This window comes from Myxocyprinus asiaticus, chromosome 9 (assembly GCF_019703515.2).
Source record: "Myxocyprinus asiaticus isolate MX2 ecotype Aquarium Trade chromosome 9, UBuf_Myxa_2, whole genome shotgun sequence".
NCBI lineage: Eukaryota > Metazoa > Chordata > Actinopteri > Cypriniformes > Catostomidae > Myxocyprinus > Myxocyprinus asiaticus.
Genome location: NC_059352.1, coordinates 17,673,558 through 17,961,915, shown reverse-complemented (window position 1 = coordinate 17,961,915; position 288,358 = coordinate 17,673,558). Strand labels below are relative to the sequence as shown.

General features: G+C 39.6%; 3 protein-coding genes across 6 annotated transcripts in view; 1 reads left to right on the top strand and 2 right to left on the bottom strand.

The window, feature by feature from the left end:
- LOC127446576 (gamma-aminobutyric acid receptor subunit gamma-3-like) overlaps window positions 1-98,910 on the bottom strand; it is a 235,553-nt gene extending 136,643 nt beyond the window's left edge. Inside the window, exons 1-3 of the mRNA XM_051707600.1 lie at window positions 98,752-98,910; window positions 97,897-98,045; window positions 45,036-45,103 (exon numbers count right to left, since the gene is read on the bottom strand). Of these exons, the coding sequence (XP_051563560.1) occupies window positions 45,036-45,103; window positions 97,897-98,045; window positions 98,752-98,804 (270 nt within the window). The 5' untranslated portion in view covers window positions 98,805-98,910. The remainder of the gene's footprint in view (window positions 1-45,035; window positions 45,104-97,896; window positions 98,046-98,751) is intronic.
- A 3,052-nt stretch (window positions 98,911-101,962) lies between these two features.
- LOC127446507 (gamma-aminobutyric acid receptor subunit alpha-5-like) lies at window positions 101,963-146,140 on the bottom strand. 2 transcript variants are annotated; one of them, XM_051707478.1, is made up of 11 exons: window positions 145,985-146,140; window positions 145,568-145,876; window positions 144,775-144,859; window positions 144,402-144,526; window positions 143,270-143,337; window positions 142,753-142,973; window positions 135,636-135,718; window positions 122,184-122,327; window positions 118,217-118,369; window positions 108,890-109,101; window positions 101,963-106,692 (listed from the first exon to the last, which is right to left on the bottom strand). In XM_051707478.1, exons 3-11 carry the CDS (start codon window positions 144,855-144,857, stop codon window positions 106,390-106,392), a joined length of 1,392 nt encoding a protein of 463 aa, XP_051563438.1. In that variant the 5' UTR covers window positions 144,858-144,859; window positions 145,568-145,876; window positions 145,985-146,140; the 3' UTR covers window positions 101,963-106,389. The 2 variants fall into 2 exon arrangements, with proteins under 2 accessions (XP_051563438.1, XP_051563439.1); XM_051707479.1 differs by having other exon boundaries at window positions 145,568-145,823.
- On the top strand, window positions 119,774-241,507 carry LOC127446506 (gamma-aminobutyric acid receptor subunit beta-3-like). 3 transcript variants are annotated; one of them, XM_051707476.1, is made up of 11 exons: window positions 119,774-120,181; window positions 147,640-147,687; window positions 151,567-151,658; window positions 151,800-151,867; window positions 180,358-180,578; window positions 199,428-199,510; window positions 201,250-201,387; window positions 204,733-204,885; window positions 236,966-237,210; window positions 238,880-238,933; window positions 239,367-241,507. In XM_051707476.1, the coding sequence occupies exons 1-11, from the start codon at window positions 120,087-120,089 to the stop codon at window positions 239,715-239,717; spliced, it is 1,548 nt and encodes a 515-aa protein (XP_051563436.1). In that variant the 5' UTR covers window positions 119,774-120,086; the 3' UTR covers window positions 239,718-241,507. The 3 variants fall into 3 exon arrangements, with proteins under 3 accessions (XP_051563436.1, XP_051563435.1, XP_051563437.1); XM_051707475.1 differs by having other exon boundaries at window positions 238,880-238,960; XM_051707477.1 differs by lacking the exons at window positions 119,774-120,181; window positions 147,640-147,687 and adding an exon at window positions 150,825-151,477 and having other exon boundaries at window positions 238,880-238,960.
- Window positions 241,508-288,358: the final 46,851 nt, after the last annotated feature.

Sequence of the window (288,358 nt, the reverse complement as noted above, 5' to 3'; positions counted from 1 at the left end):
CCTACTTTCTTGGTGATATTTCCTGACACATCTATGTGAACTTCTGCAGTTAATCCAGGATGGACTTCAAAGACATTAGTCATTAATCTTACAGTTCCTTCAAAATCTTTGTTTAAACAACCCTTAACACTTACTTAGTTTAATAATTTTAAACCATGACTTGCACTACACATAAGTAATATTGACATTATATTCATGATGTTAGCCAGAGGGGAACTGGCCCCCACAGTGAGCCTGGTTTCTCCCAAGGTTATTTTTCTCCATTAACCAACATCTTATGGAGTTTTGTGTTCCTTGCCACAGTCGCCTTCGGCTTGCTCACTGGTGTTATAAATACAATTATTATTAAATTACTTATTTTTAAACACAATTCACAATCATATTTTATCAAACTACACAATGATGACTAAGAAATTATAGATATTACAATTTAATTTTCTGTTAATGCATGATCTTCTGTAAAGCTGCTTTGAAACGATGTGTGTTGTGAAAGGCGCTATACAAATAAAAATGACTTGACCTGCATGTTTTTTGCACTTTTGGGGGAAACCTGAGTACCTGGAGAAAACCCACGCAAACATGGGAAGAACTGTGAGGCGACAGTGCTGTGAGGCGACAGTGCTTACCACTGAGCCACCGTGCCACCCATATATAAATATATGCAGCGGAGTTACACCCAATAACTTGACCAAGTTAAGTTAGTGTTATAGGTACCAAGAAAGTTCTTTCTTGTAGTTAAATTGTACTCAAATTAATTGTTTTTGTGATTGTTGTTAGTACATCATAGTTAGTACATCATAGGTCAAAAAACATATGTACCTAAAGAACATACTTCATCAACAGTTGAGATGTACATTAAGTTCGAGATGAAAGTTTGGAAATTCAGATGCGACTTTGCTGCCAAACTTGGAGGAGAAATATTTCTGGGACAATCTTGCTGAATCAGCCAGCTCTACCTTATCCTTCTGAGAGGACCACTTGACAGAAACACTTCTTGTGAAATGAAATGCATTAAACACCAGAAATGCACTAAAATAGCCAGATGTGAATTGTTAATGTATTCATCCTTTACTGTATTATAAAATGGTGTATATATAAATCCCTTCCCTGAGACAAAGTGAGCTATGCTGTCCTGAGAGAGAGGCTGCTAATTCACATCCTTTGTGTTTTGTGTATACAGTTCTGGCTTTATGACCTACTTTCTCAGGCATACTTGAATAATTTTCGGCCCATGCTCCACCTTGTTTGTTTTGGCACTTTCAGATCACAAGTTAAAAAGCAGTTTTTGTGATTTAGTAAGCATAACAGTCTAGATACATGTGTGTGCAGGGTTGAGCTGTAACAGAATACATTGCATCATGATGATGCTGCAGATGGCAGCCTCGGTGTGGAGCGCTCCTATTCTTTTGTTGTTTTTGTTTGTTTGTCCTGTGTTTAGTAATCTTTTTCCAATCAGTTTTACCAGGGACAAATTGCTGAACATTCAATGCAATCTTTTCCCGGTTTTTGAATATTCGGACACTTTGCTGGACATTTTAGTTGGAGGCGCATCTTTGCTGTTCAAGAGACGCAGGTGAGGGAGATGAGCAGCCGCAATGGTCAAGCTCCATCGGCGCGGCTTTCGAGCAGCGCTGCCGAGCATTCATCTAGCGAATCTCCGCTCTCTCCCTAACAAAACGGATGAACTACATCTCCTCACCCATACAAACAAGGACTTTTCAACCTCTGCTGCCTTGTGCTTCACAGAAACCTGGCTGAGTGAAGCCATTCTGGACAGCGCGTTACATCTGCTGGGCTTTCAGCTGTTCAGATCGCATCACGGATTTAACAGGGAAAACGAGAGGCAATGGAACATGCTTTAACATCAATGAAAGTTGATGTATAGATGTAACAACGTTAAAGAAGAAGTGCTGTCCTAAATTGGAAGCACTCTTTATTAACTGTAAGCCTTTCTACTCGCTGCAGGAGTTTTCTTCGTTTATTCTGCTGAGTGTTTATATCGCACCAAACGTGTGTGTGAGCGCAGCGCTGCAACAGCTGGCTGATCACAGACACGGAACAACAATACCCAGACTCAGTTATTATTATTACTGGGGATTTTACCAAAGCAAACCTCACACGTGAACTGCCCAAATACAAACAGCACATTACATGCCCCACCAAAGTCAGAAATATACTGGACCATTGCTACACAATAATAAAGGATGCATATCGCTCAGTCCCTAGAGCACCTCCTGCACAACCCCCCCCCCCCCCATCTGTTGTTTTCGTCCCATGTCTTCCGAAAAAAACAGATAAGGAAAGCACAGGGCCCAGATGGCGTTTCACCCACGTGTCTTAGATCCTGTGCTAACCAGCTGGCCCCCATCTTCACACTGATTTTCAATAGATCACTGGAGCAGTGTGAAGTCCCATGCTGCTTCAAACGCTCAATCATCATTCCTGTCCCAAAGAAACCAAAAATCACAGGACTTAATGACTACAAACCTGTCGCCCTGACGTCTGTGGTCATGAAATCATTTGAGAGACTGATGTTGGCCCACCTGAAGGACATCACTGTACCCTTTCTAGATCCCCTTCAATTTGCTTATCGAGCAAACATGTCTGTGGAGGATGCAGTCAACATGGGATTGCATCATATCCTGCAACATCTGGACAGACCAGGGACATATGCAAGGATTTTTTTTGTGAAATTCAGTTCGGCTTTCAACACCATCATCCCATCTATACTCCAGACTAAACTACACCAGCTCTCTGTTCCCACATTGTCATGTGTATTTTGTTTTCCATTATGTCTTTGTCAAGTATTGAATGTGAGTGTAGATGTTTATGTCAGGCCACGTTTATGTCAAGCCATGTTTTTGTCAAGTCAAGTTTTTAGCCACAGTCAAGTTCATGTTTATGTTTTATGTTTCACATTTGTAGTTAGGGTTATTGGTTATCACGTTTGTAAATAAACTGCACTTAGGTTCTTCATCTTCACGTCATCGTCATTGCCAGCAGCCAGCATTGTTACAGAATACTTGACCGAACTATGAACCCAGCAGTTCGACTTATATGGCTACATCAGGGGAATCGTCCCCTGGAGGAGTACGTAGAGGACTTTTGCGCTCTGGCCAGCCAGGTGGATTTTAATGTGGTCGCCCTCAAGGAAATTTTTAGGGTGGGGTTAAGTGAGCCAATCTCTCCTTGATGCCTGGTGGTCGCAGTTCCCTCAGCCTGGCTCAATATATCGACCTCGCCCTACAGATCATTGGTTCTACGTTTACTGGGGGGAGGCGGATGCCGAGCCAGATTTCCACGATATGGCCGCCGCTGAGCCAGAGTTCCATGACATGGCCGCCGCCGAGCCAGAGTTCCACATCATGGCCGCCAAGCCAGAGTTTCACTTCATGGCCGCTAAACCAGAGTTTCACATCATGGCCGCCAAACCAGAGTTCCTAGTCATGGTCGCTGAGCTAGCGCCATCTTTTGCCCCGAATCATCAGCCTGCTCCATGCCACGTCACAGCAACGCCTCAGCCTGCTCCATGCCACGTCACAGCAATGCCTCAGCCTGCTCCATGCCACATCACAGCAACTCCTCAGCCTGCTCCATGCCATGTCCACAGCCACACCTGAGCAGTTGGACCTGGAGATGGTTCCCACCCTTATACCCACCCTTAGTTCTCCTGAGCAGGCAAGGGGAACTTTCGGCCCTCCGACCCCGCCTGGACCCTCTGGGCCCTGGACTTCGCCTTGGCCTGTCGGTCCCTCGACATTGCCTCAGCTCGGCGTTCCCTCAGCTCCACTGCGGTCCTTCAGCCTGTCGGCTTTGCCGGGGTCCCTTGTCCCTCTGGCTCCTCCTTGGTCTGTCGGTCACCTGGCTCAGCCTTGGCTCTCCGATCCTCTGGCTGCGCCTCATCCCTCTGATCTGTCAGGTCCATCGGGGACCTCCTTCCCTACGGCTCCACCTTGGTCCTCAGTCCCACCGGCTCCACCTCAGTTTTCCAATCCCCCAGCTCCGCCTTGCTCCTCCAAGCCTCCAGCACCGCTTTGGTCCTCCCTGCCATCAGCTCCACCCTGGCCCTTCGAGTCTTCGGCTACTCTCCGGGCACCAAGTTCCATGGCTCCGCCCCTCGAGCCTCTCACGGCTCCACCTTACATGGCTCCGCCCCTCGAGCCTCTCATGGCCCCACCCTCCACAGACTCTGCCCTGGTCCCATGCCCCTCGCCCTTTCTCGCCACGCCCCACGCCTCAAGACACCCCCCCAGCTCCCTACAGAACTTTGAATTTATGTCATGTTTTACGTGTTTTGTTTATGTGTTGGGGCGTCGGGAGCCACCCCTTAGTGGGGGGGATATGTCATGTGTATTTTGTTGATTCATGTCTTTTATTTTGAAATGTTTAGTTCCTGTTTCCCTTGTCATGTGATTTTATGTTTTCCCTCCATGTTCATGTGTCATGTTTTCATTGGTTTATTGTTTAATTATCTTGTTAGAGTTCTGTTTGTTCATTGGTTTATGTTCCCCCATGTACATGTATTTAAGCCTCATATTTTCCATTGTGTCTTTGTCAAGGACTGAATGTGAGTGTAGATGTTTATGTCAGGCCACGTTTATGTCAAGCCATGTTTTTGTCAAGTCAAGTTTTTAGCCATAGTCAAGTTCAAGTTTATGTTTTATGTTTCACGTTTGTAGTTAGGGTTATTGGTTATCATGTTTGTAAATAAACTGCAGTTGGGTTCTTCATCTTCATGTCATCGTCATTGCCAGCAGCCAGCATTGTTACACACATTTATCTGTCAGTGGATTACGAGCTTTCTCATGGACAGGCAGCAGCTTGAGAGACAGGGGAAATTCACTTCCAGCACCTGTACAATCAGCAGTGGTGCCACCCAGGGATGTGTGCTCTCCTCACTACTCTTCTCCCTCTACACCAGTAACTGTCTGGTTTGGTTCAGCTACGAAATCAAATATCAGAAGACTACAAAGGACAGTTTGGACTGCTGAGAGGATTATTGGTTGCCCCCTGCCCTCCCTTCAAGAACTATACACTTCCAGAGTGAGGAAAAAGGCTGGAAAAATCACTCTGGACCCCACTCACCCTGCCCACTACCTTTTTGAACTGTTGCCTTCTGGCCGACGCTTCAGAGCTCTGAGCACCAGAACCGTCAGGCACAGGAACAGTTTTTTCCTCAGGCTATCCATCTCATGAACAGTTAAAACTGCCCCATTGAGCAATAATTATGTGCAATTCATAGTCTAGTCTTTTTATATTTATCCAACACATCCAACCTCTTCTGCAATTACATTCCCTTGCACTGTATATAACAGATTTGTATTTAGATTTGCACTATGTATGTGTATGTGTGCGTGTGTGTGTGTGTGTGTGTGTGTGTATATATATATATATATATATATATATATATATATATATATATATATATATATATATATACACACACACACAAATATATATTTGTCTTATTGTGTATTCTATATATACTTTATTTTATATTCAATTTTAATTTTTTATTCAATTTTTTTTTATTTTTTTATTATTATCTATGTCTTGTTGCTGTTTTGTATTGTTGTGCACTGGAAGCTCCTGTCACCAAGACAAATTCCTTGTATGTGTAAGCATACTTGGCAATAAAGCTCATTCAGATTCTGATGTAAAGTGTTAGCCCTATATATTCAGAATACACAAATGTAGTAACTGTATTCAGACCTCGTTACATTTTGTTAGAATACTTCTCTCAAAATGACAACAAAATAAGGCAGATGTGAAAGAAAAAAAAAGTCTCATCAATTTAGTTTTTTTTCTGAACACCGCACATGTGCCAATGCACACTTGTCCTGTTGCCCTCTTGCTTTCTCTTCCCAAGATCAGCTGCAGCGCTTGTGCAGTGTTGCCAGGGTCACACTTTCACAAGAAATTTGACTACTTTGAAAACACAATCACAGGTTTAAATTATAGAATCGGGGGTTGCGGTTTTTGGAATACTTAAAAAATGGACAGTAAACACTTGATTATGAAAATACAACGTCTTATTCATAAATAATGATTCCGGTATTCAATATCTGGCAACTGCACCAGCACATCATTGTCTTAACAATCAGCACGCTGTCAGCTGTGCACCAATATCAATACTGCCAGAAAAGTTTTTTCACATATATAACATTTGAGCGCATGATACATAGAGAGCATCCTGACTGGCTGCATCACTGCCTGGTATGGCAACAGCACCGCCCTCAACCCCAAAGCCCAGCAAAGGGTGGTGTGAACAGCCAGACACATCATCAGAGGTGAGCTTCCCTCCCTCCAGGACATCTATACCAGGCGGTGTGTGAAAAAAGCTCAGAGGATCATCAGAGAGCCACCCGAGCCATGGGCTGCTCTCACTGCTACCATCAGGCAGGCGGTATCACAGCATCAGGACCCACACCAGCCGACTCCATGACAGCTTCTTCCCCCAAGTAGTTAGACTTTTGAACTCTTGATCTCTCACGATCAACATATATCAGCACTGCACTTTATTAATCTCACACTGGACTGTCATAAATTATATTTCACTTAACAACACACTGGCAACTAACTTTCAACCGACAACCTGAATGTCAATACAACCACTATACAACCTTATTGCACACTGACATTTATATATATTATTTTTATTGTATACTGTATATTCTATATTGTGTGTATTGTATACTGTACATTGTATATTATTTTCATAAATTGTGTTGTGTAAATCTGATTTTTATTTCAAAGTTGTGGCAAAATGGCTTAAGGACAACAAAGTCAAGATACTGGAGTGGCCATCACAAAGCCCTGACCTCAATCCGATAGAAAATTTGTGGGCAAAACTGAAAAAGCGTGTGCAAGCAAGGAGGCCTACAAACCTGACTCAGTTACACTAGTTCTGTCTGGAGGAATGGGCCAAAATTCCAGCAACTTATTGTGAGAAGCTTGTGGAAGGCTACCCAAAATGTTTGACCCAAGTTAAACAATTTAAAGGCAATGATACCAAATACTAACAAAGTGTATGTACATTTCTGACCCACTGGGAATGTGATGAAAGAAATACAAGCTGAAATAAATCATTTTCTCTACTATTATTCTGACATTTCACATTCTTAAAACAAAATAGTGATCCTAACTGATCTAAGACAGGGAATGTTTTCTACCATTAAATGTCAGGAATTGTGAAAAACTGAGTTTAAATGTATTTGGCTAAGGTGTATGTAAACTTCTGACTTCAACTATATATATATATATATATATATATATATATACTGTAAAACATAAACAAAACAGAAACAAATGAAGAGTAAAATAATTAAATGCAGTGTCAGTAATAAAATATACTGAAAATAAAAAGAATACATTGGCCAAAATATGGAAATATGCAAGCAAGCCTAGTTAAAATCATTCATATATTGTCACATGACCTCACTATTTTGTTTAATTTCTGGATGCGACATCCAGTCTTAAAAATAAATATGGTTAATTGTGCCTTGCATTATTAAAGTATTCGTTACTTTTTATGTGATGTATTGGAATATGTTACTGCATGGAATTGCAAAAATAAACATTGTTTTCAAACAGTTTTCCAAATACTCTCCCTGTTTACTGTTGATCAAACAGAAAGATAGCCCCACCCCCAACTCACACAATTGGTTGAGTGAATGTTGTTGTGTCAAACACAATTCACATATTTTCTTGTAAGCTGCTTTCATTGGAATGCATCCACCCAGAGCATTGTTAGAACGGATTGTGTAGGGCAGTGTCATTATCAATGTCATTTGCATAACTAGTGGTGCCTCTGCATTAGTGTGCGCGTGGGAGATGTCGGGGGCTGGTGATAGATAATGGATGATTTGATTCGTAAGGGAAAATGTCTTGTGTGATGACCAGGCCAATTTGTCACATGAAGAAGCTGAAGAGAGTGATGAAACGCTCCCCTAGTGATCAATACACTTTTAAGACAGGGAATTTTATATAGAGACCAGTGTCACCTCTCTTATCCTTATATCTTATATATATATATGTAGACACTCGCTTTGCTGTGTCAACCAGTGAAGCAGAGCCAACCAATGGATGCGTAGGTGGGATAAAATTGTCTGCTAGGCTAAAACAAAAACAAAACAAAAAAAAAAACCACTGTGGCGCAGCTAATTAATAAAAGTAATTATATACTGACCTTGGATTGAAATAATCATTGGATGGTTTACGGTGTAATGAAGTGAACTGAATTATGATGAGTTTTGAAGGCTTGTTTAGTTCTACTAGGTGCGTTCATATGCTCTTAGAATGATAATGGTGTTTTGTTAAGCACTCTTCATGTTAAGAGTCATCACACACCTGCAATTTTCAACCCACATTTGCATTAAAGTTGAGAAAAACAATTATTCAGTAAATATTCAGTGTGTTCCCAAAGATGACCCATAAGGCTGATTAACTATTTGGTAATTTCACAAACGTTCTATTTTCGATAGACAAATAGCCTAACTACATTACTTTAAGCTGAAGTGTGTAATGTCTGCACCACTAGCGTCAAAAAACAGAACTGCAAAAATAATTATTGTTTTCAAATAAGTTTCCCCAAACACCCTACACTCATAAAATACCAACATTCAGTGAACTTAATAAAATTAAGGAAAACTTCCACACAATTAAATTATTATTATTATTATTATTATTATTATTATATTTATTTTTATTTTTTCATCAAAAACTAATTTATTTTAATGAAATTGATCAAGTATTGTTATACAAATTTCATTTTGTCACATCTACTAGACAGAAATTGGCCCAACTTTTTTTTTTTTCTTTCTTTCTTTTATTTTTACATTTGTTGTTATAGGTTTAACAAGCTGTGAGCTTGTAGTCTCAGCAATAGAGTATGGCATCTTGCCAATGAGTTTCAAATCAAGTTTTCCAACCAGGCATGTGGGGGATCCTTGACACTCAACAATCATATTTTTGAGAATAGATGCACTCGCATGACACAAAACCCAAAGGGACAACAAACACAACACCACCACCAGTGCAAATGCTGCAATAATAATAATAATAATAATAAAAGAATTAAGACATAATTCACAGAACCTGACATCACATGCACATCTGGTTATGGCCAATTAAAAAATTGTAAGTGCAAACAGATTATCTGAACTTCCATTTTACAAATTTAAATTGATTGCACACAATGAAATTTTGACAATCAATTCAAGAATTTTGTGCATAAGCTCATTTTAAGTAACTAAATTCAACAAAGATCAAACATAAATTTTTTATTCACATTAAGTTGAAAAGGGAAAAATTATTTTAAAATAAAAAAAGAGAAAATACACACTCAAGCATTAATTAAGTTCTGTATTTCTTGGAATATTTTGTGTGTTTCCACCGATGACCAATTAAACTGACTCTTTTTGGTAACTGTTGGCCACATAATAAACTTGTCTATTTTTTTTTAAATATGTCATCATCCAGAACTTAGAATGTTTATGCTCTAAGCACCCAAGTTTTCTGTCATAATACTAACAAAATGTAACTTTGGCCCACTATTTATATTTTTCAATTACATAACTGAAGAATACTGAATACTTGTCAATACTTTTAAATTCAAAAGTGATTGAAAAATACGTTATCTTAAAAAACATTATGTCTAGTGGGCCACTTAACTCATAAATCAAAATTTAATCAAGCAACATTTGTATATTTGCTATAAGTATTCATAAGAAAACATGCCTTGTATGCATTAAAAGCTATCGTGAAAAGCTATTTTCCCTTACTACATCCTTCACAGTTTTAACAATGAATGCTTTTTTAATTATTATTAATAAAAAGTGTTCTTATGTGCTGAGAACATTGTGAAAATAACTATAATTATTTTTATTTCTTCGATTATTTATCTTATTTATATAATCTGTGTTGGTTTACATGTATTTTTTATTTTTATTTTTATTTTTATTATTTACTTTATTTTAATTATTTATTTTTTACTTCACCTGTACTTCTTGTCTTTATGACTCAGTGATTGTATTCATACATTGTTGGATCTGTATAATTTTGTACATCTTATTGAACATTTATATGGAAAAAATCCACAGTTTAGCACAAAGTGTGGGCTTTTCAAACGGCCCCTTACCACACCCTCTACAGTATTAGCATGTTTCAGCACAGTGTATGGACTTTCCGATGACCCCTTACCCACGTATGAAAAATTGTCAACTTATATCAATGTTAAATTAACGATCTGGAACAATTTTGCCATGACACCATCTGACCAGCCTACAGGACAAATCGCGTCCTGTATTGATTCGGTACAGGACGCATCATTTCATATAATTTAAATACGGGACAGTCCCGTATTTTACGGGACGGGTGGCAACCCTGCCTGGAGGTCTAATACATTCTCATGAGCAAAGTGTGGATACGGAAAATCATGAGTTTATCGGGAGAAATTGTAAATCAGTAGTACAGCGGGAGGAGGGGTGGAAAAAAGGGAGAAACCTGATAAAATCGGGAGTGTTGACAGGTATGAGATAGATAGATGATAAATAGATAGATATTTTTTGTGTACTTGCTCCAGTTCCAGCAGCTTGAGGCAGCCTTCCCCAACACATCACAAAACTATTACTATTCAATCAGCTATGCCTAATTCTGAAGCTAAAATAAATTCTATGGTTGATGCAATAAGATTCTACCTTCCCTGTAAGCTAACATGAAGTAGCTCTACCCCTCCCACCAATGCGTAGGTGTTGCTTTTGTGGAGCAAATGCATGTAATCCGAACCCCCTGGTTAGCTAATGTCAGGATATATTAACATCGCTGCTGGTTAACTCATTCAGAACGATGTGTTCTACTTTCTTCATCCTGTAGTAGCCCTGTCTCATCTTCCTCTCCTCCTCCTCCTACTCTAGGCTAAGAAAGGGAAAGGAGTTTGCGAGCAGAGTACCTCCCTCATACTGGCTTCTCAGGGGAACGCTGTGTGTTCTGTAGGTGTGGGAGGTTCAGGGAGAAACTTTTTCAGCATTAATGAGTTAAATATCACAGTTAATAATGGGAGAGGGGATTCATTTTGGACAAGCTCTGCATATATCTTCTGCGCTTTTCAATGCGTCTTTTATTCGCTTAGAATGACTGAGTTTACCTCTGCTTTGTGTTGTTTTGTTACAACGTAATTCGGACAGACGTTTGTGAATAAATATTTTTCCTCTGAGTTTCTGATGCCTTTTTTTATTGTTTGGAAAATTTTATGGAAGGTTTTTTGCTAAAAGTATTTCATTATCCATATCGAAAGATTTAATGAGTTATTATGCTGATACTTTATATCAGAGGTTAAAAGTAGGTTGCATATGAATACAGTATGTTTTAAATTCTAAAGCTATGGTCAATTAGCTATTAATACATGCATAATGAAGAGCTTGCTATTGGCAATTCATTCCTGATAAGCGCTTCATTTGGCAAAATCATTACTACGAGGAAGGGAAAAAACTATGACTCCTATTTGCCCTCCAAGACCTGTTGAATGATCTCTTTTTCTGTTTGCGCGAAAGTAGCCTAAATACGTATTTACAGTGGTCCCAAAAAGTATTTGCACACTTAAAAATGTATGGATTTCATTGCATTATATAACAAAATATAAAACCAAGTGGCATTTTCAAACAAATGATGAAAACTTTGCTAAGAACTAAAGCCTTTTTTACAGTTAGTTAGTTTTAACCATCTGGGCACTTATTCGCAAAAAATTAATGCCCAGATGGTCACTCCAAATTTTAGGACAAAATTTTAATCTAAGAGTAATTCATGAAGCATAGTTGAAGTCAGAAGTTTACATACACCTTAGCCAAATACATTTAAACTCAGTTTTTCACAATTCCTGACATTTAATCATAGAAAACATTCCCTGTCAGTTAGGATCACTACTTTATTTTAAGAATGTGAAATGTCAGAATAATAGTAGAGAGAATGATTTATTTAAGCTTGTATTACTTTCATCACATTCCCAGTGGGTCAGAAGTTTACATACACTTGGTTAGTATTTGGTATCATTGCCTTTATATTGTTTAACTTAGGTCAAATGTTTTGGGTAGTCTTCCACAAGCATCTCACAATAAGTTGCTGGAATTTTGGCCCATTCCTCCAGACAGAACTGGTGTTACTGAGTCAGGTTTGTAGGCCTCCTTGCTCGCACACACTTGTTCAGTTCTGCCCACAAATTTTCTATTGGATTAAGGTCAGGGCATTGTGATACCCACTCCAATACCTTGACTTTGTTGTCCTTAAGCCATTTTGCCACAACTTTGGAGATATGCTTGGGGTCATTATCCATTTGGAAGACCCATTTGCAACCGAGTTTTAACTTCTTGGCTGTTGTCTTGAGATTTTGCTTCAATATACCCACATAATTTTCCTTCCTCATGATGCCATCTGTTTTGTGAAGTGCACCAGTTCCTCCTGCAGCAAAGCACCCCCACTACATGATGCTGCCACCCCCGTGTTTCACAGTTGGGATAGTAGTCTTTGGCTTGCAAGCCTCACCCTTTTTCCTCCAAACATAATGATGGTCATTATGGCCAAACAGTTCAATTTTGTTTCATCAGACCAGAGGACATTTCTCCAAAAAGTAAGATCTTTGTCCCCATGTGCATTTGCAAACTGCAGTCTGGCTTTTTATGGCGGTTTTGGAGCAGTGGCTTCTTCCTTGCTGAGCAGCCTTTCATGTTATGTCGATATAGGACATTTTTTACTGTGGATATAGAGACTTGTCTACCTGCTTCCTCCAGCATCTTCACAAGGTCCTTTGCTTTTGTTCTGGGATTGATTTGCACTTTTCGCACCAATCTACGTTCATCTCTAGGAGACAGAATGCGCCTTCTTCCTGAGTGGTATGATGGTGGCGTGGTCCCATTGTGTTTATACTTGCATACTATTGTTTGTACAGATGAACGTGGTACCTTCAGGCATTTGGAAATTGCTCCCAAGGATGAACCAGACTTGTGGAGGTCCACAGTGTTTTTTTGTTTTTGTTTTTGTTTTTCTGAGGTCTTGGCTGATTTCCCCATGATGTCAAGCAAAGAGGCACTGAGATTGAAGGTAGGCCTTAAAATACATCCACAGGTACACCTCCAATTGACTCCAATTAGCCTATTAGAAGCTAATTGGCTAATTGCCTAAAGGTTTGACATAATTTTCTGGAATTTTCCAAGCTGCTTAAAGGCATAGTTAACTTAATGTATGTAAAGGTCTGACCCACTGGAATTGTGATATGGTCAATTAAAAGTGAAACAATCTGTCTGTAAACAATTGTTGCAAAAATTACTTGTGTCATGCACAAAGTAGATGTCCTAAATGACTTGACAAAACTATAGTTTGCTATTATGAAATCTGTGGAGTGGTTTAAAAAAGTAGTTTTATTGACTTCAACCTAAGTGTATGTAAACTTCTGACTTCAACTTGGAGCTCCTAAACTCACGACAGCTTAGAAGTCCTCCTGAGGACTTCTAACTCCCTAAGAGTGACTCACAAATGATCCAAAGCACAGCTGCTGTCGTCAATCCACATTAAAAACAATATGTTAGAATATTATTATGAAATTAACCATTTAAAATGGTATAGCCTGAATCACAATTGAGTCGATGTATTTTAGTAATATAATATTATAAATATTATAATGTTGGCATTGACCTTTAAAAAAGGTATCGCCTGAATCGTGAGGGTGCTTTCATTATTGCAAACTTAGTTAGAGATACAGTTACCTCTCCCAAAAGCTGAAACAACTCAATTACACTGGAGATAAAGGTTTTAAAACTCTTTCGCTCCCTGGCCACAGGCAAAATGAAACCGTGTAGTGTGGATAAATTGGGAATTTCTGTCATTCATCAGCAGAATCATTTATCAAACTGCATATGTCCTCTCCACACCACACATCATCTGACACATCTATCTATCTATCTATCTATCTACTGCATGTATGTAAATATTGTTGTCTGTCTTAGCAGACAAATAGCAGTTCCCTGTCTGCCAATCACAGTGGGTGATTTAAAAGAGCACATTAATAAAACGTGACGTCATCCATAGCAACGAGGTCAACACTGCCTTACTCTTATCTTAAGATGTCCTTAGTAAAAGTTGGTCTTAGCAGCTTTTTGAATAGGTTTTAAGCAAAAACTCCTAGCTAGGAACTGTTTGGAGAACTCAATGTGGTAAGATAAAAATCTTTGTGAATATGGGCCCTGGAGAGTTGCCCTCAAGTTTACACAAGTGCCCTAGTAAGCACAGGTGTAGTTCATCATATTAACTATGGACATCTTCCAACAAGTTTGACAACTAGAAAGTGTGAGAAAGTATTTTTGTCTTAATTTAATACAATATACAGTGGCAAGAAGAAGTATGTGAACCTTTTGGAATTACCTGCATTTATGTATAAATTTGTCTTAAAATCTGGTTTGATCTTCATCTAAGTTACAATAATGAACAAACACAATCTGTTTTAACTAATAAAACACAAATTATTGTATTGTTTTTGTACATATTGAATACATAATAAAAAAGTTCACAGTGTAGGGTGGAAAAATTATGTAAACCCCTAGGCTAATGATGTAAGCAAAAGCTCAAATGTCAGGAGTTGGCAAACCTGGCATCCAATTAATGAAACAATATTGGAGGTGTGGGTTAGAGCTACTTTGACCTATAAAAAGCACTCAAACATTTTGAGTTTGCTATTCACAAGAAGCACCTGCTTACATGGACCATGCCTTGCAAAAAAGAGATCTCAGAAGACCTACGGTCAAGAATTGTTGTTTTGCATAAAGCTGGAAAGGGTTACAAAGTTGTCTCGAAGAGCTTAGATATTCATCAGTCCACAGTTAGATGAACTCTCTATAAATGGAGACAATTTAGTACTGTGGCTACTCTCACTAGATGTGGCCATCCAGCCAAGATGACTCAAAGGGCACACTGCAGAATGCTCAGTGAGATAAAAAAAAAATAACCCTAGAATGACAGCTAAAGACTTGAAGGAATTATTGGAACTGGTTAACATCTCTGTTCATGAGTCTACTACACCGAAAACATTAAACAGGCATCACAAAGGAAGCCGCTGCTTTCCAACAAAAACCTGAAGATTGCCAAAGACCACCTTGACACTCCAAAACACTACTGGGAAAATATTTTATGGACTGATGAAACAAATGCTGAATTGTTTGGGAAGAACATGCAGCACTGCATATGGCATAAAAAGGGCACCACATATCAACATGGAAACATCATCCCAACAGGGAAGTACGGTGGAGGGAGCATCATGATTTGGGGCTGCTTTGCTGCTTCGGGTCCTGGACAGCTTGCCATCATCGAGGGAAATAAGAATTCCCAAGTTTATCAAGATCTAACTTTTTTACCATTGTTTACCGACCGGGGTCTAAAAACGTCAAGCCTGGTCAATGGTCAAATCAAGTGGGTCAACCAAAGTCTAGAGGGGATGCTCTGTTGTGTGGCTGCCCAGAATTCTTCATCCTTGAGCGAGCAGCTCATGTGGGTCGAGTACGCCTTCACCTTGCTACTGGCCTTGTCTACGGGATTAAAGCCCTTCCAATGTAGTGCAGGATACCAGCCTCCACTTTTTCCAGAATGTGAAACCGATGTTACAGTGCCCTCTGTCAATGCTTTCCTCCAATGTCGCCACAGGTGGAGACTGGCTAGACGGGCACTCCACAGAGTTAGGAGCCGAGTCAAAGCTAGGGTGGATAGACACCGGACGGCACCCCCTAATTATACTGTAGGTCAGAAAGTTTGGCTTTCTACAAAAGATATCCCTCTCAAAGTCTCTTTGTGCAAACTTCCACCCAGATTCATTGGCCCTTTCCCAATTTCCAAGGTGCTCAGTCCAGTGTCTGTCCATCTCAAGCTGCCCCACTCCCTTAGACGCATACATCCTGTTTTTCATGTATCTAAGGTCAAGCCTATCTTCCGGTCTCCTCTTTCCACCACCACAGTCCCCAAACCTCCGTGGTTTATGGATGATGGCCCCGCCTACACGGTTCGGAGGCTGTTGGATGTGAGGCGACGGGATCGTGGATCATTCCCTTATTGACGAATTTCACCATTGTCTTAGGTCAGTCCACCCTTTGCTCTGCTCTCCACATGGTTTTGTTTGTCCTCTCTGACCACTCGGATGTGGCGGACTGAGGGTGATTTCCTCTATGAGATATTTACTCGCACCATCTCATTATCATTCGCACATGTTGCTTATTCTTCCCCTCTATTTAACACCCTCTCTAGTTCAGTTTGTCACCAGATTGTTCGTGAGTACTTCTCATCAGTCTAGCCTTAGTTTAGCTCTGCTAAGCATTTATAATTCACCCAGTGCGTACATCTACTCTGTTCCTTCAGACCATGGGACATTGGTGGCGAGCTCCTTGTGATCAACTGCTCTCATCCTGATTCGATTGGACACCTGATTCCTTGCGGTTCCAAGTGGGCGGTCCTACTTCTCCGGTGATCAACAGGTAGTGCCGCATTTCTTCACCCCCTGTGTGAATATCAAACGCTACATAACCAAATCGAACTTTGTTGTGTTAATAAAGTCCAGTGCATTGCATCTCACTTTTGGGTCCTCCCTTCATTGCGCATAACAAAGGATCAAATCTATCTTCATTGTAACCTAATATAGTTTTATAAAGGCTGACCTTTGGTTTTATCTTTGACATTTAACTCATTCTCTGTCCTTAAAGTCTGTATATAATTTATGTTCTGTCAAGATTAAATCAGTGGGATGGCAAAACAGATTTTAAAGCTTGTTTGCAGAACATCTCACTGAGCAATAAAAGGTACATAAGTATGCTTTTTTTCAAGCTTAAAATATACTGACCCTGTGACATTCAGCTGGATTCTCATGAGGAAATCCAATTTTCTAGAGATAATGATTATGACAGTGTAAGCAAATGGCAGCTGGTGTATTTATATGCAATCATCTATGTTTTGGGGGCAAATGAAATTAAGATCCTTTTCTTTGTGTGACAATGAGTAGGTGGTTGGTCTAATCTTTATATATTTGTATTTTTTTACCAAAATCTTTGTTGAATATTAAATCATTGTTACATAATTATTATAACATTGAACGGTAGGACAAGATATATATATATATATATATATAAAAAAAAAAAAATATATATATATATATATGCAAAATACAAGAAATTCGTGATTAAGTGATTCGTTTCTATACTGACATCACGTGACACTGACAAAAAAAGCAATTTTGTTAATAGGAGTTTCCATGCAGGCATTCCATTTAACCAGAAAATGAGTCACAGATGGAGATAATTTTCTCCTTTTTCTCCAACAATTCTCTACACAACAGCTCATAAGTTTTTTTTAAATGGGCCTGAAAATGTTTCAGAATGAAATACTGAAATTTTTAAAAAAACAGGTTTTGTGAGTAATACATTTCAAATTTCCTACACACATTCAGAGTTGCTTGAAGGTTCTTTAATGAAAAAAAAAAAAAACAAGTATTTCTTTTAGAGAGACATTTAATTTTTTCAACACAGGACAAATAACCCTTTATCTGTAGATGCATTCTATACAGTATCTACCTGACAGGACAATTTAAATATCATGTTCCCTATCTGTCACTCACTCGACGTTGTGTCGATGTAGTGACACTAGGGGTCACTCTTGGGAGCCCGAGACACCTCTGGTCTTTGATAAAAGGCCAATGAAAATTGGCGAGTGGTATTTGCATGCCACTCCCCTGGACATACGGGTATAAAAGGAGCTGGTATGCAACCACTCATTCAGATTTTCTCTTCGGAGCCGAACGGTCATGCGCATTGAGCTGAATTCCCACGACTGTTCATTCACATCTGCTGGATCTGACGGCGCATTTCTGCGGCTTCTCCCCCCTCTGCACTGGTGCACTGCAGAGAATGCCCCTAGGCGCTTCGGCAGAAATAAAAGAGTATATTTCTCTAAAAAGAGTATATTTCTCTAAAAGAGCGGCACACACGGAACGTCTTTTTAAAGATGCCTTTCCGATTGTGTGTTATTCCTGGTTGCGCTCGTTATCTCTCGCCTTCTGACGGTCATGATCACTATCTTTCATGTCTGGGCACTGCTCACGCGGAGACAGCGTTCGTGGATGGTCATGTACTCATTGCAAGGACATGTCCATGGCAACGATGCAGTCGTGGCTCGCCTTCGTAAGAAAGCATGCCACCCCAGAGGCTCCCCGCCTCGGTCCTTTTTCCCACGGGTATAAGGCCAGCACGGCTAGCACTGGGGGGGATTTGGGGACCCCAATGGGACCGCCTCCGCCGGGTATCCCCCCTCGGACCTCCTATTCCCCAGCACACTCGTCAACCCCGATCAGGCTTCCGGATAAGTCCGCCAGCTCGTCTCACGGCGAGTTCGACTTCTTATTTGGAGCCCGCAAAAGTGATGAGCTCTTGAGCGCAGCATCGAAGAGTGGGCTCGTCCAGTCGGACGCGGAAGCCTCAGCTGGGCTCCTCCTTTCGGGGACGATTGCCCAGTCACAGGCTGATGCGGAGATGACAACGTGCTTTCCTGGACAGCCGCGAGCATCGGCTAGAGTGGAACCCTCTGCTCTTACCTGAACCCTCGCGGCTCGATGATTGGTTCCTGGGCTCGTGGCGCCGCTCAAAGCCACACCCCGCCCCTGTTCCTTTCTTCCCGGAAGTGCATTAAGAGCTGACACGGTCATGGGAGGCACTTTTTTACTGCCCGGTCCCGATCTTTCAGCTTCCCCGCCCTCACTACCCTCGATGGTGGGGCGGCCAAGGGCTATTCGGCAATCCCCCTGTGGATAAAGGTGCTCGTGGTACACCTATGCCCACAGAGCGCCGCCACCTGGCACGGGTGCCCAAAGCCCCCGTCCAAGACCTGTAGGTTTACGTCATCTCTGATGGCCAAGGCCTACGGTGCCGCTGGACAAGCCGCCTCAGCCCTGCATGCCATGGCTCTCCTGCAAGTCTGCCAAGGCACTAAAGGAACTGCACGAGGGTAGTTCCGCCCCGGGATTGATGCAGGAGCTGCGCTCAGTGACCGACCTCACTCTCCGAGCGATGAAGGTCATGGCGTGGTCTCTCGGGCGGACGATGTACACATTAGTGGTCCAGGAGCACCACATTTGGCTCAACCTGGTCGAGATGGGTGAGGCCGACAGGACACGATTCCTTGCTGCCCCCATCTCCCAGACTGGCCTATTCAGCGACACTGTCAAGGACTTTGCCTAGCAGTTCTCAACGGTGGAACAGTAGACAGAGGCCACCACCCATCTCGCGGCCGCCCAGAACCCGTGAAAGGCTTCAAAGCACCCTTGAGACAGGCGACCCAGGGACGAAGAAACCTGCTGCTCTGGAGCTGGTAAGCAGACCTCATCATCTTTTTGTTACCTTTGCACTTAATTGCGCTGCATGCCCAAGTGGCTGCAGTAATCAAGAGTTCAGCAAGAGCGATTTCCTTGTTCCCTGGGTCACGTATCCGGTGTGCACGGCCGTCATCACGACCACCGTCCACCGCTCTATTTGGTTTCCCTCTATTTTGTCCCATTGGTCCCCCTTGCACGGAACTTGGACGCGTGGCTTGCGCTTTCCAATCCGTCGCGATGGATGGTCCGGACCGTCCGACTCAGCTACGCAATTCAGTTCGCCAGGCATCCGCCCAGGTTCAACGGTGTCTACTTCACCTTGGTGAAGGACGAAAACGCTGCTACCTTGCGCGGAGATCAAACCTGTCCCTCCGGCCGAGATGAAGAAGGGGTTTTACAGCCGCTACTTCATCATACCGAAAAAGGCGGTGGGTTGCAGCCAATCTTAGACCTGCGAGTACTGAACCGGGCTTTACACAGACTCCCGTTCAAAATGCGGATGCAAAAACACATTCTGGCGAGCGTCTGGCATCATGATTGGTTCGTGGCGGTAGACCTGAAGTATGCGTACTTCCACGTCTTGATCCTTCCTCGACACAGACCCTTCCTGCGGTTTGCATTCGAGGGTCAGGCATATCAGTACAAGGTCCTCCCTTTCGGCCTGTCCCTGTCTCCTTGCATCTTCACGAAGGTCGCAGAGGCAGCCCTTGCCCCGCTAAGGGAGGTGGGCAATCACATTCTCAACTATCTCGACGACTGGCTAATCTTAGCTCACTCTCGGGACATGTTGTGCGCACACAGGGACTTGGTGCTCTCACACCTCAGCAGACTAGGGCTTTGGGTCAACTGGGAAAAGAGCAAGCTCCTCCGGTTCAGAGCATCTCTTTTCTCGGTTTGGAGTTAGACTCAGTCTCTTTGACAGCGCGCCTCACGAACGAGCGTGCCCAGTCAGTGTTGGTCTGTTTGAAGGCATTCAAACAGAAAACAGCAGTTCCACCGAAACATTTTCAGAGGCTCCTGGGGCATATGGCATCCTCAGTGGTGGCCACCCCGCTCGGGTTGATGCACATGATACCGCTTCAGCACTGGCTTCAGACTCGAGTCCCAAGATGGGCATGGCACCGCGGGGCACATCACGTGGTCATCACGCCGGTCTGTCACCATTTTTTCAGCCCATGGACCAACCTCTCGTTTCTACGGGCAGGTGTTCCCCTAGAACTGGTCTCCAGGCGCGTCGTGGTCATGACGGACGCCTCTAAAACGGGCTGGGGTGCTGTTTGCAACAGGCACACAGCTGCCGTCTTGTGGATGGGCCCGTGACTGCATTGGCACATCAACTGCCTCGAGTTGTTGGCAATTCTGCTTGCCCTGCGTAGGTTTCAGCCATTGATCCAGGGCAAGCACGTGTAAGTTCAGACAGACAACACGGCAACGGTAGCATATGTCAACCGCCAAGGAGGTCTGCACTCTCGTTGTATGTCACAACTCGCCCGCCGTCTCCTCCTCTGGGGTCAGCAGCACTTCAAGTCACTGTGAGCCACTCACATCCCGGGCAACTTCAGCACTACAGCAGACATGCTGTCATGACAGGTTACCCTCAGGGGAGAGTGGAGACTCCACCCTCAGGTGGTCCAGCTGATTTGGAGTCAATTTGGACAGGCACATGTGCACCTGTTTGCCTCCCAAGAATCCTCCCCACTGCCCGCTCTGGTACGCCCTGACCGAGGCCCCCCTCGGCATAAATGTGCTGGCACACAGCTGGCCCCCTGGCATGCACAAATATGTGTTTCCCACAGTGAGCCTACTTGCACAGACCCTGTACAAGGTCAGGAAGGACGAGGAGCATGTCGTCCTGGTAGCACCCTACTGGCCCACCCAGACGTGGTTCTCAGACCTCACGCTCCTCGCGACAGCCCCCCGGCGAATTCCCCTGAGGAAGGACCTTCTTTCTCAGGGATGGGGCACCATCTGGCACCCGCGACCAGACCTCTGGAATCTCCATGTCTGGCCCCTGGATGGGACACGGAAGACCTAAGCGGTCTACCACCTGTGGTGGTAGACACAATCACTCAGGCTAGGGCCCCCTCTACGAGGCGCCTGTATGCCTTTAAGTGGTATCTGTTCGCTAAGTGGTGTTCTTCCCAACAGGAAGACCCCCAGAGATGCTCAGTCGGATCAGTGCTTCCTTCCTGCAGGAGAGGTTGGAAGGGAGGCTGTCCCCTTCCACCTTGAAGGTGTATGTTGCCGCCATAGCAGCACATCAGGACGCAGGTGACGGTAAGTCCTTAGGGAAGTATGACCTGATCATCAGGTTCCTAAGAGGCACCAGCAGGCTGAATCCCCCAGACCGCGCCTCGTTCCCTCATCGGACCTCTCTAGTTCTTCAGAGTCTACAGAGAGCCCCCTTTGAGCCTTTGCAGTCAGCCGAGCTTAAGGCACTCTCCTTGAAGACTGCCCTCCTGACTGCACTCACTTCCATCAAGAGGGTAGGAGACCTGCAAGCATTCTCTGTCATCGAAACGTGCCTGGAGTTCGGTCCGGGCTACTCTCACGTGAGCCTGAGACCCTGACCGGGCTATGTGCCCAAGGTTCCCACAACCCCTTTTAGTGACCAGGTGGTGAACCTGCAAGCGCTGCTCCAGGAGGAGGCAGACCCATCCCTGTCGTTGCTGTGTCCGGTGAGCGCTTTATGCATCTATTTGTATCGCATGCAGAGCTTTAGGATCTCGGAGCAGCTCTTTGTCTGCTATGGTGCACAGCAGAAAGGAAGCGCTGTCTCCAAGCAGAGGATCGCCCACTGGCTCACTGACACCATAACTATGGCATATCACACCCAGGACATGCCGCCCCCGGTAGGGCTACGAGCCCTGTCTACCAGGGGTGTAGCGGCCTCCTGGGCCCTGGCCAGGGGTGCCTCTCTAACAGACATTTGCAGAGCAGCAGGCTGGGCAACACCCAACACCCTTGCAAGGTTCTACAACCTCCAGGTGGAACCGGTTTCATCCCAGGTAGTGCCATGCAATACAAGCGGACAAGCTCGGGATAGCCGGCCGGGTGTATCGCTTGCACATAGCGCCTTCCAACTCCTTTTGAGCTGAAGACGTGCATCATTAATTCCCAGTAGTGTTCACAAGTTTTATTCCCTGGTTGACTTTCTCCGAGCCCTGTGGCAGTCGAGTTTTCACAGAGACTCGCTGCCAGCCCAGTACACGTGCTAACTAAGAGCCCTGTTCTGGGGTAGGTGCTCCACATGTGGCGGTTCCCTGTAAGGCTAACCCCATGCGATATATATCTTCCACTAATTTGTTTCCCTGTTGGCAAACTGCGTCTTCCTTGGGCAGAGCACCTCTGCCCCAGTCTCCATGTTTGTAGTAACTCCTCCTCCGTTGGGTAGGATCTACCTTGAAGACTCTCCACATGGTCGGAAAGACCATGTGACGTATTCTTCCACTCAAATATCCCCCCCCTCTTTGGGCGAGGTGTGGTCTCCGCGGTGTCCTCCCCTTGGGAGGGACACCCCCGACTAGACCTGGCAGCCCAGTCGGATAATCCCCCTTCTTTTTTAGGGAGTGAAAAAGAGAAGGGGAAAAGAGGCCACGACTGGGTTAAGCCTGTCTCTATCTCTTAAGTAGTCGACTTGTCCCCAAAGGGCCGATCGACACTCATAGTTATGTTGGGGGAGGATACGTGTTGACCTGGTGTGCTGGCTATGAGACACACAGTAGTCTGCCCACCACACACCACCAGTTCACGTAACACAGTTCAGCCAATTGTGGCATTTCGTATACCCCTAGTGTCACTACATCGACACAACATCGAGTGAGTGACAGATAGGGAACGTCATGGTTACTTGTGTAACCTCCATTCCCTGATGGAGGGAACGAGACGTTGTGTCCCTCCTGCCACAACGCTGAACTTCCCGCTGAAATGGCCGGACCTTATATCGGCTCCTCAGCATAAAACCTGAATGAGTGGTTGCATACCAGCTCCTTTTATACCCGTATGTCTGGGGGAGTGGCATGTAAATACCACTCGCCAATTTTCATTGGCCTTTTATCAAAGACCAGAGATGTCTCGGGCTCCCAAGAGTGACCCCTAGTGTCACTACATCGACACAAGGTCTCGTTCCCTCCATCAGGGAACGGAGGTTACACAAGTAACCATGATGACTTTGAAGGGATTTTTTTTTTCTGGTTCCTCAAACTCTTTGTTCTTTTGACCACCTTTTGCATTATAAATGTTTTAGTAATTTACAATTGCAATTGAGTATTTAATGGACAACTTTTTTCCTTCAAAATTTTAAGATCCAAATAATTCACCTAATTAAAAAGCAGAAGGCATATAGGAATAGGCCTAATCATTTTCTTAATGGGCTCCCATATGATGGATATCAGTGTAAACCAAAAAAACTGTTGAGAAGAGTCGATAGCAGTTTTTCAGCTATCAGGCCATTGCGAGCAAGGGCTATCAACTGCCCTGCCAGAGGCCAATAAGCCTCGGATTTCGAGCCGCAAGACCAACATTGATCTGCATTCCCACGTTGGGCCAATAGCCCTGCAGCGTTGCCCTAAATCCCACCCTTAACATGCCACCCTGGTGCCAACATCACACACCCCGCCCATTTCATAAGCAAGCTCAAGCTGAGGAATCATGTTATATAGAATATCGTTTGTAAAATTTAGCTAGCTAGCAAAATAGGTTAGCTTTGACAACTCACTGACTGTAACTGCCATGGTGTGTAATTGCCAGTAGTCTCTCTACTAACAGCAGGACGATGTCCCAGCACGCCATCCATTATCTCGAACCAATGGACACTTGTCCATTGTGCGTTTTAGCAAATTTGTACTGTACTTGCAATTTCTACATTTTTCCCAAACCTGTACCATTATGCGCTTGATACACAACCTGGCAAGTTCTCTACCTTTGACGTTGACCCCGCTTCACTGCCCAGTTGGCCTTGCTTGGCCCAAGGGTAATTGGCTTCATCGTGCCTCTCCACAGCTAAAAGCAAAACCCTCCTTACCACAGCACATGCTCGAAAACACAGCATATCACCCAGACACAGACAAAGTCTGTCAGTTTCAGCCTCCTTTAGCCTTTCAAGAAGCAGTATAAGAAAGAGACAAGTTAAGTGGTTTGTTGTCTACTCTGCTTGTCTTCTTTCCACTAATCTACGTGACGCAGTGCAATCCTGATGGCAAACGACCCTTCGACTTCAAGGTGACATTCTGTGGCAGAACTGCCTCCACAGCTTCTGTTCCAAATCTCTGTCAGTGATGTCCACTTCAATCTGCTCTGGCTCAGTCTGAAGTAGTGAGTAAACCCCTACTCCATTAACTCAGTGAAGTGCTTCAGTCTTAGTCCCTAGTTCTACTCCATCTTTTCCTCATACACAGAATCTAGTGTTTATCACAGCACGACTGGAACAGTGTGGTGACAGTTTGGGGGTGACTCACTCTAAAAGCACAACAATTATAGAAAAAATAGCATATAAAAAGAAAGGACAAAATCTTGAGAGTAGGATGAGAAAACAAGAATCACTCAACTGCTCCTGTGCTACAATATGACGTCCATGTTACACAAGGGAAATAATTAACGGTGAAATGTGTCATTTCTGAACTGAAATTTTCTTAACAGCCCCATCCCAAACTCAAGCCCAATGGATTCAGCCATTGTTGCTGTGTTGAGCTGAATGCGATGCTCAAACAAAGCAATGTTTTGATGGTGCCACAGAGTAACAGTGTTCACTCAGTTTGGAAGTTTGAAAGATGATGTATAAAAAAACAAACCTGCAACCCTCCTGTTAGATTATCAGGTATTCAATTGTTACCGGAGACATGTCCTATTAACCCAATTGTGGAGCATAAACGATGCTATGCAATGCTAGCATTTGTTCTACAAGTGTACATTTATCTAAAGATAGTATAATTTACGGTGTTTTACACACCTGTCTATGCAAACATTGGCTAAACAAGTTTTATTATCATAGAATGTAGGAATTTGGACTCGTTGATATTTTTATTTGCTTAAAAGTTAACGTATAACGTTATACACACTGAGGATTTTCTAGGAACTTCAAGTGGCATTCCAATGAACTTTTCCAAGAAGGAAGTTGGAAATAAAATGCTGCATTAGTGTGCTTAAAGTGATATAACCAAGAAGGATATATTCCTGGTGGAACAACATCCTAACCCTGGTCCTGGAACAACTTTTCTAACAACCAATCAGATTTGAGGGTTAGGTAGCTAAGGGTAGGGTTAGAGATGGGTTTAGGACAGTTACATTTGCCAGTATCATTGTTTCAGGACCAAATAAATCATGTTGCCTGTGATAGTGTCAAACGAATAGTAAATATGAAATGCCATCATTTACTCACCCTCATGTTGATCCAAACCAATATGACTTCTCTCCTCTCTCTTCTGAGGTATTTTGCCTCTATTTTTATATCTTATATTTATATCTATTTTTATCTATTTTTTCTACACAATGAAAGTGAATGGTGACTGAGGCTGTCATTCTACTTAATGTTCTGCCAAACATCTTTTGTGCTCCAAAGAAGAAAGAAAATCATATGTGTCATAATAACTGCATGTGGGTGACTTCACTAAAGAGATCCAACTTTACTGCAGAGTTTGTGTGGGTGAGACTGGCTTGCCAGCATTTTACTATTGATTGGTACCACAGTGAAGGATTTCCTTGGCTATGCATGGTTGCCTAGGACACAGACTGACCTGAACGTTTAAAAATAGCCACCCTCAGCACCGACACATTGAAGCAGGCCTTTTCAAGCCTTGCCTTGTTAATGAGGTGAAACTCATTGTCTCTGTGACTGGCTCAGTCTGACCACCTTCTCATACTCACTGTGTTTACCAGTAACTGAAGAGATGCCAGAGAGAAGTCAATGTAAATTGGTCAATCTAAGAAAAAGAGAGTGAAAAAGAGAACTCCCATTCATGCCTTTTAAAGTACAATCTGCTCAAACTATCTTAGGCATATCACCACTTAAACTTCTTTTTTTTTCAAAACAAATACACTGCAAAATTGTAAAAACAAATTTGAGGCACCATTTGGGGTTCCTTAGATGTAACACTGCAGAAAAACTCTTAAGACTGGAAATAATTCCTCTAAATATCCCCATCATAAGTGATGTTGTGAAGTGGTTTTGAGGCACTTGAAATACATTGAAATTCCTTAAGTACATAACTTGGATATGTGAGACTCCTTTAATTTATATTTTAATTATTAATCTGCAGGTGATAACAAACAATGTGCACAGCACAATTAATTCAAGGTAAAAGCAATTTTTCCCATTTAAGGAAGAGGTTCAGCAGAAAACAGGTCTCCATCTCTGTCTTCATCTCGTCTCTTAAAGAGGTGTTGTGTTATAATGATATTCACAAGAGACTTATTTTGTGACATTAAATGCATTTTAGTGGAGAGAGAACAGCTATTTTTGTTTGCCTGAACCTGGGATCAAGAGAATTCTGAATCCAGACAATGTTGTATGCAAGGCCCTTGTGATTTCCTAACACGCATTACTGGCAATTTTCTTCAGATGTAGCAGTGACAGATTTCAGCCTCTTATCTAATGTCAAGGAGAAAGCTTGTGGCTGAGCTCGTACAGCTGGAGATGTGTATGTAGATAGGTTGAGTTTGTTCCATTAAAACAATTCCCTGCCTATTTTAACTAGAGATCATTCAAGAACTTTTGAAGGTATTGAACCGCATGAGATGGCCATGGAAAATGATTATTTATGGAGTGTGAAAAAAAAAAATGTCCTACAACAACAAAGACTGAGACTTCACATTGAAAAGTAATTCTTTAAAATCTTGTTCTAAGCTTAGATTAAGCAGCCAAGTGCCAATTTAATAGTGATATTCAAGGATAAATGATAAAAAAAAAAAGATAGTTCTCTAATCATTTACTCACCGTTATGCCATCTTAAACTCATATAACTTTCAGATCAAAGATATTTACAAGGATATATGATGTGTTTATAGCCTCATTTCCACATACAGTCCTGTTATTTTCCCCTTAGGAACTTTCTAGATGAGAACTCTAAAGAGAAACTGCACACCCAAGCAAACTTTTCCCTCGTGCATGCACACACGCACACACACACACACACACACACACACACACACACACACACACACACACACACACACACACACACACACACACACAAACACACACAAAAGCCCCAATAGTGACGTCATAGTGGAATGATTTGGTTTCCTTATTCACAGTGCTTCATTTGAGTGGATGGTTGCTCCTGGGCTTGTTTTGTGGGCTATGTTGTCCGCAGTTCTCTGATTGGTGAAGCCTTCTCTGCTGGACCAGAGGTAATGTAGTTGTTTATCAGGAATTCCACTATTAAACATGATGTTTAAACGATGAATTTGAAATAATGCAGACTGATAGCTTCAACAGAAGCACATACCATCTATGAACAACTTAGCTCATGGTAGGTCTGTCTTTAAAGGTTTATAAGTTATTGTTGAAAATCAAATCGTCTATGGAAAAAAAATTATGGGATTTTTACTTCTTGAACCACACTGTTGCGATCTATTGCTTTGTGCATCATACATCTTAGACCATTCACACAATCAAAAAAAAATAGCTCTTAGGCTGAACTTGATTAAATCATGGACAGTAGTTTTAGGTGTTTGAAATTTGTTTTCTTAACTTAAAATTACTATGTAATCTCAACATAAACACTTTGTGTAGAAGTTGAATAGTTGGATAGATGAATAGTTGAATTATGTAAACCCATCAAAATTAGACGCATCAATGTAACTCAAATAAATCTCTTTTTTTCTTTATGCACTAAACAGGGAAAGTGAATGTTAGCTTTCTAGAATGATGATGGAAGCACTACAGAATGTACTTTAGTAAAAATGCTATGGATAGCACAGCAATTGTTTAATGAAGCGAGCAATCAGTTTCATGTGCGACATCTACCTACACTCATAGTTAGCTCAACTCCACTCTTCAATATAATAGTAACCCCCAAAACTCCAACAAACCAGTGTGCTCAATCTTCTAAATCTCAACATTACAAAACATTAAACACTAACAAGTATCCACCTTTATATTCATCTTCCATAATAACACTTAATTTTAACATTTACTCTCTCTATCAAGTCCCATGCAAAGCATGCTAAGAAATGGAAATTCCCTGCCCAGTTTCATCAATGCTACATTAACACCGCAAAAAGTATTCATGTAGTCCCAACTCAAATTGATTAAGTAAACTTACATTTGACAAATTTAAATGGATATAACGCATTAAAATCAAGTTGTTACAAAATATTCTAGAATAGTGTTGCTTGATTTCATCAAGTAAACTGAATAAGCAACAACAAAAAAAACAAAACTTTTTTTAAGTGCAGGTTGCAGCACCTCCCACAGTCCCTTTTCTCCAAAAAACTACCTATCCCGGAGCAGGAGCTAAAAAGTCCCTCAAAACAGCTAAGATCCTCATGTGCGAAAATGACAAAAAGTAGTGGTTCAGAGTAAAAGTACCTAAACCAGGCTTTAGTTCCTACAATTGAAAAGGGCCTTATATCCATACAATGCATGTCAGTGGGGTCCAGAACATCAGAACTCCAAAAAGGACATAAAGGCAGCATAAAGGTAATCCATACGAATCAAGTGGTTTAATACATGTCTTCTGAAGTGATACAACCAGTTTTGGGTGAGAAACAGACCAAGTTTCATTTTTAGGGGAACTAAAAATGAATAATTTTAGGGAAACTAATCCTTTAAATAATTATCTTAATTGTTGTAAAGAAATTAGAATATTTACTCATTCATTTATCTTTTCAAAATGCAGTAAAGAAGTGTGACATTTCTGTGCCTCTAGTGGCAGTAGGAGGAATTTCAAAATGTATGATTGTTTTTAAACAGGTTTCCCAAACAATCCCTCATTTATCACAGATCTCCAAACAGATAGCCCCGCCACAAACCGATGCCATTAGCTGAGCCAATGTGGCTATGTTGGGATGGTTTATTTTCTTTTGGGGAGTCAGTCTATCAATAGATTACAAATAGCTGTGCATAAAGTTCTGCATATTAAGCTGCAATAGGAGTAAGTATTTTAACACTGAAAAAATTACACCCTTCAAATTTAATCAAACTGCCAATAATATAATGAACACCTTTTCACCATTTGGTCAATCATATTGAAAGACATCTATTGTGTTATAGGAGAAATATGTCTCCCCTTCAGAGAATACAATGACAGCTGTCATTTGTCTGAGAAAGCATCCACCTGCCTTACTCTGTAAACTGTAGACCACCAACAGGGGAGACTGACGGATGGTGCTCTGTTTGATGCTATCAATCATATTTCTGCTTTCACACAGGATCATTGATTTTTATGCAGGGCTTGACAGTAGCTCAAAACATCAGCCTAAGCCAGAGGATATCATTTCTTTTAGCTTTGCAGTAGTAGTCTCAGCCTCAGATGGCACTTCCCACAGTCCGTTCACTGACAGTCTGCTGCACGTCACACAAAAATGTCCAGCTCCAGTCTGATTGCCTGGCATTATACACATTTCAGGAGTCAGGGCATACAGATCTTTGTAATAAGTTTGACTGTAAAGAAAGTCATGTTTACATGGTACTGAGTAAAAGGTGCAGTTTTGAGGAAGAAAAAATGATGGATTTGCCCAAATTTGCAAATTTGCATCAAATCTTTGGACAGAATAAGCTATAATAAGTTCCAGACTTTATGCCGTAAGCAAGTCACAACATGATCACACAGGAAGTCGACATGTTGCTACTGAATGTTGAAGTATCTAGAAATTGCCCCCATTCTGCCAAGATACTGACAAGTGCTTTCTCCCATTAGACATTTTGCATCAGTTCAAATGTTTTCCTGTGGCACATTGTGTCAGCTGCCTCAGAGACATGGGTTCTGGTCTCTTGTGGAAACCAGGAAGTAATCGCCTTCACATAATCAATAATGTGTGCTATTAGGAGGTTGTATTTTCCCTCTAAGATTACATTTGTACTCCACTGATGATTAGGTTTAGGGTTGGGGCTTGGGGGTACAGTTATTCTTCACTGTACAACAACTTGCTTTACAAATTGCTTTTGGCACCCTTCTGTGGACATTATACTCGGGAACTGGAGCTCACACATGCCAATACATTCAAAAGCACTTCCTGCTTTGGCCACTGGGGAAAGTGGTTCGAATTTCGGAAAGCACAGATTTTAGCTGAAGAACTTTTGACCTACTGTCGCAGAATTTACAGTGAGATCAGTCTGCAAGTCAAAAGTCTGGCTTCAGATCCATATGACAAGTGGAATGATCTCACATATTTTAATGTGGATCTTAAAGCTTCATTAATTACAATTACATTATCAAGTGAGGATTAGGGGGAAGAGGGACAGGAGGACCAGGAATGTAAATGATTAATGTTAATTCATCACCCCTATTCAGAGGCTGGGCTGCTAGATGACTCATGTTTTATAGAGCCATTAAAATCAAATTATATGGAGCTTGAGACCCATTTCTGCAGTGAATACTATGAAGTTGGCAATTTCAGCTTCACACAATTGGATTGATGAGCAAAAGGTGATTTCTCATGAGGACAACAATCAAGCAGCACTCACTGTTGCTTTGATAATCACGGTCAGCTATTAGGAGCATTTATATTTTTAAAGCTCTATTATGGCATCATATTATACCGTAAGCTAGTACAAATCTATTCAAACAAATCTCTTAACTCATAAAGCCCTCCTGCGCTACCATCAGTAAATCACACATTTCCTCTCAACAGTAGCCCTCTGTATAATTTGATCATCTCAAATTGACCATTTCTTAGCCTTCCAATAACACTATACTCCCTTGGGCGGGCATGGCTTGAATTGTTCAGTGAATGGAGTGTTCAGTCTTCAGTCTGACAGGCAGCTGTTGGATAGCTGTTGCTTTGCTTATATGATACCTTTTCAGTAGTCTTGCAGTCTAGCCTGAGGGAGGAACATTTTACCATTCAAAGTGCACTTGCCTCTTTGTTTTTAAATGTGTATATGTTGTATGGATTGTGTTTTGAGAACTGTTTGGCTTGGTTGGTCATGAGGGACTTGTGTATACCCCCTGCTAGATTTCCCTTTAATTTGTTCCCCTTTTCATAGATGCAGTTTGTCCCAGATTGTTGTACTGTTGTTTACACCAAACTAGGGCTAATCAATACACTTGAACCCAGCTAAAATATACATAGGGGTTCAAAAGTTTGAGACCACAAGTGAAAATGATTCTGTTTTAAATATTATATATATATATATATATATATATACACAGTATATATATATTTTTTTTTTTTTTTTTTTTTTTACGGTAATTAAAACATGCACTCAAGCTGGCATGGACTCCAAATTGTTTTGCAAATCCATGATCCATGTTATCCCAGCATGGTTTGAAAATGTTCCAAAGTGCATTCTTTGTGCTTCAATGTAAGCAAAGAAAATCTGACATTTCCTACAAATGTGTCCTATGTCACACATTTGCTTATTTGATTAGTGACCAAGAAATAGTTTTTTGAATCTTAAATAGTTCTTATGTGTTTTCTGTCATAATGTTTCTTCTTTTTTGACATTGAACAACATTTCAAAATATGGCATTCACTCCACAATCCCAGGAGTGAATATCAAGTTTCAGCCAAGTTTCATCATGAAATACTCTTTTCAAAGTATTATCAGATTTATATGATTTATACTGGATGTAAATGATAAACTGCAACATGGTGTGTGTGTGTGTGTGTGTGTGATCAAAATCTCTGTAAGGATACTATGTTGACACCACTGACTGATACAGTACATATGGATTTTACAGGTCTTCATAATTTTTAATTCAGAAGACAGATTCCCAGCCAGTTCTGTCAATGGACTTGTTAAGTGCAGAGACCACTAGGATTTCAATATCTCTCTCACAGAGAGACATACATAACGATGGTCATTATGGCCAAACAGTTCAATTTGTGTTTCATCAGACCAGAGGACATTTCTCCAAAAAGATCTTTGTCCCCATGTGCACTTGCAAACTGTATTCTGGCTTTTTAATGGTGCTTTTGGAGCAGTGGCTTCTTTCTTGCTGAGCAGCCTTTCAGGTTATGTCGATATAGGACTTGTTTTACTGTGGACATAGATACTTGTCTACCTGTTTCCTCCAGCATCTTCACAAGGTCCTTTGCTGTTGTTCTAGGATTGATTTGCACTTTTTTCACCAAACTACATTCATCTCTAGGAGACAGAATGCGTCTCCTTCCTGAGCGGTATGATGGCTGCATGGTTTATACTTGCATACTATCATTTGTACAGATGAACGTGGTACCTTCAGGCATTTGGAAATTGCTCCCAAGGATGAACCAGACTTGTGGAGGTCCACAGAGTTTTTTTGTTTGTTTTTTTTTTTTTTTTTTTTTTTTGAGGTCTTGGCTGATTTCTTTTGATTTTCCCATGATGTCAAGCAAAGAGGCACTGAGACTGAAGGTAGGCCTTAAAATACATCCACAGGTACACCTCCAATTGACTCCAATTAGCCTGTCAGAAGCTAATTGGCTAATTGCCTAAAGGCTTGACATAATTTTCTGGAATTTTCCAAGCTGCTTAAAGGCACAGTTAATCAGTGTATGTAAATTTCTAACCCACTGGAATTGTGATATAGTCAATTAAAAGTGAAACAATCTGTCTGTAAACAATTGTTGGAAAAATTACTTGTGTCATGCACAAAGTAGATGTCCTAAATGATTTGCCAAAACTATAGTTTGCTAATATTAAATCTGTGGAGTGGTTAAAAAAATTAGTTTTAATTACTTCAACCTAAGTGTATGCAAACTTCTGACTTCAACTGTAATTGTAATTTGTTGGCACTACTTTGAATTTAATTACTGATGAAGAAAATCAAGATAAACTCTGAAAACTCATAGAACAGAGTAGAAATTAGTGAAATTATTGTACCATTAAGTTAGTTAAAGGTAGACAAAGTTAAAGGTATAGTTCAACTTAAAATTAGAATTTTGTAATCAATTACTCAACCTCACGTGGTTGCCAAATCTTTAAGACTCTTAAAGGAATAGTTTACCCAAAAATGAAAATTCTCTCATGATTTACTTACCTTTAAGCCATTCCATATGTGTATGTCTTTCCTTCTTCAGCAGAACCGAAGTGAAGATTTTTATAAGCATATTTCAGCGCTGTTTGTCTATACAATGCAATTATCGATATATTTTTACACAAATCCATCGATTTGCTTCTGAAGACATTAATTTATCAACTGAAGTCGTGTGGATTACTTTTATGCTGCCTAAATATGCCTTTTGGACCATCAAACAGCCAGCAGCCTGATGGCACCCATTTCCTTGCATTGTATGGATAAACAGAGCTGAAATGTGCTTATAAAAATCTTCACTTCGGTTCTTCTGAAGAAGGAAAGTCATACACATCTGGGGTGGCTTTAAGATAAGTAAATCATGAGAGAATTTTCATTTTTGGGTGAACTAACCCTTTAAAACGATATATATATATATATATATATATATATATATATATATATATATATATATATATATACACACACACACACACACACACACAAAATTAGATGTAAGACAGAATGACTGCCTCAGTCAGCCCCCCCAGTCGAAATTTTGTATTCGACTGAAAAAAAGAAAATAAAAAAGTAAGTAAAATGGGTTTGGAACAACATGAGGGTGAGTAGATGATGACAGAATTTTCATTTTTGGGTGAACTATCCCTTTACATTGATGAAAAGATTTTGTTATAAAAGCACTTATTTATTATTATTATTATTTTTTTTTCACAGTATACCATCATGTTAGATATCCAACAGGTGGGCATACAAATCTGAGGCTACAATAATCTATAAAAATCAACATAATGTGGCAAAAAACAATTGCAGTGAGTCATTGTTCCTCCCTGGCAGATGATTCCAATCCTAAACATGCTGGCAGGGATGGTATAAATTGAGAATGTGATTGTTTCGCAGTTGACAGAGCCAAGGTATGGCTGTAATGGAGTGTTGCCAGACTCACAGTCTGCCGGATAAGGAGGAAACCTGGGAGATCTTGCTTATTCTTTTTCACCTTTTCTGTAGGGAGCTGTGACCTGGCCAAGGATGCGAAGCAAAGAGAGACAGATCTTAACCCAGCCTTTGTCTGTCTCTGCAAGGTACTAACCGCAGCCGTCTGCCAAGAAGGGGAGGAGCAGTTCCTTCCGCCAGGGGCCAGAGGACTCGCTGCCATCCGCCGGGGGAGGTGCGAGCTGACATCTACTAGAGGGCGGAGGAGCGGTTGAGGACCGGGCGACAGCGCATCCAGGAGCCGGCAAGCAAGTTTTTCTCTCTCTCTCCTCTCTCTCTCTCTCTCTCTCTCGTCTCTCATAGGGCTCCAAAAGGCAGGGAAGACCTACTGGCAGGTATGACCAGAAGGGCAACGCCCCACCCCTCCAGGAAGGGAGGGGAGTGCGTTATGCTGGGGGTTTCCCCGTCCTGAGACGGGCGAAGGAGGAGGGCGGGGCCGGCCCGTGAGGACACACGGCTGGCCCTGAATAGGGCTAATCAGCCAGGAGGGGGATAAAGACTAGCCGGAGGCACCAGTTCCAGAGAGAAAGATGCACGTGGCTGTGCTGCATGTGTGTTCATGTTTATTTTATGTTTTTTTTTTTGTTGAGTTTTTATTAAATTTCATGTTTACTGTTCAGCCGGTTCCCGCCTCCTCCTTTCCCATCCTTGAACTGTTACAGTGGGTTATAAGAAAAACCTAGATTCAGTATTGAGAGGACCAGGCCTGCACCTGTGCAAGTTCTTTACACAGACACCTGTGCTTTGGTTTTCCTCTATTAAAGGTATATTCAGTTTATACTGCCACCATCATAATCAGTTTTAAGCATGATCACAAACTAAGATCTCTTTAAAGACAACAATCAATGCCATTTTAAATTTGTTAGCTACTGTAATTATGAAGCTGTCCAGTAGGAATTCTGGTGCCTCAAACAAAAAGAGATAACGAGAGTTTGTCCCTGTTCGACAATGGTTTGAAACATCCTGTGCATACCAATTATTGAGGTCTATTTGATAATATACCATGGCAATATGATGGCCTGATTTAATTGCATTTAAATTACACACAGCATTTTCTTGTCCATTACAACTGAAGGCAGTTTGGTAGTCATCTGATAATTGTCTAGTATTTATTCATGAACAGAAATGGCATATGCCATTAAATATAATTATGGGGGAAAGTAATGCAGTGTACACCAAATATTTACAACATTTACAAGTTAATGAAGAAAGTTTGTTAAGATCCACATCAATACTGTACTCTATTTGTTCTAGAAGTTTTTTTTTTTTTTTTTTTTTTTTTTTTGGTCAAACATTTTCAATAATGATTTGATAGTGGTAGGTGACACAATTTCATTTGAAATGCACATATAATTATAATTTCTATCTGTAATGCTTTTTCATTTAATACACACCAACATAAGATCTAGCTGTCAAACATTAGTCTGTTCTGTTCTAAAGAACGTAAGAATGATCTGAAAAATGGTTAATTAGGGGACACAACATTCGCCAAGTAGTCCAAACTGATTTACTGAAGGGCAGGTAAGTGCCGCTAGCCATAGTAGGATAACAGCTAGTTTGCTCAGTCCACTACCAATACAAACAGTTGGCAGAGGCTCCTACCTGGTCTTTAAGCTAGTTGTTTTATTCTGTCAGCTACAATCTTTTTTTTTTTTTTTTTTTTTTTTAAGCTCTTAAATATGATTACTATTTCAAAAAAGGTTAGGGGGCGAACGTAGTAATTTGTGTGCATAGATTAGGCCGTTGCTGTTGTACCGCTACAAGGCTGCATGTTATACAGTTCTATAAACAACAGGTAACTTACACTTTAGACATAAAACAGCCAGTTATTTTTTCTATAAATGGTCCACCAAAGAAAATAGTTCCAAGACAAAATGCACAGACCGAATGCAACTAACTGTTGTATATACAGTATAGTTTTATAACAGTTATTCATATGGGGGTTCCCTCTGCACTTTATTAAATAAAGTGATGTATCCTTGACTGCACCCTAAACATACATATTCTATAATGGTAGAAAAAGACCTGACCTGCATGTGTGATCTATGCAAATCCTAGCAAAATGATGCTCTATAACAGCACTAGTCAACTTGCGGCCCGCTTTATAATTTGTAGGGATGTGCCCGAAGCCGAATTCCTTATTCAGAAAGGCACGAATAATGATTTCAAAATGAATAACAAATTAATCTGAATAATATAAAAAATATTCAGAAGACTGATCGTCCAACGAGCACAGGCATAAAGTGATATTTTGAATAAACATATAGAAAATTACAAAACAATGACGAGTCAGTGAAGCCAATATTACTACATTGTAAACCTTATGAATGAAAATGCGCATGATGATTTTAAGTTCAGATCAGATGGTCGCATTCTTGACTCCATTTGCAGTCTCTGTTAACTGTGCGCATCTTAGAAATCTAAGCTTGTAAAGAGTATTAACTGTATCATACACATTTTCCACTTCTTGAAATGTCTGTTTGAAATGTCTGATCACATTAACAACAAATGTTTCACACGATTCACACGTAAGGATTTATAAACCAACCTGAGCACGATGTTTAATTGCTGATTTTATAGTGGAGCTCGACTGTAAGTTGACCCACATTTATATTCACATTAAGGTGATTATCTGGTTAATCCTTTATTCCAAAAATGTTTAAATGCTGCATAGAGTGTAAATCTATTCAGAATATTCCTAGAAATATAGGCTCAATCTTGCAATTTATTCCAATGCATTTCACTAATTCTGCACATATAATTTGACTAATTAATTATGTCCTCCACAAAAATATGTGAACACAATATAAGCCTAGAGTGTATCATAAATCTTTCTGATAGAGATTTATGGTGCTTTCAGTTTGTAGGCTATATTAATTTATTATTATATTAATTATTTCTTTTAATATTCATATTTGTATTTAAGATTCACTGCAAAATGTGTGCTTGACATTTTACAATTGCTTGACACCTCATGCCTCCAGAATAACATTTTTACTTGCACACTGGACAGACATAAATGAAAATGTTTCAGCAGATATTAATGTCCGAAATACCAGGAGAAACCACAGTTAACAACATATTCCTGTCACAGTCTGTCTCCCTCATTTTCTTCAAGGAATCTTATTTTGAAGTTTTCCCCCAGACATCATTTCCCATAGTGCACTGCCCTCATCTCTTCCATCTGTTTCTTATTATCCTCACCTGTATTCCATTCCCTCATTAGTTCCTTTTGTATAAATATCCTCTAGTTTTGCCCACTCCTTTGTCAGTCCTTGAAGTGATACATTGAGTTAGTGAAGTGTTATGTTAAGATTTATTGTTAATTCCACTCCAGCGTTTGTTCCACTCCAGCGATTGTAATTAAAGGATTTAAAGATTCTACTCCTGTGTCTTCCTCTTCCACTCCAGGCACCAACATTACAGAAGGACTGACAAACAAAGAATACGGATATACTTACCTGCTCCTCCAAACGTCATGCTCTACTCCAGCGATCCCTCTAATCATCCTCTTCCACTAGTTCAGACCCACATGAGCATGGAGCCAACAAGGTTATTCATGGAGCTTTTCAGGCAAGATCTTCCCCTTCTGGATTATTCTACTAAATTCTACCAACTCGCTGCTACAACCTCCATATCAGATTTATACCTCAAGTCCATTTATGATATGGGTTTAAATTTTCACCGACCTATAGCGCTTCTGGAGGTGGAGAATCTTTCCCTAGCAGATTATATCATAGCTACACTGAACATCCATTATCCCTCGCTATATTCCATTACCACGGTTACTCCTCTCCCAGCTTTCTCTACGCCTTCCACAGCTCCTTGCTCTATGCCTTCCACAACTCCTCCTTCCACAGCCCCTGTCTCCGTGCCTTCCATGCCTCCTATCTCCAAGATAACTCCTCTCCATTCAATTCCCCTAAATAATTTTTGGGGGGGGACTCATCCTCTCCAGGTTCTGATTGTTGATTCCCTGCCTCAGTCAGTGGTAGCGACCACGGAAGTTATATTTCCCCTTTATGCTGTAACTTATGGCGGGAACCCCGGGCCACAACCTGTGCCCATGCCTGCCACGGTTAACGAGCCAGTGCCCATGCCTGCCACGGTTAATGAGCCAGTGCCCATGCCTGCCACGGTTAACGAGCCAGAGCCAATTCCTGTAGCCTCAACTGTCCAAGAGCCAGTGCCTGTAGCCTCGACCGTCCCCATATCTACGTTCACTGCTGGCCGGAAGGAAAAGGACTCCTCCTCCCCAGTCTCTGCCCATGCTCGTGACCACGGAGGTCGTTCCCCCAGTCTCTGCCCATGCTTACGACCATGGAGGTCGATCTCCAGTTTCTGCCTGTACTCCCTTCCACGGCTCTCAGCCCCGAGCCTTTCACGGACTCTTCCCTTGAGCCTCCCATGGCTCTGCCTTCCATGGCTCTGTCCCTCGAGCCGTTCACGGCTCCGCCTTCCCTGGGTCAATCTCCCACGACTCCACCATCCTCGACTTTGCCCCTCGAGCCTCTCACAGCCTCACCTTCCATGGCTTTGCCCCTCGAGCCTCTCACGGCTCCGCCTTCCATGGCTCCGCCCCCCACGGCTCGGCCCTCAGAGTCATTTGTGGCTCCGCATGCTTCCCCAGAGTCTCCTCCAGCTGTTCCGCCTCCTGACCCAGTCCCTACCCTGTTGCCACCTCCCAGGCCTCCTGACCCAGTCCCTGCCCTGTGGCAGCCTCCCAGGCTTCCTGATCCATTCCCAGCCCTGAAGCCGCCCCCCAGGCCCCCGGATCCATTCCCAGACCTGAAGCTGCCCCCTAGGCCTCCTGATCATCCTTCTTGGATCATTCATCTTCTGTGTCATCATACCCTCCTCATCCATTGTTGGGCGCCAAGAGTCTCCCTTTAATGGGGGGGGGTGTATGTCACAGTCTGTCTACCTCATTTTCTTCAAGGACTCTTATTTTGAAGTTTTCCCCGGACTTCATTTCCCATAGTGCACTGCCCTCATCACTTCCATCTGTTTCTTATACTCACCTGTATTCCATTCCCTCATTAGTTCCTTTGTATAAATATCCTCTAGTTTTGCCCACTCCTTTGTCAGTCCTTGAAGTGTTACATTGAGTTAGTGAAGCGTTATGATAAGATTTATTGTTAGTTCCACTCCAGCGATTGTAATTAAAGGATTTAAAGATTCTACTCCTGTGTCTCCTCTCTTCCACTCCAGACACCAACGTTACAATTCCACAGTTTATGTAGCCTACATATTCAGCTTCATCTGCTGAGGAAAAAATAAAGAATACATCAATAGTATAATTAAATTATAATAAAAATATAATTACAATAATAATTATTATATTAATCATAAATAAATATTTAAATAGGCCTATCAGAGGCATACTTTATACACAGAAGCTATAGCCTAAATGTAAGGGAGTTACATTTTAAAATGAGTTTTGATGCTTACTCAGACCATACATTTTTGTTGAGTGAAATTAACATCTCAACGTGGCACAAGAAGTGCCCGGAGTAGACAGGTGAGGCGATTAATCCCTGAACTTGAAAAAGTCAGTTCGGATGGAACAATAAAGCCTTTGTTCACATCGCAACTGAATGTGGCCCAAATCACATTTTTTCACTCACATGGAACACAAAAAAGTTGGACTAAAGTGTAAAAAAACTAAAAGCAACTTGCGTTTCGCAACTCCACATCCCGCAGCAAGACCAGTGATCCCCACTGATACTTTGCTTCTCTTGTGAGAGGAAATTTTTCTGCGTGTGCCGAGAGCAGGCTGGAAGCAGCACGTCTTCTCACTCGTGAGTTGTGCATGTGCCGAAAAATGCAACATTTAAAGCACTACAGCAACATTTGCTTCATGCATTACACTTGAATGACACTTGTTTGGGTGAAGATTTTCAAGAATGCACTATTTATATTAACACCCGATGAGATATTAACCGCTCTTGTGTGTGTGTGTATATATAAATATATATATATATATATACACACACACACACACACACACACTCTCTCTGAGCAATTCACAAGGAACACTATTGTCCTAATAAGTGCGCGACATGGTCTTCTGCTGTTGTAGCCCATCCGCCTCAAGGTTCGACGTGTTTTGCATTCTAAGATGCTATTCTGCTCACTACCATTGTACAGAATCATTGTCTGAGTTACTGTAGCCTTTCTGTTAGCTCAAACTAGTCTGGAATGAGAGGTCATTCTCCGTTGACCTCTCTCATCAACAAGGCGTTTCCGTCCACAGAACTGCTGCTCACTGGAAGTTGTGAGTGAAAATCCCAGGAGATCAGCAGTTACAGAAATACTCAAACAAGCCCATCTGGCACCAACATTCACGCTACGGTCGAAATCACTGAGATCACATTTTTCCCCATTCTGATGGTTGATGTGAACATAAACGGAAGCTCCTGACCTGTATCTGCACGATTTAGTGCATTGCACATCTGCCACGTGATTGGCTGATTAGATAATTGCATGAATAAGTAGGTGTACATTTGTTCCTAATAAAGTGATCAGTGAGTGTATATATATATATACACACACACACACACACACAGTACTGTGCAAAAGTTTTAGGCACTGGTGAAAAATGTTGCATAGTAAGGATGTCTTCAAAAATAATGCAATAAATAGTTTTCATTTATCAATTAACGTCCAGTAAACATAAAAAAAGCTAAATCAATATTTGATGTGACCACCTTTGCCTTCAAAACAGCACCAACTCTCCTAGGTACTCCTGGACACAATTTTTCTTGGTTGTTGGCAGATAGGATGTTCCAAGCTTCTTGGAGAATTTGCCACAGTTCTTCTATCTGTTTTGGCTGTCTCAGTTGCTTCTGTCTCTTCATTTAATCCCAGACTGACTCAGTGTGGTGGCCATTCCATCTGTTGTAGGGCTCCCTGTTCTTATATTCTAATCTATTCTATTTACAAAATTAATGTTTGGGAGTCTAAAATTTATATTTCCTATTGACACACTAAAGCTGAAGATATACATAACTACCTTAAGATAAATGTTTTTGTGAAACATCTTAAATGCCTAAGACCTTTGCACAGTAATGTGTACACACATTATATATATATATATATATATATATATATATATATATATATATATAAAGAGAGAGAAAGAGAGAAGAATTACTATAAAAATTAAGAGTGTGGGCCTCGATGCTAAAGGGATCCAGCCTTGTGGCCCCTGAGCTTTCCAAGGTTGAGTAGCACTGCTCTATAAACTGCATTTACTGTATCATTTCAGTTCAGCAGCACAAGCAAAACCCTCAGGCTGCGGCACTCACAACACACTAGAATCACTGCTGTGACTTCTGCGTAGGTGTTTATTCATGTTCTAGAGTTTCCACACAATGTAATACAGCAGTGGCCCAAATACAAACAGCACAAAGAAATAGAGCATGAGGAGAGCACGAATGCCACGGAGATGATATTAAGTCCTGAACTTTATAAGATTTCATTAAGATCTACTATGACTACAATATGAAAAACAGACAAGCTGATATTTGCTGCTTTTAGTATGTGCTTTGACAATATATTAGTTTGTCTGTTTTTTTAATTTTATTTTTTTAATTTTTTTTTTTTATGTAAAGCAGCTAAGGCTATTTGTTGTGTACAACATTTTTATTTACAAAGATGGATAGTGTAAGGAAATTCTATCTGCTTTTTCTATGTGCAAATAGCCTGCCTGACAGAGTTATTATGTGTATGGCATTTTCAAGACATTTTCATGGACCATAAATGAGTTATTGGAAGATGGATAGACATGTCAGAGAGCATGAGACAAAACATAAAAGTAAGAATTAGAGTCCGACCGATATGGGATTTTTGAGACCGATACCAATACTGATTTTAGAGGGGGAAAATTCATCGATTACCGATATGGTGGCTGATATAGATAATTTTTGAGCTGGAATGAAAACAGACCATTTCTATGTGGATTGTGCACCGATTTTGCACCGATATGACTATGCAAAGGTACTCAGAAGGCTGCTTTCTTAAACAAATATTTTTTATCAAAGAATATTTGACATTATTATTATACATTGTAAACAAATTCTATAAATGAACACTGAGAAAATAAAGAATAATAAAAATACAATAAATAGCGTAAAAAACATCAGTACTGTTTGTTCAGTATCAGTCAGTTGCTGACCATTAAAATAAAGAATAAATTCAAATAAAATAAATAGCTAAATAAACATCAGTACTGTATAGTATGTCAAATGCTGACCATTAAAATAAAGAATAAATAAAAATAAAATAAAAAAAACATCAGTACTGTTTAGTATCAGTAAAATGCTGACCATTAAAATAAATAATACAAATAAAATAAATAGCTAAATAAACATCAGTACTGTATGTTTAGTATCAGTCAAATGCTGACTATAATACTGCCAGTCAATTATTGGCAGGTTGTAAAACAAAAGGCATTTTACACCTGCCGAGACAAGAGAAAAACAGCGGCAGCGGTGTTACACCATATTCTGCTATACATGTTCAGGGGAAACTTTCAACGGTGGAAACCAGACTTTTAAATATTAAATTTTGTAAATGCAACAACTAGAATTGTTCAGCTAAAGGGGTACCAAACTGTGAATCCTGAACAAAACAATTTGGTGAATACATGTTTACACTTTAACTTCCACTCAGCTGACAAGCAATGAAAGTAGCTACATGGTTAGCTAGTTAGCTATAAGCTTGTTGTCACAGAGAGTAAAAGATGGACCAGCATTGCGTCTCACCAACTAGGTAACAGCTTAACGTGAAATCAACACTCAACAGACACAATCCACCACCGCACCGTTGTCTGCTGAGCTGCAAAAAGATGCTCTGATGTTTACCTTTCAATCTGCTACATTACTTACTGCACTGACAAACTATAGCTGGCTAACTGCAAACAGACATGAGTGACATGGTTGTCTGGGAAAGGGTTAACATTATATTAGTTATATTGAAAAGGGAAAATGATGGGGTCATTTTTTATAAACTTTCCAGTATGTATTTCACAAACTAGTTAGCAACTTACCACGAAGACACCGCTCAACTCCGCACAGCTTGACTCCACCCTGTCTGCAGAGCCACCGTCAGCTCAGAGTCAGCTCTGTAAACAACGGAGTCGGAGCGCGCTCTGCTGGACAAACTACGTAATGACACCAATTATAAAGCATTGTTTTCTGCATTATATGTTCTGAAAAAAAGTTTTCATACCCGCGCATATCGGTAAACATATACGGTGATACCGATATATCGGTAATAGGCTAATATCGGCCGATAATATCGCCCGACCGATATATCGGTCTGGCACTAGTCAGAATATTTAAATGTTTCCGTACTCCCTTTTCATGCTGACAACTCATAAAATCCATGCAATAAACTGAAATTAAAAAGATTAGAAGACTGCAATCAGTTGAGTTTTATAAAATGCTAAGTATCTCTAATATTTCATGTTTGTTAGGTGACTTCCATTCATGCCATTGTTAATACATAATTCCTCAGAGAAATGTACTGTTTTTGCTGTGTCTTCTGGCTTAATATGCAAATATAGCATGTGAATATGCATGACTGGATTCTGTGAGGAGGTCATGACCTCTGTTCCATTCAGATGATAGTCTGAAGATGTCACTTCTAACAGCGAATCTCAACTTGGTGTAAAGTGCAGAGGAAGACCTTGAAAACTTTTAACACTCTTGAATGTTATTGTCTCTTGTGAGTTCTAAGCCCACTATTCTGAGAAACGCCTCTCTTAAGGCTTTAAAACTACTCTAACGCTCAACCATCGTTATGTGACATATCGATCGATAGCCGCTGTTTCATCAGGTGTTTGCTTGGATTCTACTCATTATCCAACCATTCTCTCTATCTCTGAGCCCTAGACCATAATAATTGGAAGTGAATACACACTTAGATTTTCAAGGATGAATCTTATGCATTGGTAGCCAAAGACAGAATTGAGCTTAAGAGGAATTTTACATCCTTAGCTGATGTGAGCTGCCCTTTTAAAGAGATCTATCACTGTTGCCCACTATCACATGTGATATCTATTAAAGCGCACAGAAATATGGAAGAAGTGGCTGCTTAATTTTTTGCAAGAGTAGATTCAGTCAATTAATTTTTATGATTAACTATTACATCCAGTTTAAACTGCTGTGCGCGTTTTATCTGCCTCTATGTCTCAGTTTCATTCTATTTTTTCTACGTCTCTCTCTTTTTCTCTCTTCCTCTCTGTTTCCCCTAAAGCTTTTCTGTGTCTATGGTGAGACTATGCTTTTTCAGTGGACTCACATCTCAGAGGGACAGCTATAGGCCCTGCTTTCAACTCATACCTACAGTTGTGTCACCTACGGGACTGAACTGTAAGTGCTGAGAGAGTGTGTGTGCATGTGAAAGAGAGAAAGTGAGAGCCAGTGTGAGACTGAGAGAAATGTTGATATGGAAAGTGGGGCGTTAAACTCATCAGAAAGACATCCATCATAGTGATAAAATAGGTTGTTTATGCACCTTTCTTGATGTTCACTCACCATATTTATTGATGACACAGGTCCAATGCTATTTACGAAGATATCAACATCAATGACTGTCGGTTTAACTGCAGAGAGAAAAAGAGAGATGACATTAGGCTCATTACCATAAAACATTAAAAAATGTAAAGCTGCAGGGGGCCTGGTTAGCTCAGCAAGTAAAGATGCTGACTACCACCCCTGGAGTCGTGAGTTTGAATCCAGGGCGTGCTGAGTGACTCCAGCCAGGTCTCCTAAGCAACCAAATTGGCCCGGTTGCTAGGGAGGGTAGAGTCACATGGGGTAACCTCCTCGTGGTCACTATAATGTGTGGTTCTCGCTCTCGGTGGGGCACTTGGTGAGTTGTGTGTGGATGCTATTATGAGTTCAATTGAAGACACTTATTTTTATATCTACAGCCTCAGTGGACAATGCAAGTTAACCGTAATACTGCAAAAGTAGGTCTATGCACTGCAAACAATAAGACTGTAATATAAAACCACAAAATGAAGATTCAATAATGATCGGGATGAAATATATTTGATTAAACATGAAAATAAATGAAGAAATATGCAATATAACAATTACAATATTAAACAGTTTCTTTAATAATTTCTTTAGAAGTTATAGCATAATAGAGAGACGGTTACATACTAAACAAATTAGTATGTACACTCACCAAGCACTTTATTAGGTCCACCTGTACACCTACTTATTCAAACGATTATCTGATCAGCCAATCATGTGGCAGCAGTGCAATGCATAAAATCATGCAGATACAGGTCAGGAGCTTCAGTTAATGTTAACATCAACCATCAGAATAGGGAAAAAATTTGATCTCTGTGAATTTGACTGTGGCATGATTGTTGGTGCCAGAATTGTAGTGCAGCTTTAAAGGATTAGTTCACCCAAAAATGAAAATTCAGCCGTTGTTTACTCACCTATGTGTTGTTATAACCCTATATGACTTATTTTGAGAAATTGTGAGAAAAGTTTGTGCTCAATGATGTTGTACAATGGCAGTTTATGGTGACTACCTCTTCAAACTTCAAAAGAACGCAAAAGTATAATTCAGAAGTCTAAGAAATTATTCCATGAGACTCATGATTGTTTTGAAAGCATAGGATAAGGTTTGGAGAGAAACAAACCAAAATCTAATGTATTATTTCGTGAAACTGTTGACCGACTGTTGATTTCCAGTGCGTGTTCATGATAGGACACGAGAGCAACTGTTCACGCAGCCACCTCGCAGCATGGGGCGTTTAAGCTTAAACTCATTTTATCTAAAAACAGGTCCGTGACAGAAATAGTGACAAATGAACACAACACAGCTGCACAAAAAACAGAGAACAGAACTTACTAAACATGTCTGAAGAGTTTGTAGTCGAAGAATTGATGCATTTCTATGCCCAGCCTTATTTTTTGAAACTGAGAAAAAAAGAAAGCCATATAGGGTTATAACAACTCAGGGGTGAGTAATCAGTGACTGAATTTTCATTTTTGGGTGAACTATCCCTTTAAATGAAGGAAGATGTACTTTAGTCTTGTGGAAAGTGTTACACAATGTAGCCATTGCAGACCGACAATACCTATAATTTCCAAGTTTGTTTCACTCTCTTCTAAATAAATTTAATTTTATTGGCAAGTTGTAGAGGTCATACTTATATATTTTCATGTTTTTGATCTACAACATAAATCTCACATAGTCATACCTCAAACATGGATTTTAAAGCTGCTCTGCTTTTTTCACTTTAAATGATATGTTGCTAACAAGTTGCTAAATAAGGACAAAGACGATTGTCCGTTAAGTCAACATGATCACACTTGAAGTTGGCATACCGAAAGATCCAGTACCCTAGGATCGGCCACATTACGCCAACTCACTGACAAGAAATAATTTTAAATAATGCGACAGAGTAAAAGTGTTTCGATATCATATCATAGCAGTGTGTGTGTAATAGAGCAAAACACATGTCTGTATAAAGCCATAGTAAGCCGCTGTACTCGTTATTTGTTGTAGCGCCTCTAGTGTTAATTTCACAAGGAAACTGCGGCGAAGTGTAGAATGCAGCATGTAAACTCAGTTTGCAAAAATGCAGGGGGTGGTTGGTTTGGGGGTGCAGTTTATAAAATATGCATTCTTCTTTACTGTATAACATCCTGTAAAGCCCCTCCGTGAGCATTTCGCCTGGAAAATGGCGCTCACATGTGCCCATACGCCCAATTATACTTATGGCTGTGGCCACTGGGAGGCAATGTTTAGAATTTCAGAAAGCACAGACCAATTTTAGCTAAAGAAAATTCAAACTACTGTTTCTGATTTCATTGTGAGATCAGTCTGCTTAAGTCAGGCAGTACACTAACATACTTGTGGTAGTTGTAATACTTATTTACCAACATGTTAGCAACATAGGGGGCTCAATTTTCGCTACGACCATGTGTAATGTCTTATCCAATTTTCATGAGAACGCTAATTCTAACTGCAATTTTCGTGCCAGCGCAATGCGCTACTGGGTGTGGATGGGAGTTTTTACGTTACTGTGGGTGTAGGCGCGCAAACTGTGGGTGTATCGTATGTAAATGAAGTGGCGCAGTTTGCTGTTTTCCTAAGAATTTGGTCTAAGTTGTGCTAAGACATTTCAATACCACTTTTTAACTCAGTGCAAAGTCCAAATTCAGTTCCTGCATTTGCAGTTTGGAGATTTCACCAGCAGGTGGTAATAAAGATCATGTCCAAATTCTGAAAGTACAGAACATCAAATAATGTCCCTGACAATTGCTGTTGAACCCTTTTGTTGAAACAAAAAATTATGAGATTTGTGTTAAACTTTCTAGAGGTAATGGTTTATTGTTTCATTTATAATAATTTTTTATTGTTATGTTTATATGTATTATTATAATGGTATATTTACAATTGTATTTATAATTTAATTTGTAGTCTACTAGTAATTTTCCACCAGTTGTCGTAGAGTGATTTTTAAGTCACTGCAAAAGGGGCCGGTGGAACAAGCTGGAGAAGGTAAAATGTTTGGATTTAAATGGATTTTTTTTTTTACCATTTCGCTAGTTTATTATATTTTCATTTCATTTGAAGTGTAATTTGAATTTAGAAATATTTTTGGTTAAATTTTTCATGTTTCAATTAATGAATTTCATTTTTCAAAATCGAAATCGACCGGTAGAAGTGAAGTGCATGCCAATACAATCACTGTTTATACTAGCCATGATTTGTGTGACAATAGATGAAAATGATTAATAATAATTAATTTAACGGAGCAAACATCCAAATTCTGACAAGAATCACATTTTCCATGCGTATAAAAGGAGTGTGTTGCTGTCATAGACATTCATCAAGGATGCAGTTAATGCACAGAAGAACGTAATTTTCAATTCTTCTAATGAATTGCATACAGTCCATTTACACTACCAACTTCTTATTAATGTGCTGTTTTTGTTTAAATCGTTGGTGCTTGTGGGAATGGACTATATACAGTAATAGGACGCAGACGTTGAATAACCGGAGAAGAATCTCAGAATTAAATGGCACTTAGTCACGCACTTGCACCTAGACTTAGCGCATGCTTGTATGAAAATACCAAAACTTCATGGCCATGCCCACTGACTTTGCGCTTAAGATTTAAGGCATTGCCTTGCTCATAATGCTTGTGCTCTTAAAATAGGAGGATTTTAAAAAATCATCAAAATATGAGTGTGTAATTTATGTTCTAGAACAAAACATGTAAGTCTGTTAAAGGAATAGTTCACCAAACATTTTTTATAATGTACTCAATCTCATGTTCCAGACTCTTTTTCTTATGCAGAACACAAAACGAGATGTTTTAATGTTTTAATATATATCTCAGCCTGTCTTCTCAATGCAATGGCACTGGAGAGTGCCTCACATTTACTGCATCATATTCCAAGTCTTCTGAGGTCATATGTTAGGTTTTGGTGAGAAACAACCCAAAATTGAAGTCATTTTTAATGGAAAACCTTGGTGTCTATTGTACAGTCATGAGCGCTATATGAGAGTAGCTTTTTCACAGTGGCACGTGTATTCACATTGAACTTGTTTTTAGCGCTAGCATGCAAACCACTGTGAACCACTTAAAGTAAGGTGCCTCCACTATAGCGAAAAGACAGAGGGCTATCTTCATTTTAAAAAAATATTATTATTATTTTTTTGTTTTTGTTTTTGTTTTGTTTTTTGTTCTGCATAACAGAAAAAGTCATACATGTTTGGAATGACATAAAGGTGAGTAAATTCTGACACAGTTTTCATTTTTGTGTGAACTATTCCTTTAAAGGATATATTTACTGTGTTTGTATATGAGGACCTCTCACAATTTTGCTCATCAAATTCATGTTTCACAAAGTTTAATGTGTTTATATAATAAACTGTCTATGCACCAAAAGATCAAAATGTCATCTTCTGTTTGTGAGGCCATTAAATTAAGTTACACTCTGTCCCTTAATTGAAACATGTGAAACTTCTTCTAAAGGATTTAATCTAAGCAGCTGATCACAATAATCTACATTTTTAAACACTAGTTTGATTGGCATTGCGCGTGACTGAAAAGCCCTCGTCAGTTTTGAGAGATGAAGTGGAAAGTTGGAGGGGAAAATGGCAAAAGAAACTGTGAGAATTTCAATAAGAGTGAAAGCCTTGTCTGACAACCCTCTATTAGAAAAGCATTTTCTGTAGACGAAGACCGAGGAGATGGAGGAGGGGTTCATTCTTCACTAAACCCAGCAAAATGACAAAAAAGCAGACAGTCAAGTGTTGATGCATTTAAATCATTCTGATTGCCGCATCCAGCCACGGTAATGTTTATAGCCCTGATTTTTTTATTTATTTTTTATAATCTGCACTACACTAAAAGGAATATATTTTAATGATCATAGAACTCTCTTACTGAGAGCAACCATATTCTTTAAAGCTGAAATGTGTAATTTTTTTAAAATGTAAAAATACATTTTCCTACTCCAGCTTAATATGCAGAGACAACTATAAGCAAACCACTCGTCCAAAAACTGTGAACACTGTGGTGCTATCGAACATGGCTCTGTTTGTTTTAGCATCCCAACCAGCCCGATGGAGCAACATTAGAATCAGAATCAGCTTTATTGCCAAGTATACTTACACATACAAGGGATTTGTCTTGGTGACAGGAGCTTCCAGTGTACAACAATACAAAAACAATACAAAAACAGACACAGATAATAATAAAAAATAAAAAATGAAACTAATTATACGTACAGACACACACATACAGGTGCATCTCAATAAATTAGAATGTCGTGGAAAAATTCATTTATTTCAGTAATTCAACTCAAATTGTGAAACTCGTGTATTAAATAAATTCAATGCACACAGACTGAAGTAGTTTAAGTCTTTGGTTCTTTTAATTGTGATGATTTTGGCTCACATTTAACAAAAACCCACCAATTCACTATCTCAAAAAATTAGAATACATCATAAGACCAATAAAAAAACATTTTTAGTGAATTGTTGGAAAGTATGTTCATTTACTGTATATGTACTCAATACTTGGTAGGGGCTCCTTTTGCTTTAATTACTGCCTCAATTCGGTGTGGCATGGAGGTGATCAGTTTGTGGCACTGCTGAGGTGGTATGGAAGCCCAGGTTTCTTTGACAGTGGCCTTCAGCTCATCTGCATTTTTTGGTCTCTTGTTTCTCATTTTCCTCTTGACAATACCCCATAGATTCTCTATGGGGTTCAGGTCTGGTGAGTTTGCTGGCCAGTCAAGCACACCAACACCATGGTCATTTAACCAACTTTTGGTGCTTTTGGCAGTGTGGGCAGGTGCCAAATCCTGATGGAAAATGAAATCAGCATCTTTAAAAAACTGGTCAGCAGAAGGAAGCATGAAGTGCTCCAAAATTTCTTGGTAAACGTGTGCAGTGACTTTGGTTTTCAAAAAACACAATGGACCAACACCAGCAGATGACATTGCACCCCAAATCATCACAGACTGTGGAAACTTAACACTGGACTTCAAGCAACTTGGGCTATGAGCTTCTCTACCCTTCCTCCAGACTCTAGGACCTTGGTTTCCAAATGAAATACAAAACTTGCTCTCATCTGAAAAGAGGACTTTGGACCACTGGGCAACAGTCCAGTTCTTCTTCTCCTTAGCCCAGGTAAGACGCCTCTGACGTTGTCTGTGGTTCAGGAGTGGCTTAACAAGAGGAATACGACAACTGTAGCCAAATTCCTTGACATGTCTGTGTGTGGTGGCTCTTGATGCCTTGACCCCAGCCTCAGTCCATTCCTTGTGAAGTTCACCCAAATTCTTGAATCGATTTTGCTTGACAATCCTCATAAGGCTGCGGTTCTCTCGGTTGGTTGTGCATCTTTTTCTTCCACACTTTTTCCTTCCACTCAACTTTCTGTTAACATGCTTGGATACAGCACTCTGTGAACAGCCAGCTTCTTTGGCAATGAATGTTTGTGGCTTACCCTCCTTGTGAAGGGTGTCAATGATTGTCTTCTGGACAACTGTCAGATCAGCAGTCTTCCCCATGATTGTGTAGCCTAGTGAACCAAACTGAGAGACCATTTTGAAGGCTCAGGAAACCTTTGCAGGTGTTTTGAGTTGATTAGCTGATTGGCATGTCACCGTATTCTAATTTTTTGAGATGGTGAATTGGTGGGTTTTTGATAAATGTGAGCCAAAATCATCACAATTAAAAGAACCAAAGACTTAAACTACTTCAGTCTGTGTGCACTGAATTTATTTAATACACGAGTTTCACAATTTGAGTTGAATTACTGAAATAAATGAACTTTTCCACGACATTCTAATTTATTGAGATGCACCTGTACATACATACATACACACATACACATGGGTAGTGCAAATCTAATACAATCTGTTATGTACAGTGCAAATACAAATCTGTTATGTACAGTGCAAATGTTTTTTGTTTTTTTTCCCAGAGGAATGAAATGGCAGAAGAGGATGGATGTGTTGGATAAATATAAAAAAGTGTAAACTGTGTATTGCACATAGTTATTGTTCAATGGGGCAATTTAACTGTTCATGAGATGGATAGCCTGAGGGAAAAAACTGTTCCTGTGACTGACAGTTCTGGTGCTCAGAGCTCTGAAGCGTCGGCCAGAAGGCAACAGTTCAAAAAGGTAGTGGGCAGGGTGAGTGGGGTCCAGAGTGATTTTTCCAGCCTTTTTCCTCACTCTGGAAGTGTATAGTTCTTGAATGGGGTGGGGGGGCAGGGGGCAACCAATAATCCTCTCAGCAGTACGAACTGTCCTTTGTAGTCTTCTGATGTCTGATTTCGTAGCTGAACCAAACCAGACAGTTATTGAAGTTCAGAGGACAGACTCAATGACTGCTGAGTAAAACTGTATCAGCAGCGCCTGTGGCAGGTTGAATTTCCTCAGCTGGTGAAGGAAGTACAACCTCTGCTGGGCCTTTTTCACAATAGAGTCAATGTGTATCTCCTATTTTAGGTCCTGTGAGATGGTAGTGCCCAGGAACCTGAATGACTCCACTGCTGCCACAGTGCTGTTTAGAATAGTGAGGGGGGTCAGTGTTGGGGTGTTTCTCCTAAAGTCCACAATTATCTCCACCGTTTTGAGCGTGCTCAGCTCAAGGTTGTTTTGACTGCACCAGACAGCCAGTTGTTCAACCTCCCTTCTGTATGCAGACTCATCGTCATCTCGGATGAGGCCGATGACAGTGGTGTCATCTGCAAACTTCAGGAGCTTGACAGAGGGGTCCTTGGTGATGCAGTCATTGGTGTAGAGGGAGAAGAGTAGTGGGGAGAGCCCACATCCCTGGGGGGCACCAGTGCTGATTTTACAGGTGCTAGAAGTGAATTTCCCCTGTCTCACAAGCTGTTGCCTGTCCGTCAGAAAGCTGGTAATCCACTGACAGATAGACATGGGAACAGAGAGTTGGTGTCATTTATTCTGGAGTATAGCTGGGATGATGGTGTTGAAAGCTGAACTGAAGTCCATAAAAAGGATCCTTACATATGTCCCTGATCTGTCCAGATGTTGCAGGATATGATGCAATCCTATGTTGACTGCATCATCCACAGACCTGTTTGCTCGATAAAAAAAATTGAAGGGGATCTAGAAAGGGTCCAGTGATGTTCTTCAGGTGGGCCAACACCAGTCTCTCAAATGATTTCATGACCACAGACATCAGGGCGACAGGTCTGTAGTCATTAAGTCCTGTGATTTTTGGTTTCTTTGGGACAGGAATAATGATTGAGCATTTGAAGCAGCATGGGACTTCACACTGCTCCAGTGATCTATTGAAGATCTGTGTGAAGATGGGGGCCAGCTGGTTAGCACAGCATCGAAGACACGCTGGTGAGACGCCATCTGGGCCTGAAGCCTTCCTCATCTTTTGTTTCCAAAAGACGCGGCTCACATCATCTTCACAGATCTTAAGTGCAGGTTGAGTAGCAGGAGGGGGGAGGAGGGGGGTTGCAGGAGGTGTTGGTGTTTGTGTGAAGTGAAGGTCAGAGTGGGTATGGGGTGTGAGATTGGGCCTTTCAAATCTGCAGTAAAACACATTCAGGTCGTCAGCCAGTTGTTGGTTCCCTAAAGGTTTGGCGGTAGGAGTTCTGTAATTTGTGAGTTATTTCATGCCACTCCACACTGATGCAGGGTCATTAGCTGAAAACTTGTTTTTCAGCTTTTCAGAGTATCTCCTTTTAGCCACTCTGATTTCCCTGTTCAGTGTGTTCCTGGCCTGATTGTACAAGACTTTATCAAAATCAAATCAAATCAAATCACTTTTATTATCACACAGCCATATACACAAGTGCAATGGTGTGTGAAATTCTTGGGTGCAGTTCCGATCTACATAGCAGTCGTGACAGTGATGAGACATATACCAATTTACAATAACATCAAATTAACACAACACAATTTAAAGTCTAATATACACATAATTACACACAACACAATATACAAATAATAACATACACTGTACAGTATACAATATACACAATATAGATACACATTATTCAATAAAAAAAAGTATATATAGTATATATAGAATGTACAGTAGGTTGTATTGTACTGTATTGACATTCAGGCTGTCAGCTGATAGTAAGTTGTTAAGAGAGAATATAATATAATAATAATATAATTTATGACAGTCCGGTGTGAGATATAAGAGTAAGAGTAATAAAGTGCAGTTCATCCCCACGCCTGTAAGCATCCTCTTTGGCCTGACGAAGGTGCCTGAGCTCTACTGTAAACCACGGTTTGTCGTTGTTGAACTTTAAATAAATCCTAGTAGGAATGCACATATCCTCACAGAAACTGATATATGATGTAACGGTATCTGTGAGCTCGTCCAGGTCTGTGGCTGCAGCCTCAAAAACACTCCAATCCGTGCAATTGAAGCAGGCTTGTAGTTCCCGCTCTGCTTCATTGGTCCATCTCTTTACAGTCCTTACTACTGGCTTGGTTGATTTTCATTTCTGCCTGTAGGTTGGAAGAAGATGAACCAGACAGTGATCAGAGAGTCCCAAAGCTGCTCTAGGGACAGAGCGATATGCATCCTTTATTGTTGTGTAACAATGATCCAGTATGATCCTGTCTCTGGTGGGGCATGTGATGTGCTGTTTGTATTTGGGCAGTTCACGTGTGAGATTTGCTTTGTTAAAATCCCCAAGAATAATAATAATTGAGTCCGGGTATTGTTGTTCCATGTCTGTGATCTGATCAGCCAGCTGTTGCAGCGCTGTGTTCAAACACGCGTTTGGCGCGATATACACACTCACCAGAATAAACGAGGAAAACTCCCGCGGTGAGTAGAAAGGCTTACAGTTAATAAAGAGCGCTTCCAAATTAGGACAGCACATCCTCTTTAATGTTGTTACATCTGTACACCAACTTTCATTGATATAAAAGCATGTTCCACTACCTCTCGTTTTCCCCGTTAACTCCGCGATGTGATCCGCTCTGAACAGCTGAAAGCCCGGCAGATGTAATGCGCTGTCCGGAATGGCTTCACTCAGCCAGGTTTCTGTGAAGCACAAGGCAGCAGAGGCTGAAAAGTCCTTGTTTGTGTGGGTGAGGAGATGTAGTTCGTCCATTTTGTTAGGAAGAGACTTTTTTTTGTTTGACCAGTTTGACCAGCGCACCGGCTCGTCTCCCTCGCCTGCGTCTCTTGAACAGCAGAGCTTCGCCTCCAACTAAAATGTCTAGCAAAATGTCTGAATATTCAAAACCGGGAAAAGATTGTCTTTTACATGCTGTCGAATGTTCAGCAGTTCGTCTCTGTTAAAACTGACTGGAAAAAGATTACTAAACACAGGACAAACAAATAAAAACAACAAAAGAACTGAGGAGCTCCACACCGAGGCAGCCATCCGCAGCAGCCATCCGCGGCGCTATCATGATGATCAAACCTTAGCTTAGTATATATACTAAATATGAGATTTTCACGGTACGATAACCGTCTCAGAAAATTTCACGGTATCATAGTATACGGTATTACACAATTATTATTGTGGAGTGGTGGTGGCATAGTGGACTAAAGCACTGAACTGATAAGCAAAAGGTTGTTGGTTCAATCCCCACAGCCACCACCATTGTGTCCTTGAGCAAGGCGCTTAACTCCAGGTTGCTCCAGGGGATTTGTCCCTGTAATAAGTGCACTGTAAGTTGCTTTGGATAAAAGCGTCTGCCAAATGCATAAATGTAATTATTATCAGTTACAATGACCCTTTTTTTTTTTTTTTTTGGGTTGAACAAACGCTTTATTATAATTTAAACTTGAAACCATTTTTTTTAATTGAAGTATGTGTAAAAAAAAAAAGCTGAAACACATCTTGAAACTTTAACTACAACCGCCACTGTTGATATAAAATTAGGTCTAATAGATTCTACCTTCAGATTATTTCATATGAAACTATAACATTTTGTCAAAATATACATATACCAGTTATTTTACTCATGTAAAATCATGAAACAATTTTGTAAAGGTGATGATGTATAATGAAACAAAAAGTTAGTGCATAGCACGTGTTGCTCTTTTCCTCCTCAGTGCTGTTTGGCATGTCAGGGCTGCCTACTGTTTGAGAGGTTCGACTTCCTCCATAACGCTTTAAACTAGAAAAGTCTCACTAGAACTGAAATTGTCACATCAGTTTTGAGGTCTGCGCTCCGCAGTATCGAGGGAAGCCCGGTTGTTGCACGTGCGCGTCAGAGAGCAGATCATGATCACGAGCTGGTTCCGTTACACTCATGCGAAAGTGCAGATGAGAAGCTTTTAGCTGATTGCAAGATTATCATTAAATCTGCCTCGGCAGTCCTAAATAGGTTATCACTTGGGTGGCCGCCAAAATATCTTCAATGGGAGAACCATGGCATTGTTCTTTCCCTGCTGTCCACAACCCAGTCCGAATAGACCTGCGACCCACCAGTTGAGAAACACTGCTTTAACTCACACACACACACACACACACACACACTCACTTATGTCAGACCCCTTCGGAATTAACAAAATTGCAGTTACCTTCATTTCTTGCATGTTTTGTAAGGTCTCCTATATATAATACTACACTGGGAGTTCACGTGCATTCAAAATGATTACGTTGACATACAGAACATTGTGAACATGTTCAGGTGGCTATATTTTGATTGCTGTAAATTACTAACAAAAGGGTATAGAAACTTTGGCAGAACATCTACTTTAGAAGAACTTATTTTTTAGAAAACTATATTAAAGTATTGATTTTCTAACTTTTTTCTAAATGGACTTCAACCAAGATCATGTTCTTAGCTAAGTATAAGCATTCCTACAAACATTAAGCATTTATTAGGCACTCAGTCAGAAGCAATAAATGGTACCTGTTTTAAACATTTATTGGGTATGAATTATAAACAACTATTACACATTGCTGTCAACTTTGAACGTGATATGGGAAATAACAGCTAAGTACCATGAATATTTAATTACTCATATACTTCACAGTTCATCATCCAATGTCCTATTTCACAGCTGGAAAATTACATTTACAGTTCCTAATCGTTTTTCAATTTACAGCAATGACACATCCCTGCTTTTTCTATCTCACACCTTTTTTTTTTTTGCAAAGTCAGGGAAGAAGTATGGTTAATTGTTTTCATTGTTTACTTACCCTCAAGTTGTTACGATCCCATATGAGTTTCTTTCTTCTGTGGAATACAAAAGAAGAAATGTTGAACAATGTACTGGTTGCACTTTACGTACAATTATATTGAAAGAGGACTGGAGCTTCCAAGGTTCAAAAAGATGCAAAAGCAACATAAAAGTATAATATAAATTTTCTATACAACTTGTGCTTTATATTCCAAGTCTAATGAAGTCATAGAATAGCTTTGTTTAAACAGACCAAAATCTAAGTCGTTATTCACTGATAATCTTTCCCTCCAGTGAGTCATATGGACCACGTTTTATACTTGTATGGTTCTTTGGCATGATTTTTGAAGCTTGAAATGTTCAGTCCCCATTTATTCTAATTAATTGGAAAGAGTGACCAATACATTCATAAAATGTCTCCTTTTGTATTCCACAGAAGAATGAAAGTCATGGAATGACTTTCAGGGTGATTAAACAATGGCAGATTTTTCATTTTTGGGTGAACTAGTCCTCTAATGTACATCCATGAAAACTCCTGTTTGGTAATAGTTGTCTGGTGTCCACTTGTAGCTGCCGGGTGAGAGGAGTCTGCAGCCTGTCTCCTACAGAGGATGTCTGCTCAACAGAGTTAGGACTAGGAATGTGCACGAGTAATCGAGTACTCGTTCTGTACCAGATACTCAAATATTAATATCACTACTTGAATATCGCAAATTAATTTTCCTTTCCGGATTTGCCTGCCATAAGCAGTGTGGAATTACACTGTATTTTCCCTCGGAATCCCTCACCAATCTTGCAATTACAACCGAGTCCACTAAGGGGCGCTATGTATGTATATCATCTATGTGTTGGATAAGAGAAGATATCATGATGTCTGTGCTTCTAAAGCAAAGCCAAGTTATATTACAAGGCAATATAACATTTTTATTCTTGTTGAATTCTACTTGTATTCGGTCTATTATGGAGTCATGCAAAACAATGGAAAAGAATCTGCATTTATTGGGGAAAGATACAAGAAACTTGAAAGCTTATCGGACCAGTATGTGTGTATGTGTGTTAGGGATGTCCCGGTACCGATACTGGTATCGGAATTGGGTCAGATACCGTGCTCATGTACTCCTACTCATTCTCGTAAAAATGCTCCGATACCAAAAATCGCAACCATCTGACGTACGAATTTCCTTACGTAAACATTCAGCACACAAACTAAAATCATGTGATGTCCTAGTGAGATTATTTAACAATTTAATGAGATAAATATATAGTTTGCATGTGCGGCGCGTTTCATGAGCACATGTTAATGTGTGGAGACAGTGTTGTGCTGAACGTACCTTTTAAAGCTCCTCCTTTGCTAATAGAGTGAAAGCACCATCATGAGCATTACACGCTCTGTTTGTAACAGATGACAGTGAACAGAGTGCAAATTCACATTGTAGAGCGAGGCACATACAGAGTACATACTTATTGAATTAAATAGCAGCCTTTTGTAGTTTAATAGTCATGTAGCAACCGAGTATTCCTGAATGAAAAGCTACCATCATCATACAGAAACACTTCAAAATAAAAATTGAAGTTATATAATATTCACTGTATTACTACTACTACTACAACCCCAGTTCCGAAAAAGTTGGGACAGTATGAAAAGTGCTAATAAAAACAAAAAGGAGTGATTTATTTATTTTATGTACAGTAATTTCAAATCAGATGATTGCAACACACTCCAAAAAAAGCTGGGACAGTCGAGTGTTTACCACTGTGAAACATCACCATTTCTTCTAATAAAACTTAAGCATTTAGGTACTTTTGAAGTTTAAAAAGTGGAATTTTCCCCCATTCATCCATTATGTAGGTCTTCAGCTGCACAATTGTATGGGGTCCTCATTGCCATTTTGTGCACTTCATAATGCACCACACATTCTCAATTGGAGATGGTCAGGACTGCAGGCAGGCCAATCTAGCACCCACACTCTCTTCTTATTCGGCCAGTATTTGGTTTGAAGTTGTCCTGCTGAAAATGCCAGAACGTCCCTGGAAAAGAGGGTGCTTGATGGCAGTATATGCTGCTCCAAAATGTTTACATATCTGTCTGCATTAATGGTGCCCTCACAGATGTGTGAGTTACCCATGCCATGAGCACTGACACACCCCTGGCCCATACAGACACTGGCTTTTGGACCTGACGATCATAACAGCTTGGATGGTCCTTTTCTTCTTTGGCACGGAGAACACAACGGCTGTGTTTTTCAAAAACTATTTGAAATGTGGACTCATCGGACCAAAAAACATGGTTCCACTGTTCTACTTTCCATCTAAGAAGAGAACAAGCCTAGAGAATTTGACAGCGCTTCTGGACAGTGTTGATGTAGGGCTTCTGCTTTGCATAGTAAAGTCATAATTTGCATCTGTGGATGCAGTGGCGAATGGTGTTGACTAACAAAGGTTTACTAAAGTAATCCCAAGCCCATGTTCATGATATCCCATTACAGATGAATTATGTTTTTTAAGACAGTGATGTCTGAGGGATCAGAGATCATGTGCATTCAGAAGTGGTTTTTGTCTTGCCCTTTATGCTCGGAAATTTGACCAGATTCCTTGAATCTTTTAACTATATTCTGCACTGTAGAGGGAGAAATGCCCAAAATCCTTCCAGATTGTCTTTGAGGAACATTGTTCTCAAAGTGCTGGATTATTTGCTGAAGCATGTGTTGGCAAATTGACAAGTCTCGAATGATCCTTGTTCTTGAAGGACTAGGCTGTTTTTGGAGGCTCCTTGTAAACTATAAAACAATTGCCTTACCTGTTTAACATCCCCTGTTTCACATTGCCTTTTTATTTTAATTAGTCAAATTGTTATTAGTCTTAAATTGCCCATCTCAGCTTTTTTGGAGTGTTTCAATCATCTGATTTGAAATTTCTGTACATAAAAAAAATAAAAAAAAAATAAAAAATGAAATTCACAAGGTGAAACATATAATGTGTAGTTGTAGTATTTTCAAAATGGCAAATGGTGAATATAATTTATAAATCACTCCTTTTTGTTATAATTAGCATTTTGCATTCTGTTTTCATTTTTTTTTTTTTTTTTTTGGATTTGTACTTATTATTATTATTATTATTATTATTATTATAATACAATAGTAATTGTATTAAATTTAAGCAATATCTTAAATTTGTGATGCTCTGTTATGCAGAAATTTAGTTGACAAAAATAACTCCAGTGTTGTATTTTGGATTGTGATGTGAGGTTCTGTATACAAGCATTTCATTTGATAAAAAATAATATTATATTATATTGGAAATTAATTGGTATATTTTATTTAATTTAAGTTAATGAATTCGTTTATTTTAACACCATTTTGATGATAAAAATAAAACAAAAAAACAGGTTTAGGGATAGGGTTAGGTTTTTCTGAACAATAACATGTAAAATTATAAAAATGTGATAGATAAGAAAAGAAAAGAGAAGAGAGAGAAGAGAGAGAAGAGAAGAGAAGAGAGAGAAGAGAAAAGGGGTGAACAAAGTAAAAATAAATGGTATAAGTGAGTGTAAAGTTTGAGAGAGGTACATAACACTTACAGAACAGATAGTCTTTGTTTGGAGGAAATAAGAATAGAGGGCCTGTGACCTGTTTACGTATGTTTTATGAAAAACCTATACATATGTTATATGAAAACCCAAGTATAATTACAGTGTTTGCAAGGCAGCACAGGCAGCACAGTATTGAAAATCCCTACCCCTTAGTATTAAACTATTTATTCAGCTTTAACCACTTAACATACAGACTCTATTCAAACCTTGTTTTAAGATAATTTCAGTCTTAGGTTTTATATTATCTATTTTTGATTTCTATAAACAGTATACTATTAAGTAAATTGAAGGTGAAATGTTTAACATTTCCCATTGACTTAAATTGATGGAATGTCCAGCATTTTAAATGTAAGCAACACCAATGATATCACTGCAATATTTGTACAGTGCAAACTGAATTATGATTGATTGGTTTTGCCTCCTTTCCATTGAATGTATTTAAGCATTTATGGCTGCCTTCTGTAAAGAATATGTGCTTCACGTGCATGACCACCAGAAAACAACACACACGCTAAGTGTCATGACAACATCAAATAGGCTTAGATGTAGCATTTCATTTACACAGAACTACTGTAAAGTCTAAAACTTGAGCTTACCAAATACTTAAACAATATTCTTTTGTTGCCTTGCATGCACTGGAATTTATTTTTGGAAATGCAAATCTAGTTTACAAATTAAGCTTTAATGACAAGGGAATCTTGGAGACTTCAAATGGAGATAAAAAAAAAAAAAAAAAAAAAGTAGGATAGAGTGGCATAACAAGGCTTAGCAAGGAAAGGAGAAAAGGAAAATAGAAAAAAAGGAGACAGTGGCAGAGTAGAATATGGGACATCATATGGAGCTCAAGCCTGCTCTGAAACCTAAACTGTGACACACACTCTCTCTTTCTCTCTGCACTCAGTCATCTGTATTCCTGCAGGAGCGCTTTGGGGCTCCCTGCATCCTTCTCTGTGTCTCCACGTTATCAAACCACGTCATGAACAATTCATAGGTGGATTTCATGCTCAGCTTCCACCTATAATTCAAATAGCAATCTTTTAAATTTATCAGCTTTCCTTCTGTGCATGCCCATGCTACAATCAGCCATTCATGCTTGCATGATAAAGTATACAAACATCATTATGCAATCCCGGTTATTACAGGCCTTATGTCTCAGCCATTTAAATCAAGGTTGAAAGTTTTGTAGTCTAACAGCTTTAACATTAGGATCATGTCACATGTAGGCAAGTTTAGAGGGTGTATTAGGATATGAAAGGAATTTATCATGCATTTATATTATGGATTAGAAAACAACAATCTCTTTGTCCCTTCTCTAGGGTCTGTGTAACATGAACATTAAGAAGCACAGTCATTGTACTAAGGTGCATTTGTTAAGAAATGTGATTTGACAAATAGCCTTTTGAGACACTAATGGCTTGAGTCCTATTGTTAGCAAGCAAACATGTATTGATGGTGACATATAGCAGAATGTGTTCTCTTACAATTTTACAACCTTTAGAGGCTGGCTCTAAGATGGGTGGTTGCTTGCTAAGAAGAGGATGTAAATTGCACTGGGCATGTTGATAGGTTAGGTGAGACTGAACTCGAAATAGCTCGAAAAGTCGTGATGACTTCTAAACCCAGTGAATTGCCTCACTGCCTATTGCCTGTATAGGCAGCGGCCCTCTGTGGCAGCATCCTAATTATAACAGAAATTCAGAGTTGACTCATTTGGAAAGCTCTACATAGTAGGGCTGGGCGATAGGACGATGTAATCGGATATCGACGATGTCTTACAAAGATCCCGATGACGATTAATTATCGGCAATATCGGGAAATGGTAAAACCATGAATTCTGGGCAAATATATTAAACAGTGGCCAGGGTGTGAAACTAGCACCTGCCACCCTCCAAATGCGACGAGGTTGAATCCAGTTCGTGAGTTCCTCGTCCAAATGTATTTCATGCGTGGGTAATTTTGCTCATCTACCCACAACAGATGGGTGACCTGTCTCGGTGTGACACATGACAAGAACTGCTGTTAGTCACAAAGACATGCACTTGAAAAAACACACTTTATTATATTTTAAAGAACAGACAAAAGAAATGCCGTCAATGCTTGTGTCTGATTCGCTGTTTGTTCAGAGGCATGCAACACAAGCCTGTCTCATGGAACAAGCGCATGTAAAGAGTTTTCATTCGTCTGAAAACTGTTAGCACGATAATGTCGTCTGTGAGGATGCTGAAAATTATCTCTGATAATCTCGGGAGGTGCTGTGAGTTTAATTATCTTTATTTCCTCGTGGCTGGCATGCATTGTGGATTCCGTGATGCAAATGGAGCCGTTGGAGACGGTAAATGTTTGAGTTTGGGGAGGTGGTTAAATAAGATTTTTTGATTACTTTGTTGTTTTATTGCTTTTTTAGTTTAGTTTAAAGTGCAATCTGAATATAGAAATGTCTTTTGTTTATGTTTTTTGTGTTTCAATAAATGAATACAATTTTTAAGCAAAATCAATAAAGCAAAAAAATTCACCGACCCTCGGCAGGGGGGTTGACAATGTAATCAGATATTGCAATATTTTATAAGGCAATTATCGCAAAAAAATTTTTTACATATCGCCCAGCACTACTACATAGGCAGCAGCTTCACTGTGTGTCATTCAAATAGCGCTTTTTAATTATTTAAAGCTATTTTTAACAATCTTCGTCGGCATTAAATTAAGGCATTAAATGAATAGCGATAAATGCTATTTACACTAAATGCAAATAACGATAGATGATATTTACACTAAATGCAAATAGTGATAGATGCTATTTACACTAAGTGTATATATAGCAACAAAAAGCATCTAGCGTAGGATGCTATTTGCACCCCTAATTAAATACTAACATACAGTATAGGGGCATCACTGCAGCGTGTTTACTGTGTTTATTAAAAGTCCCACAGACACCCTTCAACAACCCCTACCCCTAAACCTAACCTTCCCTTACAAAAATTAACCTTGCTTTTACTACAGTAACCATGGTATTTTGTCGTTAAAATCATAGTAACCACAAAATTAAACATGGTTACTATATTAACACCATATTACTGAAGTAACACCATGGTTAATTGCATTGAAACTATGGTTTCCACCAAAAACATGTTTACAACAATAATACTATAGTAAAACCATGGTTAATTTTACCTGGATCAAACCAAATCATAGGGGGAAATCAACCATCATATTCATTTTTATTAATTATTATAAGTAGCATTAAAGGAAATATTAAGAGTGGAAACAGGATGCAAAAAAGTGGACAAATTGGGTTGTCCACACGAAAAGAAGCTCATCCGCACTGTTGTCATCTGCTAAACCAGTGGTTCTAAATTTTTTTGGTTATCTCAGCTTTTCTGTCAGCAGAGTTATCATCATAGAGAAGAATCAAATTAGCCACAATCAACCCTGCATGGCCACATTTAGCCCCCTGCACCACTGGGTTACCTCCCTGCTCTATGAGAATATTAATATGCAAACTCTCTGCCCAGAACCACCATAGACACACTAATTAAATAACCTGCAACAGACCGAGCACAGAACATTAAACATGACATCCACCACCCCATAAACAGCCATTAAGACTCTCTAAACATATAACTCTGACCCTGTTAATCATATGTATCATATTTATTAGCTTTAAGGTCATCTATGTGCTAGTCCCCTTCTAAACGTTGACTAAATTATTTTTCAGAAGATATAATCATTTCAAATGTACAGTCTATTTCTTCCGGCTAAATAGACCCAGCCAAAAGCAAGACGTCAAAACGAGGCTCAGAAACATTGGCTGCATCTGAATCCAAAAGTAGCTTCCTTGTTGCCTGCTGACCTATCAGCCAATGACTAAACAGACAGCATTTGCGTACAAAGGTACCTCTGGAAACTGGTTTCAGACAGCCTTCCTAGACAGCGCTACGTCACATCGTTGTTAGGATACCAGCATTCAATCAGTCCAACCAAACCACAAAGATCTAATAATCTAGAACAAAATCAAGGGAGTTTTGGTGATATCCAAGTGTATATTTAATAACTACAATACTACTTTCTCTCTAGAAATGAAATCAAACTATGGGAAAAAACTTACATTTATACACAAACTGGCTATCAACTGCCTCTTCGGTCGGCATTTAGCACCTTTCTTCAGCTCAACCACTGTGGATCCATACGCACAGGATTGTGGGTTTTGATAGGCAGCAAAGGATACATCTATGCTGCCTACAAAAATCGATCAGATGAAGGTATTTCAGTATACAGGATGTGACGAGAACACTGGATACGGACATGCCTTGGTCCCTTCTTACCTCCATATACAGCCTCTGGAGCCAGCATTTTCCTAGTTTTGGACGCAGCCTTTGTCTTATCAAATGCTTTCTAGAACGAAAACGCACCCTCTCCCAACATCTGCTCTGTGTTCTAACTGATTCAGATGATGTCTTCACAGGGCACTTTGAAGGGAGCACAATCCATGCTGTAAGGTCGTTCCAAACATAATTTCCAATAAAAATCACTTACAAAGTTAGATCTGAATCACCTTTCAGCTCTCCGAAGCTCTAAAGTGGAGTGCAATTGTGTTTGAAGGTAATAGGGCATAGGGATGATCACTTCTGAATGTGTCGCTGGAGTTTATTCAAATTTTTAATGCAGGCATTTTTTGGAGGTTTCTTGGGATGTACCTGGAACCAGTGTTATTAGCTTGGCACATGTTAGTTTGACAGAGAGCAACGATAAGGAGTGATTACAGAGGCATGACGGGAGCTGATTTCACTACTACAAGGGGCTAATGCTGGTGCGGTTTCTTCATGTCAAGACTTTTATCAAAGTCACACTAAGTGAGATCTAATAAAAGAAATAGTCAGCCTTTTCAATTCATTTTGCACATTAAATTTTAATAGATTTTCCCCTGAATACTCATTTTAAAATGCTGCTGTGTTGTGCAGTGCTTTGGGTGAATATGAATGGCTTATTGTAAACTTCCAAATTTCATAAGCAGTCAAAATGAAATGTGGACAAGAGGGGTTCTGTGAGGCTAACATTTATTGTCACTTTGCGCCCAAATCCTAATGAAAATTTGCTCAGACAAATCGAGAGACTACCATCAGGCTCCAAAACTCAGACGCCATCTGAGACATACGTCTCAAATTCCATCCCAATCAGCTGCTTGCAAATGTCCACCGCCTGCTGGAGCATAAATTAAGACCACGAAGCTCTGGGAGGCTGGTCGTATTAGAAAGTGATACATGATTTATGCTGTTCAAAGTGCTCTATGTGAGTGGAGCTGAGGGAGGGCAAGACCTTCAATAGCAATGGGGAGTAGGAGACACTGCTTGTAATTTACACTGCTGTGAGGTCTGGAACTTCTGGTGTGGGAAGTTCTATTAGAGAATTGTGTGCATGCCTTCAGGAATATGTCCATGGTCTTATTCATTAACCTCAACCAACCTGTGTAAGTTAACTACCTGCAGGGGAAGGTAGAGCACACACCAATCAGCACTGCGCTTGGGTCAAGATGAATGTCCCTCTTGAAACACTGGCTGGAAAACATGCCCAGTCTTTTTATGAGTCTTCGAAATAGTTGATTTTGGAGCATTTATTCTGCTATTGCTGTCTTGCTGAATGCAGCAGAGATTACTTCAGTGACAAATATTGCTGGACAAGATTTAAGAGAACAACACTATTTTGTCTGCATTTGTGCTGCATATTGGATTTCCTGGATGACAAGGATCAAAGTACTTTTAGAAAGAAGGCATTAGAACCTGCTTTCCAAAACTATACCTCTCTCTAGCACATTTCTACATTACTTTTAAGACTATTTAAACACTTCTGGGTTCATTGTGGACTTACTTTCAATTGAAATGGCTGTCAAAACTGCAATATCCTTGCACACTAAATTGCAAAGCTGAAATAAAAGTACTGCTTGTTCTACTCACTTTGGGATTCACAAAATGCTGTAAGATCTGTCATAGCATAGTTGTACTTATTCAAAGGTTTTGTGATTCAACAAAAATGCATCATTGTCAGACATCTTTCATCTTCCCCCGTTTAGCATAGGTGTATTCATAATGCACCTTTAGGCTTTTAATGGCGGGGGGAGGGGGGTTGTAAGTATCACTACACAGAACTGTAAAAGTAATTACTGCAAAAATAATTGAAATGTTCGCTCCCACAATGGGTTTCTCTTTCAGGTGAACTACTGTAATGACAGAGCAACAGTTTGAAGAAAATATTGCTAAACAAGTTAAAGTTAATGTTTATAGCCGCTTAAATGAATAAAAACATCCGGTTTTATGCAGTGCTTGAAGTGGAAGAAAAAAGTACTTTCCTTGTTAGTATTAAACTTTATTATTTGGGGGTAAATAAATTATACTCTGAGACTGTTTTTCTTCGCGACATATGTTTATTTAAAAATATGTAAATAAACTTGGGATTTTATACTACACAGCAGGGCTTTTTAACTACTTTCTTGCAGGGGCCATATTATTCAGATTAAAACTCTACGAAAACTTTTTTCCATATTTATCTTACTTAACACTTTCATTGTAACTAACTTGTAACAAAACACTTTTAATAATATGTGTTTATTTACATTAAATTAATATTTATTTACATTAGAAGAGGTATTTAATTAACTTTTTCAAGGTCTGGCCATAAATTCCTTCTTAAGATCTGGCTGAAGAACAAACTGTCACGGTCCTGTCACCTTGTCAGGATGGGTTTCTCTCTGATGGGACCATGGCATTATCGTCCTGTCTCGTGTTTTGTGTACCTTCTTTGTGTGAGCGCACGGGTCCGGTTGTTAGTGACTGCCGTGCGCGAGTTACCGCCATCCGCCCTCCGGTGATGTCACGGTCCTGTCACCTTGACAGGTTGACTTTTGTCTGAAGAGGACCGTGGCATGTTTACGTTTTGCCCTCATGTTCAGGTGCCGCTGGCATGCGGAATCAGCATTTCCATGGGAAACCTGATTGTTTCCATGGGAACGCTGATCATGCCAACTTTCAGCTGCGAGCGGCACCTGCCCCTTGTTTGTTTCCTGCTTATTTAAATCCCCTCGTGTGTCATGTCCAAGGCTGGATCGTTCAGTGTGGTTTAATGTTAATGTTGTTTAATGTTGAATGTAGTCTAGCTAATGCTGAATGTGTGCTGTCAAGCAACTAACCTTGCTCTCTTTGTCTAGTTAATGCTGTCTCGTGTATTTGTTGGTTGCCTGTCTCTGCCCGCATGTCAGGAGTGCGGTTACCTTCCAGTTTGCTGTACATTTGTTCTCTGCGCTTACAAAGCTTCGACGGAGGATTCCTCATAGCTGCAGCTGGTGCTGGGGTCGCCAGTCTTCACCAGCACAGTTTAAGTTGGCATTTATTGTTGTAAATAAATCCTTTGAACTGTTCCTCTGCTATTGGGTTTCTGACACAAACATTACTTCACACCCTCAACTAACAAATTCACTTTACTTTGAGAATAAAAACATACATGTAGAGTTATTGTTCATGAAAACTGAGGAAGAACATTTAGATCTGCTAAAGTTTGTATCAATCAGTCAGTCTGTCAATATCAACCCACATAAGAGAACAATGGCAATCTAATGTAGAACTGTCTTTTTACACATAATAAATGTAAACTAAAACAGAAAAAAAGCATTATGTATTTTATTTATTATTATTATCCTCCCATTCAATGAGGGGATAATTAGCCTTTCCTTGTCCTGCACATATGATGCATTAGCACACAGGAGCCAGATACTTGTGCAGATAATCATTAGTAAACAGAGAACAAATAGATTTGATGATGCTCAGGATTGTGAATGCTGACACACATCTATATGTAGAACTAAACACTGTCAGGATATATACATAGGCAGGTTCATTGACACTTCACATAATCATTTTATGAGCTCTACAGAAAAGAATAGAGAATAAAAAGCCAATTTTACTGTGCATTTTCTTTGAAGGTTCAGTTTTCATCATTGATTTACCTTTTGTGAAAAATGGTTGTGCATATAAGCTGGCATCACTTATGTAACAGCTTTGACATTTTTTTTTTTTTAACTCTGTTGTTTTGACTGCACCCAGCAGTTAAACAATTTGCATAAATACTTTTGATTGAATAAGACGCGATAAAATGCACCCACCTAAAATTTGCTAGTCCAGGTTTTGGAGAAGAGTGTAACTGAACTATGCCCAGACAAGCTTAAACACGTGCTTCGGTCCGGAACTGGACCACGGATTGCTTGAAGACCACCAGTGATGTTGCACGTGTTGAGTGTTGTTAAACTCACTGCTGAGTTTTGCACAGAGAGCACATGGATGTTTACCACAATTTTATCGAAATAATTTGGAAGGTCATATAAAAGTGATTGGCGGGCCTCATCAAATCACTGAATTACATTAAATAAAGACATTACATCATACTGGGAGACTCTGAGAAGTGGTGGTATGCAAGAAAATCTGCCGGTATTCTGTAGACAAAATTTAAGAAGTGCAGGTACTGCATACCGGTGAGTACCTGCCCACTTCAAACAATGGTTTTATGGTACAAATGTTTTATGGCACAAAGTTTTATGCCACAAAGGGAACTCTAACACCTCCTTGATTCCTGAGGTTAATTTTCATCAGAATAACGCAAGAACGCACTTAAAGTATGTTTAACCAGACCACGCATTGGCAAGGCTTTGGCCAAGCATTCGCAGCTGCATACACATAGTATGTTTCTGGCCAAACACTTTCCTTGTCTACCTCTTGACTACCCTACCAGACAGTCATACATTAACCTATGCAATTGGTTGGGCCAATGTTGCAATGTCAGGCTGGTCAGGATGCTCAAAAAATAGAGCAATGGCTATATTCGGAATGGAATACTAGCTTACCACTCACTGAATATTGCACAGCATATACACATGTTGCCTAATAATAGTAATTAAAAGAGCAGGCACTGATTCACAATAATAATAATAATAATAATAATAATAATAATAATAATAATAATAAACAGTAGTATGATTAAAAAACCATGGAGATTATTTTGTATTTTTATTTCAATTTTAGTGTTAAATTGTCTTGACTTTTGGCATTTACAGTATCAAATAATGAGTCAAAAGAGAGATGTTAAAAATCAAAGTGTACAGCAGGGGCATGGGTAGCTCAGCGAGTATTGATGCTGACTACCACCCCTGGAGTCACGAGTTCGAATCAAGGGTGTGCTGAGTGACTCCAGCCAGGTCTCCTAAGCAACCAAACTGGCCCGTTTGCTAGGGAGGGTACAGTCACATGGGGTAACCTCCTCGTGGTCGCAATTAGTGGTTCTCGCTCTCAGTGGGGCGCGTGGAAAATTGTGCATGGAACGAGGAAATCACCCTACAAATGGCTTACTTATTTTTAGTTGTCCCTGCATACTGGGTTAAGAGAACATAAAAAAAATGTACACACATCACCTTTAAGTCATTTAATACAAATTGTCATAAACTTCTTTATGTCCTTCCACTAAATTAAGAGATGACTGTAGCAGCCCAAACACGGGCGCATCTTTTTAAAGAGAGAAATGTGAAGCTTCAAAGGGCAGTTTTTTAAATAAAACATCTCAACAGCAAGCATATTGCCCACCATCTGTCCACCAATGCTGCTGCCATGGAGAGAATGATGGGTGGAAGAGTAAAAATTGCAGGGAAGGAGGATCAACAGATCTTAATCGGCTGATGTGCTCATCGGCAAACCCACAGTAAGCGAGACTCCTCCGAAAAGGCTAGGCGAGCGGGGGCGTGTAAACATCCCTGTGGGAGTGAGTGCAGCTGATCTGTTGCGAGGTAATGACCAGTCAGAGGAGGAGTTTATGTCACAATAGATTTGAACCATATCAATGTCAAACACTCAGGAGACATCAGGGAAGGTTGGGAGGGCATGATAAACAAGGATGATATGACCAGCGGGCAACTGATCTCTCCATCACCTCTTTCCTGCCTCTTTCTCCCTCTCTCTTGCATTTCTCATCCTCTCTTTCCCTTCACATATCTGTCTTCAACTTTCATAATGTGCCTCATTTATGAAAATTTCTCACATGTGTAAATTGGCCCAGATTAAATGGCATTAATTAAATGCTTCTTTCACATTTACAGACACTGTGCAGCTTTTCATCTCGTCTCTGGCAGACAGAAACCTATTACTTCTGGCCTGTCAACTTCAGTTTGTAATCCTCAACACATAATTCCATCTTTTTTTTCTCTAATCCAGCTATCCTCAATCGAAAAAGGGCAGTCATTTATCATCATTTGCCAACAAACCTGTGCAATTTCCCCAAAAAAAACAAACAAACATGTCATTAAAGTAATTATCTGATACTAATAAATGCACAGTATCGTAGTAAAATGATTATGAATTTTATAAATTAATATGATTACTTGTCTGCACTGATTGACAGGTGTAATCTTCTTAAGTGCTGACATTAAAAATGTTAATTTGCATTGTGAATCTATGTTGTGACTATTCCTGAATATGATTTCAACAAACAAGATTAGGCCAGCATTTGCTGCCTTTCTGACTTTGCAGAAAAATGTGCAATGTCAAACTTTAAAACCATGTCAACATTAATTAAGCCCCCATACATATCAGTTATGCATAAATATGTTACTCTCATCTTTCAACTATGTTTGGTTATCTCATATCCTCCCCAGTAATTCTACATGTACGATGGATGGGACTTTTAGTGTTATGTGTATACATGTGTATACATGTGTTTGTGTGTGTAAAGAAAGAAGAGAGAGAAATAGAGAATGTGACAGGGGACAGACACAGAGAGAGGGAGAGAGAGAGAGAGAGAGAGAGAGAGAGAGCAGTGGCGGCTCGTCAAAGGAGGAAAGGGAGGCTGAGTCTCCTCAAAAATGTATTCAGGATTAACATAACAACAAAGTGATCAAATTATCAGTTGTTTTAATCAATTTACCTTTGAAATTTCAATACTGATTCACATATTTTCCTCCTTGGAAAATTCCCTCACCGTCCTCCACTGAGAGAGAGGAGTCAAGATTTACACCCCAGTCAATTAGTGTGACATAAGCTGACAGAGACGGCAAAGCAAAACAAAGCTTGTGGCCACAGGCAGAGTTTTGCCTTACTTGTGCAGATCAAATTAATAGTGTCCTTGTCAAGGCAAGTTATAGCATCACCCATGTAGAGAAATTAAGAGGCTTGCAGCGATCCTGTTTGATTGCTGGCATTAAGGATACAGCAGTACTGATACTGTATTCGACATCACAGAAAGGTGCATTTGCATAACTACAGCAACTTTTTTCACCAATAAAAATCATTTACAGAAATTCCAAAAATAATTCTCAAAAGATCAAGAATCTGGATATATGCAAAGTTATAACACTCTTCTCCATCATTTAATCATTATTTGATTAATTACTAGAGGATATGATCAGTTGAAAATGTTCACAGACATCTCTTTTAAATAAAATTAATTTTACCGCCTTCTCTCATTTGGTGGTAATAGTGCAATATAAATTGAAGCAGGCAACAAGCCCAATTTACATAGAAAAGGGGCATCACGGTGCAAATTATTGGGGGGGGAGGGGGCTAGGGGATCTGTAAGAAGTTCATTATTTTCTCTCTGTTAGCGATTCATCAGGATTACCATAAATACTCATTTAAATGGGCACATACAAGGATTAGCATACATCTGTAATATAGTCACATTTCTAATGATATAATATAGTAGCAGTTAAGAGTGGTCAGACTGTTAAATCCAGATTCCAAGCTTTTAAATTACACCTATTTTTTATATGTGTAGCTTTTAATAAATCAGCTAGCAGTTTCTGGTTAAAGATTAAAAAATAAAAATTCTAAATTAAAATCTTATTAAATTCTAAACAATATCGGTTATTGGTATCAGCCTCAATGAGCAGTGAATTATCGGTATCGCACAGAAATTCCATATCAGTGCATCCCTAATAAAAACATGCATTCTTTTCACAGTCACTTATCCTCCCATCACTTTGTGTCTGAATCCACGCTAACTTACGATAAGTATTTATGAACGTATTTCATCAGGAAGTGTATAGATGATGTAGTGCCAACCAAAACAATATGGATCTACCCCAACCAGAAACCGTGGGTTAATAACAATGTTCGTGTGGCACTTAACGCACGGACCTCCGCTTTTAATTCCTGGAACATGGAGGAGCATAAACAAACCAGTTATGCCCTCCGCAAAACTATCAGAGCAGCCAAACACCAGTACAGGGACAAGATTGAAGGACAGTTCAACACCAACGACTTTAGAAGCATGTGGCAGGGAATGAATATCATCACGGACTGTAAAGGGAATAAAAACTCTGCTGTGAACACCACTGCCTCTCCCCCGGATGAGCTTAATACTTTTTATGCTTGTTTCGAGGGAAATAACACTGCCCTCACGGAGAGAGCTCTCATGGCCGAAGCTACAGAGGTTAGTTCACTCTTCGTCTCTGTAGCAGATGTAACCCGATCCTTCCGACGGGTGAATATCCGTAAAGCTGCTGGTCCAGATGGCATTCTGGGCCAAGTCATCAGAGCGTGTGCGAACCAACTGGCTGGTGTTTTTACGGACATTTACAACCTTTCCCTCTCCTTGTCTGTGGTCCCCACATACTTTAAAAAGTCCACCATTGTGCCTGTACCAAAGCAATCCAAAACCACTTGCTTAAATGACTGGTATCCTGTTGCTCTGACCCCCATCATCAGCAAATGCTTTGAGCGACTAATCAGAGATTACATCTGCTCTGTTCTGCCTGCCTCACTGGACTCACTGCAGTTTGCATACCGCAACAACTGCTCCACTGATGATGTCATTGCATCTACATTACACACTGCTCTCTCCCACCTGGAAAAAAGAAACACATATGTAAGAATGTTGTTTGTAGACTACAGCTCAGCATTCAACACCATAGTGCCCTGCAAGCTTGATGTGAAACTCCGGGCTTAAACTCTGGGCTTAAACAGCTCGCTATGCAGCTGGATCCTGGACTTCCTGCCAGGTAGACGCCAGGTGGTTAGAATGGGCAGCAACATCTCCTCATCACTGACCCTCAGCACTGGAGCCCCGCAGGGCTGTGTTCTCAGCCCACTCCTGTATTCCCTGTACACACATGACTGTGTGGCAACACACAGCTCCAATGCCATCATTAAGTTTGCACACGCTGGTGTCAGGAGCACAACCTCTCCCTCAATGTCAGTAAGACCAAGGAGCTTGTGGTGGACTTCAGGAGAAAAGACAGAGAACACAGCCCCATCACCATCAATGGAGCACCAGTGGAGAGAGTCAGCAGCTTCAAGTTCCTCGATGTCCACATCACTGAGGAACTCACATGGTCCCTCCACACTGAGGCTTTTGTGCAGAAGGCTCACCAGTGCCTCTTCTTCCTGAGACGGCTGAGGAAGTTTGGAATGAACCACCACATCCTCACACGGTTCTACACCAGCACTGTAGAGAGCATCCTGACTTGCTGCATCACTGCCTGTTACGGCAACAGCACCGCCCTCAACCGCAAAGCCCTGCAAAGGGTGGTGCAAACTGCCAGGCACATCATTGGAGGTAAGCTTCCCTCCCTCAAGGACATCTATACCAGGTGGTGTGTGAAAAAAGCTTGGAGGATCATCAGAGACTCCAGCCACCCGAGCCATGGGCTGCTCTCACTGCTACCATCAGGCAGGCGGTATCGCAGCATCATGACCCGCACCAGCCGACTCCATGACAGCTTCTTCCCCCAAGCAATCAGATTTTTGAACTCTTGCACTGCACTTTATTAATCTCACACTGGACTGTCATAAATTATATTCTCTCTTAACAACACACTGGCAACTGACTATCAGCCGACAGCCTGAATGTCAATACAGCACAATACAACCTACTGTATATTTTATATATACTATTCTTTTATTGTATACTGTGTATTCTGTGTTGTATGTGTATTCTATATTGTGTGTATTGTATACTGTACATTGTATATTATTATATGTATATTGTGTTGTGTGTAATTATGTGTATATATGATATGTAAACCGTGTTGTGTAAATCTGATGTTTATTGTAAATTTGTATATACGTCTCATCACTGTCATGACTGCTATGTTACCCGGAACTGCACCCAAGACTTTCACCCACTGTTGCACTTGTGTATATGGTTGAGTGACAATAAAGTGATTTGATTGAAGTACTCATGATCCTGTGGAGGAGGATAGAAGAATGTTCTTTAAGGCTTATATCTTGCCAGAAAGGTGTTAAACATTCCTTTATGGTCACCTTTTTACCTAATCAGGTCAGTCAGACTTCTTGCACATTCGTGGATTAAGAGGGATTTCGACATCGCTATAATGACTGAGGTGGTGGGGCACGTTTGCTTCGGTCCGAACTCAAGTGTGATGTTCCCGGTGCCCACCGCAGCATTGGTCTAGTTTTAGACTCACTTATGATTCTGTCGAACCCTGGTGCTCTTCCGTCATAAATTTGCGCATTCAACGTGCACATGATAGAGAACACCACATGGGTTGCTATATTTGTGTGTTTTTTAATTAATTTGGTGTCATTATGCGCACCAGAGTGAACTACACTTGCGCCTCTGTGCGTTGCATGCCGTCATTTAGCAGATGTGCATGTCCAGGAGGAGGTGACTATCTGCTGCTCACAAACATTCTTTTTTGTGGAGACAGCTGATTGTGAGCAGTGTATTTGCAGTCCTGCTTACATTGCACACTCACTCATGCATGTATCTACCTCCTCTGATTCCCACAACATTCCCCTGCCATTCGTGGTGCACGTGTGTGTGTGTTTTTTTTATTTTTTTTTTATTTTATTTTTATTTTTTTTGCGCTAGTTATTCTATTTTCTGATTAAAAAAGTGTATGTAAATAAACTTGTTTTCATGAAAACATGCTGATGCAGCACGTCTTGTGTTTTTTCTAGTGCTGTCAATCGATAATGTTTTTTAATCATAATTAATTGCATATTTTTTGTAGTTAATCATGATTAATCGCAGATTTTAAAAGTGCTGAAATTTGACACTATATATACTTATTTTCTTGATAAAATTCATTTATTTCCATCTTAGGAAAAAAATAAAAATAAAAATGTGTAGCAACATAATGCTTTATTAACATTTTCCAAAAAAGACACTAAAAATGCACTAAAATATCACCAATTCAAGTCACATTAAACGTTTCCCAAAGTCTAAGTGGGAGTTGGAAAAATATAGTCTCCACATAGGTTGTATTTTCATTGCAATGGGCATTAAATCCCTTAAACTTTCATCCTCCACAATATTAATTTGCCGGTAGACTGCGGCTATCCACTTTGTTACAGCAATTGTGAAGCTGGGTTCATGATTCGCATCAGGGCGTCAATGCCAGCATCATAATTAATTGCATGTGTTAACGCATTAATTCTGATAGCTCTGTTTTTTTCTAATTGTGCAGCAGCATGTTGTATGTTCTAGCAGTAGCAAGTACTTGCTCTGCAGCAGCAGCAGCAGCGTAGCAGATCTAGTCTGCGAAGACCAATATCCTATCATACCCACATTAACATGCTAAATCTCTCAGAGAGTTGTCATGACTGAACTAAATAAATGGGGTCTGGTTCAGGTAAATGAGCAGGAACGTGTCTGGGTGACGGCTTTCTCGCTTCAAGCCAAAAGCTTTGGATTAATGAAGTCTAGATTCTCCTAAGCAGCTTCCCTCCTTCCGTGGCCACGTATAGGCTCATTACAGGATGAAATGTCAAGGTGTTTTGAAATATTCAATGAGCTGTGGCAGATATCCAAGTCAAGACCTGGAGGATGTCACTGGCACTGAGAAAGAAACAGACATATGAGCCACGTGGCATGACAAGGTGGTAACAGGCCTTTGGAAAAAGGCAGGTATCAGACTGTCAGTCTGCTGAGGGGCTGGAGAAGACATAAGACCACTCTGACAGCTGGCTTGATGACCTTCATTAATAGGGATTAATAAATACTAGCAACTAATTCCAGTACAATCACAACTGGTTAGGCTTTAACCTGGAAGATCTTATAAAGAATTAGTGTTAATGAGGAGAATTTGATGGTTGACAAGTGAGGAGTCTTCTCTGGACATAAACCTTTGAAATAATGTGGAATCTTGGCTACTCAGTTAATTTGGCAAGATTGTCTTATATGATCTATAATATGGAGTAACCTATATGACTGTGAATGAAATCCTTCCTTACTCCTTCCGAATCGCAAAAGATTGCTAATCAGCTATTTGAATTCCATCAGCTTTGTTCATTTCATGGAGTAAGCAAATCAGACCATGATGATGAGAAGTTTAATTATTGAAAGGTTGTTCCGTGTGCGTCCTTGCCTACAGCTACACATTAAACTATGGATATTGTTCAGAAATGTCCTAAAAGAAGCTCTGTTTCAACTCTTAAGGACTAAAATGCCCTCAATTGAGATGGAAAATGTCAACATAATTTCCTTGCTTCTCCTCCATTTTTGAAAGTTACGGTTGCCTGTGACATCAATAATTTTTCTTCTTTCAAAATGTGCAGTTTCATACACAGTGGTCTCGTGTGTCAGTAGGAACATTTCCTGGTATACAAAATTTCCTGCACAATAATAAACAACTCTTTTGATAATTCCTATTCATTAGGAATGCACCAATGCATATCGGTTATAGCATATATAGTGCCGATATATAACACCAATTTGAAAAACCAATGCGTTATTTATAATTAATTAGTAACTTACTTTGTAAAAACTCTGTGAATTCAAATGCACAATCCAGAAATAATAATAGCCACACTATGAAGAAGGGTTGACACTTCTAAAAACATGTAATATTTCATTTTTATTCTGTCTCATTCACAGTTAATGTGGAAAAAATGGCATTAATGGACGTAGCAGTTGTTAAAGCAGCATTTACCTTTAGGCTGCACGATGAGAGAAACCATCCAAAACGCTTTGAAACCAGCATACTTTGACTTCTGAGATACTGGTTTGATATCCATTAATGCTGCATGATGGATTGAATTAAGATTGAAGCTGCAATATGTATTTCTTCTGTATTTCTACATGTTTTCATACCAAGCATCATGTTATCATATTTTGTCACACATTTTGTCACAAAATTTTTTCATTTTATTTCTTAATCACAAAAGGAGATTTTTTTAAAAGACTTTTTATGCAGCTCTTTTCTATACAGAAACAGTTTATTAGTGGCCATGGCTTTAAAGCTTCAAAAAGGAGAAAAAAGCATCATAAAATTGCCATATGGTTGTTCATATGACTGATGGGCTAAAGGTACAGTATATTCCAAGTCATACAATAGCTTTGTGTGAGAAATAGACTGAAATTTAAATGCGGAGTGTAGACATGTCATGCTAGGTTTGATGTCATTGATGTCAAAACAACTTTGGTTCTTGCATGTTGTGACCGAATATGATATGTCTGGTCAATTACGTGGGATGGAGAATGACATCCGAGAGTGCAAAAGTAATATGGACTTCGGTACTTTAGTGGTGTTTATGGTCCTTTTGGGGGCTTTAAAATAGTGGTCACTGTGAACTGTCATTGTATACAGGCAAATATACAGGCATATGGGTTTTGAATGACATGAGGGCAAGTTAATAATGACAGAATAAAAAAATTTGGGTGAATATTTTAAGCCATATAACATGACAGGCTTAATAGGGTAATGGCTATTTGGCTAAGATGCCCTTCCAACTTTAGTTTGAACTTTGAAATCAATAGCAGCAGATGTTGCTCTCACCATTACCACTGTGCACTGCCCTGTATAGGGTAGTGCACAGTGGTAGTGGTGAGAGCAACATGTGGCTTTTGTGCTAGAACTATATGAAAAAGGACTGCTGCTGATATTTGTACCCGCCATGACTTCAATGATCACTCTGAAATAGAAAAGGAAAAAGGAGAGAAGAGGGAAAGAGGTGGAAAGAGAGAGAGAGAGAGAGAGAGAGAGAGAGAGAGAGAGAGAGAGAGAGAGAGAGGATTTGATTTTTGAAAAAAACTTTATTTACAATTAAATCAGTTTCGCTTCACAATAGCTTAAACAATATAATGCATTCAACAAAATTCACAGAGAATAATACGCATTGGAATTACAAAGAAAAACCAAATCACCATCACATACTGCACACAAAGCCCCATGACTAAGCCATATCAATTCAAAAGTAGAAAGATCTTCCATAGTTTTAAAAAAACCGAAAATCAAATCAACACTCTAGATTTTATCAAAGTTAAAAAACAGACATTAACATCATCACTAGACCTTTGTTCCATTTTGTTTTTTCTGCTGATATAAACAGCCATTTTTCTTGCCCTAAAATTCAATTCAACAGTTGACAGATAAAATGTTTTTTCTGAAAATACTTAAAACCCAAAATGAAAGTCTCAATACAAAAAGTTTCATTAAACCTACAACACAATTATTTTAACTTCATAAATAAAGGATCCAGTCTAAAATAATGCATGAAAGCATGAAAAACAGTCTCCCTTTGAAGACAAAAAGGGCATGCAGAACTGACTTCTGGATTCAACACCGAAATAAAAGAATTGACAGAAATGGCACCATGGAGAATTCTCCATTGAATGTCACCTACCCTCTTAGATAATGGTGGCTTATATAAGGATCTCCATTCAGGCTTTACATCATTACTCAGTTTAAGAACAGAACGCCATGGTGTATCAATTTTTTGGTCAAACACCTTCTTATTAAAAACCAAAACACAGGCTCTATACAGCTTTTTGCCTTTTCTTGACAAAAAATCTAAAAACAAAGATTCACATGATTTAAGCAAAAAAACCTAAACACTCATCAAGATTGGGTTGAACAACTAAACATGGAAAGGGGGATCTTCAATATCAGGAGTACTATCCCCTGTAAAAAGTCTTTCAGTAAGTGGTGCTCTTCAATTGTAAAACATGATTTTAGTTTTGTCAAGAACTGAGTAAATACATGAGCAGATCTGATTCCCAGATGTTTGGATGCTGCCTCCACGTTCTCAAAGTGAGGCCCAGTTAAAGTCAATAAATGTCCCAAATTGAAGACCCTGGATTCCTGAAATAAGGTACTGAACCCTGGTAAATTACAGTGCGTAGTAATGTCCAGACGGGCCCCAAGTATCAAAGGTTCTTGTAATAGCCAGTGGAGAGAGTATGAGTTCTTAGTCTTATGAAAACGAAAAAAACTTTTGTTGGATCCATTAAAAAGAGGGGTTTATCCAGACCAAAATCTCCAATGGTGTGCAAAATGGTGCAACTAACAGAACGCCAGCTAACATCTGTAGAACCATCAACAAAATCTTTGTAAAAACTGTAAACGAAAAGCAGCAATCCTGCTTTGTAAATGAATCTAACCTTGCCCACCTTCTTCTCTGGGGAGGTATAAAACACTCTGTGGGACCCAGTGTAGTTTGTCCTAAAAAAGGTTCACAAGGGCAGCTTGAACTTCAGCTAAAAACTGTGGTGAAGGGTCTACACATGCCAATCTATGCCAAAGTGAGGATGCCGCTAAATTGTTGACGATGAGAGTTCTCCCCCTATAGGACATATTCGGTAATAACCATTTCCATTTATCCAAGCGACCTTTAACTTTTTCCAACACCCCCTCCCAATTTTTTTGTAACACACTGTCATCTCCTAAATAAAATCCTAAGTATTTTATACCCCCTCTACCCCAACACAACCCACCAGGAAGGCAAGGTTTCCCATCAGTCCATTGTCCTAACAGTAAAGCATCACTTTTTTCCAGTTAACCTTTGCAGAAGACAACACTCTAAATTCTTCAATTAAATTAAGTAAAAACTGCACATCACTTTGTCTGTTGATCATTACTACAATATCATCAGCATAAAGCTAATGGCTTTAACAGCCAAAAGCTGTTAAAGTACTCCACAAATAAGAATGCTCAACTCGGTCGAAAGCTTTCTCCTGATCCAAAGATATCAAGCCACAATTTAAATTCAATAATTTAGAGACATAAAAAATATCTCAAATTAAAGAAATATTATCAAATATAGATCTACCGGGGACACAATATGTCTGGTCTGGATGGATAACCTGATCCAACACTCCAGCCAATCTGTTAGCCAATGCCTTGGACAGCAGTTTATAGTCGCTACATACAAGTGAGACAGGGTTGCAGTTTTTTATATCAGTAAGGTCCCCTTTTTTTGGAATAAGAGTGATTACCGCTCTTCGGCAACTCAACGGCAGCCTACCCTCCAACAAGCTATCATTTATTACCTCCAGCAGATCTGCACCCAACTCCAACCAAAAAACCTTACAGAAGTCAACTGGGAGGCCATCCACTCCTGGAGCCCTCTCAGACTCCATGCTTTGCAGGGCCTTATGAAACTCTCCCAGGATCAAAACTCCTGCGAGGTCATCATTAGCTTCCTCTGATACCTTTGGTAAACTGTCAAGGAAAACATTTTCCACACAACACCCTGACTTGAGCTCACTTCTATAAAGATTTTGATAATAAAGAACTGCTCTTCCCCGAATATCAGCAGGATCAGACAAAAGCACTCCGTCTAAAACGTTTCTGTCCATTCTTTTTTTCCAGACTGAAGAAGTATTTGGATGGTGCATCCATCTGATCAATACTTTGAAAACGTGAACGGACCAGAGCCCCCTGTGCTTTATACCCCAGTAGATCAGCTAACTTAGCCTTATTCTTTGCTTCCAAATAGTGAAGCTCACCAGTAGATTGAGCTAATTGTTGAGATTCAATTATCTCTTTTTCAAAAAACTCTAAAGAACGAGTCAACTCTTTAGTGACGTTGTGAGTGTACTGTTGAGTAAACTGTCTTATTTGAACCTTGCCAAAATCCCACCACTGTTGTAATGAAAGAAAAGAAGACTTTGTTGTTCTATAAACTTCCCAAAAAGACTTAAAGGATTCCTTAAAAATATATATAATTTAACAGGTTAGTATTAAAATGCCAGTATGCGCTTTTTGGTTTTATCGAACTTAAAATAAACTTACAGTGCACCATACTATGATCTGTAAAACCAACTGCCGTAATATAACACTTATTGCAAATACTAAGATGATAATTAAAACTATAAATTCTGTCCAGTCTAGCTAATGACATAACATTATCACATGTGTGAACCCAAGTGACCTGTCTCTCATCCCATTTAAAGATCTCCAGATATCACATAATTCATATTTTTTACATTTACGTGAAGCCAGATGAGGCTCGATGTGAATTCTATCTAAATTTAGCTCAGTACAATTGAAATCACCACCTATGAACAAGAAGTCTTCAGGGCAGCAGTTTTGTAATGTCAAACACAGTGTGTCTAAAAATAACATTCTTTCAGCTGGTGCAGTTGGAGCATACACTCAAATAAAATTGAAGTCACAACTTTCAAAAATAGCTTTGACTTTTAAGAGTCTACCTTTTACAATTTCATCAACATCATAAGAGATAGGACTAAAATTCTTTGTAAATAAAATGGCAACTCCCCCACTTATTGAAGTATTGTGACTTAAAAAAGGGATACCATCAAACTCCCTCACCCAGTCAACAGCATTTTTTCAGATCACTGTGAGTTTCTTGTAAAAAAAGCAATATCAATATTTTTCTGTTTAATTACTTCATATAATGTTGCTATTTTTCTGGAATCTCTTGCACCATTAACATTCAAAGTAGCTAAATGGACTTCACTCATAACTAACAAAAAAGTAAATAAACACAACCCATAAAGCCAAAAAAACATCAGCCTTCCTACTCTTAAAGTTAACAGGAATCATTGTTCAGGGCATTATTGAGATTTCTCACAATTTTCTTTAATCAATACACTTCTTTATTCGTGAAGGAACCCTCTGCCATTAGGCTTCTTGCTTTTTCACCGAACTGTTTTAGATCAGGAAAATATTCCTGCACGTGCACACCTCTTTTATTTTTAGTCGATCTAAGAAATAACTTGATATCATCAAGCTCGTAACTCCGACCAATAATTTCACTCTGGGAAAATGTCACACTAGAGTCAGAAGACTCACCATCACTCTCTGTATCCTGATCCTCATCCTCTTGCACATCACTTTTTTTACTTATTTTGGCATCAAATATTTTGTTACTCTTCTTTCTTTTCGGGAGCATTTTAAAAATAGTTTGCTCTTCCTCAATTCTAACACAATCCGTCTGGTATGTTTTTTGCAATAACATTGAATTGTTCTCTGAAGCACTACCAATTTTACCGGCAACCCCAGCGGCACTGCCACCTTCAATATTCTCGTTCACTAAATTTGCCTCCTTTTCTGTAATTTTGTCAGGACAATTGCGAATTAAATGCCAGATTTGCCACAACCAAAGCACTCAGTCTTTGCAGTAGTAACAAAAATGACATAATCAAAGTCATCAAATCGAAAATTGAGTGTCATATCAAGCACGAAACAATATGTTTCAACAGAGGCGACCCGCTACTGATTGGGATACCAATTTCCCATACCGGGATAAAGCCTGTGTTAGAATTGTATCACTTACAAAAGGTGGAACGTTTGACAAAGTGACTCGCTTAGCTGGCAAAGAAAGGGGAAGAACAGGGACAAATTCACCACTGATAACTATTCCGTGTTCGACTAATTCATTAGCTTTATCTACACTGTCAAGAAAAACCACCATGGCACTGTTCATTCTGGAGGCAGATAACACGCTCTCATGCCCCACAACCTCTCCAATGGCCAGGCAGCATTCTTCCACCCCCACCGCGGACGCCACCTTAACAGTGTGGCGCCACGTGAGTGAACTCAAACCCTGCACGCGTGGGGCCGACATGCTTCCCCTATAAGAGCGGATAGCACGCGGCCCAAGAAAAGAGCAAAAGACCAAAAATAGAGAAAACCAGAAAACACCCCAAAAAAACCTATATTAAGCACAGCAAAGAGAGAGAAAAAAGAAAAGAAAAAAATCACTCACAACACTCCACTCGCAGTCACACCACTCTGTCCACTCACACCCAGTCACTCCGGGAGGGAGGGAGAGAGAGAGAGAGAGAGAGAGAGAGAGAGAGAGAGAGAGAGAGAGGTAGCATTGTTTCAGAGCAGTGTTTGTACTCATAGAGGTGGTGTACCTGTGCTTGTGTCTGTGGGGATCCTTTTTGGTACTACTTTGCACACCCATTCATTTACACATACACACTCACAGTTTAATAGATGACGATAAAACAGGTGTTGCTTTTGCTGATGGCAAGAAGGGCCTAGAGGTAGAGCCATGTGCCTTACACAATTAAGCCAGCTTTTAACACTGGTTCTCTCTGTATCTAACAATCACACACACACATTTCCACACACTGGCACACTCTTTTGCCTCTGGGCATGTTTACAGTTTATCTCTATATTTCTCTTTCTTTTTCTCCCTCACACATTCTGTCTCTCTGTTACTGGACAATTAATTCTTTCTCACCTCACCCTGTCTCTCCACTGCAATAAAATCAGAACATAGTAATGACTGGACTGGCCCCCTATCGCACAACGCCTCCACCATGCCCCCAACACTCTCAAACTCTCCATTGCATAGATGAATCTAGGCTGACACAAACTAACAGTTTATAATAAGTGTTCCTCCAGGGGGCTGGTTAGGCATCTTACCCAAAGTGAAACGATTCTTTTTCCCCTTTTTTTGCAGCAGACGAAACAGATTGTTCTAGCACATCTGCCACTTGCCATACGCAATCCGCCCAGTGAAGGAAACTCACATGGATAGCCCAGGAGTCATGTCTTAAATTCCAATGCACATGTGTCACAAGTGTTTAATGTCCCAGATCCTTCTCACCAAGTCTTTCCTTCACCCTAATAATGATGTCGCCTGGCTGCTCGAGGCTCACTACACATGTAAGTGAAACGAAGAGGGAGGCTGACCCACTTTGGAGGGTTTCCCCACAGCTTAGCCCAAAAGAGAGCTGACACAGTTGGGCCACTGTGACACCACTATTGCTGCGATAGCTGTGGTTTCAACTCCAAGAGTGAACACACACCTAGTGCACACACACAATTCAGACAGACATCTGATTTAATTGCATTATATCATCTACTTTTCCTATATTTAAGTTAGTGGTTGACCAATATTGGTTTTTCAATAGCCGATACTGATACTGATATCTAGAGTGCAGGGTGGCAGATGGCCATGCTGATATACAGTATATAATAGGGGTAGGAACTGCCACAGATTTCCAGATTCAATATTACAAGAATATTTATAGCAACATTTAGTTCACAGCATCTGTGTCAGCCATAATCTGCAGAATGATTTCTGAAAAATATTCTCTGCAACACCTCACAAATAAAACCTGTGGATTATGCATAATTGATCACAGCAGAAGATTTGAAATCCACCAGTGAACAAGTGATGCTTTGATGGCTGTAGCAGCAGTGCATTAAAGTGCCTATGAAGTGCCCTGTGCTGTGTCCGAAATCGCCCCCTATTTACTATATAGCTCACTATTACAGGTGTCGGCCATTTTGTAGTAACGTCTGAATTCTGAGTGAACTACTCATTCCCAACATTCGTTCACTCTTACCCACAGTGCGCTTTGATTAAGAGTGTCCGATGGTTTATTGCCCATAATCCATTGTGGGGAGGACTGACCAGAGAGAGCGCGTGCGGGAGAGTGCTAGAGCAAGCGAGCGAGAGACGGCAGTTTAAAGATTCCTTCATTCCTGCAATGTTTTATTTCATGCTGACTGTATTGTTTTACTTTTTGAAAAATAGTTCTTGATTAAAATAGCATAATAAAATATAGTCGGTGTGAGGCAAAATCATACAGATACATTTTAAAATGTATAATTTATTTATATAGATGATGTTATGTTGTGGATTTCTATTTTGCTATTAACCTAAAGAATTCTTCTTTATTATTGTAACTCAAAAGACTGCACACAGTGGAAATGATAATTTAGTTTATGATTCAAATATTCGTTTTTCACATGTAGGTTATGATAAGTGCTTAAGTGCTGTTTTATGGTCGCATGAGGGCGCTATGTTCCCATGGTTTTTTCATCTCTACGCCCAGAAACGCTACCCAGGTTGGAACAGAGTTTAAAGATACTAAAACATTAAATCATTATGAACATATATAAAAATGACAAACAGAAAGAAGATTTATTTTATTAATATACCATCTTATTTAAGAAAAACAAGAATTATTATTTTTATTTTGCAAAGTAATGTACATGTAATATAAAAGTATATATGTGAGGAAGTCGTTTCTGCAACAGCTCCATCACTCTCTCTGATGCTCGGTGTATACGTCAGCGTCTGAATTCACTCACTCATTTCATACACTCCTTGCTGATATAGAGCACTCACTGCTATTCACTATATAGGAAATAGTGAATGAGTGAACAAATTCGGACACAGCCCTGGTGTTTTGACGTATTTCCTATTGAAACAGGAAGTGGGGGCGGGACATGTCGAACGACATGTAACATTTAAAAAAATAGCCAATAGGCTTTAGTTTTCAGCAACACACACACACACACACACACACACACACACACACACACACTCATACTCCTTTCCACCATGCTCATGTCAGAGCTGCTTACTGGGGGAACTTGAGAAGCGATCTCAATACTGGCCAGATTTTCTAAAGATTTGAGAACCGAACGATGATCTAACTGACAACATTAATCTATAGTCAGCCCACAAACGCACACAGCATATCACCGTCTTTGCATACGACGAGGCTGGAGACTGTGTGCAATGAAGATGAATGAGAAACAAGCAAGTAAAAGATAATGTATCCATGTATTGGTGTGCTGAGTGACTCCAGCCAGGTCTCCTAAGCAACCAAATTGGCTCAGTTGCTAGAGAGGGTAGAGTCACATGGGGTAACCTCCTCGTGGTCACGATTAGTGGTTCTTGCTCTCAATGGGGCGTGTGGTAAGTTGTGCGTGGGTCGCGGAGAGCAGCATGAACTTCCACATGCCGAGTCTCCACGGTGTCATGCACAACAAGCCACGTGATAAGATGCGCTGATTGACGGTCTCAGAAGCGGAGGCAACTGAGACTAGTCCTCCGCTACCTGGATTGAGGTGAGTAACTGCGCCACCACGAGGACCTACTAAGTAGTGGGAATTGGGCATTCCAAATTGGGAGAAAAGGGGATAAAAAAATAAAAAAATAAAAAATAATACAGAACACTTACTCAATCTGCACAGCCCAAGAAAACTCCAGCTGCACAAAAAATATAAACTACAGGAACTTTCCTCACATCAACTCTCGCATTGGCATGTCCCATTCAGAAGTGATCATCCCTATGACCTATTTTCTTAGAAGACAATTACCCTCCACTTTGAGAGCTTTAGATGGCTCGGTCAGTCAGAACTCACATTTTAATAATAATTTTTAAGCGATTCTTATTGGAAATTCTTCTTGGAATGACACTGCATGGATTGTGCTCCATCCAAAGTGCCCTGCAAAGGCATGATCAGTGCCAATTAGAACACAGCTAGATGCACTGAATAGTTGTAGGGGGAGGGTGCTTTCTTGTTTTAGATAGCATTTGATTGGGCAAGGTTTCTCAACCTCTATGTGACGTCATGGATGTTCTTGAGCCTTTTCAGCTGGAAGAGAAAGATTGCAGATTATAAATGCTTGTATCTTCTGAAAACTAATTTTGTCAACGTTTAGAAATACACTAGCACATACAGTAGATGACCTTTAAGCTAATAGACATGTACTAAAAGCAGCAAAACTTTAATTTTGATTTCATGGACTTTAAAGGACTAAACAAAGAATTAGTGAAACATAACTTCTTGGGAAGAAAGCCTGTTCGTGTGGAACTTGGGACAAATATAGCTTTCTCTGTCTGTCTGTCTGTCAATCTATCTATCTATCATTGTATTAGTCTATTAAGCTAATATATATATATATATATATATATATACTATATTGCCAAAAGTATTTGCTCACCCATCCAAATAATTGAATTCAGGTGTTCCAATCCCTTCCACGGCCACAGGTGTATAAAATGAAGCGCCTAGGCATGCAGACTGCTTCTACAAACATTTGTGAAAGAATGGGCCGCTCTCAGGAGCTCAGTGAATTCCAGTGTGGTACTGTGATAGGATGCCACCTGTGCAACAAGTCCAGTCATGAAATTTCCTCGCTACTAAATATTCCACAGTCAACTGTCAGTGGTATTATAACAAAGTTGAAGCGATTGGGAATGACAGCAACTCAGCCACGAAGTGGTAGGCCACGTAAAATGACAGAGCGGGGTCAGCGGATGCTGAGGCGCATAGTGCGCAGAGGTCGCCAACTTTCTGCAGAGTCAATTGCTACAGACCTCCAAAGTTCATGTGGCCTTCAGATTAGCTCAAGAACAGTGCGTAGAGAGCTTCATGGAATGGGTTTCCATGGCCGAGCAGCTGCATCCAAGCCATACATCACCAAGTGCAATGCAAAGCGTCGGATGCAGTGGTGTAAAGCACGCCGCCACTGGACTCTAGAGCAGTGGAGACGCGTTATCTGGAGTGACGAATCACGCTTCTCCATCTGGCAATCTGATGGACGAGTCTGGGTTTGGCGGTTGCCAGGAGAACGGTACTTGTCTGACTGCATTGTGCCAACTGTGAAGTTTGGTGGAGGGGGGATTATGGTGTGGGGTTGTTTTTCAGGAGCTGGGCTTGGCCCCTTAGTTCCAGTGAAAGGAACTCTGAATGCTTCAGCATACCAAGAGATTTTGGACAATTCCATGCTCCCAACTTTGTGGGAACAGTTTGGGGATGGCCCCTTCCTGTTCCAACATGACTGCGCACCAGTGCACAAAGCAAGGTCCATAAAGACATGGATGAGCGAGTTTGGTGTGGAAGAACTTGACTGGCCTGCACAGAGTCCTGACCTCAACCCGATAGAGCACTTTTGGGATGAATTAGAGCGAAGACTGCGAGCCAGGCCTTCTCGTCCAACATCAGTGTCTGACCTCACAAATGCATTTCTGGAAGAATGGTCAAAAATTCCCATAAACACACTCCTGAACCTTGTGGAAAGCCTTCCCAGAAGAGTTGAAGCTGTTATAGCTGCCAAGGGTGGGCTGACGTCATATTAAACCCTATGGATTAAGAATGGGATGTCACTTAAGTTCATATGCGTCTAAAGGCAGATGAGCGAATACTTTTGGCAATATAGTGTATATATATATATATATATACGCCACCGCCCCTCGTAACGTGGACACAGGAGGGGAGCGTGTGCGGCCGACGGACCCAGCTCATGCCTGGGCCATTCCTCAGACACTTCCCCGCCCTTCACGGACCCCATCTCACAGCGAGGATGCCAGATTCCCCCTTTATTTTGAACACTATTCCCTCTGGACACTTTATTTTCTCCTTTTATGGACATTTTATTTTTATTATTTTCAGGGTTGGGAGGGTTACGTTTGAAATGTATTCCACTACAGATTACAGAATACATGCTGTAAAATGTAATTTGTAACGTATTCCGTTAGATTACTCAAGGTCAGTAATGTATTCTAAATACTTTGGATTACTTCTTCAGCACTGGTAGATTTTTTCACTTGTTTTGACTACAAAAACTTTGCCAGTACAGTAAGACAAAATACACGTTAAAAATACATTCTTTGAAAAACCTAAATATCTTATGCAGTGTTGTTTCTAAAACAAGATTAATCTAACTGATCTTGTTTTAAGGAATTTTAGATATTTTTACAGGAAAACAATACAAAAATGATCATCAAGAATAAGATTTTTGCCCTAATATCAAAGGTCTTACTAGAAAAAAAGAAATTACGATCCAACGTGAATTTTCTTGATAAAAAAAAATATGATCCTGCCTGGTAACATGTGCATGTAAAATGGCTAGAAATAGCATTTTAGCTTAGCGTAAAGCTGACAATTTACACAAGGTTTATTTCTATTTCTTCTGCTCCAAACTTAATTCAAACTTACTTCTCTGTCAAAAATCAAATCACTTTTATTGTCACACAACCATATGCACAAGTGCAACAGTGGGTGAAAGTCTTGGGTGCAGTTCCGAGCAACATAGCAGTCATGACAGTGATGAGACATACCAATTTACAATAAACATCAGATTTACACAACACAATTTACATATCTAATATACACATAATTCCACAACACAATAATAATATACAATGTACAGTGTACAATACACACAATATAGAATACACATACACATAATATAGAATACACATACAATAAAAATAGTATATAAAGTGTATATAAAATATACAGTAGGTTGTATTGTACTGTATTGACATTCAGGCTGTCGGTTGATAGTCAGTTGCCAGTGTTGTTAAGAGAGAATATAATTTATGACAGTCCAGTGTGAGATAATATGATTAATAAAGTGCAGTGCTGATGTATATTGATCGTGAGAGATCAAGAGTTCAAAAGTCTGATTGCTTGGGGGAAGAAGCTGTCATGGAGTCGGCTGGTGTGGGTCCTGATGCTGCGATACCGCCTGCCTGATGGTCGCAGTGAGAGCAGCCCATGGCTCGGGTGGCTGTAGTCTCTGATGATTCTCCGAGCTTTTTTCACACACCGCCTGGTATATATGTCCTGGAGGGAGGGAAGCTCACCTCCGATGATGTGTCTGGCAGTTCAGACCACCCTTTGCAGGGCTTTGCGGTTGTGGGCGGTGCTATTGCCGTACCAGGCAGTGATGCAGCCAGTCAGGATGCTCTCTACAGTGCTGGTGTAGAACCGTGTGAGGATGTGGTGGTTCATTCCAAACTTCTTCCAAACCTCAGGGTGTGCGGTTTCCTGCTCACTTATACTCCCATACAGTTCCTTGAGTGCCCGGTCTGTGTCAGCTTGTGGGGGGATGTACACAGCTGTGATAATGACCGCTGTGAATTCCCTCGGTAGCCAGAATGGTCGACACAGAAGCATGAGAAATTCCAGATCAAGAGAGCAGAAAGACTTGATAGAATGTACGTTCCTCTGATCACACCAGTATTTGTTGATCATAAAACACACACCACCACCTCTGCTTTTACCTGAGAGGTCTTTCGCTCTGTCCGCTCGGTGCATGGAGAACCCCGTGGGTTCAATGGCTGAGTCTGGAATCTCCACAGACATCCAAGTTTCTGTAAGGCAGATAATGCAGCAGTCCCTCGTCTCTCGTCTGGAAAGAGATCCGCACTTTCAGCTCGCAGAGCTTGTTATCCAGAGACTGAACATTTGCCAGTAGAATACTGGTGTAGCGGGGGTCGATTTGCACGACGTCTTACTCTGATGAGAACACCGGCTCTATTTCCCCTTTTACTTCTGCGTTTCCGCGGCCGGGCAGCCCAGACAAAGGGCTCCACTGGCATGTTTATAAACAGCTGGTTGGCATTGAGGAATTTGAAGTCCGGTTTTTGGTGTGCAATTGCAGAACCAATGTCCAAAAGTGTTTGTCTATCATATACAATAAGGCAGACAACATCCAAGACAAAAAACATAAGAACTGTAAACAAAACAAAGTTTTGTTCAGACGAGTCTGTCAGCTCGTATAAATGTAACACATCATAAGAAAGTGTTTCACAGCTGTTCAAATGCACTTTGGATTGCATCATTTAAACGTATAAATGTTTTCCATCTGAAAGGACTAAATATTAAATGAAACAAATGACAATAAAATGCAAAGTAATCTCTTCAGTAATCAAAATACTTTTTGAATGTAACTGTATTCTAATTATCAATGATTTAAATTGTAACTGTAGTGGAATACAGTTACTTATATTTTGTATTTTAAATACGTAATCCCGTTACATGTATTCCGTTACTCCCCAACCCTGATTAGGCTTGACGCCACACCCACTGTGTCTGTCTCTTGCTCACCCCACCACAGTAACATAATAAATTTTTTCCACCCTTAGTTTATAATACAATTTAATGATAGAAAATAAGATGTAAACCTTTTTTATAGTTTTCAAACAATACATTAATTGTCGATAATATCAAAATATCAGGCCAAATATCAGCCAACTAATTGGCATGGGCCTTGTTTCGTAATAATGATTGATCTTAGCGGTTAAGTGATTTGAACTTATTGTTTTGAAAAAAATAATTCTCATTCGAGAATTGAGCCAAAGCAATTGAGAAAAACTGTAAATGAGCATAAAGTATAGCTATAGGTATATAAATTGAATCAGGTGTAATTTTGCGTTTGTCCTGCAGGTGTCTGCATAAATCCGTGTCCTTACGATGTTCTTAGCGCTGTACGAGTACTCCAAAGCACTCATTAATCTACGAGCATTTTCAAGTACTACTTAAGTTACGATGCTTTTGGGAAATGGGCCGCAAAACTAAGATAAATCGTATGATGGATTCTACGATCTACTTAGGCTTACGATGCTTTTGGGAAATGAGGCCCTGGTCAATATATAACTAATCCAGGATATACCAGTACAAAATTTGTGTACGAAACCAAAATCTGATTATTTAAAACAACATCTGCTGATACTGATATCGATAGTATAGTGCTTTTGTTTCAAATCACTAATAATTAATTATAAATCAACTTCAAAAGAAATGTAAATAGTAACTTTCTTTTTATATTATTTAAAAAAAAAATTGCATATTTTCCATGTTTCACAGTAACTGGTCTCAAAACACTCAATGGTGGAAAAAGTACTCAATTTCCATACTTAAGTAAAAGTACAGATACCACACAAATGTATTATTTAAGTAAAAGTAAAAGTCATCCATTAAAATACTACTTAAGTAAAAGTAAAAAGTACCTTGTTTTAAAAATACTATCAAAAAGTAAAAGTACTACAAATTCAAATCTGTTCATCTTATAAAATGTGACCCATTCATGTTGTTATTTTTAATGGCATGTAATTGAGTCTCAAATAAGAAATACTGGATACAATAAATACTAACTTTTATAGTTAATACTCTTACATTTTCAAATGCTTGTTTTACTTTTGTTTAATTGTATTTGTTTATTTTCTTTTTATTTATTTTTTTCTAGGGAAAAGCCTATCTAGGGGCCTGAGATGCAAATTAGTATGTGCTTGCTATAATCTCTATGTACAATGCATTTCTCTTTTTTTTTTTTTTTTTCTGTTACTGGAATTATGTTCTTGTATTGTCCCTATACAAATAAATCAATAATACAAATTAAATCAATAGTTCAGTACACAATAGATAAAGCTGAGATGCAGGTGGATAAGGACAGATCTTTTATTCAGAAAATAAGCTATATTTCATGAAAATAAACATAAACAGAATATAATTAATTTCAACAATAACATCAATAATGTTATAATGTATAAATTCAACATATTTCCTTATTCTGTTCCTGAGCAATTTTGAGTTGAAGCTACCCTTTTAAAAATAGTTACTACACTACAAGCTATTAAATCAAAGGGCCAGCATTTTAACAGATACACCAGTGTGTAAATAAATGTAAACACATTCATGTAAATAAATTAATCAAAAACAGTGGTGACCAGCAGCATTTAACTAAATATTCAGCAACAAATAAGAGGGAGAGGGCGGTTTACAAAAGCTTCATATACATGAATCATCCAAACGAACCGTCACTTTCTAAAGATTCATATGAAAGAGCTGTTTAGGAGAGCATGTTTGATCACTGATCAAAATCACTGATTTCTTGAATATTGTACACATAAACAAGTATTTATATGAGTGAAAGCATCAGGAAAATTTTCAAATTCCAGGACATTTTGCGAATTAAATTTTATTTTTCCAGGACAGATGGCCAAAACTTGGATGATCCCGGGAAAACCTGGATGGCTGGCAACTCGACATAAAGCGCTCTTTACAGCACACGCAGACATACGCACACATGTGAGTTTGAAAGCAGCTGACAAAGAGTGCGGGTACCAAACTGAGTCGATACAGCACCCAGTTTTCCATTCATCATCATTCATGAATAAAGAAAAATCATGTGGTAAAAAACACCTACTGTTATCATCCACAGCATTTGAGAAGAGTCGTCCATTATTTCTCGTATTTAGTGGCTTATATACAGTGATGAATATATTTAGACTGCCATATTTGTACACAGGTAGGGTAAATTACATCTTATCTGTGTCTTTGGAAGTGTTTAGTTTAGGCGCCTCATTGGAATGACACACACACCATGAGCGCATGTGCTGAGTGTCTGTGCTCGCACTGGCTGCTGTCAATCAAACACACTGCATGCTGTTTTAGCATGCTCTGTGCTCTCTTTTCGCAAATAATGAAACAAACTTTTTTTAATCCAGGTAATGAGTAACAAGAGCATCTGTATCAGAGTAAAAGGTATTTGTTTGGCTAAAAAATGTAGAAAAGAAAAAGTTGTAATAAATTAAAAAAACTCAAGAAAGAACAAATTTTGAAAAAAATAAATAAAACTACTTGGGTACAGTAACTAAGTATTTGTACTTCATTACTTTAAACCACTGAAAACAATCAAAGAAAAAAGTAAATTTTCAACTCATATTAACATTCTTAACTCTTAACTTTGAATAGCCTCTTGTTACTCACATTAAATTGGTAAGATTTCTTTATTTTTTGAATGTTCTTAACTTCTATTAACTGAATTTTGAATGAGAAAGCTTGTCCCTTTTTAGCTGAAGCAGCCTTCGCTTTAGCTTTAACAAACTCATTATATTCCTTGCCGTGTTGAGCTTTAAGGCGAGTAATCACACTAGTTGTGTTAAAAAAAAATTTTTTTAATGGTAGTTCCACATCGTGAAATTCTAGCTGTCCAAATCTTACAAATTGCAACAATGTTGTCAGCCATTTCAAAGCATTTTCACACAAGAGACATTTTCTTTTACACATAGCACGAAATTACAAAACAGCACGGCTAATTGTCAGACGTGTTTTTCCGCCCCCTTTTGATTGACAGGAAACAATCATCCTTGATCATCCACAGATTGCTTTTATTGTCACGGAATGCAGACGCAGGACCCAATTGCAGAGTAAAACATGAAACAAGACTGATCGAAAACACAAGACAGACAATGCCACGGTCCTGTCAGACAAAAACACAGACTGACAGAGTGACAGGGTTGTGACTTTAATAGGCCAACTCAGAATATTGGCTTATACAGCACATTGGTGCATAGCTAATACCTATAGAAAGTATGAGGCACTAAATAAGATGTTATATATAAAAAATCATGTACTTTGCCCAGCTGATTTGTAAACACTCTTATAGCTCACAAACAGTTTAAAATGCATCCATCTTATCCAAAACATATCAATTGTATTGACAATGTTTTATTGTTTGCTACCTTTCTGAAAAAAAATAATGGCTCCTTTCCCTAATTACAATATTACCTTTAATGCACCAGTCATTTTGATGCTTTTAGAACTGGACAAATCAGTACACTGAGAGCAGCAGCCATGTGACCCTTTTAAAAGACAACCTTGAAACTAGCTCATTGAGCTTAGCATTGATGGGCTACTTGATTCGACAACAAAAAGAGCAAAAACAACAAATTAATGCTAAAGTAGAGTGCCATTTGATGCTAGTAGCCAAAAGTTAATGAAGATGAGTGAGTGGCTGGTGAAGTCATCTGCAAATTGATCCTAATAAGCCAACAAATCAGATAAGAATAGGCTCAATGCAACAAGTTCTCTGCAACCAACAAACACAGAAAATTCACCATTCACTTCCATGGAGGGACTACCATCAGTTTACAAAGTCCATAAAGCACAAAAACCACACATTACAAGGTCCATAATGTTCTATTAATCACAGACATTTAGGATAATGCACCAGCTCCATAATTAAATAAAATATTGTAGACAAGGTCGAGGACAACATCATAAAACATCAAACAATTGACAGTGGGCTTACAGAAGCACCTCTCATCGTGACATGTACCTATTTTTTACAGCAATATGCAAGCATTAGAAAATATACTGATAAACAGTAAAAGGGCTAAAGTCTGTGAGCAGGTATGAGGGTCTTTGTTATCTAGTCTTTCCATATTGCAATAGCATTAAGTCTGAATTAAAACAAATTATTTTGTTAACACATTTCACAGTACTGCTAGCCTATAGCATGGTGAAGACACAATCAATGTATCAAACCTTGTTGGCGAGGATTTATTGGACATATTTTGTATTAAGCTGGTATTGCATTTATTTATGAAGAACAGGATGATTCTAAAAAGAAGATAATGTTAATGTTAATGCTAATGATCTGTGTTCAAAGAGAATTCTGAAAATGTTTTGTTGTGATATTTTTAGGTATCAGTCTTTTCTGAGGAGTTGTTGTTTGTGTGCGTGCGTGCGTGCGTGCGTGCATGTTTTCAATCCATTGTGTGTACTTGTGCTTTCTGCGTTAACGCAATCAGGACTGCTGATTCAATACACAATCCACAGCCAGCTGAACAATAACACATTAGTTTAATACTGCAACACTAGTACACAAATAATTATGGCCAAAAGAGGATTCTGTTATTTTCTTTTTATTCTTGTACCTCATTATAACCCTCATATGAACCTGTGGCTTCAAGAGCTCTCTTTCTATTCTTTCTAGCTATGAATTTCATGAGGTACACATAAAACAAAATAGCATTTCAAACTCAAAACAAATAGTCTGGTATGTTGAAAAAAAAGAAAAGGAAAACAATAGAAAAAGTGTGGGTATGTGTGTGGGTGTGAGTAGAGGGAAGGAGGGAAACGGAATAAAGGAGAGAGAGAGTCCACCTGTAGGAAGTGTATGCAGCCCCTTTCACTGACCAACTCTGCACTTAAGCTCACAGATCTGAGTGGTGCCCATCAGCCTATGTTCCTCAGTTTCAGAGGACTTCAACTGGTATCTTTCTAACTCTGTAACACTAGTGTCTCATGTAGCTGCCTTTGTATAGTACCACAGACATTCAGAGGCATCCTTGATTATTTTATAACAGTATGGTTCTCTCCAGACTTAGCTACAGAGGGGGAAAACAAAAGCTATTTCATGGCAAGGTGGCTCTGAGGCAATATGCTTGATTTGTGTGGGTTGTTATAGGAGTGGGGTGTGTGTGTGTGTGTGTGTGTGTGTGTGTGTGTGTGTGTGTGTGTGTGTGTGTGTGTGTGTGTGTGTGTGTGTGGGAGAGCACATAAAGATAGTCTCTTGGAAATCAGACGCGAGTATAGGAAAATAATTTGGAGACGGTCATCCATCAAACATGGCAGTTGTTCCTCCCATTGAAGAAAAACAAAAATATATGTCGAACTGGTGAGCTTTTGCAAGGATGGCCATTCTAAAAAGCTTCAAATCCAATAAAATCCAATTAGATACAATATATTACAATGCCTCAAAACCAATAATAGACCTGACAGATCTGTCAAGAGCAGTTGTGATGTTCTGCAGTGACATCTCAGATCAAGTACAGAATGCGCTGCTTGAATTGCAGATTGTGATTTCCATTCATGGCACTCTATTTAGTGGCATTTACTGGAAAATAGCATCAATCTAAACCCTGAAATATGTTGTTAGTCTGAGTGAAATGATAATTCCATGTTATTCCGACTGAACACCTGAACTTTCCTGCCAGATCTAACAGAGGTATTCTGTGGTTTTGTAGAGGCACTTTGCAAGCTAATATAGCTCTTGAAACACGAAAACAAGCCAATATGTGGCATTATAAGATTAAGTAGACTATAGTGCAGCCCATGTGGCTAGTATGAGTACTGCATGGCACAATAAAAATAAATAAATAAATAAAAATAAAAAAAAGGATAAAAAGGCAGGAAAAACGTGAATGGCATTACAGTATAATGCCTGTATAATAAATAAGAAGAAAATTGCAGAAAACATTTTTCACCATTCCAGGAATTCAGTTACTTAATGCTTCACCATCAATACGCAGTGTAGCTATTGCTCACTCTCAAATAGTGAATACATATGACATTTTTACTCTTACTAGTACAAGGGAAATAGTTGCCTCCACTCTTCTGAGTTTATTTGTGTGATTTGTAACATTGCACACATATGATGTGAAGCTGATGCAGCTCACCGGCTTAAAAATGCAACAGTTTTTAACAGGACTTAAAATGAATGTAAATTCAGTGTACATACATGTAAATACAACCCCAAGATGAGTTATGTTGAACGTTACCTTTAATGTCAGACTGAACCGATTTCAGCACCATGGACAGAGCCTCGATACATTCTTACTCCACATATTAGTGACAAAAGGACTCACCTCCAATATCCGGGCGAAGTTTTTTGTCGTACTCCTTTAGTAGGTTGTTTAGTATTTGCGTTGCGTCTGTCTCGTGAGTTTTGGGGGCCAACATTTGATTCACAGTAACGTCGTCGTACTCTTCATACTCAGAAGCGACTGTTTGAGAACTAAAGAAGAAAAAACTTATTCCTCAGGTCACAGTTGCATAAAGAAGTGAAACACAAAACAATGATACACTGCCTATGTGATTCATTGTAAGAATTTCGAAGACTAAAATTCCAAAACAAACTTAACAGGCTGTGTGTAATAAGTGTGTATTCATTGTGTAGTCTAAGTATATTACAAAATTACATAAATTCGTTAACTCAAGTAAAACAGTATATTTAAATGTCAGAATATTTACCAGATTAGACCAGAATTAAAAGAAGCTCATTAGTCACCATTATCTGAGGTAATCTGCCACTTTTTGTAATCGCGTGGAGGACTGTCAGTGAACGATTAAACCAATATAGAATTTGAAATCTTAAAAATAACATATACAAACCATTCTCTAATATGATACCGACAGAGATGACGTTTGAACACGTTTAAGATGTTTAAGCTACGAAAAAGAAAAAAAAAACAACAACAACAAAAAAACTGCGTATGCAAAGATATGGAACACATATCACAGAAATGCAAAAGTCTTTTATTACCTAAATAAGATAAATAGCACCGATAAATACTTATTGTAAAAGTTCAGTAGCAAAAGTACGGGCATCACGCTTTCATCGTCAGACTGGTGATAATATGTGGCGCCGGACTATAATTTACGGAATTATCCTTAACAACGATGAATTGATGTCAAGACAAGAGGGTAGCGGTGTCACTTACCATGAACGAAACACTGACAGAAGTAAGAAGTAGAGGAACAATTTGGTGGACATGTTTTAGGTGAGTGTGACTCCGTGGTAAATGTGGCACAGTGCGGGGGCTGCACGGAGACTCTGCTAAAAAGAAAAAGTGACAGCTGCAGCCTTTTCTTCCCGGCTCCAACTATTACCCTCAATTAAAACAGTGGCAAATAGTCTGCTGTAGGTTATAGTCCAGCGGAAACGGTGAGACCTCCTCAGCCAGTGTCCAGTGCTTAAAGTTCACTTACATTGGCAATTAATGGGATCAAATAATAGAGCCCCTCCTGCTCCTTGAAGTTGCGCTGCCTTCGACTGCACCAGCAGATACACATACATACTGACGTTCACACAGAGGCAGGGCACAAACTTCCAAAGTGGACCTTCAAGCCGCAAATGCAGGCATTAGTACATCCTTCCTTGAAATTACGTCATTAAAAACCAAAGGCTTTTTTTTTTTTTTTTTTTTTTTTTTTGTTTGTTTGTTTTTTCCCCCAGACGGTTAGGAGGAACTTGAAATCCTCTTCGGTTACGTTTTCCAACGTCAGCCTTCGAAATGCTTCGAGGAGAGACGTTCAAAAACGGTTGTTTACAGCAGTGGTTAATGTTGTATCACAACCAGAAAGGTAAATGATTACTGCGCGGACTGCGTTCGAAATGGAAATTGGCGCGTAATTGCTGTAATTACTTTTCACGTGTGATGATTCGCGATAATAGGCCAAGATTGAGGGTGAAGAAAATGTCATCAACCTATTTTAAATCGAATTAATTAATACGAGGTTGGACCCTGCTGTGACAAAAACTGTTATGGCAGTACACCACATAGCCAATATTCTGACGTATCTTGCAAAAATGTAATGGTATATATAGTTTTTAGTACTTTGCCATTTGCTGTGTTATTGCCAGTGAATTTTCCATTTGTTCTTTGACGTATTTATTACTTTAAGTGTCTGACTCGAACAAGTGCTGCTGCTCATTTAGCCTTTAAACGAACGACATTAAGCTGAAAATGTCTAACCTTACGTTGTCCCACACTGATGTGGCTGTATGTGAACAGGTGCGCATATGCAGTAATATTTGAGACAGCTCCGACATTTATCACCACAGGCATATCCGAGTCGCCCACGCGCGTAAGAAAAAAACACACAAGCCCCTTTCTCTCTGGCTGTGCTTATGCGCGCACCGATCATTTTTCACAGACTTCTTTCTCGAAGGTTCAATGGCTGTGGTGTTAAAAAAAACAAAAAACAAAAACAAAGGTAAATCTACTCTTAATTACATCAAGTTAAAGTTATTTTGATATTATTAATAAAAGCAGAAAATAGTAAACCATTTGGAGCTTTTGAGCGTAGCCTATTCCGTATATAATTTCGCATATATTTCGCCTCCTTGCAAAGTTCATATGTCTATATGGTGTCTCCCTTTTGGGTTTGCGAGATCATGAACTCGGCCATTCTTAATGTATGATAGACTATCATCTTGTGGCAGATTACAGTAATGCAGATCGGTCGGTCCAGCAGAAAGTACAGTTAGAGAGTACACAAGAGGACATACTAAACCAAACAGTGGAAGAACAAAATGGTAAAGAATGCAGCAGACTTTTCTAGTAAACCAAAGGGTAAATGATATAACAAGATAACTGTCTGGCATTATTTGTGAATACAATGTTGTCTAAGCATTGACTGTGCTAAAGTCATCACTGTTCTTAAAGTAGCCTATGGATGGTCAACAATTCATTAAATGTTTTTAAAAGCCTTATTCACAGCAGCGCCATCTTTGATTTTTGACGGGAATAACAACAAGGCTGTGAGGTATAGACGTAGTCTCTTCAGTGGGCTGTACTGCAGTTTAAAGTGTAGGCTATTTGGATGGTTCCGTGGTCAATAAATAAATAATAAACCTTCTTTTCAAGAGCATTCAGTAGACAAAAACTACACTGCCATTTAAGAGATGGTAAATGTATCCCCCACAGCCTCGTTGTCATTCCCATAAAAAATCTAAGATGGCGCTACCGTGAATAATGTCTATAGACTGAATCAAAGCAGTGACATAACCAGACCGCCTTTTAAGAAGACAATGCACTTTGTGGTTGAGCAGATGAAATCAAGATATTTTTTTCTTTATTTTTTTCTTTTTTCCTAATGGTAAAATGAAAACAACTGGGTGTTTCTCACTGTTATATACTGAAATCTGTAATGGCAAGAGACCATGGAAGCCCTGAACCGCAATGTGAAAAAAACAAACAGTAGGTGACATTTTTTAGGTGTCTAGTGCTTTCCTGAGCCTATGTCCTACAAAAAAAAAAAAAAAAAAAATATATTATATATAAACTTGTTTTTCTCAACAAAAAAAATGTATGCATTATTTTATTTGTCCAGAAATTATAACAATACTAAGCCCTACAACACAATTAACATTACCACATGTACACACATCCCAACAAAAGGACAGGCATTGCCTACATTGCAATATTTAAGAGATGCAATGTTCTCAATGCTTCCCCTCATTTCACAAACCAAGGGACAACCAGACAGCCAGACATTGTTTGAACACAAAGCATACACATTTCCTCGAGCAGCTCTGCATCTTCCTTTTTAATCAACATGGTGCTGTGGTACCGTTGAAGCTGACACGTCACTCCATAGAGTTTGGGCAACGTTAACATGAGTCATCCCTTTAAACACAGCTCTGAGAGGGATCACAATGGTCAAAGATGTCTATCTAGTGCATGTTCACATAGGACAACTAATTAAACAAATGCAATATCAATAGCAGCATCCATATTCCCGGTGGTAAATCTCATGCGTTGCCTTTTGAGAAAAAAAAAAAAATTTAGAGAGAATTTTTTTTTGAAAAATAAAAATAAAATAAAAAACAAATGAAAAAAATATATATATATTTTAAGCCCCAGCACCACTAAGATGCCACTGTTGGGCCCCTGAGCAAGGTCCTTGACCCTACCTGCTCCAAGGGCACTGTATCATGGCTGACCCTGCACTCTGACCCCAGCTTAGGGTCTTATTTAGAAAAAAAGAAATTTCACTGTATATATGCAAAAAATGTATGTGTAATGTGTGACAAAAATAAAGGCTTCTTCTTCTAACATGTGCATGTAAAATGGCTAGAAATAGCATTTTAGCTTAGTGTAAAGCTGACAATTTACACAAGGTTTATTTCTATTTCTTCTGCTCCAAAATTACTTCAAACTTACTTCTCTGTCTGCTCGTATGAAACAAATGACAATAAAATGCCAAATAATCTCTTCAGTAATCAAAATACTTTTTGAATTTAACTGTATTCTAAATACCAATGATTTAAATTGTAACTGTAGTGGAATACAGTTACTTATATTTTATATTTTAAATATGCATTCCCGTTACATGTATTTCGTTACTCCCCAACCCTGGGCACTAGACACCTACAAATTTGTTTTTTGTTTTTTCACAGTGCGGTTCAGGTCTTCCATAAGAGACAACATCTACACAAGCGGAATTCCGGTTCGGCACCAGCAATAGGATTCACGGGCTTTTACTTTGTCACTTGGGATTAAAGGTTTAAGGTCCATTGACATGCTGTGCATTATTGTGAGGGATGAGTTCGGTATATTGGAGTGATTTAAACTTGCTTTACATGTATTAAAACTGAGTAGTCTTTCAGCAAGCCCACAACAAGAGCATGACATGTCAAATAAATGCCAGTGTAACTCAGACATAGACAAACAAAATAACAGCTTCGCTTAATATTCATAAAGCTTAAGCAGCAGATTTCATAAGGATGGATGATCTACACCATAATGTAACATACACAGAATACACAAATTTAATTTGAATATCCAATGTACATCTTCAAATCCAAATCTTTTTCAAATGCATCCATAACGATCTGGCATCACACATCACGCACAGCTGACAGTCTCTGCTAGTTTAATAATGCACACAATGCAAAAATACAGTCATTTGGTTGCACTGGTGGTAGTTTAATTTGGTACCATACATAGAAGCACTGGTTGGGAAAAGCAACTTAAGTGGAGCTAAATCCTTCACAAACAGATGTGGGCCAGATGTTGCCGGCACACAGGACCAGAAGAAGGATTCAGCATCCTCCCTGCTCCAGGAACTCTGGTCTCGATGTGTGCGTGCGTGTTTGCACATACTGTATGTGTGTTTTGTATAATCCCAGGAGTAATCTGTAGAATCCTTCTTCCACAGTTACAGTCACTTCTGCAGAAACTGTTCCATTAGGAAAATATCATGCTAAGCTTCTTGCACACAATCTTATTGCCATGAGCCTGTGAACCCAATAACATAAAAACCTCTCATGCCACACGGTCCAGTGTTAACCAAAGCAAATGTATGGCGTACCATTTTTGAAGTAAATAAAGTTCTGCCCAGGCAACTTGATGCTGTTTACTATGGAAATCTTGATTCGTGTTCCTTTAACTGAGCATGAACATTTCTACCCAGGGTGTTAATTACAGTAGACAGGTTTCCGTCTGTTACTATAATTCTAAGGTAAGGACAATTCTAAACATTGCACTTTCTTCTGCTGATTGCAAAACAAGTGACCCTAGAGCAGAGTAATCAGAACTTAGTCAAGAAACATATCAGGCATTAATTTATTGCTTAAGACATGTATGCTTTGAGGAACAGCTGTACATTTCTGGAATCATCCATTTTTTATAAAAGGGCACATTACTTGCTCTCATGTTTCTTTCTAATATCTCTGTTTTAGTTAGTTTGCTTGAAATTCTGTCTCTTGCAGGCCTGAATACTGCACAGATGAGCAGGGTTTAATGGTTCTTGTAGTTAATGACCTACACAGCATCCATGGGGTCACTTAGTTCTTTGCGCCATTTCGCTTTCATGTAACAAGTTTAGAATAGAATAATTACATAAGGAATAATTGACGACAATAATGCACACCTCGGGTGTGCATTATTTTTCAACAGTTTAACGGTCTGTCGTCAAGTATTCCACTTATACCATGGTTACCACACCTTAAGACATCGTTCAGGGTTTTATCTCAAGACATTTTCTGGTTTTCATCCCTAAAATGCTCTTATGAGTGGAACTACTTTCTTCCACCACAGATTCAGCATCTTACTTTAATACAGCTCAAGCCTTTGTTGCTAATTAAAAAATGTCACATTAGAACTAGCAACGGAGGATTGCCCTGCTTTACTCAAGGACTTACTGGAGTAATAAAGTAGTGCGTTTGTGCATGTGAGTTTGTATTTGAGGGATCGAAAGAGCGAAACTCAGAAAATGAGAGAGATCACTTCTGGGATTACCTTTTTTTGTTGCAACTCTCGTCAGAATTAACATTGCTTCAAAATGGCCAAGATACATGTCGCCATATTCTCATTATAAACCTTAACAACTTTTTTTAATCCCTACTGTTATGCAGGAGTGCACTGACATGACGACTCTGTTTTTCTCTCATGAGTATGTTTGGGCCTTAAGTGTGTGTGTTATGCGTATAATGTGTGTCTACGAGTGTGGGAGTGTGTGTGTGAGAGGGGGAGCATGAGGGATTTTCACACAGCTATTTCAGATAATATAGAAACTGCTGTATTGATCAAGTATATCTAGCTTTGATACACCTCAAGCCTTCCTTGCTAATTCGAAAACATCAACGAAGGATGCGCTGCTTTTCTCTGTTTGTGTGAAAGCGAAATTGGGGGGGGGGGGGGTTAGCCCGGTACTTTCCACTGTGTGTGTGTGTGTGTGTGTGTGTGTGTGTATGTGAGCATGTGTAAGTGCAGGGGAGACGAGGGAGCGCGAGGGCTCTTTTTAACCAAAATTGAAATAAATGTAGGATATTTTAGACATTGTTTGACATTCTTAACTGATTTACTTTAACCATTGTCTTTGTTTTAACTGGTTATTTTGTTGTGGTAGCCTGTAGGGCTCTTTGAAATACTTGAAATAATTTGGCGATGTGATGTGGAACCGTTATGTGGTCAAGACCTGGAACTACTTCATAGCCGTGCGTTTCCTTGAAAAATAATTGCACACCTTAGAATGTCTGTGAACCAATCAGAATCAAATATTTAACAGACCCGTGGTATAAAGGATAATAACCAAGTCTTTCCAAATTGCTCTTTTGCACTAACAAGGTCACTGTCCTTTTCTCCATATTTTCCATAAAATAAGTAGCCATACATTACAGTTGAAGGCTGGAGAGATGGTATGTTTGTGTGACATTTCAGCTTCAACAAGCTTCGTGTTCACATGCTTGACAACAGCAATTACCATCTCTGAAACATCGGTCTTCTTGTTCCATTTGGCTTATTTCTTTCTCAATGTCTTTTTTCTATATTATGTCTGTCTTGACATTTTTAGAATCTGAATAATGGTGCATTTAGTATAACGTTGGTCATTTATTCTATGTGTAGGCCTAAGTGGTTCTTTCATATTGTTCTTCAGTCCTTTTTAACCTAATGTTTTCACTTAGATTAGTCTACAAGGCAATGTAAAGAAAAATTCCCTATGTTACTACTAGGTGTCAACATTCAATCTCTCCTCCAGTTAATCAAACCCCACAGAGCAATTTACCGCACAGAGAAAAGTAAGAAAACGTGTGTTGCCTAAACAGCATGAAAATACATTTTGAATAAGTTAAAAACGATTAACTGTAAAGAAATGCCATATTCTGTCAAAGCCTATTATATTTCACAAGACAATCTGCATTTCCAGTGAGCTAGCCTGCATTCATGTTGCTTTGGCTGCACATTAGATAGCGTAGCAGAACCATTTTCAGCTCTTCCACGCTAATGTTAAGCCACATTTACATTAAAGCAAAGCATACACAAGCTATGTACAAATGATTTGAAATTCTTAGCCGCAACCCGACCTTGTTCACTTTGCAGAATATCTTGGACTAAAGTGTGAAAAGCTGCCTCTAGGATGCACAATGCTATTTAGTTAGTTAAAAAAAAAAAAAAAAAAAATTACAAATGAAAGCAGAATCAAACTTGCCTTTTAAAGTAGTTGCAGGACATTCCAGTGCACTCAATATTAAGTTATCCCACTGAAGGCAAAAAATTTAGCATGGCTATCTGTGTGCCTAAAAAAACACTTATGCTAAAGCTACTAAACTTAAATAATTCCATTCATATAAAGCAAGGGGTTTCATTACAAGCAATTACTGATTACAGTATTGTAGAAAACTGTGGTTTTGCATAGCATTTGGCCTTGCTGTACTTTTTTCATAAATCTTTTTTGATTCAGTGATATTTGTTGATGCCAAATGCATTATTTTTTTCCTTTGGAAAGTCCTTTGGAAACTTTTCTTGAATGAAATGGCAGCCTGTGTGGAGCTCATTTCATTGTAAGATGAACGCAATAACCAATGAAATCCTAGTACAGGGGACTATAAAGTAGAAAGTCAAGGCAGATATGGCAATAATATTCCCAAAGAGCTTGGAATCAGTCATGCAATTTATGATATTAGAAGGGAAATTTGACAGAAGCACTCCCTTTATACTGTAGATTAGTGATGTAAGAGGTGCAGTAAATAAGTGCTTGGCATCATTTTTGCAGGGTCATTTTGTCATTTAATATTAAAGTGATGAAGAAAAATAGGTTGCAAAGGGATTGGCGTGGTGGGGTCATCCATTTTATGTAGGCGAAACAACTCCTTTAATCACTGGTTCCCTGTTGAGGTATGTGGCCCAGTATACCAGGTTGAAAGTCCCAAAAAGGACAGGGAACACTATCCGGGACATCTTGTCAATTTTGCTGACGCTGTTGTAGGTCTTTTTGGGGTCCATTGCAGTCTTGCTCTCAGCACTCTTCAACTGAACAGCAGTGCTGTTAGAGATGGTGGAGATAGCTGCATCCTTTGTGATGTTGGGGGTGAAGTTCACTCCAGGTGAACAGGCATTGTTTGGCTTCTTGGAGAGTGCCAATGGGTCTTTTTTCTGTGTTCAAAAAACATGGAGAAGATTTTGTTATAGTCAGGAGTTTCAGTGTAAAAATGAAGCAGCTAACTAGCTGCTAAAAGAAAGCCCAGAATGAATCAGTTTGAAGGTCGTAACCTTCTAATTAAAGGTGAAATACAGTCAGTGTTAACAGAGATCTAGCTCTGAACATTAAACAAAGGCCTCTGCAGGGCTTGGAGAAAAGATTAATTAAAAAAGAGATAGTACAATAATGGAGCAGTTGAGAGTTCAGTTCAAAAGGGCTTGTCAACAGAGTGGATTGAACTTGATTCACTCACTTGATTCACTTTTAGTTGTAGTTTTGGATATAGGCCTATATATTATGATATTATAAATATGTTATAAATAATGATTTATTATTAAAATAAATATTTATATTATTATATTATAAATATTAAAATATATAAACAAATATATTATAAAAAATATTATTAACTTTGGCAGCCTTAAAATACTAAATGTAAACCTAAAATAAAACTAAATATACTGAAAAACTTTAAACTGAATCTATAAAACACTTAAAAAAAAAAAAAAATCTAACAATCATAGTGTGAAAACTAACAAAAGCAATTGGCTACTAAATTGGAACAGGACAAATTCACAAATTCACAAAATAACCCTGGAGCAAGTGACTTTGCAACATTGTGAAATTTTATAATTTTTTCCTTTAATGCAATTATGTTTCTGTTCTGGAACAACACCATCAGTGAGACATTCAGCAAATATTCATTTACATTACACAGTATAATCCTTTCAACGATTTATTCATCATCACCACAAACATTATAAATACATTACATTGAAGGGAAAACAAGAAGTGTCTACAGCTCCTGATATCCTATATAGGTACTTATATGTGCCAGTGCTTTCAGAGCTCAGTCTCAGGTGGGCAGAGGTAGTCTGGCACAGTGCCTGGTCAAGGGGACAAAGGACTTTGAGTTGCAATACATATTGATCGTGCTCTACTTCAAGCCACACCATTCATTCTACTCTTTATGTTTGCTTAACTATAATAATAACCTTAAATGGTAGTTCAACAAAAAATTCAAAAAACAGAAAGAGAAAAATATTTCATATTTTTATATAAAAATATGAAGAAAAAATGAATTAAGAAAATCATAAGAGTTTGGAAAAACATGTGGGTGAGTAAATTATGACAGAATTGTAATTTCTGGGTGAACAAACTCTTTAAAAAACTGTAAGATTTAACTGTCAACACTCCAGCAGCATAAAAAAAATTATGCATCAATACAATGAACAGTCACTTCTTTAAACTGCCCCTGTCTAAAGAAGGACTCCAGCAGGGGCTCAGGATTGTGGAAAGACTTCTCTGAAGGAGAGGCAGAGTATGGTGGTTTTTGATTTTTTTTAAAAAGTGTGGGTGACATTTAAGGAAGCTGAGCTGGAGGTCCAAATCTGACCTTCAGAGATCCAACTGTAGAGCCTTTACTAACACACTCACCACAGTGACATCTGCAATGACCGTTCTTTCAATTCTGTTTTTCCACTGTGAATGAAAAATTACCACCTGGGTGGAAATGGATCTTGCATAAGGAGATGTGAAAACCTGGCATTTACATGTACATCAAACAAGCAACTCTCAGAAATCTCAATGAAGTGGCTGGTCTGAGGAGCATTCTGGGTAAAGGCTAAATATTCATCCTGCAGAATTTTAAAATGTGACATCTATCAGCATTTAACACAATTGCGGCACATCTAATAAAGCCGTTGACATTTGACAAAGTGTCACCATCTGAAATGTTGTAACTGAGCACTCTCAAGCTCTTTTGGTGTCTCTAAACAATTATTTAGAAAAAGCATATTATATAACCATTATGAGAGAAGTAATGTATTGCTACCTTCACGTCAAACGGAACAGAACTGTTGTCAAGTTATGCAACTGCACTGCTCAACAATGGCTTTGTTTCTGAGACTGTCTGAGAGTTGTATAGAGTTCAGATAGAAATGAAATGTAAATGAAGGGTAAATGGAAAATGGGATTGTACTGCATTCTATATTTGTTTGATGTATTAATTCCTCAAAAGTACTAAAATAAATAATTTTTATTGGAATCTTTCAGAGGAATTAAAAACAGAATTGTTAAATTGTTAGATTCCCATTTCTAGAGTTGTACATCACATATGCACAAACACCCGGCACACACACATTCACTTACTTTGGGCTGCTGGGCCTCCAAGGCCTTCTTTCCATCCCATGCCCAGCTGCGTTTGGTAAAGTAGTTGACTGTTGCAAACTCAATGAGTGCTGAGAACACAAAGGCATAGCAAACAGCGATGAACCAGTCCATGGCAGTTGCATACGCCACTTTGGGTAGCGAGTTGCGAGCGCTGATGCTGAGGGTGGTCATGGTCAAAACTGTGGTCACACCTGAGGGAGACAATCAGACACATAGATATAAAGAATATTTAAAGAGGTTGTCCAAGCTGCTCTTTTCCATACAATGAAAGTGAATGGTGACTGCAGCTGACAAGCAAGATTTTAAAAGCAAGATTTAATGGGAATAACAACTTAAATTTCAGTATTTTCCTCACCAAATCCATCATATGGAATCATAAGGCTTTGTAATACAGAGCATTAGTCTTATGGAATACTTTTATGATGCTTTTATGGTGCTTTTTTGTTCTTTTTGAAGCTTGACAGCCCCATCCACTGTTCTATATGGAGGAGAGCAGCGTGAACATTCTTCAAAAAGTCCTTTTGTGTTTGACGGAAGAAAGAAAATCATACGGGTTTGGAACAACATGAGGGGGAGTAAATTATTACAATTAAAATTTTTTGCGAACTATTCCTTTAAATAACACTTTTAGCCTATTTAACAAAATAAACTTCTCAAAATGTTATAAGCATTAAACTATCATTTCGGCTGCTTAATAATATTCAGGCACATAATCAGTATAAAATACTTTCAAAATTAAACCATTCTAAAAAACATCATCATAGTAATTCATCAAAAACTTTTCAGTAGGAGTAGAGTAGGGTTTGTGCAACTAACAGAGAGCAGTGAAATTTTGTCGCTCATAAAATATAATGTCATAATTCTTTCAATATTTAAAATACTGTGTATGAATAAAATATTGGCTCATGAATCATAAACTCATCTAAACAACAAAACAGCAAACCAGCTAGAAATACAGACATATTGATTGTTTTTATTCCTAGAAATGCTGTCTAATCTATCAAAGCAGAAAACACAAAAAGTAACAATGAATGGCCAAGCACGACATCAATAAAGGCCAAATATGATTCTGCTTCTTAATATCCAGCATACCTTTAAAGAAATCATATAATTAATAATCCGTTATGCATAGTCAAAGAACGGTACTTGGAAATTGTCTGAAAGAATAGAGGTGTGCTGTCCCTGTCAGGGGGAGATCTGCAGATGACAGATGCTCCAGGCAGAGGACAGAGTGTCTTTTAGACATAAATAGGTATGATACTAAAATCCCTTAGGCATAGGACTCTGGGATGTCTCAGCCTCAGGCTGTGCAAATAAAACATCTTCACATGTGCAATAACAGCATTCGGGTCTTTGAGTCTCCCTTCATGTATACAGTTTGTATATGCATATATTATGTTTGATGTATCCTTGTAATGTAGCCCAATCACAAAGATATTCTTTTATGTGTGGGCACATGCTGTATTCCTTGTGGACTGTCTGTTTGCTTTGCTGAATTTTGCCAAGATACAATGCAAGCCCTTTGAACTAAATGGGAACGACGGTGTGAATTCAAAAACAGCTATCTGAGTGGATTAACTCTTCATTCCCTCTGATTGCATCAGTCAATTCTGATTTCCATTTTGATTTATCGATCAAGAATTATCGATGTATTAAGCAAAACATTCAATAATGGGCAAAAGAATGACATAACAATCCATACATAGGTGAGTGAAAAGGGAATGCAGCCATTTAAAATACTCTCTGCATACAGTCAGGCTGCCTAAGGGGCCATTAACACCAAACTAATTTTTAAGGCCATCTGCTGCGTTTTTGATTGGGCTACTTCCACAACTGCTTCCGCATTCTATGTAGTGCGGCTCAGATTATTTCTACTTTTAGGGGCTGTTTGTTGATTAAAACAATAAGACTGATCTCAAATGTATAATTTGCTGAAATTTGCCTATAAATAAAAAATTTTCTTTCCAAATGTAGCTACACTTAGCTCCTGAATAATAAATTAAATGTTCAGTATACAGTATAACCTGCAGCAGCCAGGCCATCTCATTAACGCATTTCATTCATTGATATTTCAGACCTGTTGAGCTTCAACGATAAATTTCACCATACAACAATTGCAAATTACTTGACTTTGTTAAATGTCCCAGATGGATTGATTTATAAATACATTAGTCTTTCTCATCCCAGGCTTTAAAGGTGCTGTAAGCGATTTTTTTTAATGAAAAGGTATGCAAAAAACTTTAAGAAATTAGTGTTGTGAGATATCTCTTCAGTCGCTGTGACAGCTCTAGAATCTGTAAAGAGCAAAAAAAATTTGCCTGCGGGCCATGGCCTCTGACGCTTTCAGTCTGTCAATAATTTTGCGCATTCTCATAGTATTGTAGTTGCAGCAAATTATTGAGGCTTAAAGGTGCTTTAAGCGATTTTAGCTGCTCTAACTCCCACGAGACTGAGCCGCTGATTTAGCCATGCCCCCTCTTTCTAAAACACTGCACCGATACCGTTGAAACTGACACAAAGCATGTTCCAAACACAACAGTAGTGAAATAGCACCCTCAACTGACAAATTATAAATCACAATATGGCATTAAGCCTCAATAATTCGCTGCACAACACATAGACAACACTATGGGAACGGCAAAAATGTTTGACAGGCAGAAAGCTCCTCAGACTCCGTCTGATTGGCTACAGAACGAATATGTCTGTGGTCCGTGGGCACTTTTTATTTTACTTTTTAAAGAGATTATAACTGTCACAGTGATCGGTGTTATATCTCAGGGCAGTTATTTCAGTGATATCTTTAAGAGAGTAGGATTTTGATACTCCCAGCCATTCTTGCAGATCATAATCCTATGATGGCAGATTTTGAATGTAACCTGTTTGCTGAAAGATCTCCGCGGTGGCGTTTTAACATTTCCCTTCTAAAGAATGACCAGTTCGACAAAGACTTCAAAGCCAGTTTGTCTGAATTTCTTTCGTTTAATATTGGTTCATTTGAAGACCCTATATTTGTCTGGGAAGCTATGAAAGGCTTTATTAAAGATTTCTCCATAGCCTTTGCCACTAATGTAAAAAAGTTGCGTAATCGTAGAATTGAGTATCTAGAAATAGAATGTCTAACACTCGAATTGTCGCTAAAATCTTCATTCACTCGTTCGGTATTTAAGATGCTACAGACTCATAAGGTAGAACTGAATGATCTTCTGAGAAGGAAAGCAGAATTTGTGATACACAACCAGATAGACATATTATTTCAGTGGCACTTAACCCTAAGAATGAAGCAAAGTCAGGCGAAAATATGCATTGACATTATAAATCATCCATCTAAAGTGCTGGTTAGGAATAGCAAAGAAATTAACTCAGCATTTTCTGACTTTTTCTCTAAACTCTATTCATCTGAACTTAATCCCACAAACCCCAATTGTACCACTTTTTTGCAATCTCTTATTTTACCAAGTCTCAGTCATGGGGACGCCGAATGTTTAGGACAGCCAGTTACTTTGGAGGAACTAAAAGAGGCGTTACAAGGGGCTAAGAAAGGCAAAGCGCCAGGTTTAGGTGGGATCCCAGCAGAGTTATTTCTCAAATATTTTGATTTACTTGGTCCTGTCTTCCTGACGGCCATTCACGCGGCAGTAGAGGCTGGTGCCTTTCATCCACAGATGAACACAGTGCTGATCTCGTTGATACCCAAAAAAGGGAAAGACCATACGGAATGTGCGAATTACAGACCCATTAGTTTGTTAAATACAGATATTAAAATGTATGCTAGAATTTTGGCCCTGCGATTACAGCGATATATTAATAAATTAGTCCATCCAGACCAGACCGGCTTTATGCCTGGTAGATTAGCATCAGATAACATCCGGAGACTGCTGCACGTCATACACGAATCCCGGGCTTGTCCCACTCCAGCTGCTGTTCTTTCCCTGGACGCGGAGAAAGCGTTCAACAGGTTGGAGTGGGATTATCTCTGGTCTATTTTGTAACCAATGGCATGCATTCTCTATCCTTTAATATTCAAAGAGGCACAAGACAAGGGTGCCCTTTATCCCCAATGCTATTTGCGCTGTCGCTCGAACTTTTAGCCCAACTGATAAGACAGGAAAACATTTGCTCAATTTCAGTTAACTCCCATAAATAACATATATCTCTCTATGTGGATTATATATTATTTTTTATTTCTGACCTTCAGACAGCAATTCCCTAAATAATGAAGGTATTAAAAAATGTCAGTACACTCTCCGGTTATAAAATCAACTGGGATAAATCTTCTTTGCTTCCACTTAATAATACTGCTAAGACAGTTAGACTGCCGTGTAAGATCCCTATACAATCTTCAATTACTTACTTAGGCATTGCTGTTTATCCATCCCTGCATGTCATTCCTTATACCAACTATCTACAAATTCTAACCAGGTTGAAACAAGATCTCCAAAGATGGACCTCGATGCCGTTATCTTTACACGGCAGAATAGTGAGTGTTAAAATGAATGTTTTGCTGCTAATCAATTTTCTTAGTTCCATGATTCCATTACCTGCCATAAACTTGATTCTACACTCCGTAAATTCATCTGGAATGGTAAACAACCTGGACTTAAATTTGAAACATTGCAGCGTGCAAAACATAATGGAGGTTTAGCGTTTCCGAATTTTGAATTGTACCATAGGGCCTGTCAAATAAAATGCATTAAGGTTTGGCTCAACCCACTTTCCAGGGTTCCTCGGAGAGAGATAGAGGAGAGCTTAGCAGGCAAATACAGGTTACAAGACATTATGTTCTCTGGGTTGAACAGCAAACAATGTATGCAATCCTTTGGTCCAATCATTGCCAACACGATAGCTAACTTTAAACTGATGGAAAAATGCATTCATCACTCTCATTATTGGCACACCTTTACACCTATCTGGTATAATAATAATATTCGTTCGGGAAGTGCACCATTTTTCTCCAGAGACTGGCGCAGAAGGGCATTTATACACTGAAAGACATTTCTGGTCCTAAGTGCATGTTAACCTTTCAAGAAATGTGTGAGCGGTATGCAACAGAACCCTCTTCCCTCTTCTTATATCTGCGCCTCAGGTCGGCTATGAAGGCCTACGGGGTGCCTTGGGGGGACTGCTCCCCACACATCCGATCATTGCTTGGCTTGACTTGTTCCCTTCCAGACACCTGATCTCATGGATGTACGGGAAGGCCTTAGCGGCTACAGCAAAATGCTTAGCCATACTGTGTAAATGGGAAAGAGACCTTGAACTACATTTACATTTATGCATTTGGCAGACACTTTTATCCAAAGCAACTTACAGTGCCCTGATTACAGGGACAATCCCCCTGGAGCAACCTGGAGTTAAGTGCCTTGCTCATGGACACAATGGTGGTGGCTGTGGGGATTGAACCAACAACCTTCTGCTTATCAGTTCAGTGCTTTAGTCCACTACGCCACCACCACTCCACAGAGGAGTGGGAATCATGAATTGAGGAAGAGTATGGGAGAATATTTTTACCTCATCCAGGAATCCTAATCACTAACTGATTCATTACAACTTCTGTCACAGAACATATTGGATCCCGCTTAAAAGACATCGTATTGACTCCTCCTTTAGCCCCTTCTGTGATAAATGTTCTGACCAACAGCTTGGATCTTTTCTTCATATGATGTGGGAATGCGAAATGTTTACAAAATTTTGGAATGAGGTCTGTACTATCTTATCAAATATTATTGACTATTCTGTACCAATGAACCCCTCTGTATTACTACTGAATGACGATTCTATGTTGGCTTTCCCTAAGCTGCAAAAAATGGTTTCACTTGCCGGTCTGACGTCTGCAAAAATCTGTTAGCGCAATACTGGCTCCCACCACACACCCTGGATATTTACAAGTGGTTGTCACATCTCCGGGACTTTATAATGTTGGAAATATCCACAGCTCGGGTGAATTTTGCACAAATCTCTACATTAAAGATCTGGACTATAGCTGCTGAGAAGATTTCCAAGTATATTGCACATAACAATGACCAGGACTCAGAGTGAATACCCTACCACCTTATCTTTTTTTATAATTTTTTATTTTTATTATTATTCCTGTAATTTATGTTTCATAATTCCTGTGACCTTGTTTTTTTCTGTGATATTATCTACCTAGTATGTATCCCATTGTAAAGAGACCACGGGGTTAAGCAGGGTGGGAGAGGGAGGGAGGGTTGGGTTATTGAATTATCACGTGTATTCATGTTCAGATTCTGGTTTGTTTATTGTTAATTAATAAAAACTTTTAAAAAAAGAGAGTAGGATTATGTTTTGCATACCGTTCCATGAAAAAAATCACTTACAGCACGTTTAACGCCATTTTTATGTTATGTTGTTCATAACAGTTGTCAGTTGAGGGTGCTATTTTGCGCCTGTTGTTTTTGACAACCAATTCTGCTCGGTTTCGGTCTCAATAAAGCTAATTTGGTGTCTCTGGAGTGCAGGGTTTTGAAAAGATGGGGGCGTGGCTAATTCAACGGATCAGTCTCATGGAAGTAGAATGGCTAAAATTGCTTACAGCACCTTTAAAAATTACTCTGAACAGAATGAAACAGTTTTAATGTCAAATTGAATAAATACATTAACTGCGCTAAAATATATTTAACAACACTACACATATTTAATCAATTTCAAAAGTTTTTACTTATTACCTTCAGCAGCTCTTCTGCTTATGCATTTAAACATATATTGATATACTTATCAATGAAACAATGACACAAAATAGAGATTAAAACATGCATTTAATTAAAACAGGGTGATGCATAAGTTTATCAGGTCTCTCTGTCCTCCTTCTCACAATGAGCATTGCATGTTTAAAGCGTGTAGTTGTTTCATTCAAAGAGCATTGTGCTGACACCCTTACTCGTCCTTCAACCTTCTGTCATTTTCAGTTTAAGCTGATTTGAGGTTAAATGTCTGCTACAGACCCCCGTGTGAGGAGAAGGGGTATAATGCGCTTGGTGTATACCAGCCATTGCTTTCTCAGACCAGTGTTATTATAGTTTTGGATTTTTTATTTAGTTTTTATTTCTATTTTATATTAAATTTGTCATTACAATTTAGTTTAGTTTCCATTAGTTTTCACAGTTTGTCTGTTCGTTTTAGTTTAGTTTGAGTTTTCTCAGTGTTTTGTAGTTTCAGTTTAGTTAGTTTTTATTTTAGTTTTAGTATTTTTTATGGACGCCAAATCTGAGCATTTTCTGGTGTAATTTAAAAAGTCTAACATCATTAAATTTCTCACGGTAGTCTTGAGTTACCTCTATCTAGTGGTATTTTTATGTTTAATGTGGATTGTAAATGTTGCAAAATTTATAATATAGGGTGAATATGGGTAAAGTGACAAAAGACATTTATCCTTGATCCACATTGTACCCACATGTATTTCCTTAAATTATTATAAATCATTACTAAACTAATCTTTGGGGAGTAAACAATTAAAGGGATAGTTCACCTAAAAATTTTAATTCTCTCATCATTTACTCACCCCCATGCCATCCCAGATGTGTATGACTTTATTTATATCCCTTTATCTTTTTGAGGTTTTAAATTGATGATTTTACTTTGGGATGTGTGGCAGTGCTCACTTCATGATCACTGGTGGGAAAAGCAATGGTAAAGAAAATAACAGAAATGTAAGGTGAACCTTATAAAGATTATATAAATAGTAAAAGTTAAATTAATGTTATGATGTAAAAGTGTATAAGAAAAAATATATTTTTACAAAATCCAAATACTTTGTAGATATTTTCTAGAGAATTTTCCCTCCGTCCCACTTTACCAGTACTGCTTAAAAAAAATCTGGAATTTGGTCAAAAGAGGGTCTTCAAAGGTTCTACTTCCCAGTATTGAATTTTTCTTCATTTTGCTTTTGACTAAGGTAGAAGACATCCTAAGCTTTCTTCAAAGGTGTAATGTTAGGTTATGTGGCATTTGGATCATAATTCAAAGTGTCAAGAAAGGTACAATTTCCAAAAGTGTACCACTTTGCCAATATTCGACCCTACAATATCAAAAACTTAAACTAAAATGAATTCGAGATAATTTTTCTTATTCTTTTGGTTAACGAAAATGATTTTAGTTAGTTTTCGTTTTTGTTAACTATAATAACACTGTCTCAGACCAGCATGGACTGAATTAAAGCTTTGAAAACTGCTCTTTCACTGAATTTTGCTTGAAGATGCTGCACACAGTACTGTTCAGAATATTTCTTCTCCTGTCTCTGAAAATATCCGTACTTTAAAATCTTCTTCCGAACACTCATTTAAAGTGGAGTTACGGGAACTAGACAACTACGGCACATTGGAACCACATAAAACCGGAAAATAGCGACTGTACGTCATGAGGCTCAGTGCAAGTAGTCCATTGTTAGTCCACAGTCATTGACTGTGGTGCTGTGTCTGTTTTTTTTTTTTTTTGTCAAGTTAAACAGAACTCATTTAATTTGTTGTGCTGCATCTAGCAAGAGCACTTCAATCAATACTTAAATAAAACTAAATGCAACAATAGAAGTCTTTCTAATCTAGAGTACCCAGTACTGACTCAGTGGGTACCCGAGTTTTGGCTGCTTTCAAACGCAATATGTTTATTTGAGCGCATGCTCTGTGAAGATGGCTGCTCACTTGAACGGTCAAATGTACTTCTTGTTCAAAATGCCCGTCTTTGCTAGGTTAATGTAAACCTAGTCCGTGATGTCTTAAGTGAATGTAAACAGACAGGACAAAATGATTAGATGTGTCAAAATATCAGATTTGTATTTTGTGTCAGTCTGTGTATTGCTGCAATGTCAATGCAGTTTAATGAACCTGCCACTGTCTGTTAGGTTGTTAATATTAATCATACAAATATATTGACAAGAAAATGAGAAAACCACTCTTTTGAAGTACTGTTCCAAATATATTTATTTGTTCTAAATGTATTTCATTGTTCTTTATTTCTTTTTTCTTACAATGCACAATTATGTATTGTTTACTTAATTTAAAAATATGTGGTGGCTACATTTATGGCTACATTTTCATTTATGCATTTGGCAGATGCTTTTATCTTTGGTCATGGGATCAATTTCCAGGGAACACACATACTGAAAAAAATGTACACTTTTAAATAAATGTAAGTCATTTTAAATAAAGGAGTGTTCAATAGCATATAGTTTTTGTTGTGACATCAAAATTGGCATTGGTATCGACTACTGGAATTTTGGTATCGTGACAAACCTACTAATGATGAGTACAGTATAATTAGTTTTAAGGTATTGTATTTGTTGAAGGAGACACTAACCGAAGACAGTCCTGGCAGGGACAGATTCACGGTTCAGCCAGAAAGAGACTTGGGACAGGATGACAGTCATAAAGCAGGGCATGTATGTCTGAATCACAAAGTAACCAATCTTCCTCTTCAGGTAGAAATGGGCCATCATGACTGTGTATTGACCTGCAAGATAACAGTAAACCAGAAGAAAAAAAGAGATGAGAGAAAAGAAGGGAATTGGAACAGAGATGGAAAGATAAGTAAGAGGGAATCCTGAGGAAACAAAAAGAGTAAGAGAGGGAGGGATAGTGTGTAATTAAACTGTAGTGGGGATTAGTAAACCAGCTGAGAGGTTTAAACAGAAAATAAGAGAGAGAGAGAGAGAGAGAGAGAGTGAGAGAGAGAGAGAGAGAGAGAGAGAGAGAGAGAGATTAATGTATTTTTAAATGTTTATTTTGTTATTACTATTTTATTAATTACTTGACACCTTATTTTATTGTTATTTGTTACTTTTATTATTATTATTATTATTATTATTATATTATTAATATTAATGCACAAGACAAGATAGAGGCATCAAGATGAAGAGGAAGATTAAAGGAAACAAAACAAATGAAAAGTGATGTGATTAGGTAGTTGACGCTAAATATGTCCATGGATTTTTATCAATAAGATTTTAGCTTAAAATGTATATGAATGTATAAGGAAAAGTGTCTTGGGTCCTGTGACTTGTCACTGTTTCATATTCAACTTTTTGCCTTCACTAAATCATTTTAAACGGTCCTGCAGTGCGACAAATGGATTTTAAAAGTATAAATATCCCATGTAGCCTCAATTAATGAGATCACAAAACTGCATTCATAATAAATATAAAAGAATTAGCAAAATGTTGTTTAGATTTAGATTTAGGAGTATAGCATGTCACACCACATGTCATGTCAGCTACATGGAATTTTCCAGCAGACTTATTGAATATTGAGTATATGAAGTAAATGGTAGCACTCTGACTTCCTAGTTTGTGGTCTCATTAGCACCAATTAGTGGACAGATACTGTAATGTCTACAGAAAAAGACAATTAGGTGGTAATTTAATGTAATATAAATATAAATGTAAATAAATGTAGGTCACCATTACAGAATAGATTTAAACATCCAAATAAGAGTAACAGTTATGGTCTGTTTAAGAGATGTCAAACAGGTTTAACACAGTGTGCTGGAACATGGTGAGGTAAATCATTAACTGAGATAAAAAAAATAGAATACAGAGTGAAAAAAAACATCATATATCCTGTTAACCAAGCGCAGATTGAATTTGAAGATTTAAAAAAAAAAAAAAATCCTTTCTAGCCACACAGTCTGATAAACTATAGAAAATCCACTGATGACTGTTGCTTTCTCCTGGCAAAATCGGATTTTTGTGTCCCACTAATCCCTTATCACAATCTGCATCCTGCAGGCTTCTCTCTCTCTCTTGCTCTCTCACTCTTCTGTCTCTCACTTTTTCAATAGGTCCATCCATTCTGCCAGGCCAGGCCATCCTCGGTCAGGATGTACTCTTTCTGAGCTCACAGGGAGAGAGCAAGTGAACAAAAAAGAGGGGAAAAAAACCGAGCGAAAACCATAACATCTAGTCAGGATCAGAGGGGACAGCTCTAGTGGATCAAATGAAGATGACAACAAGCTGTTGAGCCTTGGAACTCAAGGAAAACATTGAGCATCGTGCTTTGTGAAGGCCCTGGGGGCAAAATGTCCTCGTCAAGAGGGGCTTGTCACGTCCCCTTTCTCTCAATCTCCCCTTTATTCCAATGACCGGGAGGAGATCACGACTGGTAGTGCCCCATTTCAGATATTCCGCCTTGGATATGCCCTGCGGGGTTAGACTCTTTTGAGAGCTGCAAACATGCGACTCTGGTGGATTTTACTGCTAAGCTTTTGGAGTGTTTATGGAGAACTACCATTCATAGCAGAGAACAATGCAGCCATGTTGGTCAATTGGTAAGTGTTCTACTTTTCTATAATCAAAGAAAAAGCACAGCATTCTTTCAGGCATTGAAAGTTGACGGCAACAGATGAAGACCTTGGGGGGCCAGCCTCTAAATAAATTTGAAATGGTTGGTAAGGGCAGGTGCTATTTTTTTGATGAGAGTTCTTTTTAATAAAAGGTGACAGGTTATCTGGATGTCTTTACAGTGTGGGCCAAGTGATTGAATGTTGACATTTCCACAGGACATAATTTTCAGCCCTGTTTGGCAAACTGTATTTTCCCTGGTTCTTTTATTTTTTCTTTCTACCTTTCTCCTCTTTGCTGGGTTTTATAATTTGAGCTAAGTTGACCCTGCACTCATGATATGAAGTCCTGGTGGAGCTATTTTTGTCTTTGTAAAGAGGTTTGCACCTTAGATTAGCTGTGGTAATGACCAGCTGACCTTTGTCCTGCTAGTCAAGACATACAAATAAAGGAAGGGAGGGGAGGGAGGGAGGGAAGAAAGGAGGGAAAAACGGAAAGATAGATCAAAAGGTCCTCCCAGAATGGTGAGGTCATGGCCTCAGAGTTTATTTCTAAAAGTACTTCTGGCCACCTGAGCCAACTAAATTTGATGTGCTGTGGCTACAGACAAAATCAATTCCCTGTAAATTCTCAGCAGGGTTTTAAAGGGTGATGTGATCAACTATCATTGATGGTATTTGCCTAGATCATTATCAGACCACAGCAATGTCTTCTTGAATATGACTGGATGCCACATCAGCAAGACTATACATATATGTACATCCATCCACCGAGGCGGAACAAGGGAAAGCCCCCCACCCCCCACATACATCCTGTAATGATTACAAAGCTAGAGGCAGCAATGATAAAGAGTGTATTACCAGTACTCTTTACATAACCGAATTAGGCAGATGCCACCTAGACCCCCCATTTCCTCCCACCCAGCTCCCATGTGTCTCTTGCCGACTTCAGCCAATTGTAGCTAACTGACGTCACATGATAAAAGCACAGCTGATGGGGAGGCACGGGGATTAACCCTCCAGACCCAATGGCTCAGGATTGGGATAAGTGTTGTTTTACCCTCCCTCTCTCTGTATCATTCTTTCATCTTCATCTCTTCCTCTCTCAGGCCATAGAGACAGCTGGCCATGAGTGGGAGGTATACTCAAATCCTCATCACTCATTTGTCATCCAGCTTGATTTAAAAAAAACACAATTCCAGAAGGGCTATCACATTATTTAAGAGAGATGATGTCACAAAACAACAAGCACCGTGTAGAGGATAAAACTGAAATGGTGTTATACAACACAAATTATGTTCCTTAAGATAATGCATTAGATTCAACAAGTAAGAAGTCACACTTAAAAATGTCTGAATGTCATTGCATTAGATTAAAAAAAAAATAAATAAAAAAAAAAATAAAAACAGAATCTGCAGACATATGGCACTAGACATTTTTTCAGCTTTAAGTTCAACTTTTAGAACAATTTATGCCATTAATTTTATCCTAATAATCCTATAGCGTGATTTTTAGTGGATGTATAAAGTCAGTTCCCCTAAAGTTCACAAAGGTACCCTAGTAAAGTAATCAACTGCTTAGTTCATCACATTAACCATGGACATTTTTGATAACCAGAAAGTGTCTAAACACTTCGAACGCTATATATATTATTTTATCATTTGAAACCTAAAAAAAAAAAAAAAAAAAACTTCTTTTTTTAAAATGCTTTGTTTGAAAATTGTGCTTTATTACTTGAAATAAATTACACTTGGTCAGATATTTTGTAATATAATGCAACATGCATAAAATTTTAAGTGTGATTTGAGTGTCCAAATACTTTTTGGGGCTGCTGTATAAACTCTGCAAGAAAATACAGTATATGAAGTAAAACTAATGTGGGGGATTAGTTAAACAACTTTGGAGTCATTACAAGTGAACTGTGAAATTGATAGACACTGATTGATTGTAATTACTGACAGTTGGTATTGGGTCAGATAAAGTGGTTTACCTCTACTTGTGCTGATGTCTTTTGTACCAGCCGTCTGGCCAATCAGATGGTACTGGTTGAGGCGTGACCCCTCCTCCGCCACGACCACAGATGTAGCTGGGCCTTGAGTCCACTTATACACCACTTCAGAGATAGGGTAGGCATCTGGAAGAAGGCACAGAAGATAACACTATAATAGCCACCATGTTAGATTATGCAGTGATAATAATTTACTAATCAGACACGAATAATAAGAAGATTTGTTTTAAATTGAAGATTAGTTCAAATTTAATATAATCTGTTTAGCAATCTTTGAATAAGGTTTCACAAGGGTTACTTGCTCTTGATTGAACAGTTATTGTCAGTTGATTGCATTGCACTAAGTATGCAGGCAAACTTGCATTTCTCAGATTAAGGGTGTATAGTTGGCCTAGACCTACCAATCATGGGGAAATATATGCTTTGTTTATGAATAGGGTGCATGCTTGTCTGTCTCTTCCAGGTTTATTGCGGTGTAATACATTTAATCATCTGCACCTGTGTTGCATAATAGGATGAGAGCATGAGGTGAAAAAAGGAGCTTTTTACAGACACCTGGCTGTACCATAGATTAAGACAACAAGATTGGGCATTTTAATAAAGTAAAGAATTTTTAGTCATTTAGTGAACAAACAGTTTTAATACAACAAAAATTTAAATGTTGACTGGATGATCATATCACTTCCTAAATACCTGCAGTTTTACAATAACATTCACTTCTCGTTACTCCCTTTTTTACTGTCACCCCCTCCCTCCATAGTGACATCTAATCTTGAAGCAAAACATTAATCCTGCCACTCTCATACGGATCTCTCCAATGAAATTAAGACTGACTCCGGCCATCTAGACTGTGGGATTATTCTGCCAACAGTCTACACACACACGCACACACACATACAAACACACACACACACACACCAAATTCCTGCAAACTAATTAGCAGATCACAAATTCTCAGTCTCACCACCCCTACTCCTCTACTCTTCTCCTGTCTAGGAAAATCAGACACACTTGACATCTACATTGCTACAGTTTTTCTACAACCTCTCGATAAATTATGAAAAAACACATGCTCATACCCAACTGTTTCTCTGAATCAGTATATTTTCTTTTTAGGAAAAAGCAGAACAGAAGCTATCATCTGCAAGCTGTATACCCCGACAGATAACATTACTAAAAGTGGGCTAAATTTATTTGGATGGTCCTACAAAAATGATTATACAAATATAATGTATTATATAAGGTTCATTTTAGGCAGGCAGCTTCTGGGCCACCTTCTCAGAATGAGCAGTCCACATGAGGACAAGTCCACACATCACCTGTTAACACTGTATACGGCACCAACCAAACAAGATTGCAAGGCTAAACTGAGCTCTTGGAGCAAGAGCATATTTAGGTGGTGAGTGCAAAATGCTTGCAAGGCCTATAAGCCTTTATTACAAACTACATTACTTTGATGACCTGTTCACATGGCATACAGCACATTTTTGGTACAGATGCACGTTAAGTCAATTAAATAAGGCTTGAAATAATAACAAAATATTACTAAATTATTGTAGATTTTGGTGTACATAGGCCTACTATTCCTAACTTACATGCAACTACAGTAAACATGCAACTTAAAGTAACACAAGCAATACAGCTAGATACAGCTTTTCCATTACCACGTTTCTATTATTCTGTTTTTATAAATTCAGGCCATCAAGCATAACAGGTGAGTTGGATTATTGCATTTTTCTGAGTTCAGTAAATAAGGCAACAATTTGCATAGATCTTTTTTTTTTATTTATTTATTTGCAATAAATCTTTCTCAAATTACTTAATTTAAACAGGTAATTATTATAATGATGACATTCTAAACTATGGTGACTTGACATTTTCAGTTAAGCAGAGAAATGTACTTATTTAAGTAAATAAATTAAACTAGCCATGCAAAATTTTGCTTTAGATTTATATATATATATATTCAGACCTTACTTTTACAATGTAGAGCAGAGAAAGGCATTAACCTCTCTAAAAAGGAGTTAATGATATAACAGAATTTCTCATTAAAAACTATTGTTCTGGCATTTTTTTAGTACTAAAGTCACTTAAAGCCTGCTATTCTTGTTTTTATTGTAACACTTTACAATAAGGTTCCATTTGTTAACATTAGTTAACATGAACAATACATTTACAGCATTTATTCATCTTGGTTAACCTCCTGTGACCCCGCGTCCACATGCGTGGACATTAAATTTTGGCTATGCTATAGGCTATGTATAATATAATTTTATTTAAACTGACTGATCTCAGTTTAGGAGACTCTAGGCTGTCATTAAAGGGTTAAACTTTTGACGCTCGAGTCATGTGACAAAACAACATGGCGCCAATCTTAGCTGAGTTTGTCATTAGGAGAACCGGCAATAAAACTACACCTGGTAAGAAACCTCATTAAGTTTTTACATTTATTAACATTAGTTAATGCACTACGAACTAAAATGAACTAACAATTTACAATTTTATTTTTATTCATTAACATTAACAAATATTAATAAATGCTGTAAAAAAATATATTGTTCATTGTTAGTTCATGATACCTAATGCATTAACTAATGTTAACAAATGGAACCTAATTGTAAAGTATTGCCATTTAAAAAAAATTTTTTTTTATAAAATATTCTAGTGCTTAAAGAAATGAAATCTGGAGCTGATATGAGAAGCACGATCCATTCTATATTTCAACCTTCTCTCAGCCATTACACAAATCAAGTATCTCTGAGTTGGTATCTCTGAAGTGGTCTTCTATGTTCTTATCTGACACGAAAGACCAATCTTTTGAAGAAAAGAGATCATTTTCACTGTGTTCTTATATGTGATTATTCCTTAGTTAGACCAGCTGTCTTCATCCTATTTTGCATTTATGTTACAAACTTTTGAAAATTGGGCATAACATTTTAGATTTTCTATGAAGGAAACCTGAACAGATAAGTACAACCTTTTTGCATTCAAAGCATGATGTCTTGGAACTTCTTTACTGTTTTGGAGGGGTTTCTGTGTTAGATATCAGAAAGATGTCAGTTCTCCCAAGGAAGGTGTCTGGGGAACTTTAGCTCGGTGCAAGTTAAGGAGGTAAGAGACAACAACGAATGAAGCTAAAGAGTGTGAAGACAGTATTGATGCTAAATATGGCTGGTGATTTTAAGTGGACATAATTGGATTGAATTTAGAGGACATCAGTTGATCCTAATAATACTCTGTCCTCATAAGTTCAAAATATAAAGCCATACATTTTTCCTCAGAGTTGTTAAAGTCTAGAAAAGGAAGAAAAATTTAAATCATGGTAGAATGAAAAAGATAATGGTCAATGTGTGGATGAGAAAAAAATATATGTATTATGTCCATATTGTACTCATATTGTGTGGGACGTGTATACTTATTATTATAATTTTTTTTTTGTTTTTTTTTTTTTTTGACATGGACATTAAGGAAATACTGTTTGATAAACCAAAGAAACTGACAAGGTCTAGCTAACAGAGGAGAAAATATTTCTCATAGGTCAGGGGTTGAGGCTTGGAGGAAACATATGTAGCTCTTCATGTGGTGACCGGTTGAATGGCCTGTCAAACCTTTTTACTCACAAATGCTGAAATTCTTTCCAGTGAAATAAATGAGTACAGCATGGATTGACTTGACAGAAATGGAAACTAGGGATGGGCAGATCGATCCTGAAGTATCGATACTTCTGAAACTAATGTTGTATCAAGAATATCTAACATAATACTTAACATAAAAATATAGATTCTAAAGTTATAGTTTTTTTTATTAGTGATGTTTTTAGTTAGCATGAAAATGAATGCATATAATAAGCTTCAAAGTGAAAATAAGAAGTATAGTATATAAGCAAATGGTGGCGTAGGATAGGAACTGTTTTTCTTCCGCTCATCTTAACGTGAGAAATGCTGAAAGACACAAGCAGTCAAAGACAGTTCTCGAGCCCTTCAGCGCTTGCTCAAACAGGAGGAGCAATGCTTGGCTGAGGTAATGATAGAAAAACAAACAACTGCAGTAGGTAATTCACACTAAATAAGGACAAATCTAAATGTACCATATATTATGATTTTTTTTTTTTTTTTTTTTTTGTAAGTTTATTTAAATTGAAAGTTGTTAAAACATTTACTATTAACTATGGTTTTATGGCAGAAACAATGCCTTTACTACAGTATAGTAATAATGTAGTAACCATGACTGTAGTAACCACGACAGTAGTAACCATGTTTTTGGCGGAAACCATAGTTTTGATACAATTAACAATGGTTTTACTGCAGTAATACTGTAGTATCCATATACTGTAGTAACCACTGTTTTACTATAGTAATATTGTAGTGACCATGACTGTATTACCATGGTTAATTTTGTGGTTACTATGATTTTACTACAAATACCATGGTTAAACTATGGTTACTGTCACTGATCTATAATATATATATAATATAAACATTAGTGGTTACTGTAGAAAACCCATGGTTAGTTTTTGTTAGGTTAAACAAAACATAAGTCTAATAATAGTACATTTTAGGCCTATACATTTTAAAAAGTATGGATTTTAAAAATAAGTTTGAAGTATATGTATATATGTATGTATAACTATTTTACCCAATTTATTCCAAGAATTAAAAAAAAAAAAAAAAAAAAATCAATTTAATAGATGTATTGGTATTGGTATTGGTATTGGTGATATTGGCCTTGATAATACTTGGTACAGGATCAAAAAGAAAATAAGTGGTAACACCCATCCCTAATGTAAGCCTAAGCGATTCTGTGTTCCGCCAGTCCACGGCAGGCATGCCACGTGAGCCAGCCAAGTCCAAGTTCTTATTGTTCATCTGTTAAAGACAGCGATTGCATGTTCCAAGTATACTCCTGCATTGGGCAATGAGAATTCAGCATTCATGCACGTTGATTATCCACAAGCATGTTCAGTGAACATGGTCTGATTACAATCTCTCCATTAAGTTTAAGTATGTTTATGCATTGTCTGTGGCTTGTATTGCGTTAGAATGTAGAAAGTCTATGGCTATAATTACTTATGTAGTGATTGTCACTGCTGTATTTTGGTATTTATAGTATTTACAAACTGATTCTTCTTGTTTCTATTAGTCACTCCGGTAGCACATTAAATCACGATAACTTGCATTGATTTGCTCCAGATGTCCATAATCGCTATTCTCCCTTAAAGGAGAATTATCGTTTGTTGCTGCGTGCCTTCAGACACCTAGTGGTAGGTAATTGCACAACTACATTACTAAATTACAAATTACAGAATATAAGAAATAATTAAATTAGATGGGGTTGTGTATATACAATATATTCCACAGTTACACCAATGTGTTTTCTGTTTATTTAGAGGTCCTTTAGGCAAAATTACCAGTGTAAGGGATTGTATTATAGTTTAAACTGTAAACTATTAATACTTGTAATTAAATGATTGACCTTTTTGCACATACACAGTCGCAAAGCAATGCCACCAATCCATATGTCAGTCTGTTCGCACAGATACATCGTAAAACAATGCCACAAAATCACATGGGTGGTCTGTTCGCACAAACACATCGCAAAGCACTGCCACAAATTCACATGGGCAGTCTGTTTGCACAGACACATCGCAAAGCATTGCCATCATTTACATGGGCAGTTTGTTTGCACAGACACATTACAAGCAGCAGTGTTTCCCCTCTCAAGGGTAATCTATATGTACAGACATATTGTTTACGCGTTCATGCATTTCCCTTGTCAAGAATATTCTGTCCACACAGACACCTAACTCATACTTTCAGCCATCTCCTTTAAGGGCAGTCGGTTAGCACAGACGCATCATCCAGGCATTGCTCCCCTTTCGCATGGGTCATTGGTTTGCACCGTCATATCGTTAAGCATTGCCCCTTTTTTGCAGGGGTCATCACTTGACACAGTCTCACTGTTTGCAACCTTTTTCAAAGTTATTGAATGTTTTAAGCTAAATCATTCTCTGGAAATCGTAAGTATGGGGAATTTCACAAAAGCTTGTCTACCCTACTGCAAGGCATGGCACAATTACATGCATATTTTTCAAGAGTAGTATGTATGCTAAGTCATATACAAGGTTATATCTGAATCATTCATGTTTTTGCTTTCAGACTTTTCCTTCACATTTTGAAGACCTGGTTTGTTGTTCTGGGTTTAATTAATTGGTTTTATTCCTCTTTTGGGGGGCGCATGGTTCTAATTTCCTTTTGGGCTAAGCTACTCTCCCCTGCCGTCATCGTTCTCTAGCAGGATGTGACAGCTTGAGCGAGAATCTCAGTCCTGAATCTTAGGATGGGGCTTGCACAAAAGGAAAATATTCTTTCAGTTTATTTTATCTGAGTCTTTCTGGTAGAAGTGTATGCTTGTGAGTGTATGTTTTCTTTATTTGTGGTCACAACTATTGTTAACTACTTGACACTTCATTTATGATCTGCCAAGCATCTAGCATGTCCTTAAAATACTAAAGTAATATTCAAGGCCCTGTAGTCAATGACACCAGAAAATGATTGAATTAGCTTCTTATTTACTCAAAGTTAGCCTTTACAGTTGTTATATTGTCTTCAGTCTATGATAGGTCTACTAATTTATAAAAAAGTTCCCTACTCATTTATAAATAATGTCCAATTAGACCGCCATTCCAATGATGCAATGATCTTCAAATAATAAGAGGAAACTAAGGCTGTGAATAGATTAAATAAAATGTAATTTACATTTAGAATTTAATGAAATTTGTTTCTAAATATATAATGTAGTACATTTGTTTTAATACATTCAGTTCCTCTTTTAAGGAAAGAAAAAATATGCAGCAAATATTTTTGTCACTGGCACACACCTTTTCTTACTTCTTATTAGTCTGTTTCGGTTGTAGATCAAATCTTATACTAGTTGAGCTTCAGTGAAAATTCCACCATAAAAATGTAATTTGCAAACGAATTGCCAATCACTTTACTTTTGTTGACATTCTGGAAATTAATTTATAAATACATCTGCAACTAAGAAGGTATTTTTCCATCACTTACTGATAACTGAAAGCCCATTTTCACTATAAAAAGTAAAAATTAGCAGATGTTGCTTAAGGATTTCTTTCTACCTTATCTGACCCTTAAATCAAATTACTTTAGATGGTGTCACTTAATGTAGTCTGGTTGATTCAGTTGTATTAAATAATACTGCTGGCTTGAAGAAAATCAGTTAATATATAAGTTACCACATGAAGCACACTTCCTAGGTTACCTGACAAAACATTGATGTGTTTTTTACAATGTACTCTATATTAATTTATTGCATGTTGACATACTAATTTTGGCAGCACTAGAGGAAACATATAGCAAAAAATTTTTAACAAATAAAAATAAAATAAAAATAAAAATAAATTATCCAAGCTCTCTCTCCACCTTTTACCTCCAAAATGGCAGCATGAGTAAAAAGCCTCATATGAACTCAATTTGTGCTGCTCTTAAAAACAAATAAAAATTAATAAAAAAATATTACTCCCTCCCTGCCCATAAACACCCACACAGTTCCTTTTTCAACCTGTCCTTAAAGCCTGTCTCTCTGAAAACTCAGATTATGAGGCTTGCGCTGCCCTTAGGTGCTTCTAATACTCTGATTCCAGCTTTATACACCAGTTAACCTTAGCTTCAACTTTATCCATCAGCTCAGCATTTTAAAAAAACAGATACATGCAGTTATTATTAAAACTATAAGGATACAATTTTTAATTATAAGGTCTGGTTGTTCAAATACTTTGATTTAGGCTGCACATGGGTAGACATTTTAATGATTTTGTACATGTTTTACTGGCCATCGTCTATCCTTTACTGGCCATTGTCTATCCTTTAAGTATATTTTAACCCCTTTGTGTAGACCTGCCTAATATACTATAAAAATGTTCAAACGTTGACCTAACCTTTCAGCATCAGAACAAGATGAAATCCCTAGGATTGTTTCTCTCTCAAAATTATCTGGGAAGAGATATATTGGATTATTCTTGACATAAATATGTTTCACCATTTGGGAACTTTGCAAGGTTGAATCATCCAACAGTAATCTTTGGTCTATATAATCTTTTGAGGTGAATCTGGGATGGCATGCCAACGTAACCCTGAAGGCAACAATGCAGGATGGAAAGCATTTGATGTACAGTATATTGGTAGTAACTGTCCTATAAGCCTTATGGACAGGGCAGAAAGTAGATAGCGAAAAAGAAAGAGAAACAGAAGGAAATTGAGTAAGAGAGAGACAGACTGAAGGAGCATGTGTGAAAGAGAGAATGACAAAAAATACTGAAAAAGAGACCACATCAACCCCAAGAGAGGAAATAGAGATCACAATCAGGAAGTAAACATTATATCACTATAACATTCCCTGTCTGGTCTCATATACAGTGGCCCCAAATAGAACTTAACACTTAATAATGTACCAATGTCATTGCATTGCATAACAAATATCAATTGACCAATTGACATTTGTTTTAAAGAAAGATAGCAGAACAACACCTCAAGCACAGCATTTTGAAAAAAGAAGTTTGTTGGTGTCAGATTATATCAGATTAACAGTAGATATAGTATTTAAGATTGAGACAAAAGTATTTTGGACACTTTCTGGTTGGCAAATTTTGGAACATATTCATAATGTGGTGGTTAATGTGGTGAACTGCAGTACACATGTGGTTACTCTGCTTGGACAGCTGTGTGATTTCGAGGGAAACTGGCATACATTCACTAAAAATGACAGTTATATAAAAGTAAGTACAAAAATGGCTAAGAAAAGAGAAGTTGTTAGTTTAGCAGCATTGTTTGCAGATGTCACTTGGTTTGATATTTTGTACCTAATGCAATGCAATGAAATTCATTCAACCACAACAGTCAAAATCCAATGCATGTTTGCAATGCAACTGAACATAAATTCAAACATCATTATATATATATATATATATATATATATATATATATATATATATATATATATATATACACACACACACACTACTGGTCAAAAGTTTTGAAACACTTGACTGAAATGTTTCTCATGATTTTAAGGTGTATGTTTAAATGTTTGAAATTAGTTCTGTAGACAAAAATATAATTGTGCCACCATATTAATTTATTTCATTGTAAAACTAAAATTTAATTAAAAAAATAAAACAAAGTTTTTGAAATTGATGACTTGGACCAAATAATAAAGAAAAGCAGCCAATAAGTGTCCAACATAGATGGGAACTCCTTCAATACTGTTTAAAAAGCATCCCAGGATGATACCTCAAGAAGTTGGTTGAGAAAATGTCAAGAGTACATGTCTGCAAAATCTAGGCAAATGGTGACTACTTTGAAGATGCTAAAATATAACACAGTTTTGATTTATTTTCGATTTTGTTTAGTCACAACATAATTCCCATAGTTCCATTTATGTTATTCCATAGTTTTGATGACTTTACTATTATTCTAAAATGTGGAAAAAAAAAATAAAAAAATATATATATATATATATATATATATATATATATATATATATATATATATATATATATATATATATATATATATATATATATATATATATATATATATATAATAAAGAATGAGTAAGTGTTTCAAAACTTTTGACCAGTAGTGTGTGTATATATATATATATATATTTGATTTATTTATTTATTTATTTATTTATTTATTTTTTTATTTTTTTTTGTGAATGGTACGAATTCATTGATCCTCCTTTAAAACAGCCCTCACCCTCAAGCTCTTCAAATCATTTCATGGATGACACAGTTTGAGCGTATTGTGCCTGTGCAATAAAAGAATGTGTCAGCACCTTTAGTGAATAAGGTGCAAAGGCATGAATTCAGGATTAATGTCCATAGCTGATGATGTACATTGTGCATGTGGAGATTAACCACAATGGGAGTGTTTGTCTGTATCTCTTTGAAGAGCAGAATATTCTGTAACAAAAAGCCCTGCATTAACATAATGTATACAATAGCTTTACAATTGCAAACATTTGTCATTTATACAAGCGCTGTTTTCTTCCTGAAAATTTTGGTTGAGATGATGGTTAAAACCAGGCGTCTGTCGCTGTTATCCAACCAATCAAACAAAAGCTGCTAAGTGCAGACAGAATTTATATAACCCTTTACATAACAGGGCACAGTACTTCAAGTAAACACATTTGTGTTCTGATTTACAAGTTAACTCACTATTTCTCTGCTGTCTGCATTTAGTTACTCTTATAAACTACAGCAAGAAGGCAACAACCTTAAGCAAGTCTGTGAACTTTTTTAAACTTCAAAGTATGAGTCCTGTGATGAAGGCCAAATTTTCAATTACCACCTGACAATGAATAATAAATACAACAAGAAAGATTTGAGCTTGCAGGGTTTTTAAATCTTAGGAAGACATCATTTAAAATGCAAAATTCCCCCACAAATGTTGAGAAATTACTAATTAAACAATGAAAGCCAAGGAGGGTGAAAATCCTTGAGTTTCTGTGCAGGATCACTTATGTTTTTTGTTTTTTTTTCTCCCCTTTTCTCCCCAATTTGGAATGCCCAATTCCCAATGCGCTCTAAGTCCTCGTGGTGGTGTAGTGACTCGCCTCGACAAATATCAGTCGCCTTTGCGTCTGAGACCGTCAATCCACACATCTTATCACGTGGCTTGTTGAGCACGAGCGCGTGTGGAAGCTTCACGCTATTCTCCGCAGCATCCAAGCACAACTCACCACGCGCCCCACCGAGAGCGAGAACCACATTATAGCGACCACGAGGAGGTTAACCCAACATGACTCTACCCACCCTAGCAACCAGGCCAATTGGTTGCTTAGGAAGCCTGAATGGAGTCACTCAGCACACCCTGGATTCTAAGGATCACTTATGTTTATTAACACATTTGTAAAAGTAGAACCGGTGCTCGACCTTCATTTAATATTGATGGCTGATTAAGTAGTTCTTGTTCCTATAATGAAAGAGAAGCTGTACGATGCTCATCAAATTTAATGAGTGTAAAAAGTAAATGTTTACATTATTTCTAGACAGAAATAAAGTAGATCACAAAGTCAAAAAGCAATAACTGCTATGAAAAATCCTGGATCAAATTAGCTTGCATTTTAAGACTGACCATAAGAGAACTTAAACTAGAAACTCTTGATCGCAAATGACATTTTTTCAAGAACATGACGCATTGTTACCGAATATTCCAGTGCAATGATATCGACCCCATTTTGCCCAGTGCAATCTCCGAATCAGACATCAACTCAAATGTGTCTCAGAGACAAGGGTTCTAGTCCCATGTAAACCAGGAAATAATCGTATTCACATAATCAATGATGAGGGTGCTTTAAGGGTTGCATTTTCCTTCTAAGATTACATTTTTACTCCACTGACAGTTAAGTTTAGGTTTGGGGTTTGGGTTAGGGTGTATGGTAAATAAAACATGCATTACTGTTGACTGTATTACACCATTTACAACTAAATACAACTTGCTTTACAACTCGCTTTTGGCGCCACTCTGTGGAATCCTGAGCTCACACATGCCTATACGTTCAACAAAACTTCCAACAGGGGGCAGTGGATTGTGGAAAGACTTATTTTAGCTTGATTTGATCTTTCGCTGAATTCACAACGAGATCAGTCTGCTTTTTTACTAAAACAGTCAGTCTCACCCAAGAAAGATTTTTTGAGACAGCTGAGTGTCATAAATTAGTGCAGTATGGCTGGTTCAACGTTAGTCAACATACCAAGCGTTGGTGCATGCATCAGTTTGTTTTCAGTTCAAAACCTGCATGCTATTATAATTTAACTTTTACTGCAAATGTATTTAATATTATTCTTCTACCATTTTAAATGTGTTTTTTATTTAACAATCCATCCACTGGCTAAAAGCCTTTTAGAAGCACAAAAGCTATGACAGACGTTCACAACAAAAAGTTCCTAGACTTCAGACTGTGAGGGATTTAATCATGCAGCTGCAAAAATACAATTGATGAAATATTTAGCCTCATCGATTTGCATGATCCTGAAGCATCAGTGACACACTCCTGCTCTAAGCCCTGTCTGTCTGTCTCTCTCTCTCTCTCTCTCTGTTTGTCATGGTTTCTGCAGTATCTTTTAATCTACAAAGTACAAACAACCCAAAGGCTCTGTGTATTGCCCTAACTTGTAAAACCCAAAATGTCAAATAAGACTGAGTTCATTGCAGGTCATTTTTGACTTCTTAATACCAAAAATACCTTCTTAGCAGTGTGTGAGTGTATGTGAGCATAGGAGGGTTTGGGTGAAGTTGAAGCAGGACACCTATCTAATCCAATCCTCAAGTTACCCTACTCTCTGCAGGCAGCAGGTGATAATCTTAATCCTACTCTTGGACAGTACACCATGTGATAATGAGACTAAACTGGACTCAGCACTGTATGTGTACAGACATCTGAAACCCTTGTCCACCAAGTTGCCTACAATATGTCAAGTTGCTGCATTAAAGGGACAGTCAAAAAAATATTCTGTTCATTTACTCACCCTCATGTTGTTCCAAATCCGTATGGCATTCTTTCTTCCATGGAACACAGAAGGAGATGTTAGGCAAAATGTTAGCCTAAGTTACCATTTACTTTCATTGTTTGGAAAAAAGGATGCGATGAAAGTGACTGGTGACTGAGGTTGTCATTCCCTTACATTCTGCCAAACATCTTCTTTTGTGTTCCACAGAGGAAAGAAAGTCATACATGTTTGGAACAACATTAGGGTGAGTACATGAACACAGAATTTAAATTTAAGGGTGAACTAATCCCTATATTTAAATCTATTTAAATATCTTCATTAATTTTGGTCAATAGGTGAGATAAATAAAATGTATTGACAAAAAATATACAGAGAAAAAGAAAAAGAGAGAAAGACTAAGGCTAAGAGAGACTTTGGAATATAGTAGCAGAGTGATGAAATTGCCATCATGCCCTTAAATGGAAATCTCCAATGAAAGAGGAGATACAATCTTGAACATTACTGTTTCTAACAATTGCTGTTCTGCTACCTTTTCATAAATGAGAACTTGCTGTGCAAAGATAGCCAATGTACTGTATATATCCATTAACTTGAAAATTCCCCCAAAAATGTTTGCCCAGTGCTACGTATCCTGGTGCTTTGTGTTATACTTTTGATTGTTCATACATAGTTCTTTAATCACCCTAATTTTTACTTTAATGAGTGTATAATTCTGAACAAGAAGTAAAATACTATCAATATACCTAATCAGATTTATAGATGGTTCGTGTATTTTGATTAGGGAATTTATATTTCATTGTGATATCTATCAAGCATATACATATATATATATATATATATATATATAAATTCTTGGTGGGGAGGAGGATTTTTTCCTCTACAAAATAAAATACTAGACTTACAGCTGCCAAATTTGAGAGGGCAAGCATGAGCATCCATAGGGAAATCCTCCAACTGCATGGGACACTCTGCTGATATAGTCAGTCTGAAGAGAGAAACATCAAGAAATTATTAGATCTAAAAACAAATCTAGATTAGCATTTTCTGAGCATGTATTTTAATAATCAGCTGTACGCATTAACATATAAACCATCATAATCACAGTTATAATCGCAAATAAAACAGTGAATAACTCAATCGATCATTCGTGGGTCATAAATTAACAAGGACTCAGGGAAAAAAATATGTTATATATAATATAATAGAATAGAATAGAATACTATACTATATATATATATATATATATATATATATATATATATATATATACATACATACATACACACACACACACATAGGGGTAAAGAAAAACAAACCAAAAACACCACTGTAGCACATTTCTCAGTTTTTGTTTTTTATTTTTTGTTTGTTTGTTTGTTTGTTTGTTTGTTTTTTTGTTTTGTTTTATCTGGTATTTCACAATGTTCTATTCTAGACTTAAGCCTCATCTTATGCATTATTTAAAGCTACTTATGTATTTATAGAACAAGGGTGCCATCATGTGCCAGAAGTAGGAACATTGCCAAAACAGTAAAGTAAATCGTTGCTAATTTTGGCTTTGCTTGTGACCACACAAACCAACCCCCCTATATTCACTCTCACACACAAATGGCATCTCCCATTTAATTTTTCTCAGTGGTGATTCATGTTTTACTTAAATTTATTTTAAACACAAAACCTGTGTAGGATTTGAGTGATCTATTTTTGGATCACAGTACCACCTATTGGAAAATGTGAGGACCACAAGGAAAAATACATTCCAATAATACCATAAATTCTAGCAGTTCATAGAGTACACAGAAAGCTTTCTGTTTTTATGTTTAAACTTTGGAAATCAGTGCCATGCTTTATTTTGTAGTCAATCTCTGTACCGTGTAAAAAAAAATAAATAAAAAATAAAATAAAAAGAAACACAACAACAACAACAAACTCTACTTAGAGTCCTTGGTACTTAGATTAGAATCCTTTCTTAAATGTACAGCTTTCTTAAATTTAATGTTTGTCATAATGATCTTAAAGCACTTTGAATTACAATGTGTTTGAAAGGTGCACTATAAATAATCATATTATTATAACTACTACTATATGATCTCATATAGCTCCAATAATTCTTTAAACATTCATTAGTGTTTTTCATAGACTCAGATTACTGAGGACATATGCCTAAACCTAGAGAAGGATTTGTTATTCAGGGTTGATAATGTATTCACAAAAATGTATTAGTTTCAGATCTAACCCAGTTAGAGAGTAGGGATGTAGAGAAGTGCTCTGTAATGTGCAGAGAACGCTGCAGTGGCTCTGCAGTGGCTGAATCAGCTATCCTGCAGCTCCCTCTAGTGGACTAAACAGTAAAAGCATTTTTATTTAAATTATATATATATATATATATATATATATATATATATATATATATATATATATATATATATATATATACTGTAATTGGTTTCCTGAACAGTAAAATCTTAAGCTAAACACATTAAACCTGATTGAGATGGATTTCGCAACTGGAAAAAATTAAATCCTATAGCAATCCTATCACAGAGAATGGCCTTGGATCAGAGTTTTGGATGATGTAGTATATTTAAAGGGATAGTTCACCCAAAAATAAAATGCTGTCATCATTTCCTCACCCTAATATTGTTCCACAACTGTTAGACATCTGATAAAAACAAATTAGATTTTAGGCCTAATGGCCTCAGTCACCATTCACTTTCATTTTATGGAAATAAGATGCAATGAAAGTAAATGATGACTGAGGCTAACATTCTGCCTAACATCTCCTTTTGTGTTCAACTGAAGAATGAACATCATATAGGTTTGGAAAAACAAACAAGTTTGAGTAAATTACAGAATTTTCATTTTTGGGTGAACTATCCCTTTAAGTCTTTTAACATAACTTTAGAAATATGTAGGTAGTGTCACATTACTATTTACCTTATTCACAGTAGCACCATATTTTGACGTGAATGAAAACAAGGCTGTGTGGGATAAACTTACAGTCTCTTCAATGGCATCCAATGTATAAAGCTGCTACATCACATCTAATTTTCCGCAACTCATGTTTTTTTTTGTTTTTTTTGTCGACTGAAATTTCTTGGATTTTTTTTTTCAATGATTTCTCAGCAGATCAATCCAAAACTCTATAAACAGCAGTACAACCCACTGAAGAGACCATAAGTTTTAAAAATGGTGCCACTGTGAATAAGGTCCGTTGTTTCTCCAACAAGCATGTTTCATTGTAATAAAGAAAAATCCGTCCCTTCAACTAATCTGTCTATGAGATTGAGTTGTGCTGACTAAACCACAGAAATCAATGTTCATTTGTGATCAATGTCTGCTACTAAAGCAAAAGTCATAAGCAAGACTATTTTGCAAAGCAATTGTAGGAGGACAGGGCTGATCATAGCTAGCATTACAATAATGGCTGCCTTATTATGCCACCCTGTAGCCATTATGCCCTTCCCTCAACTTCCCTGCTGAAGACCATTCTGTGCTTTGGTGTAAGCACTGCAATAATTTGTAAGGACTGACCCTCAGCTATCAGCATAATGAAGGGCTTGATACTGCCATGGTGCTGGAACAGCTTAAAACCTCCTTCATCAGCAACTGAGGATGGGAGCAGGGTTGAAGGGCCTATGTGGTTGACTGGAAATTCTGTGAGATTGTAATTAATGGGGTGGGACAGGTGAGGCGCTGTTCCCACTTAATCAGCGCAGGGCGTTCATCTCTGACAGCTCCATGATGAGTTGTTGTACTGGAAAAATTAAGAACTGTCCTCTAAACTCAACCTCCACTCGACCAGCTCACACAACTATATCAAAACCAGCCATATGGGAGACGAAGGGCTTGCTGTGTACTTCCTAAACACAGTTAGTGCTGAGGTCAGCATTGCTGAATGTGTAGATGAATGATGTGGCACTGGTGCCTTGACAAATCATCAGTGATCAGAGCTTCATCCTGACGGTGAGCGTTGTTTGCTGTATGATAGGCCATTAAAGGTCTTCTACTGGCGGTCTTCCAGAATCCATTAGTTTTCTATATAAAGATTATTTATCTTTGACTAAAAGTGGCTGATTCTGTGCTAACCCAACAATATCATACAAATCCTCGGTAAAATTTATTATACTAGTATTTTTTTTTATTTTTTTAAAGTAAATATTAAAGAACTGTTTTGATATTTTGTGTTTTAGAGTTAAAATTTGATATTAATCTTACAAGTTATATACAGTATGTATGTGCACGTGTCGATTCAGCAAAATATGTAATGCTCCACATTGAGGGTCACCAAATGTACAAGTTTAAAAATCAGTAATTGAAAACCCCATATTGATCGATCACTAATCTGGGATAATAAAAATATGAATTGTTTTCACATTTCCAGGTCTGGAAAGCGGACATAAACTATAGTGGGGTAAACTTTTATAGCAGTGAATGGGAAACCATGGCAAATATTTGCTCCAACAGAAAAAAATAAATAAATAATAATAATAATAATAAATAAAATAGAGAGAGATGATTATGGCAGTCAAATTAATAATTGCCAGGGTAATTAAAAGAATTACTGTTTTAAACTTACAGTAAATCATACTGTATTTACACTGCTAAGAATGTAACTACAGTTACTATCATATTTGTTGACTGGTACATTGAAAAACATCCCAAGAACTCAGAAATCTGTGTTATTATTGGGTGAAATTGATCACAGTTATTTATACTGTATAGGCCTATTTTATATTTATATTTGCTAACTTCTACAATGCAATTTTTCCTTCTGCAGCATTTGTCCTGATATATGTATACTCAAGCTCAGAGGTTATTTTATAAATATGGCAGATCCTTCAGTAGGTTTGACAGTTTCTAGAACATCTCCCTTTTGTTCGGTCTCATAGCCTCCTTTTTAACTCTAATAAAAGCTTGAAGACTGTATTCCACTTTTAGAATGTGGGTGGTGAAACAGTTTTGCCCTGCTTTTTCATGGCAGCTAAGGTGCTCCTCTCCATCTCAGCAGGAGAAAAAAAAACCTACTGCTGATCACTTTTCCGGAAACAATTTGCGCATTAGCGAGTGGTAAAAGGCGCTTTTAATGGTTTGTACTGTTAGGAAATGCAACACTGGGCAGAGTTTATAGTAGGCAAGCTACAATAGTTCTACCATCGATTTCTAAATGACATATTCTGAGTCATTTCCTTTCTCTGAGTCATTAATGTTTGATTGACGGGCTCTCCTTCAATCTAATGACAATGTGATCAGAGAAAAAACAGCTCTATCTAAACTTTAGCAATTGAATGATTTCATAATATGTTTAGTCTAAAAATATACAGCACAGACAATGAAAACAACAAAAAGAAAATGAAGCTTTGTAAACAAGAAAGGAATGTGTTTTGTGTAAATTAAATGATCCATGTTCTTTGCCTTTTTCATTTATTTTATATTGCTTTAGCTTTTCTACAGGAAGTCCAATACTTCCTGTAGAAAGTATATCTGTGGAGAACTCAGCCTAATCCCACTTTGCATTGAAATTTGAGTTAATAAAAGCAAATAACTCATTATATAATGGATTATCATAATTGTAACCTCAGAGAATAAAAGCAATTCAGAAACACCATAATCCAAACACTATTATGACTGTGCTCCTCAGCATCCAGCACTTTGAAGTAATTTGCACTGCAGAGAGGATTTAGTATTGATGCCATTCTAGAACAACAATAGCAGCTTTTATACAGTCCTAATACACTAGTCTACAGTACTTGGCAGTAGACTGTTGCTGATGATAGCATGGAGAGCAACTGTATTTGTGTGAATTAAAAGTCCCAAATACTTAAAATTTGGGGCAAAAAATGCCCTATAGAGAATTCCTGTTTTTCTGCTATCTAACATTTGGTATATTGCATTTCATAATGTTCTATTCAAGGCTAATCTACAGTAGTTATGGGTTTAGTCACAGTCGTGACCATTTTAATGAATTGATTCAATTGAAGCATTTGACATAAATAGATGACAGGATGTGTATTGCAGTATATGTAATCTTAAAAAAAAAAGCCCTCATAAAAGTATAAAATGGCCATGAAAATCAATTCCAGGGCCAAGTATTGCCACTTAATAAAGAGGTTATTTCTGCCACTGGTGTAAAGAAATCCTAGCCTTAGCAGGAGCATGCTGAACGTTCCCACTGAGATTGTGTATGGAGTGGAACATGAGATGCTGAGTTCAGCAGGAGGCAAGTGCATGTGTGCTTAACACATCTATCACATGACAGAGGGTTCAGCGGTGCAAAACAGGGGTGAGGAGAGCATAAATGAGATGAAGTTGAAATTTATGACTCTACTACCCATAACTACTCAAATTCTCTCGTGCAGACAGTGGTTCACATGCTTTAAATGACATACAGTGGTGGCCAAAAATATTGGCACCCTTGGTAAATATGAGAAAAGAAGGCTGTGAAAAATATATCCTTATTGTTTATCCTTTTGGTCTTTCATTCAAAATATTCACAATGTCCTCAAATAAATATCAAACAATTCCAAACATAACACAAGTTTTATAAAAAAAATTAAAAAATATTTTTGTCAAATATACGTGTGGCACAATTATTGGCACCCTTTTATGCAATACTTTGTGCAACCACCCTTTGCCAAGATAACAGCTCTGAGTCTTCTCCTATAATTCCTAATGAGGTTGGAGAACACATGGCAAGTGATCTGAGACCACTCCTCCATACAGAATCTCTCCAGATCCTTCAAATTCAGAGGTCCAGGCTGGTGGACTCTCCTCTTCAGTTCACCACACAGATTTTCTATGGGGTTCAGGTCAGGGGACTGGGATGGCCATGGCAGAACCTTGATTTTGTGGTCAGTGAACAATTTTTGTGTTGATTTTGATGTGTGTTTTGGATTATTGTCCTGCTGGAATATCCAACCACAGCCCATTTTAAGCTTTCTGGCAGAGGCTGATTTTTTTATCTGTTGGTATTTGATAGAGTCCATGATGCCATGTATCCGAACAAGATGTCCAGGACCTCTGGCATAAAAACAGCCCAACAACATTAAAGATCCACCACCATATTTAACCGTGGGCATGAGGTACTTTTCCATATGGCTACCACTCTGTGTGTGCCAAACCCATCTCTGGTGTTTAATACCAAAAAGCACTATTTTTGTTTCGTCTGACCATAAAACTCAGTCCCATTTGAAGTTCCAGTAGTGTCTGGCAAACTGAAGATGCTTGAGTTTGTTGTTGGATGAGAGCAGAGGCTTTTTTCTTCAAACCCTCCCAAACAACTTGTTGTGAAGTAGGTGATGTCTGATTGTAGTTTTGGAGACTTTCTGACCCCAAGACCCAACTAATTCCTGCATTTCTCCAGCTGTGATCCTTGGGGAATTTTTGGCCACTCGAACCATCCTCCTCACCATGCGTGGAGGCAATATAGACACATGTCCTCCTTCAGGCCAATTTGTAACATCTCCAGTTGATTGACACTTCTTAATTATTGCCAACATAGTGGAAATGGGTATTTTCAATGCTTTAGCTATTTTCTTATAGCCACTTCCAATTTTGTGAAGCTAAACAACCTTTGGCTGCATCATAACTTTTTTCTTTGGTCTTACACATTGTGATGGATGACTAAGGGAATTTTGCTTGTGTTACCTCATATTTATACCCCTGTGAAACAGGAAGTCGTGGCTGAACAATTTCATGTTCCTTGTCACCCAGGTGTACTAAAATTGTAAAATATGAATGGCAATATACTTCAGATATATTTTACTCATAAGAATTTCTAGGGGTGCCAATAATTGTGGCAAACGTGTTCTGGAGAAAAATAATTATTTAATTAAGAGATTTTTCCCCCCATTCAATTATTTACTTCAATTAAAGGTTAGATTTTTGTGAATATTTTGAATGAAAGATCAAAAGGATAAACAATAAAGACATATTTTTCACAGCCTTCTTTGCTCATATTTAACAAGGGTGCCAATATTTTTGGCCACATCTGTAGATCTGGAATTATGATGTGAGTACCTCATGGTGTACAGCAATGTCCCATCATCTTCCAGTCTTAGAAGCTTGTTAGGCGTGGTCATGTTGTGAGCGATGGATTTTTTGCCATTAAGGAAAAAGGTATCAGGGGTCCAGATGTTGCTGGCCAGGAGGTTATTCAGAGGTAGCATTTTCATTGGCCCCTTAAATCGCAAACGTTCGTCTTTCCAGCTTTGACGGAAAAACACATCAATGGTGTACTCCTGTGTTGAATGGAAAACATTAGAGTCATTTAGTGTGCATTTGAAAGGAGAGCCAAATGTATCACATGACTAAATATAAAAATGAACAGTTGTAGTAGTATCATTAATCAGTTCATACTATGGCCAACATTAAATAATGAATGCATTTCTTACTACAGCAGTATACAGTATGTTGGAGAGGTGAAGGAGTGTTACAGACTATTTTCTTGTCTTCATTAGTACACATTATTCCAAAGAAAAAAAGGTTTGTCTTCATAATCTTCAATCGAAATGTACATCCTACTTCAAGTACTTACCATTTCTGTATCTGACACTGGACCAAAGCTGGTAACAAAGATATTGGTCTTAATTTCTGTCACTGTCTCTGTAAAACCAAATGCAGATTGCAATATATTAGATGTATTTTAATTTTTGGCATTGGAACTTCACATCCAGTGGCACTGGGCATACTTAATACAGATGTACAGAATATGTAAAAAAAAAAAATTGAAATATTTCCTTTAACGAAATAAAGAATTAATAAATAATATTACAATATATATACCAGTAGTATAGTAATAGGAGCACTTCATGCATGAGTCTTAATATGATGAAAAAGTGCAGGAGTTCCATTAAAATGTGCTTTGATTCTGACAAATTGTACAATTCTATGCATTCTTTTTAAATGAATGACTATCTCTGAAAGCAATCAATTTCTCTCATCTCATAGCACTTTCCTTCTCAAAGCACTAAATCAAGTCCAGTGTCCTAATTTGTGTACAGTCACCACTATGCTGGCCCTAAAGTTTTGAGATGTGGTTTCTTTCTCTCTCTCATATGTACTGAAAAAAAAAAAAAAAAAGCCCAGTGTTAGTTCTTGCTCTCTGCCATAATGCCATGCTTTTTCCCCTCTGAGAACAATAAGCCTACACCTTTCGAAAAGAATGATAGCTTTCTCAAGGTCAGCAGCCACATTCATGTCCTCTCTCTCCCCCTTCTCTTTCATTCTCTCTACCACTGCCTCTCAAAAGAACACAGTAATTGAGAGTGCCAGGAAATTGTGGCCATTTGATTTTCACAGAGGACCAGGCAATTTCAGTGATCACTTCTGCTCTGTAAAAACATCTCTGCCTATAAGAAAACAAAGATATATACAGTATATATATTTTTCCCTTTCTGTGCGCTTTTCCTCCAAGTTAGTGGACTGAATAGAAGCAGCAACTTTCTCTTTTTTATTAAGGTCCTTTATGCTGATGTCACGATGGAATGCGCAGGCTTTCACACTATTATTCAAAAACCATCTGCCTTTATCTCCGATGATGTCTTTTCAGAATAACTACTGAAGGTCAATGTCAGACATCAATGCAGAGAAAAAACAGTTCTTCACTGAAGCACAATCTTGTTACTGATGATGTTTTGAGATGGAGATGGTATCTAGACAGAGTTTACCTCCCAGCCCAGGTCGCAGTCTGTTATCATAGCCATCCAGCAATCCATCCAAGATCCGTGTGAACACTGTGATATTATCATTGAGCTCTGACTCTTTAGGAGTGCCTGTAGTAGACTGGGAGAGGCTAATGCACAAAGAGATCACACAGTGAATTAATAACTACAAGCATTAGCTCCCACCCATTAAGTATTTTAGCACAATAACGCAATGGTCTGTGAGGTTTAAGAAATAACTGATATAACCATTCACATCATGGACTTTTTTTTTGTCCTACCTTTTTTTTTTTTTTTTTTCATTTACTGAATTCTGCATTAAACTAAAAAAAATATGGAGTAAGAAGAAAGAGAAAGTTATGAAAAAAATATAGCATACCTCAGATGGCAGGTGAAAGTCACGAACACAACACTGACCCACAGACTTCTCATTTTGGCGCTGAAGTGTGGTCCATATTCCATACCTGCAAAGAGTCCAGAATATGGAGTCATTCACACAAACATTACGAAGAATGTGATGTCCAGAGCAGGCTATGGCACTGGCAATCCGACTATTCTCTGTGAAATGTAATTATGCAGGCTCCCGACGTGAGCTAATCTATCGTAAAATTAAGAAGCCAAGACAGAGTTAGAGGTGCATGCAAAATTTGTGGTACGATACGATAATCAGTTAATTTAAAATAACCACAAACAACATCATAATAATTAACGAAGTGTTATCTATCTAAATTCCGTATTTATAATCGACATGCGGTAACCGATCAGTCGTATTAAATAGAAATCAATAAACGAAAACAAAATCAGACCACTTTGTTGCATTTTTATAACGATATATATATATATATTATTATTATTATTATTATTTATGTATTTTCTGATAAAGAAAAAAAACAAAACAGAATCCCGATCATGTCAAAGCAACACATCTGATCCACTGAATACCAGTTTGATGCAAGAATACCAGTTTCTTGATTTCTGGCATCATGCTCATTGTGGTCGTTGGTAAAGCCATTAGAGAGCCGAGTTTGCAGCAGCTGTAATTCTAGTTTTAACAGCCTCTGGCGTATAAACTTGTCCAACTCAGTGTAGGCATTTATAGCAAGTCCTGCAAAGAAGAGTTGAGTAGAGATATACAATCTCGGTACCAGTACTGTAAAAGCCTCGTATTTTACCTTAAAAGCCTGATTGGTGCAGTGGATCCACGTTGAAGATCTGCAATGAATTCCTTTTGAAGCAGTGAGCAAAATGTTCCCGCAACGTTCAGCTTTCAGCAGCAGTGTTAAGCGTTGTTCTTCATATATATCCAGTCATAACCATATCGGCTCATTCAGTCCTCTTTTAAGATTCGGTGACTGAGCAACCGCTGCAGTGGAACTCTTCCTTTCCTCCGCATCCCAAAGACCTTTTCTTCATCTCTCCTAAATCCAACTGAACGACAGTAAGCAGGCAAGACAAGAGCCCTTTAAGACAGCACATCCCCCCTTAACAGACCATTACTTTCCCCCTTCTCCCCTCTACATTGCACTCTGTTGTAGCCTATTGTACAACATCTGCGAGCGTAACAGAGTTTAACGGGATTCTCCGCTTACCGGGTCGCCGATTTGGACGTCCGTTGCTCTCTCCACTCCAAACCGACTGTCACTTTAGTGGCATTTGTTAATATTTGGGACCAAAGTAATAGGACGTCACCTCGCGCTGCATAATTACCCCTTGAGGGAAATCTGAGGGACCGGTGGGGTTTGAAATTTAACAGTTATGCTTATTCAGAGAAGAGCGCGATTACCCCAGCGCTTGCGTGCAATAAAAGCATGGTTGATTGTTGAAAATCAGCGGATTTCCCAACAATTCTGCTTACTTGGCATTTTGAGCCAAGGCATTTACCCGTAGGCAGCCACCCTGCTCCAGTTAGGCTGTTTAATGAAGACTGGTTTCCTCTGAAAAATAGCTGCAGACTATTATATCTCCACTGAGGGAGATTATTTAGTGTTTCAATGTGTTAGATTAGCACAACTGGTTGTAAATTAGAGTGATGTCCTGAGCCTAATTAAACTAAACTGTATATTTATATAAAGTCGGTCATGAGAGCCTATCAGTCAGAGGTAGATGCTATTGATTGTTGGTAGGACTAGACATGAGAAAGTAGATGTGGCGATGTTGCAATGTTGTGGTTTGTGTTTTCTGAGAAATAGATTGGGCACAGGTAGTAATGAGGACAACCATCAGAGGGAACTCTAATCCCATTTTTTTCTGATGCTGAATATCACTCTGCAATGCTTGAACTCAGCCAATAAATGGAAACATAAAAAGTCCCATACTTGCTCCAATTTCATGTCGTGCTTGAGTGAAAAGAACTAGTTTGAACTTGTGTCTCTTATAATGACATTCTCTCCGCTGATTTCGGGATATATTAGGCTGACAGGACCTACAGGAGGTCAGAGGTGTCTGCGTAATGTAGCACGGTGCTAAGCAGACATAACATGAAACACTTTTCTCAATAGGACTTTTTCATGAAACATGAGCAAAACAAATTCTGGCCCGATATAGATGGGTTTCCAGAATAATGCAATGCATGATGAAGGGTAAAACACGATTACAGAAAGAGCACCAAGAAAACTTTTTGATTCAACTGAGTAAATTAAACATCTGCCTTGAGTTGGCTTTAATAGTCACAGTGCTATTGAAAAAAAAAAAAAGAATAACTCTGAAACATGTATCTGTTAGGGCGACATTATTTCTAGTTGTACTGCATCATTCTGTGACAGACAGTTTTCATTGTTTATACATAATGTGATATTTTAATAATGTATTTTGGGGATTGATTCATATTTGAAGTGCTTTTGTTTGAATGCTGATTGACTCTATTGATGTAGACTCCAGAGACTTTTCACACGCAAGCAGCTGTTACTTCTGGCGTCCACCTGTGTCCTGTGAGCATCTGATAAACCTGATCTAGTTAGTTTGTGTTAAACAGAGCTTAAATAACTAAGATTATCATATCAAGATAATTACAGCCCTCATTCATGCCTGTTTTAATGAATGTGTTTACCTCACACATTGTGTATTATGTGCGATACTGCGAAGGAATGATGATATTTGGTAATTATTTGGAGAGGTGCAAATATTTTTCACTAGACAATCAGAAATGGCACTCCACTTTTCAGAATTTGGAATGATCCATTCTGAAATCAGTAATGTTGTATTCCATAATGGGAATAGTAACATCACTTCCTCTTCTGTTTTTCAGGAATGCTGTGGATGGGAATAAAAAGCTGTATGCAATCTATGACACAAGGTACGTTTCTCACCACACAGTAAAATAAGTACATGAACTTTCACAGCATTTAACAGTAAATAGCATCACTACCATTTACTGCACACACTTTACTTCCCAGGATATGTCTGTTCATCTTTTCTGTAGTATCACAGGGGTCTGAATCCTTCAATGGGTATTACGAGTGATTTTGCAAAGTTATGTCTCAATCTAAAACAAATCAGGCCCCCAATGCCAGCCAGATACATACATTATTCATTTGGCACAGTGCAATATTCACTCTATCCAGGGAATCTATTTATCTGTGTCCATTTATTCTGGAGGGGGTGGTGGGGGCGTGTGGAGAAAAGAGCTCTGCTGCATCTGCGACTTGACACAAATAAAAGGAAAAACGCTTTCAGAGGAACTGTGTTTTCATTCCCCCTAATGATGCTGTACTACCTCACCCCTACAGTAGATTTGAAAATCATGAATAGTGTCCCTTTGAACATTTAGTGTGAGAAATGAAGCAAAGTACAGTGAAGTGAACTTTTCTTCATACCTCACAATCAGAGTGGCCAAGGGAGAGACTGGTCATTTTAAAGACTTTTTTTTTTTTTGTCATAGATACAGAGATCATAGTAAAAGGTTTCAGTCCTCCCACACCCTGTTCAACTACCATCACTTTAAAGGCTTTAACAGCATTTGGCTTGGTGTGTGACCGTGACTTGATGCCATTTGCTCAGCCCACACACTGAGAAGACTTTGTATTTGCAGATGATGTGTGAGTGGAGTGCTTTGTTTTGATGAAGGGATGTGGGTGTGTGTGGGTAAGTGCTGTTCAGAGCAACCCTCGCTTTCCATCTCTCTCCTTATAGTGGCTGTTCTTCATAAATGTTTATGTTGTAAGGAGCATAGAAATTATTCCCTATATGTATATATAGCTGTAAAAAGAATCCAGTCTTCAGAAACCATTTTAGCAACGTAACTGAATACTTTTCTATCAATCTCAACTTTAAAACAGATTTAAAGAAGATTTGCTAACAATTCAAAATGTTTAAGGCTATCTAGATGTATTTATTATTTTAATATAGTCCTAACACTTTTTCAGGCCGTGGATCAATAGCTTGTGTTACCATTCAAAAACAGAATAACATGTATTTGAGGACAGAAGAAGAAAGAGCATCCGAAAACATCTCTCCTTTCTGGTGTAATGCTTGCGAAACAGTACCAGGAAGTGCAGCCACATCCCTCTGCATCTGGTGTCTATTTCTAAAAGCATTAGGGCGGCATCCGTCCACACACTACAGCCTTAATGTAGCGTGAGGGATTTAAGAAAGCCACTAACTTCAACCACTGACTGTGTTAAATTCACCAATAGCTCCTGTAAACAACCTCTCAATTCAGTCAGAGCAATGGGCCAAGTCTTTTTGAACACAGGTCAAATTAACAGGATTAGTCTAATGACAAGTTTTTAAGGCTTGGTAGCAGCCATTTCAATTGTGCTTAATCTTCAGCAGACCGCCAGGCCTCACAGAAAATCTGATTATGTATAATAAAATTGTCTAGAGGCTAACTGGAGGAGCCTTAATATCCATTGATGGGGAGTGGTGGTGAGGACAAGTAATATATCAGATTGATTCCATCACAGAAGGTGTCAATAAAGCAGCATTATTCTTCTTCCCCTCCATGATGTGATGATCTATTTATCACTATTAGTGTGTGTGTGTGTGTGTGTGTGTGTGTGTGTGTGTGTGTGTGTGTGTGTGTGTGTGTAGAGGTACAGTACAGGGTATGTAATGCTCCAATACATTTCTAAAGCACTGCCATTTGATATCGCCATACCTTGTTGGAGCAGATATGTGCAGACAGTGCAGCTGAAATTATCTTATCAGAAAGAAAGAGAGAGAGAGAGAGAGAGAGAGAGAGAGAGAGAGAGAGAGAGAGAGAGAGAGAGTTTACTAGTGTCCATAACACTCAAATGGAAGGAAAGAGCTAGTACTTAACAGTTATGACATGTCTCATGTAAACTGCAACAGCTATAATGTTTTAACGTGTCAGGAGCAGGAATGTCTACCTTTCCCGCCCTTGAAGTTCGAGGGATGAATTTATCACATAAGAAGTCGTGACTCAGTCAGCTCTCTTGAGGAGTTGTTGTAGGTTGCTTTATTCTCACAGCATCTTGAATTGATGAACACCTACAATATGAATTATAGTTCTGCAACAACTGCAAAAATTCATGAACCCTTTCTCAGTAAAATGCCAAAAATATTCAAAATTAACAACATATATGTTAGATTCAATACCAACCAAGCTATTAAATGAAGTGTTTCCTGTAATCTCAGAACCTCTTCTTAACATTATTAACTCCTCATTATACTTAGGGCATGTCCAAAGAAAATGTAAGACAGCAGTTATTAAACTGCTTATCAAGAAACCACAGCTTAATCCTGGAGAGTTGTCTAGTTATAGACCAATCTCAAAGCTCCCATTTATGCCGAAAATACTAGAAAAGGTAGTGTCCTCCCAACTATGTTCATTTTTACAAATAAATAAATAAATAAAATGATATATGAAGAATTTCAGTCAGGATTTAGGGACCATCATAGTACAGAGACTGCACTTATCAGAGTTACTTGGCTTGAGAATTATGTTGGCATTTGTGAACAGCCATTAGATTGGTGTGCACTGTTTGCACTTTTGCAGTTAATTAAGGATGTAAATTCTAAGACTTTAGTCATTAATCTTACAGGTAATACAATATCTATTTGTTTAAACATTGGCCCCTAACACTTACTTAGTTTGCTAATTTTAAATCTTGACTTGCACTACACATAAATAACTAATATTGGCATTATATTAATGCTGTTTAGCCAGAGAGGAATTGGCCCCCACAGCAAAGAATACAGGAGACCAATCCTCTCGATCCTTCTCAACTTTTACGCTGAAATATCTCTTTTTTCGACTAGATAACGCGCCCAACTGAACTGGTTGCTGACCCATTGAAAGCAAACAAGTGTTTTGGTGGACATGCTATTAAGTTTTTGTGTTCTGCTGACTTGTAAAAAGAGTTCTTGCGATAAACTCCTGCCGCGATACCAAACAACAAAACTGCGTGTGGAATATCAAGTCACGTGAGCACTTTACATAGCGAAGTCCTCGTGCTCATATGTCAATTTCATCACACTCCGGTCTACATGGTCGTTAAGGTTCAGTCACTGTCGCCGAAATCAATAGCCGATATTTCAGTTTCAGTTTCCAATTCGCACGTTTTCCCGGAGGCAGTGGATCATGAGAACCGTTGATAAGAAGCATGTATTGTTGCATGTGTTTGAGCAATAGTTCAGTTTTTCCCAATTGACTAGTCAAGACCTCCCTTTGCTTTTAGCTCTAGCCAAAAAAGAGGCGTTAAGACTCTGACTTCAACAGAGGTTGTATATTCGGGACAGCACAGCAACGGACGTTAAAACCGAAGGATGGAGATCTGGCTAAACCCTAACCACCGACTCCCCTGCTGCAAGCTCCGGTAGTGTCTTGGGCAAAATGCATTGTATCTGCCGAGCACCTATCCAAATAACAAGCGAAAACACGGACCGCAACGAATTGTTTGCGCGTGCTTGACAGTAATTGTAGTCATCAATGACTTCTTAAGCATAGACCTACTGATGGAATAACGTAACCTGTTACCAACGCAAGGAAACCTTACAACGTCCGTTTTGTCACTCGATTCCTTGTCTGAAAGAGTATAAGGAATGTTTGGAAAACAGAAACGAAGGCTGTTTGGTGTTCTTTCATTACCGGTAATTGTGGCAGTAGTGTGCTGTGCCCAAAGGTAAGACGAGCTGGTGGAGACGCGCGAGAGCATGGACCTCCTGGGCTCTCTGTTATGCCGGAATAACCTTCTTTATTTTTTATTTTCAGCGCCAATGAACCAGGAAACATGTCTTTCGTCAAAGAGACAGTAGACAAGCTGTTGAAAGGCTATGATATTCGTCTTCGACCAGACTTTGGAGGTATGACGTTGCTCACTTTATTATTCCTTACTTTGACTGTTACGTAATTATTTCACGACTACCAGAAGAAATGTAGTCTATTAAAAAAACAATTAAATGGTTTCAGTGAACTTCACGGTTAAGTTTCTCCTCTGGTTTAAGGTGCACCGGTGGCGGTTGGGATGAGCATCGACGTGGCGAGCATAGACATGGTGTCTGAGGTCAACATGGTATGTGTTCCTTTACACTGTTTAAATCCTTGATTAGTTAATGAACAAGTTCTGCATAGATTCATATATGTGGACCTTTGCAGACGCTACCTACCTGTTAACAATATGATGAGAAACTTCAGCATATGACGCTAATTGTAATGGTGATATGCTCAAATAATTTGTATTATTGTGGTTTCTCATTAATGTGTGCTGGAAATAGCCTGAGAGAGTCAACAGAGCTTTCAATTATACTGTCCATGGTGCTGAAATCAGACCGATTAGTGTGTACTACTGTCTATTCAGTGTTTAGTAAGGCGATTTTAATAAAAAAATAATAATAATAATCCTTTCAGTACTAAATGCATGTAGAAGTGATGTTAAGTTAGTGCTATTGCAGTGCAGATCAGTAACAAAGTTAGCATGATTTGTGATCACTGTTACCATGAAAAGTTGGAAGTATATCCCTCTTGGTTTAAGACTGAAAACTGTAAGGGTGCACTTTAGATCAGTAAAAGTTACCCAAAATGGACTAGGACTACTGACTGAAGCGCTATTTAAGAAGACAGTGCTTTTTAAATTTTTGGTTCACAAATGGATATTGCACACAGATATGTTGTTTACTTGACTGTGTGGAGTGGAGTGATGTGCAGCAACCAACTTTTTCTTGTTGTGCACATGTTTACAAAATAGTGTAAAAGTTTTATTTAGAGCGTGAGTAGATACTATATGAAGTCTATGCTTATTGTGTCATATTTGTTGATCCTTTTCTGACTTTTAGCAGGCTACACAGGCTTGATGATAACTGTCAGAAATGTAGCATCAAAAGCCCTTAATGGACAGTGTCCACATCAGCATATTAGACTGAGCTGTCTCCATGGCAACCTTGTCCATTTCACAGTAATGAATATGCAGATGGGTGAGCCCTCTCACCTGGGCACTATAAAGAGGATGTTGTCAACTTAGAGTCCCACATGGCGAGTGAGGGAATGGACACATATGCTAAGGACACATGCTGAAGCTTATTAACCTTGCCACATGAAATGATCATCAGTCAGCTGGACCCACGTTTATTCTGCTTGCAGGCTATTAAAACATATAATTAACTTGATGGACATTGACAAGGTGAAATCTATAGTATCTGTCCTTATCTAAGCACTGTAGCATGATATGCTAGGAAATGAGTGGGTCAAAAGTGCTCGCCACGTTTTTTTTTTTATTTATTTAGTTTTTTTTTAGTTTTTGTCATGGTTATTCTCTTTATTCTCCATGGACTATTGTTTGTCATCTCTGATACAAAGACTTTTCTGTACCATCATGTCAAAACAGAGGATATGTATGCTAGAGATTTGTCTTTGTCGCCTGTCACTTGTGGTCTTATCCTTAAATGTGAAAGTTTGACCAAGGTGCGCTAATCCCAGATTAACCACAAACACGTCTGTCAGTGCTTAGAGCAGTAAAAGTCACATAACTCACACAATTACGAAGAAAAAAAAAAATCAGTTTTAAAGAGTCCATGTTGATTGAAAAATTAGGAAAATCAGCCCAGGTCTTGAATATTTAATACATTAATGTTTTGTTTGCATTAGTTATTTTTTGTGTTTATTTTAATTGGCAAGAAAGAAACTCAATAACCATTATTGCATCATTCAGCATTTGTCAGCTTATCGTCATATGTGATGTGTCCTGCTTTGATTGTAGCAGTTTGTAATGCAATACCACTCAGCCCAACTGTTCTGCCCACAACTTTCCTTCCACTCACTTCTCCCACTCACTGTAGTGATACATTGATCGGTGCTTTTTTGCAATATTAAGATCATTAATAATTTAGCACTGCCACACTTAGTCTTATCAGTTATGTGAATTATTCACTAAAGCCACATTTATTGTTATTTCTCCTGTGGAGTGAAACTGACCCCGTCAGCATGAAATATTAAATCAATTTATACCAGAAATCAAGACTGCTGCTCGTCTGATGAGGTTAGCCATGTGACTGAACTTAGAGTGCTTGCACAGGAAATCTAATGGTAAAGTAATCAAGCAGGCACTAACAGGATTTTCCAGCTTAAGAATGGTGTATGCTCTTCACAGATTATTTATTTCTGTATAATGGATTAGCTTTCTTTAGAGGTACAAATTAGGATTACTTGGCCTGTATTGTTAATAGCAGTGATCCAGGCAGAGGGAGGAAGAGAGAGTTTGTGTGTGTGTGTGTTTGTGGTGGGGGGTGGCTCAGTTCAGCAAAGCTCAGCGCAGCCTAGCACAGTGGGGATATCAGGGAAACCTCTGTGCACAGTAGGGATTACAGCAGTCACTGTGATTATTATTCTGTGAGACAGTTAAGCATCCAGGGAGTGACAGGAATAGAGAACAATATGAAACATTATCTGCGCAGGCATATCTGTGCACAGTCAGTGTATACATGACTGCATGTTCAGACCATATAGAATGGCTCAGTCCTCCTGAGATGATCTTTTTGTTTGCTTGTGTAAGATAAAAATGGTGAAATAGAAAAAAATAGTAGCCTATCTGAGTATGCCTCTATTTATCAAAACTTGCTCACTGTTTGTGGAGAAATACATGGATTAAAGATTACAGATAAATTAATTAGCAGGCAGATGTAATACTACATGTGAATGTTGTTGACCGTGGTTTTGCAATCTTGACTTTGGGATATACTGAGGCAATGACATAGTCTTTTTTATTTTTTTTATTTTTTATTATTTTATGGGCTTTTTGTCTTTTTAATTTGATAGGACAGTGTAGAAATGCTATAGGGAAACATGAGGGAAAAGAGTGATCTCATGTAAATAAATGTTCATTAATGTTTCACCTTAAACTGTCACTATGAAAGTTGTTGCAATACATATTTGTTTCATACAGCAGAAAAAAAGATGCTTAGATAAAGGTTCTAACATTCACATGTCTACAGAAAGTCACTCTCAGCTGTGAGCAGTACATGTCCATTACACATTATTCTATTTCCCAGATGGGAAGAGTCCATGCCATTGTAATTTTGCCATGTACTAAAGTAAATGTCTGTTACTCTGACATTTATAGACAGGCACACACATGCAGACATACATATTCAACAAAAGGACCTTAAAGTGACACCTTAAATGTCGTACAAAGCATCTTTCAGTTTGTGTTTGGTTAATTTCAATAAAAGGCCCCTGGAATGTAGAATAAAGATTTTCCTGTAAGTGTGGCTGACAACACAAAGGGCTTCAGAAATTTCAGTTATTTCTAATTTCCTTGTCCTCAGGTTGCCTTCAAAAGGTATTTGTTCTTTAATATCCTAGCATGAATAGCCCTTTTTGTTTGAAAGAAAATCTTTTTCAAATGTTTAAAAGAGTTTGAATGTGAAATAGCTGCTTTAATGTTTTCTGTCTTATGCTGATTTATACACCGAACAGCCACAACATTGAAACCACCTGCCTAATATTGTGTAGGTCCCCCTCGTGCTGCCAAAACAGCGCCAACCTGCATCTCAGAATAGCATTATGAGATGCTATTCTTCTCACCACAATTGTACAGAACAGTTATCTGAGTTACCGTAGACTTTGTCAATTCAAACCAGTCTGGCCATTCTCTATTGACCTCTCTCATCAACAAGGCATTTCCATCGTTGAACTGCCGCTCACTGGATGTTTTTTGTTTTTGGCACCATTCTGAGTAAATTCTAGAGACTGTTGTGTGTGAAAATCCCAGGTAATCAGCTGTTACAGAAATACTCAAACCAGCCCGTCTGGCACCAATAATCATCCATGCGATTATCTAATCAGCCAATCGTGTGGCAGCAGTGCATTCCATAAAATCATGCAGATATGGGTCAGGAGCTTTAGTTAATGTTCACATCAACCATCATAATGGGGAAAAAATGTGATCTCAATGATTTGGACTGTGGCATGATAGTCCAATACTCAGATACTCAGATAACCACTCTGTACAATTGTGGTGAGAAAAATATCATCTCAGAATGCTATTCTGAGATGAGGGTTGGCGCTGATTTGGCGGCACGAGGGGGACTTACACAATATTAGGCAGGTGGTTTTAATGTTATGGCTGATCAGAGTATATACACTATATATTTATATACTGTATATATATACACTCAACTAGAAATTTATTAGGAACACTATGGTCCTAATAAAGTGCCTGACGTGGTCTTCTGCTGTTGTAGCCCATCCACCTCAAGTTTCAATGTGTTGTGCATCCTGAGATGCTATTCTGCTCACTACAATTGTATAGAGTGGTTATCTGAATTACCATAGCTTTTCTGTAAGCTCAAACCAGTCTGGCCATTCTCTGTTGACCTCTCTTATCAACAAAGCGTTTCCATCTGTTGTGTGTGAAAATCCCAGGAGATCTGCAGTTACAGAAATACTCAAACCAGCCCGTCTGGCACCAACAATCATACCATGGTTGAAATCACTGAGATCAAATTTTTTCCCCATTCTGATGGATGATGTGAACATTAACTGAAGCTCCTGACCCATATCTGCATGATTTTATGCATTGCACTGCTGCCACACAATTGGCTGATTAGATGATTGCATGAAATAGTTGGTTTACAGGTATTCCTTATAAAGTCCTCAGTGGGTGTATATTTTGTTCTCTTGTACCTCAAGCCCATTTTTGCACAAATTTTTCGTTTTGTGTGGTTAGGGCTAAACTTACACTAAATACACACCAGAACTTTTATTCGAGGTTATAGTATAAGTATAGAATAGTAGTGACAGGCCGATATTTTTGCCAGGTTTATTAATTTGTCGATATTTGTACATTTTCAGATTATCCGCATCGGCAGATAATCATGTCTACATGGCCGAATAACTATAGTGTGTCTGTTTTTGTTGTTCTGTTCTGTTTTGTTTTGCTTTGTAAATATATTTAGTTTGATTCTAGCAATTTTGTGTATCTCAATTCCTAATATTTACATTAAATTGTATTGTATATACGAAAAGTATATTCAGTACTGTTGTATATACTGTATATATAATTGGTCTCTTGGCTGTCTTGGCATTGATTATTGAAAAACACATAGCAGTCAACCACTAGTGATTTGCTGTTTCCAAAACGTCATATGACTTCTTATTTACTGACATGGATTGAGACAGGTGTCAGTATTACTCAGGTCTGTTTAACAAAACATAATTGAGGCAATAATACTCAAATGTTGACATTTAGACTGTTAAGTCCTCAGGTGTAACTGTATGTGATGTGTGTGATAGATTGATAGAGGTAATATAATGACAGCATTGCACAATCAACATCCACCCCTGATTAGTCCAACCTGTTAACTCTTGCCATTAGCCAGTAAATCATAGGAAAACATGTCCTGATTGACTGACATATCCTCAGCTTTTCTTACACCCCTGTTGACTGTGACAAGGCCTGATTGTGCAGCATAGTGTATAAATAGCTGGCTGCCATGGCAATGAGGCTCACTCTAGCAGAGTGTCAGGTGGGCAGGCAGTTTGTGCGAGGTTTGTGCACATGTGTGTGTTGAACGTTAAACTGTGTACCTCATTAGTTAGACTAATGTGTCAGAGACAGACATGAAACACAACATCAAGATTTTTGTTAGTACGTGTGTTTATGAAACAAGAACAAAATCAATGGAGCGTCAGTTTTTAGAATGTCTCGCTGTCATATTAACAGTCCCAGAGGTTCAGTGGTGACATGGGTAGGAATTAGAGGAGAATTTGTGCTTTCCAACAATCAAGCATACAGAATGAGTCAAGGCTTCTACATGGAGATGCATGCCATATTTTGACCCCTGAGGCTTCTTTTTGCTGGTTTCCAAGGGTTTCCTCTGAATCTCTTCATTGGTTTTTGCTTGTGTTCTAAAAGAGTCACTGTCTTGAATTCAGCTTTGGCAAGTTATGGGCTAACCATAACAGAACCACAAAGCTTAAATGTGTAATTTCTGCACCACTTGCATCACCAAATAAAAATGTAAAAATGATTGTTTTCAAACAGGTTTCCTGAGCACTTGACCCGTCTCTCGTTGGTCGCTCAAACAGATGGTCCTGCCCCAAGCTCACACTATTGGTTTAGCCAATGTTGCTGTTGCTGTATTAGGCTGGCCAGGATGTTTAAACTACCCGAACAATGTTTTGATAGCACCACAGAGCCACAGTGTTCACTTTTTGAGAAATAAACCCACAATTGGCATTAAAAAATTACACACTAAGTTTGTTTATAAAAGTTGCAGTAAAATAATGTTTTGGGCAGTTGATTACCAAAGTGAATTGAGGTGATAGTGAAGTTGCACCAGAATTCTAGAAAAGCTTTCTATTACCACTTACAGTGGAAGTCTATGAAAACATTTCTTTAACTAAATCTTAAAGAAATAAAGAATATTAAATTAAAATACTACTAAATGAAATTAATATTTATTAAATAGTTTATATTATATGATTCAAAATAATTTGACTTTCGTTTACTGTAAGAAAGAATTAAAGAACAACATTTATTTAAAGCAGAAATGTGTAGCTCATATTGTTGTTTAAGCACTTATATTAATTCTTCTGTACAACAATGTTTGTCATGTGAGCTTCATTTTCTAAATCATTCTTTTAGTGATGGGACTACTGTTCTAACAAACGTCTGGTTATTTATTACAAACATAAATCTTGTGGGTGGAGTTTGATTAATGTACAGAATACTTTCCAGATAGTAATGTCGTGTCCCTTTCTAGTATCCTTGCATATACAGTATCGTGTAAAAGTTACCGGGTTTATTGGCTTTAAATGTTCATGACAGGAGTTGAGAGACTGAATTAAATTTCACACATACAAGATTAGTAAGTGATTATATCGCGATAGTCTCATGTTAACAGGTATAATGTTTAAGTCTTCCATTGTAAGTGCATAACTTTAAACACATTTTTTTTTTTTTTTTTACAAATAGCGGGATGAGTCAAAATCATTTTCTGCAGTAATCGACAGCATGCCACAGATAGAGCTTCACTTGAATTGAACATGGAACATTCCTTTAAGGTTCATGCTCCTTTCATCACAGTTGCTATTTTGGTACAAATTCCCTTATGCCAAAGTAAAAAAAAGCAGTATAGGGTGATTCCTTAAACTGATATATATATATATATATATATATATATATATATATATATATATATATATATATATATATATATATATATATATATATATATTTCATCCAAACATCTTCAGCTTGAAATGTGATCCATACTCTGTCTAATAAGGTTTACTTTAAGATATGCTGCACAGTTCAATCTTGATGCCAGTGCATGCAGCAGAATTCTGCCTTCAGACTTGTAGTGACAGGGCTGTTAAAGGCTAAGAGCTCTCATGCTGTCAGTGGGGAAAGGCCAGTGCCTTGAGTAAAAAGGGTCTACCTTGCATTACGTATTACAGTTACAGCATCTGTATCTTTCTTACCCCCCTTCTCTGGTCTTTGCACATATAATATAGGCCTACATAAGGGACCATGCAGATTTTTCATTTGGTTCAAAGATCACACGGAAATGTCACTGTTTACTTCTTATCTGTATTGGTCAGTTATGAGGATTGAGAATAAATCAGAGTGGTTGGAACATCATTACACATACACGGACACACTCATATTGACTTATGGAGCTAAGCAGTAACACAAGAATTATGCCATGAAATCTCATTTGAAGCCATCTGTCAGCAAGATTGTTTGGAAAAAGAGAAAAAGTGTTCAAATATAACACCCGTCCATAAAAATGAATTAAATACAAATGAAAAAAAAACAAAAAAAAAACAGAATGCATCTAACGGACTATGTTGCTTACACAGCCTCTCTTGAGAGGGACCCAGCATAGGCAATATTAAATTACCCTGTCAAAATGTGCTGTTAGCAAGCGAGTTATTTTTCAGAAATCAAGAGTATATAAACATAATCAATATACTGCAGCTGTGACTGTGTTTTCATGCAGGAGAGCAAATCTCAAGAAACCTGTCAAGGAGAGCTCTGTTCTGGTAATATTTCACTCCAAACCAAATAAGACAATAGATTTTACTTAAAGAAAATGAAGCCTCATTTTCCCACATTTTCATTACTGTAATATAAAAAATATATATGTTATTTTAATTCTAAAATGGTTAGACATAAGGGTAGTTTTTGTTGAATTGAATTGCCTTTATTTATGTCTATTTAAATATCTAAAAACAATGTAAAAAAAAATGTTTTGAACAAAGTGATGAGAATCCAAAGATAATCACCATCGAGAATAATGGAAATGACAAAAAAACAAAAACAAATAAAAAACCACGAGATTCATCCTCTGCCACCCCGGATTAAGGCGAGTCACCACACCACCACGAGGACATAGAGCACATTGGGAATTGGGCATTCCAAATTGGGGAGAAAAAAAAATTAAATGGTTGTTCAAGATTACGATCAAAGAACATATTTCAAATCAGCAATAAAATCGGACAATACTGGTATCATAATTTGTGATTCTTTACCTCATATTACGAAAAAAAAAAAAAAAATTGCAGTTATCCCAGTAATTGCAGTTATTGTATAGCTAATGCACATGCACGTTCTACAGTTGATTGACAGGTGATGTATCTAAAAGGTGATTGGCTCTTTTAACTGTAAGGCAGGACTTCCTTTCTACATCCGTTGACCATTGGGCGCTAGAGCTTCTTGGTTGAGCATTCCAGTTTCTCCCATTCCTTTTAATAGAAGTGGCCCATCTCTGCTAAATAATCTCTGACACTGGCACAATGTGTGTGCCAAGTATAAGTGGTTGCCCTGGAAACCAATATCATCTTTAGTCAGGATTTGAAGATGTTTGTGGTACTTACCCAGGTGAAGAGGGAGGTGGGGGTGGCTTTATGAAATTATTGTTTTTAAAGCATGTAGATCTGAAAATATAATTATATCTACATAAAGCTCCTGTTGTACCTGCTGCTCTTCGGTCAAGCTTTATGTAGAAAACTGTTAGAATAATCAATCTATTGATCTGTGTGGCTCATAACACAAAGAAGCTTTCAGAAACATTATAATGATCTCGTTATGATGAATGCTGGTGATTTCCTTTAACTTAATACATCTTAAACCTGACAGTTGAGTCACATGTACATTTGGTCAAAGGGTTTTTGAGGTGAAAGAGAGAAAAATGAAGAATGCCCGGAAAGCTTTAGAATCATCGCACAAGGTATTGGCCCAAAGCTCAGCACGCTTGTGTGGGCGTTCTGCTGAGAGAGAGAGCGTTGTCAAGGAGACTGGAATTATTAATATATTTAGTCTTTTGTTTGTTCTCGCCCCTTTATTTTTAGCCTGATAGTAGGTTTTGTGGCCTGTAATTGTTCAATCAGATGTAATATCAGTGTATAGAAGTGTTAACTCTGAACTTCAGTAAGTGCCTATTATCTCCACCTTTAGGATAAATAGGTGTGCTTCGGAACCTATTTCCTTTCAGTGACTGGTATGTCATAATGACCCGAAGGCAAATGGACCATGTTGTGGTCTAAGTGCCCTCTTAAAACAGTTTGCATGGACTGCGAGGTGACATCCAGGGTTTCTCCATTTCGATTATAAATGGGATCTTTAATTCTGGAACCAGACTGTTGCGCTCTATTGCTTAAATTGTCTGAAGATGTATGTAATTCTAGTTCTGATGGGAACTGAACATGTGAAAGGAAACAAATAATTTTGTCACAGTAAAAAGTTAAAAACGATGGGTTTACCCATGTTATGTTATGGTTTTCCATACTGTTTGAAAAAAAAAAAAAAAGTAAATCTCCCACCTTAAACATAAGACCCAAGAGATTCCATTCCATTTTGTCATTCAGTGGAAAATGAAAAAGCAAAAAGTAATATTTATGATCCAAGTGTTTGTTCAGCGTATAGCTGCCTCTTACAGAATGCTTCTGTACTTTTTTAATTTCAAATCTCTGGCAATGCATGGCGCTTTATAAATTACTACATGCTGTATGTATTCTCATGTCTAGTATAATTGCAAGAAGTCTTTGACTTAAAACGACAGTGCTGAAGCTGCCATTTTGTGTTCAAAGGTGAATGTTTAATGATGTTTGAATGATAAAGTTGTTTTGTATAATGTATCAATTTGACACTTTTTAAAGTAAATTTGTTTTGAGAATTTCCTGTGAATGCAATTTGTTTGGTTGCCACGACTAGGTAGATCAGTTTGAACAGTGAATAATCATAAGACACTGTACATTGCAATTTTCTTTTCATATACCTAACAGATAATATGGCAATACAATTTAAAATAACTGTCCAACTATCCAACACCAGCAATACAAATTCAATTTAAACTTTAAATTATTTCTTTGGCACCAAAGTAAATTGCAAAAATAACGATTCTAAACAGGTTTCTCAAACACTTCCCTTGTCTTGCAGGTAGACCCACTTCAAACTCATGCCATTGGTTGAGAGCAGCCACCAAGATTTCTTGTTGGCTCACACACAAACTGCAGTCAGATTCATTTTTGCTGATTACAAACCATTTTACAAAGATTGTGACCCATTTTGAATCTTTCGTGACCAACAGCTATTTCATCTGTATCTGTCAGGTTATAGGGAAATTTAATGCAAGATATTCGATCAGAGTAGCTTTAACATTTCTGAAAGTTTTAAGGCATTCAAAGAAATGGCGAGACAGAATGCATATTCCACTTTTATTTTTAAAATACCAACATTATTAGAAGTGTGATATTGCTGTAAATCTGACATCTGAGAGCAGGAAAAATGCAGAAATGAGTTTGATAATGAGTTGATAATTTTAGTTAAACCCTTATTCAAACAGTCACTTTTGTAAATTGCACAATAAAATCACATATGATTTATGTATTTTTACTTGAAAAAAAAATAATAACATCTCTTTAAATAAGAGCAAGGCAATTAAATTGCAAATAAATGTTCAGGAGAAATGGCATCTAATCTTATCTGTGCAGTTAACTGTAAAGACATACAGATGGAAAGAGTACAACAGCTCACAGTTATGTATTTATAAAGTCGTATATAATTCTATAATAAAATTGAGTAGACTAAAAGCGTGCCCCTAAAAGGGCAAGGATGTTCAGGCGCAGTTCAGTATAGACTGGGCTACATCTGCCCTGTCTACCCGGGCCACAATCGCTTCATTGTACAACATGAATGTCGCTAATGCCACATTCATTCGCTCAAGATGTCTTTCAATGTACCATTGTCAGATAATTATTTTTATTGACATTTCTATACTGGCATTATAAAGCTTCATACTACAATCAGGGCAGGGTAGTTGTTTTTGTATAATAGCAAAACAAAAATTTGTCATTTCATCAGGTGTGTTCCAAGTAAACATCTACTTTCCGTGGAACACACTGAAAAGGAGAATGCAAGTTGGCCATTATTTCGAACCTTGGCTTACCTCAACGCTCATGACCCAATTAGCTAAACCTTAGGGTTAGGGTTAGAAAAGACACAGTTGACTCTAGCAGGAAATGGAACGCGGTTATCAGCAGAAAACAGCTTTTGTAATGACATCTATGGGTAAGAAAGTCTGCCAAACTCAACGAGTAAAGATGAGTCCACAAAGCATGCCATCCAAATATTCGTCATGGAATGAGCGGGTTTGAAATTTGCCAAAGTGCACTGGCAGCAACCCAACCCCAGCCAAGCTGTAATGGACCCGACCAAAAACCAACAAAACTATTTGGCTGCCTAACGTTACAATAGATGCCTCATCTAGATGTGTTGGATCATTTTTTAACCGCTAAGGGAAAGAGATGATCCTATCTCTTGATACCCAGAGGTCTTTATTTCAAGCTTTAGGTTGAGTAAATCTAATTAAACTTACATTTTCTAAAAACCAGGAATAGTTGACCCAAAAATTAAAGGTCTGTCATCATTTACTCACCCTCATGTCGTTCCAAACCTTTTGTCATTCCAAGTCTTTTGTCGTTCCAAACGTTTTGTGTTCCTCCATGGAACACAAAAGGACATGTTAGGCAAAATGTTAGCCTTAGTCATCATTCCCTTTCATCGCATGGAAAAGATCAGCCTGATCTCATGAAAATTATGTGACTGTTGCAGCATTTTTGCAAAATGAAATTATGTGGTTCCATACACATATTGTGGCAATTGCAAGGTGAACTGTGCACTATGTGGCACTAAAATTGAGTTAAATTTTTTTCCCCAAAAGATGAGGTTTTGAAGGTTATTGCCCTGTCAAGTTTGAAATCAACAAAACCTAACCCCTACCCTAAACCTTAAAAATAAACCTTACTGATAGTGACATAAAAAAAAAAAAAAGGTGACATGAAAAATGCATTCTATGACCCTTTCGGCTCACATGTCGACTAGCATGCTCTTAAAGACTCTTACTTCGGACTTTTGCATCGCAAGTGCAGCGCTCTAACATCTGACCAACCGTCAAGACACTATAGTAAAAGTGTTCATTTTGTGAGGTATAGAGCAAAAAGTGAGTGTTTATGAACTGCTAATGTGCAGTTTTACTTGTGATTTGTGTAAAAGAAAAGAAAAGTCACTGTTGTTGTAGCGCTGCCTGTAGTGTTCATTACACCAGGAAACTGCTGAGTCACGTAAATTTAATTTAGCAAAAATGTTGGGAAAGTGACGTGATTCTATGAGACCAGGTTGAAAAGATGCAATGAAAGTAAATGCTGACTAAGTCGAACATAATGCCTAACATCACCTTTTGTGTTCCACTCAGGAAAGTAAGTCAAATTGGTTTGGAACAACAAGAGAGTGAGTAAATGATGATAAAATTTTCACTTTTGGGTGGAATAGCCTTTTAAGAGGACATTCCACTGTTTAAATCATGCCAAAATGCCCTGTGGGGTGCTTTCAAGCTTCTTTTGAAAGTCTTAGTAGCTGCAATAGACACAAGAACATCAACACAAACACTGCAAAGCCTCTCTGCTTATCCCTGCAGAGCACTTGCAGGCAAGCAGCAAGATCATGCTGTGACATCAGCCTCTTTGAACACCATGTTAACCACAGCCTGTTGCGTTTCAGAGCTCTGGGGATGAGTGCCTATCTACGCTCTCAGGAATTCATTCGCTGCTACTAGGAAGTTTTTCCTGTGTGCTTTACAACGGTTGTCTCCCTTTTTGTGTTCTCCTGTGCTGTTGTTTGCATGGGAGAAAAATCTATATAAAATTAAAGAAAACCTGAACCTTGAGCTGCCAAATGCAATTTCAGACAAGAGAATGCAGAGTAGAGTAGTCCAGTGCTTCAGGAGTCAGGAACATCTTTTGTATGGAGAAGTTAAGAGGCCATTTTTCTAAAGGGTTATGAGCATTGATGTAAGTTGCTTTGGATAAGAGCATCTACAACAGGGAAGGTATCCATGCTGAAAAGACCAGGTTAACCAGCGAGAAATTCTCATGCTGGTCTAGGCCGGTTCATGCTGGTTTATGCTGGTTTGGTGCTGGTCTAACTGATGTAGCTGTTGCTCACCAGCAAAACATAGCTGTTGAAGCAAGTTGACCAGTATGGTTTTGCTGGTAATGCTTCTTAAGCTATTCAAAAAGCCTTGATGAAACATCAGCACATCAACATCCCATGTTGTGGACCAGCATTCAAAACACAACATATGCTGGTGTCCAGCTATGCTGTTTTTGTTTTGTTTTGTTTTGTTTTTTTCAGCAGAGATGTGTAACAAAAAATACAATATGAAGTTAATTTCAACCAAAGCTAAAGTTTTGAAGCTAAAGTTAAGTGAATGTTCCATTGTCCTTGCCACATTAAACATTATTACGTAAAATTCAAGTTTAACATATAGGACTCTGTATGTGCATCAATAATGATTATTTAATGACTTTGCAATGCAAGCGTCATAACAAAGTATCTAAATACCTCAATATGGTACTACAGGCATGTTATTATTATTATTGCAACTTACAAAATGTAACAGTGGGTCCCTGCTCTGTCCCACCAAAAAGCCCTTGGAATTTCTACTTGTGTTTATTATTGGGTGAACTTTGAAGTTGAATTATGTGATTTCTGTGCAACTAGTGGCCCCAAACTGTACTGCAAAATAATATAATCGGATAACAGGTAGTCCCACCCCAAACATACTGCACTGGTTGAGCCACTGGTCAAAATATCAAACTGCTCAAATAAACAGAAGAATGAGTCATAGTGTTTACACTCTTTGGGAACTTAATTTTAGTTGTCTCTGCACATTAAACTGGGATAGGAGAAACAATTTAACATCGAAAATTAGCTTATTTTAACCTTAGATGTAATAGTTGTAACTTTAAAAAAAAAAAAAAAAAAAACATTTATGCCCCCCTAGACATTAAGGGTACACTTCTTTACTTGGTCAGGTTTCTCTGCGTAACCACAGATGAAATCCTGCAGGTGTCTCTGATAACATGTATATGCAAAGTAAGACATTTAAGTAACAGGCAATAAATTCATGAAAATGTACATAATTGAACAAAAACATGCATTTATAACAGGTAGCCCACTTATTTTACCATTATACGCCTTGGCGTCAAAATTTGGCAATACTACTTGTGATGGCACATGTGATGGCACAGCTGCTATGGTAACTGTTGGAAAACCATGCTAAATTTTAGTAAGGTAAGGTTAGGGTTAGGTTTAGGGATAGGGGTTGGTGTAGAGTGTCTGTGGGACTCTAAATAAACACAATAAACACACTACAGTGATACTGTTAGTATTTAATTAGGAGTGCAAATACTGTAGTATCTGCTACTATTTGCACCAGGGTGCAAATTAGCATCTAATACTATTTGCATAAGTGAAAAGAAGATGCTATTTGGTGCTATTTACACAATGCAAATAGCCTCTGCCATTTTAAAAACAATACAATAACAACATTAACTTCAGTAAATTACTGTTGGAATACATTTGGTATACTGTGAAGAAAGTCACATTTATTGTTCCTAAACAACTGGGTATACTTTCCACCACCATGCCAAGAAGAAAACTATATGTTTGTGGAAACAGGGAATATGGTGGGAGAAAAAGACACAGTGCAGTTCTCCTTACCCTTCCTCTTCTTCTTCCACATCCACCGTCACCTCTTCCACCTCCATCTCCTCTTCCTCTTCGAACTCCACCTCTCCTATTGCCTCTCCATCTTACCCTCTCTCTGAATTGTTGGAATACATTTTTTCAAAGGCCAGTATACTCACCTGTAGCCCTTTTATACATACAAAAAAATTCTGATTAATAGTGTTCACATGGTGAGAACCGAGTTATGATTGAGTTCATGTTGTGATGACATTGTGAGGGTTTTTGAGTGCTATTGCTTTCTGCATGCCGTAAAATGCCGAATTTGTGTTAAGTTTAACAGATTTGCAACTTGTGTGAAACAGGAATAGTGTTTATAGTTTTGAGAAATTAGTCTTTCTTTTGGAAAATTACATGATATTTTAAAGATTTGGCTCATGGAATTGAAAATAGTGTCTAAGCAATTGAGAAAAACTGTAACATCAAAAGCATGACAACCTTTAAACATATTTTTTGACAGAATGTGTGTTTTCAAAAATTACTTCATTTAGTAACCTGCATAGCTATATAAGGACTTCAAAGATGAATTGAAAGGCTGATTTATTACTACTATATTATTTACTATTTATTATTATTATTATTATTATTATTAGGCTTGTTTCCAACCTGATTCCCACAAGCTTTGAGTAAATTCTATCAAATCGGAAAATAGCAGGGGCAAATCCATGCCTCTTGTTGTCACTTGCATTTCCCATGTGTTTGATATCAGTCACTACACTAATAGCTTGTCGGTTTCAGATTGGAAATAATCTCTCTCTGTTTTTTCCCCCCTCACATTTCTTCTGTTACTTTTTAAGGAAATTTGTGTAAATGTCAAAACGTAGTGCCATTTTATCATAAAGGCATCCTTCTCTTGAAGCTCTGTGGAAAACAAAAACAATGTTTTACTGACAAGTCATATCCTGAAATTTAGCAAGAGGCACTGTATTTTTAGCCATTTTCCCCTTGTGGTTGGAATGTACTGCTATAAAATTTAAACTAATGATAAATGATTGAAGCCTAAACCACTATTTAGTGTGACCACTGCAACACAGTTCCCCAGGTCAGTATCAAATCTCTCAGTTGGCACAATACCTAAATCTGTTTACTCCATTTTTAAACAGAAGTGACACTGGTTTTACAGTTGTCAAAACAATTGTGGCTTTGCTGGTTTGTCTGGATCAGGTTGTGTAATAGTACTGAATCAACAAGCCCACACAGATAAGACACAGGGAAGTCAATATAAGACGCATTGCTGTAGGACATGCTAATATACTCATATATTTTGAGAAACAGTGATAGAGAGAGAGAAAAAGTGACAGATGGAGAGACTTGCGATTGACATGCATGACTAACACACACTTTGATATTTGCTTACTTCAATCATCCCATACACTCTTAAACATAAACACAAAAGTCTCATCCTTTGTAATAATATAGAATTAGCACATGCACAAACAATGGTGTCCTATACATACATTTTTACCAGTCTACTGCAATGCAGTCATGATGGATCCTAAAGGTTTATATCAGCACACACTTCAGAGGAAAGCCACCAGTTTGTAGGGCAAAATAAGCCTGAGGATCAGACAAGCATTAAAACAAAGCCTATTGCACAGCCTTAGAAACAATGCTTAAAGAGCAGATATGCACTCAGTAAAGGTCAACAGTTTACCACCTGTTTTGTTTTTGGAGGATGTGTCTTATGAAACCAAGTAAAATTAGGATTAATCAGAAACTGCTTTCTATAGCAAATGTTTTACTAATGGACTGTGTTGACAGAGCACCTGATTATGCACATTCTTTCTTTCTTTCTTTCTTTCTTTCTTTCTTTCTTTCTGCCAAATAAAAGCACCTCTGAACATATTTTGCCAAGAGTAACAATACAATATTTGAAGAGTTTTACAGTTTTTACAGTTGATTACGTGCTTTTCTCAATACTGAGTACACTTTTTGCAAACGCTTCACACACTTGTCTTTTGCAACATGCAGCTTGACACATCAGTTAATTTCTCTTCAAAAATTAACACTATATATGTGCCTAAAAAATCCGCGTATTCTACCATAACATTGAAACATTCTCATTTAGCAAACGCAGTTCATCATTCATAACACAATTATCTGAAAAACACTTAATATTGGTAACAAAAGAATCATTTAGTTATTTATAAATAAAAAAATCCAGAAACAAACATTTGCAAGCATGTACATGATGTGCAGAATGCACTGCAGTGCATGTTACATGAACACAAATACAGTTTTTGAAAAGAGTATGTAAGCATTACAGAGGTTTGCCACATAGAGTAAAAGATCGAGCTTGGGATTTGAGAATCAATATCGAGATTGTTCGAACGAAGATCGCGATGCATTGGAAAATCGATATTTTTACCCAGTCCTACATTGTAGCATTTGACAATGCTACACAAATAGCATCACTACTGCTAAGTTATGATTATGATTTCATAATAAAGAAGCTACTGTATCACTACTGAAAAATTTAGTTAAAGGTGTTATTTTTTCAGTGTTAATATATCTCTGCTTGATGTGAAGAGACAACAATAAAATAAGCCATTTGTTGGTTGATTTCCCTGAAATGTGTAAACATTGTGGCTCTGTTACATTTTCAACAGTACTCGGTTTATATTAGTGGGACTATGTAAGATAAGGGTAGTGCTTAGGAAGCCTGTTTGGTGCCAATAATGACACAGAAATTACACACTGTACCTTTAAATGGATTTGCAATTTGTAGAATGTTACTGCCCAACACTGCATTTGTCTGGTATATCAAGCACTCTAATTCTAATTGAATCCCCTAATTAGCATCTACTCTTTTGGTGTTGTAGGGCAGTGTTTCCCAACTGTGCTGCTCATACCCCAGGGGGTACATCGGCAGGATCCAGGGGGTACGCGAAAAGAATTTGCTTTGCCTAACCTATAAAACAAAATGTATGACTTAAAATAAAATTAATAGGGGTTAGGGCTGGGTAAAAATATAGATTTCCCAATTAATCATGATCTTCATTTGAGCGATGTCCATATCTATTCTTAAAATCCCAAGATCGAGCTTTTTAATAAGGGAAATTCAGCATCGAGATGTAAAAGTTTTGAGAGATTGAGAGTAAAATTTAGGTTTGACTCTTTCTGTTTAATGCATGTTCAAAGGTGACATCCATACCATTTGTCATTGATGATGTCTTTTTTTAAATATCCTTTCTGTTCTTTACAGTCAGTTGTTGATCAAAACAACAACAAAAGAAGTAAATTCAAATAAAGAAGCCATGCAACCGTACTCTCGTTAATATACACTCTACCGGTAGTCTTAAAGAGACAGTACTGTTTTAGCACTTGTTCTACATATCAATGTAAATACTTCTAAACTAATGCAATTTATGCATGTAAAGAATAAACATGTAGGCCTATTTGTATAGTAAAGCAATATCACTTCAGCTGAATCACAGCCGTGCTGGTAGATGTCCAATACAGCACGATTGTGAGTGTGATTTTGCTTTTATACAACAGTTCAACAAACAAGTAAATAAATAAATAGGGAACAATTAAGGACTGTCCTAGAAAAACACCCTTGTGTGAGGAACTACTTTCTTACGCCACAGGATCTAGTTAGAAAGATGCACCTAAGCCTCTGTTACTAATTCGAAAACAACACTTCAAAACTAGTAACAACAGATTTGGCAAGTTATTGGAGAAACAAGGACGTGTTTGTGTATAAGAGAGAGAGAGAGAGAGACAGAGTGTGTGATTACTTTGCAGTGATGAATAGGGATGGGACGAGATATCGAATTTCGATATATTGCGAACCAAATAAATTACGAACATAACTCAATATTTCGAAATTTGCAACATTGTTTTTTGTCCATGTGATAATAAATGAAATGACCCGCCAAACATCATAATCTCTCTATCGCTTGATTTTTTCTACATATGCCATTTCATAGAGGTGGAGGTAGATGGGCCCCCCTTACTATAGCTCTGGTAACAAAGAAAATAAAATTACACCTTGCTTTCCGGTTGCATTTGTAAATACCGCTGAAAAGTTCCCTGTCTGTCACTCACTCAACGTTGTGTCGATGTAGTGACACTAGGGGTTCACTTTTGAGAGCCCCAATCACCTTTGCTTTATTCAGAAAAGGCCAGATAAAATTGGCGAGTGGAATTTGCATGCCACTCTCCGCCCCGGACATACGGGTATAAAAGGAGATGGCGTGCATCATTCAGACTTGTTCTTCATGAACGTGTTTGTATGTTCGCCCCGTCACCTTATTCCTTGCTGCTGGAATTTACGGCACATATCAGCGGTCGCCCTCGCACAGTCAAGTTTGTGCTTCCCCTGGGCGCTTCGGCGGCTGAGTCCACAGGTGTTAAAAGAGTATATTCCAAAAGAGTATATTTTCTCTAAAAGAGCTCGCACGAATGATTGGCGTCTTTTTAAAGATGTCCTTTTGCCTTTGTGCTACTGGGTGCAGCCGTTATCTCTCCCCACCGGATGGCCATGAGATCTCAAGTGCTTGGGTCGCCAGCACGCTGAGGCAGCTTTCATGGGGGGTCATGTTCTCACTGTGAGGACATGCCCATGAGAACTTTGCGGTCGTGGCTCTCTTCCTTCTTTGTGAAGCTTTGAAACTGAGGCGGCCGTGTTGGTGAGCACTGCGGGCAATCTGGATGTGGATGCTCAATCCTCGCGGACCTGTCAGCCCCCAGCATGCTTGTTCTGCCCGGTAGAGTTCATGAGCGAGGTAGGCGGTCCGCCTCAGGGCGGATTTAATATCTCGTTCGGGGCTCAAGACGAGGATGAGTTATCGGTTGCAGCATCGGAGGGTGGGCTTCTGCTTTCAGAAGCAGACGAATCTTCTGAGCTCCCGCTCTTGGGCGGTAGAGTTCAGAATGAGGCGGACACTGAGTTGGCAGCCGTGCTTGCCGGGGCGGCTGTAAACATCGGGCTGGAGTGGAACCCTCCGCCCTGCCCTGAGCGTTCGTGGCTAGATGATTGGTTTCTGGGCTCAGAGCGTGACCCATGGCTGCACCACGCCCCAGTGCCCTTCTTCCTGGAAGTGCATGAGGAGATCACGAATTCGTGGAAGGCATCTTTCTCTGCCCCTACCACCGGCTTGTCCACCCTAACTACCCTTGATGGCAGAGCGGCTAAGGGATATGTTGAGCTTCCCCAGGTAGAGCATGCTGTTGCGGTGCATTTATGCCCGCAGGGCGCAGCCACCTGGAGGAACCGACCAAGGCTCCCTTCCAAGGCGTGTACATTTTCTTCGTCACTCGTGGTGAAGGCTTACAACTCCACGGGTCAGGCCGCTTCCGCCCTGCATGCCACGGCCATCCTGCAGGTCCACCAGGCCAAGGCACTCAAAGATCTGCACGAGGGTAGGACCGACCCAGGGCTTATGCAGGAACTGTGCACCGTGACCAACCTCGCTACGGCACACACCCTGGGCCGGATGATGTCCACCTTGGTGGTCCAAGAGCGGCAACTGTGGCTTAACCTTGCGGAGATACGTGACGCTGAGAAAGTCCGCTTTCTCGATGCACCCATCTCCCAAGGGGGGCTCTTTGGTGACACTGTCAAGGATTTCGCTCACCAGTTCTCGACGGTGAAGAAGCAGACGGAGGCCATCAAACACATCCGGACGGGCTTCGAGGCGGTCCTGAGACGGGCAACCCAGGGATGAGGCAGCACTCATTGACGACTCTGACCCAGGTGTGCGCACGGGCCCCATTCCCACCCCTGGGTCAGCATGAGGTGGGTACCCCAACATCACCAGATGCCTTCTGGGCTCTGGCACCCAAATTGTCAATAAAAGATGGTCAAAAAATAAACCGCCAGGGCAGGGTACACTCATGTCACATATCGCAACTCACCCTCCGCCTCCTCCTTTGGAGTCAGCAGACGTTGAAGTCTCTGCAAGCCACTCACCTCCCGGGCATCCTCAACTATGCAGCGGACGCGCTCTTACGGTAGGTAACGCTCCGCAGAGAGTGGAAACTCCACCCCCGCGCAGTCCAGCTGATTTGGTAGAGATTCTGAGAGGTGCAGGTGGACCTGTTCGCCTCCCGAGAGTCCTCTCACTGCCCCCTTTGGTACTCCCTGTCCGAGGCTCCCCTCAGCATGGATGCCTTGGCACACAGCTGGCCTCGGGGGCTGTGCAAGTATGCGTTTCCCCCAGTGAGCCTCATTGCACAGATGTTGTGTAAAGTCAGGGAGGATGGGCAACATGTCCTGATGGTTACACCATACTGGCCCAGCCGGACTTGGTTTTCAGACCTGATGCTCCTGGCAGTAGCCCTCCCTGGCGCTTTCCCCTGAGGCAGGACCTTCTCACTCAGGGTCAGGGCATGCTCCAGCACCTGCGGCCAGACCTCTGGAATCTCCACGTCTGGCTCCTGGATGGGAAACGGAGGACCTAGCAGGCCTTCCGCCAGCGGTGGTAGACACGATCACTCAGGCCAGAGCCCCCTCCACGAGGCGGCTGTATGCTCTGAAGTGGCATCTCTTCATGAATTGGTGTTCTTCCCACGGGGAAGATCCACGTAGATGTGCAGTCGGGTCTGTGTTGTCCTTTCTACAAGAGGGACTGGAGAGACGGCTGTCTCCCTCTACCCTGAAGGTGTATGTGGCTGCTATTGCATCTTATCATGATACACTGGATAGGAGACCCTCTCGACAGCACGACCTGATCATCAGGTTCCTCAAATGCACGAGGAGATTGAATCCCCCCAGACCACACCTAATTCCCTCTTGGGATCTCTCTGTGGTCCTACCTGCCTTACAGAGAGCCCCCTTTGTGCCCCTGGAGTAGGCCGAGCTCAGCACTTTGTCCCTGAAGATGGCCCTCCTGGTGGCGCTCACTTCTATCAACAGGGTAGGGGACCTGCAGGCGCTCTCTGTCTGGAGTCTGGGTCGGCACACTCTCACGTGATCTTGAGACCCCGGCCCGGTTATGTGCCCAAAGTTCCCACCATTCCCTTCCGGGATCAGGTGGTGAAACTGCAAGCACTCCCTTCAGAGGAGGAAGACCCGGCCTTGTCGTTGCTGTGTCCAGTTCGTGCCCTGCGCATCTATCTGGACTGCACGCAGAGCTTTTGATGCTCGGAGCAGCTCTTTGTCTGCTTTGGAGGGCAGCAGAAGGGGAAAGCTGTCTCCAAACAGAGGTTATCCCATTGGATTGTGGGTGCCATTTCTCTGGCTTACCAATCACAAGACCTGCCGTGCCCTTTGGGAGTCCGGGTGCACTCCACCAGAGGTGTTGTGTCCTCCTGGGCACTGGCGGGGGCGCCTCTCTAGCAGACATATGCAGAGCAGCTGTTTGGGCTACACCCAATACTTTTGCAAGGTTCTACAACCTGCGCATAGAACCGGTTCTGAGCTGAGTGTTACGGGGTTACAACAGGTAGGCCGGGCGGCCAGTCGGGTGTATCGCTTGCATTGCGCCTTTCCCCTCTTGATGTGATAATGTGCGCTATCTTGTCCATAACAATTCCCCGTAACTGGTGAACACTGGACACCTCTTTAATTCCTTAAGCACTATTCAGTGGTGAACTCGGCGGAGGAGTGATGCCGCCAGGCCTAGTGCTCGTGGTATACCCCTTTTCAGGTGAGCCTGTGTACTTGGGCTCAGTGCTCCATATGTGGTGATTCCCCCCTCGGTAATCCTGTATGATGCATTTCCACTGTTCGGTTCCCCTCAGGTGAACCCTGTGTCTCCCCTCGTCAGAGCTCTGCTCTGCCTCAGCCACTGTTGCTGTGTACCCTCTCCGTAGATGGGGTCCTCCCCAGTGGTATCATTCCATATGTGAACTTCCCCGTTGGTAAGTCCATGTGAGGTATTCTCCACGTTAACCTCCCTCTGGTAGGATGTTGTCTCCGTAGTGCTCTGCCTCCTGGAGAGGGAAGAGCACTTCCCCAGCGCTATTCTAGAAGGTGCTCGGTGGGAAATTACTTAATACAAAAATCAAGAAAGGTCACCGCCTGTAGCTTCCTCGGGTAAGTGCCTCCTCCCACCCTGTTGGGACCTGGGAGATGCCTTACCTAACTCGCTGGAAGGTCACGACATGGTCAAGCGCTCGCTGCGATGCACGCAGCTGCCTGCCCGTGTCCGCTCCTCCATACCTCGAGACACGGTTCAGCATTTCGTATTTGAACCCCTAGTGTCACTACATTGACACAACGTCGAGTGAGTGACAGACAGGGAACATCTTGGTTACTGGTGTAACCTTTGTTCCCTGATGGAGGGAACGAGACGTTGTGTCCCTCCTGCCGTGGCGCTGAACCGGCCGCTGACATGGCCGGGACCCTCTCTCGGCTCCTCAGCACAACTCTGAATGAGTGGTGCATGCCATCTCCTTTTATACCTGTATGTCTGGGGCGGAGAGTGGCATGTAAATTTTCATTGGCCTTTTCTGAATAAAGCAAAGGTGATTGGCGCTCTCAAGAGCGAACCCCTTGTGACACTACATCGACCCAACATCTCGTTCCCTCCATCAGGGAACAGAGGTTACACCAGTAACCAAGATGTTTTCTGTAAATTCCACTGATACTATTTTAGAGAGTGGTCTAAACAATTAATAATGTCTTTCCTGTCCAACAAAAAAGAAGCAACATTGGCATCACTACTCATGTTTTTCCTCCACCATCAAATCTTTCCACCTTGTATGCCGTACCGATGTTTACTCTAGTTTTTTGCCTTTGCCAGTCTTTCTGTCTTCTTGCTTCTGACCTTTTTTCACTTTTTCGGCAGTACAGCTACTGAATCTGCTGTTGTCTCTGCTTCTAAAGCATGATAATAATTATGTTCCATTGTATTCTTTTTGCTCTTCACATCACCAAACAACACTGCGCTAAGCATAGCCAAGCGTATCTACTTAGGCGGCAGCCAATGAGCATGTGAAACACATTGAAGGGGTGAACCGCACCATGTATAATAAAAACACTTTTTATAGAAAACTATTATGAGTACAGGCTTCATCTCATGTGAGTGCACACCATTCAGATCACTCTTCACAAAAACACAATTAATTTGTTAATGTGTAAAACTTTTTAAATTAGCCCCAAATTAATGAATGCACCTCTAATATCTGCTGAAACTGAATTTTAGTTTAGACTATGTCTGTGCAGTGTGCAAGTATAACAATATTATTCTGGAGGCACAAGGTGTCAAGCAATTGTGAAGGTCAAGCACACATTTTGCAGCAAATATTAAATAGCCTACAAATACAAACATTAAAAGAAATGAGAAAAATGTATTAAGCCTATAAACAGGTGAAAACACCATAAATCTATATCAGAAAGTTTTATGGAGGGGGCCTGGGTAGCTCATCGGTAAAGACGCTGGCTGCCACCCCTGGAGTTTGCTATCTCAGGGTGTGCTGAGTGACTCCAGCCAGATCTCCTAAGCAACCAAATTGGCCCAGTTGCTAGGAAGGGTAGAGTCACACAGGGTAACCTCCTCGTTATTGCTAAAATGTGGTTCGCTCTCAGTGGGGCGTGTGGTGTGTTGTGCGTGGATGCCGCGGTGGATGGCGTGAAGCCTCCACACGCACTATATCTCCACAGTAACACGCTCAACAAGCCATGTGATAAGATGCAGCTGAGATTCCTCCTCCATCACCTGGATTGAGGCGAGTCACTACGCCACCACAAGGACTTAGAGCACATTGGGAATTGGGCATTCCAAATTGGGAGAAAAAATCCACACAAAAAAAAAGTAAAAAAAAAAAAGAAAGTTTTATGGAAGGCTACACTCAAGGCTTATTTTGTGTGCACATATTTTAACATAATGTGGAGGACATAATTATTTAGTTAAATTACATGTGCAGAATTAGCAAAATGCAGTGGAATAAATAGCAAGAGTGAGCCTCTATATTTCTAGAAGAGAAAAGCAGAAAAGCACAATCTCCGCAATCCTCCATGTGCAGGAAAATTCTGAATAGATTTACAAATATTTAAACCTCTTTGGGGCATTTACACAGTTTGGGCATAAAGACTAAACCATGCAATTACCTTCATTGGCGATATGGATGTAAATGTGGTCAGCTTCAAGAGACGGGCTCCGCTATTCAGTCATCACTTCTCTGGTCAGGAATTCAACAGCGGGCTCAGGTTGGTTTATGAAGCCTTACGTGTAAATTGTGTGAAACATTTGGTGTTTATGTATTAACAGGCATTTTAAAAAGTGGAAAATGTGTATAATATAGTATCTTAGTTAACGTTACTCATGACAAGGTTAGATTTCTTAGACGTGTACAAGTAATGGAGACTGAAACGAGTCGAGTCTGCGGCCACCTAGATGAACTTGAAATAACACAGTGCGCATTTTCATTCATAAGGTTTACACTGTAGTAATATTGGCTTCACAGACTCATCATTGTTTTGTAATTTTCTATATATTTATTTAAAATATCACTTAATTCCTGTGCTCGTTGTATTATCAGTCTTCCGAATATTTTTTTCTATTATTCAGATGAATTCTTTATTTGTTTTGAAGTCATTATTCGTGCCTTTCCAAATAAGGTATTCGGCTTCGGGCACATCCCTAACTGGAATACCTGGAAAATCGCCTTGTTTTGATGAAAAGCATTTGAGATTAAAGCGTATTGTTTCCTACATGAATGTGTATCCATCAGAGATGAGGTGACTCCACTTTCATAGAATAATGTGTCTAAATATCCTTTCTGTTCTTTACAGTCAGATAAAAAACTAAAAAGAAATATTAATTTTGAACACGCAGCATGGATGCGCTAAATAAACTGATAGATTTTTGTTGATGTTCGCTGAACAGGAACACTGTGAAATGCACGTTGAAACTCTTTTTTTTTGTGATCTTTTGTTATAGAGAAAGGTATATGAGCAACCCTTATTATTTAAACTTTGAGTATTTATATTGTGTATTAAAGAACTTTATTTTTATGAGAAATTATAATGTGTATTTTGCTCAAATGTTTTTTAGAAAATACAAAATTTGTGTTAAAAAAGTGCTATTATATTGAATCGAGATGATATCTCATCGTGAACCTCATATCGTATATAGAACCGAAATGTGAGATAACTATTTCGTTCCATCCTTAGTGATGAACAGTAATGCTGCGTCTGTTATTTCTCAGCTGTAGTATGATAGTAGTCTGCTCCAATCATGGAGTGATGCTGCCATATGTGCTATAGGAATTATCTCAAGAGCATTTCGCCCACGTTCAAGTGTTTTGTTGTCAGAAAGAAAAAATGGAGGACTCCAGTTGCATTCTTGTATGTTTCTTGATGAACTCTTATTTTGACACAGACACAGAAAGCTTTTCTCCTCTGCCATGTTGAAAGTTTACTTTTTATCCCAGACTCTCACCTCTTGTGAAACTTGTATCAGGTAGGCACCTTGAGCATGTTGGATCTCTCCGTCTGTCGCGACTCAGCTATAGTGTAGTAGTAATCCGAGTGATCATGGAATGAGAGACAATTCCGGATGACTTCAAAGAAGTTTGCATACTGACTGACACAGTTTGTCAATGTCAGCTCAACTCGCTCATTGTACAAACAAAACGGACTTTTGTGTGAAAATTCACACATCTGCACTGCTCTTACACATTTGGAACGCCACAAACACAAGCGGGGTGATGCAAACAATAAAGCGTCCCAGTGCTGATGGTGTGAGCACTCTTGGAACGGCTCTCATCCAATCAGATTCGAGGACTGGAACTAACTGTTGTATAAATTATAAAAACATCATAACCGGCAACTTCTTCTTTTCATTTTGTTCATCAGGGATATTACAATATTAATGATAACATTGAATTATATTTAGCCTTTGGTACACATCTTTGGTTTTGTGTCGTTGAGGGGGTACTTTAGCCTTACTGATGGTGCTATGGGGGTACTTACGGCAAAAAAAGGTTGGGAAACACCGGTGTAGGGCACAATGTATCATGAGAAAGATTTGTATCTATCAGTGTCATTTAGGGGATTAATTAAACAAAAGCCTCACATAAAGACATGAAGGGAGAAAAATGGTAGAAAGAGGATAAGAGAGGCAGTAGAGGAGTGAAACGAAAAGAAGATAAAATGACAGAGGGAATCACAGACATTAGTAATCATAAAGAAGGTGTCCCTGTCATGTCGTCCCCCCTCATCTCGTTAGCTAATGAACTCAGCTGCACGGTCTCTTGCACAACTTTTTTTCACAGATCTGTTGGCAGACTCTGAAGTTAGCCCCGGGGGTCTAAGCTTGCTCTAACATATGTTTCTAAGTGAATTACCTCTTATTACATCAACAGGTTGTGCACATTGTGGGGGACAGCATGTCAGGTCTTCATTTTACCCATGAGTACCTCCTATAGCAGTTAACCCTACACAGGAACAAGTTAACACTCACACATACTCACATTAAAGACAACCCGTGCTTTCTGCTGGATTCCAACCAGGTTCTGTTTTGGCCCAGGGGACAAAAACAAAATTTAATGATTTCAACACTTTTAAAATTCATTGAGTTTCAGAGAGTCAAAATATGAAACTTATCATGCAATTGCCTTATTCTGATTGCATTTCTTTATTGTGTATAGCTAAGGTCATATAGTACAGCTCAACAAGCTGATGTAGAGACTGTATGGTAGTGGTAATGGAAATCTATAGTTGGTGCAGTGCAAACCAGACTGCCTTTCTGAGACAGCCATGCAGTGTCTTCATGTAAGACAGTCTTGAAAAATGGAGGCCGAAGGCTGCTTGTTTCCAATCCAAGTTGTTTGATGCCTCTATAAATATCACTCAGACAACAGAAAATCTATTTGCTGAAGGCCAAAGCTTCTGGATTCCTAACAATGACCTTGGCACGTTTGACCCTTGAGTATGTCAGAGTCTGTGCATGTCCATCATCTCAAAGCTCACAAAAAACAGAGGAGTTGCGATATATGGTAATGCTGTACATAAACGTTTTCGTAAATAATTTATTATGAATCAATGCTTTGGATAGCCTCTTTATAATGTAATCGCATACTGTATATTTTACCAGTCATTTACAACTTGTGGGTCACAACCCATACATTGGTTGCATGTCTGTTTTGATAGGGTTACAGACAGCAGGAATCAAAATAATGCTAAATGCCAAGAATAAAATGCATCTATTTTCTGATTACAGTAGTTAGGATTGCTTATCAACTTTTAGGAGGCTGGAAAAACAGTTGTCATATTGTATCTTCTGTAGGCTCTGTGTCTGATCATGTTCTATGGTTTCTTGGCACAAATTGATCTGTCACTTAAACCATAATATATTAATGAATTTCAAATTGTGAGCAACATTGAAATTAATTTGTTTACTTTTGTATGACAAACAATTTTGGTATTGTGTTGGTCACTAATTGGTGTAAATTCTGGGCACTAAAGCAAAACCAGTTGAGAACTACTGCATAAAATCTTTTACATTTGCCTGTTTACTGTTTTTGTTTTATCAGTCTTGTCTGAATAAATTGACTACTGATGTATCTCTTTCTCTTTCCAACAGGACTACACGTTGACCATGTATTTCCAGCAGTACTGGAGGGACAAGCGGTTAGCGTATTCTGGGATACCTCTCAATCTCACCCTAGACAACAGAGTAGCTGATCAGCTCTGGGTTCCTGACACATATTTCCTAAATGACAAGAAGTCTTTCGTACATGGTGTCACAGTGAAAAACCGAATGATCCGTCTGCACCCAGATGGCACAGTTCTTTATGGATTAAGGTGAGAGCTGGCTGCTGAAGTCAATTTGCAATTTGTTTATTGTAAAATTGCATGACTTGGCTGTACATTTCCTTTACTTATTTTCAAGGCTTAATGTGGATTGGATTATTTAAGAGGTCATACCATGTGGAATAAAATCTAGATAGTACATTGATTTCTCATGTCTCTTTCTCTATGTAAACATACTCTACGTTTCTGAACTTAACTTCCTTACCAGTCAAAAAAAATTTTTTTTAAAAAAGAATCATTTAAAACAACTCATTCCATACTTTTTGTTGTCAGAGAGATGACTAGAATGCCCACACTTAAACATCAGTAAAGCCTATTTCAAGTTCTCATAAACTTGGCCTGCCCAGTCCCAGTGAGATAAGGATGCAGTATTACTCCTAACTGTAACATTTAGTTGCTGAGATGAGACGGGAGATGCTGGATCTAATTGCAGGCTTTTAATGAAGATGAGGAAAGGGAAACAAACAAACATGAACTCAAATGGCAACAAACAAGAACTGTCAAAGAGGGAACAAAACTAGAGGGTCTTTATACACACAAGGGCTAATGAGGGAATGGAGAACAGGTGAGAACAATGAGGAACAGATGGTAGTGATGAGGGCAGTGCATTATGGGAAATGTAGACTGGGAGAAACAGAAGACAGAGGACAAAAACCACTTCAAAATAAGAGTCCTTGGAAACACGACGGAAACACACTGTGACACTAACCACCAGAAGAAATAACAGTATTATGTGGGAAAGTCCTCTAAACATTGTAGTGTATCTGACTGTTTGTAGCACCTGATATTCTTTCGAAGGATCCCAATGTTATGAAAGGGTGTTTGAAGTTTATTTTCAACAAGATCCCTGATCATTTGTGAATCTGTCACAATGTAGCCTTATGCAGGCTTTGCAAAGAGGCTGTTGTGGAAGGATGAGCCACAGTGCAAACTATATTTGACTAGACCACAAAGCACTGATACTCATTTTTGACATGAGAAAAGGGCATTTTCATAGAGGTCCTAAAGACACAGCAGCAAAAACAGCCTTTTTCATTCTAAGGGGCTATTTAGACTGCATTAATTTTTGCATTAAAAAAGCTAGACGCAATGCAAGGAATGGAACAGAATGATGTCTCTCGGACTCAAGCCTTTGGGACTCTTCCAGCCGAGTCCATGGCATTTGTGACACATTTAAAAAGAATGAAAAATTAAAAAATCATTTAAACAAAGATAAAATTACGAAAACAAGAAATAAATGAATGCATCTCTGTCTGTATGAATTAGTAGCACCCCCTAATGTTGTAGCCAGAATTTGTTTCACCATGTTGAGCATAGAACCGTACGCACACGCACTGGTACACTCATCAGTCAACAAATTCACTTGAATGGTACTAGGGAGAATAATGTATAACATCGATTAACAAGGAGACTTGCATGACTGCCAATGTCTTCTGACATGTGACTAGAAAACATAAACACAAGTTTGTAGCCAAAGTATTATAAACTAAAAGGGCATTTTACACTGGACCCAATGGTAAAATCTCAAGCAGCTACTCCTGTCACCTTTATTGGAAGCGCTTGTTGGGCAGTCAAGGCAGTGCTCGCGTCATGGTTTCAGGACCGGATGGTGCCGTGGTTACAATCAAGACCTTCATTGTGCCAAGTCACCTAAACTCAGCAAAAAAAGAAACGTCCCTTTTACAGGACACTGTATTTTAAAGATAATTTTGTAAAAATCCAAATAACTTTACAGATCTTTATTGTAAAGGGTTTAAACAATGTTTTTCATGCTTGTTCAATGAACCATAAACAATTAATGAACATTCACCTGTGGAACGGTTGTTAAAACACTAACAGCTGACAGATGGTAGGCAATTAAGGTCACAGTTATAAAAACTTAGGACACTAAAGAGACCTTTCTACTGACTCTGAAAAACACCAAATTAAAGATGCCCAGGGTCCCTGCTCATCTGTGTGAACGTGCCTTAGGCATGCTGCATGGAGGCATGAGGACTGCAGATGTGGCCAGGGCAATAAATTGCAATGTCCGTACTGTGAGACGCCTAAGACAGCGCTACAGGGAGACAGGAAGGACAGCTGATCGTCCTCGCAGTGAATATCACACCTGTGGGACAGGTACAGCATGGCAACAACAACTGCCTGTGTTACACCAGGAACGCACAATCCCTCCATCAGTGCTCAGACTGTCCGCAATAGGCTGAGAGAGGCTGGACTGAGGGCTTGTAGGCCTGTTGTAAGGCAGGTCCTTACCAGACATCACCGGCCACAACAAACCCAATTTCACTGGACCAGACAGGACTGTCAAAAAGTGCTCTTCACTGACAGGTCGTGGTTTTGTCTCACCAAGAGTGATGGTCGGACTCGCGTTTATCATTGATGGAATGAGCGTTACACCGAGGCCTGTGCTCTGGAGCAGGATCAATTTGGAGGTGGAGGGTCCGTCATGGTCTGGGGCGGTGTGTCACAGCATCATCAGACTGAGCTTGTTGTCATTGCAGGCAATATCAATGCTGTGCATTACAGGGAAGACATCCTCCTCCCTCATGTGGTACCCTTCCTGCAGGCTCATCTTTACATGACCCTCCAGCATGACAATGCCACCAGCCGTACTGCTCGTTCTGTGCATGATTTCATGCAAGACAGGAATGTCAGTGCTCTGCAATGGCTAGCGAAGAGCCCGGATCTCAATCCCATTGAGCATGTCTGGGACCTGTTGGATCAGAGGCTGAGGGCTAGGGCCATTCCCCCCAGAAATGTCTGGGAACTTGCAGGTGCCTTGGTGGAAGAGTGGGGTGACATCTCACAGCAAGAATTGGTAAATCTGGTGCAGTCCATGAGGAGGAGATGCACTGTAGTACTTAATGGAGCTGGTGGCTACACCAGATACTGACTGTTACTTTTGATTTTGATGCCCCCCCCCCCCCCCATTCTGCTAGTCACATGTCTGTGAAACTTGTTCAGTTTATGTCTTAGCTGTTGAATCTTTTTATGTTCATACAAATATTTACACGTTAAGTTTTTCAAAAAAAAATTCAGTATTTTTAGGCATAATGTACTGTATACACACTTGGGTGACTATTTCTGTATCTCTTGTGGTTCACGCAGTGTTGCCAGATTCAGCTTGAAGCCCCATCTGGGAGGTCCATAATAGCTTAACAAATTGACTGTTTATTTTTTTTAATAGTCATAAAAGTTCTTATTGCTAAAGTAAATAAACCAGCACCTATTTATCATTTTCCAGCATATCTCCACTGTTCACAAAATGTAACCATGCACAATAAAATATTAGGATAACATGCACAGCAAAATGTTTTGTTTATAATTTATTCAAAAACTATAAAATGTATTCTGTAAAGGCAGAGTTTGTGTAAAGCTAAACGTCATGTAACAAGTTGAATTTAGTTGGTTGAACTAAACGTTTTTTTTTATTATTATTTTTGCTAACCACTGGGTAACTTATTCAGTTCATGCTTTTTATATATATATATATATATTTCTGACAATATATACACTACTGGTCAAAGGTTTTGAAACACTCGACTGAAATGTTTCTCATGATCTTAAGAGTCTTTTGATCTGAAGGCGTATGCTTAAATGTTTGAAATTAGTTTTGTAGACAAAAATATAATTGTGCCACCATATTAATTAATTTAATTATAAAACAAATTTAATTTAAAAAAAAAGAAAAAAAAAAAAGTTTTTGAAATGGATGACTTGGACCAAATAATAAAGAAGAGCAGCCAATAAGTGCCCAACATAGATGGGAACTCCTTCAATACTGTTTAAAAAGCATCCCAGGGTGATACCTCAAGAAGATGGTTGAGAAAATGTCAAGAGTACATGTCTGCAAATTCTAGGCAAAGGGTGACTACTTTGAAGATGCTAAAATATAACACAGTTTTGATTTATTTTGGATTTTGTTTAGTCACAACATAATTCCCATAGTTCCATTTATGTTATTCCATAGTTTTGATGACTTTACTATTATTCTAAAATGTGGAAAAAATAAAAATAAATAATAATTATAATAAAGAATAAGTGTTTCAAAACTTTTGACCAGTAGTGTGTGTATATATATATATATATGTGTATATATATATATATATATATATATATATATATATATATATATATATATATATATATATATATATATATATATTGGACAATTCTTTTACATTTATGACTCAATGTTATCCTCCATTGAACCATCCTCCTGCAGTGCAACAAGAGCTCAGAGAAATCTTATGTTGGTTTTTCTTTTGGTTGGAATCAATGATTTCAACTGACGTGGCTGCTGCTGCCGAGTACAAAAATGTACTTGCACGTGGATGCAGCAGGTGTTTGGGTGCTTGTGCTTCTGCGAGGAAAACTGTCCACAATGTGCTTTTTCCGCGAATGAACTAGTCAAATCGTGAGATGTAACTTCTTTGCGAGTACTAATTACTAATTACTACTATGTTGAATCGTTTGTATTTTCCCAAACCTCGGCAGATATAGACATGAAACAAATCTCAGTATGGACATTTCTTTTTAGATAGGGATCATAAGAGATAAAACTGAACAAAATTAAATTGAAAATGAAATAAAAACTAAAGTACATTTAAAAACTAAAATGATCCTGGTTGTGATGACTCTAAAGCAGCATTCTCTTTTCTACGTATATACTTTCACTTTCTTTAGTGTATGTTTAAGTGGAGGGGAAAAAGCAACAAATTATTGAAATGTCAACAGAACACAATAAGTGTGTTGGTGGGCATAATAAAAAAAAAATGAATTGTTCATTGAGTCTTCATTGAGTCACTAAATACATTTATAACATACTGTATGCCTAAATGTTTGTTCAGTTTGTTCAGCCAGATACTAATTATGAGATATTGATATAAAAATGCAACAGAGGTATGTTTTTGTTACATTTATATTAACACATTGTTTTTCTTAGATGTGAAGGATTATATAAGCTTAAAATATTAATGTAATGGCTTGTTCAGTTCAGATTCATGAACATATTCACTCAGACTCTGCCTGTTATGGACTCGGTCTTGAGTTAGACTCAGCCCCTTTTGGACTTGGATTCGGTAGATTAAAGGTAGACTCGAACCCAACACTAGATGTCTGTCTAGTACGTGTTTACATACAAAATAAATAAATGTAATAGACAGACAAAAAATGCATTCGGTGTGAACAGCTCCTGAACAGGGTCAGAGAGAGTGGAAAATGGTGATGAGAAATGAAATGAATTATGTATGTATTATTACTGTTTTGCACAAGAACCATTAAAACCATTTTAGTGGAAAATAATTCAATAATAAAAAATGTACAGTATGTCATGACCCCATTTAAATCAAACATAAAAGGAGTTCAGAAATTACATGAAAATTGCTACTTAGCATCAGATGGACTCAGGTTTATGGAGTGGCAAAGGTCTCAACCAAACTTTTTGATTCTCGATTAAAAGCTGCCTGTCATTTAACTTGTTTTTATTTCACCTCAAAACTGTTGAGAGAAGAGCCTGAATGTGCGTAGCTTCAGCGGACACAGTGATGTGCAGTACCATGAGAGCGTGCCCTATTCTGGTCAGTGCACTCAAGTGCTAAATTGCATAAGTGCTAATGTGTGCCTTTATCTTGTTTAAACCCTTTAGTGTTATCAGAGTCGGATCCTAAATGAGCTCTTCTGCTCATTCCCACGCGAAATAGCATGGCTATGCCTTCATCTTCTGCTCCAGCTGGAGTGCACTATGAGCCAGTTACAGTAGCCTAATTTAGCTTTTGCGTTTTATTCCAAATGAGATCGTGTGGACTTATGCAGCCATATGCAAATGCATGGTGCATGCTAGGAAAGTGTATTGAACTATTTCCTCCCTTTTGTGATTGATCTCTTTATGCTTGAATGTAACATCAGCAATCCACTGAACAGCATTTTACAGTTCAACTAGGGAGGTCCCTGATCATGTAATGCACATAGTTCGACATAATGATAATTTGGATGGAGCTAGGGCTTTTATTTGTTTGCCAGAGTTGGGTGCAATTAAAGAAGAGCTTGCATAATTATGGTATGGTATATGAGTGTGCTCTTATTAAAATGGCTCTTCCTTCCTATCTTCAGAAGCAATATGATAAGTGTGGGTGAGAAACAGAACAATATTTTAAGTTATTTTTTACTATTAATCTCCACTTTCACTTTCACATTCTTCTTCTGTTTTTTTTTTTTTTTTTTTTGGCTATTTGCATTCTTTTTGCATATCGATACCTACAGGGCAGAGAGGAGAATTTATTGTAAAAAGGACTTGTTCTGTTTCTCACCCACACCTATTATATTGCTTCTGAAGATAAGGATTTAACCACTGGAGTCTTATAGATTACTTTTATGCTGCCTTTTGTAATGATGAGTCAGCGGGGTTGAGATCCAAGTGCAGCTTTATTAACAATAAATGTAGTAATATAGACAGGCAGGGATCAATCACCAGCAATAGTAATATCCAAGTTAAACCAGAGAGATCACAGGTAATATCCAGGTAAACAGAGCAGTAACAGTAGGCAGGCAGCAAAAGGTCAAAACAGGGTAAACAGTCCAGAATCATACGCAGAAAAGGCAGTAATACAGAGAAAGCTCAGAAATGTCAGCCAGGGCACAACAAGACTTTGCAATGACAGCCAGTGAGAGTGAGACTTAAATAGCTGAATATATAGGCAACAGGTGAGAAGGTAATCAGAGCGAAGTACGGGAATTATGGGAAATGGAGTCCAGAGAGTTAGAGTCAATACACAGGTGATGGAGCCCTCTGGTGGTGTGTGGGAGGAACTATAGAGGTGGATTCGTTACACCTTTATGTGCATTTTGGAGCTTTAGTCAAGTTAAGTCATTTTTATTTGTATAGCACTTTTACAACACACATCGTTTCAAAGTAGCTTTACAGAAAATCATGCATTAACAAAAAATGAAACTGTAATATCTATAAAGCCTTAGAGTCATCACTGTGTAGTTTGATTAAATCTGACTGTAAATTGTGTATAAAAATAAATAAATAAAAAATAATTGTATTTAGAACCCCAGTGAGCAAGCCGAAGGCGACTGTGGCAAGGAACTTTAAACTCCATAAGATGTTGGTTAATGGAGAAAAATAACCTTGGGGGAAACCAGGCTCACTGTGGGAGCCAATAACCCTCTGGCTAAACAGCATGAATATAATGCCAATATTAGTCATTTATGTGCAGTGCAACTCATGGTTTAAAATTAGTTAACTAAGTAAGTGTTAAGGGCCAGTGTTTAATCAAAGATTTTGTATGAACTGTAAGATTAATGACTAATGTCTTTAAAGTTCATCCTGGATTAACTGCAGAAGTTCACATAGATGCATTGTCCTTTGTTAGTTGGTGGATGATGGCTTTTGTTGGCAATTAATTGATAGTCTATGTATTCCATTTGAAGAGTGTAATCCATCATTAGACCAAGGTGATGCAGGCAGATATCAGTGAGGTGCATCGCAGTTCAACCAGCATGTCAATTGGGTGAGGTCTATTCTAAGTATAAGGTTCAGGCAGTGGCATATGAAGTATCCCATGTCTTATGGTTGGAGTTGACATCAGTTCATCCTCTGAAGTCCATTGTAATAGACTGAAGTTATGTCTGGCTGGCACCAGCTGCATTTATTCATCATCACTCAGAGATACATAGCAGTGGAGTCCGACACCAAGCAGGAACAGAGCTGGATCTGTCCGGCTCTGGTAACCATGATATGATATGAAGACAGGGAAACAAATAGAATAATATGAACATTGATGCCATTACATTTTAGTTATAGATCATGATAAATGTTTCTGGTTCCGGCAGACCTAACTAAAGCAGCCTTATTTTGAGTTGGTCAGTAGCAAATTCTCAGCGCCAGCAAAGCCGCCTCTGCTGGCCTAACATGCCAAATAAATAAATATTTTTCATCCTTTCATTCTCAATCACCTTTTTGCCTATGTATTTTTAATTGCTTTCCACTCTTAATTAATCTACAAACAAATAGAGAAAAATGAAAAGTTTATCCAGTCAGAATTTATTCCTTGATGCTTACAAGCAAAATGTGACAACTGTTTCACAAATCGCATGCCCGAAGCAGCGTGTGAGTTGAGCTCCACCCCCTCAGGCCTTCAGAATTTCTTCAGAATCCCTCAACAGTGCAAATGAATGGGCAACTAAAGTCAGATTGTCAGATTCATCAGCCAGTCACATTGATTTATTTGTTCTTGGTGGGTGTGATCTTTAGTATTTGTCCAGGTGGAGGCCTTCTAGCTGGCCTTGAGTGACGCAATCACACTTTAAGTGATGTACGTAATTCAAGAGCGAAAAGCGCGAGATCTTGCTGACGAGTCGGCTGTCACTGCCACATCACCACTGAGAAAGAAATCCTTTTGGATTTAAAAACACGAGATGTTCTGCATGACCATGTGATTGCTTAATTTATTAAACAGGAAAGGAGGACTGATTTTCACTTCAGGTAAATTGTTAAGTGCTTTTTACATTGTTATAGCAACATCAGGAGTTTTCTAAGTGTAAATTAGGCTGCTGGAGAATTCAGTGTCATATCAAGTTTGAAAAGTAGTGCTGCGTTCCACTCAACTCTGAAAGTTGGATTTTACAACTTCCTACTAGGAAAAGTGCAATGGAATGCATCTTTAAGTCAGAATTACAACTTGTAGGCTCGTGCAAAAATTCTCAACTCCGATTTCGCTGAGATGCAGGGGCATGATGTCACACAAACATGTCGACACTCAGGGAGATATACAAAGTAATTGATAAAAATACACTTTATTTAGTTATATCGGTAAATTAATTTGTTTCCACATTCCATGATATTAAAGATTGTTTAACAAACGCCTGCAGAAACAGGTGTATAAAAATTATAATCTCTTTTGATAATCATACACCTGAAGCACAAATGCTAGCACTGCAGCATTGTTTATCAGTTGGGTTGCTAGGAGACATCTCTAATGAGAGTCAAACCCCTGCTAAGCTAACGGGAGCATTGCAGTTTTGTTTCCTTAAACGTCATCTTCCGAATATTTGGGAATGGAATGCATTTATGGTCGGAGATATCAAGTAGAAATATCCCACATCCAACTTGAATGGAACGCAGCATAACCGTGTACCCTGACGAAACGAAATTTATTGCAAGCAACATTTAAATTGCAAATATTATTAGATAGATATTTCCAGGTATTACAGACCTCCTTGGTAGATTCATATGAAAAATTATGATTTTTGATTGTCTGTTCGGGAGAAGTTCATTTCACAAAACAGTCATGCTGCAGTTAAAATTAGGCTTGCTTGAGCATTAAGTGTCATTTCAAGTTCTGGCTTTCGTGCGTGGATGTGTTTTTAAAATGTCAATTGGTATTATTAGTTAGCTGCGACATAATGTATGATTCCCAAAGGCATAGGGTGTCTTATTCATTGTGAAACTGTGTTTTCTTAATGGCATGAATCGCACTGAAGACCAAGACTTAAAATGCACGGCCCGCCACTGGAGTTGATGGATAAATTAGGTGTATGCCTGGCTAAATAGATAAGTCTTTAGTCTAGACTTAAACTCAGTGAGTGTGTCTACGTCCCGAACATTGTTAGGGAGAGTATTCCATAGTTTAAGAGCTAAATAGGAAAAATATCTACCTCCTTTTGTGGATTTTGATATTCTAGGAACTATTAACGGGCCAGAGTTTTGCGATCATAATGAACATGATGGAATAATGTGGTAGAAGGTCACTTGAGTATTGCGGGGCTAGACCATTTAAAGCTTTGTCCGTAGTTAACAACATTTTTAAATTAATACAAAATTTAAGAGGTAGCCAATGTATTAAAGATAAAATGGGTCTAATGTGATCATATTTCTTGATTTTAGTCAGCACTCTGGCTGCTGCATTTTGAGCCAATTGAAGTTTATTTATTGAACTTGCTGGACATCCTCCCAGTAATGTATTTTGATAATCTAGTCTTGAGGTCATGAACGCATGAATTAGTTTTTCGGCATCAGCAACAGAGAGCATGTGTTGTAACTTAGCAATATTTCTGAGGTGGAAGAATGCTGTTCTACAAACATTGGAAATTTGATTTTCAAAGGACAGATTGGTATCAAATATAACACCTAATTTCTTCGCTGTAGGAGACGATGTAACAGTACATCCATCGAGAGTCAAATTATATTTTAGCGGCTTAGTTTTAGAGGTTTTTGGTCCAATAATTAGTACCCCGGTTTTGTCAGAATTGAGTTTGAAGAGATTTCTGGCCATCCAATCTTTGTTTTCATTGATACACTCTGCTAATTTGGTGAATTGTGAAATTTCATCGGGAATTTCATTAGAAGAAATATAAAGTTGGATATCGACGGCATAACAGTGGAAACTTATTTCACGATTCCTGATAATATCTCCCAGGGGAAGCATATATAAGGAGAAAAGCAGAGGCCCTAAAACTGATCCCTGTGGCACTCCATACTTAACTTTTGTTTGATTTGACAATTACTCGTTTACATAGACAATGTGGTAGCAGTCTGCTAAATAGGACCTAAACCATGCTAATGGAAGTCCACAAATGCCAACATAATTCTCAAGTCTTTCCAAGAGAATGTCGTGATCTATGGTATTGAAGGCAGCACTAAGATCTAAGAGCACTAGAAGAGAAATGCAGTCGCGATCAGATGATAAGAGCAAGTCATTTGTAACTCTGATAAGTGCAGTCTCTGTACTGTGATGGGGCCTAAATCCTGACAGAAACTGTTCACTATTTCTCTGTAGAAAGTTTTCTAGTATTTATGACATAAACAGGAAATTTGATATCGGTCTATAATAAATAAATTCTCCAGGATCAAGCTGTGGCTTCTTAATAAGCGGTTTGATAACTGCCATTTTAAAGTTTCTTGGGACATGTCCTAGGGATAGCGAGGAGTTAATAATATTAAGAAGAGGTTCTGAGATTACAGGGAATACCTCTTTTAAGAGCTTAGTTGGTATTGGATCTAACATACAGTACATGTTGTGGCTTTTGATGTTTCGATACGTTTTGTTAGCTCTTCATGACCTATGACAGTGAAGGATTGAAATTGCTTTTCTGAGGTACTTTGACAGACGATTGCATAATTCCAATTTTATTTATGATGATTTTAATTTTATCATTAAAGAAATTAATGAAGTCATTACTATTGTGATGCGACGGAATATCTGGTTCAGTTGAGGCTTTATTCCCAACCAATTTTGCCACAGTACTGAATAAACACCTAGGAATGTTGTGGTTATTTTCTATGAGTTTGCTAAAATATGCTGACCTGGCAGCTTTGAGTGCCTGTCTGTAGCTAAGACAGTATCCTTCCATGCACTGCAAAATACCTCTAATTTTGTATTCTTCCACTTGCGCTCCATTTTCCAAGCTGCTTTCTTGAGAGCATGAGTGTGATCATTGTACCATGGTGTGGGGCATTTTTCTTGAATTTTCTTTAATCAAAGGGGGCGACACTATCAAGAGTACTAGAGAAGACTGTATTTATATTTTCTGCAATTACATCAAGTTCTTCTAGACTTTTTGGCTTACTGAGTATATGAGATAAATCTGGAAGATTATTAGTTGTAAGGGACTCGACATGGAGGCGAAGGTAGAATCCATATGCAGGAAGTTTATTATAATCAGCAAACAAATCCAAGACACAAGAGATAGAGCCCCAGTACTGCCAATACTGCCAAGATGCCACTGTTGGGCCCTTGAGCAAGACCCTTGACCCAATCTGCTCCAGGGGCGCCGTATCATGGCTGACCCTGCACTTTGACCCCAGCTTAGCTGGGATATGTGAAAAAAAGAATTTCACTGTATATGTGCAAATGTATAATGTGTGATAAATAAATAAAATTATTAATTATTATAGACGTAATCGTTGAAGCAGGCAATGTTGCCATTACACAGGTAATCAGTCCAACTAGGCAAACAGAGCAAAACAGTAATCCTTTATTGGTAAATCCGTAAAGCAGGCACAATGGTCATAACAGGTAGGCAATAAACAGGCAATGAGAATAATGCTTGGTAAGGCAGTGAAACTGGCAATACTTCACAAAGTCACAATGGAGAAGCATGGCTATTTATATATTACAAACAGGAAGTCACAATAGAAGAAACGGTATAGTGTCAGTATTCGGGAGAGGGCTTCCTCTGGTGGTCGGCTGAAGGAATACCAGCCTCATTCGTTACAGAACCCCCCCCCCACTCCCGGTGTTCTTCTTCTGGGTCGTCCCCTTGGTCATGTTGCAGGACAATTCGGGTGTGCTTTGTGGAAGTCATGGATCAATGATGGGTCCAGAATGTCCTTGGCAGCTACCCAAGATCTCTCCTCTTGTCCATAACCTTCCCAGTCCACCAGGTACTGCATCTGGCCCCCTCGATGACGTGAGTCTATGATCTCTCTGAGCATGTAAGCAGGTGTTCCATCTATCTCCAATGGAGGAGGAGGCTCAGGATCCGTGGTTCTGGGGCCAGATGTCGGGTGGACAGGTTTCAACAATGACACATGAAAGGAAGGAGAGATGCGGTAGTTAGCAGGTAGCTCCAGTCAGTAAGTTACAGGATTGATTTGTCTTACAATTCTGAATGGACCAACATACCTGGGGCTGAGTTTCCTGCAGGGTAGCTGCAACTTGATGTCTCATGTAGATAGCCAGACTCTCTGGCCAGGTTGATGGTTGGGGTGGGGATGCCTCCGATCAGCTTGGATCTGTTGGGCCCATACGGCCTGCTGCAATCTGACGTGCGCACTGTCCCACACATGCTCGCTCCGCCTGATCCAATCATCCACCGCTGGCACCGTAGCGGGTTCACCCGACCAAGGGAAATAGGAGGTTGGTAGCCCAGCACACATTGGAAGGGAGTGAGTCCAGTAGATGAGTGTGTGAGGGAGTTCTGGGTGTATTCAGCCTATGGGAGGATGTCTCTCCACCTCTGTTGTTCTCGACTGCAGTAAGACCTGAGGTATATGCTGATTTCCTGGTTTAGTCTCTCCACCTGTCCATTTGCCTGAAGATGATAACCAGAGGTGAGGCTGATGTTGATGTCCAGCTGTTTACAGAAAGCCTGCCAGACACTGGAAGTGAACTGTGGTCCCCGGTCAGACACCATGTCTTCTGGCAGACCATAGATCCTGAAAACTTGGTGGAACAGAGCATTAGCGGTTTCCATGGCAGTGGGTAGACCTTTCATGGGGATTAGTCTGCAAGACTTAGAGAAAAGATCAGTGATAACAAAGATGGTGGTATACCCATTGGAGTTTGGCAGATCGGTGATGAAGTCAACGGACGGGTGGGACCAGGGTCTCTGAGGGATAGGCAGTGGCTGTAGCAGGCCAGCTGGCAGTTCTCTGTGGGTTTTAGACTTCGCACAAACTTGACATGCTTTAACTTATGCAGTGACATCATTAATGATTGAAGGCCACCAAAATGAGTTACTTACCAGGCTTATTGGTTTCTGGATGCCAGGGTGTCCAGTGCTGAGGGAGGTATGGATCCATTGGATTGTTCTTTGGCATAGCGTGCATGGTACATTCTGTTTGGTTGGAGGGCATTCAGGTGGTGCAGGGTCTGTTTGTTGGGCTCTTTGGATCTCTTCCATGATGTCCCAGCTTATGGGTGTGATGATAACAGAAGATGGGAGTATAGATTCATTTTGAGGTATGTTGTGAAGGGGATCATGATGACGGGAGAGAGCATCAGCTTTGCAGTTCTTACTGCCAGGGCAGTAGGTGACTGTGAATTGGAACCTTGTGAAGAAGAGTGACCATCGGGCTTGTCATGGATTCAGACATTTTGCTCCCTTGATGTATTCGAGGTTCTTATGGTTGGTGATTACTTGGAATGGATGGACAGAACCTTCAAGCCAGTGGCGCCACTCTTCTAGCTCAGCCTTCATGGAGAGTAGTTCTGTGTTTCCAAAATCATAGTTCCTTTCAGCTGAGTTCAGTTTACGGGAAAAGAAAGCACAAGGGTAAAGTTTTCCAGGGTTACCGTGGCGTTGAGAGAGAACCGCCCCATGCCGCAGTCTGAGGCATCCACTTCCACAATGAACGGATGGCTAGGACCTGGGTGCTTGAGAATGGGGGTGGTCGTGAAACTTGTCTTGAGGGTGTCGAAGGCTTTTTGAGCAGAGTCCCTCCATGGTAGCTTGGATGGTTTTCCTTTGAACAAAGATGTTAAGGGGGCACAGATGAGACTATAGTAGCGGATAAACCTAGTGTAGAAGTTTGCAAAACCCAGGAAACGTTGTAGCTCCTTAACAGTGTTGGGTCTTGGCCACTCCGTGACTGCCTTCATCTTGGATTCATCCATCCCAACAACTCTATGGCTGATGATATACCCTAAGAACGTTGTATGGGTAACATGGAACTCACATTTCTCTTCTTTCACGAAGAGTTGGTGTTTCAGCAGGCGGGAGAGGACCAATTTAACATCTTTGTGGTGTGCTTTATCTTGGGAGTATATGAGTATGTCGTCAATGTAGGCGATGACACATCTGTTGAGGAGGTTTCTGAAGATCTCATTGAAGAATGAATGGAACACAGCTGGTGTGTTGGCCAGGCCATAAGGCATCACCTGGTATTCATAGTGCCCCCTAGTGGTGATAAATGTGGTTTTCCACTCATCTCCCTCTCTGATACGAATCAGGTTGTATGCCTTTCTCAAATTCAGTTTTGTGTTCACGTAGTTGTTCTAGGGAACAAGAGGGAGTGGGTACCTGTACTTGATTGTTACTGTGTTCAACCCTCGGTAGTCAATGCATGGACGGAGTCCTCCATCTTTCTTCTCAACGAAGAAGAAGCCTGCTGCAGCTGGTGAAGTAGAAGGATGAATGAACCCTGAAGCTAAAGCCTCCTTGACGTAAGTCTCCATGGCCATGGTTTCAGGTCTTGACAATGGATAGGCTTTGCTCCTAGGGGTTGCCATGTTGGGGAGTAATTCAACAGCGCAGTCCCAAGGACGATGAGGGGGTAATTGCCTTGACCTTGCTGAATACCTCAGCAAATATTCCCTGGGGACCTGGATTTGAGCTTGGTTCTCAGGACTTTCAACGTTTGTAGTCAAACATGGCATGGTGACTGTGACATGAAGACAATTAGACTGACAATAATCTGACCATTGTTTTAACTCACCCTGGTTCCAGGAGATGATGGGATCATGGATAGCCAGCCATGGATGTCCTAGGATGAGAGGATACTTGGGTGAGTTAATGATATAAAGAGATTTGATCTCTGTATGAAACAATCCAATCCGTCACTGGAAATGTTTGGTGAGTGATGCCTGTGCCTATAGGCGCATTATTCACAGCAGTAATGTTAGTGGTGGATATACAAGGTACTGTAGGGATATGGAGGTCCCGTACTAGACCTTGGTGAATTAAATTCATGGCAGTCCCTGAGTCGACGAGTGCAGAAACTCATTTCAGTGTATCACCAAAGGAGAGCTCAATAGGAAGAGTGAAACTGTGTTGTGTGGGAGATGAAATATTCATGAGTATATTCACTGTAGTCTTGATATTTCTTACCTTTGTGAGGGCATGTGGAGTTTTGATGATTCCTTTCACCACAGTAATAACACAGTCGCTCCTTATGACGATGATCGCGTTCTTCATCAGAACCTCTGGTATAGGTGATCTGCATCGGTTCTGGAGCTTCGGGGCATGCCTGAACTTGACTTTGGACTGATGGTTGTGACTTGGAGCTAATCCTTGAGCATGGTGAATTACGCAGTAAATTATCAATCCTTACTGCCAACGAAGTGAATTCAGTAAGTGTTGCATCCTCACCCTTACATGCGAGTTCAGCCTGCAGATTGTAGTTCAGTCCCTCTCTGAACACAGTCTTGAGTGCAGTCTCATTCCATTCACTTTGGGCTGCTAATGTCCTGAAGTTATGGCAAAGTCAGCTGCAGAACGTGAACACTGGCATACATGAAGCAGCTGAACAGAGACATTTTTACCCCCCTCTGGGTATTCAAACACTTCATGGATCTGGGAAGCGAAGTAATCAAAAGACATTTGAATCTGATTATCGCTCTCCCAAAGAGCTGAGGCCCAGTTTAACACCTTTCCGGTAAGTAATGTCATCATAAATGCACATTTCTTGGACTCCTGACTGAATGACTTTTGTTGTTTGGAGAAATATATTTTACATTGACGTAAAAACCCCTTACATTTCTCTGGCGAGCCATCAAATTTATCAGGAAGAGCGAATCTTACCGGTGTGGCTTGTGGTGATGGAAGAAAACGGATATAGTGGGTGAGGTTCTCATTTGCAGCTCTTAGGTAGTTTAGTTATTCTGGTAACCTTTGAGAAGTTCACTCTGGGAAGCGAATGCAGCCTGGAGCTGAGAAACTTCCGCTGGATTCATTGTCGGCGAAGTATTCTGTATGGGACTCGACATGGAGGCGAAGGTAGAATCCATATGCAGGAAATTTATTATAATCAGCAAACAAATCCAAGAAACAAGACAGAGACGTAATCGTTGAAGCAGGCAATGTTGTCGTTACACAGGTAATCAGTCCAACCAGGCAAACAGAGCAAAACAGTAATCCAATATCGGTAAATCCGTAAAGCAGGCACAATGGTCATAACAGGTAGGCAATAAACAGGCAATGAGAATAACGCTTGGTAAGGCAGAAACTGGCAATACTTCACAAAGTCACAATGGAGAAGCATGGCTATTTATATAGTACAAACAGGAAGTCACCATAGAAGAGACGGTATAGTGTCAGTATTCGGGAAAGGGCTCTCTCTGGTGGTCGGCTGAAGGCATACCAGCCTCATTCATTACATTAGTGAAGTAGTCGAAAGAATAGTCTTACCTGAACGATAGTGTGGTGTAGATTGAGTAACATTAGCTGATCGCAGCATATAAGAGATGAGGTAATGATCTGAGATGTCATCACTCTGCGGCAGATTTTCTATAGTATCAATGTCAACTCCATATGACAGAATTAAATCTAGCATATGATTATGGTGTTGAGTTGGTCCTGCCACATTTTGTCTGACTCCAAGAGAGTTGAGAATTCTGGTACCCATTTACTTGCATTGTAAGGACCTACAGAGCTTAAATATTATTCCAAAAAATCTTAATTTGTGTTCAGTAGAAGAAAGAAATTCATACACATTTAGGATGGCATGAGGGTGAGTAAATGATGAGAGAATTTTATTTTTGGGTGAACCATTCCTTTAATGTACATGGATAAGAGACCATTGGGTTTAATGGGTTGTACTGCTATATACCTTTGTGCTAATCGGTTAACCAAGCAAACATTAAAAAACATGGGTTGTGGAAATTATATGTGATCTAGGAGCTTAAAGGGATAGTTCACCCAAAAATAAAAATTCTGTCATCATTTATTAAATATCATATAGTTCCAAATGTGGTCACCATTCTCTTTCATTGTATGGAAAACAGCAACTTTGACATTTTACTAAATATCTTCTTTTGTGTTCCATACAAGAATGAAAGTCATATAGTTGGTAATAAATGATGACAGAATTTAAATTTGGGTAAACTGTCCCTTTAGGATAGCACAACCTATTGAACAGACTGTACTTATCCCTTAAAGCCTAATTTTAATTTGTGTCAAATTATATATGGTGTCTACCCTGCCTTAGGTCTATTGACTCATGGAGAAGACATATCAATTTGTCATTAGAGTTTAGTCCACTTTGCACTTGTGTGAAGATGAAATGATGAATTAGTGGTGAGATGAGACAGTGCTTGCCACCTTCCAGTACCACTACTCAAAAGATCAGCAGCGATTCCTATGGTGAAAAAAAAAAAAAAAATGTCCTTTAATATTTAAATATGCACTATTTGTTCATGTCCACTCATGCAAGATCTTGCATATTCGTATTCTGTGCTAAATTTGGTTCAAAAGCTTTCTGAAGGGCAGGAGGAGCCAGATTTTAATATGTTCCTTCCTGCTCAGCTGGATTCACATTTATGTGTTTTCAAGCTGTTCTCACACAACCAAAAATGTTATTTTCAGGAATTTAAGTGAGAAAGCAGATCTTTGCTGTGTTTGCTTGCTCAGATCTGTCTCATGTCTAATCATGATTGTGATGGACAGCCACATCTATCTTTTGTCTCACATTCCTGTTGAAAAGGCATTTCTGGTCACCAGCATATGTAGTGTTTTGGATTCTGGTCCCCAGCATAACATACCAGCACCAAACCATCTTAAACCTGCTTGAATTTACGTGCTGGTCTTTTCCACAGGGATATGATGTCTTTAGATCCAGCATACCAATACTTTGCGAGTAAAGTAAAATACTTTGTTGCATACTGCTTTAGATTCAAAGTGTGGTCACTTGATGGCTGTCATGCTGGGACAGCACTTATGCAGACTGAGTAAAGCGTGCTGAGAGAGATGAAGTAAAGAATGGAAGAGCTCCAGCGGGCACCATAGGGATCCACTAACAAGCTTTAGTCCGCTCAAGGCATATCTAGGACCTGATTACACTTTACAAAGGGCCACACAACAAATGCTTCATGTTGACAATTAGATTGCATATGTTGAAGAATGTTTTACAGTGTTGTTAAAGGGACAGTTCAGCCAAAAATGAAAATTCTGTCATGAGATAACCCATATAACTTTCTTTCTCACAAGTTTAGAGCAACATGAGGGTGAGTAAATGATGAAATAATTTTTGGGGATGTACAATCCCTTTAAGCTTCAGTAGCACAGCTATAACTACCTCAATTGATTGTTTTTGAATTGTGTGTTTTCAGTGTTTGACTTCTTGTCTGTGTGTGTGTGTGTGTGTGTGTGTGTGTGTGTGTGTTTCTACGTTTCTAGAATCACCACCACCGCTGCTTGCATGATGGATCTGAGAAGGTATCCATTAGATGAACAGAATTGCACTCTGGAGATAGAGAGTTGTAAGTGTTCTCCATCCTCATAAATTTACACATACGTACACACAAGTTTGATTTTCATCATGCTGGGCACTTTCCATTCACTTGTATTGTTTTTACGTTAAGCTAATGATATTTTAGATTTTCATTAAGATATTTTTTGTGTGTGATCATTTAGTGTGTTTATTTAATGTTGTACTTCAGACCTGTGAGACTTCAATCAAGCAGTGCAGTTACTCACTGGGTTCTTATGACAATGTGTAGTTAAAGATACATAAGTTTTATTGTAATAAGTGGAATTTTATCAATTAATAAATGCATGAATGAGTTATACAATCACATTTCTTTTTTATATATACAACGATCAGCCACAACATTAAAACCACCTGCCTAATATTGTGTAGGTCCCCCTCGTGCCGCCAAAACAGCGCCAACCCACATCCCAGAATAGCATTCTGAGACGCTATTCTTCTAACCACAATTGTACAGAGCGGTTATCTTGAGTTGCCATAGACATTACAGTTTGAATCAGTCTGGCCATTCTCTGTTGACCTCTCTCAGAACTGCCCCTCACTGGATGTTTTTTGTTTTTGGCACCATTCGGATTAAATTTTAGAGACTGTTGTGTGTGAAAATCCCAGGAGATCAGCAGTTATAGGAATATTCAAACCAGCCTGTCTGGCGCCAACAATCATCCATGCGATTATCCAATCAGCCAATCGTGGGGCAGCAGTGCGGTGCATAAAATCATGCAGATATGGGTCAGGAGCTTCAGTTAATGTTCACATCAACCATCAGAATGGGGAAATGTTTTTTAATTTCAGTGATTTGGACCGTAGCATAATTGTTGGTGACAGATGGACTGGTTTGAGAACCTGGGTTTGTATGTTCATGGGTTCTTATAGGTTCTCCAACAGTTTTTATGTGTCCAGAGCATGTGCATAGGCACTGCGCCACAGCTCTGATTATACAACATGAATTTAATGAAAATTTGGTTGTCACTACTTGAAATTTTAGGGATGATTTCAGTTTTAGAATGTGACTGTCACTCCCCAAAATAACAAAATGTGTACAGAACATGATTATGTGACTGCAGATTGTGTGTGTGTGTGTGTGTGTGTGTGTGTGTGTGGCCTACTTCTCTCAAAAAATTCCAACATTCTACTACATTTTTAACAGTGTTGCTCAGTTCATATGCCTGCTAATAAAACCACATAGCTCATCATGGTTTATGAACACTACAATGCTGAGATGAAATGGAGTCTGTGTCACAGTGGGACTTCTGACCCCAAACAGCTCCCCACACTTGAGCAGAACAGATGCTTGTGTGCATGATTATGCTTTTTTTTTTTGTTTTTACTTTTCAGCATATGCTATACATAATCATTTTGGAAATGAAATACTATTTTCAGGAACTGCATCATCAGAATTGAAAATGGGGAGAGTTTTATTTATTTATTTATTTATTTTAAACAAACATTATTTATTCAACATAAATTGAACTGGGTTGCTTTTATTAGCAAAATAATGGGCTGGGATTCAGCTGAAGGGTTGGGACATCAATCTTGAAACATTTAGCCATTGCCGTCCCTAGAAATAAACAGATTATCTTTTTTGAACCTCTTTGTATATATGTGGAGCACTGTCTGAGCTCTCAGTAAATCTCTCACTAAAAACATGAATCCAAAGTCATCTGAAATTTTTTTTTGCCCAGTAATGTATTATTTACTCTATGATGAATTTGATTTATGTTTTCTCTTTAGATGGATACACAACAGATGATATTGAGTTTTACTGGAAGGGAGGAGAAAGTGCAGTGACGGGTGTGACCCGAATCGAGCTTCCACAGTTCTCCATTGTGGACTACAAACTTGTTTCCAGAAATGTTGTCTTTTCCACAGGTAAATTACAGTAGTAAGATCAACTTAAATTACATCAAGTTAGACTAAAGACACTCTAAACATGTAATATGAAGCTTTATTATGAATTTGTGACATTTTATTCAAGATTTTTCCCTGTAAGAATATTTACAGAAGAATTCACTTTTAGTCCACACCGTTCCACAAATCTTAAGCCTTCCTATCTCTAAGATTTACTTCAAACCTCAGTTTATTTCATGCCTTATTTATTACAACTAAAACAGTATAGGAATATTTTATTGATTGGCATAATTGTCCTTTTTTGTTTTTTTATTTAAATAGAGACTGTATTTAATGCAGTATGGAGTATGGAGAGAATAAACAGAACTTGAGTCAGGGATTAACAGACGCTGTTTACAATACAAGCAATTCTCACACATTGTTGGTCTGAAATAGAAAAAATAAAAACATCTACCCACACAAAATCTGCCATTAGTCTAGAACAATAGTTCTTTAATACATCTGCGTATCACAAAGGACATTTTAAACATCTAAAAGTTGTGTTTTCGACCAGTGACTTCACAGCACTGAAAAGCGATACAGATGATGGCTCTTTTATGAAGTTTTTTTCTGGTTGTCCCGTTTTCAGCCCATTCTCTCACGAGACTGATGTTACCATGTACCAATTATTTGAAAAGCTGCCTAATTGGGGTTTGTGCATCAGATTGTTTTTTTCCTCATAATAGAACAGACCAGTAATAATGGACAAGCAATTACCTCTCTATTTCCTCAAGCTTCTAAAGGGAAGATCTGAGATGGAAGAGGGGAGAAAGTAAGAGATGGAGTCAGAGAGAAAAAAAGAGGCACTTGATCCAAACCATCACATATTTATGAGCTTGAAGACCCACTGCATAAATTATTCTCTTCTAAAACTGAGGCATTCATAGAAGCAGCACTGTAATGATTATTCCCCATCCTGAATTAATGACACATAGAAAGACAATCTTCTGCACATAATAAAAATGATGATGGGAATCGTAGACTTATGTTTGAGGAGGATGTGGCCATGTTGCTACTGATGCCATGATGAGCTTTTTTGAAGGAAGGAATTAATTTACCAGCATTGTTCAAATAAAATCATATTATAAAATGTATAGTTCAGACTCTAAATTCTGTTTGCATGAGCCAAGTTCAAAGCTGTTTTGAAATGTCTATAAACTAAAATCTGTTAACACACATTCTATAGATAAAGTTCCAGTTTACAAACAAACACTTGGCTCCAGCATTTCCAGGTTCTTTTGGAACCACAGAAAAGAAATGCTTTCTAAAAAAAAAATAAAAAAAATATCTCTTTGCATTTATTTTGACTGCAGTAAGTAACTTATTCAAATTAAACCAGCTGTAATTAAAGGGTTAGTTTGCCCAAAAATGAAAATTCTCTCATCATTTATTCACCCTCACGCCATCTAAGATGTGTATGACTTTGTTTCTCCTGCGGAACACAAATGAAGATTCATGAAATCATTATTGTGCCTAGAGACTGCAATGGCAAGATGTACAGTGAAAAAGGAGTAAAATTTTGGTCTGTTCTCACCCAAAACCAACTGGATCACTTTAGAAGACATGGATTAAACCACTGGACTGTATTACTTTTATGCTGACTTTATCTCCTGTTTGGAGCTTCAAAGGCCTGATCACCATTCACTTGCATTGTGTGGACCTACGGAGAAGAGATATTCTTCTAGAAACCTTTGTTTGTGTTAAGCAGAAGAAAGAAAGCCATGCATGCCTTATATGGCATTAGAGTGAGTAAATGATGAGAGAATTTTCATTTTTGGGTTTTACTTTTAAGTTTGAATAATGCATATGATAATATTGAAGTCAAATATTATTTTTTATTGTATGTGCACCAGTAAAGATACATATTGCATATCTCATGCTAGTTGTCATTTTTATATGCCACATTTCTCCAGCTTTAGAAGTGTGTTAAACATGCAAGGATGTGTATTCATCAGCCTGTTAAATGTATGACATAAATATACAGGCACATGTAACAAGTTTAAACTTGTTTTGCCGATAGTTCAGAAAGAACCTACATATATTTCTTTACTGTAAACCACAGATATCCATTTATAATAACTTTTAGTAACATAAACAAATAATTATTACATTATATAATGCATAAAAGATTATTTAAACTGCAGCGCTGCCCATATCCACCATTAAAATCTGGTCATAGATGTGTGTGTTTGTGGCTGTATGATGTGTGTACTGTATAGCATGCAATATTGGTGGTGTGTTGCGTCCGTATAATGTATATATTATGTTATTGTGGCTTGTGTGACGTGTGTAGGAAAGTTGTGTGAGGTGTATTAGTAATTAGTCCGAAGTATGTGTTGGTAGTGTAAGTTCATCATGTAGGTTACGTAGCACTTTTTTATAGATTGCATGATATGTGTACAGGTTGCATAATGTGCATCTGTAGGTTGTGTTATACAGTGTGAGTGTAGGATGTGTGATTTATTCATAGGTTGTGTATGTGTGTCTATCTAGGCTGAATGCTTGTTAGTTGTATTTTTTTCACCTCCATAAATAACTAAGCAGAGATCATGTCAGTATCATTAGGTAGTGACGTAAAGACACACAAACTCCTTCTGTTCAATGGACTAATGACAGAGTCCTCTACATTGAAAAGCCATTTTAAAATCAGTATTAGTGGTATTTTTCACCAAAACAGGTGGACAGATTCCATAAACTTAGATTGAAGTAGGGACTGAGCCATATCCAGTGATCAGATTATCATAGAGACTTGGGTGTGGGCTTTTTGGCTTGGGCCAATCACCTAGCAGCTTTCCAGAACACCCAAGCAACCACAAAGAAATGTGCTTAAAACCACATAGAACATAGCAACATCTTGGCAACAACCCACAACACTCTATCATGTGCCTTGGTGCACCACTCACATTTTCTACAGAAAATGTCAGAATCTTGTAGTGCAAGTGGTATATGAATGTGTCCCATATCTTCATGCCAGTTTAACATTTCATGTTTACACACTATTTTATTCTCTTTTCTTTTCTCATTTTTCTGTTTGTTGCTCAAGGCTAAGCAACAACAAATCACTGTTTTTTTTTATTTTTATTTTTTTATACATGCTTGCCTGTTGCCATAGCAACAAATGCTATCTGTGTTGCCAATGCTACTGGTATAAAATGTAAAGACACTCTCCAAGCTCTTTTAAATAAATATCCATTCTCTCTCTCTCTCTTTCTCTCACTCTGTGCTTTTCCTCGCTATATTTGCTTCTCTTTCAACAAAGTAAACTACAAAGCTTCATTGGCACGATAGTCTTACATGCTCTCTCTTTCTCTCTTCTTTCTTGAACAGGTGCCTATCCTCGGCTGTCTTTGAGCTTCAAGCTAAAGAGAAACATCGGCTATTTCATTCTGCAGACCTACATGCCCTCGATCCTGATCACCATCCTGTCCTGGGTATCCTTCTGGATCAACTATGATGCCTCGGCAGCCAGAGTGGCATTAGGTACGCTCAATAGAACGCTCTGCATGGGCTATCCTGTGTACATCTGACAGATTTCCATGGAGAGATCTCACTGTCTTTGCTTGTACAGTATGTCCTCTTTCACTTCCACTGTGAAAATGGATGTTTTATTGAGCAGTACATTGTTGGATGTTCCAGTAACTAGAATGGCAACATTCAATATTCTGTTTGAATTGTAACTTTTCTGTACGCACTGCAGGCCTCCGACGAGTCCTCTCCCTCTCTTTGGTTTACCTTTTCTTGCATCTTGCCTCCAGACAAACACACATACACACACACAGATATTGTTGTGGCATATGCATCATTTAACAAGGAACAGGGTAGGCCCATTGTTCTGAGATAGTCGCAAACCCATTCCGTTTGACAACTACAGCTCATACAGACAGACTTCTCACAGGGAGAGACTGTTCTCTGTATGAGTCTTTCAGATGTTGTCAGAATGAGAAGTGACACAGTTCAGCCAAAGGCTGCAGAGTCTCATCTGCAGTGAGTAGCAGCACACAAACTCTGTTCTAAAAACCTACAGTACAGTAGTGAGCTGCCCACCTACAGTGTTTTAAGGCAAGGTAATTGCACTCCTGATGTGGATGATATTCTAGGGGCAGTTCCTTCTAAGATACATAGTTTTGCCCAAATTTTAAAGACAACATTACATGTATCCTTCTCTGAGAAGGAAATCCCCAAATGAATTGCGAAGAGAGCTCAGTGGGGGAAAAAACACATTCAAGATGTCAGACCAGAAATGCAGATTATTTACTTTACTTGTATTATACAGCTCTTTGGAATACTTGATTCTGATGGGTCAGTTGCGCCATCAAGCGGTCTGATATTTCGGAATAATGACCACACATTTGGGGATAAAGTGATAATTAAATGGTCATTCAGATATCTTTCCTACGTCTTGTGTCACTCTGTGATCTCTACAAGCAAGCTCATAAAATAATTTTAACTAAAAAACATTATTTCCATTTCATTTATTTTTTATTTGGCAAGTAGGCATGCAATAAGCAGGACAATGAGCAATCAGACACTCATTTTCGGAAAATAATAAGCAACAGGTTTATCATAACTCTGATGCAAACTGGAGGTGGAATTCAGTGTTTCTAGACACTCTGTAGTCTCTTTCAAACATAATTTCAATGTCCATTTATTTGTGTATTTATTTGGTAGATAGCTGTGTTATAAGATGAATAATGTACAATCAGCTGGTCTTTATTGCAAAATAAAACCCTTTAGATTGATACAAGACCGATCCGGGGTCCTGATCACCCTATTGGGGTTTATAATGACCGGCTGACTGTACATTCAATATAGAAAAGTATCAGTAAAACATAGTTCAGTCGAACTATTTTACCTAATAAATATGTTTGCTATGTATATATCCCTAGTCATCTAGGGATCACAACTTGTGAACACGACTGGGAGTCAAAAGCGCACGTCTTCACCTCATGTGTGGGTAAAGGCTCTATGAGCAAGCGGTACACCCGGCCAGCTGTCCTGGAACTTACCTGTTCGGACCTGACAACACACGGGATGAAACCGGCTCAATCCGGAGATTATAGAACCTTGCAAAGGTGTTGGGTGTTGCCCAGCCCGCTGTTCTGCAGATATCTGCCAAAGAGGCGCCAATGGTCAGGGCACAGGAAGCTGCTACACTCCTAGTAGAGTGGGCTCATAGCCCCACGGGGGGCGGAACGTCCTGGGCGTGATATGCCATCACAATGGCGTCAACGACCCAGTGGGCGATCCTCTGTTTGGAGACAGCGCTTCCTTTCCGCTGTCCACCAAAGTAGACAAAGAGCTGCTCAGAGCTTCTAAAGCTCTGTGTGCGATCCAAATAGATGCGTAAAGCATGTACCGGACACAGCAATGCCAAGGCTTGGTCTACCTCCTCCTGGGGCAGCGCTTGCAGGTTCACAACCCCTTATCCCTAAACGGGGTCTTGGGAACCTTGGGCACATATCCCGATCGGGGTCTATTACAATGAAGTAGGGACTGTAAAACCCCTTCTTCATCTCGGCTAGAGGGACAGGCTCTATCATACCCTTCTGTAGAAGGGTAGCGATCTCCGCACGCAAGGTAGCGGCATTCTCACCCTTCACCGAGGTGAAGCGGACGCTGCTGAACCTGGGCAGCGCCTGGCGAACTGAATTGCGTAGCTGAGTCGGACGGTCCGGGTCAGCCATCGCGACGGGTTGGAAAGCGTGAGCCACGCGACCAAACTCCGGGCAAGGGGGACCAAGTGGATAATCATGTCGGACGTACCGGTGGGTGGGTCCTCGCGGCGGGGCGGAGCCTGAGGCGCCTTGTCGAGGGGGCTCGAACCCTGTGGCCATGCTGAGTCCAGAGACATCGAAGCACTTACCTGGCTCTTGACACCCACCATAAGATTGGTCGAGGAGGGGGAAGGAGGAACATCGTCCCCAAAGTCCATCGGAACCAACCTGGTGTGGACATGTTTGTGCCACAGCTAAGTTTGCAGGGGCGGGGTGTCTGCCACTGGAGCACCAAACCTGCCAAAATGGGATGGTGGACAGTGGTCGTGATGACGGCCGTACGCACCTGACATGTGACCCAGAGAACAGGCAAACCACTCTTTTGTTGAAGTTTTGGGTACCGCAGCCTCTTGGGCATGCGGTGAAAGCTCCTCCTGGCCGTCCACCGGGGGACGGAGTGGTCTGTTTACCAGCTCCGTAGAAGCGGGTCTCCTTGTCCCTGGGTTGCCCGTCTCAGGGGCGCTTCGAAGCCTTTCTAAGGTTCTTGGCGGCCGGCTGTGAGACGGGTGGCATCTGCTTCCTGCGGTGGGCTAAACGCCGGGGCCGGGCCGTGGGGGCGGGCTGCGGCGGAGCCAGTGTTGTTGCTGCAGGAGGACACCCTTGGCGACGGCAGTCGGGATCTTGAGCTGCGCCGGGGCAGGATGTGTTGAATGGCCTCCATTTTGCTGCTTCACCGCTGAGAACTGCTGGGTAAAGTCCTCGACGGTGTCGCCGAACAGGCCTACCTGGGAGATGGGGGCGTCAAGGAATCGTGCCTTGTCAGCCTCTCTCATATCGAACAGGTTGAGCCAAAGGTGATGTTCCTGGACCACCAGGGTGGACATCGCCTGCCCGAGAGACCGCGCCGTGACCTTCGTTGCCTGGAGAGCGAGGTCGGTCACCGAGTGCAGTTCCTGCATCAATCCCGGGTCAGAACTACCCTAGTGCAGCTCTTTTAGCGCCTTGGCTTGGTTTACCTGTAGGAGAGCCATGGCGTGCAGGGCGGAGACGATGTAAACCTACAGGCCCTGGACGGGAGCTTCGGGCGCCCGCGCCAGGTGGTGGTGCTCTGCGGGCAGAAGTGAACCATGAGCGCCTTATCCATCTGGGGGATCACCGAATACCCCTTGGCCACCCCACCATCGATGGTAGTGAGAGCAAGGGAGCTGAAAGATCGGGACCGGGTAGTAAAAGGTGCCCCCCACGATCTTGTCAGCTCCTCATGCACTTCCGGGAAGAAAGGAACTTGGGCGGGGTGCGGCTATGAGCAGCGCTCTGGGCCCAGGAACCAATCATCGAGCCGTAAGGGTTCAGGGGAGAGTGGAGGGTTCCACTCTAGCCCGATGCTCGCGGCTGCCCGGGAAAGCATGTCCATCATCTCCGCGTTGGCCTGAGACTGGGCGACCACACCCGAAGGGGGAAGCCCAGCCAAAGCTTCCATGTCAGAGTGGACGAGCCCACTCTCCGATGCCACGCTCGATAGCTCATCGTCTTCCCGGGCCCCGATTAAGAGGTCGAACTCACCCTGAGACGAGCCGGCGGTCTCATCCAAGAGCCCGCCGGGACAAGTGAGCGTGCTGAGGAATGGGAGGTCCGTGGGGGGTTACCCGGTGAAGGTGGTCCCATTGGAGTCCCCAAATCGCCCCCAGTGCTAACCGACGCGGCCTCATACCCGTAGGTAGAAGTACTGAGGCGGGGAGCCGCTGGGGTGGCTTGCTTTCTTACGAAGGCAAGCCGCATCCGCAACGTTGCCATGGTCATGTTCTCGCAATGAGGACAAGACCCATCCACGAACAAAGTCTCCGCGTGGGCAGCGCCTAGACACATAAGACAGCGATCTTGGCCCTCAGAAGTGGAGAGATAACAACCGCAACCAGGAATAACACACAAGCGAAAAGGCATCTTTGAAAAGACGTTCCGTGTGTGCCGCTCTTTTAGAAGTGAAAATATACTCTTTTTTTTTTTTTAGAAAATAATCTTTTTTTGCCGAAACGCCCAGGGGCGTTCTCTGCACTCCATGGGTGGAGAGGGGGAGAAGCTGCTGAAATGCGCTGTAAATCCAGCAGATGAGGTGAATAAACTCGGCTCCAAAGAGAAAATCTGAATGAGTGGTTGCATACCAGCTCCTTTTATACCCGTATGTCCGGGGGAGTGGCATGCAAATTCCACTCGCCAATTCCCATTGGCCTTTTTTCAAAAAGCAGAGGTGTTTGGGGCTCCCAAGTGTGACCCCTACTGTCACTACATCGACACAACGTCAAGTGAGTGACAGATAGGTAACTGTAAAATAAAAAGAGTTAAAACAGGAAAAGTGTGTGGGCATGGTCTAAATGTCTGCCCGGCAGATGAAAAATTAGTGGGAAAAAAAATCCCACAGACTTTTACTGAAAAGGTCCCCACACATACAGTATCTATGGATATTTTTACTTATTCATTTATTCATTGTTGTAGAGCATCCAAAAGCATTTGGCCAAGTACAAGATTATGATAAGTTTTTCACTGTTTTTAAATCTTGAACAGGTAAAAAATTAACATAACAGGAGGGTTAATAAACAAACAAGCAGGACATTTATGACTGACAAGAATTCCATTTTATGCAAATCTTTCTGTGGACTTTTGTGGGTGCAGATACTGTGTGGGACTACTTATTTAAATTAGGATTCTGTCTATTTAGACAATTGTCTGCAAGGCGGCCTACAGTACTAGGTTTTGGAACCTAGCTATTTCGAGCGGACAACTTTGAACCAAATTTCAGCCTCACTGCCTACAACCCACTCACTTTCTTTGTGAACACCAGACTGTGAGCGTGCGTGTGATCATCAGCTTTTATGCATGTACAGTATTAGCATCTGGGTATATTTTTTAAATCTGAACACAGACCAGAGTGCAATGTTTTTTTTTATTACATATTGTGTGAGAGTGTGTTTGCAAGGGCATAGCAGCCATGGGGGTGATATTTGCCCCCCGCACTTTTCCAAGCTAAAATCATACCGAGTCCAGATAGTGGATTTGTATACTGTATTATTTGCATTTTGTTACTTTGGGCTGATTGAGCAACCATCCATCCAATCACAGGTGAGTTTCATGAGCAGAAACAACCCTTAAGTAATAGGCCGTCAGTCAGACAGTCAAATCAACGCGGCTCAGTTCATTTCTACAAAGTTGCTTTCAACAATGCTCATTTATCCATTTTTTTCATTGATGTTGATCTAAATTAATAATATAGAGATGAGGAACACACAAATGAGAGTTATTTATCGGCATATCATTCTTGATTGGCAGCATTACGTGAAATGCACTGCAGAAAAAAAACAAAGGACTATCCTTCTTTTAAGCACAAATTGTAAGTGGACTTTATATCAGCGCACGAGTCTTCATTAAGTTATGCTATTTATATATTATGTTTGTGAGGTAATAGGTTGATCATTTGTTTTTGCCAATTTAAGCAGATTACTAGATCTGTGTTAAAATATGTAAAGCTATTTTTAATATCAGCTCCCGCTTTTTACCTCTATATTGGTGTACAGTCAACAAACTGTAGGAAAAAAGATAGATCTGCTGTGTTAGAATACTTAGGCATTTTACTGAAATGAATAGATATGTAGACACTTTTTTTTATATGTACATGAAAATTTACGGACGTTATTGAAAATTATTATTGTTGTCTTTTGATAAAAGTCATGCTCAGCAGCTCACAAACTGTAGGGCAATGATAGATTTGATTTGTTCTTATAATGCTTAAAACCTCTACTAAAGTCTCTTTGTAGGTCTGTAGACATACAAATTTTAAAGGATTAAAATGTTCTTTTGATCATTGATTTAGTGACTAAATAATTTTACACAAGACACTTATTTGTCACCACCTTCTGGCATTGCCAGAAATGGTCACTGAATCATTAAATGGATCTGAATTAATTTTGGTGAACGTAGTCAAAACTTGAGCCTCTTGGATACATTTAAATCCCACAATGCACAAGCAAGGAGTAGAAAATAAAATTGTGCACATGCACAGTTGTCATTATTGTTCTTCTACACCTTCTGACAGCTGTGTCGCCTCCACTTTTAAAATGACTGCTACGCCCCTGTGTGTTTGTGAATGCACCCAGGTGCAGTGAGAGCTCTCTGAGATGGATATGATATGTTGGATGCTTGCCTGCTTTAGGGAAACTGCCCTCATTAACCATGTTAATCTGAGAAATGAAAACACTTTAAAAAAAAAAAAGAAGGGAGGGAGGAGTCTCCTGGGTCCCACAAACACACACACCACCCATCTCACCTGCCTCTATGCATTATTATGAGAGACCCCCCATCTCTCAGTTTTTCCTTTTTCCCTTTTTATTGCTCTTTTTCTTTATTTGTCTTGTTCCGCTGTCCTCCCACAACTAGTCAGCCAACTGAAAACAAAGGGATCAATGCAGCTAGAAAACAATTACATTTAACTTCCATTTCAATCCCAGGGCATGCTGCAGTACAGATGAATCTCTGCTTTAAATGCCTCTTTCTCACCACCTCTCACTGCCTTGCTGACTCCATCCATTCTCTGCAACCATATCCGGCCCGGCCCAGGCCTTATATCTCACACTGCATTATTGCAGCACACTTAAGGACCTGAGTCATTTCAGAAAGGAAGTTATCAAATGATGCAAGAAGCAAGCATATCGAATGATGTAGATGATGTTTCTTTGATGTCTCTTCCGATTTGATTGTTTTGCTGATGTGGTCGAGCATGTAGATCTTTTCACAGTAGATTACTGCCATGTTGGGGAAGCTATTTTGAAACTGTATCTTGGCAAACTACAAGCTACATATAATATAATGTAGTTTAGCTATAGTCAAGATAGTCTTTTGACAAAATAATTAGCTGCATGACAAGCTACTGAAAAAGGAGCTAACAAAATTGAAGCTATTTAAGGCAGCAATATATTTAAAAATACATAAATATCCTTAAAACCTCCTGAGACCCAAGTGTGACTGCTGTGTGCATTTTCCATTTCACTTTTTGATTTGTAACTAGTAGCACCTAATAAATATGAAAAAAAAAAAGAAAAAAAAAAGAATATATATATATATATATATATATATATATATATATATATATATATATATATATATATACAGGGTTGGGAGGGTTACTTTTTAAATGTATTCCACTACAGATTACAGAATACATGCTGTAAAATGTCATTTGTAATGTATGCCGGTAGATTACTCAAGGTCAGTAACATATTCTAAATACTTTGGATTACTTCTTCAGCACTGGTAGATTTTTTCACTTGTTTTGATTTTAAAAACTCTGCCAGTACAGTAAGACAAAATACATTCTCTGAAAAACCTAAATATCTTATGCAGTGTTGTTTCTAAAACAAGATACATCAAATTGATCTTGTTTTAAGGATTTTTAGATATTTTTACAGGAAAACTGTACAAAAAATATTATCAAGTATTTTTGCCCTAATATCAAAGGTCTTACTAGAAAAATAGAAATTATGATCCAATGTAAATTTTTTTGATAAAAAAATATGATCGTGCCTGGTAACATGTACATGTAAAATTTTATCTTAGCATAAAGCTGACAATTTACACAAGGTTTATTTCTATTTCTTCTGCACCAAACTTACTTCAAACTTACTTCTCTGTCTGCTCGTATGAATGTAACACATCATAAGAAAGTGTTTCACCGCTGTTCAAATGCACTTTGGATCACATCATTTATATATATATATATATATTATTATTATTATTATTATTATTATTATTATTTATGTTTTTATTTTTTTATTTATTTTTTTGTAGACCAAATAGTTTTCCTAAAAATAGATCTCGACATATGTGGACATTGGTACTAAGTTGTTTTTGTTTTTGGGGGGGGGTATCAGAAATTAGCATAAATAATTGTGATTTAAAGTAATGTCCAGCATCATCCAATCCCTGTCAGTTACCTTAAAATAAAATTATACATTATGAATTCTGAATCTATGTACTGATTACCATTGTCCCATGTCTGCCATACATGTTGAGTGGTCCTAACATCATCTGCAGCCTGAAACTAACCTTTTGTTCGGATTTTTGGAGTGAATGCACTTGGCTGCAAAGGAAATATTTAGGATGCTCCCTTGCTCCCTATTTAGTGAATGACTTACTGTAACCTCCAGTGTGCTGTCTGTCTGCACTGGTCTCAGGACAGTTCGAAAAGCAACTCATTTTCATCCTAACTTCATATAAAGCCTCTGACAGTTTTTTTTTTTTTTTTTTTCTCAATGTGAAAATGCACAGTAAATATAGGATTTCTCATGAAAAACTAGCACTAATGTCCACGATAGTGGTCATTGTGTTCAACAGCATGCTGTTTCTCGATAAATTGCTCAAAATAAAAAAATGGCATATGAAGCTAGAGGCTCTAATCTTTTTACTCCAACAGGTTTTAATGTAAAAATTTAATTAGGTTTCTTACCAGATGTAGTTTTGTTGGCTTTTCTCCCACAGACAAACTCCACTGTTATTGGTGCCATTTTTTTTTTTTCACATGGCTCCATACGTTAAAAGTTTAACCCTTTACTGATGGTCCAGAGTCTTCTGAACTGAGATTAGTTGGTTTAAATTAGTTTAAATTATGCATTGCGTATAGCGTAGCCGAAACACAATGTCCGTGCAGAAGAATGTGGGGTCACATGAGGTTAATATATATATTTTTTCAATCAGAGACATATTTTTCTGGAACAAAGAGGTTTTTGAATGCATCGATTAAATTAAGGTTACGGCTGACAGCATTCAACCTAAAAAAGCACTAAACAAGTACATTGCCACTACATTACATAAATACAGCAGCATTTAAGTATTATGCTTTAAAAAGAAGACCTAAAATGATGCTTTAAATCGTTTTTTGTTTAAAGATTTACATGAACAAATTCAACAAACCAATTCACTAATTAATCAGATTTTCAACTGCTAAATATGAGAGAGAGAGAGAGAGGACATTTTGGGAGAACATGTTTGATATTGATTCAACTTTAAAGCATGACTGTAACACTCAACTAAAGCTGCATGCACAATAGACCTTAATCACAGCAGCACCATCTTTGATTTTTGATAAGAATGACAAGGCTGTGAGGGATAGACGTACAGTCTCTTTAATGGGCTGTACTGCAGTTTTAAAGTGTTTTTGGATCATTCCATGGACAAAACATTTAAAAAACATCTTTCCAAGAATACTCAGTAGACAAAAAACATGAGTTGTGGAAAATTATATGTGATCTTAGAGCTTTTTACAGCTTTATACCGTGGGTGCCACTGAAGAGATGGTAAGTCTGTCCCTCACAGCCTTGTTGTCATTTCCATTAAAAATGGAAGATGGTGCTAGTGTGAATAAGGTCTGTACATGTTAACATTTAAACCAGCAATGTAGCATTTTATCACGCTACATAATAGTGCCAGCCTGATCTCATGAAATTTACGTAACAATGGCAACATTTTGCAAACCAAAATTATGTGCTTCATTGCACATTTGGCTGCAGTTTCCCAGTGATATGTCCAGTGGGGGGCACCAAAAGCGAGTTAAATTATGTTTTAATCAGACAAGGTTTTTAAGGTGGATGTATTAATGAGTAAAACGTACCTCCATAACCTAAAACTTTAACCTAAACCTAACCAATAGTGCCTTAAAAGATAAATGAGAGGGGAGCAAAATAGGCATCCTTACTCTAAACCGATAGTTTTTGAAAGCAAATTCGACATGAATAGCACAATTACTGAAGCAACTACATCATATCATTTCACTGCTATTGCACTTCTGCTTCACTTTTGTTTCAAGCCTCATTGGCTGGGCTTGAGGCTTGATCTCTGAGTCCAAAGTCCAACACTCTATCAGATGAGCTACAGCAGAAGTTAATCACAATGGAATGAGTGTGTAAATGTAGGTGAGTATGTACTACAAGCATTAAAATGCATAGTTTTTCAAATGATGTGTTAAGAGTATAAGTGTTTTGATATAATAACCTAGCAAGGTGTGAATAAAAGAGCGAAAAATAAGTGTTTATAAAGGCCTAAACAGCTTGTGGTTTGTGTGAAAGTAAATAAAACTCACTGTTGTTGTAGTGTCTCTAGTGTTAATTTCACCAAGAAACTGCAGCAAAATGTAGAAAGGGCATGTAAAACTCAAGTTTGCAAAATATTTTGTTATAGTAATGTTCATTTTATGAGACTAGGTTGAGTATTGCAAAATAGTTAATTACTGGAAAAGCTACATTATTTTGAAAACAGCTGCACTACTCTGCCCTACAAAGGCAAAATGCAGTAACTACTCCAACACTTGAAGCAAAGAAAATGGCTTTAAAGCTTTTTGATTGTCCAGCCAAATGTGAATTATCACATTTTTACACTCTATTTTCTCTAAAATCTGATTATAGTTGTGTCAAACCCATCTGTCACAGGACAGAACATACTGTACTCTGTACTGTCACACTGCTTAAAAATGTAGTTAAGTTAGTAGTGTCACTACTTTTATTTATTTACCCCCAACACTTGATTTTTGTAATCTGAAGACTGGTTAGTGACTAGAGCAGGGAGCCCACTGAAAGTTAGTTACATTTGACGTCTAACACTGTGTCTAATAAACTGCTAGAAAGTGTATTTAAACGTGGTCTATACAGATCATGTCTGGTCAAGGTGCCTGAAAGCACTCTGAAATCAAACTTGAATGCTGCCAATGTTGTGTTTCTCTTTCAAAAGTGTTACTCACAAGAAACTACATCCCACAGTATGCAATGCAGACAGGTCTGTGTAAAGGTATGTTTGTTCTGGTTAGGTAACTCCACTGCACTGAACTAACTGTGCTGAAGAGTTTGATCCTCCCTTGCTGTGACCTGGTCATACACAGATCAATGCGGTGCGCTCCATGTGCGTCCCTCTTCTTCACACCAGAATGCTACTTTTGAGATTATGTAAGCTAGGACAGGCATCCATCTGCCCACACATGTCCTCTTTCACTCTGGGGACTCAGGCCTTTCCAGTGAAAACATTGTGGGAGTGAAGTGACAAGACCATTTCCTTTGGTCTCTATGGTTATTACAGTCTATTCTACATTCTGATATTCTACTCCAATAATATAGTGTGAGAATAAAAGGTCTTTGACAAGACTAGACATTTTGTGTATTTCTATAGTAACATTTGTAGAGCTTCCGATGCTATGTAAGCTTATTTCCAGGAATGCATAAATATTTCCAAGACTGCATAAATGTAAAGGTTTTTGGTAGTAGTCGACCGATATATCGCTGAGGCCGATATTCTGAATTTTTTAATTATTGGCATCGGCCGATACATTTTCCCCATTGGCCAGTTTGTGTCTTGAGGGTGCTGAGAATCGCCTGCTTGCATGTGAAGACACTGAAACATGCAAACGACTAGTCACGGTTCATTTTGTTGTTACGTGCCATCGTGTTACTACAATAATAGACCGATGTGCAACACAGTGTCATTTAAATGGTCCAAATACCAGAAACGCAGCAGACGCGTTTGAGCTCATAATGTTAAAGTGCTTGCCTGTTTCATTCTCCCTCTCTCTCCTCAACAGTTCCCTGTAACTTTTAACTGTCTTGTCTAATGATAAAAATGCAAATATCAATAAAACTAATATCATATATGTCTGCAAATATGTGCATATCTAGTTTAAACAGATGTAATAAACCAACCTCATGGAAATCCAGCATTTTCTTCCCATCGAGCGCTCATCTAATATTTTCCTCAGAAGCACCTATTCTATCAGCCAGAATTAAAAACTTCAGGATCAGGCTCAAAAGTTAATCTGATTCACAAATCATGACGGTCACTCTGTGAAAATCTAAGCAGGCGATCCGGACAGTTTAAATTGTCAGGAGATTGCTGCTTGCACTGGATCAGCACGAGCGCGTGAGAGCAACTTCAAAGTAAAAGCGCTTCACGTGTGCTATAAGTTAATGTCTTATTCACTGTGTACTGTATGTACAATTGGTTTGATTCTGTCTTTTGTGAGAAAATGCAATTGCTAATGCACATATACCATCCATGGTTGCTGGACTACTGTGTGCTGTTATTTCCTTCTTCCTAATATCTGTTAGTAACAATTTCTTCATGTGCAAATAAATTACTAAAATTTGATGACTAAACAGAAATCAGAAGAAGCTGCTATCTACCATTTAAAATACAATATTATTATTTTTTTTAGATGAAGTTAAAGTTTAGTGTGAAATTGAGTAAATATAATGCTAAATGAGAGTTTATCCATTGTTAGCAATTTTATGTTTATGTTATTTACTATATTAAATTGTGTGATATATCGGCATTGTATCAGCCAATCGCCCACCCTGCTCTCTGGATATCGGCATCGAGCATTCAAAAACCCATATCAGCTGATCACTAGTGTTTGGTTGAACATTTTTTATTAGAAAAATCACAAAAGAGATCTCTTTAACCTCGTACGACCCCACACCCACATGTGTGGATGTTGTATTTTGGCTTCGCTATACGCAGCACATAATTTAAATGAATAAAAACCAAATTAATACTGGTCACAAGACTCTAGACTGTCATTTAAAGGGTTAACTTCTGCCGCACTGAGTCACGTGACACAACAGCATGCCGTTGATTTCCTTGAAGTGCTCCTACAGACGCAGCACCAACAAAAGTGCCTCTGGTAAGAAATGTCTACGTTTTTTCATTGAAACCTGTTTGGTTGTAAAGAGTAGCGTCTCTAGTTTCATTTGATATGCCACTTTAAAAATTCAGTTCATTTTTTGCACATCAGCATGCTGATAAACATGAGTAAAGTCAAGTCATTTTTATTTGTATGGCGCTTTTCACAACACACTTAATTTCAAAGCAGCTTTACAGAAAATTATGCTTCAACAGAAAAAGCTGTAATATAGGAATGTCTTCAAGTCATAATAATGCGGTTAAAAAAAAGATATGCTATTAAATTCTGCTTAAAAATAAATAATAGAAAATAATTATATTTATATTTAGACCCCCAGTGAGCCAGCTTATGGCTTATGGAGAAAAAAACCTTGGGGGAAACCAGGCTCACTGAGGGGGCCAGTTTCCCTCTAGATAAACAGCATAAATATAATGCCAATATTAGTTATTTATGTGTAATACAAGTCAAGATTTAAAATTAGTAAACTAAGTTTTAGGGGCCAATGTTTAAACAAAAAAAAAAAAATATTGTATTAAATGTAAGATTAATGACTAAAATTTACATTCGTAATTAACTGCGGAAGTGCAAACAGATGAATTGTCTATTGTTATTTGGCTGATGAAGGCTGCAATTAATTTTTTATCTACGTATTCCATTTTAAGAGTGTAGTCCATCCTTTGACCAAGGTGGTGCAGGCAGAGGTCAGTAAGGTGCACTGCAGTTCGACTGTAAGCTTGTGGCAGATTAATTTCTGGTGGAGTCCATCTTAAGTCCAAGTTTCAGGCAGTGTCCAGTGAAGTATCCCATGTCTGACAGTTGGTGCTGGCATCAGTTCATCCTTTGTGAAGTCCATCGTTGTAGACTGAAGTAATATCTGGCTGGCACAGGCTGCAGTTAGTCGTCATCACTCAGCAACACGTAGTAGTGGGAGTCGGACATCAGGTAGGACAGGAGTAGACATCAGGTAGGACCGGAGTCGGACATCATACAGGACCAGAGATGAATCTGGCAGGCTCTGGTAGCCTCAGGAAATTTATCCCGAGGTTAAGACAGGGAAACAAATAGAATAATATTAGTGTAGATGCCATTCACTTTAAAACAGGATTATAGAATATGAGATGTGTTTCAAACATGATGTCTACATACAATTGTGCTCAAAAGTTTGCATACCCTTGGAGAATTGGCAATATATGTACCATTTTTAAAGAAAATATGAGTGAGCAGACAAAACACATTTCTTTTATTTCTTATGGGATTCATATTCAACTGTAGGTTATAACAGAATGGCACAATCATAAAAAAAAACATGGCAACAAAGAAAAAAATTAAATGACCCCTGTTCAAAAGTCTGCATACCCTTAATTCTTAATACTGTGTATTGCCCCCTTTAGCATCAATGACAGCGTGCAGTCTTTTGTAATAGTTGTCTATGAGGCCCCAAATTCTTGCAGGTGGTATAGCTGCCCATTCGTCTTGGCAAAATGCCTCCAGGTCATGCAAAGTCTTTGGTCGTCTTGCATAAACCGCACGTTTGAGATCTCCCCAGATTGGATTGATGATATTAAAGTCAGGAGACTGTGATGGCCACTCCAGAACCTTCACCTTTTCCTGCTGTAACCACTGGAGGGTCAACTTGGCCTTGTGCTTAGGGTCATTGTCGTGCTGGAAAGTCCAAGAGTGTCCCATGTGCAGCTTTCGTGCAGAAGAATGCAAATTGTCTGCCAGTATTTTCTGATAACATGCTGCGTTCATCTTGCCATCAATTTTCACAAGATTCCCCATGCCTTTAGAGCTCACACACCCCCAAAACATCAGAGAGCCACCACCATGCTTCACAGTGGGGATGGTATTCTTTTCACTATAGGCCTTGTTGACCCCTCTCCAAACATAGCACTTATGGTTGTGACCATAAAGCTCTATTTTGGTCTCGTCATTCCAAATTACAGTGTGCCAGAAGCTGTGAGGCGTGTCAAGGTGTTGTCGGGCATATTGTAACCGTTTTTTTTGTGGCATTGGCTTCATTCTGGCAACTCGACCATGCAGCTCATTTTTGTTCAAGTGTTGTCGTATTGTGCTCCTTGAAACAACCACACTGTCTTTTTCCAGAGCAGCCTGTATTTCTCCTGAGGTTATCTGTGGGGTTTTCTTTGTATCCCAAACAATTCTTCTGGCAGTTGTGGCTGAAATCTTTCTTGGTCTACCTGACCTTGGCTTGGTATTGTTGGGCCTCATGTATTCAGATAGAAGAGAAAGGCAGGCCTAACAGTCATAAAAACATTCCTCAAGCCCCCACCTTCTAAGTCATAAATTTTACTGATAAAAATCGCGCCAAAATCAAACAAAGGGAGTCCAAAACAGACTACAAATCCAGGAAGCCTTGCTCACTAAAGGATCGAGCTCTCAACTCCTATTGGATGAGGCACACAACAGAACGTCCCTCAAACATGACATCATCAGGAGTTCAAATAATTCTGAAATGCTTCCAGAGTGGCTTCCAGCGACTTAGTTCACCGAATACGGATGTAGCTTTTTGCTGCTCTCCGGTGCAACCTCGTGGCTTAAGGAAGTAATGTCCAACTTGAAACTGTAGCCATACAATCTCCATCTCGCTGGACGAGTTGAGATTACTCTGGATTCAACCGAACACTCTAACGGATCCGAAGGAGACTGCCGAGCAATTCGCATCTTCATCCGTTGGCCTACAGAAGTGAAGAGATTAAAGATTTCTCTTCCATCTTCAATCAAGTCGACATTTCTGAGTTCTCCGCCAGCCCAATCAACAGCCATACCGCCCGCCGACAGCGCGAGGAAACGGTCTCCCGTCATCACCCGAGCCTCAAGGAACCGGGTCAGAGTTAAAGGACGGAGGAAAACACATTCTACCTGTGTCCTCATGCGATTCAAGTAAGAGGTTACGTCTGGGCAGAGATAGAATATTATAGCGTGTTATTCTTGTGTTTCAAGGTTTTTGCTTGTACAGTTTACGGACCACCATGTCCGCTCATTATTAATACTCAGGGTATTAATTATCACGAATTTGTTTTGCTGTATTGTGGTCCAACCAAATTGGGTTGTTGTGCATTTTCGCCATCGCTGGTGAGACAGCAACTGAGTTCATCCATTAGAGTCAAATAACGCAGGACTTTTACGAGCCCCGCTCGTAAATCCGCGTCTCTGAGTGATGAACACAGCTGCTTTATCTCCAGCTATCGCGAAATCAGCTTTCGGGCTGTCACTTAATAATCTCTCTCTCTCTCTCTCTCTCTCTCTCTCTCTCTCTCACTAACCATACTGACACGCACACACACACTGTCACACACACCTTCTGTGTTATAGGATTATTTTTATTTCCATATCTAATCATATCACTGTTTAGTTTGTAGTTATAAGTCAGAAGTTTATTGACTGCATTGTATTAATTATTAATTGATATTACTGTATAAATAAACTTTTGTTTATATTACAAAGAGAAGTGTTTTGGTTTGTTTTGCATATGCCTGTGTCATGCTGACGGGATGTCAGTGCTCGGATTCAAACCTTCATTCATTGTTTTTTTTCTCCCAAAAATCGATATTCTTCGGATGCCGAATTTCCTAAGAAAACAATCTAATATTGAGACTGTTTTAATATTCGGTTATTAGTCCCTGATTTAAGGGTGGTGCCCCGTCAATGTTAATCCTTATTAATATTCTATTGATTTTTGATAATTGTTAATTATCTTTGATTGAATTTGAATGATCAATAAGCTAGTGTTAATTTTAATTAATGTTTCATCAATGTTAACAATTAGCGACTATCTTTGATAATTGTTGATTTAAAGGATTAAAAAAAAGACTAACATTGATTCTCATCAATGTTCTATTGATTTTAATAATTAGTAATTATCTTTGATAATTATTAATTATTGCTAATAAACAAACTTGCTCCTAAACGTAGCACACTACATTTACTGGAGCCCCATATGAGGTTTTAATGAGTTAGATCCAATTAATTAATTTAAATATTGATTAATAACTACAGAAATAATTATTATTTCTGATAGTAACACTGATCTAAACAACCAGTAAAGCCCTACAGTATCAAGAGATTCCTGAATTTTCCACTTTTTAATAAGTGATTGAACAGTACTGACTGGCATTTTCAAGGCTTTGGATATCTTTTTATATCCTTTTCCATCTTTACTAAGTTCCATTACCTTGTTACGCATGTCTTTTGACAGTTCTTTTCTGCTCCCCATGGCTCAGTATCTAGCCTGCTCAGTGTATCCACGTGAGCGCTAACAAACTCATTGACTATTTATACACAGACACTAATTGCAATTGAAAAAGCCACAGGTGTGGGAAATTAACCTTTAATTGCCATTTAAACCTGTGTGTGTCACCTTGTGTGTCTGTAACAAGGCCAAACATTCAAAGGTATGTAAACTTTTGATCAGGGCCATTTGGGTGATTTCTGTTATCATTATGACTTAAAAAGGAGCCAAACAACTATGTGATAATAAATGGCTTCATATGATCACTATCGTTAAATCAATGCCAAAATTTAACAATTTCTGCCAGGGTATGCAAACTTTTGAGCACAACTGTATGTGGACACTGGCACCACATTTCCTTAAAAGTAGAAAAAACATGTTAGTAATTTTAAATAACTTTCAACTCTAACACATCTGTGGGTAATTTAGCTTCATTTTTATATACATTTTATGTGTAATTTTATCTATGTGCAATACGATTGTCACACTGACTCAGGCTGAGTGGGATCCATGTGTGGTTTATTAACACAACAAGTTGAGTACAAACAGGCATGGGTAAAATAGCCAGGGCAACCAACAATATCAGAGACAGGGCAGTAACATATTCAAACAGGCAAAGGATCGGGGCAGGCAGCAAAACAGCAATAGAGATAGTCCAGGCAAACACAGTAATAGGCAGGCAGCAGAGAATCATACAAGGTAAATCCAAAGCAGAGTCAAACATGGGTAGATCAACAAAGTAATAACAGAATGTAGAATGTAGACAGAAATGTAGCAGGGGCAAACAAGACTTCGCAATGAATGAACACATACATCGGGCTTAAATAGTCTGAGTGATATGAGGCAGGTGTAGGGTAATCAGTCCAGGCATGTGGGCACATGGGAAATGTAGTTCAATGATAATATTCAGGTGAGTGAGACCTCCGGAGGTCAATTGAGCAGTCTTCACTGGCATTCGTGACAGAGCCCCCCCCCCCCGCGAGCGGCTCCTAATGTGAGAGCACATCCGACGTCGGGGTCTTCCTCGAGGTCGAGGGGCTGGTTTCTCCGGGTGAGTTCTATGAAATTCTGTGATGAGACTGGGGTCAAGGATATCCTCCTTGACCCAGGACCTCTCCTCCGGACCGTACCCCTCCCAATCTACCAGATATTGGATTTGGCTTTTCCGACCTCTGGAATCTAGCAGATCTCATACTAGGAACACCTCCTCACCATCCACGATCATGGGTGAGGGGCCTGCGTCACCGCCTTCCTCCTCCACCCTTGGACCACCGGCAGGTTTCAGCAGAGAGACATGAAAAGTGGGAGAAATACGATAATTAGCAGGTAATTGGAGGCGATATGACACAGGATTGATTTGTCTTAGGATTTTGAACGGACCCACATACCTGGGACTGAGCTTCTTGCAAGGTAGACGGAGAAGAAGGTCCCGGGTTGAAAGCCACACCCACTGTCCTGGAACGTAGTTGGGACTGGGACGACGATGGCGGTCTGCTTGTTCCTTTCCCCTGTTGATGGCACGCTGTAGATGGACATGAGCTTGATCCTAAACAGCCTCACTATACTGAAACCAGTCGATAACAGCAGGTACATCAGATGGTTCACCAGACCATGGGAATAGAGGGGGTTGGAACCCCAGAACACACTGAAAGGGCATACATTTTGTGGAGGGTTTGAGTATCGAGTTCTGCGCATATTCTGCCCAAGGAAGATAGTGGCTCCAGTCGGCTTGATTCTGTTGACAGTACATGCGAAGGAATTTGGTGAGTTCTTGATTCAGACGTTCCGTCTGGCCATTAGACTGGGGGTGATAACCGGAAGTGAGACTTATATTGACATTACGAAGTCGAAAGAAAGCCGTCCAAACTCTTGATGTAAACTGAGGGCCCCGGTCAGAGACAATGTCTTCAGGAAGAACATAGTAGTGGAACATATAATGGAAAAGATGTTCTGTGGTTTCAAAGGCTGATGGAAGCTTAGACAGGGGTATTAGTCAACATGCCTTAGAAAAACGATCAATGACAGTTAATATGGTGGTGTTACCTTGGGAGATGGGTAGATCGGTGACAAAACAATGGCGATGTGGGACCAAGGTCATTGTGGAATGGGTAGAGGTTGTAGCATCCCTGCCGGTAGTTGTCTGGGGTTTTTTGCTATGGCGCAGGTGTGACAAGCATTCACAAATGTACTGGTGTCTGCCTGTAATGTCTCCCACCAGAACCGATTTCTTAACAATCGTACTGTGGTAGTAATGCCTGGATGGCCAGAGCTTGTGGAGGAGTGCACCCAGCAGATTACCTTTTCTCATAGAGTAGGTGGCACAAACGTTTGGTTGGGCGGACATTCTGGAGGTGCTGGGTTATGTGCATGTGCCTGGGAGATTTCAGACATGATGTCCCACTAGACCAGAGCTAGGATGAGAGAGGATGAGATGATGGGTTCTGGAGAGGGATTCTGAGAAGTGGAGTCAAATTGACGGGATAGTGAGTTGGCATTGATGTTCTTTGATCCTGGATGATAAGTGATTGAAAAGTTAAAACGAGCGAAAAATAGTGCCCATCTGGCTTGTCTGGGGTTTAGTCTTTTGGCTGAGCGCAAGTATTCGAGGTTGCGATGTTTGGTTAATACCAGAAATGGATGTCTGGCCCCCTCCGGCCAGTGTCGCCATTCTTCGAATGCTGCTTTCATGGCTAACAGTTCACGATTGCCCACATCATAATTCTGTTCAGCAGAGGAGCGTTTACGTGAGTAGAACGCACAAAGGAAAAGCTTAAGAGGATTACCTTGGCGTTGAGAGTGAGGATAGCGCCAATACCAGTGTTTGGTGCATCTACTTCAACCACAAAAGGTACGTTGGGATCAGGATGATGCAGAATAAGAGCAGAAGAAGTGACTTTTCAATTCATTAATGGCTTGGATGGCGTCAGAAGACCAGTGAAGCTTGGTATTACCTCCCTTTGTCATGGCGGTGAGTGGAGCGGTGACAGTGCTGAAGTTTCGAATGAATCTTCTGTAAAAATTTGCAAATCCTAAGAATCGTTGTAGTTCCTTTACAGTAGTGGGTTGAGGCCAGTTTAGAACCGCTCGTACCTTGCCCTCATCCATAGACACTCCTTCTGGACTGATGATATAACCGAGGAAGGAAATTGTAGTTTGGTGGAATTCACATTTCTCTGCTTTGGCATACAATTGGTGTTCCATGAGACGCTTCAGAACTGCCCGGACCTGCTTGATGTGTTCGTCCAGGGTGTCTGAATAAATCAGGATGTCATCTATATATACACAATTAAGCCCTGGTTAAGCATGTCTCTGAATAAGTCATTTATGGAAGACTGGAACACAGATGGACTATTGGACAGTCTGAACGGCATAACGAGTTTTCCTTTCATCCCCCTCTCGAATGTGAATGAGGTTGTACGCGCAGCATAGATCAAGCAGAGTGCAAAACTTAGCAGTTCTTAGTTGTTCCAAAGCTGCGGGGACCAGGGGTAAGGGATATCTGAATTTAACCGTTATATCATTTAGACCACGATAATCAATACAAGGATGAAGGCCCCCATCCTGCTGCTGCCAGAAGAATCCTGCTGCTGCCAGTGAAGTGGACGGACGAATGAAACCCTTGGCCAGTTCTTCTTCAATTAACGATTTCATGGCTTTAGCCTCAGGTTCTGACTGGGAAAAGATTCTGCCTCTAGGAGGTGAGGTACCAGGTAACAGATCAATGGCGCAGTCACTATATCGATGCGGTGGTAGTTGCGAGTCTTTGGTTTTACTGAATGCTTCAAACAAATCAGCATATTCAGAAGGTATATGTGGTGCTATGTTGGACTTGTTAGTCACCATAGTGGTACTCATACATAGGGATGATTGGTTTGAGACACATGTATGAGCAGCTGGGATCCCATCGCATGATCTGTTTCTCACGCCATGAAATTTGCAGGTTATGGTCCTGCAGCCAGGGTAATCTGAGGATAACTGGGTGGTGTGGAGAGTGGATGACGAAGAGGCGTGTTGTTTCAGTGTGTAAAATTCCAACTTGCAGAATGAGGTCAGTGGTGGTGTATAGAACCTGGCCGGTCCCCAGGGGATGCCCATCTAGTGCTGCCACTGACAAAGGAGAGAGTCACAAGGTGGTATCTTATGCTGTCGGGCTAAATTTTCATCAATAAAGTTGCCCGCTGCCCCCGAATCTAACAAGGCTTTAGTGATGATGGTATCTGACAGGAACGTTAATTTTATTGGCACTTCAGTACAAGCAGTGGTTTGGATAGAGGGAATCAACACCCTGTGATTGTGTGTTTGAGGGGGTCGTGTCAGACAGTCAGCTCTTAAATGACCCATTTGGCCGCAATATAAACAGAGATGGTTCCTGATGCAGTGTTCACCCTCCTCTGTGGTGAGATGAGTTTGACCAACCTGCATGGGTTCAGCAACATCAATGGGTTGATGCGTTTGAATGAGAGGACTTGTAAATCGATTTGATCTCCTGGAGCGAATGAGATTGTCTATACGAATAGCGAGGTCGATGAATTGGTCCAGGGTTCTGCCTTCATCATGGCAGGCCAGCTCAGATTGCACGTCAATGTTTAATCCTTGACGAAACAGTAGTTTTAGTGTGTCCTCCACCCACACAGTCTGCGCAGCGAGAGTGCAAAAAGACAGAACTAATTCAGCTGCAGTATTTCTACCCTGACGAAGCGCAAGCAGTTGCTCACCAGCACTCCTTCCTCCCTCAGAATGTTCGAACACCTCTCTCAGATGTTGAACAAATTCACTGAAAGTGGTGCGGTTTAGTCTTTGATTGGCCCAGACAGCTGTTGCCCATTCCAACGCCTTACCCGTGAGCAGAGAACACACAAGAAAGATTTTACTATCATCAAACAGGTATAACGAGGGCTGTTGAGCCAGGAACATGGAGCATTGCATAAGGAAGCCTTTACACTTGATTGGGGTGCCATCAAATTTTTCTGGAAATGCTAAACATGGATTAGCTGTCACTGTACTACGAGGCATTGAGACTATTACCTGACTCGCTTGAGGCGTTGTGGAAGCAGATTCAGGTGCGGGCTGATGGAGACTCCGCACTTATTTCACTAACTCTTCCGTTAGTGTGGTGAGTCGGCAAAGTTGTTGTTGGTGAGATGCCAGTAGGTTAGCTTGGGCAGAGAGTTCACTGGACAGATGCATGAGGACCACTGGATCGGTAGTTGGCGAAATCTTCTGTCACACTGACTCAGGCTGAGTGGGATCCATGTGCGGTTTAATAACACAACAAGTTCAGAGTACAGACAGGTGTGGGTAAAATAACCAGGGCAACCAACAATATCAGAGACAGGGCAGTAAGGTAGTCAAACAGGCAAAGGATCGGGGCAGGCAGCAAAACAGAAATAGAGATAGTCCAGTCAAACAAAGTAATAGGCAGGCAGCAGAGAATCATACAAGGTAAATCCAAAGCAGAGTCAAACACGGGTAGATTAACAGAGTAAGTAATAATGCTCAGAAATGTAGCTGGGGCAAACAAGACTTCACAATGAATGAGCACACACATCAGGCTTAAATAGTCTGAGTGATATGAGGCAGGTGTAGGGTAATCAGTCCAGGCATGTGGGCACTTGGGAAATGTAGTTCACTGTTAATATTCAGGTGAGTGAGACCTCCGGTGGTCAATTGAGGAATCTTCACCGGCGTTCGTGACAACGATTCTATTCATTAAAATTAGTAATTGTATTGCTATATATTTACTGTGCGTTTTCACATTGAGAATAAATGGGTTCATCCAAAAGCTGAAAAATTTTGCTTTCAGAGGCTTTATATGGAGTTAGGATGAAGGTGCATTTTGAACTGTAGCTTTCTATGCAGCTAAGTGCATTAAATTCTAAAATCCAACCAAAAGTTCAGTTTCAGGCTGCAGATGATGTTTGGACCACTCAACATGTTTGGCAGACATGGGACAATGGTTATCAGTACATAGATTCAGAATTTTATAATGCTACATTTTATTTTAACATGGTTGGCAGTTACAGTATTGGATGATGCTGGACATTACTTTGAATAATAATAATTTATTCAGCTTTACAGAAAATCAGCTTTAATGTCTGTAATGTCTCATAAACTTGAATATCCAACACTCCTAGTAACTTAAACAATTTGATGAAAAATAACTGACTTTCTATAGCTTAAGTGTTATTTAAAATTTCACAACATAGTCTCGTTGTCCACATATGTGGACATTAATTTTTTGGAAAAATATTTGCTCTAGAATTTTTTGTTTTTGTTTTTGTTTTTGTTTGTTTGTTTGTTTTTGTTTTGTTTTTACTTGTTTTTTAGGTGATACTACTTACAAATCAAAAAGGAAATGGAAAATGCACACAGCAGTCACGTTCGGGTTTCAGGAGGTTAATATCTTAATATTTCGCTTAGGCAGCAATTGAGATGAAATGAGGACTTTTGCTCAAGTCTCATACACTTTTTTTTTTTCTGAAGGAAAAAACCCCCAGTAATCTCACATGTCTCCTCCAGGATTTAAAAAGAGATCTCAATAATGACTCAAACTATGTTTAGGTTGCCAAGATTCCAAAATCTGCAGTCAAATATCAGAGATTTCAATATTACTCGAAAACTCAAAAATTCTTTATACAATTTTTTGCTCTACTTGTTCTGTACAGTATGTCAACAGTTGTCTAAGTTGTGTCTATTTTTATCATTTGAGACTTATTTTACACTTAAAAGGATAGTTCACCCAATTGTTTTTTATATTTTGTCATCATTTACTCATCCTCATGTTATTACAAACCCATTTGATTTTCTTTCATCCATGGAACATGAGGAGAATTTAAGAATGTTGACACTTTTCTTTTTTCCATACAATGAAAGTGAATGGCGACTGAGACTTAAACATTCTACCTAACATCTCCTTTTGTGTTCTATCGAAGAAGAAAATCATATGGGTTTGGAACAACATGAGGGTGAAGGAATTATGACAAATTATGAGAGAATTTTCATTTTTTGGTGAACTATGATCCCTTGAAAGAAACATAACTGTGCTTTCAATTAAATCTTTTGTGATATGAAATAAAAACAACCTCTATACCATCCTATGCAGTAAGGCCATAAATAAAATAGTAAAACACTCATTCTAGAAGATGCATACTGTATGTCAGCCAAAATCCAGGAAGTGGAAAATTCACATCATAATCTTGCACTGAAATCACTTTGTCCAGCTGTCAGGGTTTTGTGAAGGGAAGAGACGAGAGAGTAAGGATCCAAATGCAGAACTTTAATTATAAAGAAAAGAAAGGAATACAACGATGAAGGAATAATATGAAGAAGATGGTAACAAAACTCTAAGCAGTATGCTGGCAACTAACACACTACATACAAACAAGAACCGATGCTGGAACAAGAGGATATATATACACATGGTCTAACAAGAAAACGAGGAACACCTGGGATACAATCAGGAAGGAAACCAGGGGCACGTTCAGCCCCGACAAAACATAGCAAAAGTTTATTTAAATGGAAACGGTGGTGCGTTGAACACCCTGTTGTGTTACGCAAGCGTTGCAACTATGGTAGCTGAGAAGGCCATCCTTTGTGTTCTTTTCAAAGAATTTTCGGAGCTTGATGAAATCGGTTTAAATGCGTGTTTAATACTACAAAATATGCTCGATGTCACTGCCCTTGCCATCCAGAATAGCAGAGAACATCCCAATCAAGTGAAGGGATATGTGGAAACTGTGGTTCCTAATTATGGTGATCCAACATTTGCCTCGCATTTCAGGATGACAAGGCAAACATTTCTTCTAATGTCTTCAATTGTTGCATACCACCAAGCTGCAGTAGACACATTTGTAAAGGACTTAAGTTGGATCCATTGTGCGCACTGCCTTTTTAATATGGCAGGGTTTATATACACATCGCTGCTGATTGGGTAACAGCTCTGACACACCCACCAAACGAGAGAAAATGTACCTCAAAGCTGGCTGCACACCGTTTCACACCGTTTCGTTCAACCCGGAAACCGTAGCAAAACGGTGCACACCGTTTTGAGATTGAATGTGCCCCTGGTCAACAGACATGATAATGATAACAAAACACTTTCAAAATAAGAGTGCTTGGGTGAAAACATAAGAATGATGTGACACCAGCATTAGGGTGAACACCTGCTCTGAATTATTAAAGCCATTTAAATAGTCAGAAGAGGAGGAACAATCTGAAAAACATGTACATTCTTTTAAAATCCACCATTAGAGATGTTCTGGGCATTCAATGTCATGGTCGCAAAGTGCCTGTATTGTAATTCCAGGAATTGTGCTAAATGTAACTTTAAATGTTAATGTGGAGCTGCTCAGGGTAGAAACTAGGACATGCCTGATTTGCAGTCAGTAGACAAGGCCCCTTTCTCATTAACAAGGTAACTGCTTTCCTCAGGGAGCGTGAATGTGATGGAGACAAGGTCCCATGTAAAGGACACTACCCTGCACTATTGTAATTACACTTTAATTAGTGGAAAGGCCCAAACTAACAAACTGTACTTCAAGCACCAAAGATCTAAGCTAGTCACAACATAGTCAGGATGTATGCTCATCACCTCTTTTAATCTTCGGATAGCTCTTAAAGTAGATGTGAGATGTGATTTGAAGAGGAAGTTGGCAGTTCATTTGAGAAATTAGCTCATATCTAATGAATCCATGGGTCTAAGTTTGTATTTGTAACATATGCTGGAACTGCTGACAATGATGATGACGAAGACGATGATGAGATGAAGAACCCAAGTGCAGTTTATTTACAGATGTGGAATCCCAAAACCCTGACTACAAACGTGAACTAAACGTAAACATGAACTTGACTATAACATGACTTGACCTAACATGACTTGACTATAAACATGACTTGACTATAAACATACACATTCACATTCAATACTAGACAACTAGACAATAAAAACATGAGGGCTTAAATACAAGACATGGGAGAACATAAACCAATGAACAAACAGAACTCATAACAAGCTAATTAAACAATAACCCAATGAAAACATGACACAAGAACATGGAGGGAAAACAGAAATCACATGACAAGGAAAACAGGAACACATGACATGAACCAGGAACTAGAATTTCAAAATAAAAGACATGAATCAACACAATACACATGACAGTATTAAAGAGATCAGTTCTTTGCAGAGCAAACATAGAAACATAGAAACATAGGCTGCTTCATTTTCTTGCTCCAGTCAGGAATGAGCACACTTATGTCCCACAGTTAGCAACAAACCCACCAACAGCTAGAGGTGTCGATCCATTGATCTAGATGCACCAAACAAATAACCAATGATTCTATGTCATCGATGCAATGCGTGAACATCGGTCTATTTAATTTTTTTAAGATGCACCTTTATTTTGATACTCTAATGCCAGCCACGTCCGTACACATTTCTATCAGGCAATGCAGCAAACTTATGATATTCATCTTGCTTTATAAGCATTAAATATGCAACTCATGTGGAACACGAATGTGCGTGGAGTGATTGAAACCTTAAGTTGTGCTCTGCACTATCCGTGCATGTGCATTAATAGGGCTTCCCTCGAAATGTGAGCTACGGTGACAGGATAGCGCTGAGCGGCTTACATGTGCAATTAAATCGGGCTTCCCTTGATATCGTGCCGTATGCGACCTATTTGAATTCTACATGAGAATTATATATTTTAAAGTGCTATTGAGCAATTTGACCATGTCAAATGGCTAGACAGCCCCAGCATTATAAACAGAGCTGTTTAGGGAAACATTTATCAGAGTAAACTGTAACTGTAATTTTTCAATACAACTGAGAAAATTGTAGCCAAGAAAAAACACGGAGAACACATACTCTCCTGTCCTAAGTCGTGGTTATGTAAGTATTTTGAATTGAAAGACTTGCTTGATTGTTGTAGAGATGACAAATTGTCTCTGTAGTATTTACCTCATTCCAAATGGCAATGACATGTCATGAAACGATTGATGATCACATGTATGTGACTTCATTTTATATTATTATTTATTTTTCAACAACTGAAGTACCTTAATTTGTCGTGGATGTCCCAATCTGGATACTGGATTTGCACTTTTCAGAGAGCTCAATAAAATATTAAAATTATATTTTGGTTGGATTTGTGAGATAATAAATGTAAATGATTGTGTAAATTAGGCACATAATATTGTAATATCAATCACAGGCCCCTGAGTCAAATCGAAGTGAAATCGCATCGTGCAGACTTTGAGGTATTGGCAAACATCTGATTGATGGCTAAGAGAATCAATATAAGGTTGTAACTTGTGATTTATACACCTATTAGTGTTAACTAGGAACCTGCTAGTTGAGGCAGATTTCTTGAAGTTTGGAGACTTTTAGATGACTTTGTCATAATTTACTCCAGAAAAGATTTGCAGAAAGGTAGAACTGCTTAATAAAAAGGGCAAAGCTAGAAAGTTTGTCACAATATATTGAATGGTGGATAAACTCACTTACACATTTGTACACCTATTTATTCATGATTACCATGGCATCATCGTCCCATGTCTGTCTTGTGTTTCATTGTCTGTCTTTGTGTAAGTGCATGGTTTCGGTTGAATTCCCTGCCGTGCACTCTTTGGTCTGTCTTGTTTCATGTCCGGAGCATGGTATCTGGATCCTGATTTCCTGTCGGGTTCAGTTTCGGTCTGTGTCAGGATCCGGACACTCATGCTCCATGCTCTGTCTGTTATTGATGTGGGTGCATTACACTTATGTCATCTTTTGTCACTGTTGCATGCGTCGCGTGGCGGTTGCCTCGTGATGTACACTCAGGTTTTGTTTAGTGTGAGAGTGCGTGGCATCGCTTTTTTTGGCATTATTACACATTCTCTCGTCTTGTTTGTCAGTTTGCATGGGCGTATTTTGCCTTATTGTCTTAGCGATGTGCGCTCATGCCATTCGGGTGTTTTATTGTCTTGTGAGAGCACGTGGCTTTGTTTTGTTTCTGCATTGCCACGTGTCTCTCTGTCTTATGTCATACCCCGCCATCTTGTTTGATTATTATTAGTTAATTTGCCTCACCTTTCCCCTGTTACCTGTTTGATTTCTCTCCCTATTTTAGTCTCCTCGTGTGTGCTGTCCAGTGCCAGTTCATCTTGTGTGCTTGTGTATCCAGTCGGTCTTTAATGTTCCAGTCGGTCTAGTCTTGTTGGTCTGTTGGTCCTGTTTTTTATTTCCATCCCTACCTCGGTCTGGTCAGTCCTGTTTCCTGTTTCCCCTGCCCCAGCCTGGATTATATTTCCTTTGTTTGATTCCCCTTCGGGATAGTTTACATTTATTATTTTTCGCCCTTGTGGAAGTTTGTGTTTGTTTTTGTATTAAATAAGTTCCTTTATTTTTACTCTGCGCTTGGATCCCGAGCCTCTCATTCTCTGCACATCCTGACAAAAGTGTTATTAATAAAGTTCTCAGTGAGTTGATATGCTCTTGTTAACCTCAAATTAGCTGTACAAGAAATTGCAAAATGTAAGTTACATAAGTAACATATAGATGTCACCCAATGACTTTCTTCAATGTCTAAAACAATTATTTCCCCAATGTCAACACACATTTGATGATTGCAGCACTTGAGAAACTTTGAATAATGACAACTTGTTCGTGTGTGTAAAAAGTTTGGGGAAAGAATGGAGACATTTTATCGAGTGGGTGTTTGAGCAGTATGTTTTTGGGGGGAGGGGGGTGCTGTTCTGTTATTGTGTGTTTGTTTGTGCATGTGTCTGTACATTTCAGAGTGGGTGTTTGAGCAGTTGGAGTATTGCTTCTCTTTAAACTCAGTGCCACTGACTCATGATTGACTCACAGTATAAACAGAATAGAATATCACAACATAGAATCAAAATGAAAATTCATAAAGAAAAAAATGTTGTGGAGTATACAATTTATATGATATAATCTGTAAAAAAAAAAAAGAAATAAAAAAAAGACATTCTATTAATTAAAAAGGAATAACATTTGGAGGAGATAATGAGCATTAGGGAACGCAGCGGGAATAAAGAGGAAAGAGTGCTGGGCTGTTTTCTTCAGCTGTGGCCAAGTTTGGTGATCAGTCATGCTGTTTTATATACTGTATGTTATTCCCACTTTCTCAGATCTGGCCTCAGCACAAATTAATCCAATATAATCAGCTAATTAGGTTAGTGCTTGCATAATGCATAATATACAAAAGAGTGCAGTGAAGGTCTAATTAAAGTTTTGGAGGCAGTCAGCTATGGGATAAAACAGCATTATATTTGATATTGAAAGTTAACCGTGGTTCTGCCATCATAAGTATATTATTCATAGCTAGATTTGACGGTGCTGTGGTTGTGTAATTCCGTTTACTAAGCAGGGCTCAGATCTGGCATTTTAAACATTGTGACAGCACTCAATCTGTTGCACCCATTCTCCAGTCCAGATTCATGGTGGGCGTTAGAACAGAGGTGTCAAAAGAGAGCCGTTTCATCCTGGCTGAGTCCTTGCCTGAATTTTCAGTGTCTATGTGTTCTCCCTTCCATGAGCTTGTTCTTTCAGATGGACTTTCAGTGTAACCTTTAAGGAATAGTCCACCCAAACATGAACATAATCATTTACATGTAGTTCTACACTGTAAACCCTAATGTTGTCATTACTGGATAAATCAAGTTGTCTCAATTAAACATAACTTGTTATGGGCCCATAACTCAAATATCTGTGGTCCTTGAACTTATTTTTTTCTTAAAAATCTGTAGACTTTCAAAATTGAGGCTAAAGTGAATGCCCAAAATGCCTTGGGCTTGAATTATTTAATATATTTTCCTTGGTCAAAGGGAACATAGGCAGGCATTTAAATAGTTGTTATTAAGACTTCATAGAGGTTTTAGCTCTTTTGTATTATTATTTATGTTGTTTTGTTGCAAATAGTTGTTTCATGTGATGTCATCATTAGGGTGATCTGTGTCCTCTTTGATCAAGTTGGACCAAGTTGCAACACTATCTCAGTTCTCTTTTTGCTTGTGCAACTATTGTACTTGTTTCTATTTATTTCTCTGGAGAAATAAGTTATTTAATGATTGAACTAGTATCAGGAATTGCCTTTATTTAAGCTGTGTTGTGTGACCTAAATTTGAGTCAATTCAATAAAAATGATTAAGTAAAAACAACATTGAAATACAAATCTGAGTTAAATCTACTTCCATCTAGTTACCTTAACTTAAATAGTTAAGATCATTCTATATGATCACCAAGTTAACCGAACTTAATTACACAGGTTTCGGAGATGCCACTGTCAAGTAATTAAAGTTAACTTAGTAGGGTTTTCAGTGTAAACCCATATGACTTTCTGGTAACACTTTCTATGAAGCCCATATTTATAATGCATTATAAAGGCATTATGATGCATTAGTAATGTCTCATAATGCACCTTATAATATGTTATAACTTCGTAAATAATTGTAACCACAATTATAATACATTATAATACTTACCAATTCATAGTTTCATAGAGTATAACACAAGCAACATCCTATTTTATCTGCAGAAGTTATAATGTATTATATATATTTGTAATATATGTATAATAGGTATGCTTTAAGTAAAGTGACAAAAGCAATGTCTTCCTATAAACATCCATAAGATATTTTTAAGTGGTTATAAGACATTACAAGTCATGCCGGAAGTTATATGCATTACACATGCACAAAATACAAAATAACACACATTCAATGAAAATTTTGAGGTATTACGAAAACCACTTACAAAGCTAAATGGTAAAAATATATCAGAAACTCTCTCTTTAGAAAAAAAATATGTATGTTGATCACACATGTAGCCAATCTTCTTGGGTGTTAACACACGATTCACTTTATTAACTTCTGCTGTTTTCAAACTGGATCTTGCTTGTGTTATAATGCATTATATTTTAAAGTATTACTATGAATAAGGGAAGTCTTATAATGTATTATAACTGTAGTTATAATTATTTATGAGGTGTAATATGAGACATTATGAATGCAGTATATTGCATGTGTAATGCTTTTACAAAGCTTTATAAATATGGGCTTCATAGAAAGTGTTACAAACTTTCATTCTTCCATGGAACACAAAAGAAAACATTTTTTAAGACTGTTTTACAATGAAGCTTCAAAAAGGACCCAAAAGCACCATAAAAATGGTCCATACAACTCATGCACTGTTTTCCAAATCTTCTGAAGCCAGATGATCAAGAAGACTAAATTTTACTTTAAATTTAGCCCTAGATCTGCCTTACCTCTCCTTTGCACATTCACAAGAGTTCAGGAGAGAATTAGCAATGTCTGGTTTGTCAACGAATCATTCTTTTGAGACAGATCTTTGGTTTACAAACCAGCCTGACTGATTTGTTCACGAAATGGACTGAACTCAATGATCCTTCCGCAGTGGTTAACAAAGGTGACGATTATCAGTAAATAATTACATATATTTTGGTCTGTTCCTCACACAAAGCTAACGTATGTCTTTAGAAGACTTGGAATATAGCATATGAGTTGTAAGGACCAATTTTTTTATACATTTATGATGCTTTTTTACTTTTTTGAAGCTTTAAAGGTTCTGTGCTCATTCATTGTAATTGTATAAAAAAGAGCATGGAGTTTTTAATTTCTTTCTTATTGTGTTTCATGAAAAAAAAGAAAATAATTCAGGAAAAAACATGAGTAAATGATGACAGTATGTTAATTTCGGGGAAACTATTCCTTGAAAGTTAGCTGAAAGGCATAGACTTTCAAACTGTAAACCATATGTTGACATTCAACAGCTTGAATTCAATTTGCATAGCCATGATTCTGTTGCCTCAGTTGAACTGCGTAAATTTAAAATAAAATAAAAAATTGCTTAAAATTCCACAGGTATCACAACTGTGCTGACCATGACCACCATCAACACCCATTTGAGAGAAACACTTCCGAAGATCCCATATGTCAAAGCCATAGACATGTATCTGATGGGCTGCTTCGTATTTGTCTTCTTGGCTCTGCTGGAATATGCTTTCGTCAACTACATTTTCTTTGGACGAGGCCCACAGATGCAGAAGAAATTGGCTGAGAAAGCTGAGAAAGCAAATAATGACCGCAACAAATACGACAGCAACAAGGTAAAAGTCATTTGAATCTGTTGTAGTAACACTGCAGTAAATAGCTGTATTGTGCTTGAAAAAAATTGGTTTGTGCATGTGTGTTTTTTCATGTCCATATTTATGGTTGCTCAGAAAATATTTTTACAGTAGACCTTGGAGGCTTGACACAATGACTCAACACTATTAGAACACTCTAGGACTTAAGTTTAACTTTAAATGAAGTTAAACATTTATGAAAATGTTGTATAAAAAAATTTGTACATACATTCCTCAAAATTAAGTAACAGCATTATCTGACAACACAACAACATTAAAGATATTTGCATAATCACAAGATGTAAGGTCGCTCTTAATAACAGAAGTGCTCTAGGCAATTAGGAGTGATACAACATGTAATTGGTTTGGTTTCCAACTAGCAAAATTAAACATAAGCCAAGAATTAGAAACCTGCTGGCACTATGTCAATTTTAAATAATCCCTAATATGAAAAAATTAAACTGTGATTTTGGCTCAAATATTAATATCATTATCAATGTTGAGAATTCTAATAAAGTTCTCTTTGTTAATATTTGTCCTTGTGGCTATACTGCAAAAATCTTTAAGATTCATATCATTTAGCAAACACTAAAATTAGTATCTTTTATCAAACACTGCGTAGCCTGCTATTTAAATTCATAAGCAACTGCAATAATTGTTTTTGCAGAAATATGCTAAACATACACACACACACACACACACACAAAACATTAATCTTCTATCTGTGTCCAGACTAGATTTACATTTATACAAATGGGTTTATATGTACTATTTTTATAAAGTCTTAATAAAAATGTATTTCTGTATTGTTTAATGCTGTATTTTGATTTTGTTTAGTTTAGTTTAGTTTAGTTTTTCTTTGTTTTTTGTTTTTTTTGTTTGTTTGTTTTTTAAACATACCCATTTCCTTGTTGCAGTACCTTTAGTGGTCCAGAGCACATGACTTAGAAATACTACACTTTTGCTAATATTTCATTTCAGTTTATGGTGCTTTGTTGTAGACCAATGTTATTGTGTTGTGGTGTGCTAAGTGTGTAACTGTCAGAATTGTGGCTTTTCCTAAAATGTTTTTGTTAATGATGTGCTGCAAACTTACATGTGCTTCGCAAATGCTAATATTTTGTTGTGCTGCAATATTGTAATACTGTAATACTGTAGCTGTCTTGATGGACCATTATAGATTAAATCATACAATGATTTAGTTACAAACTGAAGATAAAATAATTTTCTAGCAGACACTACCTAATAGTGGGAGAACAAAGCTCTTAAATGTTAAGACCAGTTGGTTATTAAGTTATCGTTGGTGATGTATAGAATCTACAGTCAGATATCAAGAGGATGTTTCTTAATCAAAGTTACCGCTATTTCTCTCTGTTGTGTTCCCAGTCTGAATGAATGCCAATAGCCCTCCTTTAAAAACTTTGAAGGCTCTGGGGTCACACTGTTTTACCATCAAGCTTAACCCAGGAATATTGTGTTATGGACACATTTGTATGTAAATAGTTAATCAGTATTAATCAGAACAGTAATGTCCTGAAAACAGATATGTTTTGTTGTATGTATGTTCAGTACACTTTTAGGCAAAAGTTGAGATATATCCTGATGTAGCTCAGATGAAGAGGAACTCTTGTTTGTGTTTTTTCTGACACAGTCTGTTCAGGAAGGAGGCAATTGCAAGACGTCATCCCTTAAACAGTCCAATCAGGTACAAGGCCACCGTCACTCACGAGGGGTGAGTGTATGTATTGCTGGCTGTTGTGTCGACATTTTTAAGCTTCCTCCAGATGTACCTCCAGCAACTTTTCCTTGAAACAATTTCCCTCATATTTAGTATAGAAAACATGGACCCACATTATATTAGGTGTCTTTAACTACAATAGACTTAAGCATTTGATACAATGTACTGTACTTATTATGTACATATGTGTTTGTGAGTGTGTACATTATAGATCATCTAACTACCAGTCCCAATGTGAGAGACAATCTTCTATATACAGAGGGGTTCAAAAGTCCATCTAGGACTTCTCCTAAAAAAATCTAGGATTCAGAATCTAATTTAAAAGAGAGACTAAGCAATGGCTTAAATGGCTTGTATTCTTTAAAAATACACATATGGTAACCAGTTCTTCTGCTTGCAGGTGGACTCCCAGGGAAACATCCTTCTGACCACCCTGGAGATCCACAATGAGGTGGCCGGGAATGAGATCACCACCAGCGTTAGCGAGGCCAGAAACTCCACTTCAATGGTGTTCGATAACTCAGGGATCCAGTATCGGAAGCAGAGCACAGCGCGCCCTGAGACGGGCCGCCACAGCCTGGACAGGAACGCACAGTCCAAGAAACCACGGCTACGCAGGCGTTCTTCCCAGCTCAAAATCAAAATCCCAGACCTCACAGATGTGAACGCTATTGATCGTTGGTCACGGATAATATTTCCCTCTGTTTTTTCTCTTTTCAACTTGATCTACTGGTTGTACTACGTGAATTAGGCCTCAGATGTCAATGGGGTTTTCCCCCTTCACAATTATTTTTCATGTTGCCAAGTGGAAAATTGAGACTTCTTTTTGCTCTAAGGGACGTACTTGTGCGCCATATGTACTGTATCAAGGTTTTTCTACATTTTAACCCTTGCAGTGTTCCTAAGGGATCCGATGGAATGCTACCTGCACTTAAACGTGCTGTCTAACATGCTCATGTCCAAACATATGTACTCAAACATTCCCATGCATTCAAATTCACACAAAATAAATTTTCTAAAGACTATCTCTGTACATAGAAGTTGAATTTTGAAGCCACAGGACTTCCGCATGATGCACTCAGAGCTGTTTTTAATTTGTACAGTCTGGATATAAAGTTATGTATTGCTTATTCATATTGAGAGATGCTTTTTGCAAATGTTTCATGCCAATAAATTTTAATTGTCAGAGCACAGGAGATTAGTATTGAAAGAGCATTATATTGTGGAAATGCAACATAATGAGGGCTGTAGGTCAAATTATGTCTTTTGTTTCAGAGCTTGCTTTTTAAACATGAGCTGTACTAAACTTTACACTCTGCTGTTATGATCTTATTTAGACAAAGTTTGTGTATAATCATGTTATGATATGCTTTTGGAACTTGATTTCCATCTGCCTTGGTTTGATATGATTACATGCCACTTTTTGCAATCATCATGTAAAATGCTTCAGTATATGTAAGATAATATAATAATTGTACACTCATCTAATTTCAAGGAAATCAAGAAGATTAAAAATGAACAAAAAACACTGGAAATGTGGAATATTTCCATCAGGGCCTGCAAAGGATTTCCGTGATGCCATCATAAGTATTATAGGATGCTATCAACATCATACATAAATAGACATACATACCTGATATTGTGTTTCAGATTTGTTGCTTTTTATAAAGTAGATGTGTAGCAATTACTGTATGATTTTCAAGTGAAAGGTTGGATGTGTTTCTCCCTCCTTTTTTAAGAATGTTTGAGTCAGTATTTTATGAAGATATTATTGTAGGCCTTATGTAAACATCATATGGCCATTTACAATGCTTGTTTGACCGAATACATTTGGGAAGGGTTGTTTTAGGTGAAGGTGAATGGAAAAGCTCCTAGTGCATTTCAGACAATTGTACGTTGACATCAATACACAACTTGTCTCAGGTTCTCCTCCTACAACATGAAAATGATCCATATTTCTTATTTTTCTGATCGTCAGTATTCACATCATATTTGTTGTAATAATTTGTATTATATCCTTGTGTACTGCAACAATGATAACATAGCAGATTGTTCTTGACATAGGGACAGCATGATATTGTTTGCATTTAGAGGTTCTACACTGATTGTATTCAATTTTGTCTGGGAGATTTCTTTAACACCATGCAGTCATTATGAGCACTTTTCCAATTTTCAGGGACCAAAAGCCTTGCTGTCTGGTTGGAGAGTAATGCTGTAATCTCTTACAAATATTCTGTGTGTGCTGATAACTTGTCATTTTAACAGGTTGCTTTGCAGTTACATTGTGTCAGTAGATGCTCATTAATACTTTAATTGCTTTTCTTCCCTCTTCTATTGTATGTTGTACATATATAACCCACGATCTAGATGTGTAACCCATTTCTTTATTTTTCTTTTTTTCTAATATTCTGTTTTGAGGTTTTATTCTGTAAAGTCAACCCCACAAATCACCAGATCACTATTTATGAAATATGTTTCAATTATTAGATAAATAAGGGGTGAATGCCCAGAGGACAGTATAAGGAAAATGAATAAACTATACAAAACTCATGTTTGTGACTTAAACATTTTGTGATTGCTATCATAATATTATCACTTTCATTGTATAAAAAAAAAAGATGCAATGAAAGTGAATTGTTCCTGAGGCCCTAAGATTTGGCCGTACTGGCTTGGAATAACATGCGGGTGAATTTTCAATTTGGGGTGAACTACCTCTTTAAATATATGTACACTCTGTCCAGTTTCTTGGGTTTGAGCAGTGATTGGAATAGATCCAGTTTTTGTGACTAGAACAAAGGAACAAAACTAAAATTCAGCAAGATTTTTCAAACATTGTAAATAAAAACATCAAACTTTGTCCTACATTTCTGGAGGAAACAAACGGGCATGCTGTAAATGTCAGAAATCCTCCCTGACCTCAAATGCTTCTGTCTAATACAGGCCACATTTAACATAATGGCTTGGCATCATAAATATGACTAATGTTACTTGTGGCACATGTGACAAGTATAATTTAATAGATAGTGTTTAATCTATACATGAGGGGTGATGCTGTTAAGATTGTGTGCAACAAAGCACTTACACTCATGTATGTGCACACTGATCTTACAGTTAAATCGTAAGCATTGTGAGGTGTCATCTGCAATGGAGATCAAATCTGGGTCTCTGGTGTGATGTACACTGTTCTCTACCACTGAGCTATCCGGGTTGACTGGTTAAAGCTGGACCCATGAGCAGTAGAAGACTTGACACAGAGACTGGGAGCTCAGAGAACAAAGGGATCTTTTACTGGAGTTTTATCTCAAAAGGTACAACAAAAATAGGAAGCTGTGCTTCACAGGTAAGAATTAAGAAACGGCCAAAATGTACAGAATTTAACTGGCAAAAAATCAGGTGATCTAGGCAGGTTGGCTCTAGACTGAACACAGGAAGATGAAACAGGTGAACTTAAATACGGAAACACACAGGTGTTAACAATCAACATAACGAGTGTGGGAACCAAGGGGACTCAGGACGCTAGTGCAAATTAGTGGTCTGGAGAGGCATAGCTGGCTGAAGTATTACAGGTGCCCCTCTTCTAGGAACTGCTCCTGATGTTCCCCTAGCTGTGCTTCGGACCCTGGCAGTGGAAATCCCTGATGAGGCTTGGGTCTAGAATATCTCGTGCTGACACCCAGGAGCGTTCCTCTGGCCCATAACCCTCCCAGTCCACAAGATACTGAGTTCTCCCATGGACCTGGTGAGAGTCCAGCAGCCAGCAAACAGTGTAGACTGGTTGGCCATTGACGATCTGGGGAGTTCGAGGTTTCCTTGCGGGAGACAGAGGAGAACAGATAACAGGTTTCAGATGAGAAATATGAAATGTGGGATGAATGCGCATGGACCTGGGTAAGATGAGACAGTAGGAAACCAGGTTAATCTTTTTGAGGATCTTGAAGGTTCCAATGAACTAGGGGGATAGTTATATTGACTCCACATGCAGAGGGAGGTCCCTTGTTGACAGACAAACTCTCTGACCCGACCACAGAGATGGCCCAATTCTGCGGTGCTGATTGGCCTGCTTCTGCTGTCATTGAGCAGCCTTCATTAAAGCCGTCCAAGCCCTCCGCCATGCCCGTTTACATCTCTGGACCAACTGAGTAGCTGCAGGTATGCATACTTCAGGCTTCTGTACAGGAAACAGAGGGGGAGGAAAACCAAACTGGTACTCAAAAGGGGACATACCTAGTGAGGAGTGGTATAGAGTGTTATGAGCAAATTCAGCACAGATCAGACGAGAGCTCCAAGTGGTCTGGTTGTTAGAGACCAAGCACCTAAGAGTTTTCTCAATCTCTTGGTTGACTCTTTCTCTATGACCATTTGATTGGGGGTGAAAACCAGACGATAGGCTGATGAATGATCTGATGAGGCAGCCGAATGACTTCCAGAACCAGGAGGTGAACTGCGTTCCCCAGTTGGAGACCATGTCTTGGGGAAAGCCATGAATTCTGAAAACATGCTGCATGAGGAGGTCTGCTGTCTGGCTAGCCGTAGGGAGCTTGGGTAGTGGAATGAGATGACATGCTTTAGAATATCTGTCTACCACCACCAGAATGACTGTTACCTTGCGATCTTAGTAATCCAGTGACGAAGTCCAGTGAAATGTGAGACTGGGGCGAGTTGGGATGGGTAGTGAGTGTAGCAGACCTTGAGGATGGGTTCTGGGTTCCTTATTTTGGGCACACACCGAACATGCAGCAATGAAAGCCTGGACGTCCTTTTGCATCTAGGGCCACCAAAACTCCCTTTGGATGAGTTTCAGAGTCCTAGTGGTCCCGGGATGCGTGGCCCCACTGTAACACACAAGAACGAGCAAGGTTAGGTACGAAGAGGCACTCTGGAGGGCCGTTACCTGGGTTGGGTTATTGTCATTGGGCCCTCCTCACCACCGATTCAACTCCCCACTGGACAGAAGCAACAACTCTGGAGCAAGGTAAAACTGGCTCGGGTTTGCCCTCCTCCTCTGTTGGATCAAACTGCCTTGACAGAGTATCGGGTTTAGAATTTTTAGAGCCTGGACGGTAAGAGAGTGTGAAATCAAAGTGGTTGAAGAAAATAGCCCATCGAGGCTGACGAAGGTTCAACCTTTTAGCATCCTGGATGTACGTGAGATTTTTGTGGTCCGTCCAGTTGAGGAATGGATGTTTGGCCACCTCCAGCCAAGGTCTCCACTCCTCAAGCGCCAACTTCACAGCCAATAGCTCCCAGTTTCCAATGTCATAATTTCTTTCTGCTGGAGTGAGTCAATGTGAGAAGTAGGCACAAGGGTGGAGTTTGTTGTCGCTCTTAGCCATTTGAGACAAAACTGTGCCAACTACAACATCCGAAGCATCCACCTCCATGGCACAGGGTAACTCAGGATCTGGGAGAGTCAGGATTGGTGCAGAGGTGAACTGTTGTTTGAGGCAGTTGAAAGCGTGGTTGGCCCCCTCGGTCCACATGAAAGACTTCGATGTCTTCTTGGTGAGGGTGATTAGAGGTTCTGCAATAGAACTGAAATTCCTAATAAATCTTCTATAGAAATTGGCAAATCCCAAAAATCATTGTACCTGTTTAATGAAGCAGGGTTGGGCCAGTTCAGAACCACTTGTATCTTACCAGGATCCATCTGGACGCTGCCACTAGAAACAATGAAACCAATAAAGGGAACAGTTGGGATATGGAATTCACTCTTCTCCAGTTTGACGAAGAGTTTATTTCTCAAGAGCTGAGACAGGACAAGATGAAAGTGCTGGACATGTTCTTCGTAACAGCGGGAAAAGATGAGAATATCATCAAGGTAGACGAATACAAACTTATTCAACATATCCCGTAAGACATCATTATTAAATGCCTGGAAGATGGCTGAGGCATTGACTAATCCAAAGGGCATTACCTGATATTCATAATGGCCAGTTGGAATGTTAAAGGCCGTCTTCCATTCGTCTCCGGCCCTGATCCTGACAAAGTGATAGGTGCTCTGAAGATCTAACTTGGTAAACATTGTTGCTCACTGAAGGATTACGAAGGCAGTGTTCATTAAGGGCAGTGGGTAGAGGTTCTTGATAGTGATGCTGTTCAAACCCCAGTAGTCAATGCACGGTCGCAGGCCACCATCTTTCTTCTCCACAAAGAAGAAACCAGCCCCCGCCGGTGAAGTGGATGAATGAATGAGCCCACCTTTAAGAGCTTCCTTGATGTACTCCTCCATGGCAGTTCTTTCTGGAGCAGAGAGGGAGTAAAGTCTTTCCCGGGGAGGACAAGTTCCAGGAAGCAGATCAATCACACAATTATATGGAAACCTGGACTCAAGATGGCGCTGAGTATGGCTGCTGCATTGCGAGCTCCGACACAACATGGCAGTGTTTTGTTTGTTTTGTTCACAATTCTTATGTTTTTTGTCTTGGATGTTGTCTGCCTTATTGTCTACGACAGACAAACACTTTTGGACATTGGTTCAGCAATTTCACACCGTAAACCGGACTTCAAATTCCTCAACGCTGACCCGCTGTTTACAAACACGCCAGTGGAGCCCTTTATCTGGGCTGCACGGCTGCGGAAACGCAGGAGGAAAAGGGGAAACAGAGCCGGCGTTCTCATCAGAGTAAGACGCCGTGCAAATCGACCCCCGCTACCCAGTATTCTACTGGCAAATGTTCAGTCTCTGGATAACAAGCTCTGCGAGCTGAAAGCGCGGATCTCTTTCCAACAAGAGACGAGGGACTGCTGCATTATCTGCCTTACAGAAACTTGGATGTCTGTGGAGATTCCAGACTCAGCCATTGAACCCGCGGGGTTCTCCGTGCACCGAGCGGACAGAGCGAAAGACCTCTCAGGTAAAAGCAGAGGTGGTGGTGTATGTTTTATGATCAACAAATCCTGGTGTGATCAGAGGAACGTACATTCTATCAAGTCTTTCTGCTCTCCTGATCTGGAATTTCTCTTGCTTCTGTGTTGACCATTCTGGCTACCGAGGGAATTCACAGCGGTCATTATCACTGCTGTGTACATCCTGCCACAAGCCGACACAGACCGGGCACTCAAGAAACTGTATGGGAGTATAAGTGAGCAGGAAACCGTGCACCCTGAGGCCACGTTCATTCATTATGACTGGGGACTTTAATAAAGCCAGTTTCAAATCAGTCGCACCAAAATACCACCAGCACATTAGTTTCAACACACGAGGGGACCAGGTTTTGGGCCATTGCTACTCTCCCTTCCGGGATGGCTACAAATCCCTCCCCCGCCCACCATTTGGCAAATCGGACCACTCATCCATTCTGCTTCTGCCCGCTTACAGGCAGAAACTGAAACAGGAAGCACCCACCCTCAGAACGATCCAGTGCTGGTCGGACCAGTCAGACTCTATGCTACAAGACTGTTTTGATCACACGGACTGGGAGATGTTCCAGTCCGCCTCTGATGACGGCATCAAGGTTTACGCTGATAGAGTAATGTGTTTCATCAAAAAGTGCATGGAGGATGTAGTTCCGACCAGAACAATATGGATCTATCCGAACCAGAAGCCATGGATTAATAGCGATGTTCACGCGGCACTTAATGTGCGGACCTCCGCTTTCAATCCGGGAACGTGGAGAAGCATAAACATAACATAAGCCAGTTATGCTCTCCGAAAAATCAGAACAGCAAAACGCCAGTACAGGAACAAGATTGAAGGACAGTTTATCACCACCAACTCTAGAAGCATGTGGCAGGGAATTAACATCATCACAGACTTTAAAGGGAATAAAAACTCTGCCATGAACACCGCTGCCTCTCTCCCGGATGAGCTAAATACTTTTTATGCTCATTTTGAGAGAAATAACACCGCCCTCTCAGAGAGAGCTCTCGCGGCCGAAGCTACAGAGGTTAGTTCACTCTCCGTCTCTGTAGCGGATGTAACCTGATCCTTCCGACGGGTAAATATCCGCAAAGCCTGACCCCCATCATCAGCAAATGCTTTGAGAGACTAATCAGAGATTACATCTGCTCTGTGCTGCCTCTCTCTCTTGACCTATTGCAGTTTGCTTACCGCAACAACCGCTCCACTGATAATGCCATTGCATCTACAATACACACTGCTCTCTCCCACCTGGAAAAAAAGAACACTTATGTGAGAATGCTGTTTGTAGATTACAGCTCAGCATTCAACACTGTAGTGCCCTCCAAGCTAGATGAGAACTCTGGGCTCTGGGCTTAAACAGCTCGCTGTGCAGCTGGATCCTGGACTTCCTGTCAAGCAGACGCCAGGTGGTTAAAATGGGCAGCAACATCTCCTCATCACTGACCCTCATCACTGAAGCCGCAGGGCTGTGTTCTTAGCCCACTCCTGTATTCCCTGTACACACATGACTGTGTGGCAACACATAGCTCCAATGCCACCATTAAGTTTGCTGATGACACGACGGTGGTAGGTCTGATCACTGACAATGATGAAACAGCCTACAGAGAGAAGGTGCACACTCTGAAGAAGCCTCATCAGCGCCTCTTCTTCCTGAGACGGCTGAGGAAGTTTGGAATGAACCGCCACGTCCTCACACGGTTCTACACCTGCACTGTAGAGAGCATCCTGACTGGCTGCATCTCCGGCTGGTATGGCAATAGCACAGCCCACAACCACAAAGCACTGCAAAGGGTAGTGCGAACTGCCAGACACATCATCGGAGGTGAGCTTCCCTCCCTCCAGGAAATATATACCAGGCGGTGTGTGAAAAAAGCTCGGAGGATCATCAGAGACTCCAGCCACCCGAGCCATGGGCTGTTCTCACTGCTACCATCAGGCAGGTGGTATCGCAGCAACAGGACCCGCACCAGCCGACTCCATGATAGCTTCTTCCCCCAAGCAATCAGACTTTTGAACTCTTGATCTCCCACGATCAAAATACATCAGCACTGCACTTTATTACTCTTACTCTTATATCTCATACCGGACTGTCATAAATTATATTATTATTATATTATATTCTCTCTTAACAACTTACTATCAACTGACAGCCTGAATGTCAATACAGTACAATACAGCCAACTGTACATTCTGTATATACTATATATATATATATATATATATATATATATATATATATATATATATATATATATATAATTTTTTATTGAATAATGTGTATCTATATTGTGCGTATTGTATACTGTACAGTGTATGTTATTATTTGTATATTGTGTTGTGTGTAATTATGTGTATATTAGACTTTAAATTGTGTTGTGTTAATTTGATGTTATTGTAAATTGGTATATGTCTCATCACTGTCACGACTGCTATATTGATCGGAACTGCACCCAAGAATTTCACACAACATTGCACTTGTGTATATGGCTGTGTGACAATAAATGTGATTTGATTTGATTTGATTTGGTCTATGTGGTGGCAAAGAGACTGCTCAAATCTTGCTGAAGACTTCGCAAAGATCTGCATACTCTGGGGGAACTTGAGATAACTGTTGAGGTCTTGGAAGCCATGAGCTCGAGCTTGGAGATGGCCAGTAACTCCATGGACAGGGCTTGAGATTCGGGAGGTGTAAGGGGTTTGAAGGCAGTCGGCCAATGTTCAGGGGTTGTTGACAGTAGCTCAGGAGAATGACAGAGAGAAAGATCAGAAAAACAACAGTTAGAACCCCAGCCAGTTACAACTCCTGCTGACCAGTCTATGTGTGGATTGTGAAGAGCAAGCCAAGGAAAGCCTAGGACTAAAAGGATCTCTGGGGAATGGATAAAAAAGAACTGTATTATTTCTTTATAACAACCAACTTGGAAGAGGATGGGTGTGGTGCATTGGCTTACCTGGCCAGAGCCTAGGGGTCTCCAATCCAAAGCAGTGATGGTCAGTGGATTCTGGAGAATGGTAGGTGGATTTCTCAGGCTCTTGGCCAGCTCAAGGTCCATGAAGTTCCCGGCAGCTCCAGAGTCAATAAAGGCCCGGAGTGTATGATGTTGATCTTCCCAAGCCAATGAAACATCAATTAGTACCCCATAAGCCACTGGACGGGGGAGGGTGATTACTCTGGTGCCAACCCCCCTCTTGTTGGACGAGAGCTGACTTTTTCTGTCAGCTCGGTATAGTTGGACCTGAAGTGACCTGACTTACCACAATATAAGCTGGACCTCTCTCTAATGCGCCAGTCTCTTTCAGCCTGTGATGGTATCTTTCAGCCTGTGACAGTCTGATCCTTCCCAACTGCATGTGATCTTCAGGATTAGTGGAAGGAGAGGGTGACACAAGGACATTTGTAGGGACATAGGGCTCAGATGACCTACCTTCCATGCAGTGTTCCTGCTGATGCTCTCGGATGCGGTTGTCCCCTCTGTTGGCCATATCAGTTAAGGACTCGAGATCAGGAGCTGGGTCACAGAAGGCTAATTCATCCTTAATCTCTAGAGACAGGGCACGATGGAAATTAGCTCTCAGGGCTCGTTGGTCCTAACCACTCTCCGTAGCAAGGGTGCAGAACAAAATGTACAAAAACAGAGAATTTAACTGGCAAAAAATCAGGTGATCTAGGCAGGTTGGATCAAGATTGTACACAGGAAGATGAAACAGGTTAAATTAAATATGGAAACACACAGGTGTTAACAATCAACATAACGAGTGTGGGAACCAAGGGGACTCAGGACGATAGTGCAAATTAGTGGTCTGGAGAGGCATAGCAGGCTGAAGTATTACAAACAGTATGTAGACTTTTCTTAGGTAAACTCGATCTGTGCTTACCAAAATCCAAAACACTGCCCCCAGTGGCCAAAATGGTAAGTATTGTTGGGCGTATGGGTACGTGTGAGCTCCATTTTCCAGGTGAAATGTCCAAGAATGTGAAGCGAGTTGTTTTCAGCTGTACATGATGTAATACATTGAAGAGGAATGCATATTTTGTAAACTGTACCCCCCACCCCAAACCTAATCCTGACCTCAGTGGAGTAAAGCTGTAATCTTAGGGGTAAAAATGCGACTTCATTTTATTGCCGCATAACGCTGGTGAGCCTAGACCTGACCAATTGAAGCAACCCCAGATCATAACACTGCCTCCAGAGGCTTGTACAGTGGGCACTATACATGATGGGTGCATCGCTTCATGCACTTCCCTTCTTACACTGATGCGCCCATAGCTTTGGAATAGGGTAAATCTGGACTCATCAGACCACATGACCTTTTTCTATTGCTCCACAGTTCAATCTTTATGCTCCCTAGCAAATTGAAGTTGTTTGTTTCCGATTAACCTCACTAACAAGTGGCTTTCTTGTGGCCACACAACTGTTTAGTCCCAATCCTGTAAATTCTCATCGCATTGTGCATGTGGAAATGCTCTTACTTTCACTATTAAACATAGCCGTGAGTTCTACTGTCGATATTTTACGATGTGACTTCATCTCCGATCACATTCATTCAAGATTTTTTTCCCACCACATTTCTTGCTTTTTAAACAGTATTGAAGGAGTTCCCATCTATATGCTGGGCACTTAGTGGCTGCTTTTCTTAATTATTCAGTCCAAGTCATCCATTTCAAAAACTTTTTTTTTTAAATAAAATTTTATTTTGTAATTAAATAAATTAATATGTTGGCACAATTATATTTTTGTCTACAAAACTAATTTCAAACATTTAAGCACAAGCCTTCAGATCAAAAGGTTTTTAAGATCATGAGAAACTTTTCAGGCAAGTGACCCCAAACTTTTGAACGGTAGTATATAACTTTTTATTTAAAAAATGTATTACTATATCTTGAAATTAACATTAACCAAGATTAATTAATGCTGTATTGTTCATTGTTAGTTCATGTTAACTAACTGTTGTTTACTAATGTTGACAAATGGAACCTTATTGTAAAGTGTTACCAAGTTTTTATATTAGTTATAATGAGCTTTCACATATTATCTTGAAGCATTGTTCCCATGTCTATCTCACTTATGATCTAAATCAGATCACTTGAATCTTTGGAATCTACTTCCTTTTTGCAGGTTAAAAATGTTTACATGAAAGTGCTAAAGCTACAGAATCACACATTTCAAAAATATTTCATAAGTCAACAAAGCTGGCATGGGAAATATTAAATAAATAAATGATGAGACCCTGTTAAGTGTATGCAATTAGTACTAATTCATGAACACTCACACACCACCATCTAATCAAACTGCCATAATTATCAGCTTAAAATTATTTTCTGTGTCAGTCTTTTCCATTGAGATATGGACAGATGAATGCATCAGATATGTGTTGATTAGATTTTAGGGAATGAAAGGTATTGAAATCTTTGAATTTGGTTCACTTGAGGTTAATTTACCCTTTTCTGCGGTTTATTTGTGTACTGTTGGGTTTTTGTTTCCACTTTCATTTGCTTGTTTTTTAATATGACCATTTATCATTGTAATAAATATCCAGCCTCTCAGAGTTTATTGTGAAATGGTGAAGATAGATTTGGATGAGATACACGCTGCATAAAAGTAAAATCAGCATACATCAATCAATTCTCAAATGACATCAAATGTATAATAATTATGCAGATTATGTGAACCAACATAAACATGAAAAACACATACATTAAACACACAGATGTGCTCAAATTGCAACATACAACACCCACTCAGGATCTGGGAGAGTCAGGATTAGTGCGGAGGTGAACTGTTGTTTGAGGCAGTTGAAAGCTTGGTTGGCCCCCTCGGTCCACATGAAAGACTTCGATGTCTTCATGGTGAGGGCGACAAGAGGTTCTGCAATAGAACTGAAATTCCTAATAAATCTTCTATAGAAATTGGCAAATCCCAAAAATCGTTGTACCTGTTTAATGAAGCAGGGTTACACTATATGGGCATACATCGCATGTTAATATGTACACACTAACACAGAGACACACACACAGACTCTGATTTATTTCCCATGGCTACTTTGAAAAGGGGATGTTAACTTCGTTTTGGCAGGTATTACTAATTAAAGCAGAAAATGCACTTGTAAGCAGAACAATTTCTTTTCTAATGAGTCTCACGAGTTGGATCCTAATAGATTTTTAATTTGAACTTCCCCCTGCCACCTAACTAATGGCAATATAAAACAGGATTTTTGAAGTGTATCATTTTATCTTTATCAAAAATGACACAGATTAGCAATGGGCAGTAGACACTGGGCCATTGATTAATTTATTTCCTAATGATTTTATTTTATTTTATTTTATTATTATTCATTGTGATAAATGGCCTGAAAAACCTGCAATTCATTTAGACAAATCAGGTTCTGAGGCTCTGAAACATGTGGTATCCATTATTAAAATTATATTCCCTGTACCTGAACAAAGAAGTGCAGCTGTGAACTGCTAATGTTTTAGAAGTCTGTGATGAGGAGGAGGGTGTGGCCGGGCTGTGATTGAGCACGGCCAGCGCTGAATCAGCTGATCAGCAGGAGAGCAAGATAAAGGGGTGGCCAGGGATGCCCGTTCGAGAGAGAGAAAAATGCACTTGACCGTGTTGCATGTGTGTCTGTGTCCTTATGTTTTATGTTGTTTTAAGTTCATTTATATCATTTAAGTTTATGTTTACTGTTCTCGCCTCCTCCTTGCCCATCCTTATACTGTTACAGTGGTACCGAAACCCAGGAGGGAAGAGGGATGCGCTGTCGCAGAGTCCTCGGCGCTGCTATCTGCCAGGGGAGCAGCTGCGGCCGTCTGCCTGGGGACAGAGGGGTCGCTGCAGGCCGCCGAGAGCCGGAGGAACTGCGGCTGTCTGCCGAGAAGGGAAGGAGTGGTTCCGTCCACCAGGGGCCGGAGGACTCACTGCCATCCACCGGGGGAGGCACAAGCTGGCGTCAGCCAGAGGGTAGAGGAGCAGTTGAGGACCGGGCAACAGCACGTCCGGGAGCTGGCGAGCAAGTTCTTCTCTCTCTCCTCTCTCTCTCTCGAACTGGCATCTCTGGCCGCCCCTTTATCTCACTCTCCCACTGATCCGCCGGCCATGCCCTCCTCCTCGTCACACTCCCTATTCAGGCTGGGGCACCATATATATATATATATATATATATATATATATATATATATATATATATATATATATATATATATATATATATATATATTGTGGCAGGGTGAGCAAGAGACAGACACAGTGGGTGTGGCGTTAAGCCTCGGAGAGGCATTTATTGGAAATAATAATAAACGTAAAATGTCCAAAAGGGGAAATAAAGTGTCCAAGGGGGAATAGTGTTCATAATAAAGGGGGGAATCTGGCATACACGTGGTGAATGGGTCTCTGTGAAAGGGGCGGGGTAGTGTCCATAGGATAGCCCAGGCCCAGGCACGGGCTGGGTCAGTCGGCCACTCACGCTCCCCTCCAAAGTCCACGGCGTGTGGGGCGGCGGCGTCACTGGTGGCCTATCTTCCCAGGCCGCAGCAAGCGTGAGGGGAAGGTGGCCCAGCATCTAGCCCGTCGGCAACAACGTGAGCAGTTCACCCCCGGCGACTCATTACGGTGTTCCGGGGGTCCGAAGAATGGGTCCGGCAGCGCGTCCACTCATCCGATCCCTCCCAGCTCTGGTCCTGGGCGTGCGAGGATGCCAGTGTGTGCACAAATGGAGATTTGAAGCCGGCTCCCTGAGAAGAGGTGCGCTCTGCATTTTAAAGACAGCGGCGATGAAGCATTATCCCCATCAGGTGTGCTTCATTCACTGCTTACCAAATGAGGCATATTAATTATGCACCTCTTCTCACACTCCCGCCCAACTCCCATCGTGAGCCTGGCTGGTCCTAAGAGGCGGGGCGACGATGACGAGCCAGAGGGCCACCACAATATATATATATATATACACACATACACTCACTGAGCACTTTATTAGGGACACTATACGAATATTGTGTAGGGCCTCCCTTTGCACTCAAAATAGCCTCAATTCTCTGTGGCATGGATTCCACAAGATGTTGGAAACATTCTTTTGAGATTCTGGTCCATGTTGACATGATTGCATCACGCAATATATGCAGATTTGTCAGCTGCACATTAATGCTGCGAATCTCCCGTTCTACCACATACTAAAGGTGTTCTATTGGATTCAGATCCGGTGGATGGGAAGGACACTGAAAAACAGTGAACTCATTGTCCTTTTCATGAAACGAGTTTGAGACAACTTTTGCTTTGTGACATTTTTGTTACATGGTGCATTTTCATGCTGGAAGTAGCCATTAGAATATGGGTAAATTGTGGCCATGAAGGGATGCACATGATCAGCAACAATACTCAAATAGGCTGTGGCATTCAAGCGATGATTGATTGGTACTGACGGGCCCAAAGTGTGCCAAGTAAACATTCCCCACACCATTATACCACTGACACCAGCCTGGACTGTTGACACAAGGCAGATTGGGTCCATGGATTCATGCTGTTGGCACCAAATTCTGACCATAACATCTGTGTGCCTCAGCCGAAATCGAGATTCATCAGACCAGCTACGTTTTTCTAGCCTTCAACTGTCCAGTTTTGGTGAGCCTGTGCCCACTGCAGCCTCAGCTTTCTGTTTTTAGCTGACAGAAGTGGAACCCGAATTGGTCTTCTGCTGTTGCAGCCTATCCACCTTTAAGGTTCAATGTGTTGTGCATTCTGATATGCTAACCTGAGCTAACCTATGTTTACCTCAGTTACCGTAGCCTTTCTGTCAGCTCGAACCAGTCTGGCCATTCTCCGTTGACCTCTCTCATCAGCAGAACTGCCGCTCACTGGATGTTTTTTGTTTTAGCACCATTCTGAGTAAACTCTAGAGACTGTTGTGCATGAAAATCCCAGAAGATCAGCAGTTACAGAAATACTCAAACCAGCCCGTCTGGCACCAACAATCATGCCATGGTCGTAATCAGTGTGATCTGATTTTTTCCCCATTCTGATAGTTGAAGTGACCATTAAATGAAGCTCCTGACCTGTATTATTTATATATACTATACCTTCTGAAGAAAAACACTGAGATATTAAAAAGATTTCATTTGTGATTTTCTTTTCAATGACCAAAGATAGATCTCAAGATGAGAAAACAATTTCTAGAAATTTTACAGAACACAAATAACCATTATTGTACTGTATTTCATGCGCAAATAATAATAATTTTATTGACCGGAAAATGACTACATATTCAGAATTACACAGTATTGCACCATATAAATGTGTATAACGAATTTCTACAATCTTTGTTACAGGATATTGCCTTAAAGCAAGTTGACTTCTTCTAATCCTTAATAGAGGACATTTCATGTTGCTCAGTCAAGAAATGGAGTGTAACGTAAAAATGGAATCTTACTGTAGGTTTTGTGAATAAAAGAAAATCCTTTCAACCGCTTAATAGGTTTCATGCTTGGAAAAAGAGTCGTATTATAGTCTAATACTCAAAGTTTCAGTTACTTTCCTGCACACTTTATTTTTTTACTTGATACATTTCTCACTGAGCTGTTTTGGGTATTCATTCAGATCACTCATTTAGCCTCATGTTGTTCCAAAATCACTCATCTTTCTTCCATGGAACACAAAGAGATACGTTAGATAGAATGTTAGGGACTAACACCCTCAGTTACCATTCACTTTCATTAGCATCTCCTTTTGTGTTCCATGGAAGAAAGACAGTCATACGAGTTTGGAACAACATGAGGGTGAATAAAATGTTGCCAGAATTTACATTTTTAGGTGACCTATTATTTTAATGAATTATATTCTAAATATTTATAATAAAATTAAAAACAATATTTAAATGAAAATGTGTCTTTAATATATTTAGAATGTAGTAACCTTTTATGCAATGCACCCGAGGTGCTATATTGAGGAAATAGTTAAATCTAAATATGTTGTAATGCAGTAACTGTGACTATGTTCACCTCATAGCACAGCCTTTCTTATCTTATAGCTTATTATAAGCTCATACAATAATGCCAAAACAGAATGACCATGTCAAAACTGAAGCAAAGCATAGTAAAATGTTTATTACGGCCACCCAATAACCAATACAGGCTTTAGGAGGGTAATTCAAAGTGTCAGAACCTTTTATTTTTATTATCTCTGAAGGTGTATATTTCTGAATTTCATAATGCACCGCTAAGCACAGTAGATTCTCCTCTGAAAACATATGCTTCATATGTCTCTCTCAGCTGCAATGGGAAGCATAATTACCATGCATGATTAATTAAAAAGCATTATCAATCGTTAACCCTTCAGCTGTAAAGAATATTCTAAAAGGTCAAAATAAATAATTAGTTTATTTTGAGTAAAACGGATATGAGTGAGCAAACAGGCATCACTGACATCTTCACCGGAATAATTGTTCACGGCGCTGTATTAATTTGTTCAGTAATTGCCATATGAATAAGTGTTCTGATATTAGGCAGCAAGGGGAAGTGCTCTCCGTTGGGAATCATGCCATGCAAAACAGTTTCCTCTTGGAAAAGCAGAACCCCTGTGGTAGTAGAGTGCCCACACGAAGTGAGATCGCAGCGCTCTGACACTTTATTTAAAAATATCTGGATGTTAAACACTGTTATTTGCCATTTCCATCACCTAGAATATGCTCTGATGACAAACCAAACGATAGTAGAGGGGTTTCTGCAAGGAGTGGAATGTTAATTATATAACAGAGTACGGCTGAAAATATATATTTCTGTTTTCACTCACTTGCTTTTACGTTTTCTCTCTCTCAATCTCTCTCTCTGTCTCTCTCTCTGTCTCTCTCTCTCTCTCTCTCTCTCTCTCTTTTACACACACACAAATCCCACACCTCTGGGTAACTGAGGGGCACAAGAGAAGCCCATATTAAATTTGATTGGCTTGCGCTGCGCCTGTAGGTAGGAGGGCAATGAGAGGAGAGCTGTAGGGATGCCAATAATGTATATTTTGGATTTAATAACAGGCACTGTGTGAATATTTGCAATGAGGGATGTGTAATTAATCTAAATTAGCAGTGTTAGACAGTGAAAAAAGAAGAATTTAAAATGAGGCCTGAGAGGATATGGATGCATCCCAACAGAGGCAGTTCAATAAAGAAGGTCATTAATCACAAACAGGGGTCAAGCAGAAAGCTTTGCCCGCTTGCTCTCTTAAAGCATATTAAAAGTCACAGTGGCTCAGCCGCCTAGAAATCTGACATGTTTTATTGATGCACTTACACAAAGAAATAAAATCTTATTTAATATCATAATATATCACCTGATAATAAACCAGTATTAAAAAAAAAAAACTTATGGCACATTTAACAGAAACTATTTTGTTTTTTTTACTGCACCTTTAAAAGAAACAGGATGACTTTTATAATAGACAAAACAAAACCTAACAAACATACCGCAGCTTTAACAGAAACAATATGATATTTTATTGTAGACAAAACAAATAATAAAAAATAAATAAAATAAAAAAACAGAAAAACAAATTTACTGATCCTTTAAAAGAAACAGGGTGATTTTTTATGGTGGACAAAACAAAACAAAACAAACAAACAAACAAACAAACAAACAAACAAAAAACTTCCTGCACGTTTAACAGAAACAAAGTGTTTTTTTATGGAAGGGAAGACAAAACAAAACAAAACAAAACAAAAAACATACTGCACCTTTAACAGCAACCGGGTTTTTTTTGTTGTTGTTGTTGTTTTTTTTAAGACAGAAAAAAAAAAAAAAACAGAAACAGAAACTGCTTTAACAGAAACAGGATGATATTTTATAATAGACAAAACAAAAGCATAACAAACATACTGCACCTTTAATAGAAACAGGTTTATTTTTTATGGTAGAAAAAACAAAACAAACTTATGGCACATTTAACAGAAACCGGGTTATTTTTTACGATAAACAAACAAAACAACTTACTGCACCTTTAACAGAAACAGGATAATTTTTTATGGCAGACAAAACAAAACAAAACAAAACAAACTTTCTGAACCATTAGCAGAAACAGGATGATGTTTTATTGTAGACAAAAGTAAAACAAATAAAACAAACTTACTGCACTTTCATCAGAAACATGGTGTTCCCTTTCTGTGACTCACTCGACTTGTGTCGTTGTAGTGACACTAGGGGTTCGATCTTGAGAGCCCCAATCACCTTTGCTTAAAATAGAAAAGGCCAATGGGAATTGGCAAGTGGAATTTGCATGCCACTCTACGCCTGGACATACGGGTATAAAAGGAGATGGCGTGCACCACTCATTCAGATTTTTTCTTTGGAGCCGAATGCATGTATTGTGTTCGTCCCATCACCTATGCTTACGCTGCTGGATTTACGGCGCATATCAGTGGTCACCCTCGCGTTCCCTCGTTTCCCGTCGAACATGTAAGTGTGCTGGTCTCTGGGGCCGCTCGCCCGCCCCAGCCACCGGCCACTGTTGCAGGCTTGAGGAGCGGCACGTCCCACCTGGGTTGTCTTCCAGGTGGGACGCCTGCTCTGCTTTGCTGCGAACCACCCTCCCCAGGCACGATAAATCCAGTCGTCCCCTTGGTGCTGCTGGCGCTGAGTCTGGAGGCCTGGTTAGGGCACTCCAGCCCCTCGTGGTGGCTCATCAGAACGATTCGCCTCAGCTACGCGATCCAGTTTGCCAGACGCCCGCCCAGGTTCAGTGGCATCCTCTCCACTGCGGTGCGGGGCGAGGGTGCCCCTGTCCTCCGGGTGGAGGTTGCTACTCTTCTGGCGAAGGGAGCAATAGAACCCGTGTCCCGTAGCTGAGTCACACAAGGGCTTTTACAGCCCTTGTTTTATTGTGCCCAAGGGAGGGGGAGGGTCGCGCCCAATCTTTGAGCTGCGTGCCTTGAACAAGGCCTTACACAGGCTTCCGTTCAGGATGTTAACGCAGAATTGCATCCTAGAGTCAGTACGACATCAGGATTGGTTCGCGGCCATCGACCTGTGGGACGTGTACTTTAACGTATCGATCCTTCCTCGACACAGACACTTTCTTTGGTTTGCCCTCGAGGGACGAGCATACCAGTACAAGGTTCTCCCCTTCGGTCTGTCCCTGTCCCCTCACGTCATTTCTAAGGTCACAGAGGCTGCCCTGGCCCCGTTAAGGGAGAAGGGCATATGCATTCTCAATTATCTCGATGACTGGCTAATCCTAGCTCACTCACGGGATCTATTGTATGCGCACAGGGACCTTGTGCTTCAGCACCTCGACCGACTCGGGCTTCAGGTCAACTGGGAGAAGAGCAAGCTCTCCCCTGCACAGAGCATCTCTTTTCTCGGTATGGAGTTCTCATGGCACGTCTTATGACCAAACGTGCACAGTCAGTGCTGACCTGCCTGAAAAGCTTCAGGCAGAAGGTAGCATTGCCAGTGAAATGATTTCAGAGGCTCCTGGGGCATATGGCATTCTCGGAGGCAATTCTCCCCCTCGGGTTGATGCATATGAGACTGCTTCAGCACTGGCTACAGACTCGAGTCCCGAGGTGAGCATGGTGACACGGCACCCAGCGTGTGACTATCACACCACAGTACCATCAAACTTTCAGCCCTTGGTCGGACCTGGCATTTCTACGGGCGGGCGTTCCCTTAGAGCAGGTCTCAAGGCGCATCATGGTCATGACAGACACCTTGAACTTGGACTGGGGTGCCGTGTGCAACAGGCATCAACTGCTTAGAGTTGCTGGCAGTATTGCTGGCCCTGCGGAGGCTTCGGCCATTGATTCAGGGCAAGCATGTGTTGGTCCGGACCGACAACACAGTGACCGTGGCATACATAAACTGCCAAGGCAGCGTACGCTCACGTCGCATGTCGCAACTTGCCCGCTGCCTCCTCCTTTGGAGTCAGCAGACGCTGAATTCTCTGCGAGCCACTCACCTTCTGGGCATCCTCAACCATGCAGCGGACGTGCTCTCATGGCAGGTAACGCTCCACAGGGAGTGGAGACTCCACCCCCACATAGTCCAGCTGATTTGGGAGAGATTCGGGGAGGTGCAGGTAGACCTGTTCGCCTCCCGAGAGTCCTCTCACTGCCCCCTTTGGTACTCCCTGTCCGAGGCTCCCCTCTGCATGGATGCCTTGGTGCACAGCTGGCCTCGGGGGCTATGAAAGTATGCGTTTCCTCCAGTGAGCCTCATTGCACAGACACTGTGCAAAGTCAGGGAGGATGGGCAGCAAGTCCTGTTTGTTGCACTGTACTGGCCCAACCGGACTTGGTTCTCAGATCTGATGCTCCTGGCAGTAGCCCCTCCCTGGCGCATTCCCCTGAGGCAGGTCCTTCTCACTCAGGGGCAGGGCATGCTCTGGGACCCACAGCCAGACCTCTGGAACCTCCACGTCTGGCTCCTGGAAGGGATGCGGAAGACTAGCAGATCTTCCGCCAACGGTGGTAAATATGATCACTCAGGCCAGAGCCCCCTCCACAAGGCAGCTGTATGCCTTGAAGTGGCATATCTTCACGAACTGGTGTTCTTCACGTGGGGAAGACCCACAGAGGTGCGTGGTCAGGTCTGTGCTGTCTTTCCTACAGGAAGGGCTGGAGAGATGGCTGTCTCCCTCTACCCTGAAGGTGTACGTGGCTGCTATAGCAGCATATCACGATACACTGGATGGGAGACCCTCACGACAGCACGACTTGATCACCGGGTTCCTCAAAGGCGCGAGGAGGTTGAATCCTCCTAGACCGTGCCTAATTCCCTCTTGGGATCTCTCTGTGGTCCTACCTGACCTACAGAGAGCCCCCTTTGAGCCCCTGGAGCAGGCCGAGCTCAGAACCTTGTCACTGAAGACGGCCCTCCTGGTGGCGCTCACTTCCATCAAGAAGGTGGGGGACCTGCAGTCACTCTCTGTCACCAGCAAATGCCTGGAGTTCAGGCCGGCACACTCTCATGTGATCCTGAGACCCCGGCCCGGTCACATGCCCAAAGTTCCCACCACTCCCTTTCAGGACCAGGCGGTGAACCTGCAAGCTCTCCGTTCAGAGGAGGAAGACCCGGCCTTGTCGTTGCTATGTCCAGTTCATGCCCTGCACATTTATATGGACTGCAGGCAGAGCTTCAGATGCTTGGAGCAGCTCTTTGTCTGTTTTGGAGGGCAGCAGAAGGGGAAAGCTGTCTCCAAACAGTGGCTGGCCCATTGGATTGTAGATGCCATTTCCTTGGCTTACCAATCACAAGACCTGCTGTGCCCCTTGGGAGTCCGGGCGCACTCCACTTGAGGTGTTGCATCCTCCTGGGCACTGGCAAGGGGGGCCTCTATAGCAGACATATGCAGAGCTGTGCGTTGGGCTACACCCGATACCTTTGCGAGGTTTTACAACCTACGCATAGAACCGGTTTCATCCCGAGTGTTACTGGGTAACAGCAGGTAGGCCAGGCAGCCGGTTGTGTGTACCGCTTGCATTTACTCGGCGGAGGAGTGACGCCACCAGGCCCAGTATTCGTTGTATGCCCCTTTTCAGGTGAGCCCGTGTACTCGGGCTCAGTGCTCCATACATGGCGATTCCCCCCTCGGTAATCCCGTATGATGCATTTCCACTGTTCGTTTTCCCCTCAGGTGAACCCTGTGTTTCCCCTCATCAGAGCATTGCTCTGCTTTGTCCATTGTTGCTGTGTACCCTCTCCATAGATAGGGTCCTCCTGGTGGTATCATTCCATATGTGAACTTCCCCATTGGTAAGTCCATGTGAGGTATCCTCCACATGTTAATCTCCCTCCGGTAGGATGTGGTCTCCATAGTTCCCTCCCTCCTGGAGAGGGATGAGCACTTCCCAGCGCTATTCTAGAAAGTGCTCGATGGGAAATTGCTTAACAGCAAAAATCAGGAAAGGCCACCACCTGTAGCCTCCTTGGGTAAGTGCCTCCTCCCCCTTTAACAGGACTAGGGAGACACCTTACCTAACTCGCAGGAAGGTCACAATGTGGTCGAGTGCTCGCTGCGAGGCACGCAGCAGCTTGCCCGTGTCCACTCCTCCATACCTCGTGACACGGTTCAGCACCTGAGGCGTTTCCTATAGGGACCCCTAGTGTCACTACATCGACACAATGTTGAGTGAGTGACAGATAGGGAATGGCTAGGTTACTACCTGATGGAGGGAACGAGACGTTATGTCCCTCCTGCCGCGGCGCTGAACCGTCCGCTGACATGGCCAGGACTCTCTATCGGCACCTCAGCATAAATCTGAATGAGTGGAGCATGCCATCTCCTTTTATACCCGTATGTCCGGGGCGGAGAGTGTCATGCAAATTCCACTTGCCAATTCTCATTGGCCTTTTCTTTTTTAAGCAAAGATGATTGAGGCTCTCAAGATCGAACCCCTAGTGTCACTACATCGACACAACGTCTTGTTCCCTCCATCAGGGAACAGAGGTTACACCAGTAACCTAGACGTTTTTTATGGTAGACAAAATGAAACAAACTTACTCCACTTTTAAAAGAAAATCCTTATTTTTTAGGATGACTTTAGACTACTTACTGTATCAGAGAGTAAGGAGGGGGGAGGAGTATGAACATTGGGCTACTCAGAGGCTCTCTGAAAATACAACCAGGCAGGACACAAGGCTGTTTAGGGGCGATAAGGACTGAGTTGTCTCCAACCTGCAGTGGAGTTCAATACCCTATGATGGGTCTTGTGGAGAAGCACTTCTCCATCAGAGACTACCCAGGCATGGTGTGATGAACGAGCTGCTATAGGGGACAAGTGAGCTTCCCATGATAATAAAGAAAAAGTGTTTGAGAAGAACCTTTAGCGTGAGAGCTAATTTCAGGAAATTAATACCAAAACAGGGTCCAGTTCCAATAAAGTGCCACGAATGGGAACTGCCTTTCCAATAAACCATATTTAGCCCTGAAGCCAAGCTGACAAATATTTAGTAAAAAAGTTTCATCATTTGCCTGCATAAATCAAAATAATAATAACAACAAGAAATCGTGATGAGATGTGAATTATGGCTGTTTATGCAAAATTTGGCAGGTAGTGTGCCATCTGAATTATTTGAAGAGTCTGACAGCTAGGTCAATCTGTATGTTTAATTCATGAAAATGTAAATCAAAGTATTATATGCACAAATAAAGTTTATCCAACACTGCTCAAGCTGTTTCACACTAAGAAATTTGTTGTAAAATCCATACTGATAGTACAGAAAAAAACATAAATAATGAATAATGAATGAGTAAATAAGACATTTTGAGAGAATATAATAGCGATTGCACCAGTCATGCATAACAACCTAGCCCAGGTGTATCATAAATTGGAACTAAGTTACTTAAGTAAATTTATGCACTGCTAGTAACCCCACATCTAAACAAAATATTTACAGAAGCCTCCGATCAGGAATGATGATTGGAAAAAACTGACTGGAATATTTTACTGAGCTCATGTTTTGTCTGACAGACTTCATTCCTTTAGGCATATATGATAAAACTGACATAAAAAACACACAAAAAAGAGATGTTAGCCAGAATGTTAGTCTTAGTCACCATTCACTTTCATAGTTTTCCAAACAATGAAAGTGAATGGTGACTGAGACTTTCAGTACCTAAACTTCTGCCCAACATCATACAGGTTTGAGACGACATGAAGGACATGAGTACATGATGACAGAACTTTCCTTTTTGGGTGAACTATCACTTTAAGGTGAATTCTGATGTCTTGTCAGTAAAGTAATCTTGCAGGATTTTAATTATTATATATAATCTCAGATGGTGGATGAGGTCCACCTGTAATCCTAGGGTTTGAAGATGGCTTGGAGTCAAGCATTCAATCTCCTCCTCCATTCATCCCCTGACCAAACAGACTGAATCACTGTCCAATTGATCAGTCCAACTGCCAGAATGATAAATAGGTATCTGTCAAGAGAAGCCACCCCTTAGATATGAAGCCATGGTGGTGGCAGGCTGCACCACAACCTTCACTGAACTGCAATGAATCAGTGAGTTATAGGAAAAAATGGAGACCTTCTTGACCAATCGGCTCCAAATGCAGTTTGGGGGCTAAACAGTCCATGACAGCCTCAACTCTAATCCATCAGGCAAAACATTCTGTAACAAGCATTTACTCATCCATTTGAGTAATCCAGAAATATCATCCATTTCCTCTCTGATCTCCACTCCCATGATGGAATCCTAAGGAATTTGAAAATCGATAAATGCACACTAGATCAACCAATGATTTTCTGCCACGGTGAACTAGGATCTGCCAATCCCATAGATTACTACAGGCTGCAGCCCTCCACCAATGTCCCTCTCTGTCACTGGTGCCCTTGGGTTTACACTTACCTCACGCTGGCCCCAGATTTCTGGAAAGATTGGTTATTTGGCATGTATCCGAGTGGTCCATCCTGGTATTCCAATTGGATGACTCTCTGACAACACTGTCTTGATTTCCTCACGTGAGGGAACATGTTATGATCACATTAAAAGTTCACACCAAAGTGTTTTGTATCCGTAAGCACTGTTTATTAAATTGTTTTTCTATGAAAACATACGCTAGACATCTTTAAACATTGCACCGTGTCTCGTTGTATTTTTCAGCATCTGTTTTCACATTGTGTTTCCTAACTTTTGGCATGGATAAATCATATACTGTTTATCTAGATTACTTTATTGACATATGGACCAGGTATGTAAATTCGCACATGACCGTAATATGCTAAAGACAAAGTGCTCACAAATAATTAACAAGATTTTCCCAGTTGCCCTCCTTGTCTTTCTCTCACACACTCAATCTCACCTCCTGCCTTGTGGTCATAAATTTTTCATTTTCATTTCAGGAAGTGGCAAATGTGCTGGTCCGTACTTTACACTCTAATGTCAGAGATTCTGAATTAATTTAAGATTTCTTTCCTCTTGAGACAAAGCCAACTCATGTGCTGCCTATACAGTAGTTTTAGGGTAGATAACAGTAGACTGATCTGATGGACTCCCATTTCCTTGCCTGAAGGCTTTTTACACTAAGACTGGATATTCGTTGCAAAGAGTTCGAATAAAAAACAACAGGCGAATATAAATAATGGATTTGCACCCATTTGTGCCAGGCACGAACATACACCCGTTAACAGACCCAAGTTTTTTAGAGATTATTTTTTCTGAAGAAAACAAAGAACATTAGATATGAGCTTTTGGTCATGTTTCCAAAATCGGTACTGCTACACAATCCAGTGCATTGGAGTTGCTAAAGCTATTTAGCCAAAACCGGTAAAGGAATCTGGAATACCTGCACTGGACGTGGTAAACCTACATTTACCCATTTACTCAAATTACGCAAATTACATGTGAGAGCTAGATTTTCATGAATAATGCTTCAGAAGGCCTCAGTAAGACTTAGGCTAAGTCTTATGGACATCTATTATTGTACTTTTTTCTCTTTTTCAGAGCTTGACATCCCCTGGTCACTATCTACTTTTGTTGCATGGAAAAGAACAATGTGAACACTCTACAAAATGTATCCTGTTGTGATCCTTGGAACAAAGAAATGAGGGTAAGTAAATTATGAAAGATATTTTTAATTTTGGGGCGAACTTGTTTTAAATAATGTGCTTGCTCAGGTTGCTTTGTCTCAGTTCTTGTTGTGGTTTGAAACGGACACAAAAAAGACAGGGAGGGAATGAGAAAGAGGTACAAACATGCTTATTACCTCTGACAGAAATGAAGAGAAATGCAGAAATAAAGTGGAATGGCTCAAGATCATGCAAGGGTCTGGACAGTTCTCGTAAACTCTTGAGCTTGTAAGCACTTAAAGTGCAGAGAAATGTTGGTTTGCATGCTTTTTAAAGTTCCCATCAACTCACATTGTTCTTAGACTAAGAAAAGGCATTGTACACAACTAAGTGCACTTCAAATAAACTTGATGTTGGACATAAACCAATGACAAGCATCTTGTAACTTGCTGATAGTGCAGAAGTGGGTATGACAAAACAGAAAAAGTGCATTGCACCTGCAGTGATCTCATGATTTAGGTCAGATTGACAAGACACTACAGTAGATGAAACAAGAGTGAATATTATATGCAATATAATAAATGTACTGTATATTTCACTGCTTCCTTCATTGTCCCAGCAGCCCTGGCTGGCACGTCTCAAAAAGCTTTGATTGCATTAGAAACCTGATTGTAAAATTCATGAGACAGGTTGTAAATGCACTGGCCACACGACTAACTTGTACTATTAAGATTCAGGCTGGTTCTGTGGAATATTCTGTTTAGCTAAAGGGATAGTTCACCTAAAAAATGGCAATTCTGTTATTATGTACTCACCCTAATGTCGTTAAAAACCCACATGACTTTCTTCATTCCATGGAACACAAAAGGAGAAACTTTGAATAATGTGGTGGTCGCTCTTTGATTTAATGGGCACTGAAGCTTCAAGCTACATAAAAGACACAAAAGCACCATAGAAGTATCATAAAAGTGCTCAATATGACTCCTGCACTATATTCATCTCAACTCTTCTGAAGCCATACTTACAAGAACCAGACCGAAATTTAAGCCATTTTTCACTGATAATTTTCACCTCCAGTGTGCTCAGAACTCGAAAATTGATGCTTTTTTTGGATGAACAAATCCTTTAAGGTTGCTGGTAATTATTAATATTTGTCCACATATGTAATATAGGATAACCACTGAATTGCCATCCTCATACAACACTGTTTGTTCCCTGTCTGTCATTCACTCGACATTGTGTCGATGTAGTGACTCTAGGGGTTCACTCTTGAGAGCCCCAATCACCTTTGCTTTATTCAGAAAAGGCCAATGAAAATTAGTGAGTGGAATTTGCATGCCACTCTCAGCCCCGGACATACGAGTATAAAAGGAGATGGCGTGCACCACTCATTCAGACTTGTTCTTCAGAGCCGAGCGCATGTGTGTGTTCATCCCATCACCTTGCTGCTGGAATTACGGCGCATATCAGCGGTCACCCTCGCATGGTCGAGTGTCGTGCTTCCCTTGGAGATTTATAGTAAAAAAAGGACTTAAATATTGACCTGTTTCTCTCCCACACTTATCATATAGCTTTTGAAGATATGGATTTAACCACAGTGGCCACCATTCACTTACACTGAAAGGACAGACAGAGCTGAGATATTCTTCTAAAAATCTTTGTTTGTGTTCAGCAGAAGAAAGAAAGCCATACACATCTGTGATGGCATGAAGGTGAGTAAATGATGAGAGAATTTTCATTTTAGGCTGAACTATCCCTTTAAGTTAGTAAATGCCACTAAATTTACTTAGTTACTCCCCAACACTGGGTTTCTCTGTTATTCCTGTCATTATCCTCAAGATATCACCAATTCCTACACCCACTAGAACTAGTGCTCATTATTATGTATTGAACAAAAACATACACAGATGGAAACAGAGAATATGCAAAACTGGGAGTACTGAGGTTTTTTTTTATTGGTTCTGTATTTGTGGGCTGTGTTCAGAAGTGGTAGCAGGAGGTGAAGTGCGTGTGATTAGTCTTCTCCAATAACAAATAAGAGTGTGTGTAGTAAATTCTCATTTGCCATCTCCCACGGCTGACCTCCACACCCACATACAAAAGACAGCACAATTAATCAAAACCAAGCAAAGCAGGAAATCAGTTTTGTCAGTGGTAGGGCTCATCATTGACCACACAGCTGATATGCAGCAATCAAATGCTCCTAACAAGCTTTTATTAACAGATGTGCCACAGCGCTAACCCTCTAATAAGTCAGCACATTTCTCGATAAACAGCCTGTTATACTCACAGGGATGAGGGGAGTTTATTGGAAGGAATATTCTGGGTTAAATACAGTTTAAGCTCTGTCAACAGCATCTATGGCATGCAGCCGATTACCACCTAAAATGATTTAGACTCATTCCTCAGTTTGTAAAACCAAGCAAAAAAATGCATGCACTTACAATGGAATCAATGGGCCAATTGTACTAGGGGAAATCCGAAGCTTGCACTTTTGTCAAAGCACTCACTATAATAATTTAGAGCTGGGTATTGATACACATTTCCCTATTCGATTAGATTCTGATTCACAAGCTCTCGATTCAGTTGTTTTGAAAATATATTTTGTTGAACAGCCCAATGCGTCAATATACTCAATATACAACTGAGACAGCCTAAACAGAAAGAAGAACTGTGGCAAATTCTCCAAGAAGCTTGGAACATCTTATCTGCCAACAACCAAGAAAAACTGTGTCCAGGTGTACCTAGGAGAATTGGGGCTGTTTTAAAGGCAAAGGTGGTCACACCGAATATTGATTTAGCTTTTTTATGTTTACTGGACTTTGTATGACATTAAGTGATAAATGAAATAAATGACAGTTTTAGTTTTAGTGCCTAAAACTATTGCACAGTACTGTATAAGTATATATGCAATAATATAGATATCTTAGATGCCCTAACCCAATCCTATTCCTATACCTTACCAATTAACAATATAAAACCTGTAACAGTCATGTACAATTTTACATTTTTTAATTTTGGGGGGTGGCACAAGGCACCCACACAGACCCCACAATTTACCAGCCAGTGGCTTATCACAGAGTTTTTATGTGGCAATAATATGAAATTCGGTCACACATGTGAGTGATATACTCACGTTGTTGATGGTTACACATAGAGTAATAGATCTTGGGATTAAAGAATCAATATCGAGATCATTCAAATGAAGATCGCAAGTCATCGTAAAATCTATATTTTTATATCTAGTAAAAAAAAAGTATAATTCCTGTGGGAGGAGTTTGCTCTATTTAAAAGTTCTTTACGGACATGTATGTTAAATCCCTTCTTGGTTTCCTTGCACATTTCATGTGAACGTTTCATCATGGTTACTTTCATAACCTCCGTTCCCTGATGGAGGGAACGAGACGTTGTGTCGATGTAGTGACACTAGGGGTCACTCTTGGAAGCCCCAAACAACCCTGATCTTTTTTTAAAAGGCCAATGTAATTGGTGAGTGGAATTTGCATGCCACTCCCCCGGACATACGGGTATAAAAGGAGCTGGTATGCAACCACTCATTCAGGTTTTATGCTGAGGAGCCGAGATAAGGTCCCGGCCATTTCAGCAGGTAGTTCAGTGTTGTAGCAAGAGGGACACAACATCTCGTTCCCTCCATCAGGGAACAGAGGTTACGAAAGTAACCATGACATTCCCTATCTGTCACTCACTCGACGTTGTGTCAATGTAGTGACACTAGAGGTCCCTATACAAAATGCCACAACTAACTGAACTGTGTTACGTGAAGTGGCGGTGTGTGATGGGCAGACTGCTGTGTACCTCGTAGTCAGCGCACCAGGCCATCACGTAACCTCCCCCAACGTTCTTTATGAGCGTCGAACAGTCCTTCAGGAACAAGTCGACTGCTCAACAAATAGGTGGACAGGCTAGCCCAGCCGAGGCCTCTTTTCCTTCTCTTTTCTCCCCAAAGAGAGTGGAATTTGTTAACTTACTGGGAGCCCTAAGTGTCTACGTCGGGGGGGTGTCACTCCCAAGGGGAAGACACCGCGGAGATCACACCCCGCCCAAAAGGGGGGGGGGTATTTTGAGTGGAAATACGTCACATGGTCTTTTCCGAGCCTTGTTGGAAGTATGTCATGTGGAGAGGTTCCATGGTAGGTCCTACCCAAAGGGGGAGGAGTTTCTACAAAGCATGGCGACCAGGTGCAGAGGGGCCCCTGCCCAAGGAAGACGCAGTTTACCGACAGGGAAACGATTTTGCGGAAAATATCACATGGGGTTGCCTTTGGGGAACCAGCGCATGCGGAGCACCTATATCAGTACAGGGCCTCATTAGTGCACTTACTGAGCCGGCAGCGAGTTTCTCCGCAAACTCGACTGCCACAGGGCTAAGGAGGAAAGTCATCCAGGGATCACAGTCTGTGAACACTACTGGGAGTCAAGAGCGCACGTCTTCCCCTCAAGGGAGGGGAAAGGTGCTATGTGCAAGTGGTACACCCTGCCAGTTGTCCTGGAACTTACCTGCTCATGCCTGCCACTACTCGGGATGAGACCAGCTCAACCCGGAGAATGTAGAACCTCGCAAAGGTGTTGGGTGCTGCCCAGCCCGCTGCTCTGCAGATGTCTGCCAAAGAGGCGCCACTGGCCAGGGCCCAGGAGGCCGCCACACTCCTGGTAGAGTGGGCTCGTAACCCCACAGGGGGTGGCACGTCCTGAGCCTGATATGCCATTGTGATGGCGTCAATGACCCAGTGGGCGATCCTCTGTTTTGAGACAGCGCTTCCTTTCCACTGTCCACCAAAGCAGACAAAGAGCTGCTCAGAACTTCTAAAGCTCTGTGTGCGATCCAAATAGATGCATAAAGCTTGCATCAGACACAGCAATGCCAAGGCTGGGTCTGCCTCCTCCTGATAGCTTGTTGTTTTACAGTTTCTATAATGCTGACACGAATGCACAGGTGAGAGTCTTCGACCTGTGGCTTACGGTCTACTGTTATGTAATGTGCAAATTTCACTGCGTTTTCTCTTTGGTGGATGTCAATGAAGTGACTTGGCACCTCTCTGTAACATCTAGGTGAAAGCATTAGGAGTTAAATAACAACAACAGCAGGTTTTAAGCAGACTATCGCAAATTTACCAACCCCCAATTCACTCTTAAGAGCACTTTCACACCATACTGGCTTATGTCTGGCAAGTTGTGAGAAGTCAATTGTCAAACAGAACCAAACTTTGAAGTAAGGATTCAAGTTATTACTTTGGATTCTTATGCATACACACTGTGACAAAGTAGGATGCTTCACACGGGGCACCAATTATTATGTAGGGCTTTACTGGTTGTTTAGATCAGTGTTACTATCAGAAATAATTATTTAATTATTAAATAATTAAATAATTATTTCTTTAGTTATTAATTAATATTTAAATGAATTAATTGAATCTAACTCATTAAAACCTCATATGAGGCTCCAGTAAATGTAGTGCACTACGTTTAGGAGCGGGTTTGGTTATTAGCAATAATTTATAATTATCAAAGATAATTATTAATTATTAAAATCAGTAGAACATTGATGAGAATCAATGCTAGCTTTTTCTAATCCTTTAAATCAACAATTATCAAAGATAATCATTAATTGTTAACATCGATGAAACATTAATTAAAATTAACACTAGCTTATTGATCATTCAAATTCAACAATCTTCAAAGATAATTATCAATTATCAAAAATCAATAGAATATTAATAAGGATTAACATTGATGGGGCACCATCCTGGAATCAGGGACTAATAACCAGATAGTATAACAGTCTCAATATTAGATTGTTTTCTTAGGAAAATCGACATCCGAAGATTATCGATTTTAGGGAAAAAATACAATGAATGAAGGCTTGAATCCGAGCACTGACATCCCATCAGCATGACACAGGTGTATGCAAAACAAACCAAAACACTTCTCTTTGTAATATAACAAAGTTTATTTATGCAGTAATATCAATTAATACAGTGCAGTCAATAAACTTCCAACTTCCAACTACAAACTAAACAGTGATATGATTAGATATGGAAATCAAAATAATCCTATAACACATGAGGGTGTGTGTGTGTGAGAGCGAGTGTGTGTGTGTGTGTGTGTGTGTGTAAGGAGGGATGCGCACAAAATGGCGGATGTGACTCTCGTGGAGAGTATGTCACGCAAGACTTCCGGCCAGAGAATATGGCTGCGAATGTGGGCGGAGAGAAACCAGTCAATGGCGTCTACCAGTTACCTCGTGTATCTGCTTGTACGATAGCTTAGGGACAAAGCTGAGCTTTATCACGAAGCTATCTACTAGCCAAAAATGTGTCCGAGAATGTTTGTGAGGGATCGCGCGCACGTGTGTGTGTGGTTAGTGCGAGAGAGAACAAGAGAAGCTTTTTCTCTTGGTTTCGCGATTGTGGGAGAGGAAGCAGCTGTTATTTTATCACACAGAGACGCGGTGGCTGTTATTTTATCACACAGAGACGCGGTGGATGGCTCGTAAACAATCCCGGTCTTTGATTCTTTAATGAATAAACTCAGTTTGCCGGTCTCACCCACGATGGCGGAAATGCACAACAGTCCAGTGTGGTTGGACCACTATACAGCAAATCAAATTCGTGATAATTAATACCCTGAGTATTAATAATGAGTGGACATGGTGGTCCATAAACTGTACAAGCAATAACCTTGGTACACAAGAATAACACACTGCAATATTCTATCTCTGCCCAGACGTAAACCTCTTACTTGAATCGCATGAGGATGCAGAATGTGTGTTCATCCGTTCTTTAACTCAGACTCGGTTCCTCAAGGCTGGGGTGATGACGGGAGGCTGTTTCCTCACTCTGTCAGCGGTCGGTACGGCTACTGATTCTCGGCGGGCTGGCGGAGAAATCAGGGACATCGACTTGATTGAAGATGGAAGAGAAATCTTTTATCTCTTCACTTCTGCAGGCAAACGGATGAAGATGCGGATTGCTCGGCAGTCTCCTTCGGATCCGTTAGAGTATTCGGTGGAATAATCAGTAATCTCAACTCCTCCAGCAAGATGGAGATTGTATGGCCACAGTTTCAAGTCAGACGTTACTTCCTTGTGCCACGAGGCTGCACCTGAGAGCAGCGATGAGCTGCGTCTACACACGGTGAACAAAGTTGCTGGAAGCAAATCCTGGAAGCATTTCAGAGGTATTTCTACTCCTGATGATGTCATGGTTGAGGTGCGTTCTGTCGTGTGCCTCATCCAATAGGAGTTGAGAGTTCGATCCTTTAGTGAGCAAGGCTTCATGGGATTTGTAGTCTGTTTTGGACTCCCTTTGTTTGATTTTGACGCGATTTTTATCAGTATAATTTATGATTTGGTATGTGGGGGCCTGAGTTAGGTTTTACGACTGTGTTAGGCCTGCCTTTGTCTTCTATCTGAATACATGAGGCCCAACACCACTGAACCTGGGCGGGCGCGTAGCCGAGTCGGACGGTCCGGACCAGCCATTGCGACAGGTTGGAAAGCACGAGCCATGCGCCCAAACTCCGGGCGAGGGGGATCAAGCGAATGATCACGTTGGACGTACCGGTGGGTGGGGCCTCACGGCAGGGCGGAGCTCGAGGTGCCACGTCGAGGGGATCCGAGCCCCGTGGCCATGCTGAGTCCAGGGACATCGAAGCACTTACCTGGCTCCTGCCGCCCACCATAAGATTGGCCGAAGGGGCGGGAGGAGGAGTCTCGTCCCCGTAGTCCACTGGACCCAACCTCATGTGAGTGTGTTTGTGCCACAGCTGGGTGCCCAGGGGCGGGGGGACCGCCGCTGGAGCGCCATACCTGCAATGATGAGATGGTGGATGGTGGTCGTGACGATGGCCGTGCACACCGGCCATGTGACCCAGGGAACAAGGAAACTGCTCTTTTGCTGAACATTTGGGTACCGCAGCCTCTTGGGCAACGAAACAAAAGATTCTCCTCCTGGTCCTCCACCGGGGGATTGAGTGGTCTGCTTACCAGCTCCAGTGTAGCAGGTCTCCTTGCCCCTGGGTCACCAATCTCAGGGGCGCTTCGAAGCCTCGGGTTCTTAGTGGCCGGCCGTGAGACGGGTGGCGTCTGCTTCCTGCACTGGACTCTACACCGGGGCCGGGCCACAGGAGCAGGCTGCGGCGGAGCCGATGTCGTTGCAGCAGAAGGACGCCCTTGGCGATGAGCAAACGGGGCGCGGGGTCTTTACTCGGAGACCGAGGTCGGTCACCGAGTGCAGTTCCTGCATCAATCCTGGGTCAGAACTACCCCCGTGCAGTTCTTTTAGCACCTTGGCTTAGTGTACTTGCAGGAGAGCCATGGCGTGCAGGGCAGAGGCGGCTTGTCCAGCGGCACTGTAGGCCTTAGCCGTCAGGGATGACGTAACCATACAGTCCCTGGACGGGAGTTGCACTCTGCGGACATAAGTGCACCAATAGCGCCTTATCCACCAGGGGGATCACCGAGTACCCCCTGGCCACTCCGCCATCGAGGGTAGTGAGAGCAGGGGAACTAAAAGATCGGGACTGGGCAGTAAAAGGTGCCTCCCACGATCTTGTCAGCTCCTCATGCACTTCCGGGAAGAAAGGAACAGGGGCGGTGCACAGCTGTGAGCGGCGCCCCGAGCCCAGGAACCAATCATCGAGCCGCGAGAGTTCCAGGGATAGTGGAGGGTTCCACTCTAGCCCGACACTCGCGGCCACCCAGGAAAGCATGTCCATCGTTTCCATGTCAGCCTGGGACTGGGCAACCATTCCCAAAGGAGGAAGCCCAGTGTAAGGGGGTTCAGTGGAAAGGAGGAGGCGAGAACTGGCTTGACAACTTAAATAATAATTTATTAACCAAAACACAACCAAAACACAACTAAAAACACACAGTACAGCTGTCTGTAATTCTCTCTCTCTCGAACTGTCGTCCCCGGCCGCCTTTATCCCTCGCACGCCCCATCAGGCTGATTGGGACCGGGTGTGCCTCATTCCAGCCCAGCCCCGCCCTCCTCGGCTCTACACTCCTGCCGGCGTTGCCTCAGGCCTGGGAGCCCCGGGCATGACGTACATCCCCCACCACCCTTCCTCTCCAGGGGGGGGGCGTGCCTTATGCCCCGACTGCCGGCGGGTCCTCCCTGCCTTCCTCGACCTGGGAGGAGACAGGAGGGAAAAACAACAACACAAACAGAGAGATAGAGAGAGAGAGAGAGAGAGAGAAAAAGAAACTCACCAGTTCTCTGATGCGCCGTCGCGTGGTCCTCGATCACTACTCCACCCTCTCAGGCGGACTGCAGCCGCTCCTCCCCGGGTGGACCGGAGTCAGACCTCCGACCCCCAGCGGACAGAACGCCCCTCCACGTTCCCGGCGTCCCGTGGGGACTCTCCTCCGCCCCTGGCAGTGGCCCTACCACTCCAGGCGGTCGGGGAGTCGCTTCCCTCCTCCCCCCGCGGATGGCGGTCTTCTCTCGACCCCTCCGCGTTCCCGGGGGGACGGCAGGGCACTCCTCCGCCCCTGGCAGCGGCTCCCTCGCTCCAGGCAGTCGGGGAGTCCCGTCCCCACTCGCCTCGCGGACGGCGGCCGTTCCCCACGTCCGGGTGGTCGGGCTACTCCGTCCCCCATCGGACAGCAGCGGCGCTCCCCTGGGTGGACGGCAGTGTCGAGGATCCTGCGACGGGAATCCCTCCTCCTTCCTGGGTTTCGGCACCAGTGTAAGGGGGTTCAGTGGAAAGGAGGAGGCGAGAACCAGCTTGACAACTTAAATAATAATTTATTAACCAAAACACAACCAAAACACACAACTAAAAACACACAGTACAGCTGTCTGTAATTCTCTCTCTCTCGAACTGTCGTCCACGGCCGCCTTTATCCCTCGCGTGCCCCATCAGGCTGATTGGGACCGGGTGTGTCTCATTCCAGCCCGGCCCCGCCCTCCTCGGCTCTACACCCAGTCAAAGCCTCTGCGTCTGACTGGATGAGGCCGCTCTCCGATGCTGCGCTCGATAACTCATTCTCTTCCCGGGTTCTGAATGAGGGGTCGAACTCGCCCTGAGACGAGCCAGCGATCTCGTCTGAGCACGCGACCGGGGCATGCGAGCATGTTGGGGAATGGGAGGTCCGTGGGGGGATACCTGGCGGAGGTGGTCCCATTGAGGTCCCCAAATAGCCCCCAGTGCTAACCGGCACGGCCTCATACCCATAGGTAGATGGACTGAGGTGAGGAGCTGCTGGGGCGGCTTGCTTTCTTACGAATGCAAGCCACGACCGCAACGTTGCCATGGTCATGGTCTCGCAATGAGGACATGATCCATCCACGAACGATGTCTCCACGTGGGCAGCGCCCAGACACGTAAGACAGCGATCTAGGCCATCGGAAGCGGAGAGATAACGACCGAAACCAGGAATAACACACAAACGGAAAGGCATCTTTAAAAAGACGTGTCTTTAAAAAGACATTCCGTGTGTGCCGCTCTTTCAGAAGGAATATATACTCTTTTAAATGTTCTGCCGAAGCGCCCAGGGGCGTTCTCTGCAAACCACAGATGCAGAAGGGGAGAAGCCGCTGAAATGCGCCGTAAGATCCAGCAGAGAAAGGGGAATGAACTCGGCGGATGAATTCAGCTCAATGAATAAAACCACTTGGCTCCGAAGAGAAAATCTGAATGAGTGGTTGCATACCAGCTCCATTTATACCCATACGTCCGGGGGACTGGCATGCAAATTCCACTCGCCAATTCTCATTGGCCTTTTAAAAAAAGATCAGAGGTGTTTGGGGCTCCCAAGAGTGACCCCTAGTGTCACTACATTGACACAACGTCGAGTGAGTGACAGATAGGGAAACATGGTTATGACATGAGTTGTAAGACTGGATATAACTGAGATATTATTCTATAATACAAGTCTCATGCTAACACATATCATGTTTTAGTGTTAAAGATATGCAAAACAGTGTCATAATTGTACAAAACACATATTTTGCTTACAGTGTGCAGTTTCTGCACCACTAGTAGAATCTAACAGAATTGCAAAAATGATAACTAAACAAGTTTCAAACAACACTCCCCCCATCCCAGCCCAAACTTATACCAGTGGTTGATCCAGTAGATCTTATTCATGGTAGTGCCATCTTTGATTTTTTATGGGAATGACAATGAGGCTGTGAAGGATAGACTTGCCATCTCTTCAATGGCACGCACAGCATAAATCTGTAAAAAGCTCCTAGATCACATCTAATTTTCCAGTTTCTTGTCTACTGAATATTCTTGGAAAGATGTTTTTCATTGTTTTGTGCACTGAACCATTGAAAAACACTTAAAACTGCAGTACAGCCCCTTGAAGAAACTGTATGTCTATCCCTCACAGCCTTTTTGTAATTCCCTTCAAAAATCTAATTTGGCGCTGTTGTGAATAAGGTCTATAGCCTAGTTTCCATCCACTTTTCTCTATCCCAGTCTCATGAAAATTCGTACATATTTTACGAGTTGGCTATTTCTTATAATTTCATCACATGCAAATGCCCGGATATCTAATGCGGAAGTAAGTGTGAGTTTCATGCACGAGGCATTAAGGACATAATTATTAATATTATGCCCTTACCCAAACCCCTTATCTAAACCTAACCAATCAGTAGAGTGTGCAAACCTGATAGGAAGCTGTTGTGTGTGATAGAAGCAAGTAATTGTCAAGTATTGGATGGAAACGATGACCAGCAACGTCATTGACTGTAGTGAAAGTCATATGAATTCATACAAGTGCAGTCGTACAATATCATACGAATTAGCCAAATTTAGAAAAGTCACATGAATCCTTATGATTTCACTGTGAGAGTGTGTAGGGACCATCCATTGATGTATATGCTGTGTGTGTAAAGAAAAATAGATGTGTAATATCAGGGTTTACATACAGTACATGATACATTCCTGACATTCAATGGGCTATTTTGAACAATCATCTAATATAAAGCATTGCCATCAAAACTGCATTATACCCCATATATTTGTCCAGCAACTTTTACTGACCAACTGAACTTGAGTGTCATCTAAAATTAATTTTAGCGTCATAATGCAATTTACATTTTCTGAAGAAGCTCAGCAAATGCAATCAGAGGTTAGATTTAAAATATGTAAAAGTTTTCAAATGTTCAAAAGCTAGTTTTCTGAAAGTGAACTGCATTGGACAAATAGTTTTATCTAGTCTTGAAAAAAGTGTAGAACATTCTGAGAATGTCATTCAGCCGACTTTTTTCATCTACAGAACAGGGTAAGGCTAATTTAAGTTTGTGTAAAGAAAAGGCAATTATATAGGCCTAACAATATTATTTTTTTCATTTGGTAATTTATTTGTTTAATTTAATGCTTTATTCGTTTGGTAATTAATTTAATACAGGGAATTTTTACGGCATTTTTTCAAAAGTAAGCTAAACAATAATTTTATAGAATTGGGCTATACCGTATGTTAGTGTTCCAAAAAAGCACACTGATGCTTTTCTCCTAGTATTGTGTATTTATTTTTAATTTAAAACATCTTTGTTCATAGAAATGATTTGTTTTTTGTGTTGTGGGCTAATTCCATGACTGCCGTCTATTATTTTGAATGGTGTGGAAAAGCAACGTTAATAAATAAACGGATGGCTAGCGCAATTAAATTAATCACAAAGAGTGGCCATTGATTTGTTCTCCATGCACTTGTTGATGACAGGTGCATGAGAGATATTTGTGTTGGCACTCCTGGAAGTGTCATGATGCAGATGTGTTTGCAGCATCAGATCTGTGCAGGTATGCCGTTAAGACCAATCCATAACAGAGCGAGTAAAGCTTCACGCACAATAAACTGGCTTTCAAGGATGTATACCTTGTCATCATGATTAACACAAGCTAACAACTGGGGTAAATTCTGTCATGTGACACTACATTTTTGCGTTAATGCCAATTTTCACGACAAAAAGTGTTTCCAAACCAGTTTTTCTGAAACATTTTAAGTATCGACATAGAGTTTATGCACTAGAGTTAAATGGAAAAAAATATTATGTCAACACGTGAAATTTTTGTAATAATGTTTAAAGTCAATTACATGTAAATTACACGTCACATTTAAATATTTAACCTGGAATATTCCTTTAGATATACCTTTTAACTGCAATACATACTTATACAGTATACAGTACTGTATACAGGGCACTTGTGAAAAAATGTTGCATAGTGAGGATGTCTTCAAAAATAATGACATAAATAGTTTTCATTTATCACTTATTGTCATACAAAGTCCAGTAAACATAAAAAAGCTAAATCAATATTTGGTGTGACCACCTTTGCCTTTAAAACAGCTCCAATTCTCCTAGGTACACCTGGACACAGTTTTTCTTGGTTGTTGGCAGATAGGATGTTCCAAGCTTCTTGAAGAATTTACCACAGTTCTTCTATCTATTTCAGCTGTCTCAATTGCTTCTGTCTCTTAATGTAATCTCAGACTGACACGATGTTCAGTGGGGGGCTTTGTGGGGGCCATGACATCTGTTGCCGGGCTCCCTGTTCTTCTATTCTAATCTTTTCTATTTGTAAAAGTAATGTTTACATTTACATTTACATTTATTCATTTGGCAGACGCTTTTATCCAAAGCGATAAGCGAATCATCTTAAGGAGACAGTGGTACAAAAAGTGCCATATTACAAAGTTTCACTAGCATCAGAATAGCATTAAAAACAGACTAAAGTGCTAAATATATATATATATATATATATATATATATATATATATATATATATATATAATTGTTTTTTTGTTGTTGTTTTTGGTTTTTTTTAGTGACTGGTTAAGTGCTCATGGAAAAGATGTGTTTTTAGACGTTTTTTGAAGACAGAAAGTGAGTCATCTTCACGGATTAAGTTGGGAAGGTCATTCCACCAACGTGGTATGATGAAGCCGAAAGTCTGGGAAAGTGTTTTGGTGCCTCTTTGTGTTGGTACAACAAGGCGACATTCCTTACAGCAAGACAACACTCCTTACAACAAGGCGACGTTCCTTAATGTTTGGGAGTCTAACATTTATATTTCCTATTGACACACTAAAGCTGAAGATATAAATAACCATCTTAAGACAAATGCTTTTGTGAAACATCTTATGTGCCTAAGACTTTTGCACAGTACTGTATAATAATATGGGTGATAACTATTTAGCTGCACTCATGAGTCTACAATATTTCTTGGTAGTCAGAAATGTTTCCTTCCTGTACAATGCAATTTTTTAGATCAGGATAAATGCATAATGAATGCGAACACAACAGTGCTTTCATCATCTAAGGATTCTGAAGAAATGTAAATTGAGCACTTCATGGGTAAATTCTGAGTAACTCGTGAGCATTTACCATTGTACAATGTATTAAGAGAAGAGGGCAGAGGGAACATCTACTATAGCTGCTATTACAGCAAGGCCTGCACCATCATTGGGGGTCTCAGTCACATTGATTACAGACTGTTCTCATCTCTGTGGTCTGGATAAAACTGATGCAGATTAAGAACCGAAACAATGAGGTTCAGGAACAGTTTGTACCCCCAAATAGGATGCAAATTGTTGTGATCATACATTGACAAACAATTTGAACTGTCAACCAATATTAGCAGCAAACCCTATAAACTACAAGACCAAGCAATACAGCACCAATATTGTTTATTATTAATGCTTTTCCTGCTAAATCATACTGTACATTTAGAGTATTTTACCTTCATGCACAGCCACTTTAGCTCTGATTTATTGTATTTATGAATAGCATACAAATTACATACACTCACTTTTCACACAATGTGATTTTTGTGATCAGTCTAACACATTGTTTCAGGCATTTGAATTTTCCATTTGATGAATTTTCAAAATGTAATTCTTATGTTAAGAAGCTTTCAGTGGTGGAACTTCAAATGCTTAAATTCTAAAACTGCTGTTTTATCTGTCATGGCATAGATAACATGTCTCACCTTTACATGTTTGATATAGCTATATCTCTAAAGGCAGTTCAGTTTGGTTAACAATACAGTATATATTGCAAAAAGGCAAACAGAGCATATCCATTATGTAACTGCAAACACAGCATTAGGGACAGAATGATGCTACAACCTTTAGTTTCCTCACAACCACATTCATCTGACCTCTCTTGTAATGGTTGGTGGACTCCAATATCTATAAATGTTGTGCAGTATCATAGTATCATTGTCCTGGCAAGCCTGGCGTGATTCCCAGAAACCCCTCAACATAATAGGAAACACTTATACATGACCAGTCATTGGGTCTTTGTACGCCTCTACACAATACACAGACCTTGAGCCTCCAATTTAAAACTTAACAACGACAAGAGCAGTATACTGAAACACATGCCAACTCAGAGCTCTTATGGAGAAAGGCAAATGTTGTTTAGGGTGTGCCTTCAGGAGCATTTTATACATTTTAGCATGGACACTCGAATGTCAGTGAGCATTTCAGGACAGAGTTTGCAGTGATACATTTTGAAAAGGTTTTAGAATAAAAGGCACTGAGCTACATATTGTAGTTATTTTCTGCTTTGAGAATTCTTTGTGCTGTTGCTCTCAGTCAGGGGCAATTTATTCGGCCATTGACAAATAAGGTTGTCTGCGGTGGTAATTGTTTTTTTGTTTGTTTTTTGTTTTTTATGAAGTTAAAGGGATGGTTCACCCAAAAATTGTAATTCTCTCATTATTTACTCACCCTCATGCCATAATCCATATGACTCCAGGTGGTTAAATCCGTATCTTCAGAAGCAAAATTCTATCAGGAAGACTCGCAGACTTGAGTGAAATTAAAGATGACATTTATTTGATAAATATAAAACAGAAATGTAATGTCTCTCTTTGGCGTAAGCCCCGTCTGGTGGTCTGAAGAAGTTGTACTTGGAACCGTCATATCCTGCCGGAGATAGGAGGCAGGGGCAAGGACGGGACACAACTGGTGGTGGTGGGGTGGTGGAGGTTGCTGTGTTAGCACACTGAAACAGCAATGTGATAGTCTGAGCAGACTTATAAAGCAATGGCTTACATGTGATTGGCTAGGAGTTACCTAGCTAATGGTGCGATGATGTACAGCTGCTAGTCTTCCCACTAGAATTACGCTGTGCTTACATTGATCTTTTTGGGTGATAAACAGATCCATATTCAAGCCCTTTTTTTACTCTAATTTTATTCTAATTTCAGATGTGAAAGTGAAACAAAGAAGGCACCACATGTGGCTTTCAGATGTAAAAGTGAAAGTGGAGATTTAGGTAAAAAAAAGAAAAAAAGAAAAAAGTACTTACATTTTGATCTGTTTCTCACCCACCTCTATCATATCGCTTCTGAAGATATGGATTTAACCACTGGAGTCATATGGATTACTTTTATGTTTCTTTTATGTGATTTTTGGAGCCACAAAAAGGTCTGATCACCATTCACTTGCATTGTAAGGACCAACAGTGCTGAGATATTCTTCTAAAAATCTTAATTTGTGCTCTGCTCAAGAAAGAAAGTCATACGCATCTGGGATGGCATGAGGGTGAGTAAATGATGAGAATTTTCATTTTGAGGTGAACTATTCCTTTAAAACATTTGTTGGTTTCATACATTTTTGAAAAACATTTATTTCTTTATTTGTTTTATTAAAAAAAGGATTTAATGAAATTTAAAATGTCAAGTGATGTAGCCATCAAGTAAAAGGGGTAAAAAATAATTTCCTTGCATGTTACACATGAGTGTAAACAACTTAATCATTAATTTAAAAAAAGTTTTCAAGCTATTTATAATCACACACGCACAAAATGTCAAAAAGTATCAAACATGGTTTATTTATTTATTTTCTGTCTCTGGACAGTTACACCAATTAGACATTTTTTACTTTAAGCCCCAGAAAAAAATATCTAAATGAACTCAGAAATTGAAAACATGTTCACAATGTGTGAATTGCATTTTTAATGTATTTTTGAATAACTTAACAGATCCAGACAAAAATAAATTAGCATCACCTCACTGACCCATTTACAGATTACTGTTATAAACACAACCAAAAATTGTCAATAAGTACCAAACATGGTTCTACTATGTTTTTTATTTATTTTATTTTTTAAAGCAAAGTATTAAAGTACCATGCAAGATTTTTTTTGGCTCAGCAGACTTCATGGTGGTAATTTTCATATTTAATTGAACCTTCTACTGTCTTCGGTTATTTTAAGAGTCTGTGTGATTTTTAAAACTTTATTTTAAACAAGAGTTTATTCTTCTTTAATGTTTATTACTGTTTATTTATTTATTTATTTTTATAAATAATTTGTTTATTGCTGTTCATTATTTTGCTGTTCGTTATCTTGCAATATGACTGAATTTGAATTGAGTTTTCATGTTTGAAAAATAAATGGGTTGTAACAAAATTCTTACTCTATGTTTTCTCTTTGTAAAACCATGGTCAAATTTGACTGCAAACAGAAAAGAGAAATGCTAAACATTGACAAATGTCTGTTATCATATCTAAATATTTCCAAATTCATAACTTCTATAAGTGATTTTTTCATGGAAAGATATGCAAAAAATGTTCCTACTCCCTGATGGATATCACTGAAATAAGTGTCCTGAGATATCACCGGTCTCCGTGACAGCTCTAAACTCTGTAAACATCAAACAAAAATGCATCTGCGGTCTCTGACGCTTTCGACCTGACAATAATATTGCGCGTTCTCATAGTATTGTCCTTGCAGCGAATTATTGAGACTTAATGTCATATTCTGATATAAAATGTGTCAGTTGTGGGTGCTATTCCGTAGGGTGACCATATTCTTGTTTTCCAAACAGAGGACACCTTTTTGTTTTACTATTACTATTATTTTGAATGGCCATGGAAAATGAACAATGAAGCAATGTGATGACAATTTTACCTGGTCGCAAAAAGTAGTCCGTTAATTTACCTGATGAACTTTCACCTTTTGCTGAACCTTTATGCTTGGCAGAGCTAATGTGTGCCTCTAAATCACTTGCACCTTTATTAGCAACTGACACATAAGTGCCAGCTTTACATGTCATACATTCTGCTTCCCATGGATCTCGACCTGGACGAAAGCATGGGAATTTTTTGTGCAAATCTTCTGTAAATTTGCACATTCATTTGGGCATTGTTTCCACTCAGCTGTCATTTGCTGCTACTGTCAAGCAACTGTTTGATGCCGAACACAACAGCGCTTCGCGCATTCGCGGCGAGATTGACAGGCAGGAATTTGGCCAGTAGTTGCTGCAAGCCTCTTATAATCGACCAATTGGTGTGCGAGAAGGCGGGACTTACAAAGAGGGGTTAAAGTAATGCAAATATGCATGCACACACAATGAAGTGTTAGACTAGATGTACATCATAATGCAACTAAAGCCGAATCCAGGACATTTTCGCAAATTTAGAAATCCCGGCCGGACACTTTTTTAAGGTCTGGTCACCCTATATTTCGCTACTGTTGTGTTTGACAACCATAGGAAACATGCTTTGTGTCAGTTTAAACGGTATCGGTGCGGTGTTTTGGAAAGAAATCAAATCAAATCAAATCACTTTATTGTCACACAGCCATATACACAAGTGCAATGGTGTGTGAAATTATTGGGTGCAGTTCCGATCAACATAGCAGTCATGACAGTGATGAGACATATACCAATTTACAATAACATCAAATTAACACAACACAATTTAAACATCTGTTATACATAATTAAACTCAACTTAAAACACCAAATTAACACAACACAATTTAAACATCTGTTATACATAATTACACTCAACTTAAAACATCAAATTAACACAACACAATTTAAACATCTGTTATACATAATTACACAACTTAAAACATCAAATTAACACAACACAATTTAAACATCTGTTATAGACAATTACGCTCAACAATATACAAATAATAACATACACTGTACAGTATACAATATGCTGTTTTTGTTTTTTTTGTTTTTTACTATATAGATACTATATAGATACACATTATTCAATAAAAATTAATATATATATAAAAAGATATATATATATATATATATATATATATATATATATATATATATATATATATATATATAAAATGTACAGTATTGTACTGTATTGACATTCAGGCTGTCGGTTGATAGTCAGTTGTTAAGAGAGACATAATATAATAACAGTAATATAATTTATGACAGTCCGGTGTGAGATAAAAGAGTAATAAAGTGCAGGGCTGATGTATTTTGATCGTGGGAGATCAAGAGTTCAGAAGTCTGATTGCTTGGGGGAAGAAGCTATCATGGAGTCGGCTGGTGCGGGTCCTGATGCTGCGATACCGCCTACCTGATGGTAGCAGTGAGAACAGCCCATGGCTCGGGTGGCTGGAGTCTCTGATGATCCTCAGAGCTTTTTTCACACACCGCCTTGTATATATTTCCTGGAGGGAGGGAAGCTCACCTCCGATGATGTGTCTGGCAGTTCACACCAGTTCACACGGTTGTGGGCGGTGCTATTGCCGTACCAGACGGAGATACAGCCAGTCAGGATGCTCTCCACAGTGCAGGTGTAGAACCGTGTGAGGATGTGGCGGTTCATTCCAAACTTCCTCAGCCGTCTCAGGAAGAAGAGGTGCTGATGAGCCTTCTTCACAACGACTTCAGTGTGGACGGACCATGTGAGTTCCTCAGTGATGTGGACACCCAGGAACTTGAAGCTGCTGACTCTCTCCACTGGTGCTCCATTGATGGTGATTGGACTGTGTTCTCTGTCTTTTCTTCTGAAGTCCACCACAAGCTCCTTTGTCTTACTGACGTTGAGGGAGAGGTTGTGCTCCTGACACCAGTGTGTCAGAGTGTGCACCTCCTCTCTGTAGGCTGTTTCATCATTGTCAGTGATCAGACCTACCACCATCGTGTCATCAGCAAACTTAATGATGGCATTGGAGCTATGTGTTGCCACACAGTCATGTGTGTACAGGGAATACAGTAGTGGGCTGAGAACACAGCCCTGTGGGGCTCCAGTGTTGAGGGTCAGTGATGAGGAGATGTTGCTGCCTATTCTAACCACCTGGCGTCTGCTTGACAGGAAGTCCAGGATCCAGCTGCACAGCGAGCTGTTTAAGCCCAGAGCCCGGAGTTTCTCATCTAGCTTGGAGGGCACTATGGTGTTGAATGCTGAGCTGTAGTCTACAAACAACATTCTCACATAAGTGTTCTTTTTTTCCAGGTGGGAGAGAGCAGTGTGTATTGTAGATGCAATGGCATCATCAGTGGAACGGTTGTTGCGGTAAGCAAACTGCAGCGGGTCAAGATTGAGTGGTAATACAGAGCAGATGTAATCTCTGATTAGTCTCTCAAAACATTTGCTGATGATGGGGGTCAGAGCAACAGGACGCCAGTCATTTAAACAAGTTATTTTCGATTGTTTTGGAACAGGCACAATGGTGGATGTTTTAAAGCATGTGGGGACTACAGACAAAGAGAGGGAAAGGTTGAAAATGTCCGTAAAAACACCAGCCAGCTGGTTCGTGCACGCTCTGATGACGCAGCCCGGAATGCCGTCTGGACCCGCGGCTTTGCGGATATTCACCCGTCGGAAGGATCGGGTTACAGAGAGTGAACTAACCTCTGTAGCTTCGGCCGTGAGAGCTCTCTCCGCGAGGGCGGTGTTATTTCCCTCGAAACGAGCATAAAAAGTATTTAGCTCATCCGGTAGAGAGGCAGCGGTGTTCATGGCGGAGTTTTTATTCCCTTTAAAGTCCGTGATGATGTTAATTCCCTGCCACATGCTTCTAGAGTTGGTGGTGTTAAACTGCCCTTCAATCTTGCTCCTGTACTGGCGTTTTGCTGTTTTGATAGTTTTTCGGAGGGCATAACTGGCTTGTTTATGCTCCTCCGCGTTCCCGGAATTAAAAGCGGAGGTCCGCACATTAAGTGCCGCGCGAACATCGCTATTGATCCACGGCTTCTGATTCGGATAGATTCGCACAGTTCTGGTCGGAATCACTTCCTCTATGCACGTTCTGATGAAACACATTACGCTATCAGTGTAAAGCTCGATGTCATCATCAGAGGCGGACCGGAACATCTCCCAGTCCGTGCGATCAAAACAGTCTTGTAGCGTAGAGTCTGATTGGTCCGACCAGCACTGGATCGTTCTGAGGGTGGGTGCTTCCTGTTTCAATTTCTGCCTGTAAGCGGGCAGAAGCAGAATGGAAGAGTGGTCCAATTTGCCAAATGGTGGGCAGGGGAGGGATTTGTAGCCATCCCGGAACGGAGAGTAGCAATGGTCCAAAACCCGGTCCCCTCGTGTGTTGAAACTAATGTGCTGGTGATATTTTGGTGCGACTGATTTTAAACTGGCTTTATTAAAGTCCCCGGTCACAATGAACGCGGCCTCAGGGTGCGCGGTTTCCTGCTCACTTATACTCCCATACAGTTCCTTGAGTGCCCGGTCTGTGTCGGCTTGTGGTGGGATGTACACAGCAGTGATAATGACCGCTGTGAATTCCCTCGGTAGCCAGAATGGTCGACACAGAAGCATAAGAAATTCCAGATCAGGAGAACAGAAAGACTTGATGGAATGTACGTTCCTCTGATCACACCAGGATTTGTTGATCATAAAACATACACCACCTCCTCTAGTTTTACCTGAGAGGTCTTTCGCTCTGTCCGCTTGGAGCATGGAGAACCCCGCGGGTTCAATGGCTGAGACTGGAATCTCCGCAGACATCCAAGTTTCCGTAAGGCAGATAATGCAGCAGTCCCTCGTCTCTCGTTGGAAAGAGATCCGCGCTTTCAGCTCGCAGAGCTTGTTATCCAGAGACTGAACATTTGCCAGTAGAATAGTGGGTAGCGGGGGTCGATTTGCGCGGCGTCTTACTCTGATGAGAACGCCGGCTCTGTTTCCCCTTTTCCTCCTGCGTTTCCGCGGCCGTGCTGCCCAGACAAAGGGCTCCGCTTGCGTGTTTGTAAACAGCGGGTCGGCATTGAGGAATGTGAAGTCCGGTTTACGGTGTGAGATCGCTGAATCAATGTCCAAAAGTGTTTGTCTGTCGTAGACAATAAGGCAGACAACATCCAAGACAAAAAACATAAGAATTGTAAACAAAACAAACAAACCATTGCTATGTTGTGTCGGAGCTCGCAACGCAGCAGCCATACTCGGCGCCATCTTGAGTCCAAAGAGGGGGCATGGCTAAATCAACAGCTCAGACTGGTGGAAGTTAGAACGGCTAAAATACAGCACTTTTAATATCTAGAAATTAACTTTGTTACATCATTAGTCTACAGTGACAAGGCAGCATGTGTGGATCGCTGCATCCATTTACTGGTTATAATTGTCATTACATGTAAACGATATAATTTTTTCCAGCAGATGGCAGCAGATGTGCCAAATGCATGACATTTTGATATTTTATTATTTTTCAGTTTAAGAGTATGTTTTTAAAAAAGTGAAAGTAATATAAAATTTGTTTATTTTATATTTAACCCTTTAATGCATGGAAATTTTCCCAAACACTCTTACATACCCGGCACTTACAATATATCTATCAAAAATGTATGTGCAATATGCCCAGATGGTGTCCAATTTTCTAAATATTTTCAAGACAAATCAAATATATTTTGATGTTTTATTTTTCATAAATCAAAGAGATAATGCAACAAATCAGGACAAATCTAGAACATGAGATGCAGCTGGCTGTCAAACACACAGTGAGCTACACATAACACATAATCTACACATAAGATACACCTCAGCTACACCTAAGTTAAACATATGTTACACATATTTATTTTCTCAGGACATATTGAGTCTAAATAGATGAACAACTTACATTATTTCAGTTGTACACCCAAATGACAATAGTCATATCATACTGTTCATGTGTTACACTTGCTATAGTGTACTTCAATGTTGTTCTACATCAGCTAGAAATGTCAAATGTAAATCAAATCAATCACTGAAACATCAGCACCACCCTGAGTAAGAAATAACAAGTATAATAAGTACAGTTGAAGTCAGAAGTTTACATACACTTAGGTTGAAGTCATTAAAACTC

Coding starts and splice junctions, on each gene's coding strand:
- LOC127446506 (XM_051707475.1), top strand. CDS start 120,087: ATGCGACTCTGGTGGATTTTACTGCTAAGCTTTTGGAGTGTTTATGGA. Junction 151,868..180,357: donor TGGTGTCTGAGGTCAACATG/GTATGTGTTCCT, acceptor TCTTTCCAACAG/GACTACACGTTGACCATGTA. Junction 199,511..201,249: donor CACTCTGGAGATAGAGAGTT/GTAAGTGTTCTC, acceptor TTTTCTCTTTAG/ATGGATACACAACAGATGAT.
- LOC127446507 (XM_051707478.1), bottom strand. CDS start 144,857: ATGGAATATGGACCACACTTCAGCGCCAAAATGAGAAGTCTGTGGGTC. Junction 143,338..144,401: donor ACTGCGACCTGGGCTGGGAG/GTAAACTCTGTC, acceptor TTGGTTTTACAG/AGACAGTGACAGAAATTAAG. Junction 118,370..122,183: donor AGACATCAGCACAAGTAGAG/GTAAACCACTTT, acceptor GTTATCTTGCAG/GTCAATACACAGTCATGATG.